At 40.6% G+C, this 288,358-nt stretch overlaps 2 protein-coding genes across 5 annotated transcripts; both read left to right on the top strand.

Moving 5' to 3' along the window:
* Nucleotides 1-66,828: 66,828 nt before the first annotated feature.
* LOC137503204 (ankyrin-1-like) lies at nt 66,829-242,975 on the top strand. 4 transcript variants are annotated; one of them, XM_068230717.1, is made up of 4 exons: nt 164,192-164,303; nt 213,702-213,811; nt 230,937-231,057; nt 240,451-242,975. In XM_068230717.1, exons 2-4 carry the CDS (start codon nt 213,792-213,794, stop codon nt 242,719-242,721), a joined length of 2,412 nt encoding a protein of 803 aa, XP_068086818.1. In that variant the 5' UTR covers nt 164,192-164,303; nt 213,702-213,791; the 3' UTR covers nt 242,722-242,975. The 4 variants fall into 4 exon arrangements, with proteins under 4 accessions (XP_068086820.1, XP_068086821.1, XP_068086819.1 ...); XM_068230719.1 differs by lacking the exons at nt 164,192-164,303; nt 213,702-213,811 and adding an exon at nt 66,829-66,944; XM_068230720.1 differs by lacking the exons at nt 164,192-164,303; nt 213,702-213,811 and adding an exon at nt 128,472-128,586.
* A 13,772-nt stretch (nt 242,976-256,747) lies between these two features.
* On the top strand, nt 256,748-260,660 carry LOC136863291 (uncharacterized). The gene is made up of 4 exons (XM_068230721.1): nt 256,748-257,333; nt 259,612-259,799; nt 259,901-259,986; nt 260,469-260,660. The coding sequence occupies exons 1-4, from the start codon at nt 257,147-257,149 to the stop codon at nt 260,569-260,571; spliced, it is 564 nt and encodes a 187-aa protein (XP_068086822.1). The 5' UTR covers nt 256,748-257,146; the 3' UTR covers nt 260,572-260,660.
* Nucleotides 260,661-288,358: the final 27,698 nt, after the last annotated feature.

Raw genomic sequence — 288,358 nt, 5'->3', positions numbered from 1 at the left:
CCTAGCCTTAGAAGTCATATTTGGTTGGTATTCAAGCCTGTAGTTGACGGTGATGGAAGTTCTGTACGATCTGCCGTGAACTTTATGTAGGCACTAAAGGGTTGTCGCACTGTACTGTGATACAAATATTCCGGACGTACTTTGCATATCCCCGGTACGAAAACTACCTTCTCCCATCTTGTTCTTCACATACTGACTGCCATCTTGGTCAATCAGCTGACTCTCTCGTGTTCCCCTGATGTCAGTTCTATTTGTCGTAATTTCCAGAACAAACTTATATTCATATATAGACGTGCCACTGGCCTAACCTGGCATTTGGAACGAGAGCCCATTCCCTGCTGGATGTGCGAGCACATTGTCTTGGACAGAGCTGGTGCTCTTCTCCATCTACTGCAACTATTTTCCACACATGTCTGTAACAAGAAAAAAGATTCGTGTCAGTGTCGAATTTTGTGTTACTAGTTGAGTGAGCACTTAAGGAAACTTCACTTACCCCTCCAATCACTGCTTGTCTGTCTGGTGTTGTTTAAAGTTGCATAGTAACTGCCTGTTGTTCCGCATCTGCTCCTTGTGTTGTACGAGTGAGATGGTAGGGGGTGGGGGGAGGGAGTAGGGATAAGTGGAGTAATATCAGTAGGTGTGGCTTTGGGAGGGGATCGTTTAGAAGAGGTGCAGAGAAGCGTTTTGTTCATTAATGTTACATGATTATTGGTTGTTTTAGGAATAAAAACTTCAGCAAAATTACTTTTCTCTAGATGAAGTGTTTGTAAAAGTTTACGCAATTGTTCATGTAAAGGATTTTTTATTTCGATTTTATCATTTAAGTTGTTTTTTTTCCTTATTAAAATGCTGGTCTAGATGAATACAAATATTTTCTAATTCTGTCATTATAATAATTTTGTGTAGCTATTTCTAGCCGAGTGCAGCCCTTGTAAGGCAGAACCTCCGATGAGGGTGGGCGGCATCTGCCGTGTGGGTAACTGCGTGTTATTGTGGTGGAGGATAGTGTTATGTGTGGTGTGTGAGTTGCAGGGATGTTGGGGACAGCACAAACACCCAGCCCCCGGGCCGTTGGAATTAACCAATGAAGGTTAAAATCCCCGACCCGGCCGGGAATCGAACCCAGGATCCTCTGAACCGAAAGCCAGTACCATTCAGCCAATGGGTCGGACAATTCTGTCAGTAATTTTCTCTTTTCTATTCTTTTGATTTTAAAGTCTTTCTCTATAGTTGTAAAGTGGTGGCCTGATTCTCTCATGTGAACACTCATTATTTGTGAACATAAACCAACCTTTGAGATTCTAGATTGGCTGATGATGCTCCACAAGGGAGCAAAACATGTCCCGCTTATAACTTTATACTAATGGTGAAACTCTAAATGTAATAACATTTTAATGTATTGAATAGGTGGTTTATAATAAAACATTGTTTATTGTAATTAAACATAACCTCACGCAATGATTTTTTTTTAAAGAAAAAATGATTCAAAACGAGGAGAAATCTATAATGGCTCCCCTGTGCAAGTGCTTTATTCATAGGATTACTGTACTGTATGCATTTTAGATGCCTTCATCGGCACTAACAATATTCTTCGGTGTGTATGAATTGATTATATGAGCCGTGCTTTTTTGCTGTCAGCATCGCCAGTGTTCGCAGATTATGTTTCTCCGCACACTGCCTGCTACGTGTTTTTGTAGCATTCCTTAAAATGCTGAATACAAAATAATTACGATTTCACTCGAACTTAGCACATATTATTTATTTAATGTCCAAAAATAATACAGGAACCCTATTTTACCATAGGTATATTAGGGTTATAGTTTAAAATCACAACAAAGAGATGTTCTTATTAATTAGTTTACAAACAATTTTGTTCATGAATGTGAGAAACTGCACATAACAACATTGTCTCTTGAGTACATTATACAGTGGTTTCGAAAATTCCTGATTACAATTATTCAGGTGACATTGCAAAAAAATATCTTCCCATTTCAAACACTGGACTCTCAAATATCAAATGATGCACTGTCTGAAATGATCCACAAAAGCATAAGTAGCCGTCTGTACCATTAAGTTTAAAGCGTTCTAAATACAATTTAAATTTTCCGTGACCAGTTAAAAATTGAGTTAAAACAAAGTTCGGCACTAATGCTTTACATAGTAGTCGATTTTGAACTTCCGGAAAAAATATTTCTCGTGTAACAGATCCTTTAAAACTACATGTCCATAAAATATTGCAGTGATGTAAAATATATGGCCTGATTTGTCTTCGAACATAACATATTGGAGCACATATGAAGCACACTGTAAACGCACCAAAGTAAGTTAAAGTCCCCTGCACGTTCCAGAAGACACGTTCGTTCATGACGCGGAGAAATTTTGAATTTAAATTACTCTGTAAAATACTATTTTTGTAAAATGTAAAGGCAGTTTTGAATTAAAAGTCTGAATTTTGGTAATGGGACCGACATTGTTCTTCGAATTACGAATTATCCGTATTTCGAATCAAACAATTTAAATAACGTGCAAAACCATACCTCATGTTTCCAGGAACAAGAGCTTCTTCGAATTAGGCGAGATTTTGAATTATCGAGGTTCTACTGTATTTAGATTCATTTTCAGTTAACTTGATGTCAGTTGCAGATGTATATTAGTTTATTATAAAGTTTCTGTTTATCATTATTATAGTGCAGGAGAGATCTCCACTGTTTTATTTCAAAATGTTGTTAGCGTACGGAAACGTGTATCGTGAGCGAACGGAATAGACGTGTGAAATGAACATTTCTTTGTGCACGGCGCACGCGCTATTGCAGGGATGGACTGCGGTGGGCAACACAAGAGAAGGACGTTGCACAAGCTGGGCTGCCAGAGTCCGTGGGTTTGAAGTGCTGCGCTGTGGCCCTCGCCGCAGGACTCTGATTTCTACTTCAAGCTGTTGAATAGTTGTTGACCACTATTCCTAAACAAAATTTAAGTAAAACAAATGATTTTTACAAGAAACTATTTTAAGATAGAATATCATGTGTTCTTACAGTGGTTTGAATTGCCCATATCGATCTGCTTTGAGTTCCTGTGGATTCTCATCATTACCTTAGAGGTTGTCAGTGTCTGCAGTATAGCTACTCTTCGCTGATACTGTACTCTACATTTGAACATTACCGGGCGAGTTGGCCATATGGTTAGGGGTGTGCAGCCGTGAGCTTGCATCCGGGAGATAGTGGGTTCGAACCCCACTGTCGGCAGCCCTGAAGATGGTTTTCTGTGGTTTCCTATTTTCACACCAGTCAAATACCTTAATTAAGGCCACGGCTGCTTCCTTCCCACTTCTAGTCCTTTCCTCTCCCATCGTGGCCATAACACCTGTCGGTGTCTGCTCAACGTAAAACAGATTTTTTTTTTTTTTTTTTCTTTTTTGTTTTTTTAACCTTTGAATATTCTTCTTAAAGAGTGCCGTTATGTTATCTGGTTGTTGAGTCTCCACATAGCAATTGTGCTTTTGTTTTTTGTGGACTGCAGTTCGTAGTAGATCTGCCAATGAAGTATTGAGCCAAATCTCCAAACTTTTTAGCAAGGTCATATGAGGTCCTTCACACAGATGACTATCAACTACTTTCCCTCTATGCATCAGGTGAAGAAGTCCAAACCTCGCAAGATGTCTGATCGTGTGTCCCACATATTCAGTTTTGGTTTTCGTACCAGTTTTAATAATTTTTACTTCCTTCCTCGGTCTCTGTATTACTTAATGATGCAATACGTGGTCTGTTCAGAATATTCGTAATATGCAATTGCAGTCCTACGTCTGTTGCAGTTTGTAGTGGTTGCAGTCACTGTCCTTTTATGTCATATAGCAGGACAATAAGGACATAGCGTTTCACCAATGTTACATTTTGGTATTGAACTGATTGCGACAAAGGTAGTTCATGCCTGTTCTATTCACCATTTGATTTTGACCGATTGCTCATTATCTGAATTCATACAGTTTCCTAGGTATTTAGATGTATTATCTTTCCCAACTTCTGTAATATTTAGAAATAATTTCTCTGAAATATTTTGTTTACTAATAACTATAAATTTTGTCTTTTTTACATTAATTTTTAAACCATACAGTGCAATTAGCCCCGATATCTTAACCATCAATTTTTATAGATCTTCCAAGGAATCTCCAAATACAACTATGATCTGTGTATCTGACACTATTGAGAATCTCACCATTAATAAAAATATCCTGGCCGATATCTACCAAGGCCTCCCTTGATATACCTACTTTTTGAATCCATATTTTTAATACATTTGTGTTCTTGTTAGAGTGCCATTATGTTATCCGGTTGAGTCTCCACTTAGCAATTGTGCGTTTGTTGACTGTGGTTTGTAGTAGACGTGCCAATGAAGTATTGAGCCAAATCTCAAAAAAATTTAGCAAGGGCATTTGTATTGAAAAGGTGGGCTCAAAAAATAAAAGTTCTTTTAGAAAGTTTTACGTTGCTCAATATGGACCCACCGATGAGATTTATAACTTGTAATACCTACTCTTCTCATAAATACTGTTGCATACTTTTGAGCTGTTCTGTACAACCGCTTTTTATTGCGTTTGTTTCCTTTCGCTATCATCAGTCACCCTTGGCATTGAAAGTCCAGGCGTAGAAGTGAGAGGTTTTCTTCTAATGTGTTGACAGAGTGGGGATAGTATGAGATCCGTGTGGCTGTAAACGACCTTCACAAGGTAGGAAAATCTGCATCTGATATTTTTAAGACATTAAAACCATTGAAAATTAGTAGAATGTTCACACTATCAAGTGATTTCACGAGACCGGGACTCTTGATGAATGGGGTAGACCTGGAAAACCACGTTCCGTCATGACTCCAGGGCTTAGGAAAGCAGTGGCGACTCGTATTCGCAGAAATGCAGTACGGAGACAATCAATCCTGACTTGTGAATTAAATGTCTCAAAAAAAAAAAAGTTTGTTCGGTAGTGAGCTTACCGGCAAAGCACAGGATACTTTCTCGCAGCCCAGCTGAAGATGCAGATGATGCTAAAATCAAAAGCCTCTTGCAGAGGTATGCTCAAGATTGGCACAAGAGAATTCTTTTTCCATATGGAAAAATTTTCACAGACAAATTTTTAAATGTGCAAAATGACAAGATGTGTGCCTCATCATCGCGTGAAGTCTCTGGAAGAGCTCCGAGGATCCAGTGAGGCAATCATCCTGCTTCAGTAACGGTTTGTTGGTGTGAGACCACTGAGTACCATTTCTGCAAGCAAGGGGTGAAGAGACAGTGTTAAACTCTTCCAAAGTCAAGAATGGAGTTTCCAGCAAGATTCAGCGCCAGCACACAAAGACAAGACCATCCAGGAGTGGCTGCTTCATATCTCCTACTGATTGGCCTTGAGGAGATGATCTGCAAGAAGAGACAGCCTGGGATTTTCCTCTGGAGACCATGTGTGCTGGCGTAAGACTTGCCAGTTGTGTAGAGGCAAACGGCTGTCTCTTCTTGCAGACCATCTCCTCAAGTACAGACCACAGTCTGTAATCCAAGGGATTGAGGTTGAGGCTGGAGGAATGATTGTTGCTGTGCGTTCACAGTAGGTGTAATATACACAGTTCAAAAAATTAGGGGAACATGTTTTGTAATGTCTGGTATGGGAACGTTAATTTGGTACATGGGGTTCCATTGTCCATTCAGCATACCTTGAGACCTTAGCTACTCAGAGTATGTCATATCAAAGTTATAACTCACTCAGAGTATGTCATATCAAAGTTATACTCCATCTGTAGGCGTAGCTATGCATTAAACTGTCAGGTGGCCCCTCAAAATAAAGTGAATAGTGTTGCGTCCGTGTATCATTGTAGTAGTAGTAGTCTGTGTACCTAAACCAGCACATCCAATGAGGCATCTTAACAAGATTCAAGTCACAAGAGCTGTCACTTTGATCCAGGAAGGACTTTTCGTCGTGTTGCTGTGGATCTCGGTGTCTTTCCGTCAGTTGTGTAATTGCTACAATGAGACAGGCCGGTTAGTAGGAGGGTTGGACAAGGCCGTGGACGCATGACAACCCCACAAGATGACTGATATCTGACCATCTTTGCGTTGCGGCGTCGTTCAGCAACTGTCAGAGAACTGCAACAAGACCTCAGGAGGGTCGCCAAACAGTAACGAACAGGTTAAGAGAAGTGTCCTTACGACCCAGACATCCTCTTCGAGTGCCCCATATAACGCAGCATCATCACACAGATCGCCTTCTATTTGCCTGTACCCATGTCAACTGGCAACTTCGCCAATGAAGACCGTACGGATCTTGTCGTCATCCGTGGTAATCCTACCATTGCGGGGTACATCGAGCAGGTTGGTGGACATCTGATGGCCATGCAGGCATCAATTTTTGGTAATGAGACAAAGTCTCATAGTGCATTGGCACTGCCAGTGGCTCCAAGTAGGCTATGGAGTGGCCTCCACGGTATGCCATGCGTCTTGGTGGGTACCAACTGATGAGCCCAACCTAGCACACGGAGGCAAACCGCTGGCAACCAGGAATGAGTTAGCTGGAAAAATTTATAATGTCCAATAACGGACCATTTATATTGGTATTACATCATATGAAATTTTCCCTTGTTACAGATATGTCAACAAGCTCATTGCATAGTTGGGAGAAATCACAATTCATCTGTCAACATAAAGCTTGAGAGTCCCCATCAGACCTAGGCCCTGCTCACTCACATAAGATATTCAAATCTTGATAAAACAATGTTGAATTTAACAAGTTTCAACAAATGTTAATTTCAAAATGAACAACATCATCACCTATAATAAACCACGGCACATTAGAGTTTCAGATATTATGACGACGAACACGATAATAATTGCACCTAATCTCGTAATTTCTTTTGAGAGTGTAATATAGTTCATTTATCAAGTTTATATGAAGTGACAATGATTCTTCAAGATTTTAGTAAAACATTTTAAGTTCAATCAACAAACTTTTCAGAAAATGAATTGTTTTAATAGAACGCGGGGAAAAAAATACTGTATAATCTCGAATACCACCCGCCACCGAATAAGACCTGCACCCTTATTTTGAAAGAACAAAATTTTTTAAAAGTGAAGTCAAAATTATAACCACATGGTCATTGACCCTCTCGGGACCTAGGTTAGACGGTTCCTCTCCTACTTAGAGCCCTGAACAGCTGACACTTGGGACACTTGTAACTGGAATACATTGCACATGCTCTGCTATGATTGCTAAATGTGGAATTGCATTACTGCTGTTTCTCCACCACTGAAGTAAATTATCATCGTATATTTATGTATCGATGTAATAGACAAGAAAAATGTTCCACCGATCAAAACATTTATTGTGAATGAATTATTGCACTAGTACCGGTTTCGACCTATCTTGGCCATCATCAGCTAGCACACAAATTTACAGTCATAGGACAAAATTACAAAGATGTTACGTAAGAGCATCCGGATGTCTGATAAAAGATGGAAGTAAAATATATTGCAGTATGTTGCGTTAAAATATCTCTGATTAAAAGTGGTGATGGTTAGAATAAACTAAAACCTATTGATTGAGCATGGACATGAGTACATAAACACATTAAGATATATATGCCACATCATAAGACACTAAAAATATAGCACATTAAACACATTAAAACATGGTATATTTTAAAAACATATATTAAAATTTGAGTTCATGTTGCGTTGCATTCATTCTTCAATCCTCTTGTAGTCTTGTGTTGATTAAGTTGAATATCGAGAATGTTCTATGGCTGATATACTTTGTATTGGTATGTTATAAGAACTCTTGTCAGTAAAATTTGAAAATTGAGTACTGTGCAATTCAACTGTTGATGTAGTCAGGTAAGATTTATATATACAGCAAGATAGGGTTTAAATTTTAGAGCAGTTGGTGGTGACACTTCTCTCGTCTATGCACGTTATATGGTTGTTATCTGTAAAGAAAAGCTAATATGAGTTTAGCGTATGTATGAAGGAATGCCTGGATGTATGTGTGAAATGAAAAAAGTACTTACTGATGTTGCTGTGGAGGTTGTGTGCCGATATGTTTGGAGATTTGTTGTGTTCTGCTGCGAGTACGTCTGGGGCTCATGTGAGCTGTGTGGAGGGATGTTGGTGGAGGGGATGGAGGAGTGGCTATTGTGAAGGTAGGGGCGGGGTTAGGTTTGTGATTCGTCAGTTTGTTATGACGTGTGTTTACTAATTTGAGATAGTCATTTTTTATTGCAGGAATGACTTTGTCAAAAATGATACTGGTTTTTTCTGTAATGTCGTTAATGTTATGATTGGGGTTAGCGTATTGATCCAAAGAAATATAGAAATCTTCGGTTATGTTGAGCAGGGGGCCCTTAGAGTTTATGTTTAATATCATCATGTCATTATTGATGTCTGTGAAGTTGTGCTTAGATTCTTCTACATGTTGGCCTATTGATAAGAAATGGTTGTGCTTCACTGCATTTATATGTTCATTATAACGGACGGTGAAGTTTCTACCTGTACGTCCAATGTAGCTTGTGTCACAGTTGTTACATTTGATGCGGTAGACACCTGATTGGTTGTATTTATTATTATTGACTGTTTTGGTGTTGTGTATAGTGTTGGTGCTGTTGTGTGTGGTTTTGAATGCTATTTTTAGGTTGTGCTTCTTAAAGATATTAGTTATAGTATATATATTGGTGTTGTTGAAGGTAAATAGGACATAATCTTTTTTCGGTTTGGCTGTTTTGATTAATTTAGTTTTAGGTTGGGATTTTATTTTGTGGATGATTTTGTTGACCATTTCTTTGCTGTATCCATTGCATTTGGCTATGTCGTGGATTAATTTTAATTCATTATTTCGATCTTCTATTGTCATTGGGATATTGAAAGCTCTATGTATCATACTATAATAGGCTGCTCTTTTATGTGTGTTAGGGTGAACGGAGTCATTTTTTATGGCATTTATGGTATCGATCAAGTTCTTTATGATCTGGCAGATCTCTTAAGTGTGTTAGGGTGAACGGAGTCATTTTTTATGGCATTTATGGTATCGATCAAGTTCTTTATGATCTGGCAGATCTCTTGCCCACTCCTCAAATAGTCTTTTATTTCCTCGACACTGTAGTTGCATTGATGATGGCGTTTCAGCTTCCCTCGATGCTGTTACTGACACTGAAAATAATTATTAATATGCTACATTACATGTAAATATTTGTTAAGAGAATATTGCTCTTCTTGGAAACAGACTGAAGAATTAGGCCTACCTTTTGCACATGTTTTGCGCACAGTTGTATGGAGTTATTGCCTTTCGCTTTGTGGCAACTTCATCGGGGAAAAGCAACTAGGCACTAAAATTGTGGCACCTTTATGAAGAACATAAACTTTAAACTAATGATTCAGAAACATTTTGCCAGTTTATTTCAGAAGCTCTGTTTTCTGAAAAAACTATTGTGACTCTTTATTTATGCATTTGTATTATTGTTTAATTTTTGTGCCTTTCTTCAACACAAGTGGAACAGCTTATTATCTTGGCATTTTAACAGTGAATGTAATTTTAACATGGCATGTGTGTGATAGCAGCATATGAAACCATAGCGGGCCCAGCTATCAAGTTCCTTCTAAAACCTTTGTAGCATCCGTGGAAGGCAGTAGAAAGAAATAAGCTCAGCAGATATGTTTTGGTCATAGCCTGTAATTTATTCCCTGGCATTTTCTGCATCTAGCATTGTCTATTTGGGAATGAACAAACTCCAGCATTTTTTCACAGCTATTCTAGAGAGTACAACAGTATTGTTTTAATGAAGATTGAAACAGATTGCACAGAGCTCTTCTTTTCAAGTATGATACAATAGTTTAGGTGGTGGTCTGCAACACCTTACTTGTTTCAGGGATTTTAACTTTCAGGTATGACTCATCCAGTAGGTACATGCCTTGTGCATGTGCACAGCACAGAAGAAATGTTTGTAATGTTATAGGGCCTTCAAAATATAACTCTCTGATCTGTAAGAGATACAGTTTTCTTCAAATTCTCGTGAGAAATGCCTAGTTGTAACAGCCGGAATTCTAAATCTTCTCTAATATTAGTTTGCTCCAGTTTTAGGACAGTCGGGGAAAACAGTACACCCTAACACATATTTTCTCAGTAGCCAATCTTTGGTTATATAGTGCATTGTAATGACACCCTTTATAGCTGTCAGTCCACAGGTCTGCGGTGGTCAACCAATAATTGCTCTCCTCACATTTGGTATCAAGCTTGCTCAAACTTCATCAGCGCAGGCTCTTACATGACGAGAAACTGTAATTTGTGAAGGTATAACATCACGAATATTCAAAGCACCATATCTGTCACCCATATCAGGTAATGTCTGAGCTAAATTCAATAATCATGTGCCCTCGATTGTGGTAAATGACGTCCTTTTCCGCATTAAGGCTCCTTCTGTTCTTGAGATATACTTAAAAGTTTCTTTTCTTCACCACACATGGTGCAGTAAACCAGTAAATTCCTCCATGCAGTATTTATTATCTTCTTACAATTATTGCACAGATTTTTTTTAATGTTACTTCAACAGCACAATAAAATTTATCCCATGCTTGACTAATTTGGTCACCAGTATCAGTGTCTGTTAACTACAAAAATTCTCCCAATTCCAATTTTTCCTTAATCTTCCTGTCTTCTGTACATATCTTGCAACCCACAAAATACTGATTGAATGTGTTTGTTTTCCCCCTTTATTCTTGAGGTATTACTGCCAGCCCTCCAAGCAGGAGTAAAACGAAAATGTACACTCCTGATTCCGGCAGCCTTCGTTAACCCTTTCCTGTAGATTAAAGCAGTAGTGGCTCAAATGGCAGGTGGGGCTAATGTGGCTATTATTACTACACTCTTATATGTTACTATTATTAATAATATGAATGTAGTTTTTTCTTCTGCTGTTGTATAAACCTTGTCATTATTGGCAGTGTCAGTAGAGTCAAGCATGCTAATAATAAAATACTCTAAAAGTGAGGACCTATCTCATTTATAAAGAACTGCGCTCATCGATTCTTCTGCGGTACAAACTGTTCACTATTTTAAACGCTACACACTGCCGGTGGCTTCAAGTAGCCTATGCAGTGGCCTCCACGGTATGCACTAAGCCATGCATCTAGGTAGGTGTGCTAGGTACCAACTGATGAACCCAACCTAGCACACGGGGGCGAAATGCTGGCAACCAGGAATTAGTTGGCTGGAAAATTTATAATGTCCAATAATGGACCATTTATATTGGTATTATAACACACTAATCACTGTTGAACAAAAACTATCCAGAACTTATGCTCTCCACTCTGCAACTGCTAAAAGCGAACTGTAATAACCTAAAATTCGAAACGTATCGAAAGCTTCACTCTGTGAATGATCACCAGAACATGTTACATGAGGTTAAAAGAATACAAGTGTGTTTGCAATAACATCGCCATAACACCTGCCGCTACAGCTTATTCTATATTGTTCTTTTTTTATTGCAGGCATGTCAAAGCTAGCACCTAGCTTGAAGTTTTAAAATACATTGACACTTTCACTCCTTCAAAGTTCACTAACCTTCAAAACAGTTACCAGTACTCACTGCGAGGACTGAGAATGTACAAAACATGTAATACAGTCACATTTTCATTTTCTCATATCATTAATGACTTCAGGACAGTGGTACACAGATATTAATTATATAAACAATATAACATTTCAAATCTCTTTGTGTCTGAACCTCTGGTGGGGCTAAGCCCCTGTAGCCCTTAATGACATACCTCTCCTGGATTAAAGCCATCATGTTTTTTCTCCAGAAATTCTCTCTCTTCACATTTTAATTTCAACCAGCCTTAATTCACCTTTGTAATTTTCCTATTGATGGTATTGTAACTAGTTTGGTTAATATTCTTAATCACTTGACTCTTTTATATTATTTGCACAATTTTTTCAGTCACCTGGTCTTTCTCTTATTACTGGAGTCAGACACGAGATGTCCTTGTGCAACAATTTGTAGTATATTTCCTAGCTTCGTTGGTACTGCTTGAATTTTGGGGGAATGTGGCTCGCTACTTGCTATAGCTGATAGAAGATCTTCAGTAACTTTAATTTTATCGTCTTTCAGTAAATAGGTCTCTACATTCTTCTTGATGCTAGTAGATTTTATCAGTCATTTTAATATAATTTTAACTGTAGCAACAACTGGTATATGACCAGAACCTAGATCTGTTTTAACACATTCACACCTGACACTTGCGTTGTGTATTTAAATGGCTGGCCTAACTATCCAGCTGTAAGTGGCACAGAAAACAACAAATTCTTTTCACGATAAGTTCTAAATTGACAAAGTCCTCTAGTATCTCTGGAGGGTGTGTAGCTGATGTTGCACAATCCTGGGAGAAAGGGAATATCACACTTTCCAGTGTTTGAAGCAGACTTTGCACCTTCTTGAGGGGAGCTTTACTTTATTTGATGGTGGATACTTCAAGATAATATTCCCTTTTCTCTTCCCATCCAACCTAAATTATGAATCCTTGGCCACTACTGTTTCTGGTGGCAAAATTGCAGGATCTTTGTGATCTCGGAGCTGATGCAGTGGATAGTGCTCACCGAGATGTCTGAGAGAGGTGACTCCTCTTGTATGTCAGGTTCACCGTTTCCCTGGAGCAAGTACTTAACCACTGTTTGCATGTATTCAGAAATGTTACTGTATTTTGGGGATTTGAGTTCTGATAAAGCCAACATTAAATAAAATCTCTTTTGGCCACTTGGCCATTGTTCTCATGAAGTACCAAGAACTGGTCTGCAGTATCAGTACCATGCATGTCACAGTTTCTGGTTTCAGTTGTTTTTGCCCGGATTTGTCTGTTTCAACCATTTCTACTGAGAGGATAGCAGTTACGATAGAATCTTATTGTCCCTCCAAAAAAAAAAAAAAGCAGTACATCCTGGTCTCTCCTGAAGTTATTTCACCCATTTTTAGAATTGTCTAGTGTTCCTTTAGATCTTTTAAAACACCACTATTTGATTGCGTTGTTCCACCTACGGCAGTGTTCTATTCCCATAACTGTATACCCCTGGCCAAGATAATTTTCAACGAACTGAAAAACTGGACGTTGTAAATTCGCACCACTTTCATCATACAGGGTGTCTCATATAAACTAAGACCGAACGCACGGTGTTCGCACTCTGCCCCAGCTGAACTTACGTTGCATGTGGCCACCCTGCTTTAAGCATGTATACAATCTTGTTTGATATCTTACCTTATAAAAGATGCTGGAAGTGCCTTCTTTCCTGGGTTATAGAGGCATTGTATCTGGTAACCACATTTTGGCTGACGTGAGTGAATTCTGCCACTGTAATGTTTCTGATTTTATTTGTAATGTTTTCTTTCAGTTCCTCCAATGTGTGAGCATTTGTTCCATACACTTTTATTATCTGTTTACCCCGCAAGTAAAAATCACACATTGTTAGATCTGGAGAATGAGAGGGAAATAGACCAGCACTGATCTCACTGCAAACACTTGCGAGGTTGTAAGAAGGGAATCTTTTGCTGTATGAGCTGGGGCTGAATGTTGTTGAAACCACCCACGCAGTTTTTTCTTCCATTTAGAACGGTGTCAAAATATTATCTTGGTACCTCTCTGCATGTACTGTCTCGAAAAAATAGGCCCAGTTATTCCGCCTGCCCCAACAGCACATCAAACGTCAATCTTCCTGTAGTTATTTATTTATTTATGGTATGGCTAACATTACAGTTACGTATGTAAAATTAACAATACTTTTATACATACTACACTAAGATATTTAAATTGCTGACATATTTTATGACATCATCAGTTGCCATCAGGAAGTCGGTGAAGTCCCCATTATAGGACCTGGTGTTGCAGTCCTATATATCAGCTCCAAAGTCACATTTTGGAGATTGTAATTTATCCCACGTACGGAGAGCATCTGTGCACCTGCCATGGTTGGTCCTTATTCTGTTTCGGCACACCAAGTTCTGCCAGGCTGTTCAAATGCAGGAGATTTCCTTGTGATGCTAGGTAGAGTTTGACAGCTTAGATGCCAGTTTTCTTGCCATCTTTGCTTCCAGGAACTAGCAAGTTTGAAGTTTTGTCATAGTTAATTCCCTGCGAGTGATCATTGGTGGATGCCTAGATACTAGCCGGTGTCTTTGTAAATCCTCCATGTCATCATATATTGGAAGCTGAGGGTTGTCTGAAATTTTCTTGTGCTCCTGAAGAAGAGTGTTCTTCTAGTTCCACTGATAATTTACATTGTGCTGTTTAGCTGAGTGAGCACTGTTTAGCCACACTGGAGAACAATATTCTGCCACTGAATAAATCAGTCCAAGTGCAGAGTGCTCATGTTACCCTGCACGTGTCTCCTGGTTGGTGCTAAGCAAGCAACAACACTCCGGCAGCCAGACAATCATAACGATCCCCAGGCTAAAGCACGTGATGTTTGATTGTTCCTATCATAATGAGGGACTTCGTAAACACATTCTGCACACCAATAGCGAGAACTATGACTGTTCACATGACCATTAAGATGAAACCAGAACTTTTACATACAAAAATACAGTGTTGCAATTATGACGGTCTCACCATGTTAACACCTGAGATTCAGACTGGCGACTGATGCTTGTCAGGTCGAACATGTGCAGGCTGCTTGCGTGAGCCTCCCATACTGCAACTTACGGATCAGAGAGTAAAAAACACTGCTTCAGCGGTTTTGTTTTATATGAGAGATCCTGTATATCATGAGTTTACAGATATACCTTATGTTAGACTCACAAACCACCCTCACTAAAATCCCATATTTTATTATTTTTACCAGAGTTGTATACATGGAATCTTTAGCGCCCTCTCCGGGAGAGTGTGGTGCAGGATGGATTACCCAACTTGCATGCAGGTTTGTTTGCTTGCATAGGTATTAGAGAAATAGATATACAAATGGCATCTCGTCATTGTCTTTGGGTTCAATATTAAAATCTGGTTTTGCCATAAATGGGATAGCAGCGGGATGATGTAGATGCAAACCCTCAGGTACTGTGCTTTCTGTTACGTGTTCATGAGAATCTTCTTCACTGTTATCACTGTCACTTTCTGTTCCTTCTGGAATTAGTTCATCAACCGAGTCTTCATTGAAAAGGGTGTCAGTTATGACAGCATTTATGTTGTCCCTAAATGCCATGGTTATACAGGGTGGCCACCCGTATGGAAAACCGGGAAATGTCAGGGAATTCAGAAAAAAAATCTGGAAATTCGTTCTTCTGCCAGATAAAATTGACGTACCGTATATATCCGTTAATAGAAGCACATTTTTCAGTTTTTATAACATAATCTAGGGCATGTCTTTTATGCCAGGAATAAATTGTAAAGAAAATTGAATAAACATTTAAAAAATCCAGTGTGATCTCGAATGTGAAGTAACCAATAGCATCAGTAGCTATATGGATAGACTATAGCAAGCACTAGCGACTATGATCGATCGATTGATCGATCGAATTTTCAATGTTTTGACCTGCTTACTATTGAATATTCTGTGTTGTTGGGGAATTGCGCGGCCTATATTGCGTTCTCAGTTTTCTAATCGCTTAAATTCATGGCTTCCACAGCGAAATATACATATAGACAAAATTCCACAACCCAACGGATGACTGTGTTTGTTTACTATGTAATGACGTCTACCTCGTAAAATGTAAAAACAGACAAAAAACACTGAATGCAGGAAAGTGTGAAATTTGCTTGAACTTAATACTCATTCAAGTGCTTATTCTTATTATTATTATTACAATTATTAAATGTGGTGACGTAGGTAAACCTTGTGTAAATGTGTAATGCATCGTGACACCGTTCAGGCCACGCCATGTTGAGTTTCTAACCTATCTTTCATGCAAGGTGTTCAGAAGTTTCAGGTACGACTAGTAGCTTGTAATATCACGTGTATTTTTGTGCATACAGAACACGATTTAAAATAAAGTGACATCACATTGTAAGATGAAAGTTGTTTGTAGGTTGGAAGTTTTTGAGTTTGTGAAGTATGATTGTAAATATTCGGTCTTGATCCATCCAGTCCCAAGCTGCCATTCATATCGATTTATATAGAATGAGTGCAATCTCGAAACCTGGCTGCCAACTGTATTGTCTGCAATACATCACCACCTGGCAGCCACGTGGTTAAGCTACCTGGCTCGGCGTGTGCTGTATAGTTTTAATATTCTTCAGTGTAGATGTAATTTTATTTACATCCGTGTGTTGATTAGTATATAGTTCGTCTGTGTACCATACTTCAGTATAGTTCGTGAAAGACAAGTGGCAAGAATGTGACCCGGCAATAGTAATAATAATGTTATTGGCTTTACATCTCACTAACTACTATTTCGGTTTTCGGAGGCGCCAAAGTGTCGAAATTTTGTCCCGCAGGAGTTCGTTTATGTGCCAGTAAATCTACCGAAACGAGGCTGAGGTATTTGAGCACCTTCAAATACCACCGGACTGAGCCAGGGTCGAACCTGCCAAGTTGGGGTCAGAAGGCCAGCGCCTCAACTGTCTGAGCCACTCAGCCAGGCTCGACAAAAATTGGCACCGTGGTCTCGATCAGCCATAACATCCTTCATATGGCAGTCATTAGCCGCGAATAATTTATTTCTTTTGTTCTTAATAATAATGTACCTATTCTTGTTTTAGTGTCGGATATTGTTAGGAAGTGCATACACTATCTTAGTGATAGTGAAGTTGATACTATTTTGAAGCTGTTACAGTTTGGGATTTCCTTGTCTCTGTTTCTTCCTTCCACGTATTTGTCAACATTAGGTCGGATATCTATAAGACGTTCAATGAGTTTAGAATTTTCAAGCCATCTTACAGCACAGTATTTCAAAGGAAATACGTTTGAACCTGAATAATGTGTATAATCAGCACGTCTTGCAGGAACGTAGCAAAACAAGAAGTAATTATTTCATGTGGCTTTTTCTAGCCGCATGCAGTCCTTGTAAGTCAGACCCTTCGATGAGGGTGGGCGGCATCTGCCATGCATAGGTAACTGCATGTTTTTGTGGTGGAGGATAGTATCGTGTGGTGTATGAGTTGCAGGGATGTTGGGGATAGCACAAACACCCAGGCCTGGGCCACTGGAATTAACCAATTAAGGTTAAAATCCCCGACCCGCTCGGGAATCGAACCCAGGACCCTCTGAACCGAAGGCCAGTACGCTGACCATTCAGCCAACGAGTCGGACAAAACAAGAAGTGAAGAGCACAAAGAAACTCTGCAATATTCCACTGGGTTTCTTTTACTGGCATCTTATATGAATTGTGCACAGTATGCAAGCCACAAGGTCCAATGTTCTCCAAAATAGGAGCATCTGGATCATCATTTAATAAATTACCATTATCCTGAAAGAACTTTTTATTAACATTTGGACCATCCATTGAAATTTGTAAGAGTTTTTTTAGATTGGGTCCTTGCGGTGCTTGCAAAAAACCATTTAATAAATCCTAGGAGGTAAAGTGAGCAAGAAACACCGAATCAAAATAAAAAGTGCATACCTCATTAGTATCAGAATTGACACAACGAACTACAAAATCCATTTGACCCATCTGAGAGACTTTATTCAGTGACTCGTCAGAACCAACGGTGAAATGTGTGCACTTACTACACATCTCAAGAACTTGTTTATAAAAATACGGAGCCAAACCATGAGTGATTGTATATGCAACTTTCATTGTGTGCAGTTGAACTTCTGACGCGATTTCAGAGTCTGGAAGCATTACTGGGAACATACGTACACTAGCTTCACTGGCACGTAAGGAATGGTGTTGCATGACAGTATGCATGCACCATATAATCTCAGCTTTGGTTACTTGCTCTCTTGAAAGATAATTCTGTGGACATCTCGACTCTGGTGAATCTTCTTTAATGGAAGAAGAAGAAAAAGCAGTGGAGTCATATGTGATAGAGTTCGTTGTGGTAGGCAAAGGACAGTTTGTGTTTGCGGCCATGGTATTAAGGCCGCTTTGTTGCTGAAAGAATTAGAAGAAAAGAAGTGGAGGGTGATGGCAGAAGCTCGACAGTCGTTGGTGGCTATAGACGAAAAAATATCTTCGCTGAAGCAGTAATGGTAATCATTTTATTTTTAAATCTTAAAGTGAATTTAATTAAACTAAATTCAACTTCCAAGTTTTGAAATTAAATATGCACATTAATTGCTCATTTACTTTTTGGATGTGAAGCTTACAAAATGTATTTTATTATTACTGTCATAGCTGGAAACTTCCTTTATAATTTTATATTTTGTCCTTGTGTGTCAGGAAAAAAACTGGTTTTTATGTCTGGAAAACAGGGAAATGTCAGGGAATTTCAAAATTTGGATTTGGTGGACACCCTGTTATACTTCAGAATGTGATTATACACACACTTGTGCAATATCAAACATACTACACAGCTAGCTCAGCCAGAGCTAGCCTACGTTCAGAAAAAAAAAAAAAAAAATATGCATTGGAAAAGGAAATCTCTGTGGCCATGTGGTTTCTGGTAAGTAGAAGCATTGGTATTGATATTATCCTCATCTCTCTTGCAAATATTTGTGACAAAAATAAACCACAGCTGTGCAGGTAAGCCTTCAGTTTAAGGTCGTACTTCATCGTCATCAGTGTCGCACTCCAGTTGCCCAGGTGTGGTTAACAAGCCTCCTCCACTCATTTCTGTTCTTCCACTTCCTGCTCCATTACTTCTGCCACATCCAATCCAGCTTCTGTAATGTCCTTCAAAATCTGATCCATCCACCTTCTTCTTAGTCTTCCAACTGGTCTCTTTCCCTTAACTTCTCTTTCCAATTCCCTTCTTGCTACCCATTTCTTTCCATTTCTTCTTACATGTCCGAACCATTTAAGTCTTGCTTTCTGTATCTTTTTTTTAATAACGGTTCTATATTTAGCTCTTCTCTGATTTTAATATTTTGAATTCTATCTCTTCTTGTTTTTTTAACCGATGTTCTTAAAAATTTCATTTGTACTGCTTGGATCTTATATCTTGTCTTTTATTAGTCACTAGCGTTTCTAGTCCGTAGGTTACAATTGGTATGTGAGACCTGTATAGAATCTCTATGATGTGGTAGAATATTTTATTCGCATTCCATTTAGCTACCTGACCTGTATGGTGTAAAATACTTTGTAGTATGTTTTATTTGTATTCCCTTTATCTACTTAAGTAACTACTAGAACAGTCCAGAAAATGTTGTGATGCGGACTTTTAGAACAGGGTGTGTTGGCTCCAGTCCGTTGTGGATTGTAGAAATATGTCCTTACTAATTCTGAAAAATGGAAAGTTTGCGATTAGTGTCTGTGTATGTTCCGGAATATTGTATAAACATCGCGACTGGATAAAGAGTTGTGATTGGTGAATCTGGGTGGCGATAGGCAAGCTCCTGTGCTCTGATTGGTCACTCGGTAATCGCACCAAGGCCAGTCTTCCCCTTTTAAGTGAGCGAGGCAGGATTTCATGGCCTTTGGTTCTCTCGTCAGTCCTGCCATTTTGACGCACTTCGGCGTATCCTCGCTCCCAGGATGGGTTACCTTGGGGTAAGCACAGTTGATTTCAGTCCCATTTTAATTTACATTTATTCGCTGGTGTTATCACATAGGAGTTTGCCCTAGTCACCTCTCTATTGCTCAGATGTTTTAGAAAGTATGTTTACTTTCATTCTAAATTGTATTTGTATTTTGTGTGCCTTGTTACCTTCAGAATCGTATTGTAGCACTTGTATTATGCTAAAATATTTTTGGTTAACCTCTTGGCCTAATAGCAAAGCTCTTGTCAAACAACATTTAATCTTGTATTCGTAAATTATGTGACTGGATTGTGTGGATGGATGAATTTGTTCGAAACTTACCTTATAATGTTCCTTTTGAAAATAATATTTTGAAAACCAGATATCACCATTGATTTTTCCGAAAACCCACAACCTTTGCATCTCTATGACCTTTGGTAAGTTTCCCAGCCCCCGTTCCACGTTCCTTGTTTATAGTTGTCAAGTTGCCCAACCTGATATTTGTTTGTGTGTATCTGGCGCAGTTCATCTCATGTTTATCGCGTGTCTAGGGTTTAAAGTACCGTGTAATTTGGTTTATTTTCCTCCCTTTTAACTGTGCATCATGCTGAAAACCGGTAACAGTATGTTTATATAATGTTAATTTCGTTCTCTTGGGTACTTTGTCATCCCATAAAAGCTCTCTGACTTGATGATAAAATGTTGTACCTTTACTTAGTCTGTTATTAATTTCAGGGTTGATGTCATTACTTTGATTAATAATGCTACCCAGATATGTAAACTGTTCTGCATTCTCTAACCGTTCTCTGTCTATGTTCACTTGGTTTCTCTTTTTCTCTTTTCCACAAGTACATGACTACAGTTTTCTTTCTACTAATTGCCATTCCAAATTCCTTCAGATTTTCATTCCAAAATGTCCAGTCTCCTTTGTACTTCCTTTTCTCCCTTTCCCCAAATCACCACATCATCTGCAAATACCAAGGCATTCACTTCATCACTACTAATACTCAGTGTTTTACACGTTTTATGATTTCATCCATCAATATAATAAATAGTATAATACTTATCCAGGCTAATTCCAGCATACACACATCAAAACAAGTTTTGTATCACTTTGGTGCTAAGAGGTCCTGAACCTTTACAACAAATGGAATAGAGACATATTGCTCATGAAAAGCACACATTGCAAGTTGTACAAACATACAGCTAGCCTCTACAAGATATTAGAATCGTTCCGTATCGACGGTTTTCACTTTACAAAGGTACAAATTAAGTATATCCTCATAATTCAATACTCCATCAATATGATGTCATTACTTCCATTAATAATGCTACCCAGATATGTAAACTGTTCTGCATTCTCTGTATCTTGGTATTGGTATTATCCTCATCTCTCTCGCACATATTTGTGACAAAAATAGGCCACAGCTGTGTAGGTAGGCCTTCAGTTCAAGGTTGTACTTCATCATCATCAATGTCCCACTCCAGTTGCCCAGGTGTGGTTAACAAGCCTCCTTCACTCCTTTCTGCCCTTCCACTTTTCCTGCTCCACTACTTCCCGCCACATCCAATCCAGCTTCTGTAATGTCCTTCCAAATCTCATCCATCCACCTTCTTCTCAATATGATGGAGTATTGAATTAGGAGGATACACTTAATTTCTACCTTTATAAAGTACAGCTGAAGTTAAGATCCAGATTGCAGCATACACCGGTACCTCTAATACCCAGTAGCACGTTGCCTGTATTCGTCGTGGCATACTATACACTAGTTCAAAGCACTGTTGGTCCAGACTGTCCCACCCATCAACGGTGTTCAGCGTAGATTTCTCTGATTGGTTGGTGGGTCATCTCGTCCAAAAACATCACTTTTCAATGTATTCCAGGCATGTCTGGACAACATGCTGGCTTCTCTAGTCGAGCTATGTCATTATTATGAAGGAATTCATTCATAACATGTGCAACGATGAGTGCAAGAATTGTCGAATGGCTCTTCTAAATGCTGCCAATATGGTTGCACTATAGGTTGGAGGATATCATTTCTGTATTGTATAGCCATTTCGATGCCTTCCGTGACTATCACTGGTGTACGTTGGCCCACATGATGCCACCCCAAAATATCATAGAAGCACCACCTTGCTGCACTCGCTGGACAATGTATCTAAGACGTTCAGCCTGAACCAGACTGCCTCCAAACACGTCTCCGACGATTGTCTGGTTGAAGGCATATACAGCACTCATCTGTGAAGATAACGTGATGTCAGTTCTGACAGGTCCATTCAGCATGTCTTTGTGCCCATTTGTACTGTGCTGCATAGTGTCTAGGTTGCAAAAGTGGACCTCGCCACGGACATCGGGTGTGAAGGGGCGCATCATACAGCCTATTGTGTACAGTTCGAGTCGAAACACAATGTAGAATGCTAAATGGTTTATTTGGACACCTATTCAATACATATAAATTTTAGATAATTCCGTTCGAGACATGTTTCGCCCTTCATTGAGGGCATCATCAGTCAAATTACCTTCTCAAGGCAAAAATCGGGTACCGGTACCTGATTAGTATTTAACATGAACAAATTAATACACATTGCATGGGAAAATTAAGTAACAGAAGCATTGTACATGGTGATGGTTAAACATATAGGTTAAAAGAATAAGAAGTCGGCACCAATGCTTAAAATTACTGGGTAATTATAGCAGAGTTCAGCAGTGGTGCTCTGAAGAATAATTGACGCACTCTTAGGAAATTATAAAGTTTATAAAATTATTTACAGTATAAACAGTTAGGGGGGGGAAGGTTATAGTGCTCAGCGTCAATGTTTGTAACAAATTACTGTCAATGGTTGGAAACTATACAGTAAATTTACATGATCTAATTGAACAGTTGAGAATTTACAGTTTATATACATATTTACAAGAGAGCAGCTTGGTAAGCAAGGATATAAAAAAGTCTAGTACCAAGTGCGTCCCGTTGTTTTAATCGTTGGAAGATGATTGTAGTATTGACATATCAAAAATATGCAGAGTGGTTTGATCTTAGTTTATAATCACAGGGGGCAGGGAAAATATTCCATATCAAATGAGGTTCATATAGGCATTAAACAGAAAGTTGTCTGGTTGAAGCACCTGGTTCGTTACGGTGAAATGGTCAGCGTGGACGGAGACTCAATGGGTGTCATTGAGTAAACGGTGCATTTGAATGGCAACAGTGATGGCAGTTATTTGTAGGTAATTGTGTTATTGGAAATATGTTGTGGGTTGAATCTTTCGCTTTTTCTTAATTAACTTCTTGTAGCTTGGAATGATGTGTGAAAACATCGGTGCGAGATGCCAGTGAGACTTAAATTGATATTATTTCATGAAGGAAAGTATGAAGGACCTCGGGACGAAGTTATTGTTTTTTGTTGCTGGTCAGTGGTCCGTAGTTACCATATACATTCTAATCTCTCCACTGCAGTTCATAGCATAAACAACTCCATTCTATTTCACTGACCAGCAACAAAAAACAATAACTTCGTCCCGAGGTCCTTCATACTTTCCTTCATGAAATAATATCAATTTAAGTCTCACTGGCATCTTGCACCGATGTTTTCACACATCATTCCAAGCTACAAGAAGTTAATTAAGAAAAAGCGAAAGATTCAACCCACAACATATTTCCAATAACACAATTACCTACAAATAACTGCCATCACTGTTGCCATTCAAATGCACCGTTTACTCAATGACACCCATTGAGTCTCCGTCCACGCTGACCATTTCACCGTAACGAACCAGGTGCTTCAACCAGACAACTTTCTGTTTAATGCCTATATGAACCTCATTTGATATGGAATATTTTCCCTGCCCCCTGTGATTATAAACTAAGATCAAACCACTCTGCATATTTTTGATATGTCAATACTACAATCATCTCCCAACGATTAAAACAACGGGACGCACTTGGTACTAGACTTTTTTATATCCTTGCTTACCAAGCTGCTCTCTTGTAAATATGTATAAAAACTGTAAATTCTCAACTGTTCAATTAGATCATGTAAATTTACTAGCTGCCTCTGTGGATCAGCGGTAGAGTGTCAGCCTCCGGATCCCAAGATAGCGGGTTCAAATCCGGCAGAGGTAGTCGGATTTTTGAAGGGCGGAAAAAAGTCCATTCGACACTCCATGTCGTACGATGTCGGCATGTAAAAGATCTCTGGTGACACATTTGGTGTTTACCCGACAAAATTAATTAAATCTCAGCCATAGACGCCCAAGAGAGTTTCGGTTTACTCGGTCTGCCATCTAGTGGGGGCGTAGAGTAAAACGGAACGTCGAAATTGACGAGCAGACAGCCAGATGGCGTCAAATTGAAATGTCTGCACACGGTAGCTGAGGCCATACGATTATTATTATTATTTTATTTATGTAAATTTACTGTATAGTTTCCAACCATTGACAGTAATTTGTTACAAACATTGACGCTGAGCACTATAACCTTCCCCCCCTAACTGTTTATACTGTAAATAATTTTATAAACTTTATAATTTCCTAAGAGTGCGTCAATTATTCTTCAGAGTACCACTGCTGAACTCTGCTATAATTACCCAGTAATTTTAAGCATTGGTGCCGACTTCTTATTCTTTAAACCTATATGTTTAACCATCACCATGTACAATGCTTCTGTTACTTAATTTTCCCATGCAATGTGTATTAATTTGTTCATGTTAAATACTAATCAGGTACCAGTACCCGATTTTTGCCTTGAGAAGGTAATTTGACTGATGATGCCCTCAATGAAGGGCGAAACATATCTCAAGTGGAATTAAATTCCTAAATGTAAAATTTATATGTATTGAATAGGTGTCCAAATAAACCATTTAGCATTCTACATTCAGTATCTTCAGTACGGATAATAATGATTTTTATCACTCGAAACACAATGTCGTGTGGCTGCACGAATCGCAATAATTAGCATGGTGGCTTTGCTTTCAGGGTTCCTCCGGGCTGAAATGCGTATGTCATCCACTGCAGTCGTGGCCTGAGCGACGCATGTCATCAATAGTTCCTGTATCTCTGTACCTCGTCCACATGCGAACATCGCATTGGTTCACTTGGAGACGTCTGGAAACTTTCCTTGATGAGAGCCCCCCCCTGACACAACATAAAAATGCAGATATGATCAAACTGCGGTATTGATCTTTTAGGCATGGCAGAACTACAGACAACACGAGCAGTGTACCTCCTTCCTGAGGGAATGGCTGGAAATGATCGGCTGTTGTACGCACTCTGTCTAACAGGCCCTGCTCATGCATGGTTGTTTGCATCTTTGGCAGGTTTAATGACTTCGTTTTCTTTTTTTTTTTTTTTTTTTTGCCAGTTGCTTTACGTCGCACTGACACAGATAGGTCTTATGGCGACGATGGGACAGGGAAGGGCTGGGAGTGGGTAGGAAGCGGCCGTGGCCTTAATTAAGGTACAGCCCCAGCATTTGCCTGGTGTGAAAATGGGAAACCATGGAAAACCATCTTCAGGGCTGCCGACAGTGGGGTTCGAACCTACTATCTCCCGAATACTGGATACTGGCCGCACTTAAGCGACTGCAGCTATCGAGCTCGGTTTATAATGACTTCTAGGAACAGACAAAGGGACTGTGTTCTTGATGCAATATAAACATTCAGCATCATAGTTCATGCGATCTTCGAACCGAGGTGATGCAACACTTATTTTGATGTTTGTAATTCGTCCTTTATTGGAGATTATTTTTGTTCCAGCTGACAGTGTTTCACCTCAGTGTGCCAATAACCTGCTGGCCCATCACACGATATAGATTTCATAATAATAATAATATTATTTGCTTTACATTCCACTGACTACTTTTATAGTTTTTGGTGACGACAAGGTGCTGGAATTCGGTCTTGCAGAAGTTCTTTTACAACCCTTAAATCTGCAGACACAAGGCTAACGTATTTAAGCACCTTCAAATACCACAGGACTGAGCCAGAATCAAACCTCCCAAGTTGGGGTCAGAAAGCCTGAGTCTCAACAGTCTGAGCCACTCAGCCATTTCCATTCCCATTTCATTAAACAAGATAAAATGTCAGTGTCATCTGGTGATCTCCAGATATACAGTTGAAGAAAAGGCAGCTTGAAGAATGTATTCGTTACTAGTGGTTGATAGGCATCACAGTATTCGCATCAAAAGGTCACCTTGGGCATTCCTCTTATCCACTTCAGAGATACAAACTGGATCTTTGTATTTTCCACGGTCGACCTGTGCATTAAAGTTGCCCATTATTATTCCCATGGTACTCCGCTGTCAGTAGTCTATCCAGATTGCATTCAGGATGATGATAGGTTCAAGCCTCACTATTGGCAGCAGTGAAAGAATGAGTCCACTAAGAGAATGTTATAAGAACTCAACCAAAGAAGTTGGTTTTGAAGTTTTAATGAGACAGCTGTTGCCAGCTCTGGAGATGATTTTCTTTGGTTTCTCATTTTCATCCAATCAATTGCTAAGGCTGAAGCTCAATCAAGACCAGAGCTCTCTACATTCTCACTTGTAGCATAGTCCCTTTTCACCTCTTTCTTGTTGAAAATCCATTGGAATCGGCAGAGGGAAAGGGAACTGAAATTTATGTCAACCTTTGGAACTTTCAGAGGGTGGCCAAATTATTAGATTCAGCGTCAATTTTGCAACTTGCCAGTCCTTATTTACATAAAATTATATAATTAATCCTACACAATGATCAGTACTTGGTATGCATTCCTTTGTGTTTGGTAACAGACTGGAGTCTTTGAGGCATACTATTTACCAAATTTACACAGTTTGTTCTTATTTCTGGGTGGTGATGCCAGATCTCGGTAAGTTGCTCCATTAAGGCTTGCTTGGTAGTGATGTTACTCTTCTTCAGTTTCATCTTAATTATAGCCCAGAGAGGGTTAAGATCTGGTGAGTTCCCTGGCCAGGGAAGAACACTGACCTCCTCGTCAGCTCCATCCTGCGTCATGACAAATTCCCCATTTGGAAACAAGCCATTTGCTTTTGTCAGAAGTACCGTACTTCTTTGAGTACCCTAAGGTACTGATACTGATTAATAGTTCCCTCTACAATATAAATATCTCCAGGGCCTCACACTGACATCATTCCCCAAACCATCACACTGGTTGGGTATTTAACACTTTGTTGAACACAGTCAATGTTGAATTCCTCGTTCGATCTCCTCCTGATGTATTGGGAGGATTCATTGCAAGTAGAGAAAATGGATTCAACTGTAAAGATCACTTGGAAGGAAAACAGACCCCATTCAGCTTATAACTGAAAGAGAGGGTGAAACAGTTCCATACATAACAATAAAAATGAACTTCCGAAACTTCTCAATATGTGACATTTTTCTCTAGCGGGCCTCTTCACAAGTAACTAATCCTTCTAAATGAACTTTTGATGTCTATTTATTGTAGAAATAAGTAAATAAAAGGATTTACCTTTTGCCAGTCTAATGGGGTCCAGTGTTTGAGGCCTCTAGCCCATTTAAGACGCTTCACAGCCATTGAAGGAGTGATCTTGGCTTTTTCCGAGGCCGGCAAGTTCGAAATTCTTTCTTACCAAATGTTCTTCGCACTGTTCTTGACGACACATCCACTCCATACTTGTGCCTCATGAGGGAGAGTTCCTTATTAGTTGACTTCCTGTTTTGTAGGACAACATTGTTTTTGTTTAAGTCCACATTTCCCACTATGATACCGTTGGTATTCTTGCTCTTTACCACATTGTTTCTTGATTCTGCTAACAGATTTTTGGGATATATTCAGTTTTTGTGCTATGGCCCTCTGTGAGTAAGTCTTTTCTTATAAAAGAACACGTGCAACTGTTTTGTTTTTTGTTTTTTTTTGTTTTTTTCCGACAAGGTAAATCGCTTGCCTTACCCATAACCTCACTTTTGATTTGTGACACAATTTCACACTAAAATCTGAAAATACAATGTCTGTTTAGTGTTTCCTGTATATAAAATTAATTCTCTAAATTTATAGAAGCATTATCTTCCAAACTTCATTTAATATTTATGATGAAATACTTCATGCTTATTTATTTAGCGTATGATGCTTCATTTGACAATCATTTGAAATGTATTTTACATATAAGTGTTATTACAAAAATATAAACGTATTTAAATACATGGATATAGAGTATTTACAGTCTAACTAGGAGGTAAACACACACATACACACACATACACACAGAACTGCAGGTTCTGAGATTTCATCACAAGCTGATGTCAAGTCCTTCCAGCCAAGTGAGTGCCGTAGGGGTTACTTGATGTAGCTCCTCCATAGGTCCAGTGAATGCTCGGAGAGGACATTCTTTCACAATGTGGCTGATGGTTTGCACTTCAGCACCACAGTTGCAGGAAGGAGACTCCAACCACCCCCATTGGTGTAGTGCAGAAGCAGTTCTTCCAACACCGCAGCGTATCATGTTTAATCTAGTCCAGATGGTGCGTGGGAGGTTGAACCCAGGAGGTTTTGCTGTTGGGTCATCAATGCTGATTAGACCATGTGGGTGTAATCTGGCCTATTCTTGCTTCCATGCTTTGTCAGGTCTAAAAGGTATGTCAGTTCCCTGGCCGTCTTCCAGGCAGGTTTCCGGGATTTCAGTCTCGCAACGGTGTTTTCTTCTGCATCCTGGTGGATGGGAAGTGAGCTGTTCATCATCACCTTAGTCCATAATCTGACATATACTTCGTACTAAAGAGGCTGATTTTCGTAATCCACAAGATGAAGCACCATCTGACTGCATTGCTACCACAACAAACCAAATAACAGAAAAATTCCTTCTAAGTATACCCAAGGTATTGTTAAGTGAATAATATTAGCAATAAGTATGTTTAATGAAGAGTATTTTATTGAGGAACTGTACTTATTCACTTTTTTCACCTAATAATTTGGCCACCCCCTGTACTACTCAGGAAGCACCCATCTCCTGTAATGCATTAAATTACAAACTTCTCCTTCGTATATGGCAGCACATAGATAGACTTCTGTTATTTGTGGTGGTACCACTTCATCAGTAATAAGTGGTAACATCTAATATATAACATGGTCATACGTGAATTCCAAATGACACGTCAGTCCTCCATACTACAACTAACTTCTTCGATGTTATTCCACATCTGACTGTACGATCCTTTTCTCCTTCCTTCTTTCGTTTTTAAATAATTATCTGTCTGGTACCACTCAGCTGACGTAATAAGTTATTAGAATGATTATAAAATTGTTGTGCGTGCCATTCTGTAAATGAATCCATTTCCCTGCAGTAAATTCCAAAAGTAATCAGTGTTACTGACTGTGACCCCATGTATATCAGATCAAGGAGGACTATTTGCTAATTTATAGTTTTGTTGTATGTTGCAGACTCGGTGCGGCACACTCAGGATCACTGATGGAGGCGAGGGAGTTGCAGCTGAGAGAAGACAAACGACTGGTGCAAGAAATGGAGAGAAGTCTTAAGGAGATGGAGAAAAACCTGAGGATATGGGAGGAAGTTCTCAAAGAGAGAGAGAATCTGTTAGAAAAACAGGAGGAGGCGATTGAGAAGAAAGTAAGGATGGTGGGGAGAATATGTATGGAAAGAGAGGATGAGGTCCAGAGAGCATGTAAGAACAGAGAGGAGGAGGTGGAAAGAGCATGTAAGGAGAGAGAGGACATTGTTCAGCAGCGAGAGCTATTGTCTGAGAAGAGAGAGAAACTTTCTCGCCAGAGAGAAAGGGAATGGCGGAACAGGGAGGAAGGACCACGGTGGCAGGAGCTGCTCTCCCTGTATGATCCAAGTCACGAAGTCCTTCAGCATACTCTAAATTTGGCAGCTGAACAGGGATATGTCAGTGTGGTGAAATTTGTCCTTGCGAGAAATCCTTGTGTGGAGTGGAAGCGCACCGCATTGAACCACGCTGCAGAGAGGGGGCAGTTGCAGATCGTGAAGGCTTTGGTAGAAGAGGAGAAAAGTAAGGGTCAAGAGGACTGTCTATCCTTTGGAAGGTGTGACGTCGACGTGAATATTCGAACTCACAGTCGAGGACTGCCTGCGCTGCTCTTGTCAGCCAAAGAGGGCCATGAGGAGGTGGTGAGATATTTGGTGGAGGAGGGAGGTAGGAACGGGAAGGTGCTGGGCAGTGCTCTTACACTAGCTGCCGAATGTGGCCAACTTGAAGTAGTGAGATATCTCACCACTGTAGACCACAGTAGTCTCGATGTGAAGCCTAGTGATGGTCATACTCCACTACATCTGGCTATAAGATACGGTCACCTTGAGGTAGTGAAGCACCTCACCACTCTAGACCATGCTAGTCTCAATGTGAAGACAAATGATGGTCACACTCCACTACATCTGGCTATAAGATATGGTCACCTTGAGATTGTGAAGCATTTCATCTCTCTAGACCACACATGTCTCGATGTGAAGACTAATGATGGTCACACTCCACTACACCTGGCTGCACAGAATGGTCACCTTGAAATTGTGAAGCACTTCATCACTCTAGACCACACGTGTCTCGATGTGAAGACTAATGATGGTCACACTCCACTACACCTGGCTGCACAGCATGGTCACCTTGAAATTGTGAAGCACTTCATCACTCTAGACCACACGTGTCTCGATGTGAAGACTAAAGATGGTCACACTCCACTACACCTGGCAGCAGAGCATGGTCAGCTTGAGGTAGTGAAGCACCTCACCACTCTAGACCACACTAGTCTTGATGTGAAGACTAGTGACGGTTACACTCCACTACACCTGGCTGCACAGAATGGTCAGCTTGAGATTGTGAAGCACTTCATCACTCTAGACCACACTAGTCTTGATGTGAAGACTAAAGATGGTCACACTCCACTACACCTGGCTGCACAGAATGGTCACCTTGAGATTGTGAAGCATTTCATCACTCTAGACCACACTCGTCTCGATGTGAAGACTAGTGACGGTTACACTCCACTACACCTGGCTGCACAGCATGGTCACCTTGAAATTGTGAAGCACTTCACCACTCTAGACCACACTCGTCTCGATGTGAAGACTAGTGACGGTTACACTCCACTACACCTGGCTGCACAGAATGGTCAGCTTGAGATTGTGAAGCACTTCATCACTCTAGACCACACTCGTCTCGATGTGAAGACTAAAGATGGTCACACTCCACTACACCTGGCTGCACAGAATGGTCACCTTGAGATTGTGAAGCATTTCATCACTCTAGACCACACGTGTCTCGATGTGAAGACTAAAGATGGTCACACTCCACTACACCTGGCTGCACAGAATGGTCACCTTGAGGTAGTGAAGCACCTCACCACTCTAGAGTGTACTAGTCTTGATGTGAAGACTAGTGACGGTTACACTCCACTACACCTGGCTGCACAGAATGGTCAGCTTGAGATTGTGAAGCACTTCATCACTCTAGACCACACTCGTCTCGATGTGAAGACTAGTGACGGTTACACTCCACTACACCTGGCTGCACAGAATGGTCAGCTTGAGGTAGTGAAGCACCTCATCACTCTAGACCACACTCGTCTCGATGTGAAGACTAGTGACGGTTACACTCCACTACACCTGGCTGCACAGAATGGTCACCTTGAGATTGTGAAGCACTTCATCACTCTAGACCACACGTGTCTCGATGTGAAGACTAAAGATGGTCACACTCCACTACACCTGGCTGCACAGAATGGTCACCTTGAGATTGTGAAGCACTTCATCACTCTAGACCACACGTGTCTCGATGTGAAGACTAAAGATGGTCACACTCCACTACACCTGGCTGCACAGAATGGTCACCTTGAGATTGTGAAGCACTTCATCACTCTAGACCACACGTGTCTCGATGTGAAGACTAAAGATGGTCACACTCCACTACACCTGGCTGCACAGAATGGTCACCTTGAGATTGTGAAGCACCTCACCACTCTAGACCACACTCGTCTCGATGTGAAGACTAGTGACGGTTACACTCCACTACACCTGGCTGCACAGAATGGTCAGCTTGAGATTGTGAAGCACTTCATCACTCTAGACCACACTCGTCTCGATGTGAAGACTAGTGACGGTTACACTCCACTACACCTGGCTGCACAGAATGGTCACCTTGAGATTGTGAAGCATTTCATCACTCTAGACCACACGCGTCTCGATGTGAAGACTAGTGACGGTTACACTCCACTACACCTGGCTGCACAGAATGGTCACCTTGAGATTGTGAAGCACTTCACCACTCTAGACCACACGTGTCTCGATGTGAAGACTAAAGATGGTCACACTCCACTACACCTGGCTGCACAGAATGGTCACCTTGAGATTGTGAAGCATTTCATCACTCTAGACCACACTCGTCTCGATGTGAAGACTAGTGACGGTTACACTCCACTACACCTGGCTGCACAGAATGGTCACCTTGAGATTGTGAAGCACTTCACCACTCTAGACCACACTCGTCTCGATGTGAAGACTAGTGACGGTTACACTCCACTACACCTGGCTGCACAGAATGGTCACCTTGAGATTGTGAAGCACCTCACCACTCTAGACCACACTCGTCTCGATGTGAAGACTAGTGACGGTTACACTCCACTACACCTGGCTGCACAGAATGGTCACCTTGAGATTGTGAAGCACCTCACCACTCTAGACCACACTCGTCTCGATGTGAAGACTAGTGACGGTTACACTCCACTACACCTGGCTGCACAGAATGGTCAGCTTGAGATTGTGAAGCACTTCATCACTCTAGACCACACTCGTCTCGATGTGAAGACTAGTGACGGTTACACTCCACTACACCTGGCTGCACAGAATGGTCACCTTGAGATTGTGAAGCACCTCACCACTCTAGACCACACTCGTCTCGATGTGAAGACTAGTGACGGTTACACTCCACTACACCTGGCTGCACAGAATGGTCACCTTGAGATTGTGAAGCACTTCACCACTCTAGACCACACTCGTCTCGATGTGAAGACTAGTGACGGTTACACTCCACTACACCTGGCTGCACAGAATGGTCACCTTGAGATTGTGAAGCACTTCACCACTCTAGACCACACGCGTCTCGATGTGAAGACTAGTGACGGTTACACTCCACTACACCTGGCTGCACAGAATGGTCACCTTGAGATTGTGAAGCACTTCATCACTCTAGACCATACTAGTCTCGATGTGAAGACTAGTGACGGTTACACTCCACTACACCTGGCTGCACAGAATGGTCACCTTGAGATTGTGAAGCACTTCACCACTCTAGACCACACTCGTCTCGATGTGAAGACTAGTGACGGTTACACTCCACTACACCTGGCTGCACAGAATGGTCACCTTGAGATTGTGAAGCACTTCACCACTCTAGACCACACTCGTCTCGATGTGAAGACTAGTGACGGTTACACTCCACTACACCTGGCTGCACAGAATGGTCACCTTGAGATTGTGAAGCACCTCACCACTCTAGACCACACTCGTCTCGATGTGAAGACTAGTGACGGTTACACTCCACTACACCTGGCTGCACAGAATGGTCACCTTGAGATTGTGAAGCACCTCACCACTCTAGACCATACTAGTCTCGATGTGAAGACTAGTGACGGTTACACTCCACTACACGTGGCTGCAGAGCGTGGTCACCTTGGGGTAGTGAAGCACCTCACCACACTAGACCACAGTAGTGTCAAAGTTAAGGATTGTTTAGGTGGAACTCCACTCCACATGGTTGCGCGGTGCGGTCACCTTGAGGTAGTGAAGCACCTCACCACACTAGACCACACTAGTCCCAATGTTAAGGATAGTTTTGGTGACACTCCACTCCACGTGGCTACAATTTACGGTCGCCTTGAGGTAGTGAAGCACCTCACCACACTAGACAACACTAGTCTCAATGTTAAGAATAATGGTGGTTACACTCCACTACACCTGGCTATAATGAATGGTCACCTTGAGGTAGTGAAGCACCTCACCACTCTGGACCGCACTAGTCTCAATGTTAAGGATAGTTTTGGTCGCACTGCACTGGATCTCGCATATGAGTGGGATGACGACGAGATAGAAGTCTTCTTAGAGCAGTGCTCACTGAACATGTAAGTTACTTGGAGCATATGAAGTCTCTATCTGCAACTAGCAAACATCATTGCAACTAAAATTTACACCTCGGAGGTAGATTGGGACCCTCTCTCCTCTCTCTGGAGGATCAGTGCTACACAGTGAGGTAACAAGAACACTGTGTTGTGTCGTGACCTTTCTCCTCTCTCTGGAGGATCAGTGCTACACAGTGAGGTAACAAGAACACTGTGTTGTGTCGTGACCTCTCTCCTCTCTCTGGAGGATCAGTGCTACACAGTGAGGTAACAAGAACACTGTGTTGTGTCGTGACCTCTCTCCTCTCTCTGGAGGATCAGTGCTACACAGTGAGGTGACAAGAACACTGTGTTGTGTCGTGACCTCTCTCCTCTCTCTGGAGGATCAGTGCTTCACAGTGAGGTACCGTTAACAAGAATACTGTGTTTTGCCGTGACCTGTCTGTGCTAACGTTTATACCAATGTATATAAATTATAGTTAAGTAATAAAGCTTAAAATATAAGTTTGTGTGCAACCCCCCCCCCCCCCTAGCCCCCATCTTCTTTGCGATTAAATTGGCAACTCACTGCCTCCTTTGTCCTTGTGGAGTGTGGTCTGAATGTATTGGGCATTGAGTACAGTTACTTGAGTGCATAGTGACTTATGTATATTGATGCAAGCTGAAGAGAAGACTAGCGGGGCGTGAGGTGGGACACGGGGAAGCAGCTTTCTCTCTCTGTCGTCTCGGCTATGGCTCTTCCTAAAACTATCGTCAGCCAGCCTGCGACCAGTCTGCATTTGATGATGCAAGTGGCCAGTCGAACAGTTCGGTAGCGTTCATCTTGTCTGTGTGTCGTAAGTGTTGAACAGCGATTTATATACTGAGGCTTACATAACTGTGTTATAAAACATGTATGTTATTATAGTGCTACTTTGTATTACTATTATGGAACCCTGCCGGAAGAAAGGAAAGACTATCCACAGCGAAGCTAGGGAGGTTATCAGGCATGTTATCCAAGAATGTGATGAAGAGGCACGAGAAGGGCAACTGAAACACTTACTGAGGCAAACTAGTTTGCGTGTATCTAATTACACGGGCATTTCAGTCAGCACAGTGAGTAGAATTCGCAAGGAAAGTACAGCAGCTGGCGATACGTCACTATCAACACCAGGGAAGCATCGCCCACAGCCCGAAGAAAGAAAAGTGCAATGTGATGGGTTTAATAGAGATGTAATAAGAGAAGTAATTCAAGACTTTTATGTAGTCCAGAAGAAAGTGCCTACATGCCCCAAGCTTTTGAGTGCCATCAAGGAGAAAATCGAATTTCCGTGGGGCGTTCATTCCTTGAGGTGAATTTTAAGAGACATGGGATTTAAGTGGAAGAAGTGTCAGAATTTCAGAAAAATTTTGGTGGAGCGCCCAAACATTGTCAGTTGGCGCTGTAGGTATTTAAGAGCTATGCGGCGTTATAGAAGTGATAATCGTTCTATTGTTTATATAGATGAAACATGGGTAGATAATAATTTAACATTTAATAACTGTTGGTAAAGTGACAATCAACCTGGTGTTATGACCAACAGAAGCTCATCGAATCGCTTAATTATTGCACACGCGGGATGTGAAGATGGGTTCCTGGAAGGAGCGTTGGTTATTTTTAAGGCCGGGAAATCGTCAGGAGATTATCATGGCCAGATGAACGCAGAGAATTTTGAGAAGTGGATTCGTGAGAAGCTGTTGCCTAACCTCCCTAAGAACAGTGTTATAGTGTTAGATAATGCTTTGTATCATTGTGTGCAACAGAACAAATCCCCCACGAAGTATGCTGTTAAGAAGGAAATGAAAAGCTGGCTAGAAAGAAACCTTGTGCCATACGGTGAGGATATGAGAAAATCGGAGCTCTTTCATTTGATTGAAATTAATAAAGGTCCCGAGAAAATCTTCCGGATTGATGAGATGTTAAGGTCGCATGGGCATGACGTAATTCGTTTGCCGCCTTACATGTGCGAGTTTAATGCCATTGAACTGGCTTGGTCAAAGGAAAGCAATGTTACCGGGGACATTTCCATGACAAAGCTTGAAGCCGTAACGAGAACTGCAATTTCTTCGATTACCAAAGCAGACTGGGAAGGATATTGTTCCCACGTTCGTAACAGTGAGGAAGAGTACTGGAAGAACGATGGACTGATGGAAGACGCGCTCGAAGAATTCATCATATCTCTGGATAGTGACTCTAATGAATCAAGCGATGACCAGTTTTCCTCGTCCGAATCCGAACTTGCTCATTCCCTAACAGACAGTGAGTAACCCATCGAAGATGATCTTCAAATACTTCTTCGTAGGGTTTCTGTTAATTCATTCGTGTAACTTTAAGTGTTCACCTTAGGAAATATTGTTTTTAATGATATTTTACTTCGTTATTTTGTGTATCATCAAGAAAAGTGACATAGGGACACGAGGCTTGCTGAAGCTAATTTAGGCCTACAGTCTATTGTTTTAAATGTTAATTTATTTGATGGTTGTGTGTGTCAAGACAGTGACATAGGGTCACAAGGCTTGCTGAAGCTAATTTAGGCCTACAGTCTATTGTTTTAAATGTTAATTTATTTGATGGTTGTGTGTGTCAAAAAAGTGACATAGGGACACAAGGCTTGCTGAAGCTAATTTAGGCCTACAGTCTATTGTTTTAAATGTTAATTTATTTGATAGTATTGTGTATAAAAATGTGACATAGGGACACAAGGCTTACTGAACCTAATTTAGGCCTACAGTCTATTGTTTTAAATGTTAATTTATTTGATAGTATTGTGTATAAAAATGTGACATAGGGACACGAGGCTTGCTGAAGCTAATTTAGGCCTACAGTATATTGTTTTAAATGTTAATTTATTTGATAGTATTGTGTATAAAAATGTGACATAGGGACACAAGGCTTACTGAACCTAATTTAGGCCTACAGTCTATTGTTTTAAATGTTAATTTATTTAATAGTATTGTGTATAAAAATGTGACATAGGGACACAAGGCTTATTGAACCTAATTTAGGCCTACAGTCTATTGTTTTAAATGTTAATTTATTTGATAGTATTGTGTATAAAAATGTGACATAGGGACACAAGGCTTGCTGAAGCTAATTTAGGCCTACAGTCTATTGTTTTAAATATTTTGTGATTAATAATATTCTATAAAATTATGTTCTTCAGTAAACTAACTGGTCGAATAATGAATAAGTTACTTCCTCTCTCACCCATTTCAGACGGTACAGCACTGGGTTTCTGAGCTTACAATAAGTCTGTGGGTTCAATCTCGGCTAAGTGCAATGGTATTTGAAGGTGCTGAACTACGTCAGCGTCGTGTCGATAGCTTTAACGACACATAAAGTAACCCTTGCGGCACAGAATTCGTGACGCACAAGCGGGAACATTGTTATACAGAATAGTAGAATAGAATACCCCTTCCCCGAGTTTCAGATCGCCTGGAAAGAGTAATCATTTATTGCTATTTTTGATATGAATGCTCTTCTTGTATCTATTACTACATTAAACATTATAATTACTCCTAATCATTATTTACACCCAATCTTAAATTGCAGTTTTTAATTTTGTTTCCTTATAATTATTTTTGTCCTAGACATTAACAGTGTTATATTGTCTAGAACAACACGTATCTTACCCGTACTCCTATTATTAATTAGTGTAAAATTGTTTATAAGTCCGAACAGATTTCTCCTTAGCTTACAATAGACATTATATATTAACTGAATGAGGGAATGACTGCATGTCTGGATGAGTTGCATGATTGGATCGTAATCATAAAAATTGTTATACGCGCACATATTCAATCTGGTTCATTATTAGACTATTATTATTATTATTATTATTATTATTATTATTTTCTTCACGTAACGAACACGCCGGTACATGTGTGTGTGTGAGAGAGAATGCATTCGTAACTCGACACACTGACGAACGAAATTGACCTGCCTGTAGCTCACTTCTTGAAACTTACTACATTTGAAATATAGGAAATAAATATCGTCCTCTTTTAGTGATGTAATCGTCATCGGACATTTTGTAAAAATGTGTAAAAAGTATTATAATAATTAATGTAGTATATATATTAAAATAAAAAATAATAACAGAAGCTCTTTCGATTTGCACCTTGAGGATGGACTCCGCTCGTGATAAAATCGAATGTTGGCATAAATTCCCAGTGTCAGTGGAAATTAACCTAGATTACTATTAGTTGGAAACTGCCTTGTCTTAATATTTCGCTGGTCGGATATAGTCTATTAACAGATGAATAATGTTACCCACCTGCGATATATAAAAATACATCGAGTGCCTTGCAGGAAGAGACCAGCTAAGTACACTGCGACTGCGAGGACGAACGTTTTCAGAAACGCAAGTACAGTACATACACCAACTTGGTGACGTGAAGCCAGGGACGAGGGGAGAAGCGAGGCCTAACGCATTCCCGGCCACATTCCTAGCGGAACTCTTCTCTTTAGCTCCCATCAATAGCATAGTTTTGCCTAAGTAAAGTGACTGAAGCCTCTGGAATATGAAAATGGTCACTACAAGCTGAAGACAAGCCGCTGCACCACAGAGCAATATCCAGGTAAGTGTACTTGAGAGGATACACAGTCTAAGACTTATGAAATACTGTAGATAAGTTATCCTTTAAGTCAGTTATTCCCAAACGGGGGGAGGACTATAATCCAAGGGGTCTACAATAATTATGCATACCTGCCAACTTTCCCGATTTAGGCGGGAAACTCCCGATTTTCGACAGTTTTTCCCGCCTCCCGATTATTCTATTATTTCTCCCGATTTTAGCTTATTTTTTGGTGAACGTCAAACATTTATTTTCAAATCCCGTCGTTTCCGCTTTTTTACGCCAGTGGCCGGAAGTCCTTCACTCGTTGGCCGCTTTCAAACGAAACATCGACGTTTATGAATGCGAGAAATGTTCGCGAATGTACGATGTTTATTGAAATCTTTATATCGCGACGCGTGTATCGATTGTCAATCTCGCGTTCTATGTTGGTGTTCGTTCACATCAGTCTGGTCAATTCTAGAGACTCGTCGCTAGATATTGAGTGTTTCTTAGTAATTTAGTGACAGAATTTCAATGTTAACTACTAGTGACTTTTCTAGAGATTTTATGAGCCATTTGGAGACAATTCAGACTAATTTTTATTTATCTCAATATAAATAAAACAAGAGTTTTGTCCGTACATTGCTCAGAATTTAAAAAGAATGATATTTGCGTACTGGTCGCGACCATCCATAGTAACAAGGGGATATGCACGTTTTAATTTTCCGTAATTTCTGTCTGTCTGTCTGTGCGTACGCACGCTCATCACGAGAAAACGGCTGAAGAGAATTTAATGAAAATCGGTATATAACGTCGGGGAATAAGTCGCTACAATCTAGGCCATAAATAATTTTATTCACGCTGAGTGAAATGGTAGTTTAGGGGAAGGCCTAAAATTTAATTCTCAAATATTTATGTTATTATTGGCCCTATCGATAAATACTACCTACATAACTAAAGTTATGTATTATAAAATGTCATATCATTTACGTCTTAAACATTTTTACCATACCGGCTATGATGATAGAAATATTCATGGATTCTGATTGTTTTGCTAAGTCCATATCAGCGCCGGGTTACGTGAAAATGGGTGAACAGAATTGTATGTAAAGTCGCGGAATAAGGAACTACAGTCTACGCTATAAATAATATTATTCACTCTGTTCAAAATGGTAGTTAGGGGAAGGTGCCAAAAATTTAATTTTAATTACCGGTCTTACTGGTCATATTGAAAAGTACTACATAACAAAAGTTACAGAGAATACAATTTCCGATTATTTATGTGTTATTAAGTTTTACCGTACCGACTACAATAATATTGGTGGTGATGGTGATTAAATTGTGAAGAATAAGAATGAGAAAAAAGTCATGAAGGAACAATTGCTTAAATAACACAAGAGGTTGTCATGAAAGAAAGGAGGACTCACTTGACATTAGATGCTCTAAATCACAGATTTGGAAGAAAACTAAGTGTGATCGATGAAGGTATAGAAAGCTCATAAAATTGATCAGCAATAACATTACATTGACCATTGTTTGTTATGATGTGCTTTGTGTATTCTGCTGCCATTTATCTCCGATAGATAGGATTACTGCTGCGTATTGAGTATAACCCAATACAGTAGAGACAATACACGACACTGAGCGAGATATCGAGGGACAGCTCACTTTAGCGGATAGACCTGAACGGTACTGATTCTGTCATAAGAGCACGTGTATTTTTGTGTGAAGTTTTTGGTGTTATTTATGCGTTTTCAGTGAGTTGACATAATTAAATAGTAGCGTGTGTCATTCCTTGATATCTCCTCTCAACATGAGGGGAAAGGTATGTGCTGTGTTTGGCTGCAGTAATTACGAAGTAGAGAAAAATGCGCGCTCGTTCTTCAGGTTCCCTCGTGACAAGAACATGTAAGTAATATTGTGTTTGCATATATATTCTTCCAGTGACAGAGATTTTTATAGTACTTCATAATCTTCTGACCTGCTCGACCCATGTTTTAACGGGCTTAAAATATAATACGCATATTTTATTGTATAGTGCAGCAGTTAACCTTCAATACCGATGTGTTGTTGTAGGTGTGATCTGTGGGTTTTGAAATGTCACAGAAGCGATTTGGATAAAGTGTACAAGAAAGAAGGGACGTTACGCTTGTATAAGAATTATAAGATCTGTTCAGATCATTTCCAGGCCAGCGACTTTTAAAATCCTCGACTATACAGCCAAGGGTATGTTACATTTTTACTCTAATTGTACGTAAATATTCCTCAAAGCATCACTATCGACACCATTTTCAAAATTTTCTTTCTTTTATCCCTCTTCTCAGATTAAAGCCGGGATTTTATAGATTTTCTTTCTGTTAGTAGGCTTCATGTTAAGAGGAAAATTCTCCAGCTATTAAATGTTAATTCATTGCATCATATGTGTAAGGAATGTGCCGATATTTTTATTGACAAATGTCTTTTTTTTTTTTTGCTAGTTGCTTTACGTCGCACCGACACAGATAGGTCTTATGGCGACGATGGGATAGGAAAGGCCTAGGAGTTGGAAGGAAGCGGCCGTGGCCTTAATTAAGGTACAGCCCCAGCATTTGCCTGGTGTGAAAATGGGAAACCACGGAAAACCATCTTCAGGGCTGCCGACAGTGGGGCTCGAACCCACGATCTCCCGGATGCAAGCTCACAGCCACGCGCCTCTACGCGCACGGCTAACTCGCCCGGTGACAAATGTCTTAATGTGATGATACATTGTTTTTAAATGAGGATAAAAGACAAATCCAACCGTAAGATTTCAGGCAGGCATGCTAAAGCTAAAAAAAAGTAATGCATAAATGAAAGATCAAGCCATTTCACACCTTGTTTATATGTCTAATTTCAGTCTTTGAATAATAACCTTTTAAATAATTCTTCATTCATTTATCCAGAATTGCTTTAGCAACTTCGAAGTTAATATCTCAATACCACTTTCTTTCTAGACGTAATTTATTTATCCATTTCCGTATATACATTTCCATTGATATTTGAATTTAGCGCGATTTGTTCAGGTCAAGTCACTAGGAGCGCCACCGTCGAATTGTCTCCCATTGTAGCAAGGCGAAATCCGTAAGTGTCGTGTATTGTCTCTACTGTATTTGGTATAACAGCCTGACCGAATATTGGCGGGAAGTAGCTGGGGAGTTAGATCTCTCTCTTCTTTAGCATGCCATTCCTCTGGTTCATAAATTTTCTGATACTACTGGTACGTAACACACTGGATCAGCGTAGTATTCCAGCTATTCAATCCCTACTCTGAGGCAGTGATTGGAATGAGCAGTGTGCACACTTAAACGGAATGATTACACAGGAGTATTCGCGGCTGTATGCAGCCTGGTCATTCAAGCTCTGAAACTTTTGAACTGTTAGATCGACACCGTAGTACATTTCGCTAAAAGTGAGAAAATGTGCTGTTTTCATTTTATCGAATATTTCATATGACAACATTGCTTTTTATCGCAACATTCATACTGGCGTCATTGTAATGACCTATGTTGACTTTAGTTGGGAAAACTATAAGGACAGTCTTTCTGAGAATTCCGTAGCAAAGCACGGGTTCATCAGCTAGTTATTTGATACAAACATCATTGCGTTTTGCATAATCGCACGGGCACTTGGTGCAATATATTAATCTATGCATTTGCTAAGTAGCCTAATGGCATCTAAGTGCATGACTGATTCACACATGCGTTCATACTATTTTCAGCAGGCTCAGGGACCGATCATCTCACTCACATACTTTCTGTGAGGGAATAGAGATGTGTAATTTTTAGCCTTGTAGCCTCGTATAGCAACAGTCGGGCTTTGAGACAATATATTGTAGTACTGTATTGTGCAAGACATGTAGAATAAGCAGTTTTGATCAATTGTATATCCTGATTTTTCCTGATCTTCATATCAAAATCTCCTGATTTTTGGTTTTGTAAAGTTGGCAGGTATGATTATGTAAGTTATAAATACTTAAAGAGTGAAATGTTCTTGCACACAATATTCATAGACTGTTATACTAAATTTAGTAACTATATCTCCACTATTGTGTAACTTACAGTATATGTAACTTTTTAACTTAGTCGACCGAGCTCGATAGCTGCAGTCGCTTAAGTGCAGCCAGTATCCAGTATTCGGGAGATAGTGGGTTCGAACCCCACTGTCAGCAGCCCTGAAGATGGTTTTCAGTGGTTTCTAATTTTCACACGAGGCAAATGCTGGGGCTGTACCTTAAGGCCACGGCCGCTCCCTTCCCAGACCTATCTGGGTTGGTACGACGTGAAGCCAATAGCAAAAAAAATTTAACTTAGTCGATAGATATTTGGCTACACGTTAGCAGCGGAAAAACAGTTACTACAAGGCAGTTAAAGTGATCTAATTGTGAGACTTGACATTGCTAGTCAGACCATGTTTTCTGCCACGGGCTGATGAACTCTCATGGAACACAAACCCCTTCTTTGAAATGAACATAAACTGCCCTCCCTTGAGGAAGATCAACTAGCCAAACTATCTTGGCAGAGAGAAAGTGGGTGGAGAATCAGATGGAGTAGCATGTTTAGCTCCAGAAAGTTCCACATTTTTTATCACCTTTTGTGGCCATGGTCCCCTATACCCTACCATTTCTACAAAGGAAATACTGCGTTTAATTTCTTTCATGACAACTTACCTGCGTGACTAACTTTTCTGCTCTGAAACAAGTGAAAAAGGAAGTACAGAAACAGCTAATATAGAGACTGATCTTCGATTCAAGTGACTGTGCTTGAAATACAATTGGTCTTTGGAAAAGAGCACACCATCCGTCCCACTGGTCCAAAAACCGCAACAACTTATTTTTTCAAGTAAGTTTCCAGATCCAGGCAGTTGTAATTATTAGCAAAGTGGCACACTGTGGATGCATAAAGTATTATGTAAATGAAGTCAAATTAAACTTTCAAAGAAAGTAAATATTAGTCCGCCGGCCCCGTGGTGTAGGGGTAGCGTGCCTGCCTCTTACCCGGAGGCCCCGGGTTCGATTCCCGGCCAGGTCAGGGATTTTTACCTGGACCTGAGGGCTGGTTCGAGGTCCACTCAGCCGACGTGATTAGAATTGAGGAGCTATCTGACGGTGAGATAGCGGCCCCGGTCTAGGAAGCCAAGAATAACGGCCGAGAGGACTCGTCGTGCTGACCACACGACACCTCGTCATCTGCAGGCCTTCGGGCTGAGCAGCGGTCGCTTGGTAGGCCAAGGGCTGTAGTGCCATGGGGTTTGGTTTTTTTTTTTATGACATGCTCAGGGGGCCTCAGAGACAATGTCTGGTAAACCCTACTTTAAGCTGAAGACATTCAGGTGGTAATTTCCACGTATTGCTACCTCACAACTACATTCAAACTTTCAGTTCCTCTATTAATGAATTCTTTTTTCCAAAGTTGGTAAAAGCTGAGGATTACATAGAACTACTTTATCTGGTCTATTTTAATCATTCCCCACACTGATCCTAACAAAAGTGTTACGTAGATGTTTGAATCTATTTTTTTATAGGGGTAAAAGTGCAGGTGGAAATTTGTCCTCTTGAATCCAACGTTTATCTTCATATTGTGTGGTAGATCACATTAAATAACAACTTAATGGGCGTTTTCTATTCAGGAGTATCTTTAGATACTGACATGCCACTTACATGCCTTCAAACACCACATGACTTAATATCATGACCATAGCCATGGAACCTCCAGTTCTACGTGCAATCGGAACCAAGGCCGTGTTTACACGTGGGCCATGGCCCTAGTAGCAATGTATATTTACCTTTTGTTTTATGTCGCACAACACGTACAGATCATATGGCTACAGTGTGACCCTGGTCTTCATTAATGTACAGCCTTAGCATTTGGCTGGTATGAAAATGCGAAACCACGGAAAAAAAATCTTCAGGTCTGCCAACGTGGGGTTTCAACCAATTATCTCCCGAGAGCTACGCGAATCAAATCGATTAACCAGAATATAATACATAGAGTGGCTATAGCAGCTCGACTACCACTAAGGGCGGAGGCAAGCAATGCTACAGCCAGCATGGTATAAATGTACCAGCTAACGACAAGAGCTGTCTGGAGTCAAATATGAGTCTGAGTAATTTCGCATGTGTGTCAAGTTCATCGTGGATAGAAGTAATCTTTATTTATTGAACCGTGAATATGCCTGCATTCTGTTTCACATGCTTTTGTTCGAGCAAAACAAGCAGTGTATCTAATTTCAGGTAAGTTAATTTATTTTCTATTATAAGAAGCTATATACGTATATTAAAAGATCTTAATTTCGCCACTGTAAAGCACAGGTTTTCACTAAAGGACAATTAGCTGACTAGGCAGTAGATGAGTAACCTGAAGAGAGGCAAGTGATAGTGGTGGTGGTGGTGATTATTGTTTTAAGAGGAAGTACTACTAGGCAACTATCCTCTATATAACACCAATGAGAGAGGGAGAGAAATTGAAGGGATCCGATGCTTTGAAAAATGAAGACAGGGGCCACGAAGGGCATGAAAATGAAAAACTCCCTAGGCCTCTGGAACTTAACACCGTCGGGCTCGGAAAATAAAAGAGTTGACCAGGGGAGGTCGGATAGGATAGATGAAAGTGAGGATCCTGGCACAAGTAAGTGGAAGCAATGCCAGGACTCAGCCGAGGGCCCCGTGGACGCCAACCCACTCTCCCAAGTTAAGAGCCCCTGCGGTCCCTTTTAGTCGCCTCATACGACGGCCAGGGAATACCGTGGATGTTATTGTACCGCCCCCACCCACAGAGGGAACATAAGTGATATCTACGGGCCGAGTATTCAGTTAATGACAAGATATGCTTGTTGCCCAATTGCTTTTCTCATCCATACGCAGTAGGGTAGGAAACAGAAATAAATCCAGTGCAGACCAGTTCAGACCAGCATACAGGAAGTTTACTCGGATAGAGTGTCTCATTGTAAACCATCAGGAAGTGATGTGCTTCTCTTATCTAAGTACTACGGTTCCTTCTGAAGACAGCACCTCTATTGATCATTATCACGTGCTACAAATTACGGGTCACTCGCTAAGACGTTGTTGAGTACATCATGTGTGAGGTGGGAAAGAAAATTAAGTGCCGCGACTGTCGGAAGGTTATGTTGGAAGAAAAGAAAGGATTTATTGGCTAGAAAGATGTAAAAAAATAGTCTCTTTATCCAGCTCATGATGTTTTGAAATTGACACTCGGCTGAAAAAGTATTCAGAAAAGAGTTTCTGTCGCGAAGATAACATACACTTCATGTTAAAGTGACAGACTGAAGTTCTCGTCAGTTGCAGGGCAGTTCATTTACAGTAACGGTCATTTACTGCTACCGAGTTCAGTGAGGAATCTCGTTACGCCAGCTAGTGATGGGAGACTAGCGCACAAACTGTTCCTCGCGAGAGATCTCGGGAGCATTGTGTGTCGTAGGCCTACACGTAGACAGAGCTGAATGTTGTTTGTGCCGAGTATGCAAATAACCAACCACAGGTCTTCCCCATTTCAACAAGCGACTAGAGCGTTCATTTCTACCGAGGTCTATTTTGACGCAGTATAAAGGATACGCATTCTGGTATTGTATGCAGCGGTGAGTACAGAAACTGATGGCTACAGTAGACCAGTGCTTGTGTTTGTATTCGCGTCATGATTAGCTACTTCGGTATGTGACAGTGTAATGTGTAATTATTGTATGCGACAACTTTAAGACGATGTCCAAAACGCAACGTAAGTCGTGGATGTAGGCTATTTTGAAGAGAGGCCACATAACACAGCCCCCTGTGTTTAGGCCTATTCAAAAGAAGTAAAATAAGTCACCAGAAATACTTCTGGGATGATCCGGTATTTAAAACACAATATCAGTGAAGGGGAATCATCACAGAAAACACCTCTGGCGCGGTCTGCATCACAAGAAGCTACCCTGTCAACAATTGCGAGGTATCCAGGTAGGTGTACATCCTATCCAATAGCGGATAGGATGTGCTGAAGTGCTGCCGTACCGTGTCTATTTGAAAAATAAACTAATATTGTACCGGGCGGTACACCTCCACGCCGCTAATTCAAACTTTGCGCCAGTTGAAACTCCCCTACTGGAGGAAGTCTGAACTTTATCTAATGTTTTAATTTTCAAGTTTCTCAGAAGATGTCACTACTTGGAAATTTTGAAGTTTCTGAACTGGGTCGTTTTCGATGTATTTTTGTTTTACCTGTAGTAAGAAGTGTGAACTTTCTCTTCTAGAGGACACTACTGAAGAACTACAATGGTGCACCCTAGTGCGAAGTGAAAGAACTGTTTTTTGGAGAAATTTTTATTTCAAAAGTTTGTTCCTTGTTAAATTCCTTCTGTTATTGTTTAAGTTGGCTGTATAACCCTTTCTTTCCCCTTGTTTTGAATTTAGCCAATCCCGAATTTCTTTAATTAATTTATAACCAATCAGGTGTATCTTCTCCAACTTGAATGTCTTGCTTAACCCTAGCCAATAAAGATTTTGTGCGCGGGTGTTCTTATTCCTGAAACGCCTCGAACTTTCCGCGAGAGTATATAAACTGCTGATTTTCGGGTCTCTGCGCCACTTCAGTACCAACTTTCAAAGTGTAAAGTACGTAGCAGGGGGCGGGAAGCGCCTCTTCGGGCAGCAGTTCAACAACAAGGTAATAGCCGTTTAATAACTTCTTTTCTTGCTAGCTCAGCAGTTTAACTCTCGGGGCGGGTCCGAAGTTTTTCCACCATGTAACTTTTCCCTAAAATGTAAAGACTCTTTGTATCTATTCTCTTTTAAGCTACATATTGGGATAGAGAGTGCTTAACCCTCTCGAGCTCCCACTCATATTGTTTTGAGGTGAACTTATTTTTCACAACCAATTCTTCCTTAACGTAATGTAAATCGTTTCTTTCTAAAGTCACCGCTTTAGTATGGGATTAGCCCTTGCATTAGCGGCCTAGAGCCAGATTAGGTTTTAAACAAAAGGTATTAGGAGTGCAGATCGCCTCCTCTCAAATTGTTATTTTGGAGGTCATGTAATTAACCTTTTTTTCACTTGATAGACCTCAGTAGGTTGGGTATTTTACCCCGGTGTCTATGTCCTTAGAGGACAACATGAAGGTGGAGTTTGGTGTGGCCTTTGATAGGCTTAAAGTTGAGAGCGAGTGGCTCTTTTTTGAAAATTGAGTGTGTATGCCTCGATGAGGCTTTTCTGTGTAATTTAGAGCAAGTGCTCCTGGGCATGAATGGGGTTTTCTGCCCCTCTGTTAAATCTTGTTTTGGGGGTAAAGTTGGGCTAGTTGCCCAAGAATTGTGAGTCCGGGGCTCGAAGCCCAAATCCTGTTAATACTGTAATTGTTCTTTGTTGCTTTGCTACTCTGTACCTGCCATGCTTGTTATTTCTTGATTTTGAAAAGAAAATATAACCTTGTTAAATTTTAAATTAACTTTAATTTCGTAGCCTGAGACCTGTTCACCCCCTCACCTTCTTTCACCTCTGCTGTTCCACAGATACCTCGGAACAAGTGGTAGCAGAGCGTGGTTGAATGGGTCTCAATTTAGCCCCTTTTGACGGCTAAACATTGCTTTGATTACAACTCTAACTATTTTCTCACTTGCTGGAATTTTTATTTTTTCCTTTTTCAAAATTGTTCTGTCATCATGCCCGGCCCTCGCGATGTTCTCCATCTTAACTATTTGCGCAAGGAGGAGTTGATCTATGAATTGACTATTAGAAATGTGCAATCTGGAGGCACGGTTGCGGTAGACACAAACAAGCTTAGAGAGTCCCTTGATTTGCCCATTTCCATCCCCACCTTGGGAGAGAAAGAAATTGACGACTCTCTTTCCACGATCACTAATAATACTACTGAGCTAGCATCTGTAGTTAGTTTTTTTGAAGAAAATGATCCTTCGCCTAATCAAATTAAACGTGTGCAAGCCAGGCTATTTCATTTTTCAAATAGAGTTAACGATCTGTTGTCTCTAAAGTTGAATGACGTTCAGAGGAAGGAAGCTAGTATGGTTCTTGAAAATCTTTCTGAATTATCTAGTAAGGTTACCCAATTGTTAACTGGGGAAGTTCCTCCCAAAATCGATCAACCCACCACGGTGAATGTAGGTAGCGAGGAAGAGCCTCCTAAGGGAGATGTCAATAGGAAAACTGTTGGAGCTCAAACAACCTCTGCCCCATTGGACAACGAGTCTGAACGCCGTACGTCGTTGAATAATGTACGTTCTGAATTAATGTCTTTGCCACTTAAACCTTTACCTACTATGTCACCTGGGTTCAGCAGCTTGCCTCATCCATTGGCGATGTTGCTCAGAGGTATCTCGAAGTTTTCTGTTAACACTACCAGTGAAGTTATTTCTTTCTTAAGGTTCTTAGTTGAGTTCCAGGACCATGCTCTTGTTTTTTCTCTTTCTCCATGTCAGATTTTGCAAATCATCTATCCCTATGCAATTGGTATTCTCTCAGACAAAATAGTTAGAGCCATTGCCGAGCAATCATCTATTGAAGACTTCCACGCCCACTTGCTAGCTAACTTCATCCCGGCTAGGGCAAGGTCCTCACTTATTCAGAAGTACTATTCGTGTACAACGGTTGGATGAAAATTTGGCAGATTTCATCCAAGATATTAAGTTCTATACCAGGGTGTTTGCTCTTCACTTCCCGGAGGATCAGATCGTACAAGCTATTGTGGAAGGTATCTCACCATCCTATAGGTCATATTTATGTTTCGCGGCGTGCCCGCAAACTTTCTCTGAACTTGAAGCATTGGCTGTCTCAGCGGAAGGAGTTAGATACGCCGATTCCTTGCGTGTCGCGAAAGATCCTCCTCCTTCTTTTGGTAATCCTCGGCCTCCACCTCGCCGACCTGTCACACCTCGTAAATGCTATGCTTGCGGGTCGCCTGACCATCTTCGGAACAAGTGTCCATTGATCAAATCCAGTAGGGCAAATAATGGAGCTGGCTCATCACAAGGCTGTTTTAAATGTGGGGCTTTCTCACATATCGCCAAGAATTGCCCAAATTCAAATAGCACCCCCTCCTGCTCAACTTCTGGTGCAACTTCCACCAATGTCAATAATAATAAGTGACTAGCGGCTTCGGCTGAGTCGATTAATCCATCTTCCCGAGGCTCAGCCCCTGGTAAACAGGTCGAAAATTCAGGGAACGTTCAATCTTCAAATTCATCTTTTGAATGCCCCAAAGAATGTCTTAGGATTGCGGCGGATACCCCCGCACCTGTTCCTTTTCTTAAAATTGAGTTAAATAATGAGCCTATAACAGCTCTATTAGATTCAGGCAGTGTTTGTTCAATTATTTCGGATCAATGGTATTCAAAATTGAAATCTGTTTGTAAACTATCTGACTATGACTCATCCCCTATTCAATATGTTTCGGCTAATTCATCTCCATTAGAAATTCTAGGTTCTGTAAATGTCAAAATCCGCATTTTTAAATTTACATGGAAAATTAAATTGTTTGTGGCCAAGCACTTGTCTTGCCCCATTATATTGGGAGCGGACTTCATTTCTCACACTGGTCTTGTGCTCGATGTTCAGAGTAGGTCGTGCACTTTCAAATTTGCGTCTAATTGTAAAATCCCATTATTGAAATGTAATTCTGCATCATGTTCATCTATTTCGCCTACCCAGGATGAGATGTTGTTAGACCTTAGACATCTACCTGAGGAGCAGGCTGATAGTATTCGTAAGTTGTGTCAGTCGTTTCCAGAGGTGTTCTCTGATACTCTTGGTGTTACTGACCTTATCGAATACAAAATTGAGGTCACGGATTCGATTCCTGTCCGTTTTCCACCATATAGGCTATCTCCACCTAAAATGAAGGCTCTGAAAGAAATCATCGATCAGATGTTGAAGGATGGTATTATTAGGCCCTCTAAGTCGGCGTATTCTTCGCCTATTTTTCTAGTCCCGAAACCCCAAGGTGGCTTCAGGCCTGTCATTGATTATAGGGCTCTCAATCGGAAGGTGGTGTTGCAATCTGTGCCCCTTCCTGACCTTCATTCTTGTTTTTCATGGTTTCGTAAGGCCAAGTTCTTTACTATCTTGGACTTGAATCAGACCTATAATCAAATTCCCCTTGCCGAAGAGTCTAAACACCTTACAGCGTTTGCCACGGACTGGAATTCGTATGAATACAACCGCGTGCCTTTCGTGCTCCCCACGGGAGCAGCTGTACTCACTAGATTGCTAGATAGGGTCTTCTCCGACATCAAATTTGAGTACTTGTATCACTACCTGGATGATGTCGTCGTATTTTCGGAAACCTTTGAAGAACATCTAGATCATCTGCGAGAAGTTCTCAATCGCCTTTGTAAGGCTGGGTTAACTGTGAAGTTGTCCAAGGTTGCCTTTGCTAAGCCCTCCATGTCATTCCTAGGGCATATTGTCTCACCTGATGGTGTTGCAGTCGATCATTCTAGAACACAGGCCATCTGTGATTTTAAACCTCCCAAGGACATCAAAGGTATCGCCAGGTTCATTGGTATGGTGAATTTCTTCAGGAAGTTTATTCCTAACTTTGCTAATAGAGCGGCGCCCTTAAACCTTCTTCGTAGAAAAGGCATCAAATTTGAGTGGGGACCTTCTCAACAAGCCGCTTTTGAAGATCTTAAATTAGCTCTCTGTAATGCCCCTGGCCTTGCTATGCCTGATTTCTCAAAGAAATTCATCGTCCAAACCGACGCGTCGTTGTCGGCGGTAGCTGCAGTCCTTCTTCAAGAGACTGAACTAGGCAGGCGACCCATCGCCTATGCATCTAGGACTCTATCGGCTCAAGAAGCCAAGTATTCCATCTATGAGCTCGAAGGTTTGGCAGTCTTATTTGCCTTAGAAAAGTTCCGTCTCTATCTGGAACATGTCAAATTCGACCTGGATACAGATAATCAAGCGTTAAGCTGGGTCTTAGGTAGGCCGCGTCGTACTGGTCGTATAGCCCGTTGGGCCATCCGTATTTCTGCCTTCCAATTCGATGTCAGGCATATCAGAGGTACCGAAAATGTTGTTGCTGATGGACTCAGCCGTATGTTTTCCAACGACGTTGAAAACCATGAACCGGTTGACAGTTCATCACCTCCCGAGTCCATACTATTTGATGTTAATGCCGTCTTAACAGATGCCCCCATGCTCTTTAGGGATATCGAGAAATACCAACGTGAAGATCCGACTCTGGCTCCGATAATGGAAACCCTTTCTTCTGGGGAACATGTCGTCCCTTATGTACTGAGGAATGGTGTTTTATGTTGCCCTTCGAGGCATGATAAGATGATGAAGGTTGTCGTTCCAGCTGTTCTTGTACCTATGATCTTCAAGTACTATCATGAGACCCCATTAGGCGGGCATCTTGGTATCTTTAAAACTCGTGAAAGGATTCGTGAAAGATTCATCTGGAAGGGTATGGACGGTGAAATCCGTGAACTAGTTAAGGCTTGTAAATCCTGTTTGCTTAGTAAACCCACCATGTCCACCAAGGTAGGTCTGTTGTCTTCTCATCAAGCGTCGCGCCCCATGGAACGCCTGTATATTGATTATGTAGGACCCTTCCCCCAGTCAAAGGGAAATGCCAACAAGTTCATCTTTGTATGTGTAGATGGTTTTTCAAGATTTTCCTGGTTATTTCCGACTAAGCTGGCTACCGCTCAGTCCACCATTACTTGTCTAAATTCTATCTTTGCTTCTTTTGGTCCGTGTCAATATATTGTATCTGATAATGCTAAGGCTTTTACATCTAATCTATTTCGTAAATTCTGCTTTGACCTGTCCATCTCTCATGTGACTACTTCTGCTTATTACCCTCAACCATCTCTGGCTGAACGGGTTAATCGTAATCTCAGGTCCGCGCTTATTGCCTATCATCATGAAGATCATTCTAGGTGGGACACGTCCCTGCATTGGTTAGCTTTTGCTTTGAATTCGGCGGTTCATGAATCTCACAAGTTTACTCCAGCTTCGCTGATGTTCAAGTTTGTTCCCAACACGCCGCTCTCTAACCTCTGGTCTCTGAGTGACATTCTACCTGAGACAATAGATCCGGATAACATTAAAGATCTTTGGAAGAAGGCTAAAGCCAATCTTAAGGTGTCTCATGAAAAGGTTGGGGAAAGATATGATCGTGGACGGAGACCCACCAATTTGAAGGTAGGCGACCAAGTGATGGTCAAGAATTTTGTTCCCGCGGGCAAGCTTACCCCCAGATTTCATGGGCCGTGTATAATTCTCGATTTTCTTACGCCGGTCACATTATTGTTAAGCAATCCAGCCACCGAGAGGATATTTAGGGTTCACCTGTCACAGGTGAAACCTGTATAATTTCTGTGTTAACGTGCTTCATATAATTTTAAAAGAAATAGGAAGGTTATTTTTTTTTTTTAGGGGTTTCATCTTTTAGGCCTTCTGCCCTTGGGATCTGTTTCCTTTAAGTGTAATTATTTTTTGTAGACCTCCCCCGATTAGTTAAACTGCCATCTTGTCCTTGCCACGGCCATTACCACGCTCCCGTCTCCTGCTCCACAATACACAGTGGCTTATAAATGCCATCTATATCTGCACGCCGCTGGCCCCTCAACCTCTCCACAAAGCCTGTGCCCTCAAAAAGATGATGGTCCAGCAAAATTCTGCCGCCGAGCTTTAATGTTTCAGTGCCCCCGCAGCAGCGCGGCGCCGTACCGCTCCTGAGGCAGGGTACGGGCCCGCCCTTCTCCAGTGAGGCCAACCTGTGTACGGCGAGCCGGAGTCCTCCTCCCGGCCAAGGCTGACGTGCGGAGCACAACCTGTAACTGGCACGCGACCTGTATGTTCGCCGCGGGCGCGGCGTGCTTCAACACCACTACTCCTCTCATAGTGCGGGCGAGCGGTATCTCAGGGTACTTGAGGGGTCCGAGCGGCCTTCTCTGAACTCAAGCAGCGGCGGCTGGTCTGGCCGTCAAACTGATCAACGTTTAAAGTACATATTCAGCTATATGGACATTCCTGTTCAACAATTATTACCCTTTTGGATTTTAATGCAACATCTGGTGGACTTAAAAAAATTTCTTCTCTTTCAAGAATTTAATGTTTTTCCTCCTGAATTCAACTTCTACAAACATAAAGACATTACTTCAACAGTTACTACTAGAATTTGGATCCAATCATTTTAAGAAAATTTGTTGGTAAATACTTCGGCAATTACTCTCCATAGCAACATCATAACTTGGACCTTGTTTCTCAAACAATTTCATGTGTCACCCCTGGAGGGACTTTTAGGGGGGGGAGGTCTGTACCGGGCGGTACACCTCCACGCCGCTAATTCAAACTTTGCGCCAGTTGAAACTCCCCTACTGGAGGAAGTCTGAACTTTATCTAATGTTTTAATTTTCAAGTTTCTCAGATGATGTCACTACTTGGAAATTTTGAAGTTTCTGAACTGGGTCGTTTTCGACGTATTTTTGTTTTACCTGTAGTAAGAAGTGTGAACTTTCTCTTCTAGAGGACACTACTGAAGAACTACAATGGTGCACCCTAGTGCGAAGTGAAAGAACTGTTTTTTGGAGAAATTTTTATTTCAAAAGTTTGTTCCTTGTTAAATTCCTTCTGTTATTGTTTAAGTTGGCTGTATAACCCTTTCTTTCCCCTTGTTTTGAATTTAGCCAATCCCGAATTTCTTTAATTAATTTATAACCAATCAGGTGTATCTTCTCCAACTTGAATGTCTTGCTTAACCCTAGCCAATAAAGATTTTGTGCGCGGGTGTTCTTATTCCTGAAACGCCTCGAACTTTCCGCGAGAGTATATAAACTGCTGATTTTCGGGTCTCTGCGCCACTTCAGTACCAACTTTCAAAGTGTAAAGTACGTAGCAGGGGGCGGGAAGCGCCTCTTTCTTCGGGCAGCAGTTCAACAACAAGGTAATGGCCGTTTAATAACTTCTTTTCTTGCTAGCTCAGCAGTTTAACTCTCGGGGCGGGTCCGAAGTTTTTCCACCATGTAACTTTTCCCTAAAATGTAAAGACTCTTTGTATCTATTCTCTTTTAAGCTACATATTGGGATAGAGAGTGCTTAACCCTCTCGAGCTCCCACTCATATTGTTTTGAGGTGAACTTATTTTTCACAACCAATTCTTCCTTAACGTAATGTAAATCGTTTCTTTCTAAAGTCACCTCTTTAGTATGGGATTAGCCCTTGCATTAGCGGCCTAGAGCCAGATTAGGTTTTAAACAAAAGGTATTAGGAGTGCAGATCGCCTCCTCTCAAATTGTTATTTTGGAGGTCATGTAATTAACCTTTTTTCACTTGATAGACCTCAGTAGGTTGGGTATTTTACCCCGGTGTCTATGTCCTTAGAGGACAACATGAAGGTGGAGTTTGGTGTGGCCTTTGATAGGCTTAAAGTTGAGAGCGAGTGTCTCTTTTTTGAAAATTGAGTGTGTATGCCTCGATGAGGCTTTTCTGTGTAATTTAGAGCAAGTGCTCCTGGGCATGAATGGGGTTTTCTGCCCCTCTGTTAAATCTTGTTTTGGGGTAAAGTTGGGCTAGTTGCCCAAGAATTGCGAGTCCGGGGCTCGAAGCCCAAATCCTGTTAATACTGTAATTGTTCTTTGTTGCTTTGCTACTCTGTACCTGCCATGCTTGTTATTTCTTGATTTTGAAAAGAAAATATAACCTTGTTAAATTTTAAATTAACTTTAATTTCGTAGCCTGAGACCTGTTCACCCCCGCACCTTCTTTCACCTCTGCTGTTCCACAGATACCTCGGAACAAATATTATTATCTGCAATCAGGTGCAGCGCCTTGAGAAAGACGTCAGCCAAAGAATAGGAAATCATTCAACTCCCTCACAACCAGTCGTGCGCTCCACACCGGGTGCTGTGCAGATCACAGCTCAGCGAGAATTTCTAAGCTTTTTGTCAGAAAGTAGAAACTGTGTCTTTTGCGCATGCGTGCCGAACTTTTCCGTTGTGCTGTGGATACAACAGCCAAGACATCACTTCACAGCGACTCGTTCGACCACAGAGAGGCAGCACTGGTCACACTTACATTTCGACCGAAATGAGAACGTGGCAGGTGGCACCCTCTTGACTCAGCGGTAGTATTTAAGAGGGAATCGCTCAAAGCAGACGGGAAAACAAAATACTGTAGAGCTGTTCCCGCCAGGTCTTTTAATACTTCCAGCATGCCTATTGCATAGCAACATTTGTAAATCGATGAACTATACAAATTGTACTTCTTACGTTGTCAAAATAAGGATATGATATTGTCATTTCCTTTAATTACAAAATGTCTAGTTTATAAACAACATAGCATGTAATTTTGCATAACGACGTTGCAGATTCTTTTTCAATGATTTTTGTAACATTGCGAAGTTGTTGCGCGCTCACACCAAGTGTTTCTGAGTTCGTGAATGCCGGTGTTATTCTGTGTTTAATTAGTTTTGTGTGAGGAATGTGTTTGGGTTGTTTATGCATTTATTCAGTATGGAAAACTCAATGGAGAGCCTCTTGAAAACCGCTTATGTTCCTAAATATGTTTATTTTTTGGAGAGGTTACAGCACATAACTGATTTTCTGCACCAGCCGCCACTGATCCTATCTACTGTTATTAACTAATTATAAGGGTTATTCAGCTAAGACATCCACCTCAATAACTCGTGAACCTTTTAAGATATTGACATTTGTTTTCACTTTCGTTCATAGTTGGACATGCAGTACTTTTCTAGCTTTTGAAAGAATTTATCGGCGGACACGTTTGCATATGAGAACTGCTGATGATATATTATCAAGCTTATCTCGTAGTTACTGGAACGTCCCACAGCTCAATGCACAGGAGAATCGGTCTCGAAAGCATTGTCCATCACCCTTGTCGAAAGAATTGGCGCAACCTCTGGCATTTTAGATTACACGTTCCACTCATGCGTAGTGGTGGTTGCATATGCAGCAAGGCACATCTTGGCCCGTCGCAAGTTCGAATAATGCACGCCTCTAACATCCGGGTAGGTGTACATCCTATCCACAGTCATCACAATTTAGACAGGGTTATTCAGCTAAAATGTCCGCCTCAAATAAGTCGTGAACTGTTTAAGATACCGGTACCGATATTTTGTTTTCACTCTTATTAATGGTATTAAGGAGTTCGTAGTTGAACATGGAGTACTTTGCCAAGATTTTGACAAAATTTATCGGCTCACACATTTCCATAGGACAACGTTATTCCACTCAGTAACTGTTTATGGTTCACTATCAAGTTTACACTCGTAGTTACTGGGACGTCGCACAGATTGCAGCGCAGGAGAATCGGACTCGAGATCTGTGACATCAGTCTCGAACAAGAGCATTGCTCATTACTAACTTATCTTAAACAGTGATTTAAATTAGACTGAACCACAGTTAGGTACAGAGCTATTACGCAAGAACTCAAAAGAGAAACCATGAGGCAGATGTACACAAAATTAATACTTTGCATGGGACAATAAAACAGAGCTAGAAAATACGTATCAACTCATGTGAAAGAGAGAGAATCGAGATATGTGACTATTAATAGATCAATATAAAATTCAATTTGTTTATTGTAAATTTTATTTTCAGTCTATGTTCTAGAAATGTGTACGTAGAAAGGTTTCCTTTTAAATGTATGATAATTCATTAAAGAGTGTTTAATTTTCTTAGCTGTTTAATTACCTACTCATTTTAATCCGTAATCTTGTACCGTGGACCTACATTTCTCTGTATGTTGTTAAATATTAGAAATGTATGAATATCTCCATATCTTTGTGATTAAACAATAATTGAGGACCCCAGAAGTCAAGGGGTCTAAGTAAGAAAATTATTGTTTTGAGAAAACGTAAGTTAAAGTTGAAAATGTTTGGTAATCGGGAAATGAAAATTTCAATATTTTGACCATATTAGATGAATGCTCACCTCTTTATTACCTTTGATAACAAACAGATACAACATACAGTTTACTTTTTATGTGTTGAAAAAAGTGGAGAGTCCTCATACGGACCCCTTTACCTCTAACTTAAAACTGCAAAAGCGAAAATGCTCAGGGTACATCATCAGAATAATATGCTTTTATTGCTATAAAACGTACAATGTTTTATCAAATTTTACTTATTCAGCTTTACAGAACAAAATATGAGAGGTCAACACTTTTAAATATGTATTAATGGTCCTCATCTGTGTCATAGAAAATGTCCCTATAAATTAATGTGAATATGGGCGATTCCATATCCACTTTACATAAGTAATCATGTTGTGAATAAATCTGATATGAGTCTTAAAATACCTTAGGTCTCACACATGATATCCAATCATCTTTCAGTTTAGCCGTTTCCGATAACACGTCTGTGTTTTTCAGTCTGTTTAACACGTCTGGTATCTGTGATTAGTGATTGCAGTCTGCTTACGTAAGTAAGTGAAGTTAAGTTAAGTAGCCACAGCCGTATGTGATTTGGTGGATTTTTTGGTTAACAGTAATTGTAATTGTAGTTTGCAGGCCGCTGTGAAGTGTTCATCTACACGAACGCAGAGCTTGCGACCGTGCATGGCGGATGGAAATGCATTGAAGGCATTTCACTTGTATTTGGAATGATACCCAAGGCGCAGACTACCGGACTGAAAGACATTTGAAGGAATCCATCGCCGCCTTTGTGAATACAGGAGTTTCGCACGTCCACCAGGAACCGGGGGGACGGTCAAGCAGTACAACCGTTGAGGAGGAGGAAGCTGTACTCAACGCTGTGGATGAAAGTCCTGGAATCGCCATTAGAAGGTTAGGCTTGCAGACGAATAGGCCGCACATGACGGTCTGGAGACTGCTACGAGAAGCCTGTTGTATCCGTATCATCTGCAGCGTGCACAAGCCTTGTCTCCTGCGGATTATCCTGCAGGAGTTACGTTCTGCCGGTGGTTCCTACAACAACGCGGCATGACGCCTAACTCTGCAGCTTCTGTGTTGTTCACAGATGAAGCGACATTCACAAGAGTCGGAATACAGAATTTCCGTAATCAACATGTGTGGAGTGATACAAATCCTCATGCAATCATCCAGTCTTCTCATCAACAGAGGTTCGCCATTAACCTCTGGGCAGGCATTGTTGGGACCAGACGTTCTTTCGATTAGGCTTACTGGACGGAACTACACGAATTTCTTGCGTACTGTATTGCCTGATTACTTGGAAGACATGCCACTTGCATCCCGCCGACAAATGTTTTTCATGCATGATGGTGCTCCCGCACCTGCCCGCAGGTACCTGAATAACCATTTTCGTGAGCACTGAATAGGCACAGGAGGACCTATTACTTGGCCATCGCGCTCTCCTGACTTGAATCCCTTGGACTTTTACCTGTGGAGACACGTTAAGTCTCTCGGGTATGCGACTCCTGCTCCTGATGAAGCACCTTTACATGAGTGCATTGTGACAACCTGTCAGGCAGTACGCACTACACCAGGCATTCTTGATCACGTGCGTAACTCCATGCAACGACGAGCGGAGGCTTGTCACTGAATATTTCCTCTGATACATGCTCAAAGGGTTTCAACTGCCGTTTCAGACGTACGGTAGCCTATATGTGTACAAGCATTTGAATAAATCTGTAAGTATACGTTTCCGGGCGCATGTTGCCATAACTTCTTTTCTTCTATCTATGTGAGGAATCCATTCCTAAACTTTTGCCGTCGAGTTTTGGTACAGCCTGTATGTTTCGTTACGAAATTAACTAATCGAGATAAAATTTAGTTAAGCCGATGTGCACAACAATGTACGAAAACTGGTTTGGGCATTTTGTCTTCACCGGTGCCTGCAGGCCATTTAAGTGGTCAGAAAATGTTGCCGCTGCGTCATACCCTTGAACTAATAGCTCGTCCTCACATTGAAACTTCCAAATTGTTTTGAAGACTTGTTCACTTACCGGAGCAACAGAGCGATCTTTCCTGACGTCAGTGAAACCTAAAATTCTTTCCTGAATTTCGCTCTCTTTGACATAACGAATTACAGTTGAAAGTTGCGATAATTTTTCAGCATCTGTAGTTTTCTTCAAGCGTTATTGCAACGAAAGGTGTATCTTTTATTTCTTGTTTTATTGTGTCTAGAATTCCGTCACTGGCACTTTCAATAATGTCGTTTTGGATTCGATTTGACTTACCCATAAATAATTTTGAGTTCTGTAAATGCGTGTTCAATTTCATGTCATACTTCGACAGTAATTGCAAGAACTGAACACGGTTCCCCGAGTAAGGGATTCATTTTACTCCTCGTGACCTATGAAAGGCAGCTCTTGTTCCGCTTATAGGCAAGTTACATAAATGTATCCTTTCATTATTTCTCTGCTGGAATCAACTTCGGCATTATGCTTCAAAACGTCCGTTCCGTATTGTTCACTTAACTGGAAGTCTATTCTTGATTTGACGAAAGTTTTCCATTTCGTTATTGCAGATAAATGCGACTGAAATTCTTCATGACGGATGAAGATACCTTTATAAGAATTATTGATGTCTGAAAAACCAGTACTATTCCATACTGCTCTATCGATTTCGAAAAAAACTCAAGACCAGCAAAATAATTTATGTTTTAGATTGGCATGCAGTTAACTACTTTGAAGAATCTCTTGAAATGATGAACATACGTCTTCATTTGCGTACTTTACAAATGTTCGTAGTGGGCCTACCTTGTCCTATAATGTCATGTTTATCCTAAAAGTTCAAGGCCCCGAATGAAATATTTAACACACGATCCAAATACAACATTTTTCCTGACTGGGTTGTGTGTCCGAGTACGACAACCCCACGGCCGATGACGTGCTAGATTCTCGTAGCGAGCCTCTTTGCACAGCGTGAAACACACAATACTGCCTGCAATGTACTAAGACACTAACCGGCAGTGGCCTATACTGAGGGCTACCGAGGCTATCGGTGAAGCCCAAACCTCAAATGAAAACGATGGAAATCTAAAGCACATTATAATGTAAGCATCAGACACATTGTTCCATTTACAAAATTTAAAAGCAATGAGAAATAACGTCGCACGAATTTCTGAGAGCAAGGCATCGGAGACTGATTTTGTACTCCAAGCGCTGCGTCCCTCTCCCCTCGCCACAACTCGCGCGACTTTGCGGTATATCCGATAGGTGCGGGAACCGGGAGGTGAGGTTTGCTAGGCTTCGCTCCGTCAGATCACCACTGCTAGCGTTTCTCATCGTATATATTTCCTCACCTCATACTTATAGATAACAGAGTGCTGATATTTTACTTCTAGACTACAGGGTTGTTACTATGGGAGCAATATAGTTTTCTTTTTATAGGCAGTTCTGCTAAAATTAAATGTAATCTTTCAGGTTTAGTGTTCTCTTTTGTTGCTTGGAATAGAACCCGTGTTCATGGGTCGGACACCGCCACTGGCCTCTCGAGGGAGCGAATAAACCAGTGAAGAATGGGAACGACCACTGGTAATGCTGTAAAACTCAAAATTTCAATTTAATAATAATGGTGCATGGCTTGGTGGTGACCTAATGAGGATGAATTGAATGGGCGAAGACGTCATAAACACCCAGTCCCCAAGCCAGGAGGAATAAGACTACGAGGGGGTTGATTCTGAAAATTGAACCGGGGCTATCGGGCCAAAGGCAAACATTATATTAATTTAGCCACAAAGCCGGACTTTAATTTCCTAACCCTTGGGCTACCATCTTCACTGATCAGGTGAAGTGTTGAATATTGATAGTAGCAGAGGCCAGGGCAGCAGCCTTGGTAACACAGCAGGCTACTGCATTGGCTGCTTAAAGCTTGACGTTCTCTAAACCAACAATCCAAAAAGAGTCACATAAGTCTAGTGGTAGCCCACTTCTTGATCCGAGCATACGCCGCTGCTAACTGGAATTAGCTAACAATCCACTACAAAGATTGTCACTAAAGAACTCCTGTTAATGAGCAGGGGGCTACAGAACTTATATCTAGCAGAGAGGACCAGTCCCTTCTGCTTCAGATATCTATATCTGCATTTGATATATCGATGTAATTGAGGGGAACTCTATACACTCAGTGGATTGGTCTAGTCCTACTAGTCCAGTGACGGCACTGCCTGCCAGAGTAAAATGTCACGAACAGCTAATAACTTTATTCAGATTACGTACTCGTGATTCCTAGCTAATTGACACGAGAAATGCACAAGTGTTGCTTCTCATTTTTAAGATTGCTTTCATTGCCATTTTCCTTATCACTAAATTTCTCTTAACACTATTTTTTATTTTTGTTAGTGGCTTTACGTCGCACCGACACAGATACAACCTTTGACAATAAAGTTCGGTGAATGAAGTCAGAACGGTCGATCCGGCAATACTGGCGACACATAATTCTGCACCTGCGTAGCAGCAGGTTTTGACCACCTGCTCCCAACGTTGCTCAGTTGAGCATCGTGTCTGTGTCGTGTAAGACCTGTTTGACACAGTACGTGTTTAATACGTTGGCTCCGAACTGTGAACAGGAACATGAACGACCAAAAGATCAATGTACAGTTTTGTTTTAGGCTTGGCAAGACACCGAAAGAAACGCATGGGATGGTGGTACGTGTTTGTGAAGATCAAGCACTGTCCTTGAAATGTGCGTACGAGTGGTTCGCCCGTTTTCGAAGAGGCCGAGAAAGTGTTTCTGACAACCCTCGTAACGGAAGACCGGCGACCGCCGCCAGTGACGAAAACATTGAGAAGGTGAGGACATTAATCACGAACGATCGACGAATAACTGTGCGCATGATAGCGGATGAACTGCAGCTTAACCGCGAATCCGTGCGACAAATCGTGACCCAGAAGTTAGGGAAGAGGAAAACGTGTTCTCGTCTTGTGCCACATCACTTGACTTATGATCAGAAGCAGGCACGTTTAGAGGCTTCACAGGATTTTGTCAAAACGGCGGATGCGACACCAAATTTCTTGAATTTACCATTATATTTCTGTTAGAGAGGTAGTCAATCGATTACACTGATCAACAAAAAGTGACTTTCGGTGGATATCTGGGTATCCAACACGCGTTCTAAGACAAATAATAATAATTTCGTGTTACTATTTCTAGCAGATGAGGATGGGCGGCATCCACCATGTGTATGTAACTGCGTGTTATTGTCGTGGAGGATAGTGCTATGTGTGGTGTGCGAGTTGCAGGGATGTTGGGGACGGCACAAACACCCAGCCCCCGGGCCATTATTTAAAATTCCCGACCCAGACGGGAATCGAACACGCGACCCTCTGAACCGAAGTCAGCTGACCATTCAGCCAACAAGTCGGACTCTAAGACAAATGAAACATGTTGATTCAAAATATGCAAACCAATTATCTCTATCGCCCACCGTTCTTGAAATATACGATATCAACCATTCACATATGTTTAACATTGTATGAAGGAAAATAACTCGCAGACCACTGATTGCTAAAAGGAGCGATAATGGACATGCTCCATAGCCGCCATGTCGTAACGCCCACTGTCACTGACAATGAAAAAGAAGCAAATGAAGATATTCCGCTTTGCATGAAAACAATTCTCGATGAAAATGAAAAATAAAACTTTGTCAACATCTTCAAAATCTGACGCGATAGAGTAAAACGGATTTCAGATTTAAAATCAGCATGAAAAGTGCACTAGAAATAGTGAACACCATGTCATTTGTATACCCCTTGTAAATCAGTGTTATTGTTGTTATCATGTTTTAACGGTGCAGAGAACGAAAGAAGCGTAGAGATTAATGGATGGACAAAACGAGAACCAAAGATTAAATTTTAACTACAATATCTACTGAAATGTATTCTGTTTCTTTTCTTGCTGGCAGGTCTTTTTAAAACGACAAAATATTTAATAAGAGGGAAAGAAATTACAGGGGAGCTAAGAAGGGGATAAATCACTCTTTTCGTACAAGTCTTTAAGTGAAAATCAGACCACCAGGTCTTATATCTTTGCAAACTCTTTGGTAAAGTTCCATAGTATTCGACACAGTTTAAAACAGAAGTCATAGGTTCTAGAACAAATTGAAGGTTACTTTTACACCAAATGATCTCGAACCCTGCCAACAATTTTACATATCACACTTTACAACTCGTCGCCAACAGACCTATCTGTGTCGGTGCGACGTAAAGCAACTAGCAAATAAAATAAAAAACACTTTACAACTGCCCTTTATGGGCCAGGAAAATACAGTAATGTCCTCATGTCAAAACCGCTCTAATTACAATGAGCAGAATGCACTTTTAAAAGCTTAAACAGCTTTTGCCCTTGCTACCATTATATCATAGCGGACCCATGCTCAAAAGATGAATCGAAAAATGCAGAAATTTACAGGAGCCGAAGCCCAGATTACACCGACAAGGAAAGGAAAACAAAGGAAAGGGTGAGAACAAAATGAAAATTAAGGCTGAATCCTAGCTCAAGCCTTCAGATCAAACCTAACAGGGCACAGGGCCCGATGATGCAATCGACTTGGTTACTAAAGAAGGAAAGTTGAATGAAGAGGATAGAAAATTTTAGAAATAAAACTTAGTCACCAGAAAACAAAATGAACAAGGGAAACGAAGGTACACAATCGTACGTTCTTACATTTTACAACATCGCCACGATGGGTATTAATACCAACTCCCTAGACCGCCTAGAAAACCTACATGTTAAGTTCTAACAAAAGGAAAACCCTACTTAAATTTAAAGTAAACGCAGGTCGACCTAACGGTTACGAGCGAAAGGAGAACGGTGGAATCTTCCCTTTATCACACGTAGATGAATTTGACATGGTTAGATAAAGTTCTGCGTTACCTTATGTCAGCCTTTTATTACGTCATCTCGTTTCCTTGATTAATGTAGCGCTCTCGAACGTAGCCGGGAAGTCCCAGAATATGGTCTGCACTCCTTAATGAGGTGGGGTAAAGCAGGGATGGCCACATCTGTGGCACGTCAGAAAACGCACTAACATGTTTTAATGTTTTAACATGTAACAAATGGGTCGAAGATCTAACAACATGGCATATTTTAACATGACGCTTTAATTAAAAAAGTAGACCTATGTCTCAGTTAATTCTATGGCTATATTAGTTACAATTTTATTAGGTTAAAGCAAAAAACATACCTCATTCTTAAAATGTACCTGTTTTTCACTTATGTTTGCAAATTAAAATCACGAAATGTTCAATCGAATGGATTTATATGCAATGCAATGCAATCTAACACCTACGAAGTCAAATGAAGTCAAATGAGGGGGATTCATGATAACCAATGGCGCACTAGAGAGTAAAACGTAATTGACACGCTAGTCGGTAAAGGTTTGCCATCCCTGGCTTAGAGGATCAGCTACCGAAGACCTACGGTTTCTGATCAGCGATTTTTACTTTCTTTTAATTTGAATTTGTTTTACGTCGCACCGACACAGATAGGTCTTATGGCGACCATGGGATGGAACAAGGGTAGCAGTGGGAAGGAAGCGGCCGTGGCCTTAATTAAGGTACTTATCCTGGTGTGAAAATAGGAAACCTCGGAAAACCATCATTAGGGCTGCCGACAGTGGAGATCGAACCCACTATCTCCCGGATGCAAGCTCACAGCTTCGCGCCCCTAACCGTACGGCCAACTCAGCCGGTCGGATTTTTACTCTCAGGGAGTGCGTCGTAGAACTTCACAGCTGCGCTAGGTGTCCTACTGTGAATGGTACCGTTCTTTCAAACCACTGGACACCAGTTAAGCGGCGCTAGTATCGGTCTGATAGTTGATTCGAGCCTTTATGTTTGTGTGATCACCGCAATGAAGACATTCCGTTAAATGAACACCTACCGGGCGAGTTGGCCGTGAGCGTAGAGGCGCGCGGCTGTGAGCTTGCATCCGGGAGATAGTAGGTTCGAATCCCCTATCGACAGCCCTGAAAATGGTTTTCCGTGGTTTCCCATTTTCACACCAGGCAAATGCTGGGGCTGTACCTTAATTAAGGCCACGGCCGCTTCCTTCCAACTCCTAGGCCTTTCCTATCCCATCGTCGCCATAAGACCTATCTGTGTCGGTGCGACGTAAAGCCCCTAGCAAAAAAAAAAAATGAACACCTAAGTACTACATCATACAACATGTCAACGTCTTTTTTACTTCTCCATACAGTGAAACATCATGTGCAAAAACCCTTATCTCTGATTCCAGTTCTTACTCATGTCATTTATGTACAGGTGTCCAATTCGATGGCTGAATGGTCAGCGTAGTGGCCTTCGGTTCAAAGGATCCCGGTTCGATTCCCGGCCGGGTTGGTGATTTGAACCTTAATTGGTTAATTCCAATGGCTCGGGGGCTGGGTGAGTGTGGCGTATTCAGCATTAGAAATCATCCTGGGTAAGGCCCTCATCTTCACAGACACGAGACAAAGACCCGCACCAGGCCTCTCCCGAGGGCATAACGCCATTAATTAATATGTACCGGTACATAAAAAAATTAAAAAGTCCAATAATACTATTTAAGGAGAATCCCCACCCCCCAATTAATCGTTATAGCTTCAGGCAGTGGCGACTCCTGAGGGGGATCACACAGACGAGAGCAGAACTAAACTAAATAAATACCGTAAATAAATAAATAAAATTCGTACCTTGCGAGGCGCCACTGAACACAGTTTTCGGAGACGCCAAAGTGCCGGAATTTTGTCCTGCAGGAGTTCTTTTACGCGCCAGTAAACTTATAGACACGTGGCTGACGTATTTGAACACCTTGAAATATTACCGGACTGAGCCGGGTTCGAACCCGCCAATTTGAGCTCAGAAGGCCAGCGCTCTACCGTCTGAAGTACTCATCCTGACATTATTATTATTACTTACTTACTTAATCTGTTTACCCTCCAGGGTTGGCTTTCCCACGGACTCAGCGAGGGATCCCACCTCTACCGCCTCAAGGGCAGTGTCCCGGAGCGTGAGACTCTGGGTTGGGGGATACAACTGGGAAGGAGGACCAGTAGCTCGCCCAGGCGGCCTCACCTGCTATGCTTAAGAGGGGCCTTGTGGGAGGGGGGTTAGAAAGAGGGAAGGGAGCGGTTGTGGCCATCCTGGGTCCCAGCATTTACCTGGAGAAGAAGTGGGAAATCACAGAAAACCACTTCGAGCATGGCTGAGGTGGGAACCGAAACCACCTCTACTCAGTTAACCTCCCAAGGCTGAGTGGACCCCGTTCCAGCCCTCGTACCACTTTTCAAATTTCCTGGTAGAGCCGAGAATCGAACCCGGGCCGCCGGATTTAAAGACAGTAACATCATTCGGACCGTTTCACAGTGCGTAATTTCAGGAATCTAGCCGGCCAAAAATCGTATCTCGGAAACTAATGGACCGATTTACATAAAACTTAGTATGTAACTGCTATTATTGGAGATAATTAAATTGTGGTCGGTCAATCAAGTACAAAGAACAAATTACTACGCCAGGAATAGAATTAGTAATCTTTGTAATTTTAATCATTTTGCATTATAGCTTTAAGAAATTAAATATATGTTAATAGTGACACATAATGTTTAGAATGTTTAAAAACAGATACAGGAATACATGTACTTGCCAAACAATTTATTCATTAGATGCAGTTACATCAGAATCGCTATCGACACTGTCATTATCTCCTTAGGCAGAACCAGATACGTGAGGCTCAGTTGAGCACTTCTCGTGAAAGCGGAATCAACTTCCTCCTCCTTGATTTCCCTAAGCTGGTAATATAAGGGTGCGATGATATAAGCAGCCTATGGAAAAGGTCAGTATTTGTGTCTTTCTGGAAGGTTTCCTATTATCTTTATTCCTAGTCTCCTGGGCTTCCTCGGAGAGGTGTCCAATAGGTATAATACAGTGCCATGACCCGAGAGTTTGTGGAAAGTTACAGGCATGTAGTACGATTTGTATTTTTGTATAGTTTCCTTTGCGTACATGCCAAATGTTACTTTATCAATGGCATACCCACACGAAAGAGTTTCTACGATGGCACGTAGATGGTTTATTAAATTTATATCTACTCCAGTAATATCCGCAGAAGTGGAAGCCTCTCTGAAGAATCTTCTAGCGGTTTCCATCATTGGTATTGCCAGCACTTTGCTTCGGATATCAACCAATAGACGCGTTTCCTCCCTGAACTTCTGTAGTGAAGTCATCTACAGTATTTATTTATTGTGTGTGTATTTTAGGCTTTAAATCAGTGCGTAAATGTATTGTGTTGAATGGGAGTTATGCGATATGCCTACGTGTGTGATTTATTTCTTTAGCATTAATACTGTGATCTTTTGTAGTCATCTGCAGTATTTATTTACTGCGTCTGTTTTCTAGCTTTTATTGTCTGGATAAATTTATTGAATGCAATTAAATACATCACCCGCCCCTCAAGTCCATAAAAATTATCTGTCTATTTTCTCTCGCACTTTGCCTTATATTTCAGTGCTGAGGTTTCTTATGTGCCGTAGTTTACCTCTGATTCTGTACGAACCGAACCCCACGTCCCCTTCAGTTCATAAAGGTAATTTTTAGCTTAGTTTCTTCAGCCTTTTGTCTTGAACTTACATACTGAATTTCACAAATTTATGTGCCGCCGTTTTCCCGTGATGGCGTTGAGCGGAGCCGTTCGATGTGGCAACCCTGTTGTCATAAGAGAAATACTGTTTTCTTAACATGAAATGGCAGGTTCATCCTGACATTTTTGTGATGCACGTCCTTCTGCGCGGCTCATTCTCTGCTCGAACCAACTTTTATTGTACTTCAGCAATTTGTCCCTTTTTTTACCATATTTTCTCCAGCGTGATCGAATTTTAGCACACAAAATACCGACAGATTTCCTTATTGACTTGGATATATCCTCGTAACAATCCTTGAAGCCTAAATGTTCAATTACAACATTCGCAATATCATCGTTCCGCTTATATTCCCTGCTGTTCCTCAACAGCTCGAAAACCGACCTCCGCGTTACAGAGTACATGGCTTCTGAAAAAAAATTAATTACTCTCACGGTCGCAGCAAAAAGTCACAGTTTTCTATTCATTGAAGTATATATAACTCATCTAAAAGACTTTCATTGCGGAAATCAAGGGCAATCCATTTTGAAAGTCAGCTCAAATATTTGTATAATTAAATAGCGCTTGGACACCGTGTACCTGAATTTTAAGTGCATATTTCGGGCACGAATATAGTAATGTTCAGAAAATGCTACATACTATATAAAAATGCATACCTTCATCTAATATAATCATATTCCAAGCTAAAGAAATATTTAGTTCTGATGTCTTTACTGAGCCCTCACATAATAATAACTGCGCGCTCGCCTCGCCAGAATATACGAATTTTTACGAATTTATTGAACTGAACATAACAGGCTTTCGCACAGTTACAATGTTCCAATATGCAATTCAAAATAAACACTCACAGACTATTTATAGCTAAGCACTAACTACTTACTACTTAACTACTTCTAAATCTACTTTGTAGCACCTTGCACATGGGCGGATCGCCAGCTCCACATGCAACACACCACCTATCTAAACTAACTACTTTACTACATGAATATATACTAAATCTATCCTAAATCTGTCTGGCCGCGACATCACCCCTGGTGAGGAACTGCTACCACCCTTCCCTGGGATGTCACGACCAGACATGTCTCATGAGGCTCGGAAACCGATACCTCATAGACCCTTTAAGCTGTCAATGTTATTTCCTCACCACTCCTTCATGTAACAACCCACATGTGTGCGGATTGCCTAGCTCTACATGTAGGCCGTCACACCTGTATTTCACTGCCGAGACGGATTCCATAACTCGGCTCATCTTTCACTGTCTCATTGACAACTTACTTCCTCTAACCTAACACTATTCACTACTTAACTCTACTTTACATGTGCAGACGTACCGAATCAACACTTTAGCTTGAGATAGGTAAGGCCTATCTCCCCCTCTTCCAACTCTACTGTACGTCAGCAGCCAAAAACAAACAAACTAACAAAACCAAGCTAAAATAAAACCAAAATAAAACGGGCAGACAAACAACCAACAACCTCATTAGAAGGTATACAGTGTGCCATTTCACCGTTCTATAGTTGCCGTATTTGGAACAAAAATGGCGCTCCAGCCATTAAAGAGTTAAGATAAAGCAATTAGTAGCGGTACGAGCTGAAAAGGCAATAAGTTCAACCGGCAATCACGGAAAGAACCACTTTTAGAAGGCGGTGCGAAAGAATGACGAGAGCGGATTATTTAAATCGATTATTGAAAAAAAAGTCTTCCATTGGAACAAATCTCAATTCAGCACGGCATCGAAGTAAGACGGCATCGCATAAAGAAACCAATACTTATCGGATTATTTGATCAGTTATTGAAGATAAGATCAGATCTACGATAACCTGCTAAACATCAGCTGTGATTGACGTATACGCAAGAATAAAGACCAGCTGTTAAGAAACGTCAAGTTGGACTTGTACTACGTCACGGTTGGGCTCGGAACATTTTCTTTGCTCGATACTGCAAGAAGTTAAGAGAGCTGAATTAAAGAAAAAATAGAGTGCAATTCTAAAAGCACGTAAATCTCACATCGATTTGGCGAGCGAGGCAGCAGAAATAAGACGATATTTAGAGTTCATATAAACAAATTAGACGTATCAGAAAACAGATATATTATCACATTAGCACTACTGAGCAGTTTTCGACATGTATAAATCAACTAATGCCTTGTGTTTTTCTGTCCTTGACGCAATGAAGACCGTCATGATGTTCTAAGAAGCTGAGGCAAAGACTACTCTGGCTATGGTGACGCTTCACGAGATGGATGATCCAGGAGGGAAGTAATCAGCTGTGATGACGAAATGTACCCGATTACTTAAGCCGAACCATGGAGCGAGGCCTACCATCCCATGACGATCAACAGCGAGATGGAAGTCAGTCTCCGATAAGCAAAGTTAAGTCCCCACTTGAGTCGTGTTGTAAGTAGAAAACTTTATTCTTTTGGTCTTAGTATTTTGTGTGTGCGTAGTTAATATACGAGTGTACTTATAAGGAGATAGGTATTCATCTGAAGATACCATAAATCCCAGACATAGGCGTTAAAATACCAGTGAATGCCGTTCGTAAGTTTGTCAATATAATAGTGGAGAAGTGATTGATATTTTTCATAATTCGCTGTCAGTGAAGTGTTAGAATATTAAGAGGAAGTTAATATTTATATGCGTGATGGCTTTAACAAATAATATGCGTAAAGATCGTATTTAGGGAGTGTTACGATAAAATATAGTGGCACAATTTTAAGGTTACGATGTGCTGATCTTTGATACTATGACAGTCATGATAATGATTTATATATGTGGGTCATGGCACATATGTTGCGCATTTTGATGAAATAAGTGCTTTGATTGTGAATGCTACGTGAGAATTGAAATGTTAAATGGTGAATATAATAAGTATATGAGTTGATAGTATATTTTGATGGTGATAGTTATTGATATTTAGGAAGTTGGTCATAGTATTCTTCGAGAGATGGTAGTATGTGAAGGTTGCACATGCTAAGGTATAGGTATTGAAGCACACTGTTTTCGATTGCTATTTGATTCCCTAATATAAATATTATACAGATTAGGATACGATCTAAATGCCATCAGAATAGAATAAATTGAGTAAGTAGGATCATCAGAAGAGCCGAGAGGCCACCTACATCAATATTTAGGCCTTCACTGACATATCTACGATTGTTTTCATGCATTCCCACAGACGGCAATTTAACTTGTGATTTTATGGGAGCAACTTAACCCATCACTGGTAACTTAGTCTTTCATATGTGGATTTTAGATGAAGTTAGAGTCTTCCTATGTGTCAATTTTTCCTACCTATGGTATTATTCGTTGGAAGATTAATTATATACACTTGGTAATACTATATTAAGTCATATACGCACTTTAATTGAATTTCAACCATAAATTAAAATAATAATTGAATGATTTTAGTCACATGAACCATATAATGAAATTAATTTGAGAATTGCTTACGACTTAAAGTGGACTTAGATTTGCTTATGTGGAGGTTACTGAAAAACGAAATATGAAACATGAGAAAAATTTGAAGCCTTAACTAGAAAAATTCCCTAATGAACTGACATTAAATTTCCTACACGATTTTTCTACTGTGCGGACATTAATGTGAAGTGTTCAGCCGAGTGATATACATTTCTTTAATTATATGTGAATGTAGGTTCACACGATTGGATTTTGGTAATTTTGAGAAGCAATTTATTTTAATATGGAAAGATTCCAGATCTTAATTAACTAATTAATTGATTAATTGATTAATTATTGGCCACCTTCTTTGCGTTTTCACATTTTCATTCAAACCTAACTTGGACATTGTATATAGTAGGAAGTATAGCTTGTTTATTTTAACCTTAAGGATGCATCCAATTTTTACAATTGTATAGAATAATTCTACTTGATTATATAATTTATTTATTTTTTTGAATTCCCTTGGATACTAGTTAGTTAGGACATAATTCTTCGATAGGCCAGGACTAGAATTCAGATGAAGGAGGCCTGAGTTTATTATTTATTAGAGGTTTTTCCTAAACCTAGTTTCTCCGATGCAACATAAGAACATCATTTAGAGACTGATTGCGTAGGAAACCAACTACAGTGTGAATAATTTTTCAAGACATTTTATTCTAACTTCAACTCATTCTTAGACCAATTTATGAATAAAGCTGAGTAGTAGAAACATTTTAATTATTTCAATGTCTACTTAGAATAAGTATTAGATATAAGCTTACCATGAATATTTCTGATTGCGATTATGACGATGACATATACGGAATCCTTGACAAATCATGATAGTCTGATTTTATGATAAAATGCGGTATCATACAAACACGGTAACCGACCATAAGCGTGTTGAAGACGTTCATCTACGTAGGTTGGGATCTACCGTAAGCCATTGGTGTTCTTTCTCACTCGGAACTCACAACCCAGTAACATTTGGCAGATGAAATTATTATTGAGAGCTAGTCTGGAAACTCGTGCATCCCACCTGGACGCGGGAGCGGTGCAACAGTACGGCTTACATATCAATGAATTGAATCTACTAATTAGGAATATACAATACCTAAGGAACAAAGAAACAAAACTGAACAAATATAAAAAACGAAACATAATACTAAACTTATAATTATTGTCGCCCTTACTTATTAGTGAGTTATACTATATAATGTTCCATATCTGTGAATAAATCGAATATATTAATTCCACATGACCGATTGAAAACAATGAACGGACATCACCCCCAAGGATGGCCACCAATACGGGGGAAAGACCGTCCGATCATCGCATCCATCACTATCACATGTCACTGGTTCTGTTCAGTTTCGAACTGTCACTTACTTGTAACTTGTACCATATTCAGTTATAATCTACTACCACAGACATATTCATTAATAGTTACTTGCATATATCTTTGAACGTAGCTACATGTAATTATCTCTGTTTTCTTTACATTTTTTCCCCAAATACCTCTCATAATATTAAATAATTTGGCTACCTTTCCCGGTTTCTTCCATTCTCTGCTTAATAGACTTGAGAGTGTGTACAGTTCATGTTCATTTAGAATTTTGTCCAATTCTTTCCTTTCTATGTATTTCTCTCTAATGTTTCTTGTTTCTTTGCAGTCCTTAATCAAATGAGCCACTTCCATATTTGAATTACATAAAATACATTTATTTACGTCATTTTTTTCTCTTAAAGCTTTATTTTTATACACTCCCATCAGCCACCAGATTATTCCTCTCATTACCCTTTTTGTTAACATTTGTGTCCTTATTGTCATATTCTCACTTATTTTACAAAATTCTATTAGTGTTCTCTTACTATTGCATTCTGTCCTAATTGTTTGTCTTTCTATATCTTTCACTCTTTGAACTACTTTCTTATGCAATCTCCTGTCTTCCCTTCAAATATTACTTACCCAGTATGATCCCAATCCTATGTACTCTAGAAGCTTCTTCACCCCATCCACCCAATAGCCTTCGTTTAAATGCTTCATTTGGTGATGGTAGGCTAAGCCTAATATTTCACCACCTCCCCCAGTCTTTAATCTCAACCAATACTTGACTATTCGCTTAGCAATCTCAGCTCGCATACTCACCCCTTCACACATCATTCTTACTCCACTGTTTGCAGTACAGTTAGGTAGTCCCATAATTATTTTGGCAAATTTGCTAACGATTACATCTAAAGCTACAATTCCCTGATCTACTCCCCAAATTTCTGATCCATACAGTACTTTAGCTTTTACTATTGCATTAAATATGTTTTCCTGGATTTTGTATTCTACGTTAGGCATCTTTTTATCTAATATTTTGCTACTAGCCAAGGCACTTATTCCCCTCATTTTTGATCTTTTTATTTGGTCAGACCAGTTCCCATTACTACTTATAATCGTCCCTAAGTATTCGATTTTTTTTACCACTTCTAACTTTGTCCTACCCATCCACCACTGTTCACTCTTAGAATGTTTAACACCCCTTTTACAGACCATTACTCTGGTTTTCTCTGGGTTAACCTTTAAATTCCACTCTTTGCAGTAGTTCTCTACCTCATTAATACTATTTTGCATCTTGCTGGGTGTTAATGCAAGTAGAATGATATCGTCCGCAAAGATTAGGCCTGGAATATCTTGGCACTCAAGACATGGAGAAGCTCCTTTTTCAAATTCTTTCGAGTGGAAAATATCGTTAATAAACAATAAAAATAATATGGGGGACAGTTTACACCCTTGTTTAAGGCCCACTTTAGAAGTTATCTCTCCCACTACTAAACCATTCTTAAATTTGACTGAACATTTAAATTCCGAATATATATTATCAATTGCTCTTATAATTTTAGCTGATACTCCGATCTGTCCCAACTTATGGGCAACAGCTTTTCTGCTCACCGAATCAAAAGCCTTTTCTAAATCAATCTCGCCAGAATATGATGTCCTAAAGGAGAAGAGTCACTTTAGGCCTTCGGTGAGAATAGATAATCAGACAGCGCTACTTTTCAATACTTAATTACTGTACCCAAGAGTCTTATAAACACGACTCACAGAAAATGCGCACCAAAGACAAGGGTTGAAAATATTATTTTTGGCCGGCTGGATGCTAGAAATTACCCACTGTGCGTTTTCATCCTTACGAAAAAAACGATTAAATTGTTGGATTTATAAATATTACACACCGCACTCGCACTTGCAACACACCGACTACAACAGCAAGTTTGCAGCCTTCGAACAGCACCTCAGGATGAGGAGATTGTACCGTTAGAAACCCCCAATCCGCCGTCCCCATAATGCCAGCAGTGAGCTCCGGGCACATGGAGGTTGTGACCGAGGCTCCAGTAATGCTTGAAGCCAGGGGCGGCCCTACCTTATGTGCCTATTTCAAAAATAAATTACTTTAAAATTATGATCTGCAATCAAATACAGTGCATTGAAAAAGACGTCAGCCAAAGAATAGGAAATTATACAACTCTTCTCACAACCAGGTAACTACTCTTGCTATCCATGTCGGGTTGCCTGTGCGATCACAGCTCAGAGAGAATTTCTAAGCTTTTTGTCAGAAAGCAGGAACACTGCCTTTTGCGTATGCGTGCCCAACTTTTACGATAGGCTGTGGAAACATCTAACCGGTCACCCCCTCTAGGACCCCGGAAACATCCCAGCGGAGATGAGGTTAATAACCTTACCCACCAGTTGAGGGAAAAGAAGGAGATAGGAAAAGAGAAAGAGAGAGAGAGGGAGAAAGAGAGAGAGAGAGAGAGACAGAGACACTGGTGTGAAGGTTGCTATTGTGTCCGCCCCAAGAGGGTAGATTAAGCGAACACAAGAGAGAACAAGGGCGAAAAAAGAAGCAACAAGTCACAGTACATCAAAAAATTCCAAGGATAAAAACGGCACCAGCCAACAACATGATACTAAAATTACCCAAAGGAAGAAAAAAGAGACACTTACCCAAAACGTGGAGGAAAAGCGACTTAAGGTCCGTGGACAACCAACAAAGAAATAGTTGCAGCGCTGCACCAAATGTGGTAAATGAAAACCAACTTTTAAGTGATATGAAAGGAAACTTTAATAGACAATTAAATGAGAGGTAACATTTCAAGATAATATTAGGAGTGGACCGAGGTTCATTATTAATTCAGATAATACCTTGAACCATATTGTTTAAAAGAATGTAAATACTCGACTAACAATAATTGGATTAACCTGCAAGAAATTAATATGATTAATAAATAAATACCCAATGAGGCAGCTTTAAATAAGAAAATGCAGACTTCATTTAACAAATAAAGGAACTAAATCGTAAAAATCAACAAGAAAAAAAAACAACAGTGACCTCCATACCATCAAACAAGATAATTAAATGTTGATTTAAGTGTGATCGATCACGCGTTTAAGAAAAAAAACAAATACCATGTTTAGTAAACAAACCCTAGTCTCATGACCTTTAGGCCGGTTGCCTTTTAATTTTACCACAATTCGTTCCAATTTCTACCAAGTGCAATTTCCAAGGGCACACGAAATTAAAAGGAAGAAGTTACACTTTTCGCCCAGCCAAAGAACGAGACGAAACGACCAAAGGTAGGCCGAAATAAATCACTTTATATGAAAGAAATGCCAACGATACCAGGCAACAAAAAAAATATTCATCCCACAAGAACACATCAACCAACAACAAAACGCGGTAAAACAACGCCCACAACAATTACCCAAACACACGTTGCCATAGTAACGGACAAGCAAAGCACGGACTACAAATGAGAAGTAAAGCCAACGGTTTTAAATCAAAAATAAAACAGAGATCCCAGAAACAATGCAAAAAAATAAACAAAGGAGAAATAAATCCCAGAAGGCAAGGAACCCGAAGGAAAGCTAACCCCGCTACCTTGGAAACTGCGCCTTGGATCACACCTTATTGTACAATCAAGTGCAAAAAAAACTTTTACAGAATTTTACGATAATCATACTAATTTTTTCCACCGTGCGAACTGCATTCTAAAATGATTAATTGCCGAAACCGCTTCCTAAGGTTCACAGACGCACACGATATCCAGCACAATTTTCGAAGAGGAAGTCTTAATCCAAATATTATTATTATTATTATCATTACAGTTATCTTGAAGTACGCCGAAACACATAAATCTTCTTGCTTCCCCAGAATTACTTTAATCCAAAACAGTTACATACCTTTGAGTCCAGAAAAATTGAGAAGTTCAAACCTTGGCCATTGTTATTGAAGACCGGCAACCACGAGGCCGTGAACTAAAGTTGTTCACCAAGGATCCTGGAGGATTATCGTAGTAAAAACATAATCCAATGAAACAGTAGGAGGCCAGCAACTAATAGAATAAGGGATAATCCCTCTTAAGTTGGTTTCATGGGGGTTTCAGCACCACCATCCGCCGCATAGCGGAACACTCACATACACGTCTATCCATGGCGGCTACAGGACGCCGACTCGCTCGGAAGTCGTTGCTAGGGGTGAAGAGTAGACTCCCCTCACCACTCGCGCACGCGCAGTAGGCGCAAACCAAAACTCCGTTCAACAGCGCGCGGCATATCATAACAAATTAGATATTGGCGAAAGCCGATTGACAAAGAATTTCCAAATGGCAACACACATGCCAGTTCGAAAAGGTTATGGGGGGGTCACAAACTACATAATACTGTCTCAGTCCTCCCGCCCCGAAAGACGACAAATCTGGAGCATAACACGATGATGATGTGGTGGTCACATATATACTAAATTTGGGCGAAGTAGTCCAACAGGAAACGACCACTAAGATTAGCTAATTTCAGTTAGGAGTTCACATGACCAGGTTAATAGTCCAATACACAATTCCATATCACATAGTTTTTAGAAATAATTGGCTGGGTGCGATCAACATCAGTGTCCAGAAACGTTAACCGAGCACTCGGAAAATCACCAGAGTAATGTTTGTCATCAAATAGAGAGTACAATGACCAGAGTTCACCAATTTTTCAGTTTCACCCAATACACATTGTTTCAATGCGTCAGACAATGATATAGTTTATGACATATGACGCAGTTCACCTTGAGGTTCGGCAACTCTCACACTAATCACAGATATACTGACCAAAATTAAACGAAAACCACATGATTATAAGTCCACGCATCCAGGTTATTTCCTCAAGCACGGTGGTAAATTAATTTTTAATGCATGAATACCTTTACAAGTCTCCTTTGATATTAAGGGAATGCATGATCTCGAGTTGCAAAAGGGTGACAACAGGGGAAAGAAACGCACAACGGGAACAGGGGAGGACCAAAGAAGGCGCAATTGGTGAATGTAATCTTCAAAATAAGTGAACCGCAAATATTAGATCAACACAGTTTTGTTACACTTGATCGAGTCAGGGCCACGGTACACCACTCAAAACACAGTAGTAGGTAGTCAACGAGGTAAGCACCAGCTAGTACACGGAGTATCCATAATACCGGAATGGAACGAGCAACCACACCCATCACCATAGCCAAACAAAACCTCAAACTTCAACATTCGATTCGGTTAGCAATCAAATACCCAGAATTAAAATCACCGCAAAAACAACAACCCATAATCAAGAGCATCAACCACAACATAAGGTGCCATAACCGCAGTGCCAAATAGCAATATTCCACAGAAGTACAGATCAGAAGCTCTGAGTGAAACAACACCTAGCCCACAAGTACCATCACAACAGTACAACGGCTTAACACCACTAACTAAACATAAATAAATATGACATAGGTCAAGAAGGTTTTTCATCTAGACAAAGATCATTATACAGGCGTACACCAAAGAAAGCAAGTTAAGTCCAAGATATTGAATTTAGTAGATACGGGCTACGACACAGAGAAGAATCGACCACTAACAGATTCCAGGATCCACTGACAAGAGCATTAGGGCAAAAAAATTTCAAATACAGGTTCAACTTCCCACATCAAAATACACCACCTAGTTGAATAAGAGTGAGGACAAGCAACCAAGACACAATAGATAAATCTAGCTTCAAGAAGTCAGAGTTAGGATATTAAATATTGAAAATCCAAGGCTTAAAAGGGTAAACATGTTTAGAGCAAGGGAAGGATTGACTGGACCAGTTGGAGACTTCTTAAGGTATCCAGATGGAGGGTTCGCGAATAGTCTGTCATCGACAACCAATCAGCCAAGCAACACCAGGCAACCGCACACATCATTAGTCACAAAAAGCAACCTGGAATTAACGGAACAGAAATAGGGATAGAAGAATCACAGGAGGGAACGCAATCTGGAATCAGTAACCAACCTACTACACAGAACCTTAAATACAATTAATTTCACAATGGCCAGCCAATCAAATTAAAAGGCAAAGTAAAACCTCAGATCGGAAGACCAAAATGGAAAATATCGAGCAATGACGCACACAACGTACACCACCGGATACCCAATAGGGTCTCGGCATTACCCGGTCTACAAATACGTGACTTTCCCATCACACTGTCCCAATACGGCCACAGGTACTTTCTCCTATCCACCAGGAGAGCAAGCAAATAAAACATAAGTGGCGGAATACGAGGCGAGTCCATGGAAAATGCTCACAGTAGCATGAAGAAGGCAGTACTCTACAAGAAGACCCCATAATCAACTCGCAGGAAGATTCCAGTACCGACCAAGGGAGCACTACTCCGTCCCATACCAGAGTAGCAAACCCAGAGCACGGTAAGATGACAAACACCAAAGTCAACAGACACAAGAGATCCACTGTGAAAAATGAAACACCATAGAGTGGCAGGTAAAATAAAAATGAGCTTTACAGTAGAAGAAGTTACAAACGCGACATCAGATCAATAGGAAATGCATGGAGACAGGGAAAGAAAACCCGAGCAAACCAAACAGACACATTACTGAAAACCAACAAGCTAATTCTGAGAGTAGTAGATTCATGTAGAAGAAATGGCCATATCCACAGAACACGGAGGTAAATCAAAGACAGACACGAACACTGCCCATACCAAGGTGCCAACATCACCAAATAATACAACACAAGAATAACCCAACCATGACAAACCACACCGGACATGCGTCAGCTCCACAAAGGGATTAAAGGAACACAAACATCCTCAACAACATGCCGTGAAGTTCTCATGCCACCCCAAAATAATTCCCCAAAAATAATCCACGGTACCGTCACAACACAACCACCTTACATATGTCCAAAGCCATCCCAATGAAGGTTCAAAAGGGCATATACCACCCCTCAGGCAGAGGATCATCAACAACACAACACAAGACCCGACAAGTAGATATGGTAAGGAATACTTGAACCCACAACTCAAAGGAATTAGATAAGTACCAATAGGTTAACAAAATTTTGACAACACATATTCTAGGCCTATAATTACCACGGTAGTGCACGATACCAAAATGGAGTGAATAATCGGGCATAAGAAACACTAAACCACCAAGTAATGTTTACAGCAGGATGAAATCCAAAGCAGTAGTTCAGAAAAGGTCAGTCAGATTAATTACTACACAGCAAGGCAAGTTACGAGTAGCAAAACTTGAAGTGGCCCAGACACCAGATAAATATCCTTGAACTAGTTGATAGGTTACACGAGGAAGATGGTTCACGACACACCAGAAATAGCTAAACATGCTCGACCAAAAATCAGGAAGGAAAAAACCCAGTTAAAACTATAATAGCTCAGGCACAAGGCCATCCAGTTATCCCAACCTAATACCGGCCAACATGGCCCAACCATAACTGATGACTGCCTCACGAGCAGTTGACAGAAAAGGTAACTCCGATCACAAACCAAGATCAGACATACATACATATTCACGGGTGGGATGATGAAATGAAAAGACACTCATGCCGACAACACACAGCACTCAGCCAAAGCACAAACACACACAGCTCGGTAATGATTGAGGCACATCATATAGGCAGATTTCAATATACCAAATTCCACACAAGGATGGGAACACGTCACTATAATAACAGGTCAAATAAACCAGACATGATCTCACAAGGGTGGATATATAACGGTACACTGCAAGTTCACTACACTACAGAAAGGTAGTAACTTAAATCAAATATAAAGAAATAATAAAAGACAAGTAAGGTTAAACAATTTCCAAATTAAAAACCAACCAAAGAGCACAGAAACATTACAGGCTAGATAAGTTTCAAAATACCATGATGTTGTCCACTAGATTATCAGCTACTAACAGCCAAGAACGGTTACTGGCATAGAAACAACAGAGGTTAGCCATAAGTTAGTAGGGGCAAATAACTTACCCACACAGCCCCAATTAAATGAAAAGCACATACAACCATCGATGCCATAACACCAGGTCACATTTCAAAACCATGAAAGGGCATAACACATCACCGTGCACTTCAGCACATGACCGATTACACAAATAAGTAGTCATATTCGTACATGCTTAGTGGCCAGGTCAAATTATAATCAGAATCACACACCAGAGTAAACGCAGTAAGAAGGTATTAAATTTAGAAGACAAATAAACGGTTAGCATGTACACCACCGAGGTACCATACAGGAAAAATGCTAGAAATGATAGTAACACCATTAAGTCTCGGAGCCCAAAGCAAGGCCAGAACAGGTAACACAACAAGGTGATCCCAGGACACACTATGTCACTCTCCAAAAGCAACCGAGCAACCTTCACATAACATAATGATCAGAAAAGCTCTCCAAGATAAAACCAGATTAATTCCCACCGAAATCGCAACCACAGTATGCAGGTAGGCAACAAAAATACAAGGTTGACAGCCAGTACAGATAATACAGGACATGTACCAAGCGGTAGTACACCAGTAGCCCTGAGTCAACCAAGTCATACTCCATTACAAGTTGTTCAATTATTACAACTTCCACCAACCCAGAATAATTAATTACATGCAATCACTCACCAAATCCGCCAGGAAAAAGGAAGAAAACAAATTTACAGGTCACCTCAAATCATCCAAGCAGAGAGGCTGCGAGCACCACACAGTTACCAGAAGGGTTTCAAAATCATAATCAGCAAGTAGGTAAGTCCATACAGCTCAGCATAAACACAGTTGAAAGCAACAGGGAACTCCAATACACAGGTACATGAAACAAATAACATAGGGAATTACACGAGATCCTTGCATTTCCTTTTACAATAGTTATTGACAACAACACTTTTGTTTCTTAAGTCTTTGATTTTCATTCACCAACATTCACTACAGCACTGCACCAAGCAAGGATAGAAAGGGAGGAAAGTTAGGCACACAAGGCAGAAACAACAGAGATTAGGCAGCAGAGCAACAACAGTGGAACAACAAACAACCACGCTCTGCTACCACTCTAACCGGTCACCCCCTCTAGGACCCCGGAAACATCCCAGCGGAGATGAGGTTAATAACCTTACCCACCAGTTGAGGGAAAAGAAGGAGATAGGAAAAGAGAAAGAGAGAGAGAGGGAGAAAGAGAGAGAGAGAGAGAGACAGAGACACTGGTGTGAAGGTTGCTATTGTGTCCGCCCCAAGAGGGTAGATTAAGCGAACACAAGAGAGAACAAGGGCGAAAAAAGAAGCAACAAGTCACAGTACATCAAAAAATTCCAAGGATAAAAACGGCACCAGCCAACAACATGATACTAAAATTACCCAAAGGAAGAAAAAAGAGACACTTACCCAAAACGTGGAGGAAAAGCGACTTAAGGTCCGTGGACAACCAACAAAGAAATAGTTGCAGCGCTGCACCAAATGTGGTAAATGAAAACCAACTTTTAAGTGATATGAAAGGAAACTTTAATAGACAATTAAATGAGAGGTAACATTTCAAGATAATATTAGGAGTGGACCGAGGTTCATTATTAATTCAGATAATACCTTGAACCATATTGTTTAAAAGAATGTAAATACTCGACTAACAATAATTGGATTAACCTGCAAGAAATTAATATGATTAATAAATAAATACCCAATGAGGCAGCTTTAAATAAGAAAATGCAGACTTCATTTAACAAATAAAGGAACTAAATCGTAAAAATCAACAAGAAAAAAAACAACAGTGACCTCCATACCGTCAAACAAGATAATTAAATGTTGATTTAAGTGTGATCGATCACGCGTTTAAGAAAAAAAAACAAATACCATGTTTAGTAAACAAACCCTAGTCTCATGACCTTTAGGCCGGTTGCCTTTTAATTTTACCACAATTCGTTCCAATTTCTACCAAGTGCAATTTCCAAGGGCACACGAAATTAAAAGGAAGAAGTTACACTTTTCGCCCAGCCAAAGAACGAGACGAAACGACCAAAGGTAGGCCGAAATAAATCACTTTATATGAAAGAAATGCCAACGATACCAGGCAACAAAAAAAATATTCATCCCACAAGAACACATCAACCAACAACAAAACGCGGTAAAACAACGCCCACAACAATTACCCAAACACACGTTGCCATAGTAACGGACAAGCAAAGCACGGACTACAAATGAGAAGTAAAGCCAACGGTTTTAAATCAAAAATAAAACAGAGATCCCAGAAACAATGCAAAAAAATAAACAAAGGAGAAATAAATCCCAGAAGGCAAGGAACCCGAAGGAAAGCTAACCCCGCTACCTTGGAAACTGCGCCTTGGATCACACCTTATTGTACAATCAAGTGCAAAAAAAACTTTTACAGAATTTTACGATAATCATACTAATTTTTTCCACCGTGCGAACTGCATTCTAAAATGATTAATTGCCGAAACCGCTTCCTAAGGTTCACAGACGCACACGATATCCAGCACAATTTTCGAAGAGGAAGTCTTAATCCAAATATTATTATTATTATTATCATTACAGTTATCTTGAAGTACGCCGAAACACATAAATCTTCTTGCTTCCCCAGAATTACTTTAATCCAAAACAGTTACATACCTTTGAGTCCAGAAAAATTGAGAAGTTCAAACCTTGGCCATTGTTATTGAAGACCGGCAACCACGAGGCCGTGAACTAAAGTTGTTCACCAAGGATCCTGGAGGATTATCGTAGTAAAAACATAATCCAATGAAACAGTAGGAGGCCAGCAACTAATAGAATAAGGGATAATCCCTCTTAAGTTGGTTTCATGGGGGTTTCAGCACCACCATCCGCCGCATAGCGGAACACTCACATACACGTCTATCCATGGCGGCTACAGGACGCCGACTCGCTCGGAAGTCGTTGCTAGGGGTGAAGAGTAGACTCCCCTCACCACTCGCGCACGCGCAGTAGGCGCAAACCAAAACTCCGTTCAACAGCGCGCGGCATATCATAACAAATTAGATATTGGCGAAAGCCGATTGACAAAGAATTTCCAAATGGCAACACACATGCCAGTTCGAAAAGGTTATGGGGGGGTCACAAACTACATAATACTGTCTCAAACAACAGCCAAGACATCACAGCGATTCTTCGTTCGACCACAGAGAGGCAGCACTTGCATTACGACCGATATGAGAACGTGGCAGGTGGCAACCTCTTGACTCAGCGGTAGTATGGAGGGGATCGCTCAAAGAAGACTGGAAAACAAAATACTGTACAGCAGTTCCCGCCAGGTCTTTTGATACCAAAGAGGATAGAATACTACCAACTTGCCTATTCCATAGCCACATTTGTAAATCGATGAACGATAAAACTTCTACATTTTATGTTGTCAAAATAAGGACATGATATCGTGATTTTCTTTAATAAAAATGTCTAGTTTATAAATGGCACTATAAAAACATAACTCGTAATTTTGCACTACGACGTTGCTGGTTTTATTTCAATGATTTTGGTAAGATTGGGAAATTCTGTTTTTGCGCGCTCACACCAAGTGTTTGAGTTCGTGAATATTTTGCCATTGCAGGTGTTATTGTGTGTTTAATTATATAGTTTTATTGTGAGGAATGTGTATATGTGTTGGGGTTGTTTGCGTGTTTGTTCAGTGTAGAAAACTCAGTGGAGAGCCTCTTGAAAACCACGTACCGGTAGGTTTCTCAAAATTTTTAATTTTTTATTTTCTGTACCAGCCGCCACTGCTTGAAGCATTCTCCCTCACCCACACGCCCAGCGACAAAGTAGCGGATACATTGCTCCTTCAGTCACAGAGGGGTTGCTCTTAGCACTGGAGCTCACAGGATAGAAGCATCTGATACATGTAATTGGCTCTATTAACACCGTGATGACGTAAATAACTTAATTTCGATTATTTTCACATTTTAATTTCTACCTGAAAAGCAAGGAGGCTCGTATCTTATAAGAGGTGGGGGTGAGGGTCACATGACCCTGTGCCCTTAGGCCTTAAAGAACAGCCACCGCTGGATTTCGTCACCTACTCTTATTCTCAGAGTTCTGTTTTCTAAAAATTAAGCCAGCCATTTAATCACCCTTTCGTCTAGAATAATAGGCTTCAATTTCGTGAGCCGTCTCGTATCAAAAGCCTTGGAGTTGTTGACGGTACAGTTGCTGTACCGGTAGCTTGTTGGAATCCTACAAGTTTAGTCGCACTGGAATAACCTTTCCGAAATATGACTGGCCTTCTTTCAAACCAGTTAGGAAGTTCGCAAACAAGTCTGACGTAATCACAAGGAAAGTTTTGCGAGAGCAAGCAAGGAACCTGTCAACTAGCCAGACCCAGCTAGAACCCACGCTGGGAGATTCCTCCTCTTAGGACAGAGTGGAAGGTAAAGTTGCCATGGACGAAGTATTCAACTCAATTGCTTAATAATAATAATAATAATAATAATAATAATAATAATAATAATAATAATAATAATAATAATAATAATAATAATAATCATAATAATGTTATTGTTTTATGTCCTGCAGACAGCTTTTATAGTTTACGAAGACGCCGATATGCGTAGAATTGTTTTCAGTAACAGATCGCATGGTGCTACAACGTTGATGAGGTTTTATCTTGCAGGGCTGAGTGGCTCAGACGATTGATGCGCTGGCCTTCTGACCCCAGCTTGATAGGTTCGATCCTAGCTCAGTCCGGTGGTATTTGAACGTGCTCAAATACGTCAGCTTCCTGTCGGTAGATTTTCTGGCGCGTAAAATAACTCCTGCGGGACTAAATTGCGGCACCGAAAACCTAAAAGTAGTTAGAGGGACATAAAGCAAATAGCATTTTTATTATTGGGTTTTACTTACCAAGCGCTTGCTGCCGTGAGATCGCTCCTCAATATTGTTCTTGGCTGTGCGGTTAGCGGCGCGGAGTTGTGAGCTTGCACTCCGGAGATAGCGGGGACGAACCCCACTGTCGGCAATCCTGATGATGGTTTTCCGTGGTTTCCCATTTTCACACCAGGCAAATGTTGGAGCTGTACCTTAATTAAGGCCACGGTCGCTTCATTCCCACTCCCAGCCCTTTCCTATTACATCGTCGCCGTCAGATTTGTCTGTGTCGGTTTAACGTAAAATAAATTATAAAATTTAAAAAAACTGTTCTTGGCCGAGAACCTAGGTCCTTCAGGTAAGTGGCTTACTCCCGCGTGACCGCTATAACTTTGTGTACTGACGTATTTCAAATCCCACCGGGTTCGAACCACCAACCTGAAACTTAGGGTGTCGGTTACATCCGGCTGCGGTAAGTGTTAGGAGAGAATGGTCTCTCACCACTACCACTTTTGGTGGTCAAGTGGTCTCAGCAGTCGTGCTAGGCAGCGGAGCAGGCAAGGCAGGGGATTTACTAATAAATATTTCGTTAGTTCTTTCTTTCTTAATCCGTTAACCCTCCACTGATTTTAGCATTTCAAATGAGGAGTTGAAGATAATGTTTAGTCATTATTAAAACCAAAGTCAAAAATAAAATGAGACCCGAAAAATCGATTCGGGCGGGACAGAGAAGAAACAAACAATGTTGCCTTATGAGCGGCGAGGATAAGAATTGTGCCGGCTGCCGAAGCCTGTCGCACTCTTCTGGGGCAATGATTAATGACTGACAGATGAAATGAAATGATATTGGAGAGTGTTGCTGGAATGAAATATGACACGGAAAAACGCCTCCTCTTTGTCCAGCACAAATATCACATGGAATGACCGGGTTTTGAACCACGGAACCCAGCTGTGAGAGGCTGGCATGCTGCCGCCTGAGCCAGGGAGGCTCTGCCCTGAAAATATATCAAGCACCAAAATATGTTGTACCTTCTAAGAAATGAGTTCAATAGATTCGAAAGCAAAAAACAGATGTGAAGTAAAACGTGTCTTGAACTTGAACAAGAGGAGAAAGTGAGGTCGTAAGAGGCCACAGGGGCTCTGGCGACGACGGGACGTGTTCTAAGCTCTTCGCCTTTGTCTTTTCTATCCGACCACCCTTGGTCAACACTTGCTGTCTTCCTCGAACTGTCCTTGTGATTAGTGGTTCCTCAGTTGTACTTCGCTCTAGAAGGGAGTAGGAATATTGCTGTAGTAACTAACGAAATGCCCGCCTCTGTGGTGTAGTGGTTAGTGTGATTAGCTGCCACCCCGGAAGCCCGGGTTCGATTCCCGACTCTGCCACGAAATTTGAAAAGTCGTACGAGGACTGGAATAGGGTCCACTCAGCCTTGGGAGGAAGTGGTTTTTCGTGGTTTCCCACTTCTCCTCCGGACAAATGTTGGGATGGTACCTAACTTAAGGCCACAGCCGCTTCCTTCCCTTGTCTATCCCTTCCAATCTTTCCATCCCCCTGTTCAGCATAGCAGGTGAGGTCGCCTGGGCGAGGTACTAGTCAAATGCAATCATTTACAGAGACTGTAGCCTACTTTATTAAAGTGACTAGCTGATGTACCCGTGCTTCGCTACGGAACTCTCAGAAAAACTCTGTTTGTGGTTTTCCCAACTGAAGTCAACATAGGTCATTACAATGACGTCAGTAGGAAAGTAGCGATTAAAAGCAATGTTATCATATAAAATACTCGATCAAATGAAAAACCGCACAATTTTCTCACTTTTAACGAACAGTACTACGGTGCCGATCTAACAGTCCAAGGTTCCAGTGCTGAAATGGCCAGGCCGCAGACATCCGTGAACACTCCTCTGCCATTACTCCGTTAAATATGCACACTGCTCACTTCAATCAGTGCCTCAGAGTGTTACGTACCAGTAGCTTCAGAAACCAGAGGAATAGCATGTTAAAGAAGAGATCTAACTCCCCAGCTATTTCCCGCCAATATTCAGGTAGGCTGTTGTACTCGGTATGCAGCAGTAATCCCATTTATCGGAGATGAGTGGAAGCAGAAGACACAAAGCACATCACAACAACCAATGGTCAATGTAATGTTATTGTTGGTCAATTTCATGAGCTTTCTATATTGTAAAACTTCACGTTTAGTTTTCTTCAGACTCTGTGGTATTAGGGCATCTTACAAAATTATTTGTAGCGTAGACTGTAGTTCCTTATTCTCCGAGTTCACATGCCGATTTTTATTAAAATCTGTTCACCCATTTTCTCGTGACGGCGCTTATATGGACTTAGCATCAACAATCCAAATTCATGAATATCTCTATTATTATAGCCGGTACGGTAAAAATGTATAAGACATGAATGATCGGAAATGTAATACTATATAACTTCAGGACCACTAAGAACATAAATATTTGAGAATTATATTTTAGGCCTTACCTTAAACTACAATTTCACTTAGCGTAATTAAAATATTTTTGGCCTAGATTGCAAGGACTTACTCCCCGATTTTACATACCGATATTCATTAAATTATCTTCAGTCGTTTTCTCGTGATGCACGTACATACATACATACATACATACATACATACATACATACATACATACATACATACATACATACATACATACATACATACATACATACATACATACATACAGATAGAAATTACGGAAAATTAAAAAGTGTATGCCCTTGTTACTGTGAACACGAGATACAGAAATACCATTCTTTCCAAATTCTGAGTTATGTACAGACAAAACTCGTTTTTTATATAAGTTTATGACTGTTATTCATGACCTTGGCGCGTCAGTAAAAATGGTGCCAGCTCCTGAAACAGATTGGTGTTGTCTGCATCGCAGAATTTCATCACTTTACGTCAGAAGTTAGCGGTGTCCATGGCTTTAGACCATCTGACACATTTATTCAGCTGATAAATTCATATTTGCGCTGGCGTCAAAATTACAAGATTCAAGAAGGGGAATTAAAGACTTTATAACAATATTAAGTGCATTTGACACTTGAAGAAGCGACATTTTACTGTGAAAGAAACACGCACTGAAGCCTTTCTTGTTCCCTTACTTTCAATGCTTCAGACTGCGTTACGGCCGTAAATGTACAGTAATGGTTGTTTTACCCGGGACACAGCTATCGGAGATGAGCGGACAATGGTCAAAATAATGTTAGGATTGATCAGTTTTTTTTTTTTTACCTAGGAATGGGAAGGAAGCGGCCGTGGCCTTAATTAAGGCACAGCCCCAGCATTTGCCTGGTGCGAAAATGGGAAACCACGGAAAACCATCTTCAGGGCTGCCGACAGTGGGGTTCGAACCCATTATCTCCCGATTACTGGATACTGGCTGCACTTAAGCGACTGCAGCTATCGAGCTCGGTGATCAGTTTAATGAGCTTTCCATATCGCAGGTCTTCATATATTAATTTTCTTCCGACTCTGGCATGTCAGAGCAGTTCTTAACTCCCTCGTCTTGTTCTTCAAGCGATCGTCTCTTTACGATTTTTCTCATTTTTTATAATCATCTTCAGATTTTTCCTTGTCGATGCGGACCTATGACCACGGGGTTCTACAAAAATCATCGCCTGTTAACACGACACTTCCATGTTAACAATTGAGATGGACTAAACAATAAAAGTCTAAATTCATTATTCTATTATCATAGTCGGTACGGTAAAACTCTACTTGAGATACATGATTGGAAATTGTATTTTCTATAACTTTTCTTTGGGTACGTAATACTTTTCGATAGGACTAATAACGTAGGTACCGGTATTTAAAAAATATGCAGGCAGCGCCCCCTAAACTACCATTTTATCTAGCGTGAATAAAATTTATTTATTTCGTAAACTGTAGCGCCTTATCCCCAGACTTTACATACCGATTTTCATTAAATTATCTTCAGCCATTTTCTCTTGATGCTTGTACAAACAGACAGACAGACAGACAGACAGACAGACAGACAGACAGACAGACAGACAGACAGACAGACAGACAGACAGACAGACAGACAGACAGACAGACATCACGGAAAATTAAGAAGTGCATTTCCTTGTTCCTGTGAACACGACAGATACGGAAATATTATTTTTTAAATTCTGAGCAATGTACAGACGAAACTCGTATTTTATATGTATATATTACATAAAACTTTAATTGAAAAAACACCAAAATATCCATTGGTATAAGCATCGAAAAGACTGGGTTTCCCACTGTCCACGGAGAGTTAAAATTTACCCACTGACGAATAAGAAAATCTAGATTTAGTGTGAAAACCACCGTGTTGGCAACACGCCCAGCGGCGAAGTAGCGGGAAGCAGTGTTGCCAACTTAACGGATTTTCCGCTAGATTTGGCGGAATTAGAAGACAGTCGCCGGAGAAATATATCATTTAGCGGACAGCGGATTTTTTGGCGGAATTCTAGATTTATTATAGCGGAATTTAGCGTTTTATCTGTGTAATTTTTTTAAAAAAAATGTGTACTCCAGTCTGTCTCTGAGCTATTCCATATTTCATGTCCGGAGCTAGCAGTCACATGAGGAAAACATGTTATTTGGTTTTGATGTTATAAGATCATGGTATCATAAATTTGTAATGCGTGGGGAAAGGTACTTATCTCGAATGACGACAGATAATGAAACTGTGAGAGAATAGCCTTTTCTGTGTGTGGCCGTTGAGGTAGGAGATTCACCTAGTTTGCATCCGGCACTAAAACGCCTACAAGTTTTAGCTCGCCGGCTCGCAGACAGGGGGTTAATACTAGTGAAACTCACAGATCAGGTGAGTACAGACATTTATTATTATTATTATTATTATTATTATTATTATTATTATTATTATTAATATTATTATTATTATGTGCGTATGGACCCAGTGGATTACGCAAAGCTCTAACGATTCTGTTTTCTGAGTTGCCAAACAACTCTCATCCTTTCTCCGTGGATCCTTTTTCGTTCTTCTGTCCACTTTGCTCCAGTCTTCGTTTTCACTTCGTTCTCTGGTTGCACTTTCCATCCATGAATTCTTTTCCTATAGAGGTTTCTGTCCGCGGTGTCATTTGAGTTCATCTGGGCTTCTTCCAGATCCGTCTTCACTTCTAGTACCCATGGAATATTTTTTAGTTCTATGTAGGTGAGAATCTTGTGTGTCAGTCTACTTGCCGGCAGTCTGCGGACGTGTTCATCAAATTTCAGACGTCTTTTTCGGATGTCTGCTGCAATGTTGGAAAGATATTCTGTCACTTTGCGTGAACTCAGTCTATATCTATCTTCTGTTTATCGGGGGCCGAGAATTTTACTCAGATTATTATTATTATTATTATTATTATTATTATTATTATTATTATTATTATTATTATTATTATTATTATTATTATTATTGCCCATTATTTGAGATCGGATTTCTTGGCGGAATTTTAGCGGATTTTTAGTAGTATTTAGCGGATCTTGAAAATATAAGTTGGCAACACTGGTGGGAAGATTTCCTTGTACATTGCTCCTTCAGTCGCAGAGGGGCTAGCATTTAGCACTGGGACGTCATTGGCTATAATTACGCCGTGATGACGTCAATAACTTGATTTCGATTATTTTTTCATTTTAATTTCTACCTGAAGAGCAAGGATGCTCATATCTTATAAGAAGAGAACAGTGCGAAAGACAAACATTACAGCATGTGAACAGAGAGCTGCCTGGCGTGCTCCGTTCACCCGGAAGGACGCGGGTTCGATTCCCCGATAGGAAATAGAAAAATTTAAGAAACTCACTCAACCTGCACCAAAAATGAGTACCAGGTTAACTCCTGGAGTCATCAAGTGCGGAGGTTACGGATAGTAGAAGCCTTTATCTTCAGTAGCGATGATTGTGAATTAGAAGTAGGAAGTATACAAACAATACAATGTATCCGTGTTTGTGGGATGTGGCAAGTTTCCTGATGTTCTCTGAGCGAGAGGCACGGGTTGGTAGTTTACCAACTTACGTGCGGCAATAAGAGGTTTTTTTTAATTCAATATCACATAATAAAACTTTGACCAAAGGAACAGTATTACACATGTATTACAATTAAATGCAAGTACAGCGTGATTAAACCACTTAGGCTCCTTTTATAGTTACATGCCACATGCTACACGCCACACGCCAAGCATGTGAATTAACATTGTTTAAATGGGACCATTTTATACTTCCCTGCTTCTTCCCGCCAGGCGGGTCGGGACGAGCAGGTGGCCGCCACGCCTGACATGTCACGCCGCGCGGGTGGGACCAAAACCTTATGGGAATGTTTATAGTTGACGCTTCATGCCGGGCGGTTCAGTACAGTTTGTGGTCTAGTCGAGTGCTAACCAGGACGATGGATGCTGGATTAGATACGGAACTGCTCATTAGCGAATGCAGTGTAGATCGGTATTATGGGATCCAGGTAACGAAGACTACAAAAAATCGAGATCTTCGGAATAAGACGTGGGAGTTCATCCCTACGTATGAAGAAAGGTTCATATAATGTACACTCTCGAAACCAAACCGATTCGGGTCAGCCCCAATTGAGTTATGTCCTCCCAAATCAACCTTCTACATCTTTGTCTGATCCAGGTCAATTCCAAATTTACTATAATGATCCACATCAACGCCGGTCATCATATATTTGCCTAGATGAATCTAGACATTCTTGGAAATCAGCAAGTTCTGAATAGTTTTAAATGTGAAATATACAAAGGACATGAACTTTACTCAAAGCTAAAGTTACAAACATAGTGTTAGAAATAATTTACATGTAGTTGTTTACATGGTATTATATACAGTGTTCTTTGTATTTAATACATCTGTAGATTGTAATTTCACAGAACCGCTCTATTGGACGAATGGGCAGGAAATGTTTTCTTGCAATATGGAACTGACATTATATTTTTCCAAATAATTCATCAAATGATTTTTGGGGTCATCCTAAAATAATTAAAAACATTGTTTCGTCCTCTCGTGGGTCAGTGTAAAGGATTTTGAAAGCTCCTATCATATACTGTATATTTGAATGTTCAGAGGATGAAAACTGAAATGCCTTTTCCTCTTTTTTTTCCCTGCCCTTATCTCGCAGAGGTCTGCAGCTTAGATGTAAACTCTGCCATTGTACATGCGAGCACAGAAATGGTGTCCCGGTATAAACAAAGCATGGTATACCCCCACCTCCACGCTTAACGCATTGCTGCAGGTAGACAGCCGCTACAAGACTGTTGTGATTGAAATGGGCACAGTGGTGGATGTATAGCAATATACACACCCTGCCTTCAGCACTACCCGTTCACTCCCTCCCCTCTTTCTCGGTACTGGAGTGGCCGTCGACACTACCCCTTCACTCCCTCACCACCTTTCAATACTAGAGTGGGGCAGTGTTGATTGTTTACGTCGGGACACCATTTCTGTGCTTGCATGTACCTGCTTGACAGATACGAAATTAAAAAGGGTCCTTTCCAAGTGCGAATGCCACATGCCTGGCTTCAAGCATGTGGCATGTAGCATGTGGCATGTAAGTATAAAAGGAGCCTAACGAGTCTGCGCGAGGCAAGCGGGTGAATCATACCTGTGCCCATGATCTTGGCTGCCGTCCTTCCTCACAGCAGTGGCAACGCGTGACGTATTACCACACTCCTGTCGCTCGCTCCGCAGCGTTTTTATGAGCAGTACAGATGTCATTTCATAAAAGTGAAAGACTTGATAATTGATATTACTCTTGTATAAGATAACATCATTTGAAAATGATGGAATGGCACATAATATATTGAACACTAGCGAGCATCAACATCATAGAAACTATCAGTCTCGATTATGCACTAATTGCACATCGTGCAAAACGTATGGCATGCTATTAGTAGATGAAGTGGATGGTTCGGGCGCCGCCTCCGGCTCCCAGGGGTCCGCTCCTCCTCCTCCTCCCGGGGGGACTTCCCAGGGGCCCGCTCATCCTCCGGCGGGAAATTTGAATTGGTAAACAAAGCCACGTGCTTTTTTGACAGATATCATCGACAACAACGCATCGCTAACCTCAGTGCTGCCATCTTGACGGGCATAAACCTCAGTGCTGCCAACTTAACCTCACTAGCGCGAGATTTGAATCGGTAAACAAAGCCACGTGCTTTTTTGACAGATATCATCGTCAACAATGCATCGCTAACCTCAGTGCTGCCATATTAACGGGCCTAAACCTCAGTGCTGCCAACTTAACCTTACTAGCGCGAGATTTGAATCGGTAAACAAATCCACCTGCTTTTTTGACAGCTGCCATCCGCCATCTTTAATCAAGAGAGCACCGTGCTGCCCTCTTTATAGCTACTACTTTAAGCACGTAGTAGCGGGCAATTTGAAAAGTTCCGTTAGCTGTCATCCGCCATCTTTAATCAAGAAAGCACCGTGCTCCACTCTTTAGCTACTTACCTTTGAAATGTGGTGGCGGCAATTAGAAAAATTCCACGTGCTCTTGTTTGGAAACAATACCACGTGCTTTTTTAACAGCTACCATCCGCCATTTTTAATCAAGAGAGCACCGTGCTGCACTCTTCAGCTACATACCTTTCAAATGTGGTGGCGGCAATTTGAAAAAATCCACATTCTCTTGTTTGGAAACAAATCCACGTGCTTTTTAACAGCTGTCATCCACCATCCTTAATCAAGAGAGCACCGTGCTGCACTCTTTAGCTACATACCTTTGAAATAGGGTGGCGGAAAATTTGAAAAATTCCTGCTATCTTTATCGTAGTAGCGGACAATTCCGTCAGCTGTCATCCGCCATCTTGCATCGCAAACCTCAGTACTGGCCTCTTTAGCTAATACCTTTGAAATATGGTGGCGGATAATTAAAAAAATTCTACAGCAGCCTTCTCTCGGTGCTAATTGCACAATATGGCGGCTATACATGACTCCTTAAGGGTGCTTACGCAAGATAGCTGCTATACATAGGTTCTTATGAGACACCCTTGGGATGCTTGCGCAAGATAGCGGCTATACATGGCTCCTTATGAGACGCCATAGGGATGCTTGCGCAGGATGGCGGCTGCTCTTATGAGACGGCTTAAGGGTGCTTGCAAAAGATGGCTTGAGACACCCTAAGGATGCTTGCGCAAGATGGCGGACAAAAGATGGCGGCCATACATAGCTCCTTATGAGACGGCTTAAGAGCGCTTGTGCAAGATGGCTGCTGCTCTTATCAAGAACGCTAGCTTGGAGGCTAGCGTGCCGTGCCGGTTCGATTAATTAAATTTGGGGCTTAAATGCAAAATATTAAATATCTCGAAAACGGTGCATCGTAGAGCAAAACGGACAAAATTTATCCGACCACTACCCAGGTTCCCAGTATCAGGAACATGATCGCATAAGAAAAACATAGTCTAATGATGAGATCAACGGTTCAGTTCCTACTTAGGCCCTTTGGCATTTGCTCTGTTTTAGCTTGTATTGATGCAAGTTTTTGTAACATGATCAGGTCTAGCTATGGTAGAGAGTATAACGTACCGTGCCGGTTCGATTCATTAAATTTGGGGCTTAAATGCAAAATGTTAAATATCTCGAAAACGATGCATCGTAAACAAAACGGACAAATTTTTTCTGCCTAATACGTAGCTTCGCAGTATCTGGAACATGATAGCATAAGAAAAAATTAGTTTAATGCTGAGATCAATGGTTCAATTCCTAATTAGGCCCTTTGGTACTGACGGCTATCTAATTCTACAAGATGGTGGCTGCTCTTATGAGACAGCTTAAGGGTGCTTGCACAAGATGGCTGCTTCTCCTATGAGACAGCTTAAGGGTGCTTGCACAAGATAGCTGCTTCTCTTATGAGATGGCCTAGGGATGCTTGCGCAAGATGGCGGACACAAGATAGTGGCTATACATAGCTCGTTATGAGACGGCTTATGAGCGCTTGTACTACATGGCTGCTGCTGTTATGAGACGCCCTAGGGGTGCTTGCGCAAGATAGCAGCGACAAGATGGTGACTATACGCAGCTCCTTATGACACGGCCTACGGGTGCTCGCACAAGATGGCGTCTACTCTTATGAAGAAAGCTAGCTTAGAGGATACTGAGCAAGATGGCGGCTGCTGTTATGCATGCGGTGAAGGGCGATTTGAATTTCTATGTGCTTGCGGCCATCTTTAATCAACAGAGCACCGTGTTGCTATCTTTAGCTAGTACCTTTGAAATGTAGTGGCAGCAATTTGAAAAATTCTTCGTGGTTTTTTTGACAGCTGTCATCTTTAAACAATGGTGGCCATACATAGGCTGTTAAGGCTTTATCATTCTCCTCCTCCTCCTCCTCCTCCTCCTCCTCCTCCGCCTTCTATGTCAAGGCATAGCTTTATCGAACATGCATCGCGAAGGTAAGAGTGTGCAGCGATAACATCGGTGTGCATGTTTAGTCTTGCAGATTACAAAAGAAACATAACAAGATAGAATTAAACACTGTACTCGATGTCGTTAACCTCAACATGTGATCAGAACATTGATTGATGTGTTCAGAACAGTACATAAGTGATTAAGACTAGAATCGAACACTGTACTCGATACAACATGTGTTTAGAACATGTTAGGGGATACCTTTGTTCTAAGAATGTCAGATTGAAACATAACAAGACTAGAATCGAACACTGTAATCGATGTTGTTAACTTCAGCATGGGATCGGAACATTGTTTGATGTGTTTAGAGCAAAAGTGCAATTTTAATGATCTGCCTAGTGTAAAAATAAAAAACACACTATGCACATATTGCGTAGCTAACTCGCTCAGTAAACGATATTGCAAAAGTACAACTTCAATCCTTGCCTAGTGTAAAAATAAAAAAACACTGTGCACATACTGCGAAGCCAACTCGCTCGGTAAACGATATAGCAAAAAGTACAACTTCAAATGATTTACCTTCTTTCATTCGTCTTGGACGAAAATCAAAAAGTACTGAAAAACTATACTGCGTAGTCAACTCGCTCGGTGAACGATAATCTGATTTAGTTACAATAGAAAAAACAGATTCGAACCGTGTTCTATTATCGCAAACACGGAGAGTAAAATTAAACAGAACGATTGGTGCTTAAGAAATACATTGGTTACATTGAAATCCCTAGCAGTCGAACAAGTTATCGCATAAACATTAAATGTCGGTCAATCTGCTTGCATGGATTACAAGCATGTAGCTCATGCGGGAAGTAAAATTAAACAGAACGCCAGTGCTATAAGAAATACACTGCTTAAATTTAAGTCCCTAGCTGTTGAACAAGTTATCACATAAACATGAAATATCGGTTCGGAAACAATAATCTTCTACTCGAGTGTGCGACCATCGCTTGTACGTGTGCTGCTATCTTAACATAACGTATGTGCACGAACTTAAAGCATAAAGAATAACTATGTGCAAACATATTGTGAACATAGCAAAGTGTTAACTATGTAGGTGTGGACTTTGAACTTCACATGCTGACGTAGCATATCACGTGACCGTGACGTCACGACCACGTGAACTTGTTGGTAAACAAAGCCACGTGCCTTTTGACAGCTGTCATCTTGACGGATCCTAACCTCACTTTGAAGGACAATAAAGCATCGCTAATCTCACTGCTGCCATCTTTACGGCGTTAAACCTCAAGGCTGCCACCTTATGCATGCTGTAGCGCGGAATTTAAAATTAACAACAGAACATCGCTAACCTCACTGCTGCTATCTTTAAGGCGCTAAACCTCAAGCCTGCCACCTTATGCATGTCGTAGCGCGGAATTTAAAATCCAACAACAGAACATCGCTAACCTCACTGCTGCCATCTTGAAAAGTTCAGTGTTCCAAACACTTAAAACAATCAAGCAGATACCGATTTCCGTTAGGAAAACGCAACTCATCGCACCTCGGGGATTTGATGTTTAAAATGTACCAACTTCAGCTAACTCCTTCCGGGAGGAGGAGGGCGTGGTGAGGTAGTAGAGGAGCCCTTTGGCCCTTTAGCCCATTAGCCCTTTAGCCCTTTAGCCCATTAGCCCTAGGAGAAAGAGGAGGACGCAGTCAGGAGGAGGAGGTGGAGGTAGAGCCCTTTTGCCCTTATGATAAGACGTAACCCCTGGATTCCATTCCCTATCACGATTATTTTTCGGTTCAGCATTTTGCATAGTTGTCCTCTCCTACACAGGCTACATGCTTGTAACCCATGCTAACAGACTGAAACAATATGTTCCCGAACCGATATTTCATGTTTATGTGATAACTTGTTCAACAGCTAGGGACTTAAATGAAAGCAGTGTATTTCTTATAGCACTAGCGTTCTGTTTAATTTTACTTTCCGCATGAGCTACATGCTTGTAACCCATGCCAGCAGATTGACTTATATTTTATATTTATGCGATAACTTGTTCGACTGCTAGGGATTTCAATGTAACCAATGTATTTCTTATAGCACCAATCGTTCTGTTTAATTTTACTCTCCGTGTTTGCGATATAAGAACAGTGTTGAATCTATGTTTTTTCTACTGTAACTAAATCTGATTATCGTATACCGAGCGAGTTGGCTACGCAGTAAAGTTTTTCCGTAGTTTTTTATTTTCGTACAAGACGAATGATAGAAGGTAAATCATTTGAAGTTGTACTTTTTGCTATATCGTTTACCGAGCGAGTTGGCTACGCAGTATGTGCACAGTGTGTTTTTTATTTTACACTAGGCAAATGATTGAAGTTGTACTTTTGCAATATCGTTTACTGAGCGAGTTAGCTACGCGATATGTGCACAGTGTGTTTTTATTTTTACACTAGGCAAATCATTGAAATTGTACTTTTGCTCTGAACGCATCGAACAATGTTCTGATCACATGCTGAAGTTAACAACATCGGTTACAGTGGTCGATTCTAGTCTTGTTATGTTTCAATCTGATCTTCTTAGAACAAAGGTATTCCCTAACATGTTCTAAACACATGTTGTATCGAGTACAGTGTTCGATTCTAGTCTTAATCACTTATGTACTGTTCTGAACATATCAATCAATGTTCTGATCACATGTTGAGGTTAACGACATTGAGTACAGTGTTTAATTCTAATCTTGTTATGTTTCTTTTGTAATCTGCAAGACTAAACATGCACAATGATGTTATCGCTGCACACTCTTACCTTTGCGTTGCATGTTCGATAAAGCTATGCCTTGACATAGGAGGTGGTGGAGGAGGAGGAGGTGGAGGAGGAAGTGAAGGAGGAGAAGGAGGAGGAGAATGATAAAGCCTTAACAGCCTATGTATAGCCACCATTGTTTAAAGATGACAGTTGTCAAAAACCACGAAGATTTTCAAATTGCTGCCACTACATTTCAAAGGTAGTAGCTAAAGATAGCAGCACGGTACTCTGTTGATTAAAGATGGCCGCAAGCACATAGAATTTCAAATTGCCCTCCACCGCATGCATAACAGCAGCCGCCATCTTGCTCAGTATCCTCTAAGCTAGCTTTCTTCATAAGAGTAGACGCCATCTTGTGCGAGCACCCGTAGGCCGTATCATAAGGACCTGCGTATAGTCACCGTCTTGTCGGTGCTATCTTGCGCAAGCACCCTTAGGGAGTCTCATAACAGCAGCCGCCATCTTGCGCAAGCATCCGTAGGACGTCTCATAAGAGAAGCAGTAATCTTGTGCAAGCACCCTTAAGCTGTCTTGTAGAATTAGATAGCCGTCAATGCCAAAGGGCCTAAGTAGGAACAGAACCGTTGATCTCATCATTAAACGACTCTTTTCTTATGCTATCATGTTCCAGATACTGCGAAGCTACGTAATAGGCAGACAAATTTTGTCCGTTTTGCTCTTACGATGCACCGTTTTCGAGATAATTAACATTATGCATTTAAGCCCCAAATTTAATTAATCGAACGGGCACGGCACGTTATGCTCTCTACCATAGCTAGACCTGATCATGTTACAAAAACTTGCTTCAATACAAGCTAACACAGAGCAGATGCCAAAGGGCCTAAGTAGGAACCGAACCGTTGATCTCATCATTAGACTATGTTTTTCTTATGCTATCATGTTCCTGATACTGCGAACCTGGGTATAAGGCGGAAAAATTTTGTCCGTTTTGCTCTACGATGCACCGTCTTCGAGATATTTAACATTTTGCATTTAAGCCCCAAATTTAATGAATCGAACCGGCACGGCACGTTGTACTCTCTACCATAGCTAGACCTGATCATGTTACAAAAACTTGCTTCAATACAAGCTAAAACAGAGGAAATGTCAAAGGGCCTAAGTAGGAACCGTTGATCTCATCATTAGACTATGTTTTTTATGCTATATGTTCCTGATACTGCGAACCTGAGTATTGGGCGGAAAAATTGTGTCCGTTTTACTCTACGATGCACCGTTTTCGAGATATTTAACATTTTGCATTTAAGCCCCAAATTTAATTAATCGATCCGACACGGCGCGTTAGCCTGTAAGCTAGCTTTCTTGATAAGAGCAGCAGCCATCTTGCACAAGCGCTCTTAAGCCGTCTCATAAAGAGCTATATATGGCTGCCATATTATGTCCGCCATCTTGCGCAAGCATCCTTATGGTGTCTCAAGCCATCTTTTGCAAGCACCCTTAAGCCGTCTCACAAGAGCAGCCGCCATCTTGCGCAAGCATCCCTATGGCGTCTCATAAGGAGCCATGTATAGCCGCTATCTTGCGCAAGCATCCCAAGGGGGTCTCATAAGAACTTATGTATAGCAGCTATCTTGCGTAAGCACCCTTAAGGAGTCATGTATAGCCGCCATATTGTGCAATTAGCACCGAGAGAAGGCTGCTGTAGAATTTTTTAAATTATCCACCACTATATTTCAAAGGTATCTAGCTAAAGTGTGCAGCACTGAGGTTTGCGATGCAAGATGGCGGATGACAGCTGACGGAATTGCTCGCTACTACGATTAAGATAGCAGGAATTTTTCAAATTATCCGCCACCACATTTTAAAGGTATGTAGCGAAAGAGAGCAGCATGGTGCTGTCTTGATTAAAGATGGTGGATGACAGCTGTTAAAAAAGCACGTGGATTTGTTTCCAAACAAGAGAATGTGGAATTTTTCAAATTACCGCCACCACATTTCAAAGGTAAGTAGCTAAAGAGTGCAGCACGGTGCTCTCTTGATTAAAGATGGTGGATGTCAGCTGTCAAAAAAGCACGTGGATTTGTTTCCGAACAAGAGCACGTGGAATTTTTCAAATTGCCGCCACCACATTTGAAAGGTAAGTAGCTAAAGAGTGCAGCACGGTGCTCTCTTGATTAAAGATGGCGGATAACAGCTGACGAAATTGCTGGCAAGATAGCAGCACGGTGCTCTGTTGATTAACGATGGCGGATGACAGCTGTTAAAAAAGCAGGTGGTTTTGTTTACCGATTCAAATCTCACGCTAGTAAGGTTAAGTTGGCAGCAATGAGGTTTAGGCCGTTAAGATGGCAGCACTAAGGTTAGCGATGCGTTGTTGTCGATGATAGCTGTCAAAAAGCACGTGGCTGTCATAAAAGCACGTGGATTTGTTTACTGATTGAAATCTCGCGCTAGTGAGATTACGTTGGCACCACTGAGGTTGAGGCCCGTCATGATGGCAGCACTGAGGTTAGCGATGCGTTGTTGTCGATGATAGCGGTCAAAAAAGCACGTGGCTTTGTTTACCAATTCAAATTTCCCGCGGGAGGAGGAGCGGGCACCTGGGAAGACACCGGAAGGAGGCGGAGCGGGCCCCTGGGAAGGCCCCTGGAGGAGGAGAAATAGGAGGAGCGGGCCCCTGGGCGCCGGAGGCGGAGGCTGCGGCCGAACCATCCACTTTATCTACTGTTACTCATGCACTCGTAAACATTAAGTACAAAATTAATTTCTAACGGAGCTTCAAGGCTTACGTCAGTATTTCCTCTTTGTACTTCAGCTCGATACGACGGCTTGTTGTGGCATCAAAAATACCTATCACAGCATCGTAGAAATTAGGCCTCTTCATTATGTCACTCAGAAATTACTTCTCAATCGCAATCGAAGAAATTGCAGAGAACCTGTCCTGTACTTGTGAACATCTCTGGAAGGCGTGTATCATTTTTAAGGCCGAGAAGCTTCTTTCAGCGGAAGCGCTAGTTTGCGGGATAGTGAGAATAAGGTCAATCAATTTCGTTGCTTCTGGATGTTTTTAAGACCACTGGTGTGCAAATATTGGTAGAGGTCATATGCATTATTTTTTACAAGGTCCGGCTTCGTGTAGAAGACAGGCACTTCACTTTTAAGTTTCAGGCAGTGAAATTTCGTCATAGGTCTTCACTAACGACTGATAGGCACTGTTCGGGAACCCCTTCGCGAAATTGTTAAACTGGTCAATATTAATTAACTGAAGGAACTCCAGCTTGTTAATATCAGAAAATCTGATAGTTGCACGGATATGATGTCAATTATTTACAAATACAATCGGAGATACGATGTTTTCTTAGTTCCTATAAAATCAATTCTCTGGTGCTTTTGAGGATAATCTTGCCTCCCTTCATTGTCTTGCAACTTTGACCACATAGTTTCAAAATTATTTCTGATTGTCTGCAAAAACGCTTTAAATTGCTGGATCTCTTTGGAGCAGAAGGCAATTTCACATTTTTTTCTGAATGATCTGATACGAAACAACAGATTGAGGAAGCACTTCAGCAAATCAATTTTAATAGGAAATAGAAATGAAAGTCTTGCAGGGTAACATAATAACCCTTAGCTTGAATTCTCGTTCCACCGTCCCATTCGTCTGCGTTATCTTTCATTTCTCTGAAGAATTCAGGAGATCTGTATAGAGAGAGGACACAACTTCAACGAGCCTACCAACATATATCCATCGGGTAGGCACTGTTTATGTTGGGTATTCAGCCCGAAGGCAGGTTTCATCCTCAACAGCTCTGCCAACAGCTGTCATAAACAGCCTAGCCGTCACTGAAGAGGTGTACTAGGGAACTGAGGAGAGAGGTAGTTTCCCGTTGCTTTCCTCACCGAGCCAGCCGTTGCTATTACATATCAGTCTGCCAAGCCCACTGAAATGCATGCACCAAACGACCCAATGAGCGATATTTTCACACCATTCATAACAGGGACTGGCTGCATAAGCAATGGTATTACTAGCATCACTCATACCTCAGTCACTTTCATATTGTCAAGGCCAAGGATCAGACTGAGACAGGTCAATGAAAGTAACAAATTTGATATAGCCCATACCAGAAGACATAGTGCACTGTAAACACAACATCTCGCCACAAAATACTGTTGATAATCTTCTCTGTATTACTCTGTTAAGAGCAGCGGTCCTTTTAGGGGATAGTAGAGAGGCTGGACGGGTTCTAAAACACCTCGTCAGCATTCTCCGTGCTGAGTCAGCACCCGAGATCATTGACCCCAAGACGTCACGACCACGTGCTATTGTTTACAAACATGGCCACGTGCTCTTGACAGCTGTCATCTTGACAGACCCTAACCTCACTTTTTTGAGCACGTGGGCGCGGCTAACCTCACTGCTGCCATCTTGACAGGTCCTAACCTTTCTTTTTTGGCCACGTGGGGCGCGTAATTTGAACAAATGGACGTGGCTAACCTGACAGCCGGCATCTTGTCAGGTCTTAACCTCGTGCAATTGCTTTGACGCGGAATTTTGAATTAGTGTGCATGGCTAACCTCACTGCTATCATATTTTTTAATCTGGCATTCAACAGAGAGATCACTGTTTGAATCCATCACAGTAGTAGAAAGGGATTTTTATAGTGGTTGTGTGTTTGTGTCATAAAGTTAATGTTATACTGAATTATGTGTAGACAGCACATGGAATAAGGAGTGAGGTAGGTTTTTATTCTTGCATTATTCAGACAGATCAGGGTTCGAAATCCATGTGATGCATGTATTACAGATTTTTTATTCTAATGCTGAACAGAGAGAGATCAGTGTTCGAATCCATAATGTTTTTATTCTGTTACGGTGACTATTGTGTTTGCGTCGTAAAGTTTATGTTATATTCGCGATATAAGGAGAGAGAGGTAGTTTTATTCCATGCAATCATCATCTGCCTGCGTATCAATTTCTATTTTTTTAATCAACAAAGTACCGCGCCCTTCTCCTATCATATGTTTATAATCAAGGTAAGCTTTTTCTGTTCAGAACACGGTGGGAATGTATGCTGTCTATTCAAGTCTTTACTGTAAGATAACAACAATCTATATATGTTCTAACAAACACAAAAAAAATTGTTGCCTTTGGTAGAGGGCACAGCACAATGCATTTTTTCCGGTCGTCTGTAACAGGATTGAACCTGTACAGCTTAACAACATGTTTTATCTTGTTCAGGAGGGGATGTCACGCGTCGGATGGAGACGTAAAGCCTTAGCGACGGTGTAGTTAGGCTTCCTCCAAAAATAGTAGAGGGGGAGGGCCATCTAGTGACAGGATAAGGCTGTTGTGTACCGAACGTAGACAATTATGGAATTCCTGCAGAGGAGGAACAAAGGCGAATGGAAGTGAAGCACTATTTCTAGGTATATTACTATATTTAAAACTGCTGCTTAAGCACACATCAAGTCATTCCATATTTATTTGTGCTTCTATGCATGTCCGTTGCAGGAAACTGGAGGTGAAGTTGTAGAAGTGTGTTATTGAGGCAATGGATTGCCAACAGTAGCGGCACTAAGAACCTCGCCTCCCCCCCCCCCACGGCAATAATTGAAAATGGGCCCCCGTTTCCTGATCAGGAAAGTTACAAGGTTATTTCGTAGTACAAAAAACCAAACCCCATGGCACTACAGCCCTTGAAGGGCCTTGGCCTACCAAGCGACCGCTGCTCAGCCCGAAGCCTTCAGATTACGAGGTGTCGTGTGGTCAGCACGACGAATCCTATCGGCCGCTATTCTTGGCTTTCTAGACCGGGGCCGCTATCTCACCGTCGGATAGCTCCTCAATTCCAATCACGTAGGCTGATTGGACCTCAAACCAGCCCTCAGGTCTAGGTAAAAATCCCTGACCTGGCCGGGAATCGAACCCGGGGCCTCCGGGTGAGAGGCAGGCACGCTACCTCTACACCACGGGGCCGGCATTTCGTAGTACAAGGTTGTATATTATTACAATGAACAGCAACGACGATAATAATAATAATAATAATAATAATAATAATAATAATAATAATAATAATAATAATAATAATAATAATAATAATGTAATAATGTCACACAATTTAGTTTTCAAATTCCTAGGAATTTTAGTAATACACTTAACACACACACAAGAAATGCATATTCCAGTTCTAGTAACCAAAACACGTCGACCCTCATAATATTAAATGGTGACAGCTGAGAAGTAAAGGTCAGGGAGTGTGTCTATGCAAACCACTGGGTTAGAAACCACGATGGCCTTTCTAGCACGGAGTGGAGAGATGCGCTGAAAATGGCATGTAATGTTGCACCTGTAAGGCCCCTTGATGGTAACCGCTGCAGAAGATGTACTGAGACTGAAACATTACCTCACGTCTTGGGTTCCTGTGCCTTCGGTGAAACTCTTCGAAACACGAGACATCACAACATCAGGTCATCCATAGCACAGACACTCTGTGAGAAAGGATATCAAGTGCATGAGGAAGTCCATGGCATTGGAGTAAACGGCAGTACAAGAAGGATCGATATGATCGCAAACAAAGGGAATAAAGGATATATATTAGACCCCACAGTAAGACACTCCGACCAACCAGTCGAAGTGGACCGAGAAAAGAAGTCTATCTACCTGCCTACAGTGCCGTATTATAAGAACAAATACGAACTGGACGATGTAGAAGTGAGGGGTCTCATGATCGGTGCGAGAGGGACAGTCCCTAAGAAGATGATAGACCTTTAACATCAGTACCAAGGAGTTCATCGACTGGGGGCTGAAAGCACTCAGGGGTTCTCTTTTGATACTCAGACACCACCTATACTCGCCAGACTGAGAGTCGCCAGATTGAGACATAATTTACTTATTTTATTTTTGAACGAAATTGTTTGTGTATTCTTTGTCTTTGGCAGCCTCCAAGTGGAGGATGATTTTGAAAAAAAGTAATCTCGTTCCTGGGATTTACAACTTACAATTTACAACTCAAGCGTCCACTGTAGACCTACTTAGCTACACTGACTGCCGAGAGTTATAAACAGGCTCGAAATACAGTATTTAGAGTTAAGATTAGGGACATGTCTTTGCTATCGCATCTTCGCTGACTATCGGGTTGTCAGAACTGGATAATTACTTCAAAAGCCTGTGATAGTACATATATCACACCCCCGAATTATATGTAGAATTGTCAGTATTCCATTTATTATTATTATTATTATTATTATTATTATTATTATTATCAGTATTTCATTTGTATATTTAGCCATTTATATTGGTAAGCTGGAAGATATCCATATATGTAGGTATGAGTAATTTGTTTTGCACGAGTGGGAAAACATTGCTTTAATAACTCTGGTAATTTGGTTGAGTCATGTGGATACCCCAGTGTTTGTTGTGATGTACTTGTGTCGGGATATTCCATGAGTCATGTATATATCCCAGGCTGATGAGATGAGCTTGTTGTTGTATTAGGGAAGTTCGTATGACTCATATGATATACCCGAGCGTTTGTTATTGTCTTGAGACCAAGTATGAGTTCAGGGCTGGGTCTTGACTAGAGATCACTCATGATTGGTGGACAAGAACCAATCCAGACATATCATCTGAGAGGAGGGGGATGTTGATGTCTATAAAGGTTGATGATACGGCGGCAACCTGGGTGATTGTAAAGGAACGAGAAGGAAGATAACTACAACCAGTGACACTGTATAAGAGAACTACAACTGACACACTGTACGGGAAGGAAGTGGTGCTGATACACGGTACTGGAGTGACACGGCTGCAATGGACTGGACTTCAAACGTTCGTGGAGCGTAGTCTTGTTATGTTCGTGGAAAGTGGATGATTGTGGAGAGTGCTTGCGCATTAAGTATTGTAGCACTTGTGGCGGCCTAGCATTATATGTTGGTGAAAGCTATCTCAGACTTTCCATAATTTATGTTGAGGATCGACAGACGTGTGTATATATCTTTACAACAACTGTTAAAATATGTGAACACAGTAGTACAAGGTACAGTATCTGTGTGATGTGATAACTGCCGATTATGAGAATCGGTAAGTCGAATTGATATAGAGACAGTGAAGGGTATTTATCTTCATACATGTACATTGTTCATCGGACTATCTACAAATGGTAGCTTAGTTCTCGCTTTCGTTTTCCCACGATTTTCATTATTATTGTTGTTGTTGTAAATATGGAGTCTTCTAGCAATATTTTATGTGTGTATTATATGTATAATGTTGTATGTTGATGAGGTGCTCATGCACGGAATTTGTTAAGAATATAGTTAGCTATTTTAGAATCAGTGTTATTGATGAACCTAGGTGCAGTTCCTACCTAATTAGTCGTTTTCAGGAGGCTAGGTAAGGCCTGCAGCAGATGTACCAGTACGCAGCATTATGTACACGCCCTGGGATATACAGTTTATCATGATCTTATCTAAATTCGAGGGATCCATTCTGGTGAACTCTGGCGCCCATACTACGGACATTTCGGTTAATTATGCTTATTAATTTTATTAAGTTTTTGAGTAATTTTATTTATATATTTTTATTCATGATTTTATTTATTATTATCATCAGAAAGTTACAAGCCTTGTTGATTTTTGTGAGTGGCAGCAAGGGATGGTTATTATTGGAACAGGTTGGAAAATTCACATTCTTTCAAAAATAACTACCATACTCCTATTGATGAAAGAAGCTCTGCACTACGACGGCCTAAGTTGGGAATAACCGTCTGGGTTGTGTGCTGTACGTATCACTCTTCAGCTACTGAATTAAGAAACAGTCATGGGCCCTCCAGCCCCGCCACTGATAGCCAATGTTTCGTCCTTTTCTACAGATGGAAGAATAATTTTCTGCCAGACTTGTGTGAAAGAAGAAGTAAGTTTAACACTGTTTCGAAATCCTTTTATCATTGTGTCATTCTATTTTACTTTTAAGAAATGTGTCGAGCTCAGCGGTTACAGTACCAGCGTTCTTTGAGCAGATTACTCAGTTAAGTGAATCTTTACAGTGATGCCACTGTTCTAGATCGAGTGTCGTATAAGATGTCATCCAGAACAACACGGACAGACGTTGATGGATCAGAGAAACACTGAGAAGAAATCAGGACAAAAGGCTTTATTTCCTGATCCTGAGACACGACATAGGCCGTGACTAATTCTTTCCCGAATTATGTCGCAATGATAGCCGCCCAAATTTCATAGAGAAAAGTATATCTTAAGGAGTTTCCTTGAAAAATATACCAAAAGGGACATTCCCCATGAATTGGCGCTTAGAACGAATTATTTGCTGCCATCTTTAATGCATAAACAGGCAAGTTTATTTTAGAACGCAGAACCTTACTAATTTGTCTGTTACTTCACTATCAACTCTTCTCCATGCAAATCAATTTTCAAAAATACTGTTTAATTCGTATAAAACTAATTGTTTTTGTAACATAAAGTATACTGTTGCAATACTGAGTTAACTTGGAGTTTCAAAAACTTAGTTGTTCACCGCACGATGTCAGGATACAATCTGTCTATCGCATGTGCCGGGAGTGTCCGAGGACATGGTGCAAGTCTTTCTATTTGACCTGCGCGCCTCAATGTGAGATGAGTCAGGGAGAGGGTGAAACACGGTGTCCTGTGGAATAAAACCAAGGGGTCTGCTCAAGGCTTTGCGTCCCCACCCGATGGACGAATCACTATCAACAGCGTCATATGTGGTGGTGGTGATTATTGTCTTAAGAGAACGTACCACTGGGCAACCATCCTCTATTAACACTAATCAGAGAGAAAAATGGAAGAGATCCGACACTTCGAAAATGAAGATATCGGCCAAAGAAAGACAAGGTCCACGAAGGGCGTGAAAATGAAAGACTCCCTATTATGGATCCGTAACCTAATACCGTCGGGGTAGAACTGAACAAGAGTTGACCAATGGAGGTCGTATAGCACAAATGAAAGTGAGGAGCCTGGCACAGGTATGGGGAAGCAATGCCAGGACTCAGCTAAGGGCCCCATGTCAGCAACCCAGCTCCCTATTTCGGAGTCCCTGTGGGCATCTTTAGTCGCCTCTTACGACAGGCAGGGGATACCGTGGGTGTTATTCTACCGCCCCACCCACAGCGTCATACACCCTCACCCCATATGAGCACTGCGGAGAGGTTTCGGAATTGAATCCAGGCTTTTGACACGCAGACTAGTGATTAGAAATTGTATGGCATCACCTCCCCTACCCTGCCGGCCAACAGGACTCGAACCGGCTAACCACGGCGTCAGACCGTTTAGACTTCACCGCTTTAACGATCATGGCTACCAAGCGGGCAAGTTAGAGTACTGAATTCTGTTTCTCGTGCCCGGGTCCATGGCTAAATGGTTAGCGTGCTGTCCTTTAGTCACAAGGGTCTCGCGTTTGATTCCCGGCACGGTCGGGAATTTTAACCATAACTGCTTAATTTCGCTGGCACGGGGGATGGGTGTGTGTCGTCTTCATCATTATTTCATCCTCATCACGACGTGCAGGTCACCTGCGGGAGTCAAATCAAAAGACATGCATCTGGCGAGCCGAACTTATCCTCGGACACTCCCGGCACTAAAAGCCGTACGCCTTTATTGTTTCTGCTCCAAGCCTTTTAATGCTTTCTCTGGTTTATGTCAGCTCATCAGTTGTACAGTAGTCAGTAATGGTAATTATTTTTTAATTATTATTATTGTTACCGGGTTTGCGAGGAACAGAGAGGTGAAAGAAGGTGCTGGTTTGAATGGGTCTATCTACGACAGTCAAAGATTAATTTAAAACTTTAAACAGTGAAGGTTATATTTCTTTTGATTTCTTTCAGATATTAAATTTGAACACAACAATTCGCTTGGCGACAGATCAAGATTTCAGGTACAGACCAAGTTTGGTACAAAGTAGAAAAAAAACCAGAAAACTAAGAAATGGTTAGTTACAATTTGAGCTTCAATCTCCAAATTTACAAAGATCCCTACATCACTATTGTATCGTGTAGTTAGATAGTCAAGGAGTCAAATCGCCCAATTTATGTTGCAGGATACACTGACTGACAGAGCAAATGCAACACCAAGAAGGAATGGTCAGAACTTTATGCCAATTGCAGGGTGGACTGACGTCACTGAGGTATGCTCATAATGTGAAATGCGCCGCTGTGCTGCGCACGTAGCGAACGATAAATGGGACACGGCGTTGGCGAATGGCCCACTTCGTACCGTGATTTCTCGGCCGACAGTCATTGTAGAACGTGTTGTCGTGTGCCACAGGACACGTGTATAGCTAAGAATGCCAGGCCGCCGTCAACGGAGGCATTTCCAGCAGACAGACGACTTTACGAGGGGTATGGTGATCGGGCTGAGAAGGGCAGGTTGGTCGCTTCGTCAAATCGCAGCCGATACCCATAGGGATGTGTCCACGGTGCAGCGCCTGTGGCGAAGATGGTTGGCGCAGGGACATGTGGCACGTGCGAGGGGTCCAGGCGCAGCCCGAGTGACGTCAGCACGCGAGGATCGGCGCATCCGCCGCCAAGCGGTGGCAGCCCCGCACGCCACGTCAACCGCCATTCTTCAGCATGTGCAAGACACCCTGGCTGTTCCAATATCGACCAGAACAATTTCCCGTCGATTGGTTGAAGGAGGCCTGCACTCCCGGCGTCCGCTCAGAAGACTACCATTGACTCCACAGCATAGACGTGCACGCCTGGCATGGTGCCGGGCTAGAGCGACTTGGATGAGGGAATGGCGGAACGTCGTGTTCTCCGATGAGTCACGCTTCTGTTCTGTCAGTGATAGTCACCGCAGACGAGTGTGGCGTCGGCGTGGAGAAAGGTCAAATCCGGCAGTAAATGTGGAGCGCCCTACCGCTAGACAACGCGGCATCATGGTTTGGGGCGCTATTGCGTATGATTCCACGTCACCTCTAGTGCGTATTCAAGGCACGTTAAATGCCCACCGCTACGTGCAGCATGTGCTGCGGCCGGTGGCACTCCCGTACCTTCAGGGGCTGCCCAATGCTCTGTTTCAGCAGGATAATGCCCGCCCACACACTGCTCGCATCTCCCAACAGGTTCTACGAGGTGTACAGATGCTTCCGTGGCCAGCGTACTCTCCGGATCTCTCACCAATCGAACACGTGTGGGATCTCATTGGACGCCTTTTGCAAACTCTGCCCCAGCCTCGTACGGACGACCAACTGTGGCAAATGGTTGACAGAGAATGGAGAACCATCCCTCAGGACACCATCCGCACTCTTATTGACTCTGTACCTCGACGTGTTTCTGCGTGCATCGCCGCTCGCGGTGGTCCTACATCCTACTGAGTCGATGCCGTGCGCATTGTGTAACCTGCATATCGGTTTGAAATAAACATCAATTATTCTTCCGTGCCGACTCTGTTTTTTCCCCAACTTTCATCCCTTTCGAACCACTCCTCCTTGGTGTTGCATTTGCTCTGTCAGTCAGTGTATTTAAATCACAATCTTCAAGAGCACCTTTTGCTCCAAAGGTTACAAGTTACGGCCTTCCAAAGACACCATTCAATATTTACACAAATATATTTTACAGTACAAGAAAGAACCTCTATGCTCTATAATTGTACCAAGGACACTGCACTCCAAAACTCTTACAGCCTACTCAAGGCACGACCTACAATTTACAAGATCGTATCAGTTGTCTTTTAAGTTTACATGGAAGAAATAATACAGGGGTATCGAGTACCCATTCTACCGGGCCTTTGTGCAAAAGCAACAGGTTCAATTACGGGCCCAAAAATAAAAAATGTATGGAGGCGGAAACTTGCGCTCCTTGGGCTTGTGGCCCGAGATGAAGAGGCTACTGAGGTGACTAGAAGGACAAGATATGATGCAATTTACAATAGTGAAAACAGTTGCCTCCAAATTAAATTGAAGGGGAGTTCGAGACGGAAACGCACTCTCTATCCCGGATTTCAGTTAAGTACTCTTGACTTATTTGAACTTTTACATGAGAAAAAGAAAAGTTCACATTTTAGGAAATTTACGGTTACATGATTAAAGATAGGAAATCTTCCCCTCGAGTTAGCTTGCAGAGATAACTACTGAGTTAGAAAAATGGTGGCCACTACCTTAGTTGATGTTCTGCTTGCCGATGTATGAGGCCTCCGCCTCCTCTCTTAACACAGACACTCAGAAACAAGACGATCAATAAGACTAGTTAGCTCGAAAAGGTGTCAGCTTTTATACCAGAGAAGAAGGTTCGAGAAGGCTCTGGACTAAGTCCAGACACACGCTTTTTATTGGACAATCGAAAAGTTACAAGAAGCATGTGATTGGCTGAAAATTTAATACACTACATTTCTGATTGGCTAGACTCCAAAGCTGGCTTGATGAGTTAGAAGTGTTGTAAACTTTGAAATACGAAAAACAAGGAATACTCGATTCAGTTTAGAAAACTTATAAATACAAAATTTCTTTAAACTTTTAGTAGTTCCACTTTACACCAGAGTGCATGACATCAGTTTATTTTAACAGAGACATCTATGGGGAAAAGTCAAAATTTCTTGAAATAATTGTTACAAACTTTATATGTTAGATAGCGTTCTTCACGGCGCTTTTTTTAAATGCACGGGGTTGAGGTGTACCTCCCGGTACAGTTATTATTACCGGACTAGTTGGCCGTGCGGTTAGGAACGCGCAGCTGTGATCTTACATTCGGGAGATAGTGGGTTTGAATCCCACTGTCGGCAGCCCTGAAAATGTTTTTGCATGGTTTCCCATTTTCACACCAGGCAAATGCTAGGACCGTACTTTAATGAAGGCTACCGCCGCTTCCTTCCCACTCCTTGCCCTTTCCTATCCCACCGTCGCCGTAAGACCTATGTGTGTCGCAGCGACGTAAAGCAAATCGTAAAAAATGAAAAATTATTATTATTAGCCCGCCTGGTGGCCATGATCGTTAAAGCGTTGAAGTCTAAACGGTTTGACACCGTGGTTACCGGTTCGAGTCCCGTTGGTAAAAAAAAGATTTTCATCATCAGAATGTTAGCGGCAGGGTAGGAGAGGAGGTGGTATACAATTTCTAATCACTATATTGCGTGCCAAAAGCCTGGATTAAATTCCAAACCTCTCCACATTGCTCATATGGAGCGAGGGCATATGACGCTGTTGATGGTGATTGGTCCGTCGGATGGGGATCGTAAGCCTTAAGCAGATCCCTTAGGAGTAGGCTATGTGCCGGCACCAAGTTTCGCCCTCTCCCTTCCTACTATCATATATCACGTCGTTCATTTTATCTCATTAATTCCTAGAATGATAATGACATCAGGAAAGGCATCTAGTCGTAAAAACCCGCCACGGCAGATTCATCTCTCACCTCACACTCGACCCCATAGAGAAACGCGACAAGCGTTCGACAAATAAACATTATTATTATTATTATTATTATTATTATTATTATTATTATTATTATTATTATTATTATTATTATTATTATTATTATTACCGTGTTTTTTGTGGATCCCAGAAAGAGGTGAAATAAGGTGCTGGGTGGAATAGGTCTATCTACGATATCAAAAATTACATTATCTTTAACATAGGTTATATTTATTTTCAAAAAACAAATTTAACAACTCTTCATTTGATGAAATAATAAAGTGACAGGTACAAATAGCAATCTTGAAACAAGAATTAGAAAAGCCAAGATTAGAGAATTTAACAGGTTTGAGCTTTAAGCAACTAATTTCCACTTTACAATATCGCCGATTAGTGTTTACATAGACAAGGAGAAATCTCCCAAAACAAGAGCACTCTGCTCCAACAAATTTACAGCCTTCCAGAGGCACCCCTCAATATTACAGTTGAATTTAAAAATCACAGAAAAGAGCTTACATGCTCTCCAACATTAACTAATTTCTTACAGCCCGCTTAAGGCCACCTTACACTGTCTGGCCTCTCTAGGCACAATTTACAATTTAAAATTTTTACACAGGGGTATCAATTACCCAAACTACTGGGGCTTCGTGGAAAGAAGAACAGGTTAAATTACTGGCCCGAACACAAAATGAATGGAGGCGTACACTTGCACTCCTAGAAAATTAAAAACCCTAATTGGGCTCTCGGCCCGATGATGCAGAGGCTAATACCAAGCTACTGAGGTGACTAGAATGGAGATTAATCTAACACTTTACAGAAAAGAAAAAGGTTACAAAATCGTAGTCACCTCAAATTAAATTGAAGGGTAACTCAAGAGGGTAACGCACTCTCTATCCCCGATATACAGTTTAAAGAATTTATGAACTTTTACATTAGCCGAGAGAAGGTTTACATTTTAGAAAACAGGAGGTTACATAATTAGAAATTTGACCCTTCCCCTCGTGTAAGTCTGCGGAGGTAGCTACAGAAATATAAGGCTGGTGGTCATTACCTTGGCTGATGGACTGCCTGGCGAAGAATGAAGCGCCCCGCCTCCTGTCTTAATATACACACACTCTCAGAAATACGGCGATCCAAAGATAAGGTAGCCAGAAAAGCCGCAGCTTATATACCGAAGGGGACGGTTCGAGAGGGTTCAGGACAAAGTCTGGACACGCCCTCTCAGTTTTATTGGCAACTTCAAAATGAAAAAGAAATGAGTGATTGGTTGAAAATTAATTACTAAAATTTCATGATTGGCCAGATTCAAAAACGGGTGGTTTGAGAAAGAAGTGTAGCAATCCTTGATATAACCAAATAAATGAACATTAATTAAGTTGGGAAACATGAGAACAAAAAACTTCTTTAAATCACTAATTCTTCCGTCTTACACCAGAGTGCATGACCTCAGTTTTTTCGTTATGACATCTAGGGAGGAAAGTTTAAACTTCTTGAAGTAAACAAACACAAACCAAAAAAATCCAGTCAGTTTAGGAAACTTAGAAATGACAAACTTCTCAATTATTCAGTAGTGACATCTTCTGATTAATGTCCCAACTTCATGCAATAGCAATTTCACGTTTTGTTTAATAGATGGCGTCCTTTAAGGCGCTTCTTTTGAATGCGCGGAGTTGAGGTGTAACTCCCGGTATTATTATTATTATTATTATTATTATTATTATTATTATTATTATTATTATTATTATTATTATTATTATTATTATTATTATTATTACGGAGATTCCGTGGCGGACAGAGGTGAAAGAAGGTGCGGGCATGAATGGGTCTATCTACTAAATCAAAAGATGAATTGGGACGTTGTACTTTGGGGTATCGTGTCAGTAAGGGTGGATGTACACTGAGAATATCGAAATATAGCAGTACGGAGATGGCAAGTCAATAAAGCAATTAATGAAAACTATGAAACACAGCCGAAATTGTAACACACACGCTAATCATCAGGGATCATTAGAGAACACGACCAAGTCATGAACTTAGACACTAGTATCCATCAAAGTATGGCATGCCACGAAAAGAATTGCGACTCTCCACAAAATCTATAAGTATATCGCCCAAAACAAGTACTCAGATTTCAGATTCAAAGTAAAGCGATTTAGCAGAGCGCACAAGGAAGCATTTTACTGTGTCCATTTTCCAAAGGGACCCGAGGTAAGTACAAATAAAAAGGGCCATGGAAATACGTGTGACAGTAATCAGGGAAAGAAAAGGAACTACATTTTCATAGTAATAATGTATTACAACATATACCAAAACGATTTTTACATGCCAAAGAAAGTGAACAGATGATTAAAGAGAGTAACAATATTTTCAAGAATAGATACTTCGGATTTTTAAAATAAATGGGACGACCATTAATTAACACAATTTCCTATCCAAAACAGCTAGACTCAAAACAAGAGATGAATTTTACAATAGTTTTCATTAGGAGTATCCTACAAATGCTAAACAGATATTACCCATTAATACAAAATATTAAAAGAATTTTTAAACAAGCATGTAGGCCACTGTACAATCGCGAAGGAAAAGAAAAGAGAACGCCAGGACAGGAGCGTGGGAAAAAAAGAAAGGACGAGGAAGAGAACAGTACCTAGGGCTGGCAACAGGGATTAGGAAAGATAGAACCTACAAGTTTTAATATAATCTTGAAACTCGAACAGAAACTAGGCGTTAATATCAATACAGTTAGTCCTATTCTTGCGTTTGTTCACCAAGTCTTTTAGTATCCAATGGTTCATATCACTGTGATTTAGACGTAGTAGAAAACAAAATTTGGAAAAAACCGTAGTGTAGTTCCATGACAAACACCAATGGCCACAGCTCTAAGTAGGTAGCGTAAACAGTCTTTAGCAGCCAGTACCGCATGTTGAATAAGGGAAAACAGTTTTAAAGAGAAAATATTAAGTATGAGAAGAGAATATAGATTCAAAGTTCGTTCACCCGTCCAGCAGTCCTTGAGCTTCAATCATGAACAACAAACACCATTTTAAAACATTGCACACGGACCAGCCGCTAGCGCAAATAAAAGAAAGTCCTCCCTCCACACAAATCGTCTTCTTCATCCAACTCGCCGATAGAGCCCAGAGCAGTCCTTATTTATATTACGATGGAAACGTCCAGAAAAGACGAGAGCAGAAGGTACACATTGCGCAGCGAGGTGATAGGGGAGGAAAGGAGGGAGGGCAGCAGTGCGAACAGTACCAGCTGGACGGGCGAAGAGAGCACACCCACAGAGGTTAGTAGCAGCATGTCGAGCCGTAGCAGACGTAGAATCACGTAGAATAGTAGAAAAAATAGGAGCACGTTATAGAATTAAAGAAAATCAAACTTATATTTGTTTTCTCCTCTCCTTTTTTCAAATGGAAAATATTAACAAACACGTCGCTCAGCGACAGAACAAGATTTAAGGTACAGTGGTTTAAATACAAAATAGTAGGAATCAGACAATCAACAAGGTTTGCCAATTAATCATCTGAGCTTGAAGCTCCCACGTTTACAAATGTTATTTGAACACTATCGCTCCATACAATCAAGAGGCAAGGAGACAGGCCTCCCAGTTTCATTTAGAGTATATTAACACCTCTACAAGAATAGAAAGAGCATCTGTGCTCGACGAATTGTCTCGGAGACTGAGCTCCGAACCTTATGCCATTACTGCCTTACCAAGGCCACGTTCTACAGAAATTGACATTTTCCAGGCCTCTCGAGGCACAGCCTACATTTATAATACAAACAGGATTCCCTGTCTTAAACTCTCAACGATCTAACACAAGTAATTTTACAGGAGTATCGATAACTCATTCTACCGGGCCTTGCTAGGAACACAGGTTAAAGTTACTGGCCCACAAGTACAAATGATGCACTCCTTGGAACTTCATCATCATCATCATCATTTGTTTACCCTCCAGGTTCGGTTTTTCCCTCGGACTCAGCGATAGATCCACCTCTACCGCCTCAAGGGCAGTGTCCTGCAGCTTCAGACTCTTGGTCGTGGGATACAACTGGGGAGATTGACCAGTTCCTCGCCCAGGCGGCCTCACCTGCTATGCTGAACAGGGGCCTTGTGGAGGGATGGGAAGATCGGATGGGATAGGCAAGGAAGAGGGAAGGAAGCGGCCGTGGCCTTAAGTTAGGTACCATCCAGACATTCTCCTGGAGAAGTGGGAAACCACGGAAAACCACTTCGAGGATGGCTGAGGTGGGAATCGAACCCACCTCAGCTCAGTTGACCTCCCGAGGCTGAGTGGACCCCGTTCCAGCCCTCGTACCACTTTTCAAATTTCGTGGCAGAGCCGGGAATCGAACCCGGACCTCCGGGGGTGGGAGCTAATCACGCTAACCACTATACCACAGAAGCGGACTTCTTGGAACTTACAATTCGAAATTTAAAAGCCCAGTTGGGCTCACTGCGCGACATTGCAGAGGCTAATCCTAGACTACTGAGGTGGCTAGAAGGAGAAAATTTAAGTTACGGGCTGAAAACGGTTACAAAATCACAGCCACCTCGAGGTCAAGTTGATAGGGTGTCACACTCTATATTCCCGAATTTCAGCTAACTTTCTAGGCTAACTTTGCAATTTACAGTAGAAATTTGCATTTTATAAGATTAGAAACCTGAAGTTACATTATTAAACATAGGAAACCTTCCCCGCGAGGTAGCTAATGGCTGCCATTACCTTACTGCGCTGGACTGCTCGATGAAGGGCCTCCACTGTTAGCACACACTCAGAAATTGGACGATCAAGAAGACAAGTTAGCTCGAAAAATTGCCAGATTTTATACCCGAGGGGAAGGTTCTAGAGAGATCTGGGCTAAGGCCCGACACACCCCCAATTTTTATTGGATTATCAAATAAATGAACATAATTGGTGAAAAATATACCTACAAAATTTATTATTGGTTAATTTTGAAGTTGGCAGAAAGAGATCGTAGTGTTGACAACTGTGATACATAAAAGCAAAGAGAAATCAACTCAGTTTAGGAAATCTTAAAATAACAAACTACTTTGTAGTCTTAATCGTTCCTCTTCACACTAGAGGGCAGAACATCAGTTTTTTGTAGAGACATCTGTAGGGAGAAGTCCAAACATTTTGCACAAGTTGTTGCAAAGTTATCTTGAAGATGGCGTTTTTCAAGGCACTTCTTTTGAATGACCGGGGCGGGTGCAACCTCGTGGTACAATTATTATTATTACTAGCTGATGTACCCGTGCTTCGCTACGGGATTCTCAGAAGGACTGTCTTTGTGGTTTTCTAACTGAAATCAACATAGGTCATTACAATAAACGTCAGTAGGAATGTTATCATATAAAACACTCGATCAAATGAAAAACCGCACATTTTCTCACTTTTAACGGTGCCGATATAACAGTCCAAAGTACCAGTGCTGGAATGACCAGGCCGCAGACAGCCGTGAACACTCCTCTGCCATTGTTTATATAAGTGAGCACATTGTTCAGAGTAGGGATTGAATAGTTCGAATGCTATGATGAACCAGTGTGTTACGTACCAGTAGTATCAGAAAATTTATGAACCTCAGAAATGGCATGCTAAAGAAGAAAGTTATCTAACACCCCAGCTACTTCGCGCCAATATTCAAGACAGGCTGTTATATTCGGTACGACCGGGCGAGTAGGCCGTGCGGTTAGGGGCGCGCAGCTGTGAGCTTGCATCCTGGAAATAGTGGATTCGAACCCCACTGTCAGCAGTCCTGAAGATGGATTTCCGTGGTTTCCCATTTTTAACTCCAGGCAAATGCAGGGGCTAACCCTTAATCAAGGCCACGGCCGCTTCCTTCCCACTCCAGCTCATTCTTATCCCGTCATAAGACCTATCTTTGTCGGTGCGACGTAAAGCAAATTCAAAAAAATACTCGGTACGCAACAGTAATCCCATCGATCGGAAATGAGAGGTAACAGAAGACACAAAGCATATCACAACAAGCAATGCTCAATTTCATGTTATTGTTGATCAGTTTTATGAGCTTACTATATTGTAGGCCTTCACATTTAGTTTTCCTTCGACTCTGTGATATTAGGGCGTCTTATAAAATTATTTATAACGTAGATTGTAGTTCCTTATTTCCCAACTTTTCATAGCGATTTTCATAATTCTGTTCACCCATTTTCTCGTGACTCGGCGCTGATATGGACTTAAGCAACAAAAATCCAAATTCATGAATATCTCTGTTTATCATAGCCGGTACGGTAAAATGTATAAGACATAAATGATCGGAAATGTAATACTATATAACTTTAGTTATGTAGTATTTATCGACAGGACCACTATTATCATAAATATTTAAGAATTAAATTTTAGACCTTCCCCTGTACTACCATTTCACTCAGCGTGAATAAAATTATTTATAGCGTAGATTATAGCGACTTACACCCTGACTTTTCATACCAATTTTCATTAAGATAGGACTACTAATAAAGATAAATATTTGAAAATTAAATTTTAGGCCTTCCCCTAAGCTACCGTTTCTATCAGCGTGATTAAAATTATTTCTGGCCTAGATTGTAGCGACTTATTCCCCGACTTTGCATACCGATTTTTATTAAATTCTCTTTAGCCGTTTTCTAGTGATGCGTGTACAGACAGACAGACAGACAGACAGACAGACAGAAATTACGAAAAATTATAAAGTACATTTCCTTGTAACTATGGAGACGACAGACACAGAAATACCATCCTTTTTAAATTCTGAGCAATGTACAGACAAAACTCTTATTTTATATCTATATATATATATATAGATTGTCGTTGCGTCGTTGTTGTTCATTGTAATAATATACAACCTTGTACTACGAAATAAACTTGTAACTTGCCTTATCAGGAAACGAGGGGCCCCTTTTCAATTATTGCGGGGGGACTCAGCGCAGTTTGTTGTAACAATGCCTGCCCTTGCTCCACCTGCACCAAATTATTCAAAAATGATTACAGCAATGAAATTGATACCAAAATATCGTATTTTAGTTAGAAATTGACAGAGCCTCCGTGGCTCAGGCGGCAGCGCGCCGGTCTCTCACCGCTGGGTTCCGTGGTTCAAATCCCGGTAACTCCATTTCAGATTTGTGCTGGACAAAGTGGAGGCGGAACAGGTTTTACCCCAGGTACTCCGGTTTTCTCTGCTATCTTTCATTACAGCAACACTATCATTTCATTTCATCTGTCATTCATTAATCATTGCCCCAGCCGGCACAACTCCTATCCTCGCCGCTAGATGGGGGCTTTATTCATTCCATTCCTGACCCGTTCGAAACAGCCTGTGGATTCTGATTTTGAGTTAGAGAATGATACTTTGTTGATATGTAGTAGACCTGAGATCGTATTATGCACAAAATGTTTAGACCATTTAAGAAATTGTAGAAACAATCAGTGAACTCAGTTTCGAACGAGCTCTCTGCCCGAAGTTGATATTAGGCTAGACTCTTGTCAGTTGTGTCCTTTGATATTTTTCGAACTTTATTTGAACAATATTTTATTTAATTTTGTCGTATATTTTCTGTATTGTAATCGAATAAATTATTGTAATCGAAGCAGTGAAATAAAACCTATTAAACACGATTTTTAGTTATCTTACAATAACGAGTAATTCCTTCGTTTATATAACTTGACAACATATTCTGTTACTTCTACCTGCTCTAATTAAATTCATATTAGTTATTCATAGGTTTTTTCATTTTATTTCAGGGGCCCGATTTTTATTTTGGCATGCGGGCCCGTATCACATCCGTAATAATACACAAACATGTGTAAAGTGCAAACACATCAGACACGAAGTGAAATATGTCAATGAAAAAGAACACACAAATGAAAGAGATGTGTCTACATTTTTCAGATAATTGAGGAATTTGGTGAGTTAGAAACAGCTTCTGTGAAGGACGCCAAATGCTTTATCGGGCAGCAACCTTGCAAGCTGTTCCGAACTGCCTCAAATTACACTCTTCTAGAATCCCAGCCTCGATCATAGAACAAGAAACAAATCGCACTTGTAAACGGTCAGCAGTAGTATAATGAGCGGGTTCTGCGGCCTCCTCCCGCGGGAAATTTGAATTCTGGCGGGAAATTTGAATTTATGGCGGGAAATTTGAATTTTGGCGGGAAATTTGAATTTGTAAACAAAGCCACGTGCTTTTTGACAGCTGTCATCGACAACAACGCATCGCTAACCTCACTGCTGCCATCTTGACGGGCCTAAACCTCAGTGGTACCAACTTAACCTAACTAGCGCGAGATAAACAAAGCCACGTGTTTTTTGACAGCCACGTGCTTTTTGACAGACAACAACGCATCGCTAACCTCAGTACTGCCATCTTGACGGGCTTAAACCTCAGTGGTACCAACTTAACCTAACTAGCGCGAGATAAACAAAGCCACGTGCTTTTTGACAGCCACGTGCTTTTTTGACAGCTGTCATCCGCCATCTTTAAACTACAGAGCACCGTGCTGCCCTCTTTATCGCAGTAGCTGCAAATTCGTCACCTGTCATCGGCAGTGCTGCCATCTTGGCGGGCCTAAACCTTAGTGCTACCAACTTAACCTCACTAGCGCGAGATAAACAAATCCACGTGCTTTTTGACAGCTGTCGAATTTGTAAACAAATCCACGTGCTTTTTTGACAGCTGTCATCCGCCATCTTTAAACTACAGAGCACCGTGCTGCCCTCTTTATCGCAGTAGCTGTAAATTCGCCACCTGTCATCCGCAGTGCTGCCATCTTGGCGGACCTAAACCTTAGTGCTACCAACTTAACCTCACCAGCGCGAGATAAACAAATCCACGTGCTTTTTTGACAGCTATCATCCGCCATCTTTAATCTATAGAACACAGTGCTGCCCTCGTTAGCTACTTACCTTTGAAATGTGGTGGCGGATAATTTGAAAAATGCTTTTTGACAGCAGCCATCTTTGAGCACCGTGCTGCCCTCTTTAGCTAGATACCTGTGGTGGCAGACAATTCCACGTGACAGCAGCCATCTTTGAGCACAGTGCTGCCCTCTTCTTGGTGGCGAGAAATTCCACGTGCTCTTGTTTGGAAACAAACTCTCGTGCTTTTTTCTGACAGCTGTCATCCGCCATCTTGCGTCACAAACCTCAGTGCTGCACTCTTTAGCTAGATACCTTTGAAATGTGGTGGCGGCAATTTGAAAAATTCTATGTGCTCTTGTTTGGAAACAAAGCCACGTGCTTTTTGGACAGTTGTCATCCGCCATCTTTAATCAATAGAGCACTGTGCTGCTATCATGCGGGCAATTTCGTCAGCTGTCATCCGCCATCTTGCGTCACAAACCTCAGTGCTGCACTCTTTAGCTAGATACCTTTGAAATGTGGTGGCGGCAATTTGAAAAATTCTATGTGCTCTTGTTTGGAAACAAAGCCACGTGCTTTTTGGACAGTTGTCATCCGCCATCTTTAATCAATAGAGCACTGTGCTGCTATCATGCGGGCAATTTCGTCAGCTGTCATCCGCCATCTTGCGTCACAAACCTCAGTGCTGCACTCTTTAGCTAGATACCTTTGAAATGTGGTGGCGGCAATTTGAAAAATTCTATGTGCTCTTGTTTAGTAAACCAAGCCACGTGCTTTTTTGACAGCTGTCTTCTTGACGGACCCTAACCTCACATTGAAGGACAATAGAGCGTCGCTAACCTCACTGCTGCCATCTTTACGGCGGTAAACCTCAAGGCTGCCACCTTATGCATGTTATAGCGCGGAATTTAAAATCCAACAACAGAACGTCGCTAACCTCACTCTTGCCATCTTGATGGTCTTAAACCTTACTGTTGCTACCTTGGTTATACGCTTTTGTGTTAGTTTACTGTTAATCGCTAAGCTGTTCGCATCATCGAAGTAGAGAGTAACAAATGTCAAGTAGATTCAAAGAAGAATCTGTTAGCAGAAGATAAAAGCCCGTCATGGAAAAACCTATTTCTAGGTATATTTGCGAAGAGTGTGGAAAAGCATTTTCCCGAAGCTATCACAGGAGACGTCATGAGATATCATGTAGGACAATTTTTCAATGCAAACATTGTAGAAGAGAGTTCAAGAACGCATACAACGCTCAACGTCATGAAGCCGCGTGTAATGTAGCTTCATCGGGAACAAAATACAAAGAGCTCAACCATATTCCAGCGAACACTTATTTATGTTTAAAAAGTACATCTCTGCGAGAGATTTTTAATTCTCCCTTGTTGTCTAGGCCTGCTGCAAGTTCTGTTACTAAGCACAAACTTCAAGATAAAGAGAGGCAAGATCATGATTATGATAATAAGGATAATGATGTTGATGAAAACAGTAGTAAAGGGAAGGTAGAAGAAGAAGAAAATCTTAATGTTTCATTGCCATTACAGCTTGATGATTTTACTTCATTTCCTAAGCCTACTACACGTTCTGTCGCAGTGCAAACATCTCAAGCAGAGATGCAAGGTAAAGAAGAAGGAAATTTCAACGCTTCATCGCTATCGAAACAAGTTAAGTTTGTACCTAGAAACGCTACTGCTGAAGCACGTATTACATCAAAACAAGTCCCTACACATCAACTGTCTGCATATAGACTCAAAGTTCACAACGAGCCTCTGTTACCCTATGTAGATATAAGCTACTGTAAAGACCCCCAACGTACTGGTAAAACGTTTACAGCTGCTAAGAGCCTATCATGATGCTGGTTACACACAGTACAAAGAAGATATATTTGAAATAGAGCATGAATTACGTCGTGTAGGTATTATTAAGTAAGCGCTTACCCTCACTAAGTCATCCATCTGTAGTGTATAGTCGATCGAGTAGCTATATTCGTATAGATTATTTCCCAACATTCTCCCTTCCTTAGGGTGTTAACTCCGCCTCTAGTTGTAGAGCCGGTCTCAAGCCCGGATAAAGAGAGGAGAGGCACCCTAGCCCTTTAGCCCTTTAGCCCATTAGCCCATTAGCCCTTTAGCCCTTTAGCCCTTTTTGCCCATTAGCCCATTAGCCCTTTTGCCCATTAGCCCTTTATCCTATTAGCCCTACAAGGAATGTGCGGTAATTTAATCTTCTTAGAACAAAGGTATCCCCTGACATGTTCTAAACACATGTTGTATCGAGTACAGTGTTCTATTTTAGTCTTGATCACTTATTTAGTGTTCTAAACACTTCAATCAATGTTCCGATCACATGATAAAGTTAACGGCATAGAGTGCAGTGTTCGATTCTAGTCTTGTTATGTTTCTTTAGTGATTTGCAAGTCTAAACATGCATAATGACGTCATCACTGCAGCACGTGCTTACGATAGCTATCCCGATGCAGGTTTAAACTTGTTCGATAGAGCTATGCCTTGACATAAGAGGAGGCCTTAACAGCTTATGTATAGCCGCTATTGTTTAAAGATAGCTGCTGTTAAGAAAAAGCACGTAGAATTTTTCAAATTACCCGCCACCACATTTCAAAGGTATGAGGTTTAGTGCTGTAAAGATACCTGCACGATGCAAAGCTAGCTTTCTGCATCAGAGCAGCCACCATCTTGTGTGATCACCTCTAGGCCGTATCATAAGGAGCTGTGTATAGTCGCCGTCTTGTCGCTGCTACCTTGCGCAAGCACCCTTAGGGCGTCTCATAAGGGCAGCAGCCATCTTGTGCAAGCGCTCTTAAGCTGCCTCATAAGAAGCTATGTATAGCCGCCATCTTGTAGAATTAGATAGCTGCCAATGCCAAAGGGCCTAAGTAGGGATCGAACCGTCGATCTCATCATTAGACTATGTTTTTCTTATGCTATCATGTTCCTGATACTGCAAACCTAGGTATCAGGTGGAAAAATTTTATCCGTTTTGCTCTACGATGCACCGTTTTCGAGATATTTAACATTTTGCATTTAAACCATAAATTTAATGAATCGAACCTGCACGGCACGTTATACTCTCTACCATAGCTAGACCTGATCATGTTACGAAGACTTGCTTCAAGACAAACTAAAACAGAGCGAATGCCAAAGGGCCTAAGTAGGAACCGAACCGTTCATCTCATCATTAGACTATGTTTTTCTTGTTCCTCGTACTGCGAACCGAGGTATTGGGCAGAAAAAATTTTGTCCGTTTTGCTCTACGATGCACCGTTTTCGAGATATTTAACATTTTGCATTTAAGCCCCCAAATTTAATGAATCGAACTAGCATGACACGTTAGCCTCTAAGCTAGCTTTCTTCATAAGAGCAGCAGCCACCTTGCGCAAGCACCCTTAAGGCGTCTCATAAGGAGTCGTGTATAGCCGCCATCTTGCGTCCGCCATCTTGCGCAAGCATCCTTAGGGCGTCTCTAGGCATCTTGTGCAAGGACCCTTAAGCCACCTCATAAGAGCAACCGCCATCTTGCGCAACCATCCCAAGGGCGTCTCATAAGAACCTATGTATATCGGCCATCTTGCGTAAGCACCCTTAAGGAGTCATGTATAGCCACCATCTTGTGCAATTAGCGTCGAGAGATGGCTGCCGTAGAATTTTTCTTTTTAAATTATCCGCCACCATATTTCAAAGGTATGTACCTAAAGAGTGTAGCACTGAGGTTTGCGATGTAAGATGGCGGATGACAGCTGACAAAAAGCGCGTGAGTTTGTTTACTAAACAAGAGCACGTGGAATTTTTCAATTTGCCGCCACCACATTTCAAAGGTATCTAGCTAAAGATGGCAGCACGGTGCTCTCTTGATTAAAGATGGCGAATGACAGCTAACAGAACTTTTCAAATTGCCCGCTGCTACATGTCATAAAGAGGGCAGCACGGTGCTCTGTGGATTAAAGATGGCGGATGACAGCTGACGAAATTGCCCGCATGATAGCAGCACAGTGCTCTATTGATTAAAGATGGCGGATGACAACTGTCCAAAAAGCACGTGGCTTTGTTTCCAAACAAGAGCACATAGAATTTTTCAAATTGCCGCCACCACATTTCAAAGGTATCTAGCTAAAGAGTGCAGCACTGAGGTTTGTGACGCAAGATGGCGGATGACAGCCGTCAGAAAAAGCACGAGAGTTTGTTTCCAAACAAGAGCACGTGGAATTTCCCGCCACCACGAAGAGGGCAGCACTGTGCTCAAAGATGGCTGCTGTCACGTAGAGTTGTCTGCCACCACAGGTATCTAGCTAAAGAGGGCAGCACGGTGCTCAAAGATGGCTGCTGTCAAAAAGCATTTTTCAAATTATCCGCCACCACATTTCAAAGGTAAGTAGCTAAGGAGGGCAGCACTGTGTTCTATAGATTAAAGATGGCGGATGACAGCTGTCAAAAAAGCACGTGGATTTGTTTTTCTCGCGCTGGTGGGGTTAAGTTGGTAGCACTAAGGTTTAGGTCCGCCAAGATGGCAGCACTGCGGATGACAGGTGGCGAATTTACAGCTACTGCGATAAAGAGGGCAGCACGGTGCTCTGTAGTTTAAAGATGGCGGATGACAGCTGTCAAAAAAGCACGTGGATTTGTTTACAAATTCGACAGCTGTCAAAAAAGCACGTGGATTTGTTTATCTCGCGCTAGTGAGGTTAAGTTGGTAGCACTAAGGTTTAGGCCCGCCAATATGGCAGCACTGCCGATGACAGGTGACGAATTTGCAGCTACTGCGATAAAGAGGGCAGCACGGTGCTCTGTAGTTTAAAGATGGCGGATGACAGCTGTCAAAAAAGCACGTGGCTGTCAAAAAGCACGTGGCTTTGTTTATCTCGCGCTAGTTAGGTTAAGTTGGTACCACTGAGGTTTAAGCCCGTCAAGATGGGAGTATTGAGGTTAGCGATGCGTTGTTGTCTGAAAAAAGCACGTGGCTGTCAAAAAACACGTGGCTTTGTTTATCTCGCGCTAGTTAGGTTAAGTTGGTACCACTGAGGTTTAGGCCCGTCAAGATGGCAGCAGTGAGGTTAGCGATGCGTTGTTGTCGATGACAGCTGTCAAAAAGCACGTGGCTTTGTTTACAAATTCAAATTTCCCGCCAAAATTCAAATTTCCCGCCAAAAATTCAAATTTCCCGCCAGAATTCAAATTTCCCGCGGGAGGAGGCCGCAGAACCTGCTTATTATACTACTGTCAGCGTTCTTAGGCAGCTTGTCTGGGGAACGTGAAATTCTTGCTATAAAGTTTTATCCGATAAGTTCATGTTAGGTTGAAGGAAGTCCGCTTCTGTGGTGCTGTGGTTAGTGTGATTAGTTCCCACCCCTGGAAATCGGGGTTCGATTTCCGGCTCTGAAACGAAATTTGAAACGTGGTACGAGGGCTGGAACGGGGTCCACTCAGCCTTGGGTGGTCAACTGAGTCGAAGGGGAAGGGGGGGGGTCGATTCGCACCTCAGCCATTCGCGAAGTGGTCTTCCTTTCTTTCCTACTTCCCCTCCAAGCAAATGCCGGGATGGTACCCAACTTAACACCACGGCCGCTTCCTTCCCTCTTCCTTGTCTATCCCTTCCAATGTTCCCATTCCCCAACAACTCCACTGTTCAGCATAGCAGGTGAGGCCGCCTGGGCGAGGTACTGGTCCTCCTCTACATCTGTATCACCCCGACCCAAAGTCGTACGGTCCAGGACACTGCCCTTGAGGCGGAAGTGGTGGGATCCCTCGCTGAGCCCGAGGAAAAAACTAACTCTGGAGGGTAAACAGATTAAGAAAGAAAATAATAATAATAATAATAATAATAATAATAATAATAATAATTTCAGAGACAATAGAACAGGTTATCCACTGTATGTGGAGGGTGTCTTAGGTTAAATACTGTAAGTAAGAAACACGCGTTTCTTTAATTCACACTTTTCGTGTAATTTTTCGAATTTCTTGTGTCTTTTTGCCTGCCTACGATAAGCATTTGTGGCTACAGACTAGCGCCCCGTTTGTCTGTGAAGAGCCAGTCTGGTGGCCATGGCAGGGTAGGAGAGGTGCTGGTGTACAACTAGATTGCGTGCCAAAACTCTCCGCAGTGCTCATATCGAGTGAGGACCTATGACGCTGTTAATGGTGATTCGTCGGGGACGTAAAGCCTTCACCGCGTTTCATTCTCTCCCTTCCAACTATCATAAATCACATCATTCATTTCATCTCGTTAACTCCTCTGATGAGGTAGACGTCAGGAAGGGCATCCGGTCTTAAAACTCGCTCACTTCATAACCGCCCTCGTGAAGAAACGGGACAAGAGATGGACATTGTACATGACCGCCTCTGTGGTTACTGTGATTAGCTGCCACCCCCGGAGGTGCAGGTTCGATTCCCGCCTCACCCATCCTCGAAATGAAATTGTATTTTATTTATTAAATTTTTTAAAGGCCCAGTAAGCTGATGAAAATCATTTCGTTTTTGTTTTTAATCAATTCAGTTTGATTTCTTGTGGCAGAGTGGAATGCCGAAATTGGTACTTAAAAATCTCCATTAGCTTTCGTGTTATGAAGATCCGACCTTTGATGTCGGGTCAGCGTGACGACAGGAGGCGCATCACTCGGTGTCAGCACATTGTTTGGAATGAATAATCATGTCCAGAAAAATGATGTCTTATCAATTTGAACTAAAAAGCGGGTCACCGGTATCTGTTATTTCGTAAAGACACCGACTGGTGTAAGTGCGATGCCGCTCAAAGTTTCTGCTCTAAAGAGAGTGAAAAGTGCGACGTTAAATACCGCACGTTGTCTTCATGTGTGACGGAAAGACTGCCTATGAGAGCTCCTTTACAAAGAGGAACACAACAGTGTACTGGTACGATTTTTACTGAGTATAATATGGTATAGTAATAATTTATAGACAATATCTTTTACACGGCCTTTGTAGTTGTCATTCCACTTTTTATGTAGCCTAAGCTCTGTCTTTTTGGCAACTTCCAATAAATAAATGCATTTCACTCTCTCACACTGTTACAGTATTGCGGATTTCAGAGAAATACAGCAGATCTTTCGCCTACGTTGACATTAGTACATAGCTAACTATCTAAGGGAGGAGTGTAAAGGTGGACTGAATGTACATTTCCTATGTACAAGATTTGAGCACCACAATATTGTCGTGCAACCTAATATTAACTTGCTCCCTGTGGGTTGATGGGGTTAGAACGTATGTACCCAAGTTACAGATGTTGCCACAATATTTCAGTTACCTTGCGTGATTGCTACGTTCGGTGGCAATGGACATTATATAAGGGAGTGTGTGTTCAGACCTGGGCATGACCTAGCAACAATATCATCTTGCGGCCTGCGCAGTGTCCTTGACCAGACCAGTGTCATCAGCACTATATCTGGTTATATCTAGTTATTTTTATTCTTCATCAGGGGGCAGTGGGAAATGTAGTCTTTTTCATGCTTGTGTCAGTGGATGTTTTTATGATTTTTCAGTTAAAGTTTTATGGAATATAATAGAGAGTATAATTATGTAACACTTCAAACTGAAGTTGTTGACAATGGCTGTGATGCCATCAAAAGATTTGAACTGGCAAGTAAGGAACGCTTCAGTATGTCTTTCTTTCTTGTTTTCTTTCTTCTCTCATAGCGAGTTGTCACTTCTTGAAGTGCCAAGTGCACTTAACGTTGTTATTGAGTCCTTGAATCCCCTTCTTGAATCATGTAACTATCATTGTATAATAGTTAAATAATATGAATTATGTAACTAGGACGCCAGCGCAAAGATGAATAGCTTTGTTCGTAGTGGAGTCAGTAACTGTTGCCAACTATCTGACGCATGCGCCAGGGGCGTAAGGACCCCACCTGCCAAAATAAAAATTCGGCCCCCTCAAATTTAATTACAGCCGGTAGAAGTAATGCAATAATAATAATAATAATAATAATAATAATAATAATAATAATAATAATAATAATAATAATAATAATAATGCTATTAGCTTTACGTCCCACTAACTAATGTTTTACGGTTTCTGGAGACGCCCAGGTGCCGGAATTTAGTCCCACAGGAGTTCTTTTACGCATCAGTAAATCTACCGACACGAGACCGGCGTATTTGAGCACCTTCAAATGGCACCGGACTGAGCAAGGATTGTACCTGCCAAGTTGGGGTCAGAAGGCCAGCGTCTCAACCGTCTGAGCCACTCAGCCCGGCAGAGGTAGGTAAGGTAAGGGTGTATTCTGCCCGAAGGCAGGTCCGAACATCCGCAGAGGTGTGCCTGATCCGGAGTTTACGTACGGTAGGGTGGCCAGCTCCTTTCCACTCCCGGCCGGGCTGAGTGGCTCAGACGGTTGAGGAGCTGGCCTTCTGACCTCAACTTGGCAGGTTCGATCCTGACTCAGTCCGGTGGTATTTGAAGGTGCTCAAATACGTCATCCTCGTGTCGGTAGATTTACTGGCACGTAAAAGAACTCCCGCGGGACAAAATTCCGGCACTTGGGCGTCTCCGAAAACCGTAAAAGAGTAGTTAGTGGGACGTAAAGCAAATAACATTATTATTATTATTATTATTACCTTTCCGCTCCTCCATTCCCTTACCAACAGCGCGTGACAACCCGTGCAAATCTTGAGCAGAGGTAGAAGTGTCAAGTTGTATGAACAAAGGTTTCATTTGACTGTACTCTGTAACCGATCCCGAAGTTTCGGTTATTACATCTCAGGAATATATACGAACAAAATTAAATCAACAACTGTCAAATGAAGTTTGTAAAATGTCAGACCACAAATAACTTCGCGCAAATGGAATTCGTTCGAAACTGAGTTGCCTGATGAATACTACAACTCCTTATTTGCTTTGTACATTGTAGTCGAATAAATATGTGACAAAAGTTAAAAGTTCAGCAAAATGTATGCATAATACCACTGGAAGGGAGGGGGCCAGGAATGTTTCCAGAAACTAGAGCGAGGATCACGTACGGTACAAACAACTTTAGAACTTACGCCGAAATGTTAAATTAACGTAGCGACTAGCAAGGCTCAGTAGGGCCATACATAATTTGTACTGCTTGAATGAAAGGAAAACACTTAGGATTGTGATATTTCCCTGTAGAGGCCTCAGTTATTGGGAATATAACCGTGTGTTGAGAAATGCCAAGAGATGAGGACAAGGGAAATTAGCAAGGGATTACTCAGTAGGGGGCCGGAACGTGACCACCGAGATAACGGGGGCCACGACCAGAAACAGTTGCAAGCTTTCAACGTCGTGTCAGCTTTTGCACATCGGTCTCAGGAAACAATATCGTAAGAATCCTGGGGTTTTACCATGGTTGAGAGATGTTCTGTGTTTAAGTTGCAGCGTTGGGAAGTCTGCGACAGGATTGTGAGCTGCACTTAGTTCCTCATTTTATGCCATATAACTAACTTGTTTTGTCATAAAGAAGCCAAACTATGTGCATCCTCGGTAAGTTATGAAAAAGGTTTTTTTTTTTTTTAATCTAACAGTAGGAAGACAGATCGCGAATGCGTGCCTAAGTAAGCCCATATATTTTGTCAAATGCCCGGGGACTGATTGGAACCTCAAATGGCACCATCAAAAGTGCGGGTAACTATTTTGTTATTAGCGGGCGTGATAACTCAGTTCCAATGGTTCTTTCGTCTCATCAAGACGGTCGAGGCTTGAATCGCAGTCGATGCATGAAACATTTTTAAAATGAGAAGTCACATTCTATTGATTCAGATTCTACTTAAAACACTAGATTCCGTCCCTTACCTTTCTTTAGTACTTTTGAGCCATAACCGCATCACTTACGGTCGTGTATTTTGAGTATTCAACCATTCTTCGGGCTTACCTTGTACCCTAAATGGTGAGTGGATGCATTGGCTTACCCACAAAATAATTTCAGCGGATGGGGTATAAGTCCAGGCCAGTAGCGTGAACACAACTTTTCCTTGGAAGGGGTTGTTAAAAAATTTTTATTTCTTACTTAGAATTTGCTTTACATCGCACCGTAGGTCTTATAGCGACGATGGGAAAGGAAAGGACTAGGAGTGGGAAGCAAGTGGCCGTGGCCTCAAGGCGACACTCTGGAGATAAGATATTTTTACCTAAAGCATGGATTTTCATCAAACTTTGTGGGAATGTCACCTATACCTACATAACAGGACAGATATCACGAACATTTTTTTCATATACTGTATGGCATGGTACACTCGCCCCGTTCATTCAAATAAAGCGCCTTGGAGAATGCCATCTTCAATCTAAAACTTGCAACAACTAGTGCATGAAGTTTGGACTGTTGTCAACAGATGTCTCTACTACAAATTTATATTATGTCTCTGGTGTAAAGATGAACTATTAAAATTGTTAAGTAATTTTGTTTTCCTAGGTTGCCCAAACTGAGTTGATTATTCTTTGTTTTTGGTGTGTTAAAGTTTGCAACAATTCTATCCCTGCCCGCCAACTTCAAATATTGACCAATAGGAAATTTTGTGAGCCTCCGTGGCTCAGACGGCAGCGCGTCGGCCTCTCACCGCTGGATACCGTGGTTCAAATCCCGGTCACTCCATGTGAGATTTGTGCTGGACAAAGCGGAGGTGGGACAGGTTTTTCTCCGGGTACTCCGGTTTTCCCTGTCATCTTGCATTCCAGCAACACTCTCTATTTTCATTTCATAGCATCTATCAGTCATTAATAAGTCACTTTGGGAGTGGCGACCCCATCGTACTAATAGCCTATATCTGCTTCATTCATTCCATCCCTGACCCGGTCAATAACTGGAAAACAGGTTGTAGGTTTTCATTCATTTTCAGGAAATTTTGTATATGTATTTTTCCACCAATAATATACATCTTGTAACTATTTAATTACCCAATGGAAATTGTTGGTGTGTCGGGCCTTAGCCCAGAGCTCTCTAGAACCTTCCTCTCGGGTATAAAAGCTGACAACTTTTCGAGCCATCTTGTCTTAATCATTACTCCAGTCTTGTGTGTGGTTGTGAGGGGAGGCGGGAGTCGCTGCCTTCGTCGTCGAGACCTCCATTAGATCAAGGTAATGGCAGTCCTGGCTTAATTCAGTAACAATCTTTGACAGCTAGCTCGAGGGGAATGTTCCAAAATTTAATAATGTAACTTCAGTTTTCCTAAAATGTAAATTTCAATCTTCTAATGTAACTTTCTAACAAGCCTAAGAAACTTCGCCGAAATTCGGGAATAGAGAGTGTGACACCCTCTCGCGTTCCCTATCAACTTGACTTGGAGGTGACTATGACTTTGTAACTGTTTTCTGTCTGCACCTTTTGTAACTTAAATTTTCTCCATCTAGTCACCTCAGCCTCTGTAACTTCACCTCTACTTAATTTTGATTTTTGGGCCAGTATCGAACCTGTTTTTTTCACAAAGGCCTGCATTATTGAAACTGTTCGTAAAATTATTCTAAATGGAAGTTTCTGATACAGTACCACAATTACGCTGACAAGAGAGGAACGTAATAACATAATGTTACTATAAGAAAACATACCTTGATATTTTTGCTTCCTTGCATTTCCACTGCTGTTCGTTACGTAATTTCTTCCTACCCTTGCCAGGGCTACATTTTGAGATGCATCCACTAGTAATAGAAAATGCACGACACGACACTGTGTCAACACAAGAGCTCCTCAAGCGCCTGACACATGGCCGCGTATTGTTACCTATGTCCGAGCGCAGTCCGGCCCCGCGGTGTAGGGGGCAACGCGTCCGGCTGTCACCCGGCGGCCCCGGGTTCGATTTCCGGCCGGATCAGGGGTTTTTAATTGTAAATGATTAACATCCCTGGCCTGGGGTCCGAGTGTTTGTGTCGTCCTTAATATTCCTTTCCTCACATTCAACACTTTACACTTCCACCATTTCCAAACACATGCAGGTCCACAACATACCGTGCAAAGTAGGGGCAAAAGATCTTCTTAGTCGACGCCCCGAATAAATAGCATTTTTATATCATATCATCATGTCCGAGCTCAAGGCGTTGGAGATGGCAGAATATGAAAACAATCCCGTACTTCTTTGATATTCAATTTCGAACGGTTGGAGCGGGTTTTGATGCGTACTAATAGTATACAGCGGTGGACATGCCCACAGCAAAATCAAAACAATCTTTATCTCCGTTTTCGTGATAACTGGAATTAGGGTTTTTTGAAACTACACGATTCAGTTATTAAATCTTGGATGCGACCTAGATAGTGCCAAACCCTAGACTTAATCCTGTTAATTTGCCCTTTTGTGGGAGGTATTTCAGTGAAATCTTCCCTGATTATTTCTATACCTGTTAAGGCGTCAGTAATAAAATTCAAAGACTCACCAAAGTTGTTAAGTTTGACTAAATGAATATTAATAAGAACCTGGTCGTGAGAGGCCAGCAAAGCAGCACACTCCGTGACTGTACCAGCCTGTTTGATACCCCGGATAGTTAGTTCGTAGACTAACTCTGCTTTCTTGAGCTGATACGGGAACAATACTGCCCTCGACATCGTTGTGGATCAGTAAATTAACAGTAAATTAAAACATTAACCCAAATAAAATAGCTTCTTTCACATAAATATATTTTATATTTTACAACTGATTCCTATTTTACTCTCTTTGAATCCCTAAACAATTCAAAATCACACAACAACCAGGTTTTTTAAGGGTAAATACAATCAACCTACGGGTAGTTAGCACTAACAGAACAGAGAACATGTTTAAAGAAAGGGATACGAATGCATATAGCACACAGTTAGCTCCGAGCACAGGAAAAACAAATGAATAAACCGCGCTCTGCTACCACTCACTGTACACCCAACGTAATTAAACTTCACAATCACGTCAAGTGTCAGCACAATTGCTCTGACCATACAGAAAATAAGTAGTACAGATCAGAGATATGGAAGCATGTGAGACCAACAATAACACGTAAGGAAAAGAAACCAAGTACTCACTATAAATACATCAGATGACACCACAGGAGTGGATAAAATAAAATCCTGGTCACTGTATTGAATTGTTCACCATAATTCAAATAAAACGACACCTTTTCATTAGGAATCAAAGAGGCTTTTAATTAAGTAAATTAAATTAATTACATCTTAATGAAAGGGATATCCTCGTTGGAAGGAACGAAACAGAAAATGAAAAGCTTGGTGCTCAATTAAAAAAAGAAATTAACTATGGTCGATCGTTAAAAAATAATTGAAGAATTCATATAAAATTACAAACTTTCCCAAAATTCTAAATTACCTTCTCAGACCTGAGATACCTTTTTAGATTAACATCAAACTTCCTTGAAGTTTTTATCCTTCAGATACATACCTTTTTCAAATTTGAAATGAATTTAACTTAAATTTCGACTTTCTTCGGTGGGGTAAAACGTTTTAGGGGTAAATATCATCCAAGGAGTTCCCACAAGGGAGGGAAGAATGTTAGAACCACGATTCCAAGACAAAGTTAAAAGTGCAGTTAAGTCAACGTGACAGGGTAGAAAAATTATGCATGAGAGGTGAGAATAATCATCCCAATAATAATTAGGAGAATCAAACGTGTAATACAACCATAGAAACCAAATCCTCAATTCATTTCCACAAACATCCTTTAACAATCAGCATATTTTCACATTAACATTAGGATTACTATGGCAACGAACACACGCCGGACTCATTACGAAAGGGCCAATCATGGGCCACTGAACAATAATAGACATTTACATTTTAAAGGACAAAAAAATTAGGACGCCGAAAGACCACGAAATACCAAACACATTTTGAAAAATATATAAATAGGAAGGAGGAAATGAAGGTAAAATAACAGTGGAATAAGACCGTAAATTTCAAACCCTTGTAGCACTGGCTTGGTTAGTAACCCTGCCAAAATTACGCTAATACATACTTATTAGGGCTAAAAGCCTTTACCAAAAATTGAGTATTAGAATTACAATATCCAAGAATAGAGATAAGTTATTTAGATTTACAGTAGACGCAAGTCCATTTGTAATAACCAGGTATTGTACATAAAAAATGTATGACCCGATAAAGGTTTTAACCCCAAGATTAAAAATATAGAATTTAGTTGATGCAATTTCGAACCGATCTACCCAACACACGCACATTCATATTTTAAAATTTTCAGTTCATACACGTAGAATTAATAATCAAGTTGTCAAAATAACACAGTTTTAGCGTCTTGCAGGAAGCATAAATGTGCTTGATCCTTACTTACAATAGAATCAGTCGTCAAGAGGCACTCACATCACACAAAAAAAATCCAAACGAGGATGGTTAAAAATTATTATAAAACTTTGAAAATCCTTGAGGGCGGAAACCCCCTCAAACCAAAAAACTTCATCCAGGATCCATGAGAAGCTCACAAGCCATTACGCAGAGCGGATTAGGATCGCGTCCTTTCTCCATCATCGACCACCAGAACGCTAATGGCTGACTTCACAAAAGCCAAATCAAGCGTGACGACAGTCTCAATGTTTTCTCGCGCAGATTGGAGCTAGGTCACACAGACGGCACCAGAATGCAGCAGTATACGGGACCGGGCACTTGCTTGACATACACAATAGATAGCGACACCAGCAGAAGTTCATGCTCGTAAGTAGTGAAAATTATGGTAAACATGTGACCGGGAACGCTGCGGTAAATAATGCCAGAGACACGAATTTCAACAGCAATGCAGCCAGCACTAAAATATTTACGGAGAGGGATTAAATACATTACTCCGGTCATAGCCGTAAGACCTATCTGTGTCCGGGAGAAAGTGGGCTCGAACCGCACTCTTAGCCCTTTCCTATCCCTTCGTCGCCATAAGACCTATGTGTGTCGGTGCGACGCAAGGCCGTACCCAGGATTTTTCTGGTGGCGGGAGGAGGATTCATTTCAGCGGTGTTTCCAAAACAAAAGCTACTCGAGCAAATAAAAAAAGATTGTGGATGAGAATGGTAGAATACACCCCTAGTATCCTCTGCCTGGGATTCTCAGTTCTGGAGTGTGGATTGGCAACCACGGTTCCCCTAGCCGAGTCTGACCTTGCGTCTACTTACTTGCGTCAGCCTCCGACCTCCTTTGACCCACTCTTGTACTCTTCTAACCCCAACGTGTTTATGTTTGGGCTTTCTCCTTCTTTTGACGATGACATCGTTCTTCTACAGTCCCTCTGGTTAGTGCTGATAGAGACTGGTTGCCAAATACATAAATAAATAAATAAATAAATAAATTAATTAATTAAACAGAAAAAACAGGGACCAAGAAGAAAGAACATTGGACGGCTGGAAAGAAAGAAGCTGTAGGCAAGAGAAAGAAGGAAGACTGGCGCCAAAGAAAACTGAAGTCGTGCAAAGTTATTTACGTGGTCGATAGTTGGCCAAAATCGATTCTGAATGAAATAAATAATAATGGTGTGTGGCTTTCGGAGAGATCTTGTGCAGATCTTTTGAGATGAGACCCTACCTAAGATGAATTCTAATGCCTGAAGACGCTCATATACCCACCCTCAGAGACCAGGAGAATTAACCAATGAAGATTAAAATCAGCGATCCGGTCGGGAATAGAACCCGCAACTCGTTGGCCATGGAGCTGTGTCCTGGTCCCGATATGGCGCTGCCCTTTTCAAACGCTGGGTGATTTCCGACAAAAGAGTAGCGTTACAAAAATGGAGAGATGGCGTGGAATGACATTAGTAGTCGAATAAGTTTGAGTGGCGTCTTTAAAAGTAGGAAAGATCACAATATGAAGATAAAGCTGGAATTCAAGAGGACAAATATTCATTTATAGGAAGAGAAGTCAGGGATTGGAATGACTTCCCAAGGGAAATGTTCAATAAATTTCCAATTTCTTTGAAATCATTTAAGAAAAGGCTAGGAAAACAACAGATAGGGAATCTGCCACCTGGGCGACTGCCCTAAATGCAGGTCAGCATTGATTGATTGATTGATTGATTGATTGATTGATTGATTGATTGATTGATTGATTGATTGATTGATTGATTGATTGATTGATTGATTGATTGATTGATTGATTGATTGATTGATTGATTGATTGATTGATTGATTGATTGATTGATTGATTGATTGATTGATTGATTGATTGATTGATTGATTGATTGAACGCGCACCCGCAATGGAGGTGAGCTGTATGTGCCTTTCTCAAATCTCTAGCAGTACCAGGAATCGAACCAGGGGCCTCCGATGATAGCATGTGGTGATTATAGTTTTAATGGAAAGTACAACTGGGCAACCATCCTCTATTAACGCTAATCAGGGGGGAAATGTGGGAGATCCGACACTTCAAAAAATGAAGGTATCGACCAATGAAAGACAAGGCCCACGAAGGGCGTGAAAATGAAAGACTCCCTGGAATTCGCAAACGTAATACCGTCGGGGTCGAAAAGAACAAGAGTTGACCAAGGAAGGTCGGATAGGATAGATGATAGTGGGGAGCCTTGCACAAGTAGCTGGAAGCAATGCCAGGACTCAGCCATCTCAGGGCCCCGTGGTCGCCAACTCACGCTCCCAAGTTCAGAGCACGTGGGACCCCTTTCAGTCGCCTCTTACGACAGGCAGTGGATACCGTGGGTGTTATTCTACCGCCCTCACCCCACAGGGAGTCTGACGACAGCAGCTAAGAGCGCTAACAGCTTCGGTACGAATCTTAAAGCAATAAACACCACCATCAGAAAAAGCACTCTATATTTTTGGATATGAAATAGATTTAATCAAATAAAACTTGATTAAACATTACATTAAATATGATCCGCGCCCGCATCCGTATCCGTGCGGGAGTATTACAGCCAAGTTATTGAAACGCAGGCCTCGCACCTGGCACCAGATCCCCTACAGTAATAATAATTTCGTGTGGCTATTTCTAGCCCAGTGCAGCCCTCCAGTGAGGGTGGGCGGCATCTGCCATGTGGAGGTGACTGCGTGTTATTGTGGTGGAGGATAGTGTTATGTGTGGTGTGTGAGTTGCAAAAGTCAGGTTGTGAGTTTTACAAATAGGAAAAGTCCTCTCAGTTTTAATTACTGCGTTGATGGGGTGAAAGTTCCTTTTGGGGATCGTTGTAAGTATCTAGGTGTTAATATAAGGAAAGATCTTCACTGGGGTAATCACATAAATGGGATTGTAAATAAAGGGTACCGATCTCTGCACATGGTTATGAGGGTGTTTAGGGGTTGTAGTAAGGATGTAAAGGAGAGTGCATATAAGTCTCTGGTAAGACCCCAACTAGAGTATGGTTCCAGTGTATGGGACCCTCACCAGGATTACCTAATTCAAGAACTGGAAAAAATCCAAAGAAAAGCAGCTCGATTTGTTCTGGGTGATTTCCGACAAAAGAGTAGCGTTACAAAAATGTTGCAATGTTTGGGTTGGGAAGAATTGAGAGAAAGAAGAAGAGCTGCTCGACTAAGTGGTATGTTCCGAGCTGTCAGCGGAGAGATGGCGTGGAATGACATTAGTAGACGAATAGGTTTGAATGGCGTCTATAAAAGTAGGAAAGATCACAATATGAAGATAAAGTTGGAATTCAAGAGGACAAACTGGGGCAAATATTCATTTATAGGAAGGGGAGTTAGGGATTGGAATAACTTACCAAGGGAGATGTTCAATAAATTTCCAATTTCTTTGAAATCATTTCGGAAAAGGCTAGGAAAACAACAGATAGGGAATCTGCCACCTGGGCGACTGCCCTAAATGCAGATCAGTATTGATAGTATTGAGATGTTGGGGACAGCACAAATATCCAGCCCCCGGGCTACTGGAATTAACCAATGAAGGTTAAAATCCCCGACCCGGCTGGGAATCGAACCCGGGACCCTACGAACCGTAGCCAATACGCTGACCATTCAGCCAATGAGTCGGACATCCTCTACCGTGTCAGCTACCAACGTACTGAGTAGTTCCCTTCCGGAAACTTTGCTCCTTCTTTCCACTCACTGCGGGCAAGAGCCTGTTAGGCTTAGGTCAGATTTAATTATGTTACGGGGTTACCCGTGCAGCAGAAAGAGGTTAAAGAAGGATCCGGGGCGAATGGGTCTATCTACAATATCAAAGTTGACTTAAAACTTTAAAAGGTTATATTTATTTTCCAAAAACAAACTTAACAATATTTTTCACTGAGTGAACATAACAACATATCAGGTACAAAAGCAATGTTGAAGCAAGACTGGGAAAATCCAAGATTCAGAACTAACAATTTTGGGCTTCAAGCCCCTAGTTTACAATGTCAGAGATACCGGATTCAGTTTACAAGAACTTTAATTCAAACTAAGGAATCATTTATCCAAGGGCAGAAATCCCCTTAATTCAAGAGCACTTGCTCCCTAAATACAATATCAAGCCTCCCAGAGGCACTCGTTACTCTTACAAGATTTTGGAATAAGAGCTAACAGGCTCTCAGTTTCTCAAGCCTACTAGGGGGGACCTGACACTCTCTGGTCTCCCAAGGCACTATTTACAAACTGAAATATCCTTACACAGGGGTATCTCGTACCCAACCTACAGGGCCTTTGCGGAAAAGAACAGGTTAAATAAACGGCCCGAACACAAACAGAATGGAGGCTACAACAGTGCTCCCAGGTAATGAAAACTTAAAAACCTACAGGGCTCTCGGCCGATGAAACAGGGGCTAATCCCAAGCTACTTGAGGTGGCGCGCATGGAAATAAAGGTAATACATTACAGAAAAGTTTGCAAAATCGCAGACACCTCAAATCAAAATGAAGGGGAGCTCGAGAGAGTAAGTCACTCTCTATCCCCGATTTACGGTTAAAGATTTTATGAAGTTTTTACATTAGCCAAAAGAAAAGTTACATTTAGGAAAATATGTATGTACGTTCAGTCCGTCAGCGATTCCGGTGGTTGGATCACCAACAGCTCTGCCATCAGCTGTCATAGATGGCCTGGGCATCACTGAAGAGGCGTACTAGGGAAATGAGGAGTGAGGTAGTTTTCCGTTGCTTTCCTCACCGAGCCAGAAGTAGCTATTACATATCAGTCTGCCAAGCCTACTGATGCATACACCGACCGACCCTATGAGCAACATTTTCACACCATTCATAGCAGGGACTGGCTGCATAAGGATTGGCATTACTAGCATCGCTCATACCTCAGCCACTTTCATATTGTCAAAGCCAAGGATAAGACAGAGAAATATCTATGAAAGTAAAAAAATTGCTCTAGCCCATACCAGAAGACATAGTGCACTGTAAACACTAGGTCCTGCCAGCAAAGGCATATTTAGGAAAGTACTGTTCCATAATTGAAGATTCGGACCTTCCCCTCGAATTAAACTGCGGAGGTAGCAAGAAAGAATTAAGTTATGTGGTCATTACTTTGTAGATGTTCTGCTCACCGATGAAAAAGGCGGCCTCGCCTCCTGCCTTAACACACACACTTAGAAAGACGACGATCAATTGGCAAGGAGACATGAAAAGCCGCAATTTATAAACCATCAGGGAAGGTTCGAGATCATTCAAGACTAATCAGGACACATCCTCTTAATTTTTATTGGCTATCACAAAGTGAACAAGATATGCGGGATTGGTTGAAAATTAATTACAAAATTTCATGATTGGCTAGATTCAAAACTGGCGGAAAGAAAAGGAATTATTGCCAACCCAAAAAATAAATGAACATAGATCAGTTATGGAAAACCTAGAAATACAAAACTTCTTTAAGTTATAAGTTCTTCCATCTTGAACCAGAGTGCATGATCATGGTTTTAGTAGTGTCATCTGTAGAAAAATGTCCAAACTTCTTGATGAATGGCAAACGAAACAGGGAGAAATTCAGTCAGTTTAGGAAACTTCACAACAAAACAATTACTTAGTATTTCAGTAGTGACATCATCTTCTGAATAAAGTTCCAACTTGTGTTATCGATTTCACTGTTTGACCAATAGAGGAGTTCACATAGGCGCTAATCTTGAATGGGCGGCGTTGAGGTGTACCTCCCGGTACAATTTAGAAATCCTCAGCAAAATTATCCGCAATGCCATACAGTTTGCACTTTGTGTGCAGGGCTCTACATAGAGCATTACTGCTTACAAATCAACGGGTTAAGAGAACCGGGAAGTGTGAAAGCATAGAAGAATGTAACTTCCGACGTTTAGTTACATATCCCAGAAACTAAAAGAGGTATTTCCTCGAATGTTCTTATGATATACTCAGAATACATTCATGAATACTTGTGTAGAGTATGAAGCTTCTATCTTTAATATTTTGTGTCAGAAGGAACATTATAAAAATATATTTTAAAAAAATATTGTTAAAAATTCCTTAACTTACGTACCTTCTTCTGCAAAAATACTCAAACCGGGCCCATAAAACTTTGCATGCATAATATTTAAACGTTTTTTTAGTTTCTGAAGTAAAATTATTGTCCTGTTGTTTACAGGAGTTGAGAATTTCTCTTTATAGCCTGGTTGAAAACTGAAATTTTCTGTAAGTTTGACAGTGCTCTTCACTGCCTCCATGAACTAATCAAGATTTTTGATTAAACGTACTTTCACAAGCAGATCTATATAATATCTAAGACACTAAAAGTTTCAAATACATTGATGCGATAGTTTCTGAGAAAATGGTACACAGAGTTTCAAAAAATTTGATTATGGAAAATCCAAAAAGAATGTTTGACTGGCATTCAGCGTGCAGAGTCATGTTTAAACCTAATTTTATTGCCTCAACTATAACTTCAGCACAATAATTGATACACCAAATTCTTCACGAAAGATGGAGATATTTTTTTAATCTGATAGACGAAAACTGACATTTTTCAACCTATCCCTTAAGTCGGCAGCACAAACCATACCGCGGGAGTGCATCGCATACAAAAAGATTTTTCATTTGTTTAAAAATGGAAGAAACCAATGTTTTTCACTACAGTGATTATAAAAGTTTGTCACGTTTTTGAAAAAACTCATAATGGCTTGATTACATGATAATATTCCTGTATGTTTCAAAAGTGGCTAGCTCCGTGGTTGTAGCGGGCTTGCCTCTTATCTGGAGCCCCGGGTTCGATTTTCGGCCAGATCAGGGATTTTTACTTGGATCTGAGGGCTGATTCAAGGTTCACTCAGCCTACGTGATTACAATTGAGGAGCTATCTGACTGTGAGATGGACACCCCGATCTAGAAAGTCAAGAATAAAGGCCTAGAGGATTCACCGTGCTGACCACATGACCTGCAGGCCCTCGGGTTGAGCAGCGACCACCTCGCAGGCCATGCCCCTTCGGGGCTGTTGTGCCATGGGGTTTGATGGGGATTTAATGTTACAAAAGTGATTATTTAAATTTAAAATCATGTAATCTGTATTGAACCCTTGAACTTGCCGTTCCATCCTTGGTCGGCCACAGCTGCTGCAATAGAGCAATATCGAACTCTCAAATCTTGGGGTCGTAGCGGGTATATTTCGGTCACGATCTTGACCAAAAGATGGGGTTCAGAAGAGAGCCTAACTACTTGACATGAGGAGCAAATATGTGCTTACTAGATTTTAATAAATTATCAAATGCAATATATATATATATAAAATCATTCATAAAAAATTTAATTATTTAACATTTAAACGCCGTCACATTGCAATGCGTGAATGTTATCTTGTACATTTATCGAAGAACTTTCTTCAGAGGAAAGTAGAAAATATCACAAATTAGCGGACAGCGAAAACTAGAAAAACGAAAATAAAACCTGAAAATCGGGCACCTTTTGATCCAAACGATAACTGAGAATTAATCCACACGATCCGTGGAAAATCTGACCTTCAACAAGTAGAATTCCAGATGTACATTTAATTAAGGTTATCCACCAGTCTAACACCCTGTCAGATATGGGAACACCCGCCGAATGGACCCTTAATCGAACCAAATTGACTATCAGTTGCTTTGGATAGGTTGCGAAATATTACTAGGAAGCATGGTGTTCACTACAAGTTAACAACCACAGTCATAATTAAAAATAAAATTCCACCATGTATTGTCATCTCGTGACACCCTTAAGTTATGGAATAATACCGATGCTGAAATATGCATCACCCAAACAGCTGTTCAGAAGGAACGAACAACATCTCGATCCGAAAGGATCTTACGTTACGTCGTTTTGAAGGAACAAAACTGTGAAATCCAGGAAACACTTATTCCTCATGCATTTAGCAGAAATGCTAAACACTGAAGTTAAAGAAAAGTGGTAAATCACTTAAAAATATTCTTACAAAACCAACTTTCAGGTTATAAACCGTTATGTTAAGTTTAATAAACTTACAAGTCCACACGATAAAATAAAATACAAAAATACCAAAGGAAATCACAAAGGAAATCTTTCCATTCCCACAATTATGACTACCATTACAAATCCGTCTACCTATGTTTGTCCCAATAAACTAACTACAAGTCATTGATAGACCAAAGTCTCCCCTCTTATAAAATGAAAGAAAGAAAATTGAAAATATAATATATTAACAGCTGACGAATCGAAACCGCATTCGTAACTCAAGTCCTACATAAATCAGCTAAGTGTCAACACGCACACTATCAAAGCATATCGGACATCTGAACGATAAAATAATTAAGTCAAGAAATAACATTAAAAATACTACAGTTCAATGAACTCGAACTTGTGTGGCAAACAGAGGTAATAATCAATCTCCGTTAGTTCAGTATCCATGCTGGACAACCCTCACGTTTTTGGTTCCATGACCTTATGTAAACACCTTCCAGCTAGTAAGGATTGTGCCGAAACATGGCCTCAATATTACTTCGCTAACACGCTTCGCATTTCAAACACTACTGCAGACACTACCATCGTTCAAGTCACTTCGCAAAAAACACTTAACTTAAGAGTTGACTATATACAGACGACACCCTAATCCTGTCATCGAGCCTACATAGTGTCTACACACCCTAACAATAACATCTATGTATACACGCAGCATCCTAAATCTATCGTTGAGCGTAAACGGGCATGTCTACCATCCTCTACAATATCAGGCGAAATCGTAACTTCAAACATAATTGCTGATATTTAGCTTGAAACCTGGTCGAAACTCGAAAACAATGAAATAAGCTTGCCACAGAATGAGCGCAAGTCTGGAAATACAACTAAGTCCATTCTTGTCAATAAAACGTGAAATGAACGATTAATAACGCGCGGCTACTCAATCCACGACTCAAACACGATCTCAACATCCGCAGTGAAGTTTGGGAAAATAATAATAATATTCAGCGCTCGTCTAACTTTACGTGAATATCGCCAAAACAGTAATCATCACCATCGCAAAATCCGCAGTGTAATTCTAGTGTGAGGCCCAAAATCGCCTACCATCTCACTGTTCCAAACATCTCTATCCACAAACTATCCATTGAAGCGAAATTCATTGATCTACGCAGCCAGACTATCACTTTAATAACGTCAAATATCTCATCCCACAATGTTTCCGATTTAATGATCATTTCGTCTCGTAATAAAAATTATACTGAATGGAAATTTGTTACAACAATTAAATAACAGCAACCGTGTTTCAGAACGTCCTTCTGTTCGTGAGGTCGCTTACTATAACATGCACTGTGCTAATTTTACATAAATCGTCATTTGGACTTAACTGCCAAGAGCTACAATCTTTTACAGAAATTGTTTATCACGGCGAGTTCTTGCCTTGCAATCATAATAGGCGTTTCAACGCACTCACTTCAGATCTGACCATCATCAAATCAGTCAGCTGTTCCGGATTGCTAACGGAACCTCATATACAGCCTGCCTCAGAAATATCACATTTAATATACAGCCTGTCTCAAAAACTCTCCACCATCGACAAGTATAGCCTGTCTCAAAAATTCTTCTCCATCGCCTATCATCACGGCGGCATTACTCATGAAATACAGGCTTCCTATGCCTTCAACGTCTACACAACTATTCTCTCAACATATCACTCCGACAAAATCCATTTCTTCCTGTCCCAAAACTTTCAAACCTCGGTACTCCCATGACGAACAATTTTATAAGAATCTTTTCAATCATTTCATTACATCTTTCGGACCTCAAGGACAAAATAACATGCCGTGATTTCCTATATCACAAAATACACGGTGTCACAAAAATTAAATTCCCACAAATAAATATAACTTTATCAGACTTCCCTGGATTTTGAAACAAACTCAAATCTTATTCAACATTACTGTTACATACGTGTTTTAATATCGAGAATTTTTTATCCTGCTGTAAATATGATTATTATTATTGTTGTACCGGGAGGTACACCTCAAAGCCGCGCATTCAAGATTAGCGCCTAAATGAACTCATCTACTGGTCAAACAGTGAAATTGATAACACAACAAGTTGGAACTTTAATCAGAAGATGATGTCACCACTGAAATACTAAGTAATTGTTTTGTTGTGAAGTTTCCTAAACTGGCTGAATTTCTCCCCTTTTGTTTGCCATTCATCAAGAAGTTTGGACATTTTTCTACAGATGACACTACTAAAAACTATGATCATGCACTCTGGTTCAAGGTGGAAGAACTTATAACTTAAAGAAGTTTTGTATTTCTAGGTTTTCCATGACTGATCTATGTTTATTTATTTTTGGGCTGGCAATAATTCCTTTTCTTTCCGCCAGTTTTGAATCTAGACAATCATAAAATTTTGTAATTAATTTTCAACCAATCCCGCATTTCTTGTTCACTTTGTGTTAGCCAATAAAAATTAAGAGGGTGTGTCCTGATTAGTCTTGAATGATCTCGAACCTTCCCTGAGGGTTTATAAACTGCGGCTTTTCATGTCTCCTTGCCAATTGATCGTCGTCTTTCTAAGTGTGTGTGTTAAGGCAGGAGGCGGGGCGCCTCTTTCTTCGGTCAGCAGAACATCTACAAAGTAATGGCCACATAACTTAATTATTTCTTGCTACCTCCGCAGTTTAATTCGAGGGGAAGGTCCGAATATTTAATTATGTAACAGTACTTTCCTAAATGTAACTTTTCTTTTGGCTAATGTAAAAACTTCATAACATCTTTAACTGTAAATCGGGGATAGAGAGTGACTTACTCTCTCGAGCTCCCCTTCATTTTGATTTGAGGTGTCTGCAATTTAGCAAACTTTTCTGTAATGTATTACCTTTATTTCCATGCGCGCCACCTCAAGTAGCTTGGGATTAGCCCCTGTTTCATCGGCCGAGAGCCCTGTAGGTTTTTAAGTTTTCATTACCTGGGAGCACTGTTGTAGCCTCCATTCTGTTTGTGTTCGGGCCGTTTATTTAACCTGTTCTTTTCCGCAAAGGCCCTGTAGGTTGGGTACGAGATACCCCTGTGTAAGGATATTTCAGTTTGTAAATAGTGCCTTGGGAGACCAGAGAGTGTCAGGTCCCCCCTAGTAGGCTTGAGAAACTGAGAGCCTGTTAGCTCTTATTCCAAAATCTTGTAAGAGTAACGAGTGCCTCTGGGAGGCTTGATATTGTATTTAGGGAGCAAGTGCTCTTGAATTAAGGGAATTTCTGCACTTGGATAAATGATTTCTTAGTTTGAATTAAAGTTCTTGTAAACTGAATCCGGTATCTCTGACATTGTAAACTAGGGGCTTGAAACCCAAAATTATTAAAGTTCTGAATCTTGGATTTTCCCAGTCTTGCTTCAAGATTGTTTTTGTACCTGATATGTTGTTATGTTCACTCAGTGAAAAATATTGTTAAGTTTGTTTTTGGAAAAGAAATATGACATTTTAAAGTTTTAATTCAACTTTGATATTGTAGGTAGACCCATTCACCCCGGCACCTTCTTTAACCTCTTTCTGCTCCGCTGGTAACCCCATAACAATTATTATTATTATTATTATTATTTCGATTAAATTTTTTGTGAACTCCTAGGATATTCGAATTTATCGTGTTCACCGCGATTATATAATCGTTATCACCTTCCTAACTTTATCAGCTTGAACAATATCTCAAAGAATTTTAACATACACTGACTGACAGAGCAAATGCAACACCAAGAAGGAGTGGTTCGAAAGGGATGAAAGTTGGGGAAAAAACAGAGACGGCACGGACGAATAATTGATGTTTATTTCAAACCGATATGCAGGTTACACAATGCGCACGGCATCGACTCAGTAGGATGTAGGACCACCGCGAGCGGCGATGCACGCAGAAACGCGTCGAGGTACAGAGTCAATAAGAGTGCGGATGGTGTCCTGAGGGATGGTTCTCCATTCTCTGTCAACCATTTGCCACAGTTGGTCGTCCGTACGAGGCTGGGGCAGAGTTTGCAAACGGCGTCCAATGAGATCCCACACGTGTTCGATTGGTGAGAGATCCGGGGAGTACGCTGGCCACGGAAGCATCTGTACACCTCGTAGAGCCTGTTGGGAGATGCGAGCAGTGTGTGGGCGGGCATTATCCTGCTGAAACAGAGCATTGGGCAGCCCCTGAAGGTACGGGAGTGCCACCGGCCGCAGCACATGCTGCACGTAGCGGTGGGCATTTAACGTGCCTTGAATACGCACTAGAGGTGACGTGGAATCATACGCAATAGCGCCCCAAACCATAATGCCGCGTTGTCTAGCGGTAGGGCGCTCCACAGTTACTGCCGGATTTGACCTTTCTCCACGCCGACGCCACACTCGTCTGCGGTGACTATCACTGACAGAACAGAAGCGTGACTCATCGGAGAACACGACGTTCCGCCATTCCCTCATCCAAGTCGCTCTAGCCCGGCACCATGCCAGGCGTTCACGTCTATGCTGTGGAGTCAATGGTAGTCTTCTGAGCGGACGCCGGGAGTGCAGGCCTCCTTCAACCAATCGACGGGAAATTGTTCTGGTTGATATTGGAACAGCCAGGGTGTCTTGCACATGCTGAAGAATGGCGGTTGACGTGGCGTGCGGGGCTGCCACCGCTTGGCGGCGGATGCGCCGATCCTCGCGTGCTGATGTCACTCGGGCTGCGCCTGGACCCCTCGCACGTGCCACATGACCCTGCGCCAACCATCTTCGCCACAGGCGCTGCACCGTGGACACATCCCTATGGGTATCGGCTGCGATTTGACGAAGCGACCAACCTGCCCTTCTCAGCCCGATCACCATACCCCTCGTAAAGTCGTCTGTCTGCTGGAAATGCCTCCGTTGACGGCGGCCTGGCATTCTTAGCTATACACGTGTCCTGTGGCACACGACAACACGTTCTACAATGACTGTCGGCTGAGAAATCACGGTACGAAGTGGGCCATTCGCCAACGCCGTGTCTCATTTATCGTTCGCTACGTGCGCAGCACAGCGGCGCATTTCACATCATGATCATACCTCAGTGACGTCAGTCTACCCTGCAATTGGCATAAAGTTCTGACCACTCCTTCTTGGTGTTGCATTTGCTCTGTCAGTCAGTGTATTATTTAAACTTCGCATTTTACAGTTTCTCAACGTGATTTTTACCGCCCTGAAGGGCTTCACACGACGACCAGAAATATAAACATTTCGCCTGATCATTTTTAAATACTAACTTGACACACGCACTGGAAAATTTTATTGGGACAAAAAAATTATATCTACAACATTAATACAAAATATAGATAGACCTGTAATGTAGTCATCCTGGAGTTCTGGCTACATTTTAGTCAGCTGACCTCAGATTCAGCCTCACATGACTGTAGTATACATCATCTTCTTATAGATTACTTAAAAATACACAGGTTTTACACTCGCTATTAATTAACAACAACACAAATGACGCACTCTCCTCGCTCTTTATCATGCGAACGTACTTTTCTCTCTGCTGACGACTGCGAACTGTCTCTGGGGACTCTCCTCATCCACCCTACTCGGCCAGGTGTTCCAAAATATAACACAATCAGACCTGTCTCTGATTAGCTTCCAAACCTCCTTTGACAATTTCAAACACACAATGTAATAAATGAAATCAGCTACGTTTTCCACTGTTTTCGTCGGCGGAAGCTCAGGAAATTTTCTATCACTTTCAATCAAATACTTTAACTTGAACCATCTACCTGAATATATAACATAAGTTATTTTTACGAAATAAATCCCGCACTTTCTTGTAGAGGAGCGACGTGGGTTCATCCGCCCAGACCTTCAGATAGAATGTGTAAATGTGGGTGGAGGGGATTCCTTTTATAAGACTAGGGGTGACGTTACCCTGATCATGAAGCCTAACCATAACCGATGGACCAATCTTCTTGACATTTATTCGAAAAATTCCACTAAAATTACAGTTCGCAATGGTGATGTTTTTATATTTTCCCCATACTTACAACGGGCGTAATAAATTTATTCCTGACATGTAACTTGGCGCGCTTTCTTATGATATAACCTCCACACGTACCGCAAATCCGCCAGTTCGGACGCCAAATTCTCCCCAGGCTTAATTGCATTTAAATTCACCCTGTGGATTCTGTCTCCATTTAATGTTTATTAATAATTTCAGTCCTTTATTCCTGGATTAACCATGTCGCCAAATCTCTCGCTGACAAGGTTTTTCCTAAATTGTTAAATTAGTCAATACTCGAAATCAGCCGAAGCGTTCCAACACTTCACGAGTGGGTGGCTCGCTCGCTGCAGTGAGTTCTGTTCCCACGGAGGGAGAGAGACTCTCGAAATAAAACATGGCTACTCTCAAAAAAAAAAAATTTGTAGCTGAAATAAATATCTGCAATTTTTTATTATCGTAGAATTATGGGCTCAGCATATCTTATTTAATAGTTTGTTCTTGCTAACAAATTATACGTGAATCTCATTAATTTATAACTTGCATTTATAGATTTAAATTTTAAATACTGCATAAAATTAACTTTTATACAATGTTTGTAATATTTTGAATTTGCAAAATTACCTTTAGCCAAAACATATTTAATTTACTATCATTAGAGTATGTTGGTGACGCGATATGTTCTTTGGATTGTTATTTATTTTATTTGCATCTTGTTATTCTTATGTTTTTATTGTGAAAATAAACACGGCTCTGCACAAAATATTTTTTGGTCCTCGAAAGGCCGGATTGTTCCGGAATTCGGTCAGAACTTGGAATTCGGAGATGATTTTACGGTATGTGGATAGTGTTATATGCTGTAGACTGTAAGCATCAATATTTGCGTTGCTTATTGATAAACCACTAATTCTTTTGTGATGCGTGTGTGCAATGCATCTTCGAGAGACTGAATCATTGTGTGACGTCAGCCTGTGATACAATCAACGACCTCTAGTGCGGATTGGAGCCATTAGCCAAAGAGTACTATAGAACCACTGCCTTCGTGATATACAGGCCGTACTGTACCTCCGATGACGTCACACAAAGAGGCGAACTGTTTCCTACGTCCGACCAGTGTAATGGAAAAACATGATGCGTCTGTACCTTTTGTAATTCTGAAATATTTACAAATGTATTAATATAACAGGTGAGATCACAAAAACTTGTAATCGCATCACAACTCGTAAGTCAGGTATATGTAATTTTAGGAGAAGTAGGTTTGAAGTGCGATGTACGCGGTCTAGACTTCAGTGGTTTAGTCGTCAATGTACCCAACAAATAATTATTATGCATTGATACAAATATGGAGACAACAAACGTGCAATAACAAACTTTACTTCCATACCTGTAATTGGCCATAAATACAGTAGCTTTCTTGATGTTGTTGTTGTTGTTGTTGTTGACACTTCTGGCACTATCCTTCGACGACTTTCTTGAGACCCTTCCTTCAACTCAAACACTTGTATCACTTTTTGTTTAGGAATAGCCCATGCTGTCCCAAATACACTGAAGAAAATGGAAATTGCAATACCCAGAAGGAGTGCTGCTACATTGCTGCAATTGAACATGCAGGACGAGTGTTCAGTTGAGATGTAATGATTACACTTTCAGGTCCCTCTGACTGCAAGTGTGGACAACAATCAATACAGGATGTGCCCACCACGAGCTGAAATACATTGATGAATTCGTCGAGGCATGGAGTCAACAAGGCCCTGGATCGCTTCCTGAGGAATTGTAGCCCGTGCTTGCTGCACTGCAGGGGTTAGTTGTTCCAGAGTTGTGGGTAGCTGAGGACGGTTGGCCAGTTGTCGACCCATCATGTCCCACACATGCTCAATAGGACTGAGGTCCGGGGATCTGGCGGGCCATTCTAAGGTTGTGATGTCGTGGAGAGCTTCTCTGGAGATGCGTGCAGTGTTAACCCGGGCATTGTCCTGCTGAAACATCCCATTAGCAATGTTCGCCATCATAGGGACAACCACTGGATTGAGTACCCTATCAACGTACTGTCGAGCAGTCATAGTGCCCTCAACAGACACTAATTGTGATTTCACATTAAAGCCAATAGCTCCCCAGACGGGCCCTGTGTTCCTCTTGACAAGAAAATCTGGGTGGCCCCTCTCCCCGCTACGTCGGCGCAAACGATTCCGGCGATCACTGCGGGCAAGACAGAAGCGCGATTCATCACTAAAGACGACCCTATACAATTCGTCGACCCACGTCGATCTTTCTCGACACCAGGCCAGCCTTACACGTCGCTGTAGTGAGGTCAATGGAACACCTTCTGCAGGGACACGGGCTCGTAAGCCAGCTGCACGCAGGCGATTACCAACTGTTTGTTGTGTAACGTGGGGTGCCAATGCTGCTCGAATTTGCGCTGCTGTTGCATGGGGTTCCATCCGGGCCATCCGAATCATGCGGCGATCCTCTCTCACAGTTGTCTGTCGCGCTGGGCCTGTGCCAGGTCTACGAATGTGGGTACCTTCATTTGACCACTGCTGCCATACACGTTGCACCGTAGATGCCTGTCGGCCAACACGTGCAGCGACAGTCCTTAGCGATAATCCAGCCTCACACAGCCCAATTATCCGAGCCCTCTCAAACGGCGACAGTTGTTGATAGCGTGCTCTTCTCTGTCGTCAAGGCATGTTTGACGGGGAACACTTCACTACACAGACTGCAAGTCAACTACGCTACACCGGAGTCCGTACACTGGAGTTGATTCCTCCGCGACCAATCACGTGGAGAGACCTGTAGCAACAATCCAATGGGTCTGAAACTCTGATCGTTTACATACCTACATGGCATCGTTCCATATCTTGAAAATCAACACAAACGACTAATGCCTTCATGGTGTTGCAATTTCCATTTTCTTAAGTGTATTAATGCACTGATCAGCCATATCTATTTGTTACTTCCCACATTCACGGAAACTGCCGAGGGATGGATTTTACTCGCATTCAGTTTGGGGAGAAAAGGCAGCGCGTACTTTACATTACAAACCCAAGAAATAACCATATGTAGATTCCATTGGTTACTCTCCACTTTTATACTTGTTCTGTATCAACAATAAAACGTTCTGCTGTAAATCTGTGTAACAAGAAAGTCAAAAGCAGAACTCATCATCAGCTCTGGAAAATGAGTGAAACATACACATTTATTCTTCGTAACAGGTATTTTTTCGTTTGGGATTTTCGTTTTTCACAAAGGTAACTGCCCCCATACGAAGAAAATGAAAATATTAATGTCTGTTTACTTGTATAGTTGTAGTTTCGCCGTGGTACGCACAAGATCTTAGCATTGTGGCAACTACGAACTTTCACACACTGTATTTAAATTTGTAGCACATTATATTTCCACAAAAACGTGTTGTACGATAACAATTAAATGAATAAATTACACGAGAATTATTACGTCCTTTGAATTTACATTAATCACCACGTGAAGATACCATGCCCAACCTAAACTATGAAGTCTCATTATCTTAATAACAGCTGTTTACGTAAATTCTGATGTGATAAATTTAAAGAAAAACATGTAATATACTTAAATATACATTTTTGTCTCTCAACGGTCACAATTATCCTAAAAAATGCCCCCAATCCTTATGGATTACATTCACAAGCACAATTTGTAACATTCGCTTAGCTCGCCTCAATTGATCAGCTGATTGGCTTGGCGCGCTTTCTACAGTACGGCCTGTATATTACGAAGGCAGTGATAGAACTATAAGAGAAAACGTTTGAACGAGCCTACACAGAGCCATCTGTGTCGGACATCCAAAGCTGTTGTATTAACACTAAATACCTACGTGAGTTAATCTGGTTTATTCCTTGTTTCTCAGTACTCCTTCCTTTCTACAATGGAAGAAGCTCAGAAGAGAGCTCTTATAAAAAGACGAGCTATCATCAAGGCCCGCGTAACTAGAATAGCTACATTTATTAATAATTTCTCTATGGGCTCTAATCTTAACGATATAAAAGCAAGACAGAAACACTTACAGACTAGCATAGAGGAATACAACGAGATTCAGGCACAATTAGAAGTTAATGACCCCAATGAACCTCATGATTCAGATCGAGAGGGATTTGAAGAATTCTGTTTCGAGTTGCAGTCAAAGATGGAAACATTATTAGAGGTTAAACCGCTGTCATCTATTAGTGAAAGTAGTGACATAAGCCATAACAATAATAGTCATCTGAAATTGCCTGCCATTTCACTTCCTAAATTTAATGGGCCACTGTCAGAGTTCATGCATTTTCATGAGACGTTTAAAAGTTTAGTAATTGATAACGATGCCCTGACAGATATTCAGAGGTACCACTATTTACTGTCGTGCTTATCAGATGAGCAACATAAGTTGATAGAGAATTTACCAGTTACACAGAATAACTTCAAATTAGCATGGGAATTGATCTGTAACCGATACAACAATCCTAGGTTGATTCTGGATATGCATGTTAGACAGTTGTTATCGTTGCCCTCTGCCAAGAGTGATCATCCAAAGGAGCTGAGGGCATTAATAAACCAAACGTGCAGTAATTTAAGTGCCATTGAAGTAATGAAGGTTCAAACCCCTTTACATGAAATTATAATGTCGCATTACATTTTAGAACGAATCAGTGTTAGTCTTAGAAAACAATGGGAGGTCAAAACCTCAGGCCAACCATATCCTAGGTTGAAAGAAATAATATCATTCCTTGAAAGTAGTTGTCAAACTTTAGAGCTAGTCAGCACTAATAAACTAAAGAATAAAAGACAATCCCAAGGAACCAGATACAGCAGTACCGGTAGTAAGAAGGAAAGTGTAGGGCAAGCCTTTGTGACCACATCATCAACGTGTAACCTCCGTGACGCTCCTCATGTCTTATTCCAGTGCTTAAAATTTAGGGATATGGGAATTAATGACAAATTAGAGTATGTAAACCGGCATAAGCTTTGTTACAATTGCTTGAAGAGTGGTCATCAAACCAGCCACTGTTCCTCTCGAAACTGCAAACTGTGCAACTACACAAGGATACCGGTAACATTTCCCAACAACAATCATATTGTTCTTTAAAGGGAAAATACCACATCTGTGAAGTGTTGCTATCAACTGCAATCATTAGGGTTACCGACAGCCAAGGTCGCACCATGACTGTCGCACTCTTCTGGATAGTGCCTCACAGATGAACTTCATTTCGAAAAAACTTGCTGATAAATTAGGATTAGCTCCCAGTCAACTCCACGTTCCTATTCAAGGAATTAGCAACTCCAGAGCTATAGAGTCATCACACATTTGCCAAATTCACATTTCATCTAGGATGTATGATTACAGCCGCCATATTGTTTGTTCAGTTTTGCCCACAATTACTGGACAGCTTCCTTCTTCTCACATCGACTGTGCAGATTGGCATTTACCTCCTGACATTAGCTTGGCAGATCCAAGATTCAACGAACCAGGAGAAATTGACCTACTGCTAGGAGCGAACCTATTTCTTGAAGTTTTGCGTCCAGGCCAATTCACCCAAGAAGGACATCCTACCATCCATAATACTGTATTTGGTTGGGTGCTGGCAGGTTGCATACCTACTAGAAACATAAGTCAGAAAAGATCTGCTGCCATAAGTTGTGTAGCAACTCATGACTCTCTTCATACTAAGGTGGAACGTTTCGGGCAACAAGAAGAGTTTCAAGGTCCTCCACTCTCTCAGGAGGAGAAACTTTGTGAAAAACATTTTATGAAACACACGACTCGTGACGAAACGGGAAGATATACGGTGAAATTGCCTTTTCGAACCCAGCCAGAGCAACTTGGAGATTCCTTCAACAATGCCATGCGTTGTTTCAAAAATATGGAAAGGAGACTGAAGCCCCAATCATCCATGAGGAAATCCTATGTTGAGTTCATGTATGAATATGCTGCATTAGGTCACATGGAACCGTTGAAGAAATTTGGCCGAGTCAATCATCGTACTACATGCCACATCACGCTGTTATCAAGGAAGATAGTACCACCACAAAACTTCGTGTGGTATTCAGTATGTCAGCTAAATCTACTAATTCCCTCTCATTAAATGATATTCTGATGGTGGGCCCAACAGTACAAGAAGACCTGTTTTCCATTATTGTAAGATTTAGAATGTATAGATATGCTCTCACTGCAGACATTGATAAAATGTACAGAGGAATAAACGTGCATCCAGAAGATCAAGATCTGCAAAGAATAATTTGGAGAAGCTCATATCAAGAACCTGTCAAAATCTATAAATTGAACACCGTGACATGGTACTGCAGCAGCACCATTTCTGGCAACCAGGTGTCTTGTGCAGCTGGCTCATGACGAACAAGAAGTATATATATCCTCGGGCTGCAGAAATCCTGAAGAGAGACTTTTACGTGGACGACCTACTTACAGGAGTGGACACAATTCAAAACGCAGTTGAGCTGCAAAAGGAGTTTGTGAGATTGCTTCAAAGAGGGGGTTTCACACTTAGAAAATGGTGTGCCAACCACCCCAAGATCATTGATGCCATCCCTAAGGAATTTCAAGAAACTAGACTTCCATGGAGTCTTGACAGTAAAGAAGAACCCATAAAAACCCTTGGTTTGTTATGGCACCCATCGAGTGATCAAATCCAATTTGTCGCCTCTAAGCACACAAAAAAGGACAAAACGGAAAATACTGGCCAGTGTAGCCGCAATATATGACCCACTTGGCTTACTAGGTCCTGTCATAGTCAGATGCAAGATAATTCTTCAACATTTGTGGGAATTACGAGTAAATTGGGATGAAACACTATGTGGTGAGCTCCAAGAACAGTGGCAGCAAATACACAACACACTTTCATCTCTTAATGATATACACATTCCTCGTTATGTTCTCGGAAGTAGTAATAGCACCCGTGCAGAGCTTCATGGACTTTCAGATGCTTCAGAGCAAGCCTATGGTGCTTGAATTTACTTGCGATGTGTACAACCAAAGGAAACGCAATTGTTTCATTGTTAACTGCAAAATCTCGAATAGCACCACCGAGAAAAGTATCCTTGCCACGTCTTGAGCTGTGTGGTGCCTTACTCCTAGCTAGGCTAATGAAGAAAGTGAGAACTGCTATCAAAGACAGAGCAGAACGTGAATTCTATTGGACTGATTCTAATATAGCCTTAGCTTGGATAGCTGGACCACCTAACTCATGGAAGACATATCGTGTTTCTGAAATACAAGAGCTGTCTGATACAAAGAATTGGAGACATGTTCCTAATCAAGATAACCCTGCCGACATCATTTCAAGAGGAGTTGATCCTCAAAATTTGAAGCTAACTCGGCTGTGGTGGGCGGGACCTTCATGGCTTAAGGAACCTCAAACCACTTCGCCAGAATTACAAGAAAATGAAGCGAAGGAAGTACCAGAAAGAAAACATGCTAGCATCAGTCTACTTTCCGTGCATTTGCTATGGGAACACCTTCTGAATTATTTCTCCTTATGGTCAAGGTTGTTGCGAACCTTGGCATATGTTCTAAGATTTATATACAAGCTCAAATGCAGTGATACGAGACAACGCCTGACTAGAAGTCTGACAACCACAGAGCTTAATAAATCTACGAACGTCATTGTCCATAATGTTCAGCTAAGTACTTATCATAAGGAAATCAAAACGCTGAAACAAGGTCGGTCAGTTCCCGTTGATAGCAAGTTTAAATCTCTGCATCCTTTCCTGGATGCCAATAATGTGCTCAGGGTGGGTGGTAGGTTAGAGAACTCATCAGCACCCTATGATCAAATACATCTACTGATAATGCCTCCAAAGCATCATGTAACAAAGCTGTTGATATTGTACGAACATCAAAGGTTATTACATGCCGGCCCTCAATTGCTCCTTGCATCTCTAAGACAACGCTTTTGGATACCCAACGGGCGATCTGTCATCCGAAAGACCATCCATAAATGTCTTCGTTGTTTCAGACTGAAGGCTACTACAACAGAACAGCTCGTGGGTCAGTTGCCTCCTGCAAGAGTTGAACCAAGTAAGCCATTTTTTAATTGTGGTGTAGACTATGGTGGACCATTGTACATCAAGCAAGGCACGGTACGCAGCAAGGTGAAGATAAAATATTATATTGCCTTATTTGTATGCTTGGCTATCAAAGCAGTTGGTGAGCAGTCTTACTACAGAGGCTTTCATGGCTGCACTACGAAGATTTTTAGCACGGAGAGGTAGATGTAGTAACATTTACAGTGACAATGCCACCTGCTTCGTGGGTGCAAAAAACGAACTCAAGGAATTGCATCTTCTATTTAAGTCATGGAGTCATCAAAGTGAAGTACTCGCCTTTGCCTCTCAATAAGGAAGTGAATGGCATTTTGTCCCCCCCCCCCCCTCAAGCACCACACTTTGGTGGATTGTGGGAAGCCGGGATAAAATCAGTGAAGTGCCATTTAAGGAGAGTAGTGGGGAACACAGTTCTGACATTTGAAGAAATGTACACACTCCTCACACAGCTTGAAGCAGACCCATCACTCCTTTACCTAACAGCACTGATGAATTTTCCTTCTTAACACCTGGCCACTTCTTAGTAGGTGAACCTCTTATTTCCATGCCGGAGCGAGATTTGCTTCCAGGTCCAGTGTCACGTTTGTCAAGATGGGAACTCATTCAGCGATGCAGACAACAGGTGTGGAAAAGATGGTCTAGCGACTATCTGTCTCAACTTCAGCAACGCAGTAAATGGTGTACAAGCCTACCCAGTCTACAACCTGGTACATTGGTAATCGTGAAGGAGGACAATTTACCCCCACTTGTGTGGCAGACTGGGGTAATTGAGGCGGATCATCCTGGGGCTGATGGGCAAGTCCGTGTTGTATCAGAGCGCACTCCAAAGGGCGTGTACAAACGCCCTATTACAAAACTTTGTGTGTTTCCTCAAGAATAATTTGTTCAATAACATTTAAAATTGTTATTTTAACTTTTCAAATATCCTGAACCATTTCCTTGCTCGTGTATGTTCCTTCCTTGTTATTTATTTGAAATGTTATTGATTTTATACATGTTCTTTGAATTGTTATTTATTTTATTTGTATCTTGTTATTCTTATGTTTTTATGGCGAAAATAAACACGGCTCTGCACAAAACAGAGTATATAATTTTGCATTTGGGTAATATTGGGGAAATAGAGGGCCACCTCACATACTTTAACTTTTATTTTAACTCCTTTATATAATCATTTTCACTTCGTTGTTCAAGGCCGTATGTCAAGAATTAATTTTTCAAATAATGTGTAACTTAAATGAATACAATTTGTTTCATACATTGAGTTTAAGATAAATTCATTCCCACGCTCCAATAAACTACAGGATGACGCTTCGCGCAAATAAGATAAATTATAATAACGTTTGTTACAGCAATTTACATAGTTTAAAATACATTTTCGTAAAACTTGGTGTTGTAATGTTAGACCAAGAAACTCGCGAGATCGCGGTCGAACTATAACTACACTATTAACAATCAACAGGATAAATGGCAATCGGAACGATAGTCTGATGAGACTTGTGATGTCTGAATACGATTTTTTACTAACTTCGCCCCATTTATCCATTTATTTACTGAAAATATGACCTTTTAGGTGGGGATATAAAAAATAACTAAAATATTTATGCTAGGAACTAGAGTGGTGGTAGTTATTGTTTTAAGATGAAGTAGGCCTACAAACTAGGCAACCATTCTCTATACAACACTAATCTGAGGGAAAAATGGAAGGAATCCGACACTTCGAGAAATGAAGATATCGACCAAAGGAAGACAAGGGCCACGAAGGGCGTGAACATGAAAGACTCCCTAGGCCTCGAGTGCTCTAATACCGTTGGGGTCAGAAAAGAACAAGAGTTGACCGAGGGAGGTCGGATAGGGTAGATGAAAGTGAGGAGCCTGGCACGAGTAAGTGGAAGCAATGCCAGGACTCAGCTAAGGGTCCCGTGGTCGCCAACCCGCGCTCCCAAGTTAAGAGCCCTAGGGACCCTTTTAGTCGCCTCTTACGACAGGCAGGGGTGTTATTCTACCGTCCCCACCCACAGGGGGCTACCCACCTGTTAGGTGTTCCCTCGTGCTAGGGGTTCCGTTCGCGAGGATTTATTTTATAGCTTCTGAGTCGGGAGTTGGGCTTTTGCTAATCGAATAACTTAGGTACCAGTTTTACAAACTCAAAAGTTCAAAACTATCAGCTTTCTTAGTGACTGCCATGAATTGTTTTAAAAATAAATAATTTTTATTTATAAGCATGAATGGGCGACAACTATTGGGGCGAAATCTCGTAGGACTCTGAAACATTTGAGACTAAAAACTGAATACTGTATTAAATAAACGAATTGGTTATTTGAATTCTATGCTATTAACGTACAGAGAATTATTTCAGGCTCTTAAGTACGGTATATGTGAAATTTCGGCTCGCAGAATGATTGATCAGCGTGATGCCCGGACACACGACATCACACTCGGGACTACCTCTGGCTCAGCATGAAAGACATTACCGAGCTACGTTCGTGCAAGTATACTTGCGACTTGCAGTTAAAAGCTTACCCAAAAAAGGGCGTATACAATTCCATTATTGCAAACCACATCACATACGAGTATTACGGTATTAGCCCCACTTAAGGATTGAGACTAAGACTAAGACATAGAACGCAAGTTGAACCTTAGGTAAGGTAAGGGTTATTCTGCCCAAAGGCAGGTCCGAACCTCCGCAGAGGTGTTCCTGAGCCGGAGTTTACGTGCGGTAGGGTGGCCAGTTCCTTTCCGCTCCTCCATTCCCTTAGCCCCCCCCCCCCTACCACAGCGCGTGGCAGCCCATCCAACTCCTGACCACGCCCAATGTTGCTTAACTTCGGAGATCTCACGGGATCCGGTGTTTCAACACGGCTACGGCCGTTGGCAGTTAAACCTTAAAGCCTTAAATTTTCGTCACCAAGCGGAAAGGAAAAATGATTCATGTTGTAGAGGGTTAACTGAAACATGATCCACAAGGAATGTGTCAAATACTGAAGATGAAATGTATCCCAAGTTTCAAACATAAGACAATATACTTTATGCATTCCGCTTTCTGTACCGTATTTTTACGAAGCTAATAAAAGGCCTAAGCAAGGAAAACTTGGTCTCGTCCGCCTCTGTGTTGTAGTGGTTAGTGTGATTAGCTGCCACCCCCGGAGGTCCGGGTTAGATTCCCGGCCGTGACACGAAATTTGAAAAGTGCTACGAGGGCTGGAACGGGTTGCAATCAGCCTCGGGAGGTCAACTGAGTAGAGTTGGGTTCGATTCCCTCCTCAGCTATCCTCGAAGTGATTTTCCGTGGTTTCCCACTTCTGCAGGCAAATGCCGGGATGGTACTCAACTTAAGGCCACGGCCGCTTCCTTCCCTCTTTCTTGTCTATCCCTTCCAATCTTCCCATCCCCCCACAAGGCCCTGTTCAGCATAGCAGGTGAGGCCGCCTGGGCGAGTTACTGGTCCTCATCCACAGTTGTATTCTCCGACCTAAAGTCTCACGCTCCAGGACACTGCCCTTGAGACGGTAGAGGTGTGATCCCGAGCCCGAGAGAAAAACCAACCCTGGAGGGTAAACAGATTAAGGAAGAAAGAAGAAAAACAAATCTCACCAAAATTAACGTTTTCTTTTATTTTATTATTTTTCAGGAGATTTTACTAACTACATCCATAGAATATTTTTTTTACAGTTGGCTTTACGTCGCACTTACACAGATAGGTCTTATGGAGACGATGGGCTAGGTGTGGCCTTAATTAAGGTGTAAACATTAAGGTGTGCCTGGTGTGAAAATGGGAAACCACGGAGAATCATCTACAGGGCTGCCGACAGTGGGGTTCGAACCCATTATCTTCGGAATACTGGATACTGTCCGATTGCAGCTATCGAGCTTGGTAGAAAACGTTTAAAGACTGCATAGTCTTATCGGTTAAATTCTTATTCTTCTTTATCTGTTTACCCTCCAGGGGCGGTTTTTCCCTCGGAGTCAGCGAGGGATCCCACCTCTACCGCCTCAAGGGCAGTGTCCTGCAGATTCAGACTCTGGGTCGGGGGATACGACTGGGAAGGATGACCAGTACCTCGCCCAGGCGGCCTCACCTGCTATGCTGAACAGGGCCTTGTGGGGGGATGGGAAGATTGGAAGGGACAGGCAAGGAAGAGGGAAGGAAGCGGCCGTGGCCTTAAGTTGGGTATCATCCCGGCATTCGCCTGGAGGAGAAGTGGGAAACCACTTCCAGGATGGCTGAGGTGGGAATCGAACCCACCTCTACTCAGTTAACCTCCCGTGGCTGAGTGGATCCCGTTCCAGCCCTCGTACCACTTTTCAAATTTCTGGCAGAGCCTGAAATCGAACCCAGGCCTCCGGGGGTGGCAGCTAATCACACTAACCACCACACCACAGAGGCGGGCTAAATTAAATTGAATTGGTTTTAATTCCAAATTCCTAGTGTGAGAATAGTGATGGGTTGAGTTTTCAAATTCCGTATGTGCTGTTTAAATTTGTCAAGTTCATTTCGGGGGGGGGGGGTGTTGACCCCGAACTAACCACTCCCCTCCGGTTACGGCCTTGGTGCGACGTAAAACAAACTGTAGAAAACGTGTCTTTTTCAAAGTGGTCTCAAACCATGGACACCATGGCCTCCAGAAAGGCGTGGTGCGGGTCTTTATCTCGTGTCTGTGAAGATGATGGCCCTACCCAGGATGATTTCTAATGCTGAATACCCCACACACAGACCCAGTCCCCGAGCCACTGGAATTAAAGAATTAAGATTAAAATCCCCGACCAGGCCGGGAATCGAACCCGGGACCCTCTGGACCAACGGCCAGCACGCCATGGATCCGGATCCCGTTAATTTCTGGTGTAAATTGATGAAAATGCTGTTAGTTGCAACACCAGCAGCTGGCGACATTTGCATTGCCGTGGTCAAATGGGAATTGGAGATGATTTTTAGTAGCAGAGGAGCCTCCGTGGCTCAGACGGCAGCGCGTCGGCCCCTCATCGCTGGATACCGTGGTTCAAATCCCGGTCACTCCATGTGAGATTTGTGCTGGACAAAGCGGAGGTGGGGCAGGTTTTTCTCCGGATACTCCGGTTTTCCCTGTCATCTTTCATTCCAGCAACACTCTCCATTATCATTTCATAGCATCTATCAGTCATTAATAAATCACCTTGGGAGTGGCGACCCCATCGTACTAATAGCCTATATATGGTTCATTTATTACATCCCTGACCCGGTCAAAGAATGGAAAGCAGCTTGTAGGTTTTCATTTTCATTTTAGTAGCAGAACATTGTTAGTCCGCCTCTGTGGTGTAGTGGTTAGTGTGATTAGCTGCCACTCCCGGAGGCCCGGGTTCGAATCCCGGCTCTGCCACGAAATTTGAAACGTGGTACGAGGGCTGGAACGGAGTTCACTCAGCCTCGGGAGGTCAACTGAGTAGAGGTGGGTTCGATTCCTACCTCAGCCATCCTGGAAGTGGTTTTCCGTGTTTTCCCACTTCTCCTCCAGGCAAATGCCGGGATGGTACCTAACTTAAGGCCACGGCCGCTTCCTTCCCTCTTCCTTGTCTATCCATTCCAATCTTCCCATCCCCCCACAAGGCCCCTGTCCAGCATAGCAGGTGTAGCCGCCTGGGCGAGGTACTGGTCATCCTCCCCAGTTTTTCCCCCGACCCAGAGTCTGAAGCTTTAGTACACTGCCCTTGAGGCGGTAGAGGTGGTGTCCGTCACTGAGTCCGAGGGAAAAACCGACCCTGGAGGGTAAACAGATAAAGAAGTCGAAGAAGAAAAAGAAGATTGTTAAAGCTGTAAACGCAAAATAGAATGAGTCTCGAAGTGATAAATTTGCTTTTAGCGATTCTGGCAGGACCGGGAAGAAATAATGCTACCATATGAGCTACTAGCTGCCTCTTCCTGTGCGCATTCTATCGAAGAGTTAGAAAAATACATCAATGGTCCCGGACTGTTACATAAGTCCACCTTGAAATATACTTCCAATTACAAGGATATACTTTTTGTGTGCGTGTGTGTGTTAGTGTAGTTTTTTTCCTGTAACCCAACAAAGATTAACTAGGGGAGGTGGGGGGAGTGGTTTCTAATAGTTTGTGGGCAGCCGTTTAGGGGGTAATCCTATTCCACTGTTGGCTACACTGGACCAGCCAGACCTCTCTCCAATACGCATTTAGCGAGAGAAACAAACTCGCAGATATAAATATTGAGATCACCGGCCCAAAGCCAGCATGATTCTGCCGTAGTTCCTGCTCCGTTCACTTGCTTGTAGCAGCCACGTAGTGTCTCTGTATTCCAGCTCTGGGCGGGTGGAGTGCCGACAAGAGGAACGAGGTGAGTACCGGTCCAGGAGGAGGGTTCACTTCGTTTTAAAACATATTATTGTTTGTGGTTCTGGAAGTTGTGTGATGTGTTGTTGATTATTATTATTATTATTATTATTATTATTATTATTATTATTATTATTATTATTATTATTATTATTATTATTATTATTATTATATGTGAATAAGCCCATTAAGACTACGCAAAGTACTTGGAGGCGTGATTTGTCTTCCTCTGTGCCCATATTTCTTTCAGTCTTTTACTGAGGGCTTCCTTTCTGTCTTCAGACCGGGTTGTTCCGGTCTTTTTCTTTGGTCTTGCCTCTTGGTCGACTTGCCATTTATGAATTTTGGATCTGAAGATTACCGTACCCTGTTTTGGACATCTGCTGGTGTAATTCCTGCCTGTTTCAAATCGGTTTTAATCTCGCCAGTCCATTTCATTGCGTCTGTATTATTATTATTATTATTATTATTATTATTATTATTATTATTATTATTATTATAGCAACCACTAGGAAGATGTATAAATTAGGCCCAATGTTTAGGGACTGGCTGCCCAGTCCAATTTATTGGCCATTCTAATTGTCGTAAACTTTCGTACCAAGGGCACACACAATATGAAGTATTTTTACCCTTGACACACATTCATTTACAACTTAAAAGCACACACATAGCATAATTACTGCTCAGTGATGTTTTTCATTGTTAAAAATGTAACCTCTTACTCTCCGCATCGCGACAGTAATTTGTTTCCCCGGCAGTAGTGGGGACGCTTACGTCACACGTATGACAAACACTTCCCAGTAACAAAGTTCCGCTAATGTTTTCAGATATTGTTTTGGAAAATGGACAGTCCGTGCTGAGCGGGTACGCGAACACTGGTTGGTTCGCTGTCAGTAAGAGGGAACGTCACTTCTGGGTTCTGACACTTGAGGTGTGGGAGGAAGACTGTTTTCGGGTGCATGCAGGCTTCAGTCGATCGATGGAGACTTTTATCTCTTTATTCTTAATTGCAATGGTAAAATATTTATCCGCGTTGTTGATTACTTTATAGGGTCCATGGTATGATTGCTCAAGAGATGACATAATTCTGTCCACTCTGACGAAAACAAGTTCAGAATGTTGAAGGTTTTTGTGCAGAAATGTAGTGTCTCGATTTTACTATTATTGTCTTCACTGGTTTTAATCTGTTTCTGTAACTTGTTCACAAAAGACGAGGGTTCTGAGTGGATGGTAGATTCACAGAAGAAAGCACCCGGTAGTCTAAATGCTGCTCCATAAACCATTTGAGAGATAGAACACATCTTAGTCCTAAGAGAATTGTGAGTATAACTTCTGCACAGTGATCTCTAATAGCAGGTTTAACAGTGCGATCGAAACGTTCAATTTTCCCATCCTCTTGTGGGTGGGGGTGGCAGGGTAACACCCACGGTATCCTCTGCCTGCCGTAAGAGGTGACTAAAAGGGGCACCAGGGGCTCTTAACTTGGGAGCGTAAGTTTCGTGACCCTTAGCTGAGTCCTGGCATTGCTTCCACTTACTAATTCAAGCTCCTCTATTTTATCTATCCTATCCGACCTGCCTTGGTCAGCCTACCCCGACGGTATCAGGTGTCGACCCCTAGGGAGTGGCCCTCTTGTGGCCCTTGTATTTTCTTTGGCCGGTACATTCATTTTTCGAAATGGCAGACCCCCTCGAATTTTTCCCTCTGATTAGTGTTAATCACGAGCACATTACTTTGAGAATGGTCAGAGGTAGTATCATTTTGCTAGTGACTGATCATGTTCCGGTTCAAACGGACAGTTTTGGAAGGAGCACCAAATCTTGTGACCAGTTACTGTAAAATGCATTTGCTACAAATTCTGTAGTTATGTTTGCTAGAGGCGCTACTTCCATCCAACCAGGAAATCTGCCCATGCAAGTTACGCAATGCGTGAGACCTTCAGAAGGTGGCAGAGTTCCTATGATGACGGTGTGTGCCTGAAGACCTTGAAACAGGATCAAGCTACCTCACTGTAGCTGGGGATGGGAAATGAGAGGGCATGTCTCGAGAATCGCGGGAACTTCTCAACGCAGCATGCCTCATCGTCATCACTATGGCGTGCTGGCCTTAGGTCCACAGGGTCCCGGGTTCGATTCCCGGCCGGGGATTTTAACCTTAATTGGTTAATTCCAATGGCTCGGGGGCTCGGTGTAGGTAGGGCCCTGCACGAGACAAAGGCCCGCACCAGGCCTCTCCGAAGGCCATACGCTATTATTATTATGACTAGAGCCCGCATGTTACACTTCTCAAACTTTGCAAATATTTATTTTATGACTAATCAATTCCAAACAACCGTACTGTTTCTTTACATGTTTTGGCCTTTTTGGGGAGAAAATTCACGCATAATGCATATTTCGAAAATTTTTGATTTCTTCTTTCTTTCTTAATCTGTTTTCCCTCCAGGGTCGGTTTTTCCCTCGGACTCAGCGAGGGATCCCACCTCTAGCGCCTCAAGGGTAGTGTCCTGGAGCGTAAGACTTTGGATCGGGGGATGGAACTGAGGAGAATGACCAGTACCTCACCCAGGCGGCCACACTATGCTGAACAGGGGCCTTGTGAGGGATGGGAAAATTGCAAAGGACAAGCAAGGAAGAGGGAAGGAAGCGACCGTGGGCTTAAGTTAGGTACCATCGCGGCATTTGCCTGGAGGAGAAGTGGGAAACCACGGAAAAGCACTTCCAGGATGGCTGAGGTGGGAATCGAACCCACCTCTTCTCAGTCGACCTCCCGAGGATGAGTGGAATCCGTTCCAGCCCTCATACCACTTTTCAAATTTCGTGACAGAGCCGGGAATCGAACCCTGGCCTTCATGGGTGGCAGCTAATCACACTAACCACTACACCGCAGAGGCGGACAATTTTATATTTAATAGCGAATAATTGGACATTTATATTGGATTGTATGACTTTTATTCTGACTTTGACGCATTATCTTAACTTGCATGATAGTGAACATGGGTTCGCAGAATTTGGGCCGTACGTCCATGATATTTTGTTATTATTATTATTATTATTATTATTATTATTATTATTATTATTATTATTATTATTATTATTATTATTATTATTGAGAGACAAATAAAATGCATTCCTGGTATACTATTTGACAACCAAAGTTAGATGCATAGAGGTCCTATAATCCAGTTAGCGGTGGTGGTGGTGGTGATTATTGTTATAAGAGGAAGTACAACTAGGCAACCATCCTCTATATAACACTAATTAGAAGGAAAAATGGAAGGAATCCAACACTTAGAAAAATAAAGGATTCGGCCAAAGAAAGACAAGGGCCACGAAGGACGTGAAAATGAAAGATTCCCTAGCCCTCGGAAACCTACAAGCGTCGGGGTCGGAAAAGAAGAAGAGTTGACCAAGAGAGGTCGGATGGGATAGATGAAACTGAGGAGCCTGGCACAAGTAAGTGGAAGCAAAGTCAGGACTCAGCTAAGGGCTTGTGGTTGCCAGCCCACGCTCCAAAGTTTAGAGTCCTTAGGGCCCCTTTTAGTCGCCTGTTACGATAGGCAGGGGATACCGTGGGTGTTATTCTACCGCCCCCACCCACAAGCACTTTATTATCTGCAGTTTGAGTAAACATTGAAATAAGCGGAAAGACCCCGCGTGGATCGACCTAATCCTTAGAAATAAGGTGTCCCAGTAAAAACTGAACCCTACATTTTGCACTACTAAATGCTTTTTTTTTTTTTTTTTCGTCTATGTTAGACGAAGAAATCAAAACTTGGATCACGCTTCTGTGACGCCGCGTTACTGAGAGCAGCTTACAAACCTTGGTATTGCAGTGAATCCTGTTTTGTTTTCCTGGAATTCCGAACTCTGACTGTTCACAAAATAATTGAGAAAAGAAGGGAGTGGGAAAACGGCTCACTTACACGCTTCAAACGGTCATTTAGTGTTGGACTGTGCTTTGAAGTGTTATGTGTCATGCCACCTGTTAAAAGTCTGCGATCGGGCGAGTTGGCCGTGCGGTTAGGGGCGCGCAGCTCTAAGCTTGCACCCGGAAGATAGTTGGTTTGAACCCCACTGTCGGCAGCCCTGAAAATGATATTCCGTGGTTTCCCATTTTCACACCAGGCAAATTCTGAGGCTGTACCTTAATTAAGGCCACGGCCGCTTCCTTCCCATTCCTAGGCCTTTCCTTTCCCATCGTCGCCATAAAACCTATCTGTGTCGGTGTCTCGTGTCTAAATGGATTGAGGAAAGGCATTTTCTAGATATACTTCGTCCTAAATGTCTTGTCACTGTCACTTCTTGTGACGTAGTCCCCCTGTGGGTGGAGGCGGTAGAATAGAATAGAATAACACCCACGGTATCCCCTGCCTGTAGTAAGAGGCGACTAAAAGGGGCTTCAGGGGCTCTGAACTTTGGAGCGTGGGTTGGAGACTACGGGGCCCTCAGCTGAGTCCTGGCATTGCTTCCAGTTACTTGTGCCAGGCTCCTCACTTTCATCTATCCTATCCGACCTCCCTTGGTCAACTCTTGTTTTTTTCTGACCCCGACGCTATTAGGTTTGCGAGGGCTAGGGAGTCTTTCATTTTCACGCCCTTCGTGGCCCTTGTCTACCTTTGGCCGATATCTTCATTTTTCGAAGTGTCGGACTCCTTCCATTTTTTCTCTCTGATTAGTGTTATATAGAGGATGGTTGCCTAGTTGTACTTCCTCTTAAAACAATAATCACCACCACCACCTTGTGATGTAGAAAGATCATTATCTGTGTTCAGGAATGTTCTGTCAGATAAACAAATGAACTTAAATGAAAAAAGTGGAGAAATTAGTTGTTGTACAATGTTTCGAAAGGAAGTGAAAATATAACAATGCTGAAGTGAATTTTATAGTGGATATTTCCAGCTTATTGTGCATGTTCCGTCATTTGACAGTGCACGGAAATGGGGGTGGTAGAATGACACCCATGGTATTCCCTGCCTGGGGCTCCTCCCACCACTCGACCACTCACTTCTAGCGGAACAGGATTCTAGGGAAACTTACGGGCTTGCAACGGACAGTCTGACAGAAGGTGTGAGGAGGCAGAAAATTGCGAGAGATCGGAGAAGTTTCTGGGTGCATGAAATTAACATGGAGGATATTCAAACTTATTTGAATGTTTATTGCGCGATGAAACAAAGTCTCGACGGCACTTCAGAGTTACTGTATTGCAATTTCGACAACTTTTTCAGATACGGTAGTAGAATTTCAACTTATAAATCTCACTCAGTCAGCTGACGACGTAAGGGAAGAGTAAACATAGCGAGACTCCCTTCAACATCTAACCTCAACTTCCGTTATTTTTTAGGAGTTTCCCCCGATCATCGTATTTTAAATTTTACATTTAAAGTCTGTCCTCAAGATAGTAAAAGTACATACTTCTCCAGCTTTTGAAGAAAGAAGATCCCTTACGTCAGTTTTTTTTATCTCAAACTTGAACATTAGCTTGTTGAGGTTTTAACCCAACATGGAGGAACATTTAATCTTATCATCATCAACAACAACAACAACAGTGTTTTTTTATTTCATTTATGCGAATTGTTGTATCCCTTTCAGCTGAAGATGTCCCATATTAGGAATAAATAATGTAATTATTAGATTTTAAGGTGGATTATGTTATACAATTACACAGACTAACAGTAAAAAAACAAACAAGCATTGGAAGGTGGGATTCTCCATTCAACCTAACCTTAGTTTATGTTAGAATTAACCATTTTACAGGAGGAAGTGCTCCCTCAGATACAATGCGAGTCCCGTGATGATTTTTAAAACTACTTTAATGCAGTAGAGTGCGTCCCGGCGCGGGACGAGGTAGCCTCAACATTATTTTTTTATTTTGTTACAATTTTCTTTACGTTGCACAGACACAGATAGGCGACGTTCGGATAGGATGAGGCTAGAACGGTAGCTTTAATTAAGGTACAGGCCCAGCATTTGCCTGATGTGAAAATGGGGAAACCATGGAAAACTATCTTCAGGGCTGGCGACAGTGGGTTTCGAACCCACCATCACCCGGATGCAAGCTCATATCTGCGCGCCCCTAACCGCACGGCCAACTCTTTTTGTACATCCCCCCCCCTCCCAATCACCGCTACTTATTCTGTAGTCACTAAAAATGAAACCAGTTAAAGTTACGTACGAACATGTGAGCGGTGAACGGTTGGCAGTCAAACCACGGAGGTAGTCAAATAAAACTTTTTAAATATTTTAAAAATATTTTTAAAACAACGAATCTTTTTCATATATTTTGACAATATATTGCATATAATACATTTTATTCGTGGGGGGCCGAATTTTATTTTACATTCATTACGCTCTTGCAGGCATTGTTTTTTTCGTTGTTGTTTCGGTCTTCTTGTAGATGAAATCATATTTTTGAACTAAACTGATAAGTTTTCCGTGTCTAGTATTAATAAGTTAAATAAACTATCACAAAACAGAACGTTCCCGACCGTACTCAAGAAACAGCTGACTTTCCAGCTGAAGCTGATACATATTTGTCGCCAAATAGTCGACCTAAAGATCTAGACCCGACAGTCTACGAAGTTGCACGAATCGTGATAATTCTGTTCGATTCCGCTCTCGGCAGAGAATCGTGTTCCGTTCGGTTTGATCTCCCGCTGAAACACATTCTGTTCGGTTCTATTCCATTCCATTCCACTAGGTGGGAGCGGGCCTTCAAAGGGGCCCCAGGGGCTCTTAACTTGGGAGCGTGGATTGGCGACCACGGGGCCATTTGTGTCAGGCTGCTCAATTTCATCTATCCTATCCGACATTCTTCCTTTACGGCGTTATTAGGTTCCGAGGCCTAGGGAGTCTTTCATTTTCACGCCCTTCGTGGTCCGTGTCTTTCTTTGCCCGATACCTTCGTATTTCGAATTGTCGGATACCTTCTATTTTTTCTCTCTTAAAACAATAATCACCACTACCACTCACACGAACACGCTAGAAGATGGTCTACAACATCACACTGGACCCACCTAATCATTTGACTGGCACAAATGCAATACAGTACTTTTAGTGCACATTGAGAAAATCATGTGCCAGGAATATTTCACGGATGTCCGAGAAAATAAACTAAAACTCTTTTGTGCGAATACTTTGTTATATGTAAACGTCAGTTAAATGTAAAGTAAACATTATTTTTATTTTGCTTTCTTTTTCAACTAAGTAGTTAGTTATAATCGTATTTACAAAGTTTGTAAGAAAGACAAGTTAAATCATAGGCTACTTAAAGACAAGAGCAACACGCGACTAGTCAATAGAAAACAAGAAATTGATTTCTTGTTGTTGTTGTGCCAATAATTATCAAATAAGCGCATTAAACACTCTGGCACAGAATGATTTAGTATCGTGTTAATAATACCGAGTGTCAACGTCATCCTAGTTTAAAGAAGTGAATCAGCTATGTGGGAAACGATAAGGAAAGGAACGTGATTGTAGCGGGTGATCTCAATTTACCAAACGTCAATTGGGAAGATAATGCGAACGACAGGAAGCATGACCAACACATGGCAAAATAAGTTAATATGGGAAGGGCACCTGATTCAGAAAGTGATGGAACCAACTAGAGGGAAGAATATTCTGGACGTGGTGCTGGTAAAACCAGATGAGCTCTGTAGAGAAACGGAAGTAATAGATGGTATTAGTGATCACGAAGCTGTTTTTGTGGTAATTAAAAATAAATGTGAAAGAAAGGAAGAGATTAAAATTAGGACTGTAAGGCAATACCATAGGGCTGATAAAACAGGCATGACGGAGTTTTTAATAAGAAACTGTGATCGGTGGAAAACGGTAAATAAAAATGTAAACAGACTCTGGGATGAGTTTAAAGCAATTGTTGAGGAATGTGACAATATATTTGTACCTTTAAAGATGGTAAGGAATGGTAAAGATCCACTATATTATAACAGGGAAGTAAAGAGACTAAGAAGGAGTTGCAGGTTGGAAAGAAATAGAGTTAGAAATGGCTGTGGAAGTAAGGAGAAACTGAAGGAACTTACTAGGAAATTGAATCTAGCAAAGAAGTCAACTAAGGATAACATGATGGCAAGCATAATTGGTGGCCACACTAATTTTAGTGAAAAATGGAATAGTATGTATAGGTACTTTAAGGCAGAAACAGGTTCCAAGAAGGACATTCCAGGAATCATTAATGAACAAGGGGAGTGTGTATGCGAGGATCTTCAAAAGGCAGAAGTATTCAGCCATCAGTATGTAAAGATTGTTGGTTACAAGGATAATGTCCAGATAGAGGAGGTGACTAATACTAAAGAAGTATTAAAATTTACCTATGACAGCAATGACATTTACAGTAAGATACAGAAGTTGAAAACTAGAAAAGCAGCTGGAATTGATACGGTTTCGGGGGATATACTAAAGACAATGGGTTGGGATATAGTACCATATCTGAAGTATTTATTTGATTATTGTTTGCATGAATGGAGAATTGCTATAGTAGCCCCTGTATATAAAGGAAAGGGTGATAGACATAAAGCTGAAAATTACATGCCAGTCAGTTTGACATGCATTGTATGTAAGCATGTTTGCAAAATTAATAACTGGTTTGATAGAAGGCAGTTTGGGTTTTGGAAAGGTTATTCCACTGAAGCCCAACTTGTAGGATTCCAGCAAGATATAGCAGATATTCTGGATTCAGGAGGTCAATGGACTGTATCGCGATTGATCTGTCTAAGGCATTTGATAGGGTAGATCATGGGAGACTACTGGCAAAAATGAGTGCAATTGGACTTGACAAAAGAGCGACTGAATGGGTGGCTGTGTTTCTAGAAAATAGAACTCAGAGAATTAGAGTAGATGAAGCTTTATCTGTCCCTGTAAAAATTAAGAGGGGAATTCCTCAAGGCAGTATTATTGGACCTTTATGTTTTCTTATATATATCAATGATATGTTGAAAGAAGTTGAATCAGAGATAAGGCCTACTGCAGATGATGTTATTCTGTACAGAGTCATAAATAAGTTGTAAGATTGTGAGCAATTGCAAAATGACCCTGATAATGTTGTGAGATGGACGGTAGGCAATGGTATGATGATGAACGGATTTGTGAGTTTCACAAATAGGAAAAGTCCTCTCAGTTTTAATTACTGCGTTGACTGACTGACTGATTCATCATCGCCGAGCCAAAACTGCTAGGCATAAAGAAATTGAATTTTGAGGATACATTTATATTACAATGTAGGTGATCACTAAGGGAGGATTTTGTATATTCCGCCGCTAAGGGGATGAAAAGGGGGTGAACTTTTAAAATGAGTGTATCTGTATCTCAAAAACGTACAGTTTAAAGACGTGAAAATTGGTATTTGGAATCTCCGTTAAGAATAAGGAAACACGTTTTTTTTTCGGAAAATCCTCTTAAGGGGGGGGGGTGCAAAAGGTGAAAAATGGGTTGAATGCCTTTTATGGGGATTTGCAATATTAACTGAAGTTTCTTCTCCTGAAGCAGCTTCCATCGCTAGTTGGTCTGCTTTTATATTTCCTATTATACCTGAATGGCTGGTTTAATATATTGATCTTCTTTCTTAATCAAATATCCCCTGTGAATGGAGGGGGTGGCCGTAGAATAACACCCGCGGTATCTCCTGCCTGCGTTGATGGGGTGAAAGTTCCCTTTGGAGATCACTGTAAGTATCTAGGTATTAATATAAGGAAAGATCTTCATTGGGGAAATCACATAAATGTAATTGTAAATAAAGGGTACAGATCTCTGCACATGGTTATGAGAGTATTTAGGGGTTGTAGTAAGGATGTAAAAGAGAGAGCATATTTGTCTCTGATGGGACTCCAACTAGAGTATGGTTCCAGTGTATGGGACCCTTACCAGGATTACTTCATTCAGGAACTGGAAAAAATTCAAAGAAAAGCAGCTCGATTTGTTCTGGGTTATTTCCGAGAAAAGAGTAGCGTTACAAAAATGTTGCAAAGTTTGGGCCGGGAAGACTTGGGAGAAAGGAGACGAGCTGCTCGACTAAATATTATGTTCCGAGCTGTCAGTGGAGAGATGGCATGGGAGGGCATCAGTAGACGAATAAGTAGGAAAGATCACAATATGAAGATAAAGTTGGAATTCAAGAGGACAAATTGGGGCAAATATTCGTTGATAGGAAGGGGAGTTAGGGATTGGAATACCTTACCAAGGGAGATGTTCAATAAATTTCGAATTTCTTTGCAATCATTTAAGAAAAGGCTAGGAAAACAACAGATAGGGAATCTGCCACCTGGGCGACTGCCCTAAATGCAGATCAGTAGTGATTGATTGATTGATTGATTGATTGATTGATTGATTGATTGATTGATTGATTGATTGATTGATTGATTGATTGATTGATTGATTGATTGATTGATTGATTGATTGATTGATTGATTGATTGATTGATTGATTGATTGATTGATTGATTGATTGATTGATTGATTGATTGATTGATTGATTGATTGATTGATTGATTGATTGATTGATTGATTGATTGATTGATTGATTGATTGATTGATTGATTGATTGATTGATTGATTGATTGATTGATTGATTGATTGATTGATTGATTGATTGATTGATTGATTGATTGATTGATTGATTGATTGATTGATTGATTGATTGATTGGAAGAGTTTAAGTTTTTTGATTAAATTAAGCAATTCCTTTCATATTTTCAAGACATTGTGTTTAAAAAGTGTAAGATTTTGTCATACTTTTATTACATCGTGCATTTAATATTACGTTATTACAACGAGCTAGAATAACATAGAGGGGCTGTACGCCGTACATCAGCGCTCCTTGCGGAGGAAAGTTCGTAAGGGGCAGCCATGTTTTGAGTTGCCAAAACAAAGAGAATTGGCGCGAGAATGTAATATGATTAGGCGACTAGGAGATTGTGCGTGGCGATTGAACATCGTAAGTTTTAAGAAGTGAAAAATTATATTCTCGCCTTTAAGAATGTCAGCCGTCTGCTCAGGGCACGGCTGCACTAATCGGAGTAAGGTGTTGCAAAGTATGGTGATTGATAATTAGGCGCGACTTCATAATACAATCTCATGAGCTGCAGAATGAAATCTATATATTATCGGCACACTTTTTCTGGATACATTTACACCCTAGTGCTGAATCGGTCGACCTCGGCAATCTTCGAGATTCGTACTGGCAACCTTTGAAACACAAACTATGAATCGTTTAAGCATCGCTGTGCGACATCTGGCGTACATTTTACGTACTGGTACTGTTGTTGTTTACACAGCAAAGCCAAACTATAGAATTCATGCTGGGAACTATCCAACGCCTCCTAGATATAAGGCCTAACAACCGTTCTGGGACTATACTGTGACGTCAGCATCGGCAGGCAAGCTTGAACCTTTTCAGTAATAACACAGCAATGAGTTTGGCCATGTAACGCTGAAATTAGAAGAGTTTTAATTCCTTTAATGGTGCCAATTGCTAATACCATTGTACATAATGGTACTGATGTGTTGGGTACTCAACTGTAAGGAGAATTGCGACAGTGATAACGAAGTGCATGCATTAAGTTTCCGAAAGACGAGGTTATGCGGCAGATATGTTTACGTGCAATTCCAAGACAAGACTACAGATTTACTAATAACTCAGTGGTGAGTAACTATTATTATTACATTCTCACACAATCATAATCAGCATAGGCCTATGACGTAACACGCAACAGCTGGTGATTTGTAGGCATATTTACTCTTCAATGATATAAGGTTATGTTAGCTCACAATCATGGAATACATTATTTCAACGGTATAATTTTATTATTATTAATATTATTATTATTATTACTATTATTATTATTATTACTATTATTATTATTATTATTATTATTATTATTATTATTATTATTATTATTATTATTATTATTATTATTATTATTATTATTATACGCATTAAAGCATACGACCTACAAGAGCTGCTAGTGTAGGCCGATTCACTCCGTAAATGCATGAATTTCGCTCACGGTGATACATTATTTTAAGGTATGCCACAGACTGGTACTGATCGTCAGGAAAAACTTTTAACTACTCCTCTTCCAAGACCATGACTGCTCATCATATTTACCGTCACATTCTGGCAGGTGAAGAGAAGAAGCAGGCAAAAAAGTAGAACAGAAAGAGAAGCAATAAAGAGAGCCGTGAAGATAGTACATATCTCATACACAGAATTTCAATCCACAATCTTACACAGCTGAAATGTACAATAAACACGTAATTTTTCTGTACGTCGATACGTCAAGGCAACCATACTACATAGCATATGTAATCATCTAATAGGACATGGCCTTTATTCTAAACGGGTTTTATTAAACTATAAAATATTTCTAATGTATATGTGAACAAAATTACTAATACAAATGCGGTATATCCTTTAGTCACAAAACATCATAGCTGCATTACAAGGAATGAGTGTAACAATGTGTAGAAAGATTCAAGAAATAAGTTAATTCTAGTCCCAGTTGGTGAATTGAACACCGAGGATGATGTCCCCACAGTTAATTTAACAGTCGCAGTTAAAAGATTTCTTAGTTCATAAAGGAATATGTGTATGATTTTCTTGTTATTTGTTCAACCTTCTGCCTGATATCTCCTCATGTTTACAAATTTACGGCCGACTCCGTGGTGAAGGGATATAATGCCTGCCTCTTACCCGGAGGTCCCGAGTTCGATTCCCGGCCAAGTCAGGGATTGTTACCTAGATCTGAGGCCTGGTTCGAGGTCGACTCAGCCTACGTGATTACATTTGCGAGCTATCTGACGGTGAGATAGCGGCCCTGGTCTAGAAAGCCAAGAATAACGGCCGAGAGGATTCGTCCTGCCGAACACAAAACACCCCGTAATCTGCAGGCCTTCGCGCTGAGCAGGGCCAAGGCCAAGCACTTCAGGGCTGTTGCGCCGTGCGATTTTTACAAATTAATGAGACATAGTATCAATTTAATGTTGCCACATGTCAGTACTTTTAAAAGAGTAGGCTCCGGTCTGAACGGTAGTCCAATATTAGGACAGAAACTTACATACTTTCTGGAATACATAAAACATAAAGTTCAAGGTTTCGAACAGAATGACAAATTGGTAATATCGATGGTAGGTGAAATTCTCATTAAACCATATGTGAACTTCAAGGGAGGAAACATTGTAGGCTCATGTGCAAATACTGCCAGTGATGCTACATCAGCTTAGATGTTAGGCGTATGCTAATATTACACACGCTAGTTTTCTTTCAAGATCATGTAATGCCTATTTAAATTGAAATATATTTGTAACATCCTGTTGTGCTGTTAGCAATTCGGTCTAAGTAAGTTAACATTGCAAGATGCTGTCATGTTTTACTACTGTTTGCTGTTTATCTTTAAAGACAGAGTCACTAAAATACGGTAATAACGACCGTATAATTCAGTATACTTTAAAATTTAAACGCTATTTGTTAGTACATAAATTATTCCATTGGCAAAAAATATTAAAATCATGTCTCTGTTTAACTATGTTCCGCGTTTCTCTGCATTGCCATCGCCTCCGTAGCGTGACGTCACCACGCTGTTGTTAGGTCTTATTATCTAGGAGGTGTTGAACTATCTCGTAGAAAATTTAATCAGAAACTACTTCATTTATATTCCATTTCCATTAAGTATCTCTTGTTTATTAGGCTATGTCAACATACTTCTGACATAATTGGTGTAATCAATTATTTTCTCGATAGAGTCAGCTAACCATGTAATATAGAATTACAACATGTCACAATATTAAATAGTAGGCCAAGCACAGGTCACTGTTAAGTAACATATTTCATATCCGTGTGCACAATCTCTGGGAAGTATGAAATAAAAACAGTGAATAGCTCGAATATGTTCCTAAACTTAACTCACTATTACAAGATAAAAAGGTTCATCTAATGGGCGAGCCCACTCTACTGTATACTGAAGAGAAGAATAAGAAGAGCAAGTCAGCTGCGCGGCCAGAGAGAAAGCGGTATCGCGACATGCCGCCGGTACATCGCAATTTGCGAGATAATTGCTAAGCGAGCTTCCTCCAGTGTGGATTGTATCTGATTGACAGTGGACTCATGAAATTAATTTACAACGGAAGAACTCGTCGAGTTTAATAACTTGAATTGCGCAACTGCAGTAAACGATTTTTTTTTAATTCTTACGAATGTCTCTAGAGACATTTGATAAATTATTGCATAGCCTGAAACCCAGATTGCAGGGAATGGAGCTAAATTAAAGAAAAAGGAGCACGGCATAGGAGAGGCGTGTAGTTCTATTGTATTTGGAATAGTATTTTATTTATTAACTGAAAGAAGCACATTTTCGTATACAAGAGAATACAGATATTAGATCATTAAAGAGCATTAAAGGTAGAAAATGTATAATATATTGAAGTAAGGAAATTAAACAGTCCATAAGAAAATAACATTACATCACTACAGAAGCATAATCTACATATAAATCATTGTATGTGTGTATGCATATATGTAGGCCTATGTATGTATGTATGCCTATGTGGGTGTGTGCGTTTGTACCAGATCTCCTCCTAAACCACTGGAGCGATTTCAACCAAACTTGGTAAACTTATGACTTAGTATCAGGAGGCAAACCGCGTGGGGGTAAGACACCCCAATCACCCTTAGCGGCGGGAGAGCGAGGGAAGTGAGATATGAACATAATAGAAAATAGTGTCGAATCCATACTCTCCGGCGTCGCTGGGGTGAATAGTGACACTCCGCATTTTTTAAAGTCCAAGTTCAGCCCCCCTTTGGGGTGGGAGCAAGGAGGGAGTGAGATATAAAAATTATTGAAAACAGTGTCGAATCCATACTCTTCGGGGTCGCTGAGATGAATAGTGATAATCCGGATTTTTTAAAGTCCAAGTTCAGCCCCTTTTGCTTAGGGGGCGAGGAGAGTTCGGGGGTGGCGAGGGGGAGTGAAATATAAAAATAATTGAAAATAGTGTCGAATTTATACTTTCCGGGTTTGCTAAGATGAATAGTGACAATCCGGATTTCCTTGAAGTCCAAGTTCAGCCCTCTAGGGGGTGCGGGGCGAGGGGGTTCAAATATAAAAATAATCGAAAATAGTGTCGAATCCACAGCTTTCGGGGTCGCTGAGATAAACAGTGACACTCCGGATTTTTTAAAGTCAAAGTTCTGCCCCTTTTGGCATAGAGGAGAGGGTGACGATAAAATGCCCAAAATGACCGAGGTTATGAATGTATGTGTGATCCGGCGTAGCTATCAACTAAAATTGATAAAAGTATGACTTACTCTCTGGAAAAGATACTGTGGGGGCAAGAGACTCATGGACCCCTGGGGTAGGGATGAAATGTAAAAATAATCGAAAATGACCTATATTTGTGTGAAATCCATACTTTTCGGGATTGTTGAGATGAACTGTGACACTCTGGATGCCGTTTAAGACAAAGTTCATCCCAATCGACCGAGGGGGTGAGAAAGGGTGAATGTCCAATGTGGCCGAGTTTAAGGACGTACTGTATGTGTGTATGTTCTAGCGTAGCCCTCAACCAAACTTGGTACACATATGAACTTACTATCTGGAAGAAATTTCTATGGGGGTACGACTCCCCCAGCACCCCTAAGGGTAGGGGGTGAACTATATAAATACAGAAAGACGGGTGACATAGACAACGACAAATATTAATGGACAGTCCAAATTTTTCGGGTTCGCTGAGGTGAATAATGACATTCCGGATGTCATTGAAGTCCATGTTCAGCCTCCATCGGCATCGAGATGAGAAAATGATCGTGTTTCTTCCAGCATAACCCTCGTACAAAATTGGTACATATATAACTTACTATCTGAAAAACATATTGTTTGGGGTAAAACACCCCTAGCATTCCCACTCTAGCAGAGTAGTTCAGTAAACGCTTCCCATACCCATTAGCTTTTGTCTATAATCACTATCATATCCATTCTTTTGAACCTAAGTATGATGTCACTCAGTGCTTTATAAAACTTGTCAACTTCATCTTCATCCGCAACCTCACATGGTGAATAGACCGAGATCATTCCTGTCCTAATTGCTCCGACTGCTAAATATACTGACATCAGACACTCATTTATGTCCCTAACAGAAACTGTGTTGCGTGCAATAGTATTCCTGGTGATATGTCCTACCCCACACTCTGTCCTACCCCCAGTTAGCGTAGCCAGGATCGGCCGACGGGGGAAGGGGGTATAGATACAACATGATGACAGGTGCTTGTGCGTGTGTGGACACTGATATAAGTGTTTGTCCCGTTTTGAAGTGAGATGAATCTGTCGTGGCGGGTTTTTATGACCGGATGCCCTTCCTGGCGTCAACCTATCAGAGGAGTTATGAGATGAAATGAATGACGTGATATATGATAGTAGGGAGATGTGCCGGCACATAGCCTGTCGAATAGCACCAAGCAACGTCTCCATCCGACGGACGAATCCCCATCAACAGCGTCATATGCCCTCACTCCACTGCGGAGACGTTTAGACGTTTGGCACGCAATCTAGTGATTAGAAATTGTATACCACCACCTCCCCTACCCTTCCGGCCAACATTCTGATGGTGAAATTTTTTTCGAACAACGGGACTCGAACCGGCTAACCTCGGTGTCAGAACGTTTTAGACTTCAGCGCCTTAACGATCATGGCCACCAGGCGGGCTAAGGACACTGATACAAGTAATTGTGTTGATATACAGACTGCACTGCACTACAAAATCTTACATTAAAATACTATCTGCTAAAGTTTTAGTGACACTTCATTTTACAGGATGCGGGGCAAGAAGGCAGCTCAAAAGTTCCAGTAGAACTGCCAACTGAATTAAGCTGAAATCTGAATTGTATCGATAGTATAATCGATATGGATTCTCCAAACCTTTATCGCAAGTCCACACGACTGCACCATATCATGTCTCGAGAATTTTTTTCATCCGTAATAATATCAAGGATAATGAAATCATTGGCCTGGCCTCCTCTTCTTACCAAGGTTGCCTGGAGATTTGTTAGGACGAGAGGCAGAAAATAGTTGGAAAAATCTTTTCCTGTATACGTGGCAGCTCAACTGACTTACTGAGGGCGAAGATCAATGGTTTATTTTCTTTTTCTGTATTACAGCAATCTGCCAGTTTTGCTTTTGTTTTTCTGTGCTGTTTCAAAATAGGAGTTCTGAGGTGTTCCTGTGATGTGATGGGATTTTCCTCCATTCTAATAAGTTTCAAAAGTTTGGTTTTCAGTTATATTATTCTTTGATTTACTGCATAAATGACAATAGTATTAGAAGTTTTGTGATTACACCGCCAGATGTCTTACCGGCGAAGTATAATGGACTCATTTTTCATGTCATAGGTTGTCAATTCATATGTCGAAGATATCCGAGGTCTACCGATTCAGGACTAGGGAGCCGAAATGTCACTAAAAGTTTCGCGGATAGTACAGAACAAGAACAACAGTTTTACTGTGAATGGTGTGTTCATATTACAATCTCAGATCCTTCTTAGAAAATAGATTCAAGAGATCTGTTGGTTTTACAATTATGTCTCTGTGGATGTTCAAAAAGCCTTGACATTTACTCATTTATTGCAGTTTCTCTTTATCTTTCGTAAAATTCCATGAGGGTCGGGTTGTACCTCCCCCCCCCCCCCGCCAGTAACCCCCTTGGCTACACCCCTCTTTCTAACAGCTGTTAAGAACACTTTCTAATCTCGTATGTCTTGCTCGTTATCTCCCTTACTCGAATATCATTAACTCCTAACAAATCTAGCTGCATCCTCTTTGCTGACTCGGCTAGTTCTACTTTCATAAGCCACACTTAAATTGATAACTCCGCATTGAAATTACATTTTACTCACCAGGTTGTGTGGGCCTACGCTACCCCCATAGCTCTAGGCTTGCTTAAAATGTTCTGAGTGTGCTCGGTAAAAAATATGTGAACCAGGATCCTTCCCTATTTACACATAGTCCCAGTGTAAATTTCTCCTCTAAGGCCCGGTTTCATCAACGTGGGTTAAATATACTCTAACCCTGGGTTTGTTAATTTAGGGTTAATATTTTAACTCATTCTTACGAGTCACGCATTTCACTAAGCTATTTCGGCAGAGGGTTAGCTAACACCGCATTAACCCTCGCTGGAAACAGCTACCGTACTAATTAAGGAGGCAGTGACTAAAAATCAGAGATTATAAACACACTTCTTGCGGGGTATTTCGTTTTCTTCCTCAGGTCCGTGGTAGATCTTATTCTTTCGTGATCGTGATCGAAAAATTGAAATAGTGCAGAAGAGAATTAGTGGCACGAATTTTTCTGCTTTAGAAAAATCATTACTTATTGAATTAGCCACCGAGTACCGAAGCATTATAGAATGCAAGAAGACTGACTGTGTAACATTAAAAGAAAAGGGTGACACATAGGAAAGAATAACAGGGGAATTTAATAGTATTGCCCACGTTACAGTGCGATCTACGAAACAACAAGAACAGTTCTATAAACATTTTAGCTGCTCTTGTTTTTTGAAAGTAATAACACACACGAAAGTAAATATACAGTTTAATTTCAAAGTGCATTTCTGTATAACCACTACGTAATACACAATGTAATGTTCATAAGTGTTATACTATTGAATTGGTGCCACTGCAGTGCTGTCGTTATCAATGTGAAGAATGATGTCTAAAGCCCGGATTTTTATTCAGTAACAGGTTACTGCAAACTAATTTGGTTAGTAGGAAGTGTCGGCCACCCGCTCTTCCATAATGTAGGAAGAGTAACATAAATTATAGGGGTTCCGATGGGCTGTACCCCTAGTGTTCATACAAACCCCATAGCAGAGACGTTGTGAAGGTAGACTATACTTGCTACTCGCTTCAGTAAGTTTGCATTCTAACCTATTAATGTATAAAAATCCGGGCTCTAATGTCATTCTCAATTCCAACATTCCTGTTCCTCCTCCTCCTGGTACAGCTCCCGTTAAGGCTTACCAGCGCAGAACCGCTGTTTAATGTTCATTTGTCATTGGGGATATTACGTCAGTTCAATTAGTTGTGGTACCAACTTTAATGAATTTCTAGTACTACGTAGCACCAACTTGGGCGATGAAGGGGAGGGCACTGATTGGTAATCAACGAGTTACCGGTACTGTTGAAAATGGATGTCGCTCCTTGTGCAAGTTAGAGTCCACAATCTCTTTCTGGCAGCTGCTCATCTCCATTAAGGTACGTTCATTGTCGGTATAAATGCTCCTTTTTTTCTATATCCTTCTTTAAGTGCGTGTATGAAATAATTTTTCAGCATTTCTTTTCCCTGGACCACGGTGTACCACTACCTCTGAACCATTTAACATGTCATTATTCGTGTTTCTCATTGATATTGTTGATGTTGAATCATTGCGCAATCTATGTTTTACAGTGTGCAATTCCGTAATTACTGTCTCCCTACATTGGTCCGGATACGTTAGGTCCGGCTAGTGACAAAGCGATTGGTCTCTGAACAAGCAAATGTTCTCGGCTTTAGGCCTCCATTTCCTATTCATATTAAAGCATAAGTGGCGTAATCTATGCTTTCCAGTGTTCAGAATCGTAATTACTGCATCGCTACGTCTGAACTATTTCAACATGTTGTTATTTCTGTTTCGTGTTCATATATAATCATGGCTGGCTGTGCCATTGCCTGAAGATTTACCCTATGAAACGTCACTCCCATAATTCAAGACAACGAGATGTTCTTATTCTTATTTATTCCATATGCTTATTCTTTCACATTGCCTCATTGTCTTAGGTCATTTTATACCGCGTAAGTTGGTCATAACTTCTCGTTGTCTTGAATTCTGGGAACGACATTGCATTGGCGTAATCTTCAACCAATGGCAGAGTCCATTCGCCCACCGTCAGCCATGATTACTATGTTATTGCCTGGCAAGCCTTATGTGGAATTATACCTTTCTCCTTTCTGTGAGATACTGGTGCAGAGTCAAGTCATGTGGGGGAAGTTCATCTCGGGTCTCCACAGCAATATTGTGTAATACGGCTGTTGCTACTATTACGGCCAACGTATTTTCTAGTTTAGTTCGCAAGCCCAAGTTTGTTTCGATCAGCTGTAAAAAAAAATGAAATGGCGTATGGCTTTTAGTGCCGGGAGTGTCCGAGGACAAGTTCAGCTCGCCAGATGCAGGTCTTTTCATTTGACCCCCGTACGCGACCTGCCCGTCGTGATGAGGATGAAATTATGATGAAGACGACACATACACCCAGCCCCCGTGCCAGCGAAATTAACCAATTAAGGTTAAAATTCTCGACCCTGCCGGGAATCGAACCCAGGACCCCTGTGACCAAAGGCCAGCAAGCTAACCATTTAGCCATGGAGCCGGACTCGATCAGCTCTGTATTCTAACCTCTCGCGAACTTCATGGACGAATTTACAGACGACGGTTTTTGACAGTCTATCTCTTCAGAAATTGTTTCTCAGATAGATTTTGAAAGTCTTTGCTTCTTATTATAGGCCTATTTCTGTTAGGAACATCATTTAATAAATATAAATACAATAACTCTGCATTAAACGCATGACTTACGGCAGTCATTTTGCTTTTAACCTCGAGTAAACAGTTTAACCCAGGTGAAAGGAGGGGTTAACTTAACTCCGGTCTTAAGCTAAAGTTAAAAATAACCGTCCTTGATGAAACAGAATGAATAGTGAAATTCAGAGTTAAAACTGTATAACTCGGGGTTAAGGTTTAACCCACGTTGTTGAAACCGGCCCTGACTAGCCGCCTGAGCACAAGCAGGAATATGTCCTAGATGCTCACTTCTCTTCCATAGCAACTTGTATCCTGGCCCTCAGGCCCGCTTACTAGGCCACTCAGCTGTTGCTCATGATTCACAGACTACGGCGTGACCACGGTAACCTACCATGAAAAGAGTTTACTCAATAAATAAAGCCTCTTATAAAGTGTAGCCTGAAGTTAGTCACACGTATGATGTAAGTGCCCCGACACCGAAAGGAAAGAAGTGACAATCACGATGCGGAGAGATGTGTAAGAGTTAAAATGTTTCAATAGGGTTGGGGGCTCCAGATCCATAAGAGATTGTATCATAAACAACAATGAATTCAGGAAATCTGTTAGGAATGTGAGTAGATATAATGGTGGGTTCTGCCGCCTCCTCCTCCTCCTCCTCCCGGGGGCCTTCTCAGGGGCCCGCTCCTCCTCCCGTCGACAACAACGCATCGCTAAGCTCACTGCTGCCATCTTGATGGGCCTAAACATCAGTGGTGCCAACTTAACCTAACTAGCGCGAGATTTGAATGGGTAAACAAAGCCACGTGCTTTTTCGACAAACACGTGCTTTTTGACAGCTTTCATGGAACAACGCATCGCTAACCTCACTGCTGCCATCTTGAAGGGCCTAAACCTCAGTGGTGCCAACTAAACGTAACTAGCGCGAGATTTGAATGGGTAAACAAAGCCACGTGCTTTTTGACAGCTTTCATCGAACAACGCATCGCTAATCTCACTGCTGCCATCTTGACGGGCCTAAACCTCAGTGGTGCCAACCTAACCTCACTAGCGCGAGATTTGAATAGGTAAACAAAGCCACGTGCTTTTTGACAGCTATCATCAACAACAACAACGCATCGCTAACCTCAGTGCTGCCATCTTAACGGGCCTAAACCTCAGTGGTGCCAACCTAACCTTACTAGCGCGAGATTTGAATCGGTAAACAAATCCACGTGCTTTTTCGAGAGTCACGTGCTTTTTGACAGCTATTATCAACAACAACGCATCGCTAACCTTACCACTACCATCTTGACGGGCCTAAACCTTAGTGGTACCAACTTAACCTCACTAGCGCGAGATTTGAATAGGTAAACAAACCCACGTGCTTTTTGACAGCTGTCATTCGCCATCTTTAATCAAGAGAGCACCGTGCTGCACTCTTTACGGCACTGCTGGTAATTCCGTAAGCTGTCATCCACCATCTTGTATCGCAAACCTCAGTGATGCACTCTTTAGCTACTTACCTTTGAGGCGGGCAATTTAAAAAAATTATATTTGACAAGCTGCCATGTTTAATCTGCAGAGCACCGTGCTGCACTCATTAGGTACATAGATTTAACATGTGGTGGTGGATAATTTGAAACATTCCATCAGCTGTCATCCGCCATCTTGCATCGCTTACCTCAGTGCTGCTATCTTTACGGTACTAAACATTATCGTTGCGGTGGCGGGAAATTTAAAATCTACATGCTTTTTTGACAGTTGTTTTCCGCCATCCTTAATCATGAGAGCACAGTGCTGCTATCTTGCGGGAATTTCCGTCCCCTGTCATCCGCCATCTTTAATCAACAAAGCACCGTGCTGCTATACATTTAACATGTGGTGGCGGCAATTTGAAATTCTATCCAGATGCTATCTTTAATCTACTGAGCACCGAGCTGCTATCCCTTTGAATTGTGGTGGCGGATACTTTGAAATTTCGTCAGCTATCATCATTAAACATTAGTGCATTCGCGAACCCAACCTCTCATCTACTATCTTGAAGGAGACTATACGACACCTCCTCCTCGTCTTCCTCCTCCTCCTCTTCCGCCTCCTCCTCCTCTCTCAAGGCACAGCTTTATCGAACAGCATCGCGAAGGCAAGAGTGTGCAGCGATAACATTATTGTGCATGTTTAACAAGACTAAAATCGATGTTGTTAACTTCAACATGTGATTAGAACATTGATTGATCACTAACTAGAACCGAACACGGTACAATATGTGTTTAGAATATGTTAGGGGATACCTTTGTTCTAAGAAGATCAGATTGAAACATAACAAGACTAGAATCGATGCTGTTAACTTTAACATGTGATTAGAACATTGATTGATGTGTTCAGATCACTAAACAAGTGATCAAGTCTAGATTCGAACGCGGTACGCGATACAACATGTGTTTAGAACATGCCAGGGGATACCTTTGTTCTAAGAAAATCAGATTGAAACATAACAAGACTAGAATCGAACACTGCACTCGATACAATATGTGATTAGAACATTAAATTAGATTGAAACATAACAAGACTAGAATCAAACACTGCACTCGATGTTGTTAACCTCACCATGTGATCAGAACATTAATTGATGTGTTCAAAACACTGAATAAGTGATCAAGACTAGAATCGAACACTGTACTCGATACAACATGTGTTTAGAACATGTCAGGGGATACCTTTGTTCTAAGAAGATCAGATTGAAACATAGCAAGAATAGAATCGAATACTGTACTCCATACAACATATGAACAGAACATCGATTGATGTGTTTACAACATGTCTGGGGTATACCTTTGTTCTAAAAGATAAAATAATAAGACTACAGTTCTGAACAGCTTTTCCTCTTTCTGCTCTGTCAAGGCATGGCTTTATCGAACATACAACGCGATCTTATGCATATCACGTAGCTAACTCGCTTAGTAAACGATATAGCAACACTTCAATGATTTGCCTAGTACGAAAATAAAAAAACACTGTGCACATATCGCGTAGCTAACTCACTCAGTAAACGATATAACTTTAATGAGTACGAAAATAAAAAACACACTGTGCACATATCGCGTAGCTAACTCGCTCAGTAAACGATATAACTTCAATGAGTACGAAAATAAAAACACACTGTGCACATATCGCGTAGCTAACTCGCTCAGTAAACGATATAACTTCAATGAGTACGAAAATAAAAACACACTGTGCACATATCGCGTAGCTAACTTGCTCAGTAAACGATATAACTTCAATGAGTACGAAAATAAAAAACACGCTGTGCACATATCGCGTAGCTAACTCGCTCAGTAAACGATATAGCAACACTTCAATGAGTACGAAAATCAAAAACACACAGTGCACATACTGCGTAGCTAGCTCGCTCAGTAAACGATATAGCAACACTTCAAATGATTTGCCTAGTATGAAACTCAAAAACCCGTACTGCGTAGATAACTCCCTCAGTAAACGATATAACTTCAATGATTTGCCTAGTACGAAAATAAAAACACACTGTGCACATATCGTGTAGCTAACTCGCTCAGTAAATGATATACAAATCAAAAACCATACTGCGTAGCTAACTCGCTCACCGCACTGCTAAGGCGCTCAGTAATTGCAAATACACTGATATATGTCATGCGAAAATCATGAAAGCACACTGCGTAGCCAACTCGCTCGGTCACACTGCAAATACACCACAATATGTTACTCTTTTTTCGAAACACACACGGATGAGAATGTTGCAAGATACTACATACTTACATGTTTTAAAAAAATAGGTTGATGCAAAATCATTAATTATTTCTTCACATGTTGTCTCCTCCAAGTTGTAAGACCAAATAGACGCAGTACTGTGAGTTTCTGCTATCGCAGGCGAACGGAAGTGACATGTTATCTCACCAAAAATACGCATGACCTTGTCCTATGCATACACGCAAGTCAGACAATGATGGTTACCGCGATTCAAATCCTGGCAATTTATGCCGTCAGGAAGGGCATCCGGCCAGATCATGTAATTACACGTTGTGACGATCGCGCAGAAAAGGGCTAGCAACCCCGCCTAGCATTTGCTATTTTGAGGGCTACCGACAGTAGGGGTTCGAACCCGCTATCTCCCGAAGTAGCGAGAATGATTGCGGGTACAAGATGTTGATGGTGATTCATCTGTCGGATGGGGACGATAAGCCTTGTGCAGGCTCTTTCGACAGGAGTAGGCTATGTGTCGTCACCGTGCATCTTCTTAATGTTATTCGATAGTAGTAGGCTATGTGCTGGCACTGGGTTTTACCCTCTCCGTACAATCATAATATTTTATCTCAGGAACTCACACTAGAAGGAATTACCTACACGGCGAAGAAAATGCTCTTTAAGTTATAAGTGCGTGAACTGTATGCCTTATCATACACACAGTGTCCTCGCTGATTGTTGAAGGTTACTACAGCCGGAAGACAAGTGTACAATTTCAGTTAACGCATGCATTCCTTTCCTGACTCTGTAACATACACAGATACAACTTCAAAGACAGTGTTCTAAGCGGCTTATACGGAACAAGGATCGAACCTGCTGTTTTCGAAGATGCCGAGGTGCCGGAATTTAGGAGTTCTGCAGACTGATGTATTATACTAGCGGATCGAACCTGGGAGGGCCAGCGCGCGATCCTCGACCTCTGAACTTAAACGGGGCACTAAGCTAAGCAAAAAGCTAACATCTACGCTATCCCTGCCTGTAGGTAGACAGGGGCGCTGAGCTGAGTAAAAAAAGAAGGAGCCATCATCTACGGTATCCCTTGCCTGTAGGTAGACAATGGCGCTAGGCTGAGAAGCGATCCTTAAAGGTACTGAGCTAAGACCACATCTACGGTATCCCCTGCCTGTACTTAGCAGCGTGCTGAGCTAAGCAAAAAGAGAAGGAGTCATCATCTATGGTATCCCTTACCTGTAGGTAGACAGGAGCGTTGAGCAGGGTTGCTATCCTCAGGGGCACTAAGCTAAGACCACATCTACGGTATCCCTTGCCTGTAGGTAGACAGGGGCGCTGAGCTGAGTAAAAAAGAAGGAGGCATCATCTACAGTATCCCTTGCCTGTAGGTATACAAGGGCGCTAGACTGAGAAGCGATATTTAAAGGTACTGAGCTAAGACCACATCTACGGTATCCCCTGCCTGTACTTAGCAGCGTGCTGAGCTAAGCAAAAAGAGAAGGAGCCATCATCTACGGTATCCCTTGCCTATAGGTAGACAATGGCGCTAGGCTGAGAAGCGATCCTTAAAGGTACTGAGCTAAGAACACATCTACGGCATCCCCTGCCTGTACTTAGCAGCGTGCTGAGCTGAAAAAAGCTAACATCTATGGTCTCCCTTGCCTGTAGGTAGACAAGGGCGCTGGGCTGAGAAGCGATCCTCAAAAGCACTAAGCTAAGCCCACATCTACGGTATCCCCTTCCTGTTAGCGACCTTTGAGCTAGGGTAAGATCAACACGAGACGCTGAACTGCCGAAATATAGAAGTTCTGCAGGCAGACGTATTTGTACCGCGATTAAACCAGAAGGCCTTCACCTCTGAGCTCAGCCCGAGAAGCTGCTGCTGATAATTTTGATGCGACCTGTACGTGTGCAGTGAACTTGGTACTCAGCGAAACTAGCTGTAGCATCACATTCCAGCAGTGTCTATGTGCTCGCCGGCCTGATGTAGCTTGTGTGTGTGGGCTTGCTTCACGTCTTAGTAAAACACATCCCCGATATTTTTTCTTGTTCAGGAACTCTAAAGTCTGCTTATTCGAAACCCAGTGCTAGTACATACCTACTCGCAAGGCATAGCTGCTGCTCCCCCGCTCCTAGTCCTGGATGCCGGATGCCCTTCCTGGCGCAACAACCTGTTTTACAGCTGGGTGCTCTTTTTCATGCGAGAAATAAGATTTTAAATTGCAGTATCTTGTGTCTTACATCATGAACCATTGTTTAACGGCTAGATGCCCTTCTTGACGTATAAACTATCATTTTAAGTCGCAAAAATTTGTTTTACAGCTAGATGCTTTTCTTGACGCAAGAACTATAATTTTAAATCACAGTATCTAGTGTCTTACATCATACACCATGGTTTTAATGCCGGTTGCCCTTCCCAACGTTAAAGGACAAGGATTTTAAATCACAGTATACGCGATATGAAGTATGATAAATCTGTTGTAGCGGGTTTTATAACTAGATGCCTGTCGCTGGCACATAACCTACTCCTGTCGAAAGAGCCTGCACAAGGCTTATCGTCCCCATCCGACAGATGAATCACCATCAACATCTTGTACCCGCAATCATTCTCGCTACTTCGGGAGATAGCGTGTTCGAACCCTTACTGTCGGTTGCCCTAAAAATAGCAAATGCTAGGCGGGGTTGCTAGCCCTTTCCTGCGCGATCGTCACAACGTGTAATTACATAATCTAGCCGGATGCCCTTCCTGACGGCATAAGTTGCCAGGATTTGAATCGCGGTATCCATCATTGTCTGACTTGCGTGTATGCATAGGACAAGGTCATGCGTATTTTTGGTGAGATAACATGTCACTTCCGTTCGCCTGCGATAGCAGAAACTCACAGTACTGCGTCTATTTAGTCTTACAACTTGGAGGAGACATGTGAAGAAATAATTTGATTTTTGCATCCCCCTATTTTTAAAAACATGTAAGTATGTAGTATCTCGCAACATTCTTATCCGTGTGTGTTTCGAAAAAAGAGTAACGTATTGTGATGTATTTGCAGTGTGACCGAGCGAGTTGGCTACGCAGTGTGCTTTCTTGATTTTCGCATGACATATATCAGTGTATTTGCAATTACTGAGCGCCTTAGCAGCGCGGTGAGCGAGTTAGCTACGCAGTATGGTTTTTGATTTGTATATCGTTTACTGAGCGAGTTAGCTATGCGATATGTGCTCAGTGTGTTTTTTATTTTCGTACTAGGCAAATCATTGAAGTTATGTCGTTTACTGAGCGAGTTAGCTACGCAGTATGGTTTTTGGATTTTCATACTAGGCAAATCATTTGAAGTGTTGCTATATCGTTTGCTGAGCAAGGAAGCTGCACAGTATGGTTTTTTATTTTCGCACTATGCAAATCATTTGAAGTGTTACTATATCGTTTACTGAACGAGTTAGCTACGCGATATGTGCACAGTGTGTTTTTCATTTTCGTACTCATTGAAGTGTTGCTATAACGTTTACTGAGCGAGTTAGCTACGCGATATATGCATAGTGTGTTTTTTATTTTCGTACTCATTGAAGTTATATCGTTACTGAGCCAGTTAGCTACGCGATATGTGCACAGTGTGTCTTTTATTTTCGTACTCATTGAAGTTATATCGTTTACTGAGCGAGTTAGCTACGCGATATGTGCACAGTGTTTTTTTATTTTCGTACTAGGCAAATCATCGAAGTGTTGCTATATCGTTTACTGAGCGAGTTAGCTACGCACTATGCGCACAGTGTGTTTCTGATTTCCACACTAGGCAAATCATTGAAGTGTTGCTATATCGTTTACTAAGCGAGTTAGCTACATGATATGTATAAGACCGCGTTGTATATTTGATAAAGCTATGCCTTGACAGAGCAGGAGGATGAAAAGGACGTTATAACAATCGCTATCTTACGCAAGCTGTTCAGAACTGTAGTCTTATTATTTTTTCTCTTAGAACAAAGGTATACCCATGTTGTAAACACATCAATCGATGTTCTGTTCATATGTTGTATCGAGTACAGTGTTCGATTCTATTCTTGCTGTTTCAATCTGACCTTTTATAACAAGGGTATCCCCTGACATGTTCTAAACACATGCTGTATCGAGTACAGTGTTTGATTCTAGTCTTGATCACTTATTTAGTGTTTTGAACACATCAATTAATGTTCTGATCACATGTTGAGGTTAACAACATCGAGTACAGTGTTTGATTCTATTCTTGTTATGTTTCAATCTGATTTAATATTCTAATCACATGTTGTATCGAGTGCAGTGTTCGATTCCAGTCTTGTTATGTTTCAATCTGATCTTCTTAGAACAAAGGTATCCCCTAATATGTTCTAAACACATGTTGTACCGTGTTCGGTTCTAGTTAGTGATCTGAACACATCAATCAATGTTCTAATCACATGTTGAAGTTAACAACATCGATTTTAGTCTTGTTAAACATGCACAATAATGTTATCGCTGCACACTCTTGCCTTCGCGATGCGTGTTCGATAAAGCTATGCCTTGACAGAGGAGGAGGAGGCGGAGGAGGAGGTGTCGTATAGCCTCCTTCAAGATAGTAGATGAGAGGTTGGGTTCGCGAATGCACTAACGTTTAATGATGATAGCTAACGGAATTTCAAAATGTCCGCCACCACAATTCAAAGGGATAGCAGCACGGTACTCAGTAGATTAAAGATAGCATCTGGATAGAATTTCAAATTGCCGCTACCACATGTTAAATGTATAGCAGCACGGTGCTTTGTTGATTAAAGTTGGCGGATGACAGCGGACGGAAATTCCCGCAAGATAGCAGCACGGTGCTCTCATCGTTAAAGATGGCGGATAACAACTGTCAAAAAAGCATGAAGATTTTAAATTTCCCACCACCGCAACGATAAGGTTTAGTACCGTAAAGATAGCAGCACTGAGGTAAGCGATGCAAGATGGCGGATAACAGCTGATGGAATTTTTCAAATTATCCGCCACCACATGTTAAATGTTTGTACCTAATGAGTGCAGCACGATGCTTTGTTGATTAAGGATGGCAGCTTGTCAAATAGAATTTTTCAAATTGTCCGCCACATTTCAAAGGTATGTAGCTAAAGAGGGCCACGGTGCTTTGCAGATTAAAGATGGCAGCTTGTCAAATAGAATGTTTTTAAATTTCCCCCCTCAAAGGTAAGTAGCTAAAGAGGGCAGCACGATGCTCTGTTGATTAAAGATGGCGTATGATAGCTGTCAAAAAAGCACGTTGATTTGTTTCCAAATAACAGCACGTGGAATTTACCGTCACCACATTTCAAAGGTAAGTAACTAAAGAGTGCAGCACGGTGCTCTCTTGATTAAAGATGGCGGATGACAGCTGTCATAAAAGCACGTGGATTTGTTTCCAAACAAGAGCACGTGGAATTTTCTGCCACCACATTTCAAGGGTATGTAGCTAAAGACGGCAGCACGGTGCTCTGTTGATTACAGATGGCTGCTGTCAAATAGAATTTTTTTTTCAAATTGCCCTCCTCAAAGGTGAGTAGCTAAAGAGTGCAGCACTGAGGTTTGCGATACAAGATGGTGGATGACAGCTTACGGAATTACCAGCAGTACCGTAAAGAGTGCAGCACGGTTCTCTCTTGATTAAAGATGGCGGATGACAGCTGTCAAAAAAGCACGTGGGTTTGTTTACCTATTCAAATCTCGCACTAGTGAGGTGAAGTTGGTACCACTAAGGTTTAGGCCCGTCAAGATGGTAGCAGTGAGGTTAGCGATGCGTTGTTGTTGATGATAGCTGTCAAAAAGCACGTGGCTGTCAAAAAAGCACGTGGATTTGTTTACCGATTCATATCTCGCGCTAGTAAGGTTAAGTTGGCACCACTGGCAGCACTGAGGTTAGCTATGCGTTGTTGTTGATGATAGCTGTCAAAAAGCACGTGGCTTTGTTTATCGATTCAAATCTCGCGCTAGTGAAGTTAAGTTGGCACCAATGAGGTTTAGGCCCGTCAAGATGGCAGCAGTGAGGTTAGCGATGCGTTGTTTTCGATGACAGATGTCAGAAAGCACGTGGCTGTCAAAAAGCACGTGGCTTTGTTTACCCATTCAAATCTCGCGCTAGTTAGGTTTAGTTGGCAGCACTGAGGTTTAGGCCCTTCAAGATGCCAGCAGTGAGCTTAGCGATGCGTTGTTTTCGACGGGAGGAGGAGCGGGCCCCTGAGAAGGCCCCCGGGAGGATGAGGAGGAGGAGGAGGAGGAGCGGGTCTTTGGGAGCCGGAGGAGGAGGAGGCGGCTGAACCCCCCATTATATCTACTAATGTGTGAATATTCCAGAGAATTTTCCATGATCCAGAACACTATTAGATCGGTAGTGACCTAAGTATCTCTAGGCTTAGGATAGACAATATGAAATCCGTAATAAGGGTAGTATGGGAGTAACAGAGTCCTGTTTCGATTTGATAGGGTAAGGACTTCTCGGAAAAGATTGTGGGAACAAGATGTAATTCGATGGTATGCCTTTCCTGCGTCCAGGGAGGTTCGCGAAGAAATCCAGAGTACCATACTCTCAGGGTTAGTTGACTATCATTATTTTTAATGTGAATTCCGAATCATCTTGGAAAGTGTCATTTCTCGGCATCATATTTCACTTTTCTTCTTGTAATTATTTATAATGAGCGTTAGGTTTCGTTTGTTGTAGGATTGTTAATTCATTTAAATGTGTCAGGAAAAAGATAAGTATGAAGTTAGCAATAACATGTGCTAATATTTACATTAATATCTAATATCATTTGTCAACACAAACATATCAGTCGTCTCATTGATCATCAATTCAATTTGACCATAAAAATGTAACTAATGAGATATATTCTCACATGAATATCTGAATTCTAACACATTACCTTGTGTCACTTACTAAAATAGGTAAAGGATATCGTTCATGAAGTGTCTATGAATTATCTAACCTCCTGTAATTATGTATAAAGAAATAATAATGCCTATGCATTTGATTCGGTGTATGCCATGCTTATCTTCAATAACCATTCTACATTACGGTAGAGATCTAGGTTAAAATTAATCAACTTATTACTCAACACTTCCTAAAATGATTCATTTCGATGATCTACTTATGCCATAACTTATTATAAACACCACAATATATTTTCACCATCATAGGATATGGATTACTTGTCAACGATTGATAATCATTGTATCATGAATATTAATGATCCTGGATTCCGTCATTTCCTCTTCTTCTTCAAATTAATCATTTTCTTCTTTACCGACGTAGCAAACATATATTCCAATTCTCTATCCTTCCTTATATTCATTTAATACTTCAATATCACTTTCTTCTCATATATCACATCATATTTCTTCCTTCTCATCCCAATAATTCTCATATGTATCTCAACTTGACGTTTGGAATCATTTAATTCTTAATTATTCACTGAGTAATCCAATCTCTTATTAACTATTCTCATCACCACTTCATATTATTCTCACATCCATGTATTATCCTATTCTGACTTCCTGTGGCACAGTTCAACCTTCATACTCCATAATATTAATTATCACTCTCATAACCTTAAATATTCTACCGATATACATCTCACAATTCATATAGAATAACCTTTCAATATGCTCAAATGTCATAAGCAATGGCACTAATGTATACATTACTTCACACTCCCTAACCAGGATTGGTTATGTCCTTCAGATGACTACCTATATTCATGTATTTTGACACAAACGTAACATTATTCTGCGAGAATCTAGGATGTTTGAGATATTTTGAAGACTACAACGATCAACCACCTATTCACAAACAATTAAGAATGATTACATTGGAATTTATAACATTTATTTACCTTACCTTATTGAAAAATTTATCTTTTTCCTTCGGCTCCTCCGGGATTGGATTACTTTCTCCTCGACATCTGCGGCTCGGGCTTGGCAGTCATAACTGCCTTTGATCATTGGGATGCTCTGGGGAATGTAGACCTTCGCTGCCGTCATCTCAGCTCAGCCTCCTCCGGACAATCTCACCATAGTGTTCTTAGAAATACATGGCAGCCAGATCTTGCTCAAAAGGGATACAAGTATACATATGAAGTTAGTTGTGTCATAATGTTGAATCCAAAGCCTTCTAACATTATAGCTTCAATGACAATTATTGAATTTAATCTTAATAACGTTTGCAGATTACCAATATGTCTACCCTTGTCTCAGTTTTATATATCGTAATTATTGCTTTATAAGTTGAGTTAGCTATTTCCGCGTAGTATCGAATTCTCTTCCTTGTAAATGAGTCAAGACACGGCCAACTCGAAGTTCCGGACTGCTACACATGACAGTTCCATAGTGATGACGTCAGTTTTTTAGTGCAGCGATATGTAGGCACGAGTCTTGTTTACATGGTGGTTTCGTAGCATGTTGTTGTTATTTCAACGTTATTAGAGGTGTTCGTTCGTGTTTAAAAGTCATAACTGTATGAAAACGCATCAGTAAAGGATGTATTTTCAGCATAGTATGTGTTAAAAACTATAGAATTCTAACTTGAGCAGCCTGATGTTAGGAAGTATTGCTAGGTTATGTGATAGGTTAAGTGTACCCACTGACCTATTATGAATTGTCTAAAGTACTCTAAAGTTTATCATTTAATTATGATTATTACTATAATGTGTTATTGTAGTGTATGCTCCTCTTTGCAAAATGGGGCGAACGTGTAGTGTGCCTGGATGTAGGCCTACATCCAATTACCGTTCAAATAAGGAGGTGGCTATCTCAACATTTGCGTTTCCTAGCTATAAGGAGAAGCGAGGTAAATGGATTCATGCTATACACCGATCTAATTTTGAACTCAGTAAATATTCCTGTGTCTGTATTAAACATTTTTCCGAAAATCACATAATTCGAGTTGATACTGCAAAACGACCAGATGGTTCCGTTTTAACTGTGCCTAGGGTAAAGCCAAAACTAACTGACGATGCTGTGCCAACTATATTTCCTAGGCAGCCGTCATGTCTCAACCAACACCTGCCAAACGAAAATCACCAGAAGAAGGAGACAAGATATCAAATTATGAGGACTTGTTGGGTAAGTTAACAACCCTAAATGTACTTGAATTTTCTACCAAAACTGATGTCAGTAAAGTTTTGTTTTACAAGCTTCAGACCAAATTCATACTTGCTAAAGCTGTGCAGAGAGGGGTTGAAACAGCCTACAGATTTTGTTTTTCAAATTGCTGTGGAAGGCTACACTTTATTTCAGACCTTGATATCTGATTTTGAAGATGACTTCTTGAACACCGGAAGTCACAGGGATGTTTTTACAAACTTTTTGAAAATGGAAGTTGAAGAAACTGGCAATTACTGTGATAAGTGTGTGTGTGGTATAGAGTTCATTAGTATTGTGTCCAACATCTGCCACATTTTCGGGAACATTTTAGTAACAATTACTCAAAAATAATTAACAAGAACATTGTGCGCACAAACGAGCGTAAAATAATAACATTTTAGAGACAACAGTTCGCCTATTGAGCATTAAATAATTTGTTATGGAGGGCCACATGTTAATTCAGGCCTTGATATCTGATTCAAAGATGTATTTTTAAACAGTGGAAATCGTAGGGATCTTTCTTTCAATGATTTGATAATGGAAGTTGAAAAACCTAGTAATTTCTGTGACAAGTGTGGGTGTGAGCTGCAGAGTTAATGAGTGTTGTGTCCAAGATCTAACATATCATGGCAAATATTTTTCCTAACTGTCATTCATAAATGATTAATAGCATTATGAGCACAAATAAGTGTAATATAAGGGCATTTTAGAGACAGCAACAGTTTGCCGAGTGACCATTATACTACTTTTCAAATTGTGGAAAGGTAGGGCCTACACGTTAACTCAGACCTTGATACCTCATTCAGTAGTAATTGTAGGGATGTTTCTTTCAGTGTTTTTGTGATGAACGTTGAAAAACCTAGTAATTTCTGTGACAAGTGTGGGTGTGAGCTGCAGAGTTAATGAGCGTTGTGTCCAAGATCTATCATATCATAGCAAATATTTTCCTGTCATCCATAAATAATTAATTAATAACACTGTGTACTCAAATAAGTGTAATATAATGGCATTTTAGAAACAGCAACAGTTTGCCTAGTGACCATCACACTACTTTTTTAAATTGTGGAAAGCTACACATTAACTCATACCTTGATATCTGATTCAAAGATATATTTTAGACAGTGGAAATTCTAGGGATGTTTCTTTCAATGTTTTCAATGTTTTGATAATGAAGAAAGTTGAAAAACCCGTGACAAGTGTGGGTGTCTGCTGCTGAATTAGTGAGTGTTGTGACCAAGATCTGTCATATTTTGGAAAATACGTTTTTTAACTTATTCATGTGCTCAGACAAGCATAAAAGAATTGCATTGTTTTGAGAGAAAACCATTCGTCTATTCACCGTCATCGTACAGTCCAGGTGAGTAGCCTTCAGTCGAACATTTTACAATATGTAATATATTACCTAGACCGCATATATTTGTGTATTCGTATGTATACTTTTGATAGTGTTTCTTCGGTGTTTTGTGTTTATAGGCTTGTTATTGCATTTTCTTTGTCAAATTATGATAAAAATTATCGTATCAGCAATACAGGAATTACACGCGACGACGGAGAGTGAGCACTATTCGCGTGACGTCACAACTGTTGGTAGCAGGCCTCTATATATCAAGATGGCCATGGTCAAGGCCTAGTCAGGACGAACAGAAATGAATTGTGTGACGACTCCCTCTGAATCACATGTTAACAGACACGGTGTACATATTCTCCGCCACCTGCAACGCTGCTGTCGATAAAAGTCCAAGTACGCGCGCTTTTTGTCGGCTTAATGTGGAAGTGTGTAAACCGTTTGTGGTCGTTTTTCGGTAGTTTTATACGCTCTTCAGTTTTATACGTACAAAATATCTGGTGTTAACTTTTCGTGTTAACTTGTAAGTCGGATTACGATAAACATTCGAATGAAAAACGGCATTTTTTCACATGAAAAGATCCCACTCTGTTCTCAAAGTGATCGAAGGCTACCCCACGTCAAGGTCTGCCTTCAAGTGATAGTACCCTTAACATCATTCTTCAATCAGATTAGAGCCATGGCAAAAGCTGTTGTCAAAGAGAATGCCAAAATCACAAGTACAGGTCAGGAAAAATTTACAGCAAACTTACGTTTGATCAGCCACTATTATCAAGTTGGGAAGATGAACAAATAGTTCCTTTCACCAGTTCAAAAATGAATGTTATTCATCACTTCTGTGGGGATATTGTTAAACATGCAAGCAAAGTGACAGATTTTACAGCATGTATTGGTTCTTTGCAAAATAATACAGAAGAGTCCGGCTCCATGGCTAAATGGTTAGCGTGCTGGCCTTTGGTCACAGGGATTCTGGGTTCGATTCCCGGCAGGGAATTAACTAGAATTCGTTAATATCGCTTGCACGAGGGCTGGGTGTATGCGTCGTCTTTTCATCCTCATCACGACGTGCAGCTCGCCTTCGGACGTCATGCATCTAGCGGACACTCCCGGTACTAAAAGCCATACGCCATTGTCCTAACAAGTCTACCAGAATATAGTAAGTCACCCAACTATCCCATTTACCCATCGAATTAATTATTTATGTTTTCTCATCTAGAGGAAGTTGTGAGAAATTTTAGTGTACAAGAAGCAGTATGGGGAAAAATATTTCAAGAATGCCTGGATAGTTTACCTCCAATTACTGTTTCTCATGGACTTGAGTGTTTTACATCTGGAACACCTTGGGTAGACAATCAGTAGAAACACTGCCACATCGGCTAAGGAACGGACTGAAGTAGGTGCAGGTTACATTACGAGTGACGACTCACGACACAACTGGCAACTCAAGACAGACAATTCACGACTAACGACTGACGATACAAGACTGCCTATGCAAGACTGACAGGAGATAGAGGGAAGGCTGCGGCTGGGGCTGGGCTAGAGGGGAGTAGCCAATGCGGTGCTTTATTGAACCACATGACTTATGACGTATACAACGCTCCAGCCTGCGCTGGCAATACACTATTACAGCTGTTGTACTCGCAAGGTTACATTCGTATTCTCTAGAAATAATATGAACACTTAACTGTATATATTACATTCCTTCCCCCTTAAGTTTTTTAACAACAACAAAACATAGGTAATACCATACACTTGATTGGAGGACACAAAACACACCAATATATGCCACATACAAAAAGTGATTATATAATGAAACAAACAACCATACAATTGAAAACTCAAATTAACATATACCTTGCTATACAGTACTATACAAAAATACAAAAGAATGAGTAGGTCACTCTACTCTGGATTGAATCTTACAATAGGTTTCCTATTTCGAAGTGGATAACGTCTCGTTGCGGCAGGTGACGTAACAGTTAGCTGTGCGGGTTGCAGAGATCGTCTGCTAGCTGCTACTGGGCTATGACGCGGTGATGAGACAGGTTGTGAAGGGGGAGATGAGCGAGAAGCAGGGGAACTTTGTTGACACTCAGAGGCTGGTGAAAGCAGAGGAGCGGGTCGTGAGGGAAGGTCAACTAACTGTGACGTTCCTCGCTCAGCGCTAACAACAACTGGGCCTGACTGTAATCCTACTAGTGGTCTATATGTCTTTTCCAAGTCAATCCAGACTCGAGTTGAATCAAATATGTAACTGGGCCTAGTCTATGCATAATTCTACCTTCTACCCATTTATCTCTTCCTCTGTAGTCTTTAGCTAACACTGGTTGTCCTATAGTTAATTGCCTAGTGTGACTACCTCTTGCATTAGTTATTTGTTCGTCCTGTTTATTTGCTACAGTTTTCTGCAAATTAGGTCTGATTAAATCCAGTCTAGTTCTCAAAGGACGATTAAACATAAGTTTAGCCGGAGTTTCATTAGTAGTGTTATGTACAGCGTTACGATAAGCTATTAAAAATCTACTTAAAGCTAAATTTACATCTTCATGTTCAAAAATTGCACATTTTAAGCGTTTTTTTCACAATTTTAACTGCATTCTCAGCCTGTCCATTAGAAGCTGGATGGTATGGTGCTATCAAGGTTTGCCTTATCCCGTTTTCTTTCAAAAATCGAGAAAATTCGTCAGAAGAAAAGGGAGGGCCATTATCACTGACAATGAGTTCAGGAAGACCAAATCTACAAAACATAGGACGTAATTTCTCAATGACTTGCTTAGCTGAAGCTGAGTTAACAGTTTCAATTTCCAACCATTTGCTATGAGCGTCCATCACAATCAAATACATTTTGCCTTTAAAAGGACCTAAAAATCTACATGAAGTCTTTGCCATACATTAGGTGGAAATTCCCATACATGGAGTGAACTTCCATTAGGACTGTCTCTCTGGGCAAGACACGCTGAGCAACTGCTAGCTATGGCTTCGATGTCCTGATCAATTGAAGGCCACCATAAGTACGATCTAGCTAATGATTTAATTTTAACTACTCCAAGGTGTCCACTGTGTAATTCATTTAACAAGAACTTTCTTAAGGACCTTGGAATTACAACTCTGTAGCCCCACATCAAAATTCCTTGTTCTACAGTTAGTTCAGCTTGCCTTTTAACAAAGTGGCTTAAAGTTGGATCTGGTGAAGAAGGCCATCCATACAACACATAACCAAGGATTTTGTTTAACTCCTGATCTTTTTGAGTTTCAATACGTATATCATTAAAGTTAATGGGAACATCAGATTCCATTATGCATTGTAAATAACTACCTATGTACTCCACACTAACATCAACGTCCTCGATCTGATTGACTGATACAGGTAGCCTAGATAAGCCATCTGCATTGCCATGGCATTGAGATTTGACATACTGAATGTCATAGTCATAACCTGATAGAAACAATGCATAGCGTTGTAATCTACCTGCTGTAAAGGCTGGTAAACCATTTTAGGATCAACAATTGTTAGAAGCGGTTTATGATCTGTACACAGAGTAAAATGTCTTCCCTATAAATACTGATTAAACTTCTTTACACCATACACAATGCTCAAGGCTTCTTTATTAATTTGGGAGTAGTTTCTTTCAACTGAGTTTAAGACTCTACTTGCAAAAGAAAGTGATCTCTCAGTACCATATTTTCCTATTATACTTAAAACACTTGCAATGCCATAAGGTGATGCGTTGCATGACAACTTAAGTGGTAAGTTAGGGTTGTAATGTGCTAGTACCTGAGTTGAAACTAATTTTTCTTTGACTAATTCAAAAGATTTTTGACAAGCTGAATTCCAGTGAAAATCTGCATCTTTTCTAAGTAGCTGGTACAAAGGTGTAAGAATAGTAGCTACATTAGGAATAAATTTAGCATAGTAGTTCACAAGACCGAGAAATCCTTTAAGCTGTGTAACATCTTTAGGAACTGGAGATTCAACAACTGCTTTGACCTTATCACTGGCCGTAGCTAAACCATCTTTACTTATGACATAGCCTAAACATTCTAGACTGTCACAGAAAAACTTGCACTTATCTTTACCAACAGTCAAACCATGACTACTTAGGCGTTTACACACTTCTCGTAACCTTGACAAATGTTCTGCTGTATTTGCTCCTGTTACAATAATATCATCAAGAAATGAGGCCACACCAGGTATACCATGTAGTATTTGTTCAATAACTCTTTGAAAAATACCCGGTGCTGACGAGATTCCATAACAAAGACGGTTGTAAGCAAATAACCCTTTATGTGTACTTATAGTACATAGTTTTTTACTTTCTTCCGCTAACAACAACTGCATGTAAGCTGATGACAGATCCATTTTAGAAAACTTATCCCCTTTTTGTAAGACAACAAAGATGTCTTCAATTCTAGGCAGTGGGTGTCTATCTACTTCTAGAAAGGGGTTTAAAGTGACCTTAAAATCTCCGCAAATACGGATTTTACCATTCTTTTTTTAATACCGGCACAATCGGAGTGGCCCATTCACTTGAGGATACTGGGGAAAGAATTTCCTCATCTACTAAACTTTGCAATTCTTGTTCAACCTTTTCTCTTAAAGAATAAGGTATTGACCTAGGTTTGTGGTACTTAGGTAATGCATTTGGCTTAAGGTTTAGTTTTACTGGATCTCCTTTAAAACAGCCTAATTTACTAGTAAATACCTCTGGAAATTCCTTAAACAAGTCTTGTACTAATTTAGACTCTGCATTGGTTTTTACATCCGATAAGTTTGCATTATGTACACTGCTGGGAATGCTTATAACAACTTGGAGCTCTTTAATCCAATCACGCCCCATACGAGGATTAGATCCATTACTAATAACATACAATTCTAAACTCTTTTCCAGGAACTGATATTGAACATTTACTTCTAACTTCCCTACAGGCTTGATTTTCTCGTGGGTGTAAGAATTTAAAACTAAGGCTGTGGGAATCAATGGTACATGACTTAAGTTAGCCTTGTAAAAATTTTCAGAAACAACAAATACACAAGCACCAGAGTCTACTTCAAAATTAACTGGCTTTCCTACAACAAACAATTTTACTCTAATAGGCTCAACTTTTGTTATGTTACCTAACTGAGGTTAATTGATTTGATCATTTTCATCACACTGAAAAATGTTAGAAATATCATACACCTCATCACACAATTTTTCGTGACTAACAATAGGTTCATGTAAGTCTATATAATGCTGGTTAGGTTTAATTTTGCTTCCCTGCGGATTCTTACTACCCTTAGAAAATGAAGAATTGTTTGTAGGCATGTTTGGTTTTACATGAAATTGAGACTTGCTCCTCTTATGTTTTGACTTGCACACCCTCTCTAAGTGACCCTTCTTCCGACAAAAATTACAAATATATTCCCGATAACGGCACTTGGCAGTAGTATGACCACCTTTATAACCACAACAAAAACACTGAGGCACTTTAACAACACGCGATGACACATTAGGTACATTGGAGCTCGGAGAATGTCGTGTTGAAAACTGCTGCAGTCGGGCTGTGGGGTGGAAGGCCAAGGATACTGCGTCCTTGTCGGTCGCTTCCAATGATAACGCCAGCTGTTCCGCCTTCTGGAATGTGATATTCTCCTCCGACAGTAGTCGTTTCTTGATAGATTCATTACGGATGCCACTGACTAATCTGTCCCGGAGATAATCAGGAAGTTTGTCCTCGAACTCGCAATACTTGGATAATTGCTTAAGTTGAACAATATATTCGGATACAGTTTCATGTTCCAATTGATCACGTCTGCTGAATTTATATCTTTCCACAATAAAGGAAGGTTTAGGATGGAGATGGTCTTGGACAATTTGAAGTATGGTTTCAAAGGATGTTTGAGAAGGTTTATCAGGGGTGATTAAATCTTTCAACAAATTGTAGGTTTTAACACCGACCACCGTCAGAAATGTGCTAACTTTTTTAGCATCTGGAATGTCATTGCACTGGACGTAAAGTTCAAAGAGTTCTACGTAGGTTGACCAAGTTTCTGCCGAACTGTCAAATGGTCCAATATTACCAATTAAGGACATGGCGTGATAGAAGTGAGCTAGAGTCGAAAAGGCCGCGAAAAAACTGTCGTTCAAAGGCATGGAGTGAAAGACATACCCAATATTACGTCGTGAGAAGAATGTTCGAGAGAACGAAGTGCACTACGTTGAGTCATGTAGTGTGGAACATACCAGAATGTTCTGTCGCCATGAGGAAGCGCTGGAACGTGAGGACTTTTATCATTTACCTCGTCGCCAATTTTTACATCTGGAACACCTCGGGGTAGACAATCAGTAGAAACACTGCCACATCGGCTAAGGAACGGACTGAAGTAGGTGCAGGTTACATTACGAGTGACGACTCACGACACAACTGGCAACTCAAGACAGACAATTCACGACTAACGACTGACGATACAAGACTGACAGGAGATAGAGGGAAGACTGCGGCTGGGGGTGGGCTAGAGGGGAGTAGCCAATGCGGTGCTTTATTGAACCACATGAGTTATGACGTATACAACGCTCCAGCCTGCGCTGGTAATACACTATTACAGCTGTTGTACTCGCAAGGTTACATTCGTATTCTCTAGAAATAATATGAACACTTAACTGAATATATCACAGGGTGCTGTACTGAACACTGCTCAGGACTTGGTACCAAAATTAATTTTCCATTACAATACGATGCCGAATTTATTTCCGAATAAAATAAGTAAGAACAGAAATGCAAGCTCGTACGACCGCAAAACATACCCGGAAAATGTCAAAGGTGTTCAGTTAACTGACTGATGGGGTGAAGTGCTGACAAGATTCATTAAGCTAAGCATGTTAATGTATTTTTAAGTAGTTATCTAGGAATTAAATGTGTATGCCACACCGCTGGTGCCTGCAGAGTTATAATATGTAGCATGTACACTAACAGTTGAACATGGGTTTTTAAGGTTATAATTGATAACTGCAACCGAGTTTGATTTCGGGGTCAATTACTGAAAGATCACTTAGTTCTATAGACACATACACGTTTGAGATATTCGTTAAGATACTGACGAACCAATTTCAGAAGTAATGTCATTAAATCATTACTAAATGCAAAATACTTCCTACGTATTTTTCACTTATTACTTTCAAAACAAGGAACACTATATCTTAATTTGAACGAAAGACAGATCGCACATAAACACAGTCATAGATCAGCAAACAGTCCTTAAACATCACAATAATTAACACACGGTTTTAAATCATTTATTTAAGCGATAAATTCCGAATTAAGTCACATCAGATCTCATTTAGAATCACATGTTCGGAGACAGCTGATCACCTTCTATCTACACCAGCGCCGCGTAGTGTAGGAACATATCAACCAGCAGAAGTCGTCACACTATGCATTTCTATTCGTCCTGGCCTAGTCTTCGCCGTGATGAAATTTCAATGTAAGAATTCCTTTATAATTCTCTTCTTATTTGGCGGCTTTAATTACTGCTTTTGTAATTATGCCTCCTCTAATCTCGTTCTTTTAATTATTCTGTTTCCAACGCTTGAGTTTATCTACGCGTTCTCAGTCTCTTCAGATCGACACGTCCGTTCATTTAGCTTGCTCATTCAATTATCATTCTGCAGCAGTACAGTGTCTTAACAATTGTGAGTCCCTTTTTGTCTCAGTCACTGCCATATTGATTTTTACAATTCCGATCTCACGTTATATCGCATTTCCTTTATATGAATGACTGAGTTTTTGCGTCATTTTTAACTTTGATATCGGCAATTGCGACCATTTTAGCTCCATTGAATTATCATCTTAGGTGGTGGTGATTATTGTTTTAAGAGGAAGTACAGCTAGGCAACCATCCTCTATTATCATCTTAGGACAGTGAAATGGCACAATGGGGAGTTATCATGGTGCTTATGAAAGTGGAACTGGCAGAGTCATCATCTCTGGAATACCCGCATATTCCTAACAGATTCCCTGAATTCAATGTTGAACAATCTTGTAAATGTAAAACGAAGGCGTATCATAAATGGCTCCAAACATGGGTTGATACAGGGAATTGTACGCAGGTGAAGGAAACAGAGCGAAACAAATAATCGTCAAATCCCAAAAGTAGTCATGGGAAGATTTTGGAAATAACCATGTAAAAGTAAATATTTCTGTTGACATTATGAACAACCGAGCTCGCAGGGGGGGGGGGGGGGCAATGATGTTAGCGAAATTACGCTTGAGGAAGTGGAAAGGATGGTAAATAATCTCCATAGTCATAACAAAGCAGAAATATATGAAATTAGACCTGAAATGGTGAAATATAGTGGAAAGGCAGAGGTGAAGTAGCTTCAGAGAGAAATAAGATAAAGATGGAATGTTAAGATACTTTCTGATTGGGCAAAAGCAGTAATTGCACCTATCTATAAGCAAGGGAACAGCAAGGATTACAACAACCATCGAAGTTTTTCGATGTTCAGTGTAACCAGGCAAGGTATTCGCTGCCATTCTGGAAGGGAGTTAAGAGTAAAGTGGATGAAAACCAGTGTGGTTTCAGACCACAGAAGGACTGTCAGGATCATTTTTTCAGTATGCGCCAGGTAATTGAAAAATGCAACAAGAGGAATTGATAGTTATGTTTGTTTTGTAAGTCTAAAACAGTCACATTACAGAGCACCGAGGGAGATGTTAGCCATACTGGGGTGGTGGTGGTGGTCGTGCTGGTGGTGGTGGTTATTGTTTTAAGAGGAAGTACAACTAGGCAAAAGACAAGGACCACGAAGGGCGTGAAAATGAAAGACTCCCTAGGCCGCGAATGCTCTAATACCGTTGGGGTCGGAAAAGAACAAGAGTTGACCAAGGGAGGTCAGATAGGATAGATGAAAGTGAGGAGCCTGGTACAAGTAAGTGTAAGCATTGCCAGAACTCAGCTAAAGGCCTCGTGGTCGCCAACCACACTCCCAAGTTGAGAGCCCCTGGAGTCCCTATTAGTCGCCTCTTACGACAGGCAGGGAATACCATGGGTGTTATTCTACTGCCCCCACCCACAGGGGAGCCATACTGGGGGTTATGGGTGGACTATTAAAAGGAACCAAAGGCATTCATATTGACAGTTGGGCTGCAGTGAGGATTGATGGCGGAATGACTTCCGAGGCACCTCTTTGTTTCTAATTGAGGCTTTAGCTCAGACATACTTTTGAACCTAACAGGTAGTGTGAGAGAAGTGAGACTTGACCTATTTCAGTTCCCTCATCACTGTGTTTTCGCCCAGCACTTTCCTGCTGCTAACGATGTCATCCCGGCTGTAGAGGGACAGGATAGGTGTATTTTGAGTTTGGACATAATGATTAGGTAGAATGAGGTTGATCCATTTTATACAAACAGGAATTGCCGTCAAAGCCGCTGGAGGTTCTTATGTTACCTGTGGCTTCTTCTCATCATCATCATCATCATCATCATTATTATTATTATTATTATTATTATTATTATTATTATTATTATTATTATTATTATTATTATTTTGATTCGTTGTGCCCAACTGTGGAGCGCGTTTGAACTTATTTTGCACAATGTTTCTTCTTCTCTTCTTCCCAATATCTCTTCATTTTTTCACTGTGTTCCTTTCTGCGTGTTTCTGTCCAGCCTGTATTTTTTCTTGTTGGTTTCTCTGCAAATGTATGTTTGTTTACTAAGCTTCTAAATTTCATTCTATCTTGAATGGTTTCGTCCTCAATACCCATTTCTTGTAGATCTTCATGAATTTCTGCTAACCAATTGTTGCGGATTTTCAGGGTTAGAGCTAGATTTAGAATTTTCTTTGTCAGCCTGTTGTTATCCATTCTGTGTAGGTGTCCGTAGAATTTTAGTCGTCTCTTTCTGATGGTATCTGTGATTTTTTCTGTGAATTGAAAAATTTCGTGTGGTTTCTTTTTCATCCAAATTCCATTTTCGAACTTTGGTCCTAGGATTTTTCTGAGAATTTTCATCTCTTGTTTCTCAATGCTTTTTATTTGTGACCTGCCGCCAATTATCAGTGTTTCAGATGTATAAAGTGCCTCTGGTTTGATTACTGTATTGTAGTGTCGTAATTTTGCATTATTATTATTATTATTATTATTATTATTATTATTATTATTATTATTATTATTATTATTATTATTATTATTATTATTATTATTATTATTATTATATTTGTTTTTTAAATTGAAAGTATTGTACCATGTTTGAAATGTATTGGGGCAACCATTAGGACTCAGTATAAAGTAATCCTAAATTTCACAAACGCACAAGCCAATACAAATGGGTGATCAAATATTGAAGCACTTCAAATGTGATATATTGTCAGGAGAAATTACAGGTCGTCATGGACTGCTGGAGTAATTTGCCTTAGACCTATAACTGAAGGTTGATTCTGGAATAATCATGCTGATTATCTTCTTTCCCTACATTGTGTGTTTGCCACAAAGGTCTGTCCGAGGACACTGCTGTCTTACTGTTCCCAATTACCTGGTTTCAGTACCAATCTGCTCTTCTGTGGTTTGAATTGCCTAGTATCTTACAAGCTACATTTCACTTATCCTAAACTGAGTTAAATTTACTCGGTCTTAAAAGTGGCAATTGCTCGGAGAATGGAATTTAGCAGGTGATAGTCACTGGGTTCGTACCAAAATCGCTGATGAAATATTATGTACCTGTTGTTCGAAACTCCCATAAATCTGAAAGTCTGGCTATGATCACCAATATCAAGGGTCACCAAAAACTACAGCTTTTTAAAAATACACAAATATATTACAGCATGGCATGATTGTCTGATTTTATCAGACTACTGCAAACTATCGTAGGTAGCACACACTCACTATAGGTATATAATATGTTGTAAAGAGAAAAGCAACAGTGATGATTTTCTGAAATTATGGAGGAAGAATCTTAGAAGAGAAGACGTCAAAGGAGTATGATAGCAAGATATGGTTTAGTGCCTGGACTGTTTAGAACAGTAAAGACATTCCTAGTAATAGGAACAGTGAGGAACAATGGAGGACCATATGTAAAGGCGTTGAGTTATTTAAAGCGGAAACTAGCCCAAATGAAAAGGCACCTATGTTCGTTGCAAGGCATTTTATTTTTCAGATCCTCTGTTGCCACTCCGGGTAAGTTCTTCAGAATATGAAAGAAGGTTTCTTACAATGAGATGAATGGGGCATAGCAGTGCCCTGGCACTGCTTCGTGTAGAAAATGGACTAGTTAAAATAATTATCAATCAGTCAATACTGATCTGCAGTTAGGGCAGTCGCCCAGGTGGCAGATTCCCTATCTGTTGTTTTCCTAGCCTTTTCGTAAATGATTTCAATGACATTGGAAATTTATTGAACATCTCCCTTGGTAAATTATTCCAATCCCTAACTCCCCTTCCTATAAATGAATATTTTCCCCAATTTGTCTTCTTGTATTCCAAATTTATCTTCATATTGTGATCTTTCTCATTTATGTGATTACCCCAATGAAGATCTTTCCTTATATTAACACCCAGATACTTACAATCATCCCCAAAAGGGAACTTTCACCCCATCAACGCAGTAATTAAAACTCAGAGGACTTTTCCTATTTGTGAAACTCGCAACCTGACTTTTAACCCAGTTTATCATATTACCATTGCCTACTGTCCAACTCACAACATTATCGAGGTCATTTTGCAGTTGCTCACAATCTTGTAATTTATTTATTACTATATAGAGGATAACATCATCCGCAAAAAGCCTTACCTCTGATTCCACTTCTTTACTCATATCATTTTTATATACCGGTATAAGAAAACATAAAGGTCCAATAATACTGCCTAGAGGAATTCCCCTCTTAATTATTACAGGGTCAGATAAAGCTTCGCCTACTCTAATTCTCTGAGATCTATTTTCTAGAAATATAGCAACCCATTTAGTCACTCTTTTTTCAAGTCCAGTTGCACTCATTTTTGCCAGTAGTCTCCCATAACCCACCCTATCAAATGCTTTAGACAGATCAATCGCGATACAGTCCATTTGACCTCCAGAATCCAAAATACCTGCTATATACCTATCTGAAATCCTACAAGTTGAGCTTCAGTGGAATAACCTTTCCTAAAACCGAATTGCCTTCTATCGAACCAGTTATTAATTTCGCAAACATGTTTAATGTAATCAGAAAGAATGCCTTCCCAAAGCTTACATGCAACGTATGTCAAACTGACTGGCCTGTAATTTTCAGCTTTATGTCTATCACCCTTTCCTTTATATACAGGGGCTACAATAGCAACTCTCCATTCATTTGGTATAGCTCCTCCAACCAAAGAATAATCAAATAAGTGAGAATGTGAAATCCGTCAAATCTAATTAGCTCTCAGTAAATGAGTGTATTTTACTGTTGCCTTGTTTACTGTTGTGGACAGTGGAGGTGTGTTTCATTTAGTAGGCTGTACAAGATAAACCCAAGCACCTCACTGCCATTAAATTATCCTGTGTGTCTCCTCAGGAAGAAGGTGATCAGGTTTATTTTCTTAAGGGTGCTTCGTGTAATATGAGATGAAGGTTGCCATACGGACCACCAGTAAATGAATATTGGCTGTATCAAATCTCAGCAAGTTGCTTGTGGCTTCCAGGTGGCACATAATTTCAGTTTTTCTATAAACAATATGTATTCGGAGTAGAACAAGCATTGTCCTTTAGTGGAACCTCTTGACCTCTGCTTATAATTTACAGTTTGTTTTACTGAAGTAGCGCTGCTAGTTTGTTCATAGAGTCTGAAGTTTGCCCTTTTCTCATTGTATTTGCTTGTCTTGACTGTGAATGATCTTGTCTTAAGAATTAACGCTGTGGGAAATGGCACCTTGAGGTGTGATTTACCTTTTGTTCTACTTCACATTATGACTGGAATATCATTTCTAAATGGATCATGATTCACTTTACATTAGTGTAACTATGAAATATCACCTTTGCCGCGCTGAGTGGCTCAGTCCGTTGGTGTTTGAAGGTGTTCAAATACGACAGCCTTGTGTTGGTACATTTACTGGCATGTAAAAGAATTCCTACAGGACAAAATTCCAGCACCTCGGCATCTCCAAAACCATCAAAAAGTAGTTAGTGGGACGTAAAAACGGTATTTAGGAAAAAATCACCTTGCCGAAAGCATCAAAGATGCATCTTGAAGAAAGAAATGGGTATAAATAAATTAGCTTAAAATGACATACCTGATCAAGTTAAAACAATAACCTTTGATGAGCGAATACAATAATTCAAGAAGTTTATTAACTTACTCTTGTCACCTCGTCATTTGCAAACTCACTGCCACAACGAAGGCAAATACATGAAAGTAACTAATGTTTATTACATGTATCACTCAAATCTTCTTCTTCTCCACATCATACCAATGTTGCACATTATTTTCCTGTAATCATAGTTTACATTTTGATGTCCAGATTTATATGTAATATGTAAAAACTCTCCCTTCAGTGGGACTGGTACCAGCGTACATACTTCGTAATGATAATCTTAGGGATTCTGAGATTAAATTTGCCTCGTTATGTAGTTATGCGGATGTCCACAATACCCATCTGGAATTAGTTTCCCCTCTTCATATGATAGCTTACACTGCTAAACAGAGGAACTATAGTGGGTCAGAGATTCCTCGGAATCTTGTCACTCCCTGCCTCCACTTAAAGTATACTTTGTTAGGCGTTTGCATGGTGTGAAGCAACCAGTCTGAGTGCGATCGCTGTTGCTGTAACAGGATCGACGGCAACATTGAGAGAGACGTTAAGTAGCAAAATAGAGCTGACACTCTGGCTATGGTATCTTTCCTGAAAAGACATGCAGACATTGTTGGAAATCCGGAATTCCTCTTCGGGAAAGTTTGTATAGAGAGTTGTAAAACCTCCCATAAGTGTTCGTTGGGAGTACTATCTGATGTATCTGACAAGGTATTATTCGCTTATTTCATCTCATATGTTGGGGGCACTTACTACTTCAGTGTGTAATCCCTTCATTTTGAAGCACAGTTACGGACTGGTATACACTTCGCTGTGTAAGTCTTACTACTGGCACAGTTTGATAAACACCAGCATTCCTTCTCTGAATTACATCTGAAGCAGTAGCTGTAGCTAGAGCTTGGCACTAAATGAGATGCAGTATACGGCACAACCAAAAAAAACTGAAATTGCAAAGATGCTGTGAAAATCATTATAACATGCAAGGTGACGACAAGTCTGATAGCATGCATTCTATATGTGCACCCTTATACGTGTCGCACATTGTCCATAAGGCTCCTGTAGATTGTCGAACATGTTTGTGCAGACAGTCTTCTCTCCTAATTCACGTGCATTCCTAGATAAAGTCAGCTGATTGGAAAACAAATTCTTTCAGCATGTCCCATATGTAGGCATCTGGAGGTGTGAGATCCGGGGAACTGAACAATCTCCAAAGGACCGTTATGAATTGAACACATGCTATACCAAGGCACGTAGATATCTGTTCCTTTCCTCAACTTTCATGTTACAGTGAGGAATCTTGATATTCATAGCTTGTTTGTAATTTCTGTATTTTTGTTTGTTTTGTCCAAAACTTTATTTGTTAGGTCTTTCTGCTGAAGTTGTGTTTACCAGAGTGATTGAGACTGATAAACACGTTCTTATAGGTGTTTTAACTCAGCTGTACGTACTTTTGAATGCAATAGGTATTGAGGAAAAAGAGATAAGCTGTGACGTGACCAACCTGTGTATCGCCATCACTTCCTGCAGCTAGCGGTATCATTTCATCCTTGCGCATGTTGGAAGGAGGAATAAAGTAAGTGCATTTCGAATATGGACAGAGGTGTTAAGGTCTGAATGTGGTGGCTTTATACAAACACAAATTACCGTCAAAGACTGGAAGTTTTACGTGGTTTATTATTATTATTATTATTATTACTATTATTATTATTAAACATGCTAATTTTCTGACCATAACGCCTTTCTCGATTCAGTGTGTAAGCTTCTGTACCCTCTTTTATTTTCATGCCTTTACTCTTTAACTCAGTAAAAACTGAGTCTATCCATCGCAGTCATAGCTTGTTTGTAACTTCAGTATTGTTTGTTTGTTTGTTTTGTCCCAAACTGTATTTGTTAGTTCTTTTCTGCTGAAGTTGTGTTTGCCAAAGTGACTGAGACTCTGTGGCAAAGTCCATTATTTTGCTTGTTAACCCATCATCGTCCATTCACCTCACATGATCCTACCACCAAAGCCTGTTTACATGTGCTGCTTCATACAACTTGGCCTTTATATCCTCTTTCAGAGTACCCTCCTGTCATTGTTACCACCTCTTTGTACCATCAATCATTCTCACTACTCTCATATCTGTTACTTATAACTCAAGAATAATATATCCTCAGTCCACCTGGCTTTCACTCCCGTACAGCAAAGTTTGTCTGAAAACAGACCAGTGTAAAGATAGTTTGATCCAGGACGTACTTCTCACAGAATGCCGATGATCACAATTGCGAGCTCACCACAAGTAGGGCCACGACTGAGAATATTGTCAAGATACCCTGTAGCAGCAGGACCACTGAACTAGGTCACTCAGCTGTTTGCCATATTCACAAACGAGGATGTGAATACAGTAACCTACACTAGGAATTATTATTATTATTATTCTTTCCTAACATTTCGTCTCCCATTGGTGCAGGGTCCGCTTTTAAACATGCCATCCTCCACTTCATGCGGTCAAGGGTGTCAGCTTCAGTAATGCCTACAAGACGTCTTCATAGCTTCTTGGGACGACCTCGGGATCGAGAACCTCCTGGATCAAATTGGAGGGTTGAATATCATTAAGTCTGCAGGGCTTCGGACAACATGACCATACCATCTAAGTCGTGATTCTCGCATCTCCTCTGGGATAGGAGCCACTCCCAATCGCCTTCGGACATCTTCATTTCTGACATGGCCCAATCTTGTAAGACCCAGTGACCAACGCAACATTTGCATCTCCATACCATGTAGAACCTGCTCATGCTTCTTAATTGTAGGCCAGCATTCTTTTTTTTACACTTGGCCCACAGATGTTTGACAAAATATAACGTGGCGGGTCACTTTAATAAAGTATGACTATCACTTTACACACGCTAACACATTCACGTGGTTTTAGCCTAGCGTAAAATTATTGCAAGTCTTTATGAAGACATCATATTGTCTACGGTGAATTTACAAATCTTAAACTGCAATATTAATGATCCTCATTATATTAAATCAAATACTAGATTACCCATACATGGCATTACATAAAGAGAACAGATGTAACCTTGGTAATGAACTCGTGTCAATCATATACACACACATCGTGTAGCAAGCAAAACAAAACTCGGGAAACTCCACCTTCCAGAGAGCGGTCACTCCACGCTGCGACAGGTTTATATTATATAAGAGATAAGCGTGGCCTAGCTCACTGACCTATATTCCAGCTCTACGGGAAGTCCACCGGACTCGTAATATATTTACGTAAACTCGATCACAAGTGGCCAGAACCTTTCTGATTTCTCTTCCCATCTTGTCCCAGATAAAATTCTGTTGGATTTCAAACAGAACCTTATTAGCACCATAATGCCCTAATTCCCTGTGGATGAACCAAATTAACTCTACACGTAGCGATTTGGGTACACAAATAGCCCATTTATGTTCGCTACATTTTCTAGCTAGAAATCCGTCTAACAATTTAAAAACGTGTCTACCGCGAGTCACAGTAACCTGCTCACCTCCCTGAAGTACAGACAAAGGTTCCCTACATTCTTCGTCCACAGATTGTTCCGCCAACAGGTTGTGTAATCTGTTTAGAGCAGGCTTATTGTCCTTACTAAGGCATGCACAAATTAAAATGCCTTCCTGTGTTTTCAGGAAACTTCCTTCATCACACAATTTCTGATCTCTGGACAACAGATCAGCAAGGACATTGTCTTTTCCTTTTATATGCACAACAGAAAAATTGTACTCCTGTAAGGCCAGTATCCACCTACTAACCCTATTGGATGATAGCTTACATGTAGGTATAAATGAAAGAGCATGATGATCAGTCCTAATCTCAAATTTTACACCTAAAACATACAGTACATCCTAAATTTACTTAAGGAATACACAATAGCTAAGAATTCAAGCTCGGTAATGGAATACCGTTTCTCCGGTCCACTTAAACCTCTAGACGCTAATGACACAATTCCTAAGTCTCCGTTGTCATCCTCTTGACATAATACTCCAGCCAGACCATAGTGAGATGCGTCAGTGAGTAACACATGCTTCTTATTTGCCACGGGGTACTTAAGAACAACCGCTTGCCTGAAACCTTCTTTTAAATCATTAAAAACTTTGTGGTGATCTTCTGTCCATCTCCACTTACTACCGGCTTTTAACAAGTCTCTAAACGGCTCAAGTAAGTTTGCAAATCTTAGTACAAAGAGTCTAAAGAAATTGCATACTCCAATATACGACCTTAATTCCTTGATATTTCTAGGTGTACTGGTATTCAATATCTTCTCAATCCTTGTACTTTCAGGCGTAACCCCTATCGCAGATACACGGTGTCCCAAAAATGTAACCTCCTGTCTACCAAAAACACACTTGTCTAACTTCAAAGTAAAACTAGCACGCTCTAACTTAGTAAACACCTTCTCTAAGTGACACAAGTGCTCTTCAAAGGTCCTAGACGCAATCACCAGATCATCAATATAAACCGTGGCGAAATCACCTGTACCATCACCTAATGCAATATTTAATGCTCTAATTAAGGCTGCAGAACTTGTCTTCGTCCCGTAGGGAACGCGCTGAAACTGATACAAGCTGTACTTATGACTAAATGCTGTCAGAGGCCTGTCCTCCACTCTCAAAGGAATCTGCCAAAAACTACTTCTTAAATCAGAGATGAAAACCATTTTTACACTGAAAACCATGAATTAACTCTTAAATAGTCTGTGATTTTAACTGGTCAGCACAAATACGTCTATTCATATCTCTCCCATCAATACAAAGTCTGACGCTCCCATCAGTCTTAGGCACAACGATTAAAGAATTTACATACTGGCTATTAGACACTTCAATAATCCCATCAGCTAACATAGATTGTATTTGATCGTCAACTGCCTTGACATATTTGTGTGGGTGTGACGTACCCACTCGGCCCACAGATGTTTGACAAAATTATAACGTGGCGGGTCACTTTAATATTAAAATAAATAAATGATATGTCATTGTTTCTCCATAAACGATATCCCAAGGGCGCCAGTCTTCAAGCTTATGGCTTGAAAACAAAAGTTGATAATTAATAATAATAATAATAAGTAATGAGACTCAAAAACTCCCAGGGGTGAGGTGAACGGAACACAAATCATTAAGTACACTAACTTCGAATTTAAGGATCATTAATAATAATTTCAGAACATACAAATTAAAACAGCTATTTATTAGGATGAAAAAACGTGACGTAACGGCGTATTAACAAAATCTGAACTTACGGAAGCAAAAGAAAAATTGAATGAAATTAATTTTAAAAATGAACTGTTGCGCGAAGACTTGCAGTAACTTATACCATAAGCTCACCAAATGTAGACTCTGTTGTCTTGAAGCTGAAGATGGGTGGATCTCTCGTACAGGCTGCCTCATCTGTTGTTGGATTCCAGTCCTACTTCTACATTTCCTGTCTTTAACACTTCCTGCTGTACTCCTTACATAAAGTCGTAATGAGTCCTAATTTTAAATGCAAAACCACCATGGGTTATGTTCATGGAGAGAATACACTTGTATTCTTCCGTATTACGGAACAGTAGCGTAGCTAAATTCATAATAAAAGCTCTCCTCCCCTATACTAGTCAAAACCGGTCTCCCGTTGACTACCTCTCGTCATTGAGATAACAAGTCCCAATGAGAGTAGCTTTTGAGTAGTATATACTCAGATGCGAAGTGAACTAAGTTTAAATCTTCTCCGATGTACAGACGTAGAATCGTAGTAAGAGTGTCTTCCAAGAGTGAGAATCAGAATGAGAATCTGAATAAGAATGTCCTCTCCAGCTCTTGTCAGCGGGTATATATCGGTTCAAAAGTCTCCTTCCATCAGCCATATCACATGGTCCAGTAAGATTCGAGGTCTCATCCCTTCTCCTACGTATTGCTGTGAATCCATCTCGTTGCTTCATTACATTCATTCACATAGGCTGCACTTTCCCGCTGAAATAAAGCGTCAGGTCCCGCATTACGAAAAGTTGGCGTTTATAATGTATTAACTGTCTCTTCATGAGGTGGAGAGGGTGAGGTCTCTCGTAACCTAGATGACGTACTTTTCCTGGAAATGTGCTGAGTTTAGCCTGCTGACTCTGGTCACCTCACAACGGCTATTGGAAAATTTACTGCAAGTTATAAATACGAATGATGTTGAAATACTTTACCCAATAATTTGTTCGTTCAGAATACGTTATAGCCGCGATACAAAGAAATGAAATGATGATTGAAATGGATGATAAAACCCGATATATATTAATTTAAACATGACCTATCAGTTATTAAATATATACCTCTTATCAATTAATTATATAGATCAATAATTGAAAACATGCAGTGATGTCCCAAACATCACAACATGCCATCCTCCACTTCATGCGGTCAAGGGTGTCAGCTTCAGTAATGCCTACAAGACGTCTTCATCGCTTCTTGGGACGACCTCGGGATCGAGAACCTCCTGGATCAAATTGGAGGGTTGAATATCATTAAGTCTGCAGGGCTTCGGACAACATGACCATACCATCTAAGTCGTGATTCTCGCATCTCCTCTGGGATAGGAGCCACTCCCAATCGCCTTCGGACATCTTCATTTCTGACATGGCCCAATCTTGTAAGACCCAGTGACCAACGCAACATTTGCATCTCCATACCATGTAGAACCTGCTCATGCTTCTTAATTGTAGGCCAGCATTCTGACTCATAGACTGCAACTGGTCGGACTGTGGATTGGTAGACATTTCCTTTCAGCCGGGTGAGAGTTTTCTTGTCACATAGCACACCAGTGACCTGATGCCACTTCAGCCATGCAGCATTTACTCGTGCTCGGGTGTCTGGTAATGTCTTTCCGTCTGAGGTGAGGACATCATCAGCATATAAGATGGTCCCCGGGTATGGCGTCTGTATGTCAGCTGTGATTGTATCCATACATAGGATAAATAAGAAAGGTGACAGTGCTAAACCCTGATGAACCCCAACATTGATAGGAAATGAGGATCGGATCCCTACCAAACATCGAACCACACTGGTGACTTTGTCATAGAAAAGTTCGATCCATCGGACATAAGCTTCTAGAACATTATGGGATCGGAGGGATTTCCAAATAAGCTTATGTGGTATCCGCTCAAAAGGCTTCTCTAAGTCCAAAAAGGCTTAGTGTAGAGGTTTGCTTTTCTCTCTATGTTTTTCCACCAGGAGACGGGCTGTATGAATAGCGTCAGCTATTGACATAGCCGCATTGGTTTGTATACATTTGTACGATGTTACATAGGTGACGTTCAAAACTCTTCATCGTCTGACATAATAAACGTATTGGTCGGTAATCGACGGATTCACCAACATCACCTTTGCCTTTCCAGATAAGGACTATAGTGCTGGTCAGCCAAATCGCAGGTATGCTACCATCATGGATAATTCCTTTAAACAGCTTCATGAGAATCTCAGCTCCACGCTGCCCAAGGATCTTTCAGACATCGGATGGTATATGGTCTGGTCCTGGTGCTTTGTTACTTTACACGTTTTGCATAGCCCCTAAGACTTCTTGAATGGTAATGGCTGGGATACTTCCATAAATTGGGCATCCACGTACTATCGGTGGATGGGAAAATTCCTCATTATTCAAACCCTTGAAATTATCCCTCCACCTGTGAAGGATGGGGGCCTGGTTGCGTAGGGTTTGATGATTGTTGTCCTTGATTTGAACGATATAACCATCGTCTTGGGTTGCTCTATGGTGGGATTTGGCGAGGTGATAAAAAACTTGTTTGCTCTATCTGTATCCAACTGATTATAAATGTCTTGGTAATAGTAGTTCTTTGCAGTGTCAACTGCATGTTTAGCAGCTGATACTGCTCGAGATCCTCTCTAAGTCTTGTTTGTTGCTAGGTCTCTTTGTTTTGATGGCCAGCTGAACGTCCTCATTCCACCTCCAAGTCTGCTTGTCAGTGAATAGTTTCCCTAGTTTGGTCTTGCCAAGTGTTTCAACTGCTGCCTGCCGTGTACAATCAGTGATTTCATTCCACATGGTGTCAGCTGGCTGGTCAGCATTTACGTCAAATGCACTTAGCTTTGGTATCAGTTGCTCTCTCTGCTGTGTTAGTTACCACCATTTTATCTTTATTATTATTATTATTGAAATTGAAATTATGGCAGCAAGTTTAAGACTTAGTGGGGTTACTGCAAGGACTGTAGAAAGTAGGTCTAATTTTCATGAAGGCACAATTCAGTACAAGAGCTGGTAACGTACTGAAACACATTGCGTGTGATAATTTTTCCAGTTGAAAGTACTGTAGGTGCTTGATTGAAGTAAAAGATTAAAAAGTTAGTGTTTTAAAATACTCCATCTTACTTATGGTTGTGGTATAAAGGCCATTTGAATATCAATATGAAAGAGTTCATTAATTTGTTTCTCGCACATGTCCACCAATTTGAAGTGGAGGGATATCCCTTTGGGAAATTAGTATGAGCTCTGGTCCTTTGACAGTGTTTGAATAATTGTATTTTGGTAGTAGACTATTAATTAGTCTTCAGGATAAGTTTTTACTTCAAAAACTATTATTTATTCCTACATTTAAATATAATGGCCACAGACCTTTATATTAACAAAGTGGAGGCGGAATGGACCAAGATCTATGCATTCTAACAAGTGGACGAATCTGTTGTAGCTCGTCCTACACAGACTGTAAGGAAACTAAATGTTCTTTACAAAAAATAAACATAGATTTTAAAGTAGAAAAACAAGAATAATCTGATATCTGGAGTTTGGACTTGAAAAGAGTTTGATACCTATGCTAAAATAAGAAAGGATTCAACAGCATTCTGTGCGGCCAGTTACCAACATTTATTCAGAGAAAGTATAACTCATTACAAAGTACAGTCCTCCACTTCAATGCTCACTTCTCGCCACGTTGTGAGACAGTCCATTTTTTCTAAGCTGACAGTGAGAAAATGGGTACAGCTCAGATCCTAGATTTAGGTCCCTGGCCCTGAGCTGCGCACTGGTCTGTTTGCCAGTCAGTGGACCTACCAAGCACATAGCTGTTCTTCAGCCAGATAGAAATGTCTGTCGTCATTGGAGCTTCATTGTTCGTGGTGTCATCATTGTGATAAAACTCCGAGTAACTTACCTTGAAACTCTTACGTGTACCTCTCGTCCTAGTGCTACTTTCTTTAACTGTGTTAAAGTACAAAGTTGTAGGGCTACAAATAAATATTGACTAGCTGCTTTGCTGCCTATCCTTTCCAAACTTTCTTCAAAAACATTGCACAGCCAAATGTGGGAAGTGGTATTTATGTTAACACTTTTATGGAAAGTGGGGCCGAGGCTGGTACTGTATCATTACAGTAGTGTCAAGTAATGTCAAGCATAATTTTGAACATAGTATAAATTATTGTACTTTGTTTCATTTTATTTTAATAACTTTTTATGTTTATATTTATTTCATTGCATTTTAACAGTCTCTGAACAAAATAAAACAATTATTGTAATTTGTGATTCACTGTCTGGGCTGGGCATCAGCTCCCTAATGTGGCCATTAATAAGCTGTTTAATTGTGTGGGAGTGTTTATATAATTACAGTATTTGGGATTACCGTACATTATAGGAGCTGTACTGATTATACTGAACTTGACAGGTTCGATCCTAGCTCAGTCTGGTGGTATTTTAAACAAGTGCTCGAATACGTCAGCCTCGTTGGGTAGGTTTACCGGCACGTGAAAGAACTCCTGGTGGACTAAACTCCGGCACCTCGGCGTCTCCAAAAACCGTAAAGAAGTGGTTAGTATGATGTAAAGCCAAAAACGTTATTATGTTATACTGAACTTTATTTCGTATGGCATGCACTGTGAACAACCTGGGTTCAAAACACACATTTGTGACTTCTTGATGTTTTGACAGAACACAGCATAATTTGATTTAGGAAGCAGGGTGGTAGTAATATTTATATTTATGAAATGTACAGAGTTAAAATGACATCCACAGATCTGTCTGTAGGAGCTGGCAGAGTCGGATTCTCCTCACTGTTCCATTCAACTTGCAAAACAATCTGACTGTGTCAGCCTGATGTCAGTCGATGGCTAGACAGCTAGCTAGACTCCCTCTCATGCGCGGCCTACCAACGTCAGGGACTTAAATTGAGCATCCAAGCTGTAATTGTGTTGATACAACTACCTGATCTGGACTTCTGTGATATTACAGTGTTACATTAATTTCATCTTTCCTAGCCTGAAACTTGTATTGAGTTTAGTCGAGCTTGTGAACAGCAAACGGTTTTAGAGGGTGGTAGAAGAGTGGCTTAGCTCACTGGCTTCTCAGCAGAGCAGTCACGGTTGGAATCCCGGCTAATGCATGTGGGAGTCATGAAATGAAAACTCATGCATTCCATGCTGACAAGGAAGTTCTATGAGTAGTTACCACACTGTAAAGTTTTCAACTTTATTAATGTTTAGTCTTGAATTGAAGGTGAATTGGAAACTTAATTTACCATCTTGTTGGTGAACCTAAAACTTGTCCTGCTTGCATTTATCCTTATCTAAGATTTCATACGAGTTTAATGTTTTATTACCGTATTTATTCGTGTATTGGATGCATAACATTTTCCCCTGAAATTTTCAGAAAAAAAAATTTCATTTTCAACAACGTATTCTTCTTCTTCTCTTCTAAGTATTTATCCTACTCTCTGTAGTGTCCGCACGATGGATCTAGGAACATCATTTTCCGCAGGTGGAGTTCTCTAACGTCGGTGCTAATGGCATCCTGCCGTCATTGTTTTGGCCTTCCAGTTGGTCGAGTTCCGATGACAGGTGCTTGTGTGCTTGTGTGCTTGTGTGCTTGATGTGGCCATGGCATAGGAGATGCCTCTGAAGCGTTTTCTCACATATTGGGGCGATGCCAATCTTCCTCCGAATAAAGTTGTTTGTAATGTGGTCAATACGATATTCCCATCAACCAACACAACATACACATCTCCATAACGTGAAGTTGTGTTCTACTTGTCTCGTAACTGGCCAGCACTCAGCTCCGTAGATAGCGACTGGACAAACATCTGTAGGTACTGTATTTCGACTTCATGTGTATCAGCATTCACTTGTCGCAGAACCAGGGTTACCAGACATCCCGGATTTTACGGGACACTACCGTATTGATGTTAAATGTCCCGCGTCCCGGACAGTTCTTATCCGGGATGTCAATTGTCCCGTATTTTGAACTTCGAAAGAAATACACCATTGTTTCCACCTCTGATAAGTAACAAAAGCTTTTCTTCTTTCTTTCAAAGAGGATAGATTTCTTGACTCCTTGGTTTATTTATGTGCTGTGAGTTTGTAGATTTTTAATTTTTTTAAATGTTATTGTTTGCAGTTCTCAGGTTGTCCATCCTGGCGAATAAGACGCGTAATAGCGGACATCTACCTGAGGTAGTCCGAGTTCCCAGCATGTTCATGTGAAAATATCAGCTGTGAAAAATATTATGTTCTGTTGATTTGATTAGGTCTGAGCTATTCATTTCTGTAAATTTTTCTTCAGTGTCATGCAGAGAATGACTAAAATTGTTAACACCACTTCAGAGAAATTAAAATATATTGGAATTGAAAGAACTGGTATGAATAACTACATAAACTTAGTTTTTTCCTCTTTGTTTTACGTCGCACCGACAGAGGCGGGTCTTACGTTAGGATTGGAGTTGACCGTGGTCTTAAGACAGCCCCAGCATTTGCCTGGTCTAAAATGGGAAATTAGAGATAAACCGTCATTAGGGCTGCTGACAGTGGGGTTCAAACCCATTGTCTCCCGAATACAAGCTCGTAGCTACATGATCCACACCGCGCGGCCAACTTGCTCGATGCTGTAAGTTTCAGTCTGTGTATAAATATTAAGGAATGCATTAATAAATTGCACTATGATGTCAACATAATAATAAGTGAAATGAAGTTTATAACTTGTAGAATACGAGCCCGTTGATTTCCTCGATCGCGCATCTGTCCCGTATTTTGATTTCAAGTATTTGACAACCCTGCACAGAACATTCCCATTATCTCCCTTCAGCATTAATGTTGGTGTTACTCCATAAGTTGTACGGTAACAGAAAGTATCGATCATTGACTTCAATATCAACATCACTCTGGTCTGTAAGAAATTATGTCTTCTTGATGTTAAAATGAAGACCAAATCTTCTGAGGGCTGGTGTTTCAGATCATGTTTGGTGGTACTGGCAAGCATGACACCATCCGCATAAAGTTCCATGGAACTTCGTGCTGTGTCTCGTTTGACCGTGTCCATTACACTATACAACTAAAAAGTAGAGGTGACAAGTCTGGACGTTGATGAACACTAACTTTGATTGGAAATCTGTCGGATATACCAGCGTCACTTGATACTCTACTACTGGTGTTAACATAGAGCATTTGAACCGAATTAATGAGTTGTTCCTGAACTCCATGGTGTCATATTGCATACCACATTAGACGGTCAAAAGTGTTCTCAAGTTCAAGAAATGCAATGTAAATGGGTTTTCCTTTTTCACAATGCATCTCAATGAGCTACAAAGATTGTATCCGTGGTTCCAGATTCTTTAACGAAGCCGCAGCGATTTTCGCTGAGATAGACAATATCATGCAGTTGTTAAACATAAACATAGAGAGCACTTTTATCACCTCCTTATGCAGTCTTGGATACGCTTGCTGAGGAAAACTCGTGCTCCATTACGGGACAAATACTAAGATGATGTCAAAAATAAAAAAAAATAAAAAATCTCTTTATTTACAAATGAGGTGTCTACCTCGGTGGCAAATGGTACACTAAAATACATTATTATCAAACACTAAATATTAAATTAACAAAAGAAGAAAATTTTCCTATAATACAATATTATACAATTTACGCTAACAATTTTTTCTATTAAACAGCTCATCCTTAGTAAATTTATATTGTTTACAAAATTCTACTTATAATATCTCCTGTACTACTTACAAATATAGTCAACTGATATACAGTATGTGGAATTACGTCAAATTATACTATACAACTGGTATAAGATTAAAATTTACATTGCATTTTTTTCCCTTTACCCATTCTGGAAACTAAGTAGCATAACGGACCTGCTGCATCTTAACCAGAGCCCCTTTTGCCACCACTTTTCAGAGTTCCTGAAGGGCCTTCACAGCTACCGTAGAGGTCCCAGGGCCCTCGAAGTCCCCACTGTACTTCACCCCTACAGGCAGCCCCCTACTTTGGCTGTCCAAACTCCTTAGACTACGGGGTGGAATTAATTTATTCATACGCATTTTTTATTCACATTAACCTGCACTGGTCGAATGCCCTCTAACACTTCATTTATTTTCTCTGTTGCTGTTTATTCTCTTCTTGAATATCGGTACAGATTTTGGAAAAGGATCAAACACTACCCCTGGTAAACTGTTCCACTCCTTCACACCCTTCCCAATGAATTAAAATTTACCCCAATCGCTTCTACTAAAATTTCTTCTAATTTTACATTTGTGGTCAGTCCTGCCGATATAATTATTTTCCAACTGAAGCCTCTCACGGATATCTCCCCATGCTGCTTCTCCTGTATAGGTTCTATATAACCCTATAAGTATAGTTTTCTCCCTTCTCCTACTTAAAGTTTCCCACCCTAGTTCCTTTAACATTTCTGATGCACTACTCTTTCTCCTGAAATCCCCTGTTACAAACCTTGCTGCTTTCCTCTTTACACTATCTATTTCTTTTATTAGGTATTCTTGGTGAGGATCCCAAACACTGTTTGCATATTCCAATAATGGACGAACCATACTTAGGTAACTTTTCTCTTTTAATTCTTTGTTGCATCCTTTAAGTAGCCTCATTATGACATGTAAGGATCTGTATGCTTTCCCAACAATGTCATCCACATGACCCTTCCAGTGCAAATTACTTTCAAATCTCACACCTAAGTATTTGCACTTGCCATCTTTTGGGATAACTACCCCATCCAAAGTATATTCAAATTCAGTTTTAAAACTCCTGTTTGTAAATGTTGTAACAGTTGATTTGCCTCCATTAACCTTCATATTATTCTCTTCAACCCATTGTTGGATACTCTCAAGGTCCCTTTGTAATTCTGAACAATCCTCAATGGTATTTATTTCCCTATAAACAATTATGTCATCTGCATACAACCTTATTTTTGATGTTATATTATTCCCTAAATCATTTACGTATATTAAGAAAAGTAACGGACCGATTATACTACCCTGTGCAATTCCCTTCCAAACTTTCTCTTCCTGCGATACGTTATTTCCTACTTTGACTTTCTGAACCCTTGAATTTAGAAATGTTTTCACCCAACGTGTAACCCTTACGTCCAGTCCTATTCCCTCCAATTTCTTTAATAATATTCCATGTTCCACTCTATCAAAGGCTTTGGAAAGATCTATGGCTATGCAATCTAACTGACCTCCTGAATCCAATTGATCTGATATGTCCTGCTGAAATCCCACCAGTTGTGCCTCACAAGAAAATTTCTTTCTAAATCCATACTGGCTCCTCATGAACCAATTTTTATAATCATATATCCCTCTGATGTACTTTGATATTAAACTCTCCAGTATTTTATAAACTATACTGGTCAGGCTGATTGGTCTGTAGTTCTCTGGTTTCCTTTTATCACCCTTTCCTTTATAAATTGGTATTATTATAGATTCCTTCCATTCCTTTGGTATTACACTATTATTTATGACATAGTCAAAGAGAAATTTTAAATAAGGCACTATGTACCACGCCATTGTCTTTAACACCTCTCCAGTAATTTGATCACTTCCTGCTGCTTTTACTTAATGAAGCAGTTGGATTTCTCCAAAAATATCTTCATTTGTGAATGAGAAGCTTCTTGTTTCCCTATGTCTCTCTCCCTCTCTATCTTCTGTTTCGGTTTCCAATCCTAACAATCATCTACTGAATCTCTGAATTCCCTACTAAAGAGGTTTGCTTTCTCAGTATCTGTTAAATAGTGTTCACCCCCTTTTCCCACCATTGTAGGAATTTGGATTCCCTTTCCTTTTTGATTCCTGATATATGAATACAGCTTTTTCCATTTCCCTTTGTGGTCATTACGCTCTTCAACAATGCCATTCATATAATTCTCTTTTGCTTCCTTTTTCACTCTATTCAGTTCCCTCATTAGCTGTTTTCTAGTTTCTCTACTCTCCCTACCTTCTTTGATTTTCCTGTTTACTATTCTACATTTTCTTTTTAATTTTTTTATTTCCCTTGTATAATAAACAGGGTCTGAGGTCATTTTACCCTTCCTAACAGGTACAAATCTTTTCTCTCCTTCCCAAATAATTCCTTTGAATTTAGCCCAAAGTGTATCCACATTATTCCCTTCACTTATCCAACAACTGAACTGTGATTTAAGGTAAGTCCCAAATTCATCAACTTTATTTTTTCTGTACAATTTCTTGTCTTGTGTGACCCTCTTATTAAGCCTTTTTGGTACCAGTCCTACATCCATTATTACAGCCTTGTGGACACCTATTCCTTCAATTACCTCAGTTTTATCAACAATTTCCCATGGTTTAACCAAGAATACATCTAGTAAGTTATTGAGACGAGTTGGTTTTTGTACTACTTGTGTAAATCCTCCCTCCCAAATTAACTTATCTGCCAGTTTCTGTTCATGGGCTTCACTTGCAGCTCCATTCCATTCAACTTCAGGCAAGTTTAGATCTACCCCAATTATTAGCACATCATTATTATTGTTTTTATGAGTATAATCTATTATTTTCTCAAATATTTCCACGTCTCTTTCCTCTCTTCCAGGCCTGTATGTTCCTATAATTCCCACCTCCTTCATATGATCACAAATTAATTTTATCCCTAATATTTCATCCCTTTCATCGGTAAACCATTCATGTGAACAATAAGTTTCCTTCACCAAAATAAACACCTCTCCTCCCTGTTTATCCCCTCAGTCTCTACGATAGACTGTGTACCCTTCTGGAAATACTTCTCTGTTACCCACCCCTTCTCTCAACCACAATTCGACTCCTATCACCACATCAGTCTCATAATATTCCATCAATGTACCGAATTTTAATTGTTTATTTACTACACTCTGACAGTTTACCAAGAGCAATCTCAGACCCCCTTCCTCCCTAAAACTTGACTGTTGCAATTGGGTAACTTGAAATTCCTTACTTTCCTGAGTTTCATTTTCTAGTTGGCTGAGCCAGCTTGAAGTACGGCTGGCTCTTTCTACTAGTTTTCCTGGTCAGTATTATAACTCAAGGGAGTTGCCTTTTTTACAGTACATATCTTAAGATTAATAAAATCTAGAACAATCTTTGCTATCTTTTGTTTACCTAAATTGTTTAGATGAAGGCCATGCTTTGTGTAACAGTGTCTCTCGAAACTGCTGCTATCAATTACCTGTGTATTACGAAAATGTTTACAAATTTTAACCATATCTGTATTAACTTTGTCCACTTCAATGTTCACACACGAGTCTCTAATCAAATCATGCCTGTGGGGCACGTTCGCTACAAAGATATTAGTGTGAGTCAGCTTACCTAGTGTACATTTAAGTTCAGAAATAACATTCTTAGCGTCGTTGTGAGCTACGTCGTTCGTCCCGCCGATGATCACTACTGCATCACGACTTCCGAGATTTCTTGCCGCCTGCTCCGTGTTTTCCAATATCTTCTTCATTGGAGCCCCAGGATAGATGACAGCCGATGCTGCAATATCTTTACTGTTCATTTTCTCCGCAATTCCCCTCGCCTGGCTATCACCAAATATGAGAATGTTCGACACTTTCGCCGGTGCACTGTGTGGGATTTTAGGCCTAACTTTGTCGCTTCTCGTAACGAGTCTTGCGCTATACGTCTGACTGCTTCCCGTGCGGATACCTTGCGTATCGCTTACTTCTCTCAGGGCTGAAAATCTATTTTTGGTGTCAATTGCAAAGTTGTCCTTATTTAACTGTACACTTTTCCTCCTAGAATCTGAAGCAACTTGACACCATGCGCTAGAATTCACGGAGCCACCCGTGTTCTGAGTGTTTACTGGTACCGGTACTTTAGATTCCAGTAAACGTACCTTCTCCTTTAAAATCTCATTCTCCGCTTTTATGCTTGTAAATCCTGTTGCAATAAAGAGAGAATTACAAGTACATTATCATTACCTCCATCCTCCAAGGAATGAGACGCCAGCGATTCGTTGACCGTTGTACACCTAGGTTTGTTACCGCTATTTAAATTGCTGTCGCCACAGCTAACACAGGTCCAAGTATCTTCATTTTTAGCAAAACCAGCACTACATCAAGAATCCTTTGGGAAATTTTCATTGTATGTGACAGGAGGCAGATTCCATGGTAATGAGAACACACAGCTGGATCACCCTTGTTCTTGAAAACTGGGATTGTGAGACTTGTTCTTAGTAATATTTTAAAAACCTTCAAATCAGATGGACACTAGTACGCAATAAAACTAATTCATTAACCACGCACTACACTTTCCCCGAAGGATAGCAAATATTTCCATAGCATGTGTGTAACGGAGATGACAGTGTTTTAAGAGTGAGTGAAATATTTTTTAGCGATGTAGAAAAATGAAGGATGGAGTATTGTAACCGTGTCCAAAACAACAAACTCCGATCGCATTTGGTCCTCTTTATCGTGCACTTGACGGCAAATAACGCAGTGTTGCTGAAGTGCCTGCAGTAGGTGGCTGTAGTGATGAACGAGTGATAACTCAGCCATTGTCATCTGATGAATGTGCTAGCAGGCATCCTCAATGGCATCTAACTGTGGGCATATGGTGATCATTATTTTCTTCCTTAATTTCAACCTCTTTGGGGAACGTTGAATCAATCATTTATCTGTGTGTTCTTTTCTTAGTGCACAGTATTTCTTCATTTAATTTGATCTTCGTTTCCTCTCTTCTTCTGAGAGAATAGGTTTGGCTCTTAACGTAGATTTGTCTTGGGGCCTTATATTTTTGTCTCTAGTTATTACTGTAACTGTTCGATCGAATAGTGAATTGTCTGTAATTTTTAATTCTACTACGTCTTTTTCACCTTCTTTAAACCAGTTGGGTTTTGTTTGATTAATCTCTTAGAGTTAATTCTGAGCAGATGACCGTAAAAATATATCCTTATTTTTCGCACTCTGAGAGTTTTCAATTTTCTTGTAGAGGATTTCATTCTTGATGTATATTATCTTACTATCTTGAAATTTTGGTCCTATGATCTTTCTTAAATTTTTCCTTGTTTTAGCTCGAGTTTCTCATCTGGCCTTTGAAATTCATGTTTAGTGTTGCTGTTGCGTACAGTGCTTCTGTTTAAATCACTGTTTTATAATGTTTAATTTTGGACCCCCATGAAAAGTATTTCTTGTTTTATGTATCTTTTTTCAGTTGGAGGACCATTTCATTTCTCCTGGATTCCATACCATCTTAACTAATCCGTTCTCCGAGATCTTTCAATTCTTTTACTATTTCAATCTTTTATTCTTGGATTATATAATACTATATTACGATTAATACAATAATACGAGTGTGTACAACTTTTTCATTATGGACATTCCTCGCACAAAAGACACACGCTAGAATGTTGTTATAAAAATTGTGCGCAAAATGCATCCATTATGCAGATAAATACAGTCTCTCTGCTGTCTGTTTACTATTGTTATCCTGTACGTTTTTGTTACAGAATGAGTCAGCCTGCTGCAAAGTTAATCCCTGCCAAAGAGTCCTCTCGAGGCCTCTACGCAGTGATATCCATGTCACTGCTCATTGGAGGCATTGAACCAAACCCTGGGCCTGTCTTTGAGGTAAATGAAATATTCCCTGTATCAATATAGCTTGTGCAAGTAATAGCCTCATGGTTGAGGTCTGCAACACATATTGTTTAACGAACCTTTACTCTTGAAAATAATAGAGATGCCCCAGATGAACAATGGCTTGACCTCTTCCCAGTGTCAAACGCTTATAAGCGTCATCCAAGTTCGTGTGTTCATTTCAGATTGCGTCAGAAATTTATAGAAACTTCTGACATCTATTGGCCTTAGTTTGCAAACAAAGTACTACATTCACCGCCGTCTCTCGTGGTCTGTTCAGGAGATTCGTACTATACATCTACAGACCCACATCTCAAATGCTTCTAATTATTGTAGTGGTAGCATTCGGTGTCCATGTTTCTACGCCATATAGCAAGATGTTTAAGACATGGAATTTCACGAATCAAAGCTGGGCCTGTGTGTTCAAATGGTTACTTTTGAATATTGAACTGATTATGACAAAGGCACTTCATGCCTGTTCTATTCGGTATTTAAACTTTCCTTTCTCAATGTTAGTATAATTTAGAAATAATTTCCTTGAAGTATTTACTAATAACTATAAATTTTGTCCATTTCACATTGATATTTGAGTTATGCAGTGCACTTACTTCTATCGTCTTAACCGTCAATTGTTATGGACCTTCCAACGAACCAGGAAATACGTTATCATCTGCGTACGTGATGTTCTTGAGATGCACACCATTAATAAGAAATATCTGGCCGACATCTACCATGGCCTCTCTCAATATAAATTGAGGAGTACTGGAGACAAAACGCACCAGACCTTTTCTGAGTGTTAACTCCATCAGTTCTTATATCAACTGTCGGATCCCCTTGTGGGTAGGGGCGAAAGAATAACACCCACGGTATCCCATGCCTGTCGTGAGAGGCGGGACTTGGAATCGTGAACTGTGGATGGGAGGGTTTGAATAGACGCACAGGTCGTAAAAGGGCCTCTTACTTACGCGACTATGCTCAGAAGCCCAGATGGTATCCACCAGGTAGAAGCGCCATGTACCTTGTAGAAGTATCAACCTGACAGCACAAGTCCCAGCACAGCCGAATGCCAGAGTATATTCATATTATCAATGTATTTTTATTTTATTATAGTTATTATGCTCTATATAAACTACGGAGTACATGCCTTCCTGGATGACTTGAAGAACGGAGCTCTGATGCTGCTATGACAGGGTGGGTATAGCCTTGGCTGTTTGGTTCCGCTACAGAGCCCTCTAATTGGACTGGGTAGCATTCGATGACAATATTTTTGAACATCACCAATAAACGTCAAAAGCCTGACCAGGGTTGTTGGCCACCCAAGTCTTTTGACTCCTCAGGGGGAACCCCCTGGGAAAGAGCAGAGCGTGAAAGTATGGGATCCAACTGCCCTAGGCTCCTGCTTGTTACCAAAACCGATGGGCAAGACTTCAAACTGGTGAAGTTTTTTTTTTAGTAGACACGTCAAAGGTGTCTACAGCAAACTCGAACACCTAAAGGAAATGTGCAAAGGTAGTTTGTTGTTCAAGATGCTCACTGCAGTTCAAGCTGATCAGTTGATCAAGTACGACCACTTTGACGAGATCGCTGTCGAAGTAGAAGAGCACAATTCTTTGAATCTTGTTCGTAGAGTCATCTTCCACCACAACCTGATCTTGAGCACAGACGATGAGTTGATGGAAGACATGAAGAAGCGTGTCGTGGCATACGCCGGGCGCTTTATGTTGTAGACGTTATCAACAGTGCTTTCGCAGTATCTTTTAACTTGTCACTGTTACCAGAGAAAGTCAAGATAACAGCCAATCATTGTGATATGGAGTTGTACATTCTGCCTTCCATGCAGTGCTAAAACTGCCAAAGGTTCAGACACATGGTATCTGTTTCTTTTATCAGTCTATGTGTGGTACATGTGGAAAAGAAGCTGATGGCGCAGAATAAATCAGACCTGTGAACAGGTGCACTAACTGCCCTGGTCTTCACTCGAGCTAGAAATTGCCCTGTCTATCTCAGTGAGAATAAGAACCAGGACATACAATCTTTGATACCAGGAAGCACACCTAAAGTTTAATTTCATCAATGCACCTGCTAAGCAATACGGCCTGCATCTAAGAAAAGAAGACTGAACACATGACATTAGATCCACAACCATTCTGCCGCAAGTGAGAAGATTCAAGTATCTTGGTTTTACGATCACTGACAATGGCGGTACATCTCCACGCCGCTAATTCAAAAATTGCACCAATTGAAACTTCTCTACTGGAGAAACTTGGAACTTTAACCCCTGAACTAATTCAACGGTTATTCAGAAGATGTCACTACTGTAAATTTGGTAATTTTGAAGTGTTCTGAACTGTATCTATTTTGATTTGTGTTTGTTTGCTCCGTATCAAGAAGTTTGGACATTCCCTAACAGATGTCCCTACCAAAACTTTGATAATGCACTCTGGTGTAAAGGAATGAACTTTCTTGAAGAAATTTAACATTCATAAGTTTTGTTTTCACTAAATTTTGTTCTGGGGTTTGTGGGTTGGCAATATAAATCCTTTCTTTCCGCCCGTGTTGAATGTAACCAATCAGGAATTTAGGTAATTAATTTTCCACCAATAAGGTGTTTCTTTCTCGTCTTGTGTATTAGTTTTTGCTGTTATCCAATAAAATCGAAAGGGTGTGTCTACTCATTCCTGAAAGGTCTCGAATGTTCCACGAGGGTATATAAACTGCTGATTTTCTTGTCTCGGGGCCACTTCAGTAACATCTTTCTCAGTGTGTGAATATGTAGCAGGGGGCGGGAAGCGCCTCTTTCTTCAAGCAGCAGTTCATCTACAAGGTAATGGCCTGTTAACATCTTCATTTCTTGCTAGCTCAGCAGTTGAACTCTCAGGGAGGGTTCGAAACATTTAGTATGTAACCTACCTTTTTAAAATGTAAAGTCTTTTCTGTCTATGTAAAATCTATAAATTCTAAATCTATAAATTACTGTAAAGCGGGGATAGAGAGTGCATCACCCTCTCGAACTCCCCTTCATTTTTGAATAGGAGGTGACTGCGTTTTCATAACCGTTCTTATTTAATGTAGTAAAGTTTTCTCATACGTGTCACCTCCCTAGCTTGGAATTAGCCCCTGTATGATCGGCCTAGCGCCACGTAGGTTTTAGACAAAAACTTGGTGTAGGAGTGCAAGTTACCGCCTCCATTCAATTTTGTATTTTGGGCCATTTACTTAACCTGTTTTGTTTTCATTCATGCGAAGGCCCGGTAGGTTGGGTATTAATTATCCCTGTTTCCTTGTGTGCCTTAAGGGCAGATAGAAATGAAGTTGTTGTAGCCTTTGATAGGCTTGTAAAATTGAGAGCGGGTCTGCTCTTTTTCTTAACATTGTAATTAGGAGCAAGTGCTCCTCGTACTTAGGGGTTTTCTGCCCTTTAGCAATTGTGGTTGTGAGTTGGGAGCTCAGGAATTAAACTTGGGACTCGAAGCCCAACTCTTGTAACGTACTGTAAGGTGTTAATTTGTTGATCTGCTACTTGGTACCTGTTATACTCTGTTAATTGTTGATTTTGAAAAGAAAATATAACCTTTGTTAAAGTTTTAAATTAACTTTAATTTTTTAGTTGAGACCTATTCCAGCCCGCACCTTCTTTCACCTCTAACTACCACGGATATCTACGTAACAAGTGGTAGCAGAGCGTGGTTTCGATTCACGGACCTCTGGGTTATGAGCCCAGAGGTGAATGCAAGGATATCCTCAGCCCAGATGAAATGGAGAATAAAAACTGATGTCACTTGCGACTGGAAAATGAAAGATAATTTAAACTCAAAACTCTATCGTACTGTTATCCGACCTGTTGCACTCTATGGTTGCGAATGTTGGCCAGCTACGACAGACAGACCGTCGGCTGGGAGTCATGGAGACTAAGATCCTGGACAGCTGGCATCACTAAACTGGGTCGCATCTCCAATGATTTCACCTGGGAGAGATTTGGCATTGCAGCGATTCAAGAAAAATCCACGAGAGTCGTCTACAATGGACATGTACTAAGGGCAGGCATCGACACTATCGTGAAGATGGGTTACATGTTAGAATTCACTGGTAGGTGATCAAAAGGACGACGAAAATAGCAATGGGCCGATACCCTTCACAAATATCTGAAGAGCATCAGTCTTCACCCTGACATGGTCTAGGACAGAACTAAATGGAGACAACGAATCCATGTAGTGGACCCTGCCAGCAGGAGGGACAAACGTTGAAGTAATAGAAGAATGCAGCTGCTAAGCCACTAGACTTGAGCATTATAGTACAGAGTTTACCAGGTTCATCATTTCTTCCAGCAACATCTGTGAAGTTCACTGTGGGCTAGGCTGCAGATGCCCCTGTGAGCAACGCTGTAAAGAGTAAAAGCTCGAAGTCGGGGACCTCCCAGCCTTTGACCACAAAGAAGCCTGTTCCAGCTTAAAAAAACCACGCCCCCTCTCCCAAGGGGTCGACAAAAGCCACGCCCAAGACATCTTCAGATGGAGAAGGTAGTGTTTAGGTTATTAAGTGTCTCGCCACTTACAACCTAAAATTATTTTTAAAGTCCACGCTATGACACCCTTACAGTGGAATGTTGACGTCTGTGTCAGCTAATCAGCCAGTATAGTCTTTATTCAAGAAACTAATCTCAGACCAAATCATCATGTGGTCTTAGGAAATTTTAGACTATACTCAACAGAATGGAATTTTGCTAACAGGGCTTCTGGTAGTATTGGTATTTTCACTCCTTTTGAACCTACAGTGAAGCGGTTTCAATAAGACCACCAACTGGAGGCAGTAGTGGTATGTGTTCAGTGCCTGTAATGTTTTAGAATGTTTATTTTCCACCAGGCCAATCTCTTAGTATTAGTGATGTAATGAACCTCATAGATTGGCTCCTACCTCTTTTCCTATTATTGGCGATTTTAATGCCTACCATCCATTATGGGGCTCTGAAATGACTTGCCCCAAAGGAAGGGAGTTTGAGAAGTTAATAGGAGAGCTAGATTTATACCTTTATAGCACAGCAAAACCAGCACACTCAGCGTAGCAAACGGTTATCTTCAGTCATTTCTCAGATGTGCCTGTTTACGGGAATTACCATTCCGATTCGCTTGCTCTGAAGCAGGAAGCAGAACGTCATCCATCATCTATGTTTTACTACTCACGCTTCATGCCCTTTATGGAGTGGGAACTCCGCAGCACCTTGACGCTTTGCAAGGACACAGCTCCCGGAGCAGATAATATCCATAACCAGATGTTGAAACCCCTCAGTGAGGTTAGCCTGTTGTATCATCTTGGAGTGTTCAACCGAATCTGGATAGAGGGTAAGTTTCCGTTAATGTGGCGAAAGGGCATAGTAATTCCTCTCCTCAAGCCTGACAACGACTAAGTTACAGACCTATATGTCTCGTCAACAGGCTGTGTAAACTGTTATGAGAGGATAGCAAATCGATGACTTGTGTGGTATTTGGAGAAAAGAGGACGTTTTTCGGAGTATCAGTCTGGCTTTCGAGCTGCTTGCTCCACCACTGACCACTTGGTATCCCTGGTGAGTTCTATCCAGGATGCATTTCTCCGAAAACAGCATTTTGTAGCTCTTTTCTTTGATTTGGGAAAGGCCTATGGCACCACATGGCGATATGGCAAACTTTCAGCCCTACATCAGTGGAAATTCTAAGGTAACTTACCAGTTTTTATTGTGAATTTTTTGTCCCTCTGTTTATTCTGTGTCCGAGTAGGGAGTACATATTCGCAATATCACGTTCAGGAAAATTTAGTCTCACAGGGATTGGTTTCCAGTGTTACTCTGTGCATGGTTGCTATAAACAGTCCATCGTTATATGCGGACAATTTTGCTCTGTATTATAGCTCACAAAATATGGCAATCACAGGGAAACAATTACAGCAAGCTATTAGGAGAATGGAACAGTGGACCTTAGAACATGGCTTTCGGTTTCCAACCGATAAGACCTCTGTTCACTTCCGCTGGAAGCGCACTCTTCATCCCCTTTATCCACTACCTGCGGTAGACACATGGGGGCTACACGTGCATCAGTTAAAAATCAGATGTGTTAAGAAACTTGAAGATTCTTAGTGGCACTACGTGGGGGAGCTGATTGCACGGTTATTTAGACTACAGCAGTGCAGCATGTGAGTCAACAAGTAAAATCACTCTTGATAAACTGATTAGTTTCCTCCACAGCTTTCTGTACAAGTCCCATAGTCTGTTCGCTGAATCTAAACTCCTATTATCATTGCTATAAAATATATCTGCCATGAAAATTAGCAAGTACCGGTAGGCCTACTTAAGTGACAGGTACCGGTATTTCATTACTCCAAACTTGCAAGGGGCTGGATTCCCTGCAGATTGAATGATTTGCTGTCAATTGTACCACTAGAATAGTTTCCTAAATTAATAACCATTTTTCAACTATAGTATCTAATTGTCCTTTCTGGGTCCCACATTGTTTTCTCTTTGCACAACCACATCCTGGACATAGGAATTCGAGTGACCAGCTGTCACCTCACAAAATACTGTGTCAAGAAGTTTACAAACGTCACGAAGTTTGAAAGTGGTCTTAAGGCTGACAACGTAGCATATGATCTGGCTCCATACCATCTCTACTGGGTTTAATTCACCGTGGTACATGGGGTTGGACTACAGTGTGGCCCACTTTTTCAGTTAAGTCGTGTGTTTTAATGGAGAGGAAACTGATGTGAAATCTTTTATTAACCAAGGTAGAGTATGTTTTGTTCTGTTAAAATACCGTATTATCCTGTGTGTCAGTTTTTTATCTCCACACATACAGTTGAAGAAAATGCATTACGAAGAATGTATTTGTTACTACTAGTTCAAAACACTTATCACGTGGTCACCTCAGGCATTCCTCTTACCTAATTCAGTAGGACAGACTAGATATTTGTATTTTCCTCAGCCAAACTTTGCATTCTAGTTACCCATTATTATTCCCCTGGTACCTTCACTGATTTTGATTTTGCCATTAGTTTATCTAGATTGAATTCGAGCCTCACTATCGGCAGCAGTGGAAGAATGAGTTGAGTGTGGTGACAGGAGAATGTAGAAGTTCATGCTGAAAGAACTTGACCAAGCTAGTGGCCTACATAGTGCAGGTTGAGTGGCTTTCTGGAGATAACTGTTGCCAGATTACATTCTTTGGATTCTCACTTCCACACTATCTCTTTTGTAGCCTAGTCCCTGATGTGAAATCTCTTATTATTCAAGGTGAAGTCGGTTTTGTTCCATTTATATTATCCTGTGTGTCAGCTTGTGATCTCCAAACATACAGTTGAAGATAAGGCATCATGAAGGATTTTTTGCAAACTGTGGCTCTGAAAATCTATTGCCATTAGTGTGATTTACACAGAACAAAATGGAAATATGATGTTTACCGTCAGACCTTATTGCTCAGGAGGCATCAGTTTCCTGTGACATATCAAATTACAAACTTCTCCTTGGTAAATGGCAGCATATATTGAGTCTTCTGTTACTAATGAAGGTACCACTTCCTGAATTGTAGGCTAAACTGTGGTATCGGAGAGTTCAAAATGACAGGTCAAACATCTATACTACAAATAACTTCTTCAGCTTTTTCATTCATCAACTGAGCATACAATCCTTCTTTATTTATTTCCTTCATTTTGCACAACCTGGCTATGGTACTACCAAATACAGTAGAGACAATACGCGACACTCAGCGAGATATCGAGGGACAGCTATTAGAGCTCTCTCTAGCAGATTGACCTGAGAACTACTGATTCTGTCATAAGAGCACGTGTATTTGTGTATGTGAAGTTTTTTGGTGTTATTTATGCGTTTTCAGTGAGCTGACATAATTAAATAGTGGCGTGTGTCATTCCTTGATATCTCCTCTCAACATGAGGGGAAAGGTATGTGCTGTGTTTGGCTGCAGTAACTATGAAGTAGAGAAGAATGTGCGGTCTTTCTTCCGTTTGCCTCGTGACAAGAAAATGTAAGTAATATTGTGTTTGCATATATATTCTTCCAGTGGCAAAGAGATGTTTATAGCCTTCATAATCTTCTGACCTGCTCGACCCATATTTAAACTGGCTTAAAATATAATACGCATATTTTATTGTATAGTGCAGCATTTAACCTTCAATACCGATGTGTTGCTGTAGGTGTGATCTCTGGGTTTGATTTAATTCAGGAAAATACATATGCATATGAGTGTGGCTGGTTGTGTTCCAAGTTACCCCATTTGGAATGCCGTAATGCGTTGTCAAGCACTGAAGAGAATATGGGTGATTTAAGAAATGTACATATTTTGTTGAAACAATATGATGATGCAAATTTGCTTTACACTAATGTAATCTCATTATGGCAAGTATTGCTTATAGGGAAAGTTTGAATGTTTTTGAGGCCAAATTTATAGATTTTCTTTCTGTCAGTCGGCTTCAAGTTAAAAGAAAAATGAAAAGGAAATGAAATGGCGTATGGCTTTTAGTGCCGGGAGTGTCCGAAGACAAGTTCGGCTCGCCAGGTGCAGGTCTTTCTATTTGACTCCCGTAGGCGACCTGCGCGTCGTGATGAGGATGAAATGAATGATGAAGACGACATATAGACCTAGTCCCCGTGCCAGCGAAATTAACCAATGATGGTTAAAATTCTCGACCCCGCCGGGAATCGAATCCGGGACCCCTGTGGCCAAAGGCCAGTAAGCTAACCATTCAGCCAAGGAGCCGGACAAAAGGGAAATTGTCCAGCTCTTAAATGTAAATGCATTGGATCATTTGTGTAAGGAATGTGCCGATATTTTTGTTGACAAGTGTTTTAATATGATGATACAATGCTTTTAAATGAGAAAAAAGGAAAATCTAGTCGTGAACGTTCAGGCAGGAATTCTAAAGCTAAAAAAGTAATCCATAAATGAAAGATCAAGCCCTTTCACAGCAATCCATTTCACATCTTGATTATACTCGTATGTCCAATTTCAGTCTTTAAATAATAACCTGTTAAATAATTCTTCATTCATTTATCCACAATTGCTTTAGCAACTTTGAAGTTAATATCTTAGTAACACTTTCTTCCTAGACGTAATGTATTTATCCATTTCCGTATATACATTTGCACTGATATTTGAATTTAGCGCGAATTCCCAAGTCAAGCCACTAGGAGCGCCACTTGCGACTTGTCTCCCATTTTAACAAGGCTAAATCCGGAAGTGTCGCGTATTGTCTCTACTGTATTTGGTACTAATCAGCTGGCCTAGAAAGTTACTAGAACAATTATAAAATGGTTGCTGTGTCCGTGGCACTCTACAAATGAATCCATTTCCCTTCCGGTTATTCTGAAAGTGGCCAGTATCATAAAATTGGTGTTATTGTTTGTTCCAGACTCGGTGCGAACTGTGTGCGGCGGTCTATGAATCACTGGCGGGACATGTGGAGTTGAGGGAGATAAAGCTGAAAGAAGACACCAGAGTGCTGGAAGAATTGGAGAAAAGTCTCAAAGTGAGGGAAAACAAACTGAGAATGTGGGAAGAAGTACTGTTAGAGAGAGAGACCGTGATAGAAAAACGGGAGGAGGCATTTGAGAAGAAAGTAAAGGAGGTAGAGAGAGCATGTAAGAACAGAGAGGAGGAGGTGAAGAGAGCGTGTAAAGACAGAGAGAAGGTTGTTGAACAACGAGAGTTGGCATGTAAGAGGAGAGAGGAACTTTCTCGCCACAGGGAGTCTGAGTGGCGGGCCATGGAGGAAGGACCACACTGGCAGGAACTGCTCTCCCAGTATGATCCATGCCATGACATCCTGCAGCAAACACTAAATTGGGCAGCTCAAGAGGGATATATCAGTGTAGTGAATTTCCTCCTTGCAAGAAATCCCTGTGTGGACTGGAAGCGCTCAGCACTGTACCATGCTGCAGAGAGGGGACAGCTGCATGTCGTGAAGGCTCTGATAGAAAAGGAGAACAGTCCGGGTGGAGAGAGCATATTCTCTTTGGGAATGTACTATATCGATGTGAACATCGGCAGACTTATTCAAAGACTGCCTGCACTGCTTGTGTCAGCAAAAGAAGGTCACATGAACGTTGTGAGGTACCTGGTCGAGGAGGGAGGTATGAGTGGGGAGGTGTTGGGCAGTGCTCTTTTACCAGCTGCTCAATGCGGTCACCTTGATATAGTGAGGTACCTCACCACTCTAGATCATTCTAGTTGTAATGTTAAAACTAATGACGATTATACTCCACTCCACTGGGCTGCACATAACGGCCACTCTAAGGTCGTGAAGCATCTCACAACTTTAGACCATACTTCTCTCAAAGTTAAGACTAATGATGGTTATACTCCACTACATCTAGCTATAAGGGCAGGTCACCTTGAGATAGTTAAGCACCTCACCGCTCTAGACCACACTAGTCTCAATATTGAGACTAGTGACGGTTACACTCCACTACACCTGGCTATAGAGAAGGGTCACCTTGAGGTAGTGAAACACCTCACCACTCTAGACCACACTAGACTCAATGTTAAGTCTAGTTATGGTTACACTCCAATACATCTCGCTGCACTGTGTGGTCGCATTGAGGCAGTGAAGCACCTCACCACTGTAGACCACACAGGTCTCAATGATAAGTCTATTGGTGGTGACACTCCCCTCCACCTGGCTGCATGGGAGGGTCACCTTGAGGTAGTGAAGCACCTTACCTCCCTAGACCACACTGGTCTCAATGTTAAGACTAATAATGGTTGCACTCCACTACACACGGCTGCATTGCACGGCCACCTCGATGTAGTGAAGCACCTCACCACTCTAGACCACACCAGTCTCGGTGTTAGGACAAGTGATGGTGGCACTCCACTACACCTGGCTGCACAATACGGTCACACTGATGTAGTGAAGCACCTCACCACTCTAGACCATACTGGTCTCAATGTTAAGAGTAATAACGGTGACACTCCACTACATCTGGCTGCACGGTGGGGTCACGCTAAGGTAGTTAAGCACCTCACCACGCTAGACCATGCTGCTCTCAATGTTAAGAGTAATAACGGTGACACTCCACTACATCTGGCTGTACGGTGGGGTCACCTTGAGGTAGTGAAGCATCTCACCACTCTAGACCACACTTGTCTCACTGTTAATACTAGTGATGATGAAACTCCACTTCATCTGGCTGCACGGTGGGGTCACCATGATGTAGCTGAACACCTCACCACTCTAGACCCCACTAATCTCAATGTTAAGACTAGTAATGGTGTCACTCCACTACATCTGGCTGCACGGTGGGGTCACCTTGAGGTAGTGAAGCACCTCACCATTCTAAAGCACAGTCGTCTCAATGTTAAGACCAACACTGGTGAAACTCCACTACACGTGGCTGCACGGCGGGGTCAACTTGAGGTAGTGAAGCACCTCACCACTCTAGATCACGCTAGTCTCAATGTTAAGACTACTGATGGTTACACTCCTCTACACCTGGCTATGAGGGAGGGTCACCATGAGGTAGTGAAACACCTCGCTAGTCTCAATGTTAAGACTACTGAAGGTTACACTCAACTAGACCTCGCTAAACAGTGGGGTACTCGCGACCTGGTACACTTCCTAGAGCAGCGCTCACCAAACAAGGCAGTTACTCGGAACACACAAAGTTCCACACGACGATAGTAATGTAGCATGTCTCCCTCAAGCTGCAGTACGGTATCTACTCCTCAGAACTAGGCTGGGTTACTTTCTGCTTTCTTTGGAGGATCATTGCTACAGCGGTGAGGAATGGTGCTGCATTGTGCCACGAACTGGAAGTGCATGTTTGTCTGTGCCAACTTTTGTACATATGTAAATACATTATGATAAATAAATAAAAATAAAAAAATTAATAAAATGTGCATTGTGTCATCCAAGCCTCCATCTTCATTTGATGAAATTAGCGGCTCATACCTCCTTCGTTCTTGAGGATTGCAGACCGCACATCGCTTTCTAACATATTGGGAATACAGAACCATACACTAACTGTTGTCTGGAGTGAATTGTATCATCTAAATAAAGTGGCTGAAGCTGCCCTGAAGTATGAAAGTATTCTCTACCAGCTAAAGTCAGTGTGGATAGTTGGTTGCTTGTCAGCATTGTAGAACAACATCCACGTATGTGTCCTCTTGAGGAGAAATGTCTATTACCCAAGAGGCAACAAGGTAAGTGATTTTGAGAGAAGAGGCAGTGGAAGCCACTTGAAATGAAATGTATACCTTGATCTCACACAGGGTAAGTGTCTTTGAGACGACACGCAGTCTAGCACACTTGAAATACTATACTTAAGTTATCCATCACACAGAATACATTCAAGTAATTCAATCTTCTTATGGTAGTTTGAATGTTTGCCACCTCATTCACACTTTCAGTAGGTGATGGCAAATTTCCTGTACTAAGAAAACAATGGATTTATTTCATAAGCTAGCAGAAGCTCAGGGTCACACAACTATTTCATCAAGTCAGTTTTATTCAGTTCCTGCATTGATCCTTTCAGACGTTTTAGGAATGTGTTTGAATCAAGTTTCGAAGAAGGGTTAAAAGTACAGATGGAAACAAGCGGAAGATTGAACACTGGTTGTGTTAGCAGTGAATGAGAGAGTCAGAGATCTGCTTGTCCCAGAGCGTGATTTTGATTCTGCCAGAGTAGCTATATCAGCCTTAAAATTAGAAACCATATTTTACATTTATCACGTAATATTCATGAATTGCCTAATATATAAAGGGAGAGTGTGAATATGTGACAAGCAATTTCAGAAACAATTCGACCTATTCTGAAAATTCTTTCGTTTTCATTTTAAAGAGATTCTGGATGACATAGGAGCCCGCCTCCTTGCCGAGATCGTTAAGGTGTTGAAGTGTAAACGATCTGACACCGTGGTTAGCCGGTTCGATTCCCGTTCATCGAAAAAATTTCACCATCAGAATGTTGGCCGGCAAGGTAGGGAAGGTGATCGTATACAATTTCTAAACACTACATTGCGTACTAAACGTCTGCATTAAATTCCAAACTTCTCCGCAGTGCTCAGATGGAGTGAGGACATATGTTGATTGTGATCCGTCCGTCGGATGGGGACATAAAGCCTAGAGCAGACTCCTTGGTGCTATTTGACAACAGTAGGCAATGTGCCGGCACAAGGTTTCACCCTCTCCCTTCCTACTATAATATATCACATCATTCATTTCATATCATTAACTCCTCTCATGAGTTTGACTTCAGGAAGGGCATCGGCTCATAAAAACCCGCCACGACAGATTTATTTCACCTCATAGCCGACCCATAGAGAAACAGGACAAAGAAGCATTCTGAATAACATAGGCTATCAAAGGGTTGCCGTGAGAACTGTGATTTAGAGAAAAATTGGCAGCAAATACAAATCTCAAATGCTGCCTGAAGGGTTAGTTCTATTTAACAAAGGAACGCACAAGTGTATCTTAAATTCGATTTCCGAGAAGGAAAGGTTATACCGTATACATTTTTTTCGTATCGAATAGTTTCGCTGTGTTTTGTCTCATGCTCCTTGGTTTCTTTCAGGTACGGTAATAACTACTTGCCAAACCATGCTCAAATAGCATACAACTAGACATTTTTGTTAACATACAGGCTACTTACTATTACGGCGTACCTCAACAGGTGAGGAAGTACAACTCCTCTACGTAACACTAATCAGAGAGAAAAATGGAACACTTCAAAAAATGAAGGTATCGGCCGTAGAAAGGTAAGGGCCACGAAGAGGGAGAAAATGAAAGACTCCCTAGGATTCGCAAACCTAATAACATCAGGGCCGAAAAAGTGCAAGAGTTAACCAAGGAAGATTACAGGGGGCCCTGCAGGGAAATAAAATGTACGCCTGGGACCACTAAAAATGCTTAATCTATTCATCCTATAATGGACTCAGCGACTGTATTTAAAATTATATTTCCTAGAAAATAATTCTAAACATTTCTTCCGAAATTTTAACAGTATTTCAGAAAAATACTTTTTTTCCGTCTTTTACTATCATACTCTCTCTTAAGAGGGTCGTGTAGTTAAATAATATGTGAACCAAGTCACAGGGAAATGTACACCTGGGATCCTTGTAAGTGAATAAACTGCTTGAAACTGGAGGAGAGTCCGGCTCCCTGACTAAATGGTTAGCGTGTTGGCCTTTGGTCACAGGGGTCCGGGGTTCGATTCCTGGCAGGATCGAGAATTTTAACCATCATTGGTTAATTTCGCTGGAACGGGGGCTAGCTGTATGTGTCGTCTTCATCATCATTTCATCCTCATCACAACGCGCAAGTCGCTCACGGGTGTCAAATCAAAATACCTGCACCTGGCGAGCCGAACATGTCCTCGGACACTCCTGGCACTAAAAGCCATACGCCACTTCATTTTACTGGAGGAGAGCAGGTGGAATTATGGTTTATACCATACTTTTGAGGGATGGAGTGCGATGTCCTTACTCTGAACGAATAATATAAGCCACAAAATGGCTGAAACTGTTCCATTTAATTCGACAACTGCTACACACCTTCGTGAGTGATTCAGGGTGCCCACTCACACTCTCGCACGTTTCTTTATTTTTCGCAGTAACTAAGTACAAACCATATACAACTGACTCCGCTTCAATTTGAGAAGTGTACACTAGCGCCGCTATGTCCATTCTTGGCAAGGGACACATCAAACACACTCGGTCAGCTGTCACGGCATGGAGCTTCACAGCAAGATTTAATACAACAGAAATCGTTCTTATTTAGGCTGATGCTTTCACGATTTGTTTGTAGACATGATATTACGGTAATCTTTTGAGCTTTTGCCATGTCAGAATACAAAGTGAGATTCTTTACATTTCTCCCTCGAAATGTGAAGAATGTCACCTTGTGCTTATTTCTTGCTTTTAAAGGAAATCTGCGGGTAGCCTGATTCCTGTACCATAAGTCATTTCAGCAGCAGTGCTTTCATTCTCGGAAATGATATGTGAGCGAAGACCCGTAAGTACTAGTAGGAGCTTCAGAACCCAGTCGTCCGTAAGTTGAGCTGTCAGGGCAGTCTTTAACTGGCAGTGTCAGTGTTCAATGTTGCCACTTGACGCTGGATGGTATGCTGTGGTATTGATGCGGACTATACCCACTGTAGTCGTCAGACATTTGAAAAGTTTGCTTCCAAATTGCCTTCCACGGTCTGTAGTGATGATCTCAGGCACTCCGAAGCGAGCTATCCAGGTGGATAACAATGAGAATGCAACTGCTTCAGCTGTGATGTCAATAAGGGGAACTGCTTCTGGCCAGAGCGAAAAGCGGTTGATGATAGTGGGTAGATAACGGTATCCTTGAGACGGTAGCAAAGTTCCAAGTAGGTCAATATTACTGTGGTTAAATCTTGATGTTGCTGGTGGATATGTTCCAATTGCACTGTGCCCATGCCCAGAAACGTTGCTTTTCTGACATGGAATACAAGTTGACGCTGTATCTTTAATGTCTTTCTTAAGTGATGGCCAAATGAAACGTTTCCTTACGAGATTGATCGAACTTTTTACACTAGGATGAGACAAATTGTGGATGGAGTCTAAGATTGCTTTCCAGAATGGTAGAGGTTTTCTTGGGATGCATCACATACGAGGTCCATACCGTTTTGTAATGAAACTGCCTGGAATACCAGTGAGGATGTTTGCCTGGATTGTTGAGATTTTGCGATTTCTTCCATAAAGTTTGACTGATACCAATGGAAGAAATACTTGAGAAAACGTCTGCTGCAATGTTATCTCTGCCATGAGTATATCGTATATTTGTTGTGAATTGTCCAACAAAGCTGATATGACGAACTTGACGAGGTGAGGGTTTTCCCGAACGCTGTTGAAACATAAAGGTCAGTCGTTTGTGGTCATTATAAATTGGAAAATCACGTCCCTCCAACATGAACTGAAAGCCAGAAGTTCTCTGTCGTAAGGGGAACAATTCTTCTGGGTGTCTATTAATTTCTTCGAGAAAAATCCCAAGGGCTGTAGAGTGTCTTTCCTAATTTGGCGAAGAGATGCTCCAATGGCAAAGTCCGAGGCCTCAACCTCCAAAACTAGTGGTAAATTTGAGGATAGATGGGCCAATAGTGTTGCGTCGGTCAGAATGGTTATTAAGGCTTCGAAAGCTTTTCTGTTATCCTCGGTCCACTGGATGTTCCTTTTGTCATTCTTCTTGACACTGTGAATTAAATCGAAAAGAGCGGCTTGCTTACTGGCAGAACCTGGTAGAGCTCTGCGATAAAAATTAGTAAGTCCTCGGAAACGACGTAAGTCCTTAATTGTCGTGAGTAGTGGATAATCTGCTATTGCTCTTACTCGCTCTGGCAGTGGTTTAATACCTTGATCGGATATAAGTTGACCGAGGAATGGCACGTCCGTAGTGTACCGTTACGTTACAGTTGAGATGGTCATTAACATGGAGATGTAGTGGATAAAAATGGCGCGGAGCAGCTTCAGGCGGCGTAAATATCTATGAAGTGTATCCATGTGCAGGACGAATAGAAGTACATAGTGTGACGACTTCTGCTGTTTGATATGTTCCTACACTACGCGGCGCTGGTGTAGGTAAACAGGGATCAGCTGTCCCTGAATATGTGATTTTAAATGAGATCTGATGTGACTTAATTCGGAATTTATCGTTTAAATAAATTATTTAAAGCCGTGTGTTTATTATTGTTATGTTTCAGGAATGTGCATTCTCTTTACTGACCGTTGACTGTGTTTATGTGCGATCTGTGTTTCGTGCAAATTAAGATTACAGTGTTCCTTGTTTTGAAGGTACCGGTAATATGTGACAAATTCATAGGAAATATTTTACATTTAGTAATGATTTAATGACATTAGTTCTGAAATTGGTTCGTCAGTGTCTAACGAATATGTCAAACGGGTATGTGTGTATAGAGCTATTTCATTAATTCACCACAAAATCAAACTCAGTTGCAATTATCAGCTATAACCTTAAAAAACACATGTTCGACTGTTAGTGTACATGCTGCGTAATATAAACACATTAAAACTCTGCAGGCACCCACATGATGTTACGTACCGGTATGTCATACATATGTAATTCCTACATAACTACTTAAGTTAAATTATATATTAACATGCTCACATTCATGAATCTTATCAGCACTTCAGCCCATCAGTCAGTTAACTGGACACCTTGAACATTTTCCGGGTATGTTTTGCGGTCGTAAAAGCTTGCATTTCTTTCCGTACTTCTTTTGTTCGGAAATAAAATCGGCATCGTATGTAATGAAAAATTAATTTTGGTACCAAGTCCTGAGCATGTTCAGTACAGCACCCAAGTCTATAAGAAACAGTAATTGAAGGTAAACTATCCAGGCATTCTTGAAATATTTCACCCCATATGCTTCTTGTACACTAATATTTCTCACAACAATTTCCTCTACGTGAGAAAACATCAATAATAATTCACTCGATGGATAATTAAGATAGTTGGATGCGTTAAAATATTATTCTAGACTTGTTAGGTCCTCCTCTGTATTGTTTTGCATAGAACCAATACATGCTGTACAGCCTATCACTTCGCTTGCATGTTTAACAATATACCCACAGAACTGATGAATGACAATAATTTTTGAACTGGTGAAAGGAGCTATTTGTTCATCTTCCCAACTTGATAATGGTGGACCGAGCTAGTTGGCCATGCGGTTAGGGGCACGCGACTGTGAGCTTGAATCCGGGAGATAGTAGGTTCGAATTCCACTGTCGGCAGCCCTGAAGATGGTTTTCCGTGGTTTCCTATTTCCCACCAGGCAAATCCTGGGGCTGTACATTAATTAAGGCCACGGCCGCTTCCTTCCAACTCCAAGGCCTTTTCTGTCCTTTCGTTGCTATAAGACCTATCTGTGTCGGTGCGACATAAAGCAACTAGCAAAAAAAGAAAAAAGATAATTGTGGCTGATCAAAGGTAAGCGTGCTGTAAATTTTTTCCTGAGCTGTACTTGTGATTTTGGCATTCTCTTTGACAACAGCTTTTGCCATGGCTCTAACCTGACTGAAAAATTATGTTAAGGGTACTATCACTTTAAAAGCAGATGATGACGTGGGATAGCCTTCGACCACTTTGAGAACAAAGTGGGATCTTTTGGGGGTGAAACAAAAATGACGCTTATCATTCGAATGTTTATTGTAACCCGAATTACAACCCGGGACATTGCAAGTTGTAGGCATATTCACATGCGGTAGTAAATTGAAGCATATGTCAAAGTATACGTCCTACTTCTCAAATTCATAATCTTTTTCACTTTTCAGTTCATGAAAAGTTAATGCCAGCTATTTTGCACTTATACAACTGGAGAATGTATAAAACTACTGAAAAAGACCACAAACTGTTTGCACACTTCCACAGTAAGCCGACGAAAAGCGCGCGTACTTGGCCCTTTTATCGACAGCAGCGCTACAGGTGGCGGAGAACATGTACACCGTGTCTGTTAACATGTGATTCAGAGGGAGTCGTCACACTATTCATTTCTATTCGTCCTGTCCATGTGTCATGTTGATCGTAATTAGAAGGCGGAGACTTATATAGACCGGCGAGAAAGAAAAGAGTTTCTTAGATAGAACAACTATGGCCCAAAAAAATTATTGAATTCATTCTATTCTTAACTACTTTTGAAAGAGAAAACCGCATTAAAAAGATAGCAGTTTTTCACTGCGAGCGAAGAAGGATATAATTAATGCATGAGAGAAAGCCGTGACATAATAAACGTTCAGACTAAGGATTTAGCTATTTATATCTGCGAAAATAATTCAAGACGAAAGGAAAACTTATACACTTCGTTTCAAAATACTAAAGTAAAGAAAGGCTACGGACCAGTGAAAGATTGAAGAGAAAATGGCCAATAGCACAATAATAAGTGGCCGTATACTATCAAAACTGCAGAAATAACAGTCAGAAGCTCTAATTAACATTCATTAGGCGATATATTTGACGAAAAACAAGCATATTTGGAAATATATATAAATTTAGAGTATTAAGAAATGCCAATAGATATCCATACGTCTTAGAAAGTTTAGAAGTTGATATGTGTTCTGCCCGATTAATGTTACCTTCTTATTGCATGGACACTGGAATCATGATGAAGCACGCTTAAACTGATGGAGGAAGGCTGCTCGAGATACTTTAGCTCAAGCCAGACTGCCTAGACAGATGCCCAGCTGTGACGTAATCCAGGACCAAGGCTGATTGCTCAGAGATGTCATAGGAAGCGAGCGGGAACCAGCAGCTGACCAGTCGACACGAGATAAGTAATAAGTTTCAAGGTTACCATTCCAAAGTAATTCGTAGTTGTTGAAATATGATAGTAGGAGTGCAGAAGTGCCTACAAATAAATTATATGTGCCAATAAGTGAATACCAGTGCTAGATTTTAAGAAATTAACCGCAAGCATGTGCCAATTTGAGTAATAGTTACACCGTGCTCGTAAGATGATTTTAGGTTATTGTAAACAGAAACGGAATGTGAATATCAATGTTTATGTGCCAATCTACTCGGAAAGATCATTTAGCATTGAACCAGGCGAGGTTAAGAAGAGATTCTGTGAATTATAGAGTAAAACCTGGATATTGCAAAGACCAGATTGGCAGACATGGCCATTATGATTGTGTTATAAGAAGAAATTGATTAAATATTGGGAATTCGCCGTTAATAAGGAGATTTTGAAGTCGATGGACTAGTAATCCGCAACAAAGAGGTTGTTAAGAAGAAATTAGATGAGAATTATTATATGCGGATTAGTCGGGAAGAAGAGATATATGAGAATTATGTAATAATAATAGTGTTAGGAAATATTAATTGTTCCTTGCATAAGCAATGGTTGGAAGATGTTATTACGGATTTCTGTCTTAGTTACGGTTGTGGTATGGTAAATAATACTGCAAGCAGCGAAGTTAGGTCATGCTCGTATGAATATAAAGGTACAGTCCAGGTGATAAATGGTAGTATTTATATCAGAGATTAGGGTACGATGCGCATTGGTATCACCCAAATATCACTATAAAATTTGTCACAAATGGAACATAATAATTGCTTTTACACATATCCAGTGAAAAATCTGCGGCAAATTAAGAAATACCGTCGTTATTTGAGAAATATGAAAACATACTTAAGGCTTGTAGACAGGACTGGTTTATGTCGTATTCCGCTGCTGGTGCCGTCTTTCTTCAGGTCCAGGGCTAGCACCGTGGAATGGGAGGGCTATGTCTGTGGATTCTCATTATATTTGTCCATATGATTAGAGCAGCCAGTTCAAACAGCAAAATGGAGGTCAACAGAAAAATAGCATGATCCGTGGACCAATAAATATTTTTATTTCTGTTCGAACAAAAGTAGCTCTAGTCCACTAGTCCACTGAATTTTTCTTATGTACATCGGCCATACCATTTTGTCGCCTATTAAATATTGCATATCGCGATACAATTCATGAAATTATGTCATTGACAAGTGAAGCAATGAAACGAAAGCAAAGAACTTCAGTGAACACAGATATAACACACGAAATTGTTGAAAGTGTAAGACAAAAGACATACGTGTGTCACTGTGAGCACAACACCAAATGTACTTGTAAAGTGGTAAAGTACGTATACATAATATTCTCCAAAAATTAAATATTTCTTAATTTGCCGCAGATTTTTCACTTGATATGTGTAAAAGCAATTATTATGTTCCATTTGTGACAAATTTTATAGTGATATTTGGGTGATACCAATGCGCACTATACCCCAGAGATTATGTTAGGTTAACTGAATCTCACATACGTTATGGAGTAAATATAGGGATATGAAGGAACATCGCCTAACAGGACAAATGTCTCACAATGTGAATGTAGATTGGTAAATCGAATTATAACGTAATATTGGCACAGCGGTAAATGATATAAAGGGCCCCATACACGCGCAGACTTAGTCGGAGGTAAGTCTGCACAAACCAGTCTCTTCAGACATGTCTCTGTGTGTATGGCCGATAAGTCTGCCGACAAAAAGTCTGCAGGCAAGTCTCTGACATTCTAGCGCTGCTTGAAAAATTCAGCCGGAGACTTTGCGACGAAAGCGCCATCTCAGAGTTGCGGCAGAAAATGTAAATGTGGTCCTCTACAAATATGAAAACTGAAATTTATTTTTGCGCGTCTTTTTCGTGCAGAGCGCTAAATTGTGTCCAGATAACAACTCATCTTCTATACCGACTACCGGTATCTAATTAATTTCGATCCGCATTCATTTTTCAACCATCCGAAGCCCATAATCGTAAACAGAAAACAGCTGAGCGTGACGTACCGTATTCAACTTCCTCGGTAAATAGTCATTTAGTCTAAGCGTGTGTGGGCAACTGCATACTTCCGACTTACCTCCCGGAGGCAAGTCCGTGCAGGTAAGTATTCCAGAAGTCTGCGCGTGTATGGGGCCCTTAAGAGTTTATTTTAATTGCAGCAGCACGTAAATATGTAATCGTACAGCACGACTTTCATATTTTGAACTGATTGGTTACTCTAGTTATGGCACTTACTGACAAAATATTTGATTTCTTCTGGCACGTACGAAAGAATATGATAATAATATACTTGGTATTAGTATAGACAGAATTATTTAAAGTGTGATGACATTTTAAAACCATCCTTAGGAAACTTATTGTTTATCTCGTGTCACGAAAAGGTTACTACGAAAATCCAAACAAACCAAACATGGAAGAAATACTATTCCCTCCTGAAATAAAGATTCAATCCTCATTTGGCCCATGAAATATTTATAAAATGATGAACTGTAATCATACAAAAAGATAATAATGACAAGTACTGAATTGAAAGATTATAATTTACCCAATTTCAATTATGTTAATGGAGATAATTTATATTTTCATGATAAATATGTAACGTAACTGCATTTTCTTTTCACTACTGCCCTTAATTCGACTTTTACTTTATTTGATACCGCATTAGCATGCTAATAAATTAGATTTAGGATAATTTCTGCGTTTTCTTTCTGAGAATAGGTCATAATACTTAGTCGTAAGATAGCATAAGTGCTAATAGTATTTATTTATGATAAGATATGAGCGATATCATGGATAATTGCTTGGTTTTGGGGGTTTGAATGATTAATTGCGGATATCTTTACTCTTCAACGGAACCTGCGATCACATTATTATATCTTGAGGATTAAGTTGATATATTTTTACCCTGAGAAATTAGCTGGAACATATATTTCCAACCACCGTACATGACTTACGCAACTAACCCCCGTCATTGAGAAGATTTATGATATAATGATTGGTGGAAGGGTGTAGTAGCATTAAATACACACTTGCTTAAACTCATGTTGATGTTGGGTTCACTTAAATGTTGGCATAGTAAGTAAAGATCTTGCTTGTGATCTCCTGAGTTCTCTGATGCCACGAGAATATCACAGCAAATACAATTGTATCATCTGTGTACGTGGTGTCCCGCCCCACCTCTACCACGACCTCCATCAATATAAAATGAAGACAGTATAGCCTGAGCAAGCGACGAGTGCAGACGTGTTGGGTAGAGGGTCCTGGTAGCGTGAGAGGGGACTGCAAGAGAGAAGCGATGAGTTTAAAGAAGATGATTGGTATGGAACAATACAGGGCAGTTAAAGGAAGATGGCAGGGGAGAAAGAAGAAAGAAGAAGTGAATGATGAAGGAAGCAGAATGGAATTGGGAATAAAGGGTGAGATGATGCTGACAGCAGTGGTGATTATAGTAATGCTATGTATCGGGGGAGTGGAATTGAACCCGAGCCGATCTCCAGTGGAAGCATGAGCTAGGAGGACATGGAAGTAATTAGGAAGGTAGTGAAAGAGGTGGTAGAAGAAGTTGGCCCGTTTGAGCAAAATTAAAAATATGATATAAGAGCAAACGAAGGAGTTCGAGAATATGAAGAAATGTTTCCAGGAAAAAGCAGACGATACAACAACCAAAGTGAGAAACAACGCGGAAGAAGATGCATCACTAAGAGAGAAAATAAGAAGATTAGAGGAGGAAGCATCGAACCTAAAATCAGAGGTAGAGGCCAGTAGTCAAGATCGTAGAAAGAAATGCTTATTTATATATGGTATTCCGGAGAAGAGAGAGGACAATGTATTACAATTCATAAAGTGGTGGAGCTAATCCAGGGAAAAATGAAAATTAATTTTAGCGAAGTAGATATAGACGATGTGGAGAGAATAAGTAAAGTAAAGGGTAATAGGCCTACAAAAGCGAAACTGTTATCCACTTTGATGGCCGAAATAGTGATTAGAAATGCGGGTAACATACAGAGTGAAAAAATATGGATTAACATGGGAAGTAAACGGATAAAAAATGTTAAAATTATTAAGAAACATTCGGTGAGGGCTAGACGCCAAAGATTGAGAACCTTTATTAGGGGACAGCAATTAATAGTGACTAATGGCAGGTGGAGAAGAATTAGTCTGTGACAAAATCACTGGACCTAGAAGAAAAGATGAAACAGGAGGAAGATACGGAGAGGAGTGCGGAAGAAAGGCGCGATGAGGAAAACCTTCCTGGGGAGGAGAGGCATGAGGAAAGGGGAGTAACAGAGTCCAATGAGGTCGTAGAAAATGCTTTGGAGGTGACAAGTGCTGAGGAAAGAAAGAGAGATGTAGTGATGAAGTGGACAGAAATAGTGATGAAGAGAGGTTTGTGATTGTTATGTCGCCGAGGACAGCAATCAGGACCGTTGTCAATGAAGTATGTAAGAAGGCGTATCCGGAGGTGTTTTCGGTGATGACGAAGTACCGCGAAGGGAAGAATGAGTTAAAAGAGACACCTAGCAAAGGGGAGACTTTGAGGAAAGGGAGAAGCATTAGTTTAAAAGAGCTGTGGGGAAAGAAGGACAGAAAGGAGGAGGGTGTAGTAACGAGAAGTAGGAAGTTAAGTAGAGTTAGTAGATGTCAGAGTTATGGCGATTAAAGTAGAGAAAAGTGAATAAGTGTTGTAATGATAGGTAATGAAGTGTATTTATTTATTACTGATGTTGTAGCGGAAATGTATATCGATCTTGAAATGTTACTTGGTAATGGTTAGAGAGAGGATGAGAAAGAGGTGGAGTTGATGGTGTATGGTGGTATGTGTTTTTATAGTGAATTTAAAAGTAAAGTGTGTTTTGGAGGTGTGATTATAGTTAAGATTTGAATTATAAGCAGTGGCAGATAAGTGATGTCTGAATGATAAGAGAGGGAGTGAAATGTAGTTGGTATTTATAGTTGATTTTGTTGGCTAATTTATGGTGGTTGTGTGTCTCTGTTATGTGAGGTTGTTCGAGTTTGCAATTATAAGAGGGTGATTGAGGGCAAATGGTAGAATTTAAGTGTGGAAGTTGATTTTGAGTAAGATGAATCGAAGAGTAATTAGTTGACGGGATGGAGGAGAATTTGAAATGTGGGGTGTGTTTGGGTCTGTTGTGAGAAGAGGTTGGTGTAAGATTGTGACGATATTTATGCAAATGTGGTGGAATGTTAAGAATGTTGTTGAATGAAAAACAATGGTCATAGAGTGATTTATGATTGAAAAATGATGGTCAAAGAGTGATTTGAGTCTGTATGTTTGGGTGTTACGAGAGGTGGTGATGTGTTGGTCGGCGGTTGATAATGTTGTTAGGTGGAGGGCGATTAAGTATTGAAGGTTGAGGGAGAAGAGGTGGAACTGACGTAATGGCAGATTTTAAGTGTTGAGATGGATGAGAATTGAAATGTGTTTGTTTACGGGCGGGTAGAATGAGTTAGTTTCTTAATGTGTAATTTAATGTGGAGTTTGGGACTTAAAGTAGAGCAATGCATATGTTGTAACATAGGTAGGCACAGCTCAGCAGATTGAGTAAGTGCAGCGAAGAATTTATGTGAATGTAACATACAAGTGGAAAGGAATTTAAACCGTAAGAGGACGGTCCTGAGTAAGCAGAAAAGTCAGTGCACTCAGCGGGAAGTGTGACGTTGCCAGGGTGCGCTAGGAGTGGTATTGTAATACCAGAATGGCCAACCCAGGAAAAGACTATGTGGGTCAAGGTCAGGTGTCGCCTGCAGTAGTCGTTCGCCTTAGTTCAGATTTACCTCTATGGGTGGATTTCTAAAACGAAGTTCAGGCCGTGGTTTTAAACCATGGCTTTTAAACCGTGGCCGTGGTCTGAGTCCCTGTCCGATTTCTAAAACGTAGTCTGACCGTGGCCGAGGTTTTGAGCCGTGGTTTCAAGTATTACTGCCGGCAACACTGTAGCGGAATCGACTTTTCGTCTTCCAACGGGCCGTGAGTGGCACGACCATTGACTTTTCGTAGTGTAATATGCCAATAAACAATCGACCAGCGGCTTCGCGAAGAGAAAATTGTGTTGCAGTCCTTGTCCATCAGATAATCTTCATAACATCATTTGTGTACTAATTTATTGGAATTTGGTGCGAGTGTCGGAATTGTACAAGTCTTTATACGTATTGTATCTGGGTGACAACAAGCCCATATCCATTTCAAGAAGAATTTTTACACATAGAAGTTACAGTATCGTAAGTACATATTACACTTTTTATGATTTAATGTAGTCTTCTGAAAGTCCTTTATGGAGATAGCTTCTTCCCAACTGTAATGTTGGTTTCTTTCATTTTGCATATATATATATATATATATATATATATATATATATATATATATATATAATCAACAACAATATATTAAGCGATATTACGAAGTGAAAAAATGAGGTTACGAGGTGAATTTGTTGTTATACAGGTATTTTCATCGTGGTTATCACCATGTATGACTGAGTTACTGCTTGTTAAAATATGTAGCTTTTTGGAAATTAATATTAATCAAATGACTGTATACTGCTTGATGACTCACTGTAATAACATTCAGATCTTTCTTCTGAGTGTGGGAATCAGTATGCAGACAAGTATTTTTCTCTCGTAGCTGTAACACCTCACGCTGTTTTATTTTCAGTATTCTAGTTTTGTTACATTTTACTTTTTTATTCACCTGGAAGTTTTTTTAAATGTTGCACAGTTATTTTACAGGATATATATAACTGTTTTCATTTTCAGGAAGATGGCCAAGTTCAACCGCCGAGAGAGAGAGTTGTTGGTAGAAATATGCCAGAATTACCCGATTCTAGCGGATATGAGCTACCATCTCGACACTGTAACGAAGAAGAAGGAGGCTTGGATAAAAATCCAAGCCGAATTCAATTCGATGAACGCAGGGAAGCCTCCGAAAGATGTGCCTCAGCTAAAAGGTTTGCCACATTTTTATCATACAATAATAATAGGCTACATCAAATAAATTTGGATTGGCACTCGAGAGCACTAACCATGTCCCAAATTTAACCACGAGCAAGTTATTCCCTAAAAGAATTTAGTAGATTATCTTACATTTGTACGTCTCTTATAAATGAACAATGTCATTACTCGACAACCTAGCATCATCTTAGTCAGACAATTCTGATTAGCGTCTCAACGCTAAACCACTTCCTGTATTACACAATCTATTTAGTGTATAAGAATTTCATGCTTAAAACTGAAGTGATTCTTCCAGAAGTATGTATTTCAGGTATTATATAGGTACAACTTTTTTAACCCTCACCAGCGCAGGAACCGCTGTTTAATGTTGTCATTAGGGATGTAAGTAAGTTCTTGGCGACTGGTACCAACTGATGTGACATATAGTTCGTGGTACCAACTTCGCTTAGTTCCTAGTACCAGCTTTGGTTGGGCTGTTTAATTTATTCGTGGTTAGTTGCTATGGTCATAAATTAATTCTTCGTTGTTATGGTAATCAACAAGGTATTGTTAAACATGGATGTTGTTCCGTACAGAGGTTGCTGTGTCAGAAGTACAGATTTTCGAGGGAACAAATTATTCTTTAGATGCTCTCCAATAAGGTATGCTAAATTTGTTATAAATCTTCCTTCCTTCCATTCTCCTATGTACGTTAAACTTTGTTTAAGTGTGTGTGTGAAGTAATTTTTCAGCATTCGTCTACTCTGGACCATTAAAGTGTTACTTTCCAGAGGCCTGGCTAGTCAGAAATTCATTTGACTGGATATGTTAGGTCTGGCTAGTGACAAAACCATTGGTCTGGATAGGTTAGGTCTGGCTAGTGACAAAGCAACTGGTCTGTGATCAAGCTAACGTTACAAGCCGCAAAGCGGCTTTAGACCCGTATTTCATATTCATATTTAATCAGAAGTTGCGCAATCTATGCTTTACAATGTTCAGATCCGTAATTACTGCATGGCTACCTCTCAACTGTTTAAACATGTTATTCATATTTAATGATGGCTGGCGGTGGCACGAATGGACTCTGCCATTGGCTGAAGATTTGTCTTATGAAACGCCATGCCCATAATGCAAGACAGCGAGATATTATTATTAATTTTATATGCCTATCCTTTCCATTCTTCCTCCGGACTACAACGATGATTATTTTGTTGGTGACATTGCCTCATCGTTCTAGGTTTTTTTATACCGCCTAAGTTGGTCATAACTTCTCGCTGTCTTGAATTATGGGAGCAACGTTTCATTGGCATATTCTTCAACAAATGGCAGAGTCCATTTGCGCCACTGATGGTAACAGGAGAAGAGGGCGACAACGGATGAGGTGGATTGATGACATCAAGGAAGCCACGGCTCTCAATTTAGAAAGACTTCGGAAAATTGTATACGACAGGAAGAAATGGCGCACTTTGGTCTATGGGGTCACGGAGAGTCGAAAGCGACTAAACGACTAACAACAACAACAACAACAACTAGCAGACAGAGGATATTTGAAATGAAACTTCTGAATTGGAAAGTACTCTGTAGAAATATTTCAGGGCTGCCTAAATGTTGTGATTGATATAATAGTTGTAGTAATGACAAATTATATTGCACTTATCTTCAAGACAATAAAATGGAGTAAATATATTATTAATTGGGCAGTTTCATATGTGACAGACAACAAGTGGTAGAATAGCTTAAGCATTTATTTCCTCTTCAACAAAATATCAGTGGACAGGCTTGTGTTAGTCTGTTATAGATTTGTGTAGGCCTATAAAATGTAGTGACTGACATGATGGAAAAAACCCTCAAATTTATTTGCAAGTTGAATCAACTGCAATCTTCCAGTGCAGGGAACTGAAATAATTTGTACTGTCACTGCAAGAAGGTAATTAATGTGAACTTAATACGGACAAAGACATTTTTGAAATAAAAACTTGTAGGAAGTTCAGAACCATACTTGTGGCTCACAAAACAGTATAAAAGTGTTACCCAAAGGTATTTCCATTTGTAAATTAAGCAACATTACTGGCAAAACAGGTATCTTGGAGGTACCATTTAAGTCTATTATGAAATTCTAACTCTGATAGAATTATTAAAACCTGGTTTTTGTATCTATAACCTCATCATTAGGAAAGTTTTCTGTTTCTTTATTATTAGGACCCCATTTCATTGACATAATTATGAAATTACTAATTAGCTTACTGAATAGTGAGTGAACATTTCAAATATTTGTAATTTTCATTTTGTGCACAGGTTTATGGAAAAGAATTAAAATAAAGGCAAAGGGCGACATCGACGCTCAGAGAAGGGATGCCGGACAAACTGGGGGAGGTCCACCAAAACCACCTCTGGGAAAACCTGAGCAGATCCTCTCGGAGATGTTTGCTGGTCAGTTTGATCCTTTGCCTGACACCATAGATGATGATGCTGGTGCATTTCAGGTACCTACATGATCAATAGGTCCAGACAACTTTGCTTTGGCACAGCAACATTACAGTTGTGGATAATGTATTCTAATTTTATTCTTTTCCTTTCATTTTAGGAAGGACCTGGAGAAGAAGAGAGTTTGGCAGAAAAAAGGATGCAGCAGGAAACTCCATCCTGTGAAACGCCAAGCAGATCATCAAAGTATGTAAATAAGTGTTAATTTTTATTTTAGAAATGAGATTATTTTAAAGTTCTGCAGGGTATTGCCACTTGCCCAGTCCCTAGCATTGCGAGCTTGTCCCCTGCCAAGCACTTTGCCGTTATGTACTTCTCGGCACTACAGAAGTTCCCCTTCTTTGCAGTCTGCTAAGAGCTTTTTCATCAGCATAAGATTCAGTTCAGTCAAGTGTTCATGTGTTTAGTGCTCAGTATGTTGTTCCAATGTCATTTTCATTATGGAAGTGTGCGTATATACATAATACCTTCATAAAGTGCAGGAAATCTTGTGCAAAAACACTGACTCAGTGCCGGGCGAGTGCCCGCATTGCGGCAAAGTGCTAGGCGGAAGACAGGCTCGCAGTACAGGCGACCAGGCAAGCCACAATCCCCCGCATGCATAAAAGAATGTCCCTCTAGGATATGCACGGAATTTGATTAAAACTTCCAATGCTTCTCTTTTTTAGGAGGAAGTGTAATGACCAGATGCTCCAGGCGGAGCTGTTGGAGATGGCCAGAGTAGAACACACACAAAAAAATGAAAAATTTGGAAATACAACAAAAAAATGAAGAAATGAAGATCACGACGCAGGAAATGAAGCAAAGAAACCAGCGGCTAAAATCTTTATTATTAGAGCAGGAATGCCAAATAAAGAATATTTTACCATAAAATATGTTTTATTTTTATAAATAGTAATAAATTTAGTACTGTACCTTCTGAAGTATTCAAGCTCTTTAGGCTTTTTAGTTACGAATTTATCGGCATTGCACACCACTGCGGCGATAGGTTCAATAGTGCCTTGTAGTCATGATGTAATTACAACTGCCAGTACAGGACATGCCCGTGGCTAAGAGGTAGAGCAATGTGATTGAGGCACATAAGTCCCTTCACAGTTAAAGATCTGTTACACACAGGAACCATATGAACTAGATTAGGTTGAGGGATTTATCTGAGACAATTCTCTTTTTTCATTTTTGTCTAAGGAGCCTAAAGATTATCAGATAATTGGAGCTATGAAAGTTTGCCCTTCTCCCCTTTCCTTTCCAGTCATCCTCATGAGACTGAGTGCATCCAAGGGCATAGCCAAGTGGGGGCTATAACAACAACACCCCCCAAACACTTTTTACAAAAGAAACAAACTGGCAATAACAAAGTTAAAAGTAGACTCGATGGGTTGGCATTTTTGGAACTTTTAAAGAGGCATAATTGTAAAACTGACAGATTTCTTTAATCTATTTTCCAAGAAGCTTTGAAAGTTGGATTTTAGACTGTAATCCGAAGTTGTTCTGTATGTTAATGTAAGATTTTGTAGTTTACTGGTACTGCAATCTGAATATCAAAATAATTCAGTTGTATCAGTGTCATAAAGACACTCGTACATGCATGCATCGCATCGCACAAGCATGTTAATTTCGTTATATTATTTTGTAAGTACGCCCCTCCCCCCTCCCCAAATCAGCCGATCCTGGCTATGCTACTAAGTGCATCCCATTCACACCCAGGCATTCTTAATGAGCTATTTCCATATCGTAACTTCAGTGATGACCTCTTAAATTTGTTATTTTATACTAGATAAAATGAGTTGATTAATGCCCTAATCTTCCCAGCAAAAAGAAATATAATTTAGTCTCTGTACATAAACTAGGAGGCTTGTAAAAAAACACTCTCCAGCATTACATACCAGAGTGCGTTGTAAGCGACCTTGCTTCAACATGCTTGTTAATGTGCTTTCAACGTGTGACCAGCGCACAAGCTTAGTTGATAAAGTGGTGTTAAACTCAAGCTCGAAGCTGATATTCATTTCATGTAGAAAGCCCTTAATAATGATAGGCATCTCCAAAACCAAAAAAATAATTACTTAGCAGGAAATAAAACCAATAACATTATTATTGAGAGCAAAGAATTCCCATTGCCTTGAGACAACCATAGCCAGTATCCCTGTGTGGGGGCAGACGTGTCTTGAGATTGTTGTTGCCTCAGTCTTGGAGAGTACTTTATTCATCAGTCCCATGCGTGAGACGTGTCTTGAGTTGGAGCATGCGCTAGGATTAGTGTGGACATGAGAAGCAATGTCATGGAATGCACAGCGAAGGCCAATGTGGCAGACGTAAATCAGTCTTGTGTTACTGTAGCGTGTAAGATCACAGTGATCAAAACTGTGCATGAATCTTATCTATGTAATAACCTGAGTTATCACTGTGTTTGTTGTAAGGAAGAGTGAGTTGGTGGCCCTGCACCATGCAGGGGATGTGCATGGAGATTGAGGTAAGGATTTATCCCAGACTACTTAACTAAAATACTGTATGGAAACTCTCATTATAGAAATACCAGCAAGGTTTTGCAAGCCCTTGTCAGTGTCCTTATGAGAAGCCATGCATGCGCACACCGCACAAGCACCTTCATTGTGTTCTATCATCTATTTGTAACTATGACCCTCCCCGTGCTCCCCCTATCGCCGATCCTGGCTACGCTACTGGATGCACTTTTTCTCTTCGTATGAGAGAAAACCAGTTTGTTAAAACATACTACTTTTTTAGGCATCTCTCCTCTTTTATCTGGGCTTGAGACCGGCACTAGGACATTTCCTGAGGCGGAGTTAACTCCCATAGTTGCCTATACTTTATAACTGAAGATGAATTCTGACAGCTAGGGCTGGAGGGAGGAACACTGCACGTGCCATTTCACGATGTTGCCACATTCCAGCATTCCTTTCTCTTAACCCTTGCTTCCGGCTCACTTGTTCCCTCATTCATTCGGACCACTGTGATCTGTTGTAGACTACCTGGCCAGACTGTGACTGACTTGGTCTCATGTTCCGTTATCTTTAACAAGGTCCGGGCTGATAAGCTCAGACAGTAGAGCGCTTGCCTTCTGATCCCAATTTAGCACGTTTGATCCTGGCTCAGTCAGATGGTATTTGAAAGTGTTACAGGACCTAAAATCAATAACATTATTATTCTTTAACAGGGGTGGTACCTATAACCTGACAAATCCTTCAACATGCACTTTGTCCTATACTTTGTCTCTGTACACCTTATTGGCATAAATATAGGACATACAACAAATAAGAAAAAGTGAGTTCAAGGGGAAAAGGGTACGGGGGGTCACAAATCGTGTGTACTCTTTTCCACACCACCCAGCGGTAGAGTACCTGGCGCGTTTTTTAAATAGTGGTATCCCCAGTAGGCCTAATCCACTGACAGTGTTCTTAATCATATGCGAAATATATATTGAAATACAATGATTGTATGTAATTAGTATTTAAAATACAGTTAGATACTAACGGCCACAAAACAGAAATGGAATGCCACTCACACTGAACTGCTTGTGACAAGATACAACTCCAAGCAAGACGAGCTGGCAACCGCATTCGCCCCACCTTCGTTTCCATGGCAACTTTACCTGTCATTCCTTTTATCCCTCTAAGAACTGTCAGAGTTCAACTTTTTGGTTGTACTTCCTCTTAAAACAATAATCACTGCCAGTTCTGCTTTCTTATACTTCCTGCTGGTAAAGATTCATTATTTCTCACAATTAAAGAGAAGTAAATAATAATACTGAAAACTGGATGTTGCTTTCTGATTAACCCATTGACTAAGTTACTTTAATGCACTTTAAGGAAATCATGCAAAGTGCATGTTGATTATTTGATTCCTCCAGTTCACTCTGGTCATGTTGTCTCTTTCATCTGGCAGGCCTACATGATTTTCATTTTCATGAATAATCTCTTCATCTTCAAATTCAGGTTCTCCCCTACGGATTGCATAGTTGTGTAGTATGCTTGTAGCAATGATGACCAACTGTGTTGTAGGGATTTTGGTCCTAAGGGTATACCGGAGACAAGGAAATCGTCTCTTCCAGATACCAAACACCCTTGCTTGACGATGAGCAATGTTCTACCTCCTCTCAGAAGCATTTCTCTCTCGGAGCACTGGGGTTAAAGCATATCCACTATCTCCAATCAGGTGACCATCATATCTGCCTTGTTCTAATTCATTATGAATCACAGAATTCCTGAAAATTCTGCTGTCGTGAGTTGACCCAGGCCATCTTGCAACGATATTTGTAATGTGCATATCAGCATCACAGACAACCTGAAAAAAAATTAACGAGTTATTACTACAAATATCTTGCATGAAAAGCAATACAAAGTCTTTTTTTCAAATTCCATTTCAGTGGGAACCTTAGTGAGTTTTTAAAAATTCAAATACCACTGTGGTGGTTATTCTAAGCATGCGTACAGATCTTGCTTCTTGTCCGCTGTAACATTTCATACCTTTCGATGAACAATCTAAAATGTAGTGAGTAACAGCAAGGGAGAGGAAGGAATTTTACAATAAACTCATTTGTGGTTATGTACTTTCTTTGGTCTTCACAAGTCTCTGTATGAAGGGAAATAGAGCTGAAAGGTCTCTTATCATATATTATGAGGAGAATAGTTGATGCATTTTGTGAGAGTCGCTTGGTGGTTAATATGTACTGGTAGTTATGGACTGAGGAGTATGGTGAAGGAATAGGCAGATACTGAGACTAAAAACTGAGTGAGAAAAGGAAAAAAGGGGAAATGTATGGTTCTCAGGATTTAAGTGGCTTAAAAATTTAATTTTTCATTATTTATTGTGCTAAAAACAGCTTTTTCTCCACAACAGTATCATTCCAAATGCTCCATGCACAAAAGTTGAAGCTGAATCTGCATAAAAATGTACATACAGGTTCTTCTTTATATCAAGCCTATACTAGAGTCTAAATTTTTGTAGTTAAGTTACTGTGTAGAAAGTAATGACAAATTCGCAACAAACAAAAAAAGAATACAAATTCCAATTGACTAAAAACATGTATAATAAGAAGATGCCCACTGAGTTTTTTAGTCAAATTAAGACATTACAGACAGCACTGTTGTTAGACCACATGGCTTATATGCTTCGGCGACCCTGTGCATGAACTGAAAAGAATAGTCAATCAACTAACGTACTTAAAAGAGAACACAGGCTACTACGGACGATCTTAGGCAACAGATGGGTTGACAGGCAAGTTCAACCGAAATCCAATAAAGAAGCAGGCCTATACAGTGAGATGGAAATGATAACAACAGCAGTTAGAAAGAGAAGATTGCTGTTTTATGGGGACATCTTCTGTATGAATAATGACTGGCTCACAAAGTAAGCCTGCAATTTTCTAAAACCAAAGGCATCTACATTGAGATGGTTCCAAGAGTGTGAGAAATATATGAGAGAGGTGGGCATTACGAAGGATGAAATTAATGACAGGGTTGGTTTCAGAAGGATGGTGAAAAGGTATCAGGATTTTATGGTCGAGACAGAACCCAAACGATCTCCCTTTACCAGAGGAGTGGAAAAAAGTGATGATCGACGAGCTCAAGAAATACTAGCAGAATGTCAAAGCCAGCACATGAACGAGACATGGACACTGAAAATGAGAGTGGTTGTTAACATGCAGTCCATAGAGGCTCAATTCGAAAAAAAGAAAAGAATTATTTCAAATATATTCAACTTTGTGAATTTAAGTAAGTGTAATGCAGAACGGTTAGTTGTGTTTGTAAAAAGAAAGTTTCAAAGAGATTACTGAAAAACAGACACTGCATAAGAGGTCACACGTTATTTAGGCCTACTTTAAAAAAACATTTATTTCTGGAACTAACTTACGCCTACTGGCCAAAACTGAGCCAAATTTAGTGGACTTTTTGCCTCTTAGTCAATACTAGCCTACTAAAATTAAAAATAAATTCAGTGAATTATAATAAATATTTTGAACTTACTAAGGTCCCCTCAACTTAGTTATTGATAAATCAAATTATATCCACCAACCTGGCAATTGACAGAATAAAAGTGCTTCCTGTTATAATATCGCTGAGCTTCTTGATGGCTTGGGGCCACTATTGGAATGTGGGTGCACTCTATAGCTCCTATAATTCCCGGAAAATTGCTCCTGTAAACAAGATTATATATATAATATTGTAAACATTACTATTTTTTAGGTTATCTGAAAGAGTGTAATCATTGATATAAATAACTGCATAACTGCTACGTATTTCAAGATACACATGTGACATGACATGATTTTCGAAGCACACACACATATTTAGGCCTATCAAGATTTGTTTATGCTTACCTTGATATCTCTGAGAAACGAGCTGCAATCTGAGGATGCTGTTCTCTTCTTGGAAAATAAATGAACCTTCGTTTCAACATCGCTATCGCTCTTGAAACGGCTTTTACCACACGGCAAACAGTGCTCTCGTGAATTCCAAAAAAGTCACCTGTTATAATGTGAAAAGATCCACTAGCATAAAATCTGAAAGCAAAAAATAAAAGCAGGTATTCAGTGCAATCCTAAAGTACGGTAAGCATATCGTTATAAATGTCAAAGGAGGTAACATAACTTCGGTACGGTACCGCTACTCTAACATGAAGCGTACTTTTATAAATCTCTTACCTTAAAGCTATCAGAAGCTGCATTAAAACAGTTAACCCTGCACCTCTTGTATCTTTGCGGATGTTAGGTTCTAGCATACGAGCTAAATCTCTCGTAGATTCTTTCGATAAACGAAATCTTCTCCTGAACTGACTCTCGTCGAACATTTCCAGTGGATTACTCCTGTCCCTCAGTATCCTAATCCTAGGATTTAACGCTCTTGCTAAGTCAATTTGACGTTCGTAATCCCGCAGCTGAACCAGCGCCTCCATTTTACACTAAGAAGCCGAGGTTTTAAACCTACCACAGCCGTGGCCGCCGTCTGAGACCGTGGCTTCGAGCCATGGCTTCAATATGAGAATGAAACTTCGTTTTAGCAACAGGAACGCGGTTTAAAGCCATGGCCGTGGTCCTAACCTCGTTTTAGAAATCCACCCTATATGTTACGTAATCTAAGCAAGATGCGTAACATTTCCTGTTCATCTGGTTAGCACCAGACTCCACTCAGCAGTTAGCACTACTGGTAGGAGCTATTACTATTGTTCTTATTAGTCCATAATTCTTATTGTCTCGTGAGTAGCTTCGCGATTCCTGGCAATCACCGTACATCTGGTAATCACCAGATTCCTGCGCACGGTGACCATTGTGTGGTGGGCCCACTATACTTACCATAGCCTGTTCAATACTTATATCGGTAGATCAGATTAATTCACAGGGCCAACGGCTCTCCATCAGTGTGTTGACCGTTGGCCATTTGTTTCCAAATTCTATATGGTTTTGTTTTAATCGGATTATTATTTTGTCATTAAGAAGGAGATTTTTACATGCTGCATTTGCTTAGGCTATTATGGAATTCAACACTGTATTGGACGAAGGCCTATAAGGTTCAATAAATCCTCAATAACTAACTAACAATAAAATGAAGAGTACTGAGACAAAACGCACCCTTGTCAGCCACTAGACTGGATGACAAACTTTGCTGAGTGTCAATTCCATCAACTTGTATATCAACAATCAGATTCCGGCAACTTAAAAGTACATATATCGCTATCATCAATACGAGATTCGTTGAGGGAACGTATCAATTTAAAATGACCCCTGTGGGTAGTAGGGTATTATACATCCACAGGTCGTAAAAGGCGACTAGGCGTGGAAACGGATTATGGCATTGGAATGATGAATTGGACCCCTGTGGGTGGGAGGGTATTATACATCCACAGGTCGTAAAAGGCGACTAGGCGTGGAAATGTATTATGGCACAGGAATGATGAATTGACCCCTTGTGGGTGGGAGGGTATTGTGCATCCACAAGTCGTAAAAGGGTCATGTGGACACTGTCCCCTCTCGAGGGTTAGTTGTAGACCGATCAGAATGTATGTGCGTGCTGCTTGGAAAAGGGCCTCTTACGTGTGCGACTACGCTCAAAATCCCAGATGATAAGCACAACCCATCGGGCGGGAGCTTTGGGATTCCCTTGGCGGGAGATTTTAACATTAACTTCATACTTTTGTGTTCAGTTTGATCTTAATGGACAGAGTAAGAAAGCTTCCTGGGAAAGATATTTGTCACGGAATTTCTTAAATGTTACCAAAATGACCGCGGTGCCTGCCTCCGATAGCGTTTATGAGCGCGATGTCGCCCTTTTAGGAACGAGTTTCCGTTGACAGTACACGGTCCGAACAAATGGCATAGCATGAATTCAAATGGGTTTTCATGTAAACAATCTTGGTTTGCTACTACTAACAGATACTATACTTTCAAGCCCAAATACATCAACTCTACATAGCTCCAATGCTCGGAGATATTCGGAAACCTACGGTACAATAAACTTAATCCAGAAAGAAAAGCTATTTTCGGCGAAATATTAAATGCAATGTCCATATCTGACGATCAAAGAGTCTTTTTTTTTTCAGAATCTCGGAAGGCTGTGAGAAAACATATGTTTATTCCAGTTTAGTATGCATGATTAGAAGCAGAGGTTAGATTGCAATCACTGCTGTATGGACAGGATTTATTGCAGCATTTTTGCGAAAAGCAGTCGTTATTACTATTGATGAAGGTTCGATAATTCCTTCATTAACAGTAAATCGCATTCATCGCATACCGAAGGTGCGAAAAAGAATTGGGTGGGAAGACTATCATATTTGTGGTATCCAAAGGTTGAAGAGCTTAGATAATTGTGGCCAGAAGAGTACCTACGCAGAATGTTGAAGTTTAGAACTTGTTATTAATTGTTGCAACCATATAAATTAAGATTTTAGGTTTAGCTTTTAATTTGAACTACGTATTTGAATACAATGCTTCCAATAATAAAACTTTTATTCTAAAAGCAATCATCCATGAGCCAATGGACTTCATTTTAGCACTTATAATTTTGCGAGAGTGATATTTTCCCAGCAATACATAGAGTACTGCAACTGTTTACTGTAACCACTGCCACACCATCCCTGAAATATTTAAAAGGTTATCTGCAGAATATAGCTACACAGGAAAGATGGAATGTGTAAGATCTTTTGTGTATATACAAAGAAAATCATGTGACCGTAGAAAATATAATCCATGAGCTGGCCAAAAAGAACAGGAGACGTATGTTACCGTAGTGTTCAACACGAATCTGTGGATCAGTGGTAGAGTGTCGTTCTCCGGATCCCAAGATAGCGGGTTCAAACCTGACGGATGTAGTTGGATTTTTAAGGGCAGAAAAAGTTCATTCGGCACTCCATGCCGGCATGTAAAAAAATCTCTGGTGACACATTTGGTGTTTACCCAACAAAAATCATTAAATCTCAGTCATAAACCCCCAAGAGAGTTTCGATTTACTCGGTCTGCCATCTAGTGGGCCTGGAGTAAAAAGGAATGACGAAATTGACGAGCAGCCAGCCAGACGGCGTCAATTTGAAATGTCTGCACACGGTAGCTGAGGCCATAAGATTATTTATTTACACCAATGCAAAAATGTATCTTAATTAAATAATTGAGTTATCTTGAAAGTTTTACTTTAGTGTTTATAATTTCAAATTATGCACCCAAATGATTTTATAGATGTCCTGCCCGGTTCCATGGCTAAATAGCGTGCTGGCTTTTGGTCGCAGGTGACCCGGGTTGGATTCCCGGCAGGGTCGCGGAATTTTAACCACCATTGGTTAATTTCGCTGGCATGGGGGCTGTGTGTATATGTCGTCTTCATCATCAGTTCATCCTCATCACGACGAGCAGCTCGCCTACGGGTGTTAAATCAAAAGACCTGCACCTGGCCTCTCCAGAGGCTACATGCCATTATTATTATTATTATTATTATTATTATTATTATTATTATTATTATTATTATTTAGAAATTGCTTTACGTCGCACCGACACAGAGAGGTCTTATGGCGACGATGGGATAGGAAAGGCCTAGGAATGGGAAGGAAGCGGCCGTGGCCTTAATTAAGGTATAGCCCCAACATATGCCTGGTGTGAAAATGGGAAACCACAGAAAACCATCCTCAGGGCTGGGGTGCCTCGTAGAGGTGCATCGAAAGATAGCCAACACATGACGAAACAACAACACAAGGCTTTACGTCTCCATCCAACAGACGGTAAAATCTTGCACTTCACCTAATCTCACCTATTACGTGCAGATAGCTAACGATTGACATATGTATATAAAATTAACCGAGCTGGGTATAAAACAAGCTTAGTCTTATGCAGTCTGCATAAGTGTCTCATCATCTTTACACATGCATTCTAGTAGTTAATCACATTGTACTTCCTACATTTATAGTCACACAATAACAATAATAATAATAATAATAATAATAATAATAATAATAATAATAATAATAAATGTATTTCTTAATCCGTTCAACATCCAGTGATGGTCACCCCCTCAGTCTCAGCGAGGGATCATACCTCTACCACTTTAAAGAACGTAAGACTTTGGGGGTCAGGGGGATACAGCTGAGGAAGAGGACCAGTTCTGTGCCATTGCATTTTCCGTAATGTTAAAAAATGTCGCCAGGTTGAATAAATAAAGTTACGCGAAACGACACTTACGTAGAGCGAACGTAAATAATAATATGAGTCAGAAATTTACAAGGCCCGAACTTAGAAAAAAGAGCATAATCGCTACGGCAGTGCAGAAGGAAAACAGGAAATACGAGGCAGATTGTTTTAAAAAGTGGTATTGTTATAATTAACACCAAGAAAAAGCAAATGGAGGACAAGGTTGTCAATGGCATTTAACCGCAAGAAATTAAAATAAATATTTGTAAAGGTATTCTTCAAGCAAGAAAGAAAAATAGAAAACATAGGAGAACGAGGGACATTTATTATAAAGAAGCAGTGTTCTCACCGTAAAAGAAAAGAGAAGCTAAATAAGTGAAGCAAGTTGACATACGAGAACCAAAGTAGCAGTTATCGGCAGAATACCAGGATTGCCAAGCGAAATTCAAACGATAAATTCAGAAAGGAAGAAGAATAAAGAAAAATAACAAGACAGAAAACGAGCAAATTATCCAAATCTAGCTCTCGTATAAATAAAATAGAGACTGAAGCAGTATTGAAGCTAATGTAGTACAACTGAAAGTAGTTTACGTTGGATATCGAAATCAGCAAAGCAATTATAGTTTGTCAACATAGATATTAAACATATCGATATGAATTCCCATATCTCATATTTGTATTCTGTTAACCTAAGCCCATGCCTTAAGAACGACATAATATACAACTGGATGTGCGGTGGGCCAGCCCCTCCTTGAGAACAAGGCCTGGCAATACGAATGAGAGTAGCTGATGACGTATGTTGAAGGAGGCCCATGCCAGTAACTCAGTTAGCTTGTTGCTGCTTGGTGTATGAGGACGCGTTTCCCTATTATGTGTGTTTTTCATCGATTATATTAATGTTAATCGAGTCTTGTGCGTTAAGACTCGCTTAATATCCCTATTAGTGTAAGTTCAGTTAAAGGTGATAGTACTTATAAATTGTGTTTAAAGTGCCGGCATGGCCACCACGTGAGGTTAGAACTGAGTTTATTTTTAATGGTGTGTTGTGAATTGCGATCACTGTTTTTCAGAGCTAAGTGGTTACGAGCTATTCGCCGAGATGATTTCGTTCCTTCCAAAACTGCAAAGGTAAGCCTTAGTTATTAGTGTATTATATATGATTTCAATCATTCAGTCACTTAAGTTGTGGAATGGTCCTTGAAATGGAGCCCTGTGTTGTAGGTGTGCGAGCTCCATTTCAAAACTCATGAGGTTGAAAGGACGACAAGCATGTATGATGAGAGAAATGGGAAATTATTGACTGCACCTTTATCTCATCCAAGGCTTGTGAAAGGTTTGTGGATAGGTCTCTTATATCTTTGATATTTATGAATGAAATAGTAGACTTTTTAGGGTGATTTATATCTTACTGATTTAAGCATTTGCTGTATTGAATTGACCAGTTAATACATTTAGTTTGGAATGTGCTGAGTATTCACATTACTTCATAGGACTACTGTTGTGGGTATAGTGATATTCTGGGAAAACTTATAGGGCCTAAATTATGAAGGCATGTAAGGTATTGGCTTTCAAGTATTCCTTCTGTGCTGGACCCTTAACTGCAAGTGAGGCAGTTCTGTTTATTATATCGCATGAGGGAAAGTACCACTTAGTGTGGGTTAATATTTTAGTTCAGGCTAGACAGCAATATTATTGTGTTTATTGCAACTATGTTAGGTTCTGTATAATTATTATAAGTTAAATGATTTTTCTCTGTCTCCTTGTGTGCTATTCATTTTATATTAAAATCAACCAGATATATCTAAGACATGCCATGGTCCTGTGAAGTAAGTGGTGCCATGAATTAATAGACGAGTGCATTTATATCTTCTAACTTGGTCTAAACGTTTTAGGAGCTGTTCCTTCTCAGTTTCCAAACTGCCCAGAGTACTTGTCTGATACCACTTCTGCCCACAGAGAAGCTCCAGACGATAGGCGTTGTCGAGTAGACAATGAAAGTTTGACCAAGGCTCTTGCTCAAAGTTTAGAGACCTATGAAGCTCATGTCAGTACTGTTTCTTTCAAGAACTTTCAGGAATTTAAAGAAAAATTAAGTTCAATATCTGTAAAACAAGACTGGAACTGCTCTGAAAAGGAACAAATTTAGTAGCTCTTTTTCCCATAGTAGTTTCTTTAGAAGAGAATACAGTAATAACACAAGAGCACTTTTATTTTATCATATTTATTGCCAGGTGTTATGTTTTCAGGGAGTGATGTTATATTTGAGAGGGCACCTTTTATGTTAAACAGGTATTTTGTCATTTAACAAATACGGTTCATTACCTTGGTGGCACATATCCTACAAAATCATTAACCATCCTTTTGTCTGTGGTAAGCTGAGGCTTTCTCATTATTTTAGTACATTACTATTATTAATCACTGAGTTGATGAACCTCTATGAATTCCATTCAGAGGGAATGTGTAAACTCTGAATTCAGGGCTAATCACTGTAAGTTCCTTCAGTAGTAAACATTCCTCTTTGAGTAATTGTGAATTCAATTATGAATTTCCTCTTCCAGCATTATAGTCTATTCACACTGTGGTTATGAATTTCCTCTTAGAGAAAGTACTCCTTCCAGCTTTTGTTATGTAATGAATCTAACATTCAACTGTAAAAAATTGGGGATTAATTACTTAATTGATCTCATGTGTGTCATATCTATATAATGCAGGTGGTTCATAAAGTATGAAATGAGTAGTTCAGTGTGTGTTCTGCTACTTTTTTATTAATGTAATGTCAGGGATGCGAGTTCTTAATATGGTTTCTTAGGATTTTAACAATTAATGTTCATAGAGATTTCCTTTAATATTTTCTTATATCATGTTCACCTCATGTCCATTTCAATTTTAAGCAACCTGGTGAAGTTAAATTGAAAACAATTTCAGAAAATGTTATAAGAATTGGCATGCTACTTTTCAAATTTAAGAATTTCAATTTTTTCCCTGTTCTGGTTATTTGAATCAGGGTGCAAAATCATATAAGTACGGTACATTTATTTACACTAGGGAATGCGAATATAATTTTGATGACTTGATGAACAAACTATTGTTGGCATGTACTATAATCATTCTCTTTGCATAACAGCCAAATTGTGTGAGCTCTTCACCCCCTTAATTTATGTGAGGCTTCTATTGTAAAAAAAGTTTACCCGTTTTCATGACCGACAACACTGAGCATTACAGATTGCATGTTCCTGGACTGCTACTAATATACTGTAAGTAAGGTAGTTTATACGTTATTATTTTTATTTAATAGCTTTTTCTGTACTTACATGTTGTTTTTTTATCTTTCATCAGCAAGTTCAGTTTTGTAAAAGCTTGCTTTTTCTTTTTTGCGTCGCACCGACAGAGAAAGGCCTTATGGCGAGTTTTGTAAAAGGAACTCATCATTTTTGATTCTTAAATATAAGTAAGAAAGTGTCATCTAGACATATTATTAAAGTTGTTCAGTATTAAGACTCTTACAAAATTCTTCTTTGCATTTTTAATTGTTCTTTCTAATTATTACGGTGTATTACTCATTTCGCTTCCGATATGCGCGTCTACGAGAAATAATATTCGTAGAATGCACTTTAACCAGCGTATTTTTCAATTTTCGTAAGGAATTAGCTTCATCTACTATCCACTCGCACTGAGCCGTGGTGGTGTCGCGTGACATCACGAATCGTATTGCCAAGCCTTGTTCTCTAGGAGGCGCTGGGTGGGCAGTCTTGGAGATGTATACGTCACGATCGATCCAACCCACCTGATGCGGAATGTGAAACCAGCTGATCTTTGGTTTGCAACTGGCGAGTGGAGCAGCCCTTGATCGGATGGCTGATGAATCCTCCTGGACCGGAGGACGATAGGCTAAGTTTCCTAAATTGCAGTTCTTAATTGAATTAACGCAAAACAATGTTTGGAAATTGTAATCTAAGGTAACCTGTAGTGATGATATATTCAGTGAAGTCTATACTCAAAGTCAAGCTCTCGCGAATAAGATATGTTACAATCGATACATAGTTTGGAATCATTTACAGTGTGTATAAATGAGAATATGATGCAGTTGCATTAACCTCTCCCAAGCTCTTTTATAATTGGTATCTCTACAATGTGAAATATGTATTGTATCACCTCGAACAATCAGGAGTGTACATAACAGTAGTGTGAATCCCAGGATATTCCGGTATTTTTGGAGATGAGCGAGCTGATTCTGCGGCTAAGGCAGCTAGTTTTCAAAATACGGCACCAATTCTTGTGGCCCTTCCTCCCCTTGAATTCCTCCATGAAATTTATGATGCAGCACATAGTTCGTGAAAGAGGATTGGTAATATTCCACTCGTACAAAAGGCAACTTTTATCAAATTCAGCCGCGAATTCATCACAAACCTTGGTATTTTTTATGGATCATACAATCGTCGGCATATCACGAATATCAAACGTCTTCGTTTTAACCACGCGCTTACACCGCAATATAAGTACCGTTTTCAACTTTCTAACCTCTCTACCTGTGTGTGTGGCCACTCACATTGTAACAGTAATCCCATTTTCTTTCAGTGTCCACAATTTGATTCTCCCCGATGTCAATTTATGCAACGCCTTGTAAATTTATCTATTCCCCTTATTACCAGTGTTTCCTGTTTATTGTCAACCCTCACTCCACTTTAATTGATATATTAAATAAGTTTATTGATGAGTCCAAATTGCAGTTGTAAAGATGAGGTATTCCTCCTTCATATTGTCAAAATATGCTTCTTGTTTCCACTGTGAGAATTTATTCCATCCTCTATGGGTAAATACAAGCAAGTCATAACAAAGCGTGTGAGATACTTACAAAAATTAACCCCGTAACATATATATTATCTATCTCACATTCTAAGTAGAAGATATACACTAAAATTCCGTCTTCAAGACACTTGAGCTTACACCACAGACATAGTGACTGGACGAAATTCATAGAGTCCAACCCCCACCCTCAAGAAGGATAAGAAGAAGAAGAACTACGGTAATCTTGCTGTTGATATCAGGAATAGGTAGAATTTACTACGATAGAAAAAGATCAGTTATTGAGAAGTAGATGTTATGAATGGATCGAGTAACCTAACGAGTATTTGGAAATCAGAATGATATGGTTAGTTAGAGATATGCAGTAGTTATGTGTTGCTTTGTCAATGAAGAAAAACGGAATATTATGGTAGACTAGGAAGTTAAATATCGTCATGATGAGATAATATGTGATCCAGTAAAGTGAAGATAGTGTTATTTGAGTATTATACGTCGAGGGAAATGTGTCTATGAGAAGAGATTTAGATATTTAAGAGGAAATGGCTACGTTAAGAAAGTATTATGGTTGAAATAAGTGAGCTACGTGTTGAATTGAAGGAAATGAATAATCGTCGAAGAGAATGGATGTGAGGAAGGCACAGAAGAGATGAAATTAATGTGAAATATGTGTAGTTTAAGACTGTATCTTATACAGGCTGTACTGAGATGAAAGAAAATCTCATCAAGGGAGCAAAGAAGTATAATGTTGATATATCTAACCTAGATTAGTGAATGTAAAGGCAAGTCCATCTTATTATAGCCATATTCATGATATAAAGTTATATATGATAGGAGTTACTCATGATAAAGCATCCCATATGTGTGTAATATGATAGTATACAGAGTATATGGTTGAAATGATCAATATTGATATCAGTAGTCATAATTAAGCTGTTCAGTGGGTTTAAAGAACTGAATATATATACGTTAGAGGAGAATTACACTACATTAATATTTGAGCATATATTATTAGATGAGAGCTGTAATCAATTAAGAATTAATAGAATCAGAATTCTGTTAAAGATTTTCATTTTCTAACGTTGTGACATATGATCGGAGTAGTTAAATAAAGTACGGTTAGGGTAATAGATGCAAGATTTTTGCTTGGCAAGGAAGACTATGAAACTTAGCATATCATTCAAAGGTAGTCATGATAAATAATCATGTTGGGAAAACAATTTAGCGGTCAAGAATAATTTCAAATTTGGGAAACCGGTAGATGTATTGTAAATAAGGTTGTTTCAAGGAAAATCAGCATGTCTGTGGATATTATTTCAAAATTAAGTTCAGTCACCGAAATAAAATGTCATAATGTTAAGTTTGTTCATATTAAGCAAGTGGTGATCATAATTGGAATGTAAAAATATACCCTAGTTGTAAATAGAACATTCCCGTGTGATTTATTTGCTTGTAATACTTATGAAATGAACCGTTATTCTAATTTCCTCATTCTTAAACATTTTATTTTGCTTTAATAAACCGTATAGTTAAGACTAACAATACGTGGTGAAATTATTTATAGGTAGGAGTTGTAGAATAGTTTATAGATGTAAGTGAATACGATTTTTATCCCTTCGCGTTGTTAAACCTGGTGCGTGGGATGGAGGCGTCGATCTGGGGGATTGATATGCCATAATTTTTAGGAGCACCGTACCACTCTTCAGACTCCACGTTAAACGAAGACATTTACCTTAACTATACCCTGAGATCATCTGAGCTGTCGGAGAATTTTAATACGCCTCTACTGGACGCAGTAAGTCGCATTAAAATTTATGGCGCACCAACGTGGAACTCGAAGAGAAAGATTAAAATTTACAGCGACCAACGTGAAGACACGAAAAGAGGAGAAAAGAAAGAAGAGAGAGAGAGACAGATTTTTGCCGTTAAAAGAAAAAGAAGAGAAAGACACCATAGGAACTGATGTTACCCATTGTGAGAATAAGAAGAGATGAAGAATAAAAAATTAGTGCTTCTAAAGCGAAGGTAAGAAGGGAAGGAAGCAAAGAAACAAGAGGCAGAATGAAAATTAATGACTGCAACATTAAGTAAGAAGAGGAAAGATAATGGAGAGAATGGAAACATATGGTGCTTAACACAAAGAAGAGAAAGATAGACGGGAAAGATTGGTTGTGAAGATAATACAGAATGAATATGAGATTTCATAGAATATGATAGCCTTACATATTGATATTGTTAGTATGTAAGTTAGAGGTGATTGAAGTAAGTGATACAGGTTATTTCTAATGATGATCACACTGAGATGAGCTAACATGAATAGACCCTAAATTGTTTCGATTCAGGATTGGCCTGATTCGGGTTGCCGGATATATCTGTAAGAAATTCCACCGGTTTGCAAATAAGAAACAGTTTGTTAATTTGTTAGAATATAAGTATAAACTTAGAATAAGTAGATTTAAATATATATATAAGTAAATGGAGAATAAATTAGGAAACAGGAAGAAACAATCATGAAGATCGTTGGAAACATAAAAGGAGAACTCCAAAAAAGACAGGAAGAACTGCAGCAGAAGCAGATACAGTAAATAAGAAAAATGGAAGAGAGACAGAGGGAAATTATAAAAATTGATACTGGAAGAATTCGAGCAGAAATTTCAGAAATCAAGAACGATATAGCGTACATGCGCACGGAAATTAGTGAAATTATGGAGATTAAAAATAAAGAAGTTTACGAGGAAGTGAACAAAATTAGTTATCTGAAAACCCAAATGTCATTCAAAGCCTGAAACAGGAGGAGATAAAAAGATTGACAGATAACATCGAGGGACTAAGAATTACTTCTCAGCAGAAATGGGAACATCAGGAGGAGACAGCTATATTAAATGGAGGAACTGAGATTATTAATAAGTCGATGGAAGTGAATTTTATAGTAGCCACAGACCAAATAGCGGATAAGATCGGCATCGTCAAGGAGGAAATGGAGCATAATAGAGAAGCGCCTAATCAGAAAATAGATAGGACATAAGAAGGATTAAAGCAGATCAGAAAGGAAATACAGGAGATACGGTTGGAACTCCAGACAACAAAGTCTGTAATTTCAAACTATAATGACAAGCAGAAAGCAATCGAATTGCAAATTAATGAAAGAGAGATAACGCCGACAGGGACAGCAGAGTCGAACCGAAATAGAAATGACATAACACTCGGAAGCAATAACTATGGTAACCCGGCGATAATAAATATTATCAAAACATATGATGACAGGCCCAAACATTTCAACAATTCTGCAACATTATCGCCAAAGCAGTTCTTGAGAGAGATGGAAGAACTTTTGCGAGAAAATAGAGTCCCAGAAGATAAGAAATTACGACTAATTGAAAATCACTCCCACGCCATCTCCCCACTGACAGCTCGGAACGTACCACTTAATCGAGTAGCTCGTCTCCTTTCTCCTGAGTCTTCCCAGCCCAAACTTCGCAACATTTTTCTAACGCTACTCTTTTGTCGAAAATCACCCAGAACAAATCGAGCTGCTTTTCTTTGGATTTTTTCCAGTTTCTGAATCAAGTAATCCTGGTGAGGGTCCCATACCCTGGAAACATACTCTACTTGGCGTCTTACCAGAGACTTATATGCCCTCTCCTTTACATTCTTACTACAACCCCTAAATACCCTCATAACCATCTGTATCCTTTATTAACAATAATTTTTATGTGATTACCCCCAATGAAGGTCTTTTCTTATATTAACATCTAGGTACTTACAATGCTCCCCAAAAAGGAACTTTCACCCCCATCAACGCAGTAATTAAAACTGAGAGGACTTATCCTATTTGTGAAAATCACAACCTGACTTTTAACCCCGTTTATCATCATACCATTGCCCACCGTCCATCTCACAACACTATCGAGGTCACCCTGCAGCCACTCACAATCTTGTAACTTATTTATTACTCTGTACAGAAGAACATCATCTGCAAACAGCCTTATCTCTGATTCCACTTCTTTACACATATCATTGATATATATAACATAAAGGTCCAATAATACTGCCTTGAGGAATTCCCCTCTGAATTATTACAGGGTCAGCTAAAGCTTCACCTACTCTAATTCTCTGAGTTCTATTTTCTAGAAATAGAGCCACCCATTTAGTCACTCTTTTCTCTAGTCCAATAGCACTCATGTTTGCCAGTAGTATTCCAGAAAATATGCCTCACAGGACAAACTCGATTCAGTGACTATTTTGCATACCAATTCCATAGATTCCAAGAACTAGATGCAGCACCGAGTGAGCTGGAAACTGTCAAAACAATACAAAAACAATTTCCACCGGAAATACAGAGACTATTGGCGGCTGCAAATGTGGAAATATCAATAGACATGGAGAATATCCTAAGACAACTGGATATGACTTCAACACATCCGACAAGCCGAATTACTCAAAACTCGAATATGGAAGAAGCAATAAATACCATATCGCAAGGGAATACCAATAACCATGAATCGAGGGAGCAAAGAAATAGATTACGGTAAAGGAAAATAAAAGGAACAAGAAAAATGTAATGGTAGATGGAGTAATGATTCAGGCGGAAGTTATAGTCAAAATAACAGATTCATAGCATATCGTAGAACAAATCAGAGATTTAGAGGAAATAGGAATCGATATCATTATCGCGGAAGACCAAGATACGAACACAGGCAAGGACAACATTTTGATGAGAAGGAATATACTAACAGAAGGTACACTTAAGACCTACAGGAAGCAACACAGAAAAACAAAAATGGGAAAATGCAATCCGTGATAAAGATGTCAACGGGGACATTGAAGGAGCAGAAAGCTTGGAATCACAGAGATACAAGCGAAGGCAAACGGAAGAGCACAAGCTAAATCCAAGTTTCCCGAATTTTAGCATGAACTCAGAGGCGTCTAAGAGAAAAAACGCCATTGTCAGACTGTGTGAGGACATAGAGGAAAATAGGAAAGAGAAAATTGTCAAAATCGCAGTTGGATGTGCCGTGTAAAAACTGTTATTCTCCCCGGCCTATCTTCTCTTCATCATCGTCCTATTGTATGTGCTTGCAAGCTGTGCTATGTATTGTGTATTTCTTCGATGTATTTACATGCATTTTACCTTGCTAAGCTTTGCCCCTCTTAAAGAATAAATTTGTTGCCTCACGTCCCGCATATCTTCAGAGAAATGCAGATTTTATCTCGCTCTGAAGTGTCCTCCCTGCTTTGCGAGGTCTCTCTCTTTCTCTCTCTGTCTCTCTCGCTTTGCGCCCCTCTGCTCCTCCCCCTCTACCAGAGGGGAGTTCCGGTCCACGTGACCGGTGCGCTGCTTGTGCTGGCTTTGCCTGGCCGTCGAGTGATTCTCCTGTTGGCACTGGTGCAGTGCGTTACCCTCTGGGCTCGCCTTGCGACTCGTCCAACCCGGCACGCTAGCGCAGAGGTAAGACACAGAGGGACCTTGATACAGTATAGTATCCTTAAAATGTTGTAACTTGGAAAGGTGCCTGAGGTAATTATGAAAAATTATGAATGTGTAAGAGCCTAGTGCTTTCGTTCTTAACTTTATTTAAGGTTTCAAGTTGATGTGTTCGACTGAGTTAGAAAGAATGTGTTTTCATGGCTAAATTGCTAGGCAATTTCTATACGCCTTAAGGCGTTGCTTCTTGTTAAGGTACCGAAAGGCAATCTTTTACTTACTCTCAATATTACTGCTAAGTTTATGAATTTTTAATTGTGTTTTCTCATATTCAGAAAGTCTCTATTATACCTTATTCCTGTTCGATGCCCGGCTTATGTTTGGGAAGTTAGCACGAGAAAACCCTCACAAAAGTGTGTGAACATGTACCTGTTAGTGAGGGCTGGTTCCCTCATTCTTATTCTGTTGTAATTCTGAAAGTGCAAACGGGTATAATCTTCTCAATTGTGAGTTGTTGGTATTTGATACATTTAAAGGAGTTAACGTTTTCAGCATTGTATTTAAAGAAGCTTGGCGAGTTGTCATTGTTAATTAAAATTTCTTATTTTCATTTAATACGACTTATTATCCAGCCCCCTTCGGCCGCCGCTTTTCCCGCCCATACCCACAAAGAAATAGATTACGGTAAGGGAAAGAAAAAGGAACAAGAAAAATGTAATTGTAGCTGGAGTAATGATTCAGGCGGAAGTTATAGTCAAAATAACAGATTCATAGCATACCGTAGAACAAATCAGAGATTTAGAGGAAAGGGGAATCGATATCATTATCACGGAAGACCAAGATACGAACACAGGCAAGGACAACATTTTGATGAGAAGGAATATACTAACAGAAGGTACACTCAAGACCTACAGGAAGCAACACAGAAAAAATAAAAATGGGAAAATGCAATCCGTGATAAAGATGTCAACGGGGACACTAAAGGAGCAGAAGGCTTGGAATCACAGAGATACAAGCGAAGGCAAGCGGAAGAGCACAAGCTAAATCCAAGTGTCCCGAATTTTAGCATGAACTCAGGGGCGTCTAAGAGAAAAACGCCGATGTCAGACTGAGTGAGGACATAGAGGAAAATAGGAAAGAAAAAATAGTCAAAATATCATTTGGATAATAGCGCAAATAAACTCATGGGACATAAAACCAGACGATTTAATAGAAGATAGTACAGTAGATCTGAGAAGACAGAAATACAGTTTGCCGATAATCATAGTAAGAATAACAGGAATGAAAGTTCAATGCTTGATAGATTCTGGCGCTAGCATCAGTCTAATGTCGAATGCATTATTTCAAGAAATAGAAAGAAAACTCCAACTACCCACAATACCAGTACCTGGAGTAAAAATAAGAGGAATTGTTCCCGACAGAACGGTACAATACAAGATACAAACCTATTTCAAGACAAAAAGGGTAAGGGTAAGGGTTGTTCTGCCCGAAGGCAGGTCCGAACCTCCGCAGAGGTGCTCCTGAGGCGGAGTTTACCTGCGGTAGGGTGGCCAGTTCCTTTCCGCTCCTCCATTCCCTTACCCCCACCAACAGCGCGTGGCAACCCATCCAACTCCTGACCACGCCCAGTGTTGCTTAACTTCGGAGATCTCACGGGATCCGGTGTTTCAACACGGCTACGGCCGTTGGCTAGATAAAAAGAGGAAGACGGAATTTTGAACATCCCTTCATTGTAATGAATAAAATAAAATGTAATATTATCTTAGGTATAGATTTCATGATAACAACCAGAATGACCATATATATGGAAAGGCAAGAAATTAGATTTCCGATAATAAAAAATGATGGCAAGGAGTCAACTGAGAGAATACACTAAGCAATAAAGTTGATACTAGCGAACACATGAGAATAGAAGGAAAAGTAGTAGACAGCATTTTGATGGAAAACCTAGAATCAGATGGAATGAGAGCCATATCAGCAATATTGAAGTAAAATTGATCAATAAGATTGAAAGGGTAATCTCTACTGCAGAAGAAGAAGAAGAGGAAAATTTAGACATTTGGATAAGCATTGCAGAAACAGAAATTTCACCAATAGTAAAGAGGAAGTTATACGAAATCTAAAATGAGCATGCGGAAATATTTACAAGTGAACCAGGGCATATTCCTCATTTCAAATGCAAGTTGATGGTAAACGGTTGGACCCCGTATAGAGGAAAAATATACGACATAGCAGAAAAGTATTTTCAAGAGGTCAAGAAGATCTTGAATGAGATGTTAGCTGACGGAATAATTGTTAAAACTACTACTCCTTATTTAATCCCGTTGGTCATAGTACAGAAAAACAATGGAAGCCTAAGGATATGTCTCAATGGTAGGAAACTGAATGATAAATTGATCCCAGAATATGACAAGTCCCTAAATAAAGGATATCGTGAAGAAATGTATAAATATGAAATATTTCACCAGCATGGACTTTACATCGTCATTTTATCATATCGTACTGGAGGAAAAATCCAGTCTGTTAACAGGATTTATGCTCAATAATCAGACTTACGCATATTAACGTCTTCCATTCGGTTTGAGAAATAGCTGTGCAGTATTGATAAGAGCATTAGATAGGAACCTGACAGCAGGCGTGAAAGAGTACGTAAATTGTTATGTAGATGACCTAGTGTTTGGAACCCAGACATTTGAGGAACATGACGAAAAGCTCGCAAAACTCTTAGAAAATCTAGAGAGTACAGGATTTAAAATCAACCTGGCCAAATCCAAATTCTGTCAAGCACAAATAGTATTCGTAGGTCATGTAATAGATGGAGACGGAATAAAACCTAATCCAGTGAAAATAAAAACCTTATGTGAATTTCCACGCCCGACGAAGGTGAAACAATTTGGGCAGTTCCTCGAGATGACACGGTTTTTCTCAGATCATTCTGAAGAGTATACAAGAATAGCTGCACCGTTACAATGGCTATTGAAGGTGAATAATAAGTGGAAATGGAACGAAGAAGCAGAGCAAGCATTTCTACAAATGAAAGAACTGATGCGAGAAAGCATAAAGCTGGGATACCAGATCTATGAACAGGAGTTTATAATTCAATCTCATGCGTCAAACTTTGGTATAGGAGCGTGTTTATGTCAGGAGAAGGATCTTGATAATAAGAAACGGACGTACATGGCATTTACGAGCAGAAAGCTAAGAAAGCATGAGCAACACTATACGAACCACAGAGCTCGAGTTGCTAGAATAGTCCATGCCCTACAACAATGGAGGAGAGTAATATACGGATATCTTGTTATTAGAACAGATCGTAAAGCCCTGGCATTAGGATTAAAAGCAGTAATTGATAAGCGAAAGAATAACAAGGTGGATACTATTCACTCAACAGTTTCAGTTAAAAATTGAATATTGTAAAGGCAGATAGAACATTGGCAGATAAATTGAGTCCAAAATCGGCAGATCACGAAGAAGGCATTTTTCAAATAGCACTTGATCATCGAGATGAGGAATTGTTAAGTAAGTTACGAAATTTAGGAGCAATACAAAGAAGAGATGAAAATCTGAACCTCATCATTGGGAAACTTGAAGAGGGCATAGCTGAAACCCAATTAACGCAGAAATACGAAATGCTGGATGGATTACTAACCAAGAACATCGACAACAGCAAAGAGAAAAAACGAATCGTTGTACCAAAAGAACTACATAGAATTATCATTTGGCATACCCATAAAATCACACGTCATGCAGGCGTTGACAAGATTGTGCAGAATATCTTAGAGAAGTTTACGTGGAAAGGATGGTGAAAATTAGTTAGTAACACGATTAAAACGTGCGATATCTGTCAGAGAGCGAACTATAATACCTTTCTGACTAGCCATCAGCTTATCGCGATATTACCAGCGAAAGCTAGGGAGATATACGCAATCGACATTTTCGGTAGACTCCCAACTGCGAAAAGAGGGCGAAGATACATAGTAGTCACAATGGATGTATTTTCAAAATACATATCGTTACACCCGAAACAGCGGGCGACACAAAAACAAGTCCTGCGATGCCTGATAAGTAATGTATTGTCAAAGATGGCAAATCCAGATAAAATATTGACAGATAGAGGAACGTAATTCACATTCAGTAAATTTCAGGGAGTGAAGGAATTAAACATCACACATGTGTTGTGTTCAGTGAGACATCCAGCATCAAACCCGGTTGAAAAGTACATGAGGAAAATAGCAAAATTCTGACGAATATATTGCGGAGAATGTCACTGGAGATGGATAGACGTGATTGGGATAACTGAAAAAAAGTGTAAATAATACAGTACATGAATCAACAGGGCAAATCCCAAACGTTGCCCATAACAACATGCTGTATGTCCTCAAAGACCATGGGATGCAGTCATCAATCAGAAAATGGAAGCCAAACCTAGTGCCCAAGAGATCAATGAAATGGTAAGGGAATGGCTAGAAAAACAATCAAAAAAGGTTGAGTAGGGTGGAGAATAAAAGATTTCACACACCGTTGAAGGAAAATTATTTAGTGTTAATACGAAATGTACCACTTTTGAATGTATCAGCGAAAATATACGCAAAATTCACGCACTTATATGGCGGACCATATATGATCAAAAAGGCGTACGAAGTGGAAGATAGAACTGGTACATATAGAAACGTTCACAGTGCAGCGAACTTAAAATTATATTACGAGGAAGATCAGAATCGAAGAGCGAATAGTGAGCTAGAGATAGCTGAGGTAAAGGTTTATCCTGACCTCGATTACCAGTCAGACAGTAGTCAAGAAGAAGGAAAAATGGAATGAAGAAGTTAAGGACATAACATAAGCTGCGATATAAGATTTACTGAGACGAAGGAGACTTAGAGAAGTTACAGTATACAGAACGTTCAGACACATTTGGTAAGAACGAACTAGACTAGATAAATATATTGCGAGCAATATATTCAATCCTACTGAGGGAAGAAAATGTGCCATTGCATTTTCCGTAATGTTAAAAAATTGTCCCCGGTTGAATGAATAAAGTTACGGGAAACGAAACTTATGTAGAGCGAACGTAAATAATAATATGATTCAGAAGTTCACAAGGGCCGAACTTAGAAAAAAAGCTTAATCGCTATGGCAGTGGAGAAGGAAAAAAGGAAATAGAGGCAGATTGTTTTAAAAAGTGGTATTGTTATAACTAGGGCCCGGATTTTTGGGTTCTTAAAAAACACGTTTTAGTTTTTTAATAGCTCAAAATAGTTTTTTGTTCTTATCCTCCTGAAATAGTTTTTAATGATCATTTCAATCATTACTAAAGTTATACTATTCATTCAAACTTTGTTGTACTTTATTGTAACCTTCACGCCTCTCTAGTACAAAACTATACCACTTATTTCAAAGTATGGGACAGAATGGGTTAATGAAAGCATTTCAAACACATGATACCAACTGAAATTAAAAACAACAAAGAATATTTATGCGCAGATACAATACATTTTTCATGTAGGTTAAATTTTTGTCACTTCCAATGCATCAAGAAACTTTTTCAGAAGCACAGAACGCAGTTTTCACTTGATGTTACATTGTACAACTAAATATATTTCCAGATTTTTCAGAATAAAACTTTTTCTGTTATCTCTCAAAATATTCTTATGGCAGGAAAATGTACGCTCCACACAACAAGAAGTCATTGGAGCAAACTTCACTGCAACAATAGCTCGCGGTCCCCATGGTACCTCGTCAGTAATTTCTTCTCCCTGAAGTATTGCAGACACACTGTTCATTGTTGAAAATCCAGGGTTCCACTGTCGAATTTTGGTGAGCTTGAGTGAATAGGCTTCACCAACTGATCCTGGTATTTCCTTCTTCGAAATGGAGTCCACTTCTTCTATTGAATCTGTTAATGGCAACGATGCTGACTCAACACACTCAATAGCTGCAGGAAGATCAGCAAGTGTGCCATGAAGGCAAGTGAAACAGCGTTCTTGTTCGTGAGAGCTGTTTTAGCCTTCGCTACGCAGAGTGCATCATCGACATCAAAAGAATATATAACATCTTTAATGTCTTCAAAGTGATTGGCATAGTATACGGCCGGGTTGAGCCATGCCCCCAACGAGTGATGATGGGTTTGGGAGGAAGAGGAGTTTGAGGCAAAATTTCCTTGAATGTGAGAACGCAGCTAGGAGCTTTAAGAAACACCTTGTCACAGAAGAAACAATACTGTTTACTAATGGAAAATTATGTCTAACCTCTTCAGCCAATCTGTGTAAGCCGTGGGCTATGCAAGTTACATGCAGCATGTTGGGGTAGAAACTCTGCAATACTTCACCAGCTTTGATCATATATGCCGCACTATCACTCAAAGAAGTAAGAACTTGCCATCCTGTTTATCTCTTGGCCAAAGAATGCGAAGAGCATCTTGGACGGTGCAAGCTATGGTCAGCGAATTCCACAGCACGTTTGCCGAAACCAGCGCTTCACACAAACGGATATTACCGAGCTTGATAGCTGCAGTCACTTAAGTGCCACCAGTATCCAGTAATCGGGAAATAGTGGGTTCGAACCCCACTGTCGGCAGCCCTGAAGATGGTTTTCCGTGGGCTGTACCTTAATTAAGGCCACGGCCGCTTCCTTCCCATTCCTAGGACTTTGCTATCTCATCGTCGCCATAAGACCTATCTGTGTCGGTACGACGTAAAGCAAATAGCATAAATGGATATTAAAATTATCCACCGTTAAAATGCCAGGAAAACTGGAAATTAGTGGCTGGTGCGATGAAAAATTGCTCCTTTTATGATAGCATTGTTGCTGATATGTCCTGTAGATTCCTTGTGCTGCACAAAATGTGATTTTTGGTCATATGCCACCTGGAAACATACGCAAATAAAATAATTATAGTTCATTGTAGACACAAGGTATGTACTATTCGCTCAACTTTTCATTTTGTGTGGACTCCCTAGTAGAGTGCGTGCAACTTTTAGTTATACCTGGGCTCCGTAGTGCTTAATCGGTAGACCTCGGTTAACTTCGAGATTCGTATTGGCAACCTTTGAAACACAAACTATGAATCGATTATGCATCGCCGAGAGATATCTGGCGTACTCCTTATGTACTAGCCAAAATATAGGTTAGGATTGAACATGAGTGAGGTAAACAGGCCTCCTAATAAAATTTATGGTGTTGACGTCATGGCTGGTGAAACAGGTCACGTCATCCTTAGTCTCCCCCCCCCCCATACAAGTGTGATCTGAACACCAATGAATTGGCATGGGCAAAAATAAAACGCGAATTCAAACGGCGCAATATTACGGGAGACATGTCAGCAGTTAACTTACGACGACTGACCATCGGGGCATTCCGTTTAGTATCTGCCGCAGATTGGGAGGGGTATTTCACAAAGGTGAAAGAACTGAAAGGGGAATACCGGAGGCACGACGATGTCATGGAAATAGCCATGGACGAGATTGTAATTAATAGTACTGCAGATATAGCAGTGACGATTGTGAAAGTGATATTTCAGAGAATTCATGCTAAAATATTAAAGGTTTAGAAAATTCATATCCATCGATCATACTTTCGATTCACTTCAGATTTCATTTCCATTGAATTTGACAATGTTACCAGAACTGGGAGAGCTCCCTCCTTACTCCTCAGCCCCGTAAAACCAAGTATCACTAAAAATTGCGCTTACTGCACTATTACTCATCCGAGGTTTGCTT

Source organism: Anabrus simplex, chromosome X (assembly GCF_040414725.1).
Source record: "Anabrus simplex isolate iqAnaSimp1 chromosome X, ASM4041472v1, whole genome shotgun sequence".
NCBI lineage: Eukaryota > Metazoa > Arthropoda > Insecta > Orthoptera > Tettigoniidae > Anabrus > Anabrus simplex.
Note: the sequence above shows the minus strand (reverse complement) of the source record. Positions and strands in the feature narration are given on the sequence as shown.

What these genes read in the sequence shown, in the direction of transcription:
- LOC137503204 (XM_068230717.1), top strand. Translation starts at nt 213,792, where the DNA reads ATGTTGGAAGGAGGAATAAA. An exon ending in ATGTTGGAAGGAGGAATAAA is followed by an intron (nt 213,812 to 230,936) that starts GTAAGTGCATTT and finishes TTTTTGTTACAG; the next exon opens with AATGAGTCAGCCTGCTGCAA. An exon ending in ACCCTGGGCCTGTCTTTGAG is followed by an intron (nt 231,058 to 240,450) that starts GTAAATGAAATA and finishes TGTTTGTTCCAG; the next exon opens with ACTCGGTGCGAACTGTGTGC.
- LOC136863291 (XM_068230721.1), top strand. Translation starts at nt 257,147, where the DNA reads ATGGCCAAGTTCAACCGCCGAGAGAGAGAGTTGTTGGTAGAAATATGC. An exon ending in ATGATGCTGGTGCATTTCAG is followed by an intron (nt 259,800 to 259,900) that starts GTACCTACATGA and finishes CTTTCATTTTAG; the next exon opens with GAAGGACCTGGAGAAGAAGA. An exon ending in ACGCCAAGCAGATCATCAAA is followed by an intron (nt 259,987 to 260,468) that starts GTATGTAAATAA and finishes TCTCTTTTTTAG; the next exon opens with GAGGAAGTGTAATGACCAGA.